Here is a 288,358-nt window from a genome sequence, read left to right as displayed (position 1 = left end):
TGGCAGCTGGGAAGTCCAAGGTCAAGACTTCCGGCAGATTCAGTGTGTGGAGAGGACCGGTTTCCTGGTTCATAGACAGCCATCTTCTCTCTGTGTCCTCACATGGCAGTTGGATGAGGGAGCACTGTGGACTGGGGGGGGGGTCTCTTTAATAATGGCACGAATCCCACCATAAGGCCTCTGCCTTCTTGACCTAATCACCTCCCAAAGGCCCAATGTCCAAATACGATCACGTTGGGAGCTGGGCTTTATGAATTGGAGAGGCACAAGCGCTCAGGCTATAGCAGTACCATTTTTATGCATGTCCTAACCTACCAGTATCTGCTTTTTATTTATATATTTATTGACTCAACAGGTATTTATTGGACACGTTGGGGATATTCTAGGCAACCAGAATGCAGCAGAGAACACAACTAACAAAGTTACTTTGCTCTCATGGAGCTTATAACTCAGTGTTAGGGAAACAGCAATAAATAAACAAGCCAATAGATATTATGTCAGGTTGTAAGTGAGGCAAACCAGTAAGTGGAAAAGACTGAGTTGGGCGATGAGGCCACAAACTGAATGGAAAGGGAGTGGTGGTAAGAATCACCTGGTGGGTTACCTTACTATTTGCAATTACTCAAGCCTTACATAGGAAAAGCCGGCTAAGACAGATTGTTGTTGTTTTGAGGGGAGTCAGGGAAGATCGCACAGGGAAGGTGACATTTGAGCAGAGACCTTGAGAGAAGTTGAGCAGAGACCCTGAAAGTGACATTTGAACAGAGGTTATTCGGGAGAAATGCCCAGGACTGAATGTGCAGAGAAAGCAAAGTCCCTGAGATGGGAGTGTGACTGGTGTGTCTGAGGAAAGTCAAGGAGCCAGGGTGGCTAGAACAAAACCCGTGAATACTTCAGAGAGTTTTCCCGGGCGAGGATGGCTCACACCGAGTCTTTAGGGCCACTGCAAATGTTCGCTGTTAGCCTATGTGAGATGGAAGCCACTGGAAGGCTTTTAGCACAGGAGATATAACTTAACTTTTATGTTAAAGGGGTCACTCTAGCTGCTGCCTTAAAAATATATTTGGGGGGGCGGGGAGCAAGTGATCTATTTTGAAGACAGAACCAATAGGATTTGCTGATGGATCAGATACGGCTATAAGGGAAAGTGTCAAGGTGTACTCCAAGCTTTTCAACTTTGAGCTACTAGAAAGACGGGCTTACCATTAAGATAGGAAAATGACAATACATTTTTTGAGGGAGTATAGAAATCAGGGGAATAGTCTAGGCTTCAGACGGAATTTGGAAGTTCTTAGAAGATAGATGGTACTCAAAGCCGTGACCCTGAGTGATGCTATCTTGGCAGCGATGAACCACAACAGAGATCAGATCTTTGGACTAAATCCTTGGGCCTCCAGCCGGCAGATCTTACAGAGAAGGCAACAGCAAAGGGGACAGGAGAGAACAGCCAGTGATGCACAGGAATATCCAGAACAGAGGAGCACCCAGGCCAGTCAAGAACACTTTTCAAGTTGAAGGGACTTGAACTTAATCAACCCTGTCAAGTGCTGCTGAGAGAGTATGATATGGACTGAGAACTGGCCATTGGATGTGGCAATCTGGAGAGCATATATATGACCAATATAAACAAGTGAGACAAACCAAGAGATCATTGCGGAAGGGCTCTGGGTCAAGGTAGGCAATGAACCTGTACCCTTTCATCTTTCCTGTATCATGGTTCTTAGGGACTCCAGAGGGTCAGTTAGCCCCATTAAACTGTTCTGACTAGTCTAGCTTGGCTTCCTATGTGACAGATCATCTCATTACCACCCTAGAAATACTGATGATAGAATCACAATCAAGTAATAGTTGTTTTTTTTTTTTTTAAAAATTAGTAATGATTGGTGGTGAGTTTCCCATTGGAACTTCTCAAGACCCAATGCACCCGTGAATACTTCTGTGAGTTGACATCTCTTGGACAAAGGACTATATCTTCCAGCCTTCCCTGAACTTACAAAGCAGGATGCATTCAGGCTCTCATGCCTCTACCCAGGAGAGGATGTATCTCAACAGCGGAATATTATAACTTGTATATGGTTGATACCCCGTCAGCAAGTGTTACATTAGATGAAGTAGTCACACTAGAATTAAATGGCCCAGATTCCATAAATAAGCCCAATAACCCCAATAACTGCAAATCAACTCCAGTTGCTTCATTTTTTTCTGTCTTTTGACGATAACAAGATTTGACAAGTTTTCTTTCCAATTCCATCTTAAAAAACACATCGAAAGTCTTACAGACCACCGGCTCTCCAATCACACGTGTACATGATGCGCTAAGCCTGTTTTCTTGCCTCTAACCCATCCTGCAGAGTTCAACTTGAATCTCAAGATTCACCACCCAGTCTTCCTTTGCCCTCTCCTTAAATAATTCTTCCAGAAGCTCTTAAATGTCCTTGGCTAAATCAGGTCCAAATCACATGCACTCGGGATATGACTCACTCAGCAAGGCCACACTTGGAATTCACTCAGTCCTTCAGTGTTAAGAGCAGGCTGGAGAGGTTTGATCCGGATGGTGATAGAGGAGAATTTCCAGAGCCTGAAGGAAGTGCCAATCATCGGCATGCTTCCTTCCTCCCAATACAAGAAAAGCTGGCTTTGGGAAGAAGATGGGTGGACCCGCTTTATTTGTATCTGGAGCCTTATTTTCTAAATGCAAAGGCCTCTAGAAATTTTCCAGAAGCAATATGACTAAGAATACAGACTTTTCTCAAAAATAGCCATTTTGAGTAAGTACAATGTTGCCTCTCTAAAACGCCACATGCTTTTTCAATGAATTGGGCTGCTCCTCCACCCCTCTGAAGAGGCACAGAAGCGTTCTCCTTATCCATTGCATCCACACTGCTCTAGAAGGCTCCTTTTTCATGAAGGGCAGCTCCTTTAAAAGGCCTATGTCTATATGTATATAGGTGAAGCCTTTGAAATATTTAAGAACCGTTGTAGATCTCAGCTGCTCATTAGTACAACTTCACAATCTACATCCATATATATAAAAGACTAATTTGCAAAGTGTCCCCTTGGGAGTTCGATCGCTCACTATGATATACACTGACCACCAGGGGACAGCGCGGAACAAAGGGAGGCCCCAGCGACAGGCCCTGATAGCTGGCCAGGCCTAAGGACTCTACCCATGCACTAATTTCGTGCACCGGGCCTCTAGTATTCTATAAAGAAGTTTCTCAAAGCATAGGCTGCATTCATTCATTCATCAAGTATTCATTGAGCACCTGTAATCTAAGGAACCATTCAAGGTGCTAGAGGATACAGTAGTGAGCAAACCAGATAAAAATTATTTTTCTCATTTTTTACATTCCAGTGGGACAAGACTGAAAACAAACTAAATAAATAAATGGAACATATAATTAGTTAGATGATGGTAAGTGCTATGGAGAAAAACAACCAGAGGAGGTGGAGAGGGAGTGCTCTGGGTGAAGAGGTGGAAAGAGGGTTATAACTTGAAAATGGGTGGTCAGGGAAGAGTTTATTGAAAGGTGTCATTTGAGCAAAGATTGGAAGGTGTGAGGGTGTGAGCTTTGCAGAAATCTGGAAGAACAGTTCATGGGGAAGAAGGAACAGCAATAGGACAGGTCCTGAGGCTGGAATGTGCCTGGAATGTTTAAAGTACAACGAAATGGCCCGTATGGCCAGGGAGAGTGGGGAGTGCGAAGCCAGGGAAAGGAAGGGGAAAGGGGGCCCCAAACCATGAAAGTCTCTGCAGAGACTGGAGCATTCTCTCTAGGGAGAGGACACCCATTGGAGGATTTTTCAGCAGTTTAGGGATATATTTTAACTTACGTTTTAATAGGATCACTTGGCTGCTGTGTGAAAAAAGAGTTGATTTGGGAATATGAAGACAACCAGGGATGCCAGTTAAGGGACTATTGCAATAATCAACGTAAATACTGGTGATAGCAGGTCATTCATCGAAATTATCTGGAGCTTCTGTGCAAACCACTGTGGGAAACTGATATAGGGTTTAAGCCTGGGACTGACCTGCTGGCAAAGTCACAAACAAGTCCAGCTTAGAGGGCACAGTCCTCTTAGCATAATTAGGCTTGACCTTATAACACTCCCTAGATCTTATCTGGGAAGCTAATGGGCTGAGGAAGTGCAGGAAGTGTAACCATGGTGTAAACAAGTGAAACTCACAAGAACAAAAACAAGTGAAACTCACAAGAAAAGTGTAACTTTTAGTAACCACTACCTTGTTTACCTCTCACTATAAAAAGCTTGGCCAGGCCTGAGCACAGTGGAAGTTCTTCCTCTTGAGTTGGACTTGCCGCCTGGTCCCCCAATATTCCCAAATTATCTCCTGTCTTTTCTTTTTCATTTGTTGTGCGGTTCCTCTTCCAGACCCGAACCCTGAAACACGCAGGACGTGGAGGGAAACACGACAAACCACCAATTCCAGATTCCATCTGAGATCCTTCTAGAACAAGAGTGTGGGGATCCCAGGACTCTGAGGTTTTCACAGGTACCCCAGGTAGTGCTTAGGTATGTTAGGGTTTAAAAGTCATTCTTGTGCTATTATCAATGTATTGGAGGCCTGAAGCATGCAATCTGTGCAAGACTGGGCCATCCTTCCCGCAGCTGCCAGCACCCGCTTCCCTCTGGCACCCGAGACCCGGGCTTTCCTCCGGCCGGCGGCAGGCACCCAGGACCTGGGCTTTGCTCTGGCCCTGGCTTCTTCAGGAAGAATGTCCAGAATGACATCTGGTCTAATTAGCATATCACCCTTTTATTATTATAGATGAACTCTCAACTCCAAATTCACCCTTCACTGCCTGCTCTGCAAAACTAGATCTGAGTCCTTTTCATACTTGTCCTTTGCCAGAGGACAGTGTTGAGCTCTGGCAGCAGAGAGCACTGGAGAGACACTGTAGTGGGAAAGGGGCTTTCTTTTGCTGGATCTGAAGTTCTGGTGCAGCCGGGGCCGGCAGCACAAGCAGCTTCTCCACTGCTTCACTTGCACTGTGTGGGCTTCTCCAGAGCCAGCTCCTGCATGCAGACACCTTCTCCAGCACACGGCTCCTGCATGCAGACACCTTCTCCAGCACACGGCTCCTGCATGTAGACACCTTCTCCAGCACACGGCTCCTGCATGCAGACACCTTCTCCAGCACACGGCTCCTGCATGCAGACACCTTCTCCAGCACACGGCTCCTGCATGCAGACACCTTCTCCAGCACACAGCTCCTGCATGCAGACGCCTTCTCCAGCACACAGCTCCTGCATGCAGACACCTTCTCCAGCACACGGCTCCTGCATGCAGACGCCTTCTCTAGCACACAGCTCCTGCAGTGTGGACACCTTCTCCAGCACACAGCTCCTGCATGCAGACACCTTCTCCAGCACACAGCTCCTGCATGCAGACACCTCCAGCACACAGCTCCTGCATGCGGACACCTCTAGCACACAGCTCCTGCAGTCCACAATGCTTGGTGGCCTCTCCAGCATCCAACGCCTTCAGTGCCAGGCACCCAGCAGCACCCCGCATCCAGCAGCTCCCCCCAGCACCTCAGGTAATTTCACAGTAAGGTCCTTCAGAGAGAAATCACCTCATGAACAACTGTCCCTTTATCCCCTGGACCTTTATCTCAGCCCTGGATGTAGTAGCTGCTCCTTATATCTTCTATTCACCTTTCCAGTTATCTTATTTCTAGCCAACCCCTCAATACTCCAGTCCCCTGTTATAGCTAGTAATTTTTACTTTAACTTTTTTATGTTCAAATTTTTGTGTGGATTCCCTCTTCTGATTAGACCTGACTGAAACATACATCAACACACACCTGGAAGTACCAATATCCTTCCCACAGAGTAGATAGTTTCTTGTCTTTTTTCCTACCTAATTACAACTGGAGAAACTGTGGCCCCTTGGATTAGGCAGTGTGACCTAAAGATTATAACTATAAGCTTTTGAGTCAAGGAAACTTTCAATTAAAACTAGTTCTATATCTCAGGCTAGTTACTTAAACTTTCCTGAGCCTCAGTTTTATCATCTGTGAAATCCACACTTACCTATGGAAGTAGAACTGACTTCCATGGGGCTAGTGTGAGGGTTAAGTGAAATGACACATGTGGTCAAGAATTCCACCGGCACGTGCCAATGTGATGGTGGCTGCGCCTGCTAAAAAGTACAAAACTCCATTTTTCCCTGCTTGTGCAGTCAACGTGCTGGCAAGTCTGCCTGTAACCAAGCCGAGTGACCAGTCTGGGTCCCGATGGTCAGAGCTTGTGCCATTTCCATGGGTGGCTGAAATGTCTGTGCTCCCCTCCTCGGCTTTAGTCCCTCCCCTCACCACCAACTCCAGACTGAGGAGTCATAAAGAAGCTCCGATTCTTGAGACGCGTGACCTCTAGACACAACTTATCAGAAAAGTCCAGAAAGTACTGTCTGAGACAACAAACAATGTGAACCATGTGTGTAACTTTAAATGTCCTACTGCCACATGTTAGTTTTGTTTTTTCCAGAAACTTGTCCACATTTTTTGTTGTTATTAATCCTCATCCAAGGATATTTTTCCATTGATTTTTACAGGGAGTGGGAGGGAGGGAGAGAGACAGAGAAACATCAGTGTGAGAGAGACACATCAACTGGTTGCCTTGCACAGGCGCTCTGGCCTGGGCCGGGGCCAGAGGCCAGGACTGAGCCTGTAACTGAGGTGAGTGCCCACAACCAGAATCGAACTTAAGACCCTTCAGTCCTCTGGCCAATGTTCTATCCACTTAGCCAAACAGGCCAGGGCTACTGCCACATTTTACAAAGTAAAAATAAAGAAGTGAAAATAATTTTAATAATGTAGATTATTTAATCACTTACATATAGTGTATATAATATCACCTTAAAATGTAATCAATATTTAAAATACTATTGAGATATCTCACATTTTTTTCTAGTCTTTGAGATCCAGTATGTATTGCATGGTGACAACATCTCTCAGTCCTGGCCAGCCACATGAAGTGTTCCATAGCCACATATGGTAAGTGACCACTGTATTAAACAGAGTAGCTCTACATCATCTAGTCCTGCCGCCCCCCCCCCCCCCTCATTTTAAGAAAAGGACATAGAGGCTCAAATAAGTTTTATGAATTGTCTTTTCTAAGTCACACAGCTAGACAGTGACAAAATCAGGACCAGAATCCAAGGCACCTGACACCGGAGTGTAAAACCCAACCCTGTCCTTCGTTAGCTGTGTGACTCAGGGAAAACGTCCTAACCTCTCTGAGCTTCAACTTCCTTTTCTTTTTTTCTTTTTTTTTTAATATATATTTTATTGATTTTTTACAGAGAAGAAGGGAGGGGGATAGAAAGTCAGAAACATCGATGAGAGAGATCGATCAGCTGCCTCCTGCACGCCCCACAGTGGGGACGTGCCTGCAACCAAGGTACATGCCCCTGACCGGAATCGAACCCGGGACCCCTGAATCCGCAGGCCGACACTCCATCCACTGAGCCAAACCGGTTCGGCGAACTTCCTTTTCTATAAAATGGAATGATAATACATCCCCAAGAGTTGTGCTAAGGATTAAATAAGGGAATGGATGTAAAGCACTGAGGCCATAGGAATCGCTGGCTAAATGGAGTAATGTTATCATAATCAACGTCACCAACCACACAGCCTTTCATCCACCCTCAGCCTCAGCTGGCGGGCGGCAGAGAGGGGCGGCCTCCCATTGTGCGCCACTGGCTTTGGATGTGGCCTTAGTCTAACCGACATGAACAGTGTTTTGATGCTATACCTGCCCATCAAAGCTTTAGCGCAACTCTTCCTCTATTTCCAAGGTAGAAAACAAAAAGGGGAGTTTCCTTTCAAGATTCTCTTCGTGAAGAAACAATGATTAATTTTTAAAATTTCAGAGAACAAAGTTATAGGAAAAGAATCATTAAGTGCCTCACCCACCCCATCCCCGGTGACTTGAAGGTCCCCTGATTCACCTAGCTGCCCTATTGACCTTGCTTACCCAGCCAGAAGCCACGGTGCTTGCTCAAAGGGAGATAATGTCATTTGTTGACATTTCCCAGGTGACAACAAAGTCAAGTTCTCTTTTCGGGGATCTGAGTCTTTGCATATAATTAGCAGATCAAATTACCCTCAGGGAACTGAGGCTTGGCATTCCTCATTGTCAAGAGGAACCGAAGCCTTTGAGAAAGGGAGGAGGCGGAACCACCTACATTTCTCTGGGCCTTTTTTCATGTAAGGATCACAAATGGCAAATGGAGCAGTGAATGAGGGAGGAGTAGAGCGTTCCAGGTTCTATTCCTCGCTCATCTTAGAAATGACTTCCATGAATATACTCTGGAAGTTAGAGCATAAACTGAGATCAGCAATTAGAATATTTTCACTTTCAATTACCAAGTGTCTGTTAGGTATCCTACCATCTGTATAATGCTTGGCTAAAAATTATTTGTCAATTTCAAGAAATTTACAATCTACTTTGGAAGAAAATGTGGAAGACGTGGGTTAACATAATGTAGATGGCAATATGATATGTTATACATTATATTAATTATTGACATGTAATTACTCATAGAATATAAAATTGTTAATTAAAAGAATTAAAGATATGCTATGCTAGTGCTTAGGAATGAAGAGATGTGAAATAACATCAGGCTGGATGACAACTAAGGCCTTAGAGCGGAGGTGGAATTTGAATGTGAATCGGTTGAATTTAAATGTGATGGAGGAAAATTACAGAGGACAGTGTGGAGTGGTGGCTGGAGGTGAGACTCGGAGGAAGAAGTCATGGCATGTCGAGGTGACTGCAGAGGTGGGTGAGGCTGATGAGAAGTGGGAAGTAGGTTGGAGAGGTGGGTTGTGCCCTGTTTTGTCAATGGGAGGTTTTAGCATCCACTCCATGCCAAGCCCTCCACTGGGCCTTAGCGACAGCGTTGCGGGTGAAGCCCCCGGGAAGCCCCCGCTGCAGCCTAAATGCCAGGCTTCTGGGAGGTGGTCACATATTTTAATTTTATGGTGGTCAGCCTTCACACGGAGAGGCTCACTGCAAAGGACACCGTCCCCTTCCCCTTGCACTTCTAACCACACGGAGACTTCCCCGCAATGGAGTGCGCGATGCACGTTTCTGACCTTGAAATCCAGACTCAATATCAGGAACAAGAAGAATAACAGTGAAAAGTGGGAGAAGATACCCTGAGGTTGGCTAAGAAAAGAACGCATGGGAATCACTGCCACTAGGGTTCTTGGGAATCTGAGAACTTTTCATAGAGGTGACCTTGTGGCATTTGCGCCCTGAGCTGGGCTCCCTGAAGACTATAGGATGATAGGTCTGTGAAAGCCGCGCGCTCATGAGGAGGCCTCCTCCACAAAACTGGAGGCAGCTTTCACTATATGGATGTTTAATTCACCAAAGGCACATTGTCTCGGGTGTCATTATATTGGCAGCTGCTTAACCTGGCTTTGCAAAATAAATATCCAGGAGCTGGTTGTAATTACCTCCTGCTCTTTGGATACTTATTTATGCCCCCTATTTTACATAATGCTTGCCTTTTCAGATTTCTCTTTCCCTTCCTTCTGAGTTTCTCTTAAAAGTCTAGCAGGATTCTTACAAACAAACAAAAACTTGAAAGCAAATTTGTCCATTTAGTTACTTCAGCCTTAAAAACCTTCCCAGTGAATCTTCTCTAATTTCCCAACAAATTTCTTGGCTGTCTGTAAATGGTTCTGATAAAGAAAAATCAAATTAAAGTTTAAGTCCAAGAATTCCACCCCATGCGTGTGCCCGAGTGGTGTTTTTGTCCTCAGACGCGGATCCTGCTTGAGCGATGAGCACTTTTCCTGACAATAGACCACTTCCTGAAGTCCCACCTGACACTTACACCAAGAGCCACCCTCAGCCCAAGGCCCTCCTTCCCTTCCTCATGGGTCCTCCTTCCCTTTCTTTGCTGGGGAACTGAAACCAGATGAGTTGCTGACATCTGGTGGTTGCTAAGCAGAGTGTAAACTCAGCTTTAGAAGGCTTTCCACCCCAAGTTACACTAAACTCCCCAGCCTTCAATTCCTGGAGGCCTCCTCTTGAATGGCGAACGTTTTTTGTATCCAAAGGGAAAGCGAGAATGCAAACTAAGAAGCAAGGGAAACCCTTTCCCGTGGCACTGAGGAGTGTGGGCAACCAGAGTAAGACATCAGCTCCCCTGGAGGCATCCAAGACTCCGTGGATTGGACACGGGTTGGTCCCAACACACTACCTGATGAGGCAGGGAAGGTGAGTGGCACAGGGGACTCCCTTTTGGTTAAGGGTACGTTGTGCTGTTGTTGCAGCTGGAATGAATTCCCCGCAATTCAGTTGCTCTTTGCCACTCAATCACTTTAGAAAGCTCTCCCTTAGTTTGGGGCCATAGAGTAAACAGGGTTTCCGAAGCATTGGGAATTCCTCTACTCTTCTGCCTCGAGGCACACAGAGTGACACCAGTTCCCCTGGGAGTGTAGTGGACCCCGATCTCTGCTCACAAAAGTTTTCTGAACTCCATCTCCGGAGAGAAACGTGGGGTTTTTGCTCTGGGTGGGACAAAGGTATCCACCAATGAGACTCTCTGAGCCAGGAGGTACGTCCGGTAACTCTGGGGAGAAAGGTTTCATCACCAAGTCGCAGGCAGAAAGGGCAGTCACTGATCTGAAGTAATATTTGACGTCTTCATAGTTCTTATCACTAAAAATAAATGTATTTTGTTTTCTTTTGGTTCTTTTTTTTAATTTGTCATGTCCACTCTTGCTTTGCTTTCTCTCCTCAACACCCTCGATCCCAAACTGTAAAGTAAACTTGAGAACAGGGACTCTGCCTGTCTTGCTCGCCATGTATATCCCCAGCACCTGGAACACTGTTTGGTACATAGTCATGTTCTCAGATATTTGTTCAATGAGAAAAACGACAACACAGTCCTACAGTTCCTCCTGCAACCAACAGAAGCCCCTGCTCTACCTTCCTTTGCTACAGGAACCCCACAGGAGGGTCATGTGCAGGACACCATGGCAGCCCAACAGTGTATCTCTAGCTGTCTCATTGGGGACAGCCTGGAACAGAGGGCAGAAACCTCCAGGCAGCCTCGCCACCTCCGGGTTCCTGGAGGGTGACTGGCATTAGGGATGAAGGCTGCCTTCACCACAGGGCAAATGCTCCTGGGAACCGCAGGCAGAACTCTTTGTGGCAAGGTTGAGTCTATCGCAATGTATGTTCTTGGTGCTCCATTGCTCTCTGGGTGTGCATGAGTCTGTAGGGATGCGGGGGGAAGTGTGTTGGAAAACTTTCCCTCTGTCTCCAACTAAATGGTTTCCTGAGGAAATGAGAAATGGAGGTGGGGTGGGTAGGAAGGAATGAAAAAATTCCAGTAAGGAAAAAAAAAAAAACACGACTTTTTTTTTCTTTGGAAAAGGGAGAGTTATTGGCAGACCTGAAATTCCGGGATCTCTGTGTATTACAAGCACAAAAGTCTTTTTAAAATTAAAAGCAAAACAAAACCAAAAAAATGGGTTTGACACACTAGAATAAGCACTTAAAGGCAACACTTTTAATTTAAGGGGTTTGGGGAAGCTGGGACCAGAGTGGTTAGAGCCCAGGGTTCATGTCCCTCCCCATTCAGGCCAGCAGAGCAGGTACTTTCTGACATCCATTAACATAGTTTATAGTTAAATTGCTGGACCCCATGTGGACTGAAAGGGCCTCTTTATCTTGAAACAAACAGATGAGGAAGGAGGCGCTCTCCTCCCCTCCCCGGCCTAGACCTGTATTTGTGAGACCACACCATGGGTTTTTCCACTCCAGTTATCAATCTTCCCTTGTTTGTGGTTCAAGAGAAAACAGAAGCACTGGGGGAAAGAGGCCTGATCGGAAAGGTAACTCCGCTTTATTTCAGCAGACCTCAAAATAAGGAACTTGGTCTGACTTTTCTTGAAGATTGGATGGAAATTTGGGAGGATCAGGATTCATGTGGGGGCTCTCTGAACTCCCCCCACTCAAAACACCACCGCCACCTTCACTGAGCTTTCTGTCACCCACAGGCTGGTCCAACCTGGAGGGTCATGGGCAGTAACAGTCAAAAGCAAAAGGGAAAGCCTTTATTAAGTGTCTCTGCTCACAGCACCATAGGAAACAATATAGAAAATAATCACACCTACAAGTCTGCCAACTAGAATCTACAGTCTAAGAATTACCTAATAGCCTTTTCAGGGAATATCAAATACACTAATAACAAAGTTATTAGTATTTGTTTTATTTTGTTTCTAACACAGCACCATGTGGTGGTGAAGATCACAGGTTTCTGTATCAGGTAAAACCAGTAAGCATCCCAGTTTTCACCCATTGGTGTGTGATCTTGAGCAAACTGTGAAACTTTCCCTGTGCCTCGCTTTTCTCATCTATGAAATGGGAATGAAAATAGCTATCACATAGAGTTGTCGTAAGGATAAAATGAAGTCATATCCGTAACAAGTTTAACACAGTGCTGGCCGCATAGCAAATTCTCACCAAATGGCTGCTACTGGTATTGGGTCAAGAGAAACAAGAGCATCTGGTGAGGACTGGCTATGGGCAAGATCCTCTTTAAATATGTTACTCATTTCCTCTCTTAAGAATCCTATGTGGTAACCACTGTTCTTACTCTCATGGTATATGTGTGAGAAAACTGGGGCAGCCTTGCCCATGATCACATAGTAAATGGTGGACCCATGCTGTCTGGCTTCAAAGATTTTCTTAGAAAGGAAGGTCTACTGGTTGGCTTAAATAGTTGAGATGTAATTTTTGCCTAAAAAAACCCGGGTGGACGATTTCATCACTGTCCCCTTCTTCTGCTGACACCGGTCAGTGAGTGTCCAACATCAACTGGACTCTGTCTCCTTGGACAGGCCCCAAGCTCGATCTGGATGGATGACCTCCGCGAATAGTCACCCTTGCCCTGGCTCCCAACAGACAACAAAAAGGGGGACAGTTACATAAAGTCACACTGACTTACATTCTTGACTCTAAGTTGCTTCTAGGTTCCCAGAGCCAATACCGAGGTTCGCCAGGAAACAGAGACTGATGTCCGATTCTCTTTACCCCTCTCGCGCCTTGCCATTAGCCTAGCTTGACTGGGAATCAGTGGCTGTTGACTGGTTTGGTTTTGCTACCCGTGTTCCCTTAAAGGAAGACCAGCTCGTTAAACACCAACCCAAAACAAAACACACAGGGTAGACAAAAGCTTATAATATCAGGTATTTATTGGGGGTGGAGGGTGGGAGTTTGCACAAGGCTGGTTAGAATTACAAATGAGGTGTGTGTGCGTGTGTGTGTGTGTGTGTGTGTGTGTGTGTGTGTGTGTCTTTAAGAAATTGCTTAATTTTCAAATACTTACACACCACTTATGATCAAGTAACATAATCTTATCATTATGCTAGTCTGTACTTATAATATTTGCCTAAATAAAGTTTGGCTCCTCAAATAGTTAAATATTGTCTCCTACAAACTTGTTTTGCTAATTGTCCTAGGAGACATTATTTCAAAATAAAAAACAAAAGTCTGATTTTTACACCTAAATTATCCACATTAGCAGACATCGTATTACTAAGATGTTCATTCATTTAAAAGTTGTTTGCTTTGTATACTTGAAAAATCTATTGACTTAATCTTCTCTGGAGTCCTTAGCAGCAAAAGTGGTGACTGAGATCAATTCCGCACAATGCCCTCAAACCAATACTACATAGTTCCCTGACAGGAAGAAGTCAGAAGCTCAAGTTCAAATACAGAACTATCACTGAATTATTTGGGGACACCCAAAACAGCACTTAACTTATTCAGGCCTCGGTTTCCTCCCTCCACCATAGGTTCCTCGGAGATGATGATGATGATGACGACGACGACCACGATGACGACGACGGCAATGGTGGTGATGATGATGTTGGTGGTGATGGTGGTGGTGATAATGGTTTGTGGTGGTGTTGAGGGTGAGATAATGTTGATGGCATTTATGGTGATGGTGATAATAATGCTGCTGTTTATTTAGTCTTCTATGCCAAGGCACTATTCTAAGCCTTTGACTTAAGTTCACTTACAATATCCTCATAGAAACCCTAGACCGAGGGTCTCTTCCCAAATCCCTGCCTACTGTGAACTCTTGAGCAAAGGACATCTGGCAGTAGCCTTTTCAAACAGCAGCCTCAACAATATTTTCTGTCATACAGGCCCTTCATCCAATGTCTTTTTGACACGTTTCCCTTCAATAAGACATGTTTCCTCCACCTTGATCTGGGTGGGTTGAAAACTATGGCAGGAGTGACACTACATGATTTCCAAGACTAGGTCATAAAATGCATGACGACTCCTGCCTGGTTCTTTTTGAGATGCTTACTCTGAACCCAGACATGAGGCTGTGCGGAAGCTCAGGTTACAGGGAGAGACCCTCTGCAAAGGCTGCAGCTGACAACTTCAGCAGATTCTCTGCCAACAACCAACATCAATTACCAGACGTGTGAGTCAGGGTGTCTTCAGTGATTCTAACCCCCAGTCACTGAGTCACCACCAGCCTTCAGGTCTTACCAATGGAGTTTCCATCTCTCAAGGCTCTGTCCCTGCTGTGGACCCATTATGAATTCCTGATCCTCAGAAGTGGGAGCATAATAAGACAGCTGTGGTTTTAGGTCTCTAAGTTTGGGGTGGTTTTTTATGCAGCCTGTAAGGTTCTCCACTCTCCCTTAGAGCCTAGACAGAAGCCAGACCTGAGACCTCCTTGTCCCTATTGCTAACAGTTGTGTGGCTTGTGGCAAGACTTCAGATAGAGGCCCACATACCATATGTCTGAACTTTTAAAAACTATAATAAGCCAACCTAACAAACTATTAAATGTAATTTGCTCTGTCATACTACATAGATAAAAATAACTCTATATATCAACCTGAAAGGTTCTCATTTACAATTCCCATATTCCTGAGAGTTCTGTATTGAAACATGGGCTTCTGGGAGCACTGGTCATCAGCCTGTGGTCTGCCTGCTTGCCCATCTCTATCTCCCTCTCCACCCCGTACTGCAACACTGCAACCCCAGCTAGAATGTCCAAGCTCCATCATACCCCTAACCTCCTCCTCCACAGCATATATCCAGCCCTTGGCCATCCCTCAGTCCTACAGGCCTACACACAAGTGACATGATCCGACCACAGGGCAGGGGGCATGAGCAGAAGGGCAGACACCTACCAGTCTACCAAGGTAGAAGCCACACATGTTCAGGGATGGTGGGGATGGGGCTTAGGGCCATTTCAGCAGGATATTCCCAAGGAGGGTGTGGTCTTAGGATGAGACCCTCTTCTTAGCCCATGGGGAAGGGCACTCCCACAGGAAACCAGAGCAGGGCCCTCTAGGGCACAGGTCTGAGAACAGGAGCCTGGGACAGTAATGCTCCTGGCCTTCCCTTGACCCCATCTCAGAACTGAAGAGGTTGTAAAAGGCATATCCAACCTGATATCTTTCCACAGCAGCAATGAGAAGAGGAAAGAACATTCACGGGCTTCTGGAAACACGTCACTACTCCATGCCCAGGACTTTACTACTCCATGCCCATGCCAGGCTCCCAAAAGGGATTGTCAGAACATTGCTATAGACCAGAGGTGGGCCATATAAACTCCACAAAATCATTTGGTCTGGCCCTGCCAAGGCATTAGGGGTGAGTTAATTCAATGTTTGACCAAATATAGCAGGCTACTTTTTAAGCTGATAATTTTGTATGGTCCACAAATGATGTTATAAATATTCAAATGGCCCTTGGCAGAAAAAAGGTTCCCCACCTCTGCGACTGCCTCATAACGTGTTTCTCTCTCTCTCTCTCTCTCTCTCTCTCTCTCTCTCTCTCTCTCTCTCTCTCTCTCTCTCTCTCTCTCTCTCTCTCTCTCTCCTCTCTCCTCTCTCCTCTCTCTCTCACTTCCTACTGTGTTCTCCAATCCAACTTTGCCATCTGTAAAGCCAGAAAGTACATTTTGATTCCCATTCGCTTCCTTGTATAGAATTATCAGTTTGTTAAAACTGAAGGGGGAAGCCCTGAAGACTGATTAGCACACCCCCAACCTCCAACACCAAGCAGCCCTCAAGAGCTCACACCCTTAGAACCTCTACCCTGTCCCCTTCTGAATTATGCATTTCAGAGCCCTGAGGAGACAAGCAAACTGGCTGATCCTTCCAGAAATTATTGCATCAGATGGAGAATGGAAACGAAGCAAATCAATATTTGGATTTTTTAAAACTGTGTACTTTTAAAAAACTGTGTCATATATATTTTAAAATGTAATAGTGTTACAAGGATGAAAAACTGGGAATTGGTAAAATGGAGAAAAAGACTTATAAAGGAGAAAGTGGAAATGTATTACACGGATGGGGCAGGAGTAAGAATAGAGACAGCACATTCTCTGAATACCGTCAGCAGCATACCTATTCACTACTCCTAAAATCAGGAGGCAGCAGGGCTTCGTGACCGTGGTCTGTTCTATTGGTGAGTTCCAGAGAAGCCCAATCAAGCCTCACTAAGTATGGAATTTGGCTCACTGTCACCCTTTCTGCCACCATCCCCATCACCAACAGAGTCTTCCTCCCAAAGCAAATCCCAACTGACTAGCTAACTTGTATAACTAGGCACAATAAGTTACCGTAAGCAGGCATCGATGAACAAGTGCGTTACCCTGCACGAGCGATTTAGTTGGAAATTCAGCTGCAGACTTGTTGTCTGTCAGGCTGCAGAAGTATTTAGGGTTGAACTAGACTATTAAGTTACAATAACAGTAAGGTCAAATTCATGTGATGACATTAAAAGAAGAACTTGTTTCCCAAATTAGCGAAATGATGTCCCCAATATATACACCTAGTATAAACACACATTTCTCATGAACTTGCATGTCCATCAGAGAAGCTGGGCTGTGTGTGAGGTTTGGAACCCAAGCAGCAGGCAATGGAGAACTTAAGTTTGCACAGGGGTTGCCATCATTCCCCACTGTTTTCAATGACTTGTATTCTGAAAACACCTATTTAGACAAATGTGACCTGGCAGTGGTGTTTGCTTAAAGATTACTTTGGTTTTCTGGGAAATCTGTGTAATTGATTCAGATTTTGAATGAGGGAGGAAGCTGTAAACTTAAAACCAATTAAATGCTGAGCTACTGAGAAGCCCTGGCTCCCTAAGCTAGAGAAAGACAGCCCAGTGGGCGGAGTGGACTACAGTCAACTTCACTGCCCTCAAGTTGGGGAGTTTAATGGAAAGAATTCCAGAATGGGAACCAGAAGAGAAGACTCCTTATGGGGGCTCTGCCACTGACCAGAGATATGACCTTGGGCAAGTCACCTGGCCTCTCTGAGCTGCACTCTCCTCCTGCATAAAATCGTGATAATGAAACTGCCTTCCCTACATCAACAAATGGTAGAAAAAATGGTGAAATGGGTGACAAAGTTCCTTTTTGCATATCAAATGTACAGTACTGGGCTCCCTGCATATTTTACTTGACTTGTAATTGAATTTTCCACATGTGTTGTGTCTGATATTCTTCACCAGATTGTAAATCCATCCGTACAGGAAACAGGTGTATCATAGTTCTGGCTTTGCCCATACTGGTGGGGATATCTATTAATACTAGCACTGGTGTTATATAATGCATATGAATAAATACTAGTGAATGACCAGAGAAATCAGATATTTATTTTTTCATCCCTGAAACTTAAGCACTGTTAGGGCACGAAGAATGTGTGCTATTTAATAGAAGGCAAAGCAATGTATGTCATTGAAAGAAACATCGAGGAGTTCTGGACAATTACTGGTGACTTCCTGTTTCCCTTACTGGAGATTCCTGATTCTCTGTTGTGGTTGTTTTTTTAATCTTCTCTTCCTCGGTTTTCCCTTCGCTCTCCTCCCCTCATCCACTCCATTTTCCACCTGCCCCTTTTTCCTTTGGACCCACGAATGGCCTCTGGGTTAGAAAGTTACTGGCTGGGCCTCCAAAACCTTGTTGCTCAGACCGGCAGCCATGGCACCACCTGCCAGCTATTGCCAATGCAGAATCTCCTTAACCACTGTCCACACCACTGCAGAGCCTAAGTGTCAGTGGGCACATTCAAATGTGGGAATCATGGCTCTAAAATGCAGACACCGGCATACACACATAGAACAGATCGAATCACTTGCTAAATCACAGAGCAAACTTAATTGCTGTGAGCTGATCACCAATTTATCCTATTACTCACACCATTTGATTCTTTCTTTCTTAGTCTAACTCACTCTTTTTTTCCCCCGCCCTTGACAATCCCCTGGTCTCCCCTACCCCCCAGTGTCTTATGTCCATTGGTTATGCTTATATGCATGCATACAAGCCCTTCGGTTGATCTCTCACTCTTGTGTTGATTGGTTTGTTTGGTTCCTCTCTAAGCACCACCTCCTCTCAAAGATTCAGAATGTCAAATGATGTAAAAATAGTGTCAACTAGTCTTCTTAGCAAGTTGGGTAAAACGTTTAGTGAGAAAGGAGGCACGAAGCACATTCTTAAAAGGATTTTGGATGATATGAGTGCAACCCAGAGGTCAGCTGCTGTCACCCCGTCCCATGACGTTTAGCTCAAGCTGACTCTGCGACGTCCTGCAGGAAGTTGAATGCCCTCCTCAAGATGGATGCACATTCCTGAGGCATCCTTCTCAGGGCCACTTGGGCCTCTAAGCTCGTGGCCTTACTCCCTGGTTTTTGCCTATCGCTTCTCCTCTGGACGCCTCATCAATGTGGACGGAAAAAGGCTTCTCTGGCTTTGATGTCTCCTCTCCCCACCAGTGTGCACAAAGGCACTGATGTTCAGAAGTTGCAACTGAAGGGGAGGAGACGTGGATGGTCTACACCCTGAGAGATGTAAAAATGGCCAGTGGACATTATTTTTGTTCTTAAAGTCCTTCATCAGGGCTCCGCACTGCAGGGTCCCATTCCCACCTTGCTGCCTCTCCCCCTCTTTCTTCTCTACCTCCCTCCCTTCATCTCTGGTCTTCACACCCCAAATTCCTGTTCTATTGCTTATATGTGACACTTGGGCAATTTTGTTTGTTTTGCAGGTATCTTCTTTTTTTATTTTATTTATTTTTTATTTTTTTATTGCTTAAAGTCTTACAAAGGGTATTACATATGTGTCCCTTTTTTCCCCCCGCCCTTGACAATCCCCTGGCCTCCCCTATCCCCCAGTGTCTTATGTCCATTGGTTATGCTTATATGCATGCATACAAGTCCTTCGGTTGATCTCTTACCCCCCTCCCTCCTGCCCCTCAACCCTCCCCGGCCTTCCCGCTGCAGTTTGACAATCTGTTTGAGGAAACTCTGCCTCTGTATCTATTATTGTTCAAAAGTTTATAATGGTCTCTATTATCCATGAATGAGTGAGATCATGTGGTATTTTTCCTTCATTGACTGGCTTATTTCACTTAGCATAATGCTCTCCAGTTCCATCCATGCCGTTGCAAATGGTAAGAGTTCCTTCTTTTTGACAGCAGCATAGTATTCCATCATGTAGATGTACCACAGTTTTCTAATCCATTCATCTACTGATGGGCACTTAGGCTGTTTCCAGATCTTAGCTATGGTGAATTGTGCTGCTATGAACATATGGGTGCATATATCCTTTCTGATTGGTGTTTCTGGTTTCTTGGGATATATTCCTAGACTAGTGGTTCTCAACCTTCTGGCCCTTTAAATACAGTTCCTCATGTTGGGACCCAACCATAAAATTATTTTCGTTGCTACTTCATAACTGTAATGTTGCTACTGTTATGAATCATAATGTAAATATCTGATATGCAGGATGGTCTTAGGCGACCCCTGTGAAAGGGTCGTTCGACCGCCAAAGGGGTCGTGACCCACAGGTTGAGAACCGCTGTACCATACCCTCATGTTTTCAAATTGTTCCCCTAAACAAAGTTTCTTCCCTACAGAGCCCCTCAGTGACAGCTGTTAAAGTTGGAATGCTGTCGCCCACTGTAAGAGGACACACCAAGGCCAGGAGGATATTGTGGTGAGGCCAGACTCTGCTTAAGAAGTATGGGTGCTCCTGAGTTAGTGAAATGAAGACGTGCTCCAAGCTGGAGAGGTTAGAATCAGAGGGCAAGGAGACTGGGGGGAGGGGGGAAGGGAGAGTACAAAGAGAACTCACTTCTTACTGACTTTTTAGTCCCTGACTTAGCACCACATTGAACCAATTCTCCTGTACTTTCTAGGAACACACCGACTTAACCAAAATGAAATATAATTATGTGCCTTTTCTTCACCCCAGGTTCTATATCTCACCCACCCCAGCCCACAGCCCTTGAATCCACATACCAGTGTAGAGCTGTGGGGCTCTGCACAAATTCCTCATCCATTTGAACCTCAGGATCTAATGTTATTGAACAGGGTGTTAAATGCAACTCTCACAGTTCACTCTGCATTTTGGCTGAGACCCCAACGCTGAGGACAATAGGTGTTAAGCAGCAAGACACTCTAAAGAAAGAAATCCAATCCCCCATGCAGCGCCTACTAATGAGGGCAAAACTGGGGATGCGTCCTGCCGTTCACCCCCTCTTGCCTCTATGTAACAGGAGGCCCAGAAAATTAAATCGATTTTAATAAGATTAGAGAGGATGGATTTTTCCCTTCCTGCTCACCCACACAGAGAGGGAAAGGGGGTTTCCCATCCTCAAAACCAGTGAGGAGACCCCCGTGGGTTTGAGCACACAGGAAAGGGATAGAGCTCTTGGGAGCAAATGGCCTGTGTTGCCTGACTCTGGCCTGAAAATCCGTAAGGCAAGAGTCTAGTTAAAACTTCTCTTGGCAAACAAGTGCAGAGGGCTGTTGCGGGGAGCAGCCTACACTTCCGGCTTTTGGTGGAGCAAAGACACTGAGTTTTCCTATAAATCAAGTCTGAGTCATCTCAAAGGACCCTGGCCAACAGGACTCACATGATTGTCCTGTCTAGCAGAGTAAGATGACTTGAATAGAAAAAAAAACTTGGGTGTGCCTTTTGATGCAGAAGGTCACATGCAGTCGGCTAAAAGGTGTCTCAGAGTGCCAAGAAAGGAGAGGTCCCTGTTGAGGGAGCCATGTCACTAAGATGCCTAAGGAGGAAGAGGGCCAGGGTTTGGGCCCTGCATGGAGCCAACCCCATATTACACCGCCCATGCCTGCTACTGCTGGGCATGCAGGAAGACTGCATTTCTCTACTTCACTTCAGTTAAGCTGGTTCCAATGTCTCTAGGTTCTGGGCAATGGAAAGCAGGAGACAGTGCTGTGGGCACTCCCAGGCCTAGGCACAAAGTCCCCTGCATGGCTCTCCACTATTTGTTTTCTGCTCCCAGGGTGATCCTGGAGGCCGCAAGTTGAAGGTGGTAGAGCCACAAGATGAAAGGAGCCTGGATCCCTGAGTCACTGCTTGGAAGAGAGCTACCCTCACCTAATGGACATGTGACAAAATGGCATTATGCTAAAGAACTAAAATTTCAGGGATTTTTGTTGTGTTGTGTTTTTATTATTCCAGCATGGCTTAGTCTGCCCTCATAATGCAGCGGACTTGTGTGCCTGAGGCAGTTCTGATCAGGCAGAGGTAGGGAGGGGAGAAGCTTTCGTAAGAGCAGATACCAAAGTTTTTACATTACACTGAGAAATGGTGTTTAACAAGCATTATTTTATTTTCTTTTTTAAAATTCTGAAGTAATTATAGATTCACAGGGAGTTGTAAAGATAGCACGGAGAGCTCTCAGGTTCTCTTCATCCAGCTTCCCCCAATGCCACACCTCCCAAAACTACAATACAGCACCCAAGCCAGGAAACTGGCATTGGTGCATTGTGTTTACATAGTTCTGTATCATTTCATAACACATGTAAGTTCATGTAAATACCAGTGACCAGGGAAAGCAAGGCACAGAACTGTTCCATCACCCCAAAGATACCCTGGGGCCACCGCTTTATGGCCACACCCACCTCCCTCACCACAACCACTAATTAGTTCTCCATTTCTATATTTTTTATAGAAATAGAAACACATCTTGTGACTTTTTGAGACTGGCTTTAAAAAAACAACAAAAAAACAGCCTAATGCTCTTGAGAGCCATCCAAGTTGTTGCATGTCTATTCGTCTTTATTTAGAGTAGTATTCCACGAAATAAGGATGTACCACTTATTGTTCAACCCATCACTTACTATAGGACATTTTGGTCATTTCCACTTTTGAACAAAAATCAATAGAAGTTGCCATGAGCAATCATGCACAGGTTTGATGATGATGGGTTTTATTTATCTGAAGGAAATGCTCAGGAGTGTGAGCGCTAAGGCATACAGTAAGTCTAGGTTTTGCTTTGTTTGTTCGTTTTTTAAGAAACTGCTGAACTATTTTCCAGAGTGACTGCAAGCATTTCAAATTCCCATCAGCAGTGTATGAGAAACCCAGATTCTCCATGTCCTCACCAGTGTTTTGTTCTCTGACTATTGTTTTTTTAATATATTTTTATTGATTTCAGAGAGGAAGGGAGAAGGAGAGAGAGACTGAAACATCAGTGATGAGAGAAAAACATTGATCGGCTGCTTCCTGCACACCCCCTACTGGGGATCGAGCCTGCAACCCGGGCATGTGCCCTTGACCAGAATCGAACTCGGGACCCTTCAGTCCACAGGCCGACACTCTATCCACTGAGCCAAACATATAGGGCCCAACTATATTTTAATTTAATTGTTCTAATAGGTGTGCAGCGAGATCTCATCATAATCTAAATTTTCACTTCTCTGATGGCTGGTGATGGTGAACACCTATTCATGTTCTCATGTATCTTCTTTGATAAAATGTTACTTCATGCTGTTTGTCCATTTTATAATTGAATTGTTTGCTTTTTTTCACTGTTGAGTTTTGAGAGTTATTTAGATATTCTAAATCTGCATCCATTTTCAGATATATAGTTTGCAAATATTTTCTCCCAGTCTGTAGTTTGGCTTTTATTCAATTTATCAATTTTTTTCTTTTATTATTATTATTATTAATTTAATTTTACTTTTCCCATCACCATTTATCCCCTCTATGTCTAGTTGCCTATGTTTTCATCTAAAAGTTTTATACTTTTCATTTTACATTTAAATATATGCTCCCTTATAGAATTGTACAGGTGAAAGTTATATAATCTTATTAACCAATGCCACCCTGATTATTTAATAGAATAAAATGTTTAAAAAAGAAATAAATATATGATCCACTTTTGTGCAAAATGTGAAGTTTAGGTCGGCTTGCTTTTAGCCTGTGGATGTCCAATCACTCCAACACCATTGACTGAAAAGGCCCTCCTTCCAGTGAATTGCTTATGCACCTCTTGTCAAAATTTAATTGTTGTATCTCTTTGGGGCTATTTCTGGGTTGATTACATCGTTCCATTGATGTAGGTGCCTATCCTTCTTCTGCCAGTATTGCAGAGTCTTAATGGATATTATTTTTAATGTTTAAAAGTGGCTAGTCCAGACTGTGGGTCTGCCTAACTTCTCAGCCAGTACACAGGAAACTGATCTAACAGGATTTGGAGAGAGTGGTAGAAAAAGTCAGTGATACTGGAGTGACTGGACATCCGTAGGCTAAAAGCAAACGGACCTAAACTTCACACTTCCCCAAGAAAGCACAAGGCACAAAGCACAAAACACAAAGCACTAAGTAAATGTTCCCCCTGCTAAAGTCTCACCAAGTCGTTTGTTCAATAGGCAATTACAATTATTCACTTCTTAAAGGGTTTGATTTTTGTGTGTGTGGGTTTCACACATCACATATGAGAAGCGTTTAACAATGTACCTGGCACATTGTGAGTCCTCAATTTTATTGTTTGTCATTAATATTCAACGTATCATCATCTTCATCACCCATGCTCCTCGCTGCACCCTTCCGAGTGGGTACACAGGGAGGCCAGCATTTCTATCCCTCAAGTACACCTCCCCCCTACACTTAGAAGTTAGGTATTGCCTTAAGGAATAAAACCCTGGCTTAGCATCTGTTAGCCTTCCTCACCCACCTTAAAGGAAACGGAAATGTATCTAGACAGGTAATAGACCCCACGGTAGCTTAGGGGAGCAGGCATTTCCTCCTGATCTTCACAGCTACCCATCTGCCTTGTGCTTTCTCAAGTAAGGAGAGCAAGCTGGGCACCTAGATACTATGCCCAGGGCCTGGGCTCCTGGACCTGTGATGATATGTTTAGGGGATCCAGGACAGCCAAGGCAGAGGGCTGGAGGGGAAAGAAGGAAGAGGAGTCACTCACATCCTTCAAGCCTTCCTCTGCCCTCCAGCACCGATCTGAAGCTTAGCCAAACCCACAGTGGCCTGGCTCAGCTCTCCCAGCTGGGGACCGGCTTGGGAGACCACACCAATCAATGGGTTAATAAGGATTTCCGGGTCTGGGGTAGTGAGGGTGGCAGCAGCTGGGATGAGGAAAGAGAGAATCATTATTTTTAATTTCAGTAAGTCAATGCATTAATAAAGGAGTTGAATGAAATGTGAACATGGTAGTGGTTGGGGGCCGGTAGGGGTGGAAGGGGGGGGCGGGTGAGAGAAAAGTCCATCACTTTCTAAACGTTCGCCTGCAAAGGGCAGCCAGATCTTTGAAATCAGAGTGGAGAATTCTTCAAGTCTGGTAATAGCAAACACCCTTCACCATGCCCTGCAGTGGCTGCTGACTGCAGACAGCTTTTTTCCCCCTCAACAATAGAAGAGATGGAAAAGAAAAGGCAAGCTTGCGGCCTCAGGGTTTTTTGTTGTTTTTTTTAAGGGCTCTTTCTGCTCCAACCTACATCTAAGAGGGAGGGAAACTATCTTTTGTTATCACTCAATCTCCCTTAAATTTAAGAACAGCTGGGGATATTTTTCATGATTCATTAAATTCACATCATTCCAAAGAAATCTTCCTGCCGATTTATCTTTGCCTCAGCGGTTGGGGAGCCAGGAGTGCGCTGGTCCCTGAATGCCGTCAACCTGGGTTCACTGTTTTGGGCTGAGTCTGTGATCTTTCATGCTGGAATATCTTTTTTTGAGGGTGAAAGAGAAGTGGGAAAGGAATAGGGGTATTGAAATGAATCTTTCCAGTCAATTTTTCCCTTTCTGGAGCTAAAGACAAAGTCATATGGCTGTCACAGCTAAAGACTAAACCCCAGCGAATGTCCTCAGCAGGGAAGAATAATTGGTAAATTCTCTAATTAGAGTCCTGTTTACTTTTCTCTTTTCATACAGGCTAATCCTTGTGTTTAAAGAAGATATTCTGCCTTGATTAAAACCACCGGTTTTAGTCGGAGCCACAGTAGAACCCAGGGTAAATGCAATGTGTTTGAGTTCCCATAAGTGTTCATTCATTTAGCCATTCATTCATTGAAGACAACTATATATTGAGCGGTAAATACAAATATGATGTGATCTGTACCCCCAGGGGCTGGGGCAAGCGTAACAGACAGATTTCATTCTCTGTGCCAACTGTCACCCACTGGAGGTGGCTTTCTAGAGCACTGTGAGGCCACTGGCTGGCTTAAGGGAAAGAAGAACTTTCCCGGGATTACTGCTACCCATCAAGGAGGCAGGAAGGTGGTAGCTGGTACATACTAAGGATAGAGACTATGCCCCTCACCCCCATTATTTGTTGAACCGCCAGGGAGTACAGACAGAGCACTGTGTGAAGGGCTTTCAAATCTTCTCCTGCCATCCTCCCAGGAGCATACAAATGATCAGAGAGGTGGTTGGTGAAGCCCTGGAGAGCCCATGGCTCCAGGAGTCCTGGCCTTTCCTTCTCATGGTCTTTAGTCAAGTGACACAAGGGCCCAGGCTCAGTCAACATGTTCGCATGTGCATACCTGTGATTAAAAAGTCTTTGTTATTATGTCACTGTACTGCACGGGCAGCACAACCCGGAGATGACAGGCTCATGTTTGGGAACCAGCTGTCTGGGTTACACCCTGGCTCTGCCATTTCGTAGCTAAGGAAAATTGGGTAAACTACCTAACCTCCTTGGGCCACAGTTTTCTCATCTGTACAGTGGGGAGAAGAGCACCTACGTACTGGATTGTTAGGAAGGTCAAGAGAATTCCCACAGTGCCTGGCTCCTAGTAAGAATCCTTTGTGTGATCATCAGGGCTGTTGTGGTTGTGGTGGGTTTTGCTGAGGATCTAGCCTGTCAGACACTGTAGCTCAGCAGTGACACTCTCCTTCCACTCCCCCCTCTTTTGGTTTCTCCTCTCTAATAGAATTATGTTTGAGAAGAGAAGAGAAGAAACAAAAATTTGCATGTCTCTATTTTAGAGTTCATGAGAGCCCCATCTCCTGAGGGATTCGCTGAGGACTCTTCTATAAAAATCAGGTGTAACCACATCTGCCTCTTGTGGAAGGAAGAACAGTAAGCTTGTATTTCAACAAGCTTTCAAGGAACTCGATAACGGTGACAATAACTGATAAATAAGAAGCCATGGACACAGTCACTATCCCTGAATAAGCATAAAGTGAAAAGCTTAAGGAATTCCGGTGAATTATAATTTCACTAATGTTAACGGTGGGGAGCCATTCTGTCCCCTGCACGTTGTTTTGTGCCCTTTCTGCCTGGGGGCCAACAAGTGCTATATCTGTGACTGTCTGTCCATGTACAGACCCCTGTAGTGGACACCGTAGGAATGTTCAAAAAATGTATCAGACTTAGCTTCTGCCCCCAAGGAGCCCGACTGGGCAGGCTCCTCCTATACCCATCAAAAGGAGGAAACCATTGCCAAGCCAGGCATTACCACAGGGCCTCTGATTGCTAAGTGACAGGGAGTGAGGAGGGGTCTGGGTCAGGGCTCATGAGGACAGACAGTTGGATTTGAGAGAAATATTAGATGGCAAGTCACTTGAACTGAGGTCTTAATGGGAATGAAGGAAAAGAAACTAACAGGTAACCTACAGGAAGCTAAGTCCTCAATGAATCTGTCTCACTTCCTCCTCAACAAACCTCCTGGTTGATAGTAACTCAGCACTTTATCATGAGAAAATGTAAACTAAGAGTCGTGAGGTGGAAGATCCCTGAGACTTGCAGACCTTGATCAAGCTATTTCTTGGAAGCACAGAAGTTGAGAACATCAGACATCTAAGGCCTCAGAGAAGAAAAGATGATGGCTTCTGGGGAAAAGCGAAGAGGAGGAGATGGGACAGGTGGGAGGAGACTCCCCACAGAGGTTTGGAAAGAAGGTGTCAAGTTGAAAACTCCCTGTGTAAGAAACAGAACCCAAGGAGGGACGAGATGACTACTTACCCATCTTTCGTAGCATAGACATCCTGCCTTCCCTGATCCCGGCAAGCTGAGTTAGGTGCCCTTGTACGGTGTCCCCATGGCACCTCACACTCCCCACGCCTTAGCACTCCCCCACATGATTGTTGTGACCTACCTCCCCGCTTGTGTGTTATGCTCTGTGAAAGCTCAGTGTGATGCCCCCAGCACTTAGCCCAGTGCCTGGCTATATAGTCAGCACTCGGTGAATATTTTTAAATGAGCGATTGTCCCAATATCACTGTGGAATAGAGACAGAACTAAATATGCCCTCCTTAGAGCCTTGATGGGTGTTTCCCAAGCCCTCATCCCCGGTGACTTACTACCACAGAGACTCTAGGCCTCCCATGGGCCTCACAACTCTGCAACCCCCTTCTCTCTGAGCCCTGGCAGAGGCCAAACTGGAGAGCAAAGGGCACTTTATCTTTGGAGGCCACACCCAGGAACCTTGTCTAAAAATTATTATAAAGAATTGCAAAGTGATAAAAGTAGAGTGTGAAGCCAAGCACGGGGTCCGTCTAAGCCAGCCGTGGGCAAACTACGGCCCGCTGGCCGGATCCAGCCCATTTGAAATGAATAAAACTAAAAAAAAAAAAAAAAAAAAAAGACCGTACCCTTTTATGTAATGATGTTTACTTTGAATTTCTATTAGTTCACACAAACACGCCATCCATGCTTCTGTTCCGGCCCTCCGGTCCAGTTTAAGAACCCATTGTGGCCCTCGAGTCAGAAAGTTTGCCCACCCCTGGTAAGCACAGTGACCTGTGCTGCTGCTGGGTCACACTCCACACGCATTTCTCCGTGACCCTGTCTGCAGACGGTCTGACACGCTTTCCCACTAGGGATCTAGGAACTGTCTCCTCAGGAATCAAATGACTTATAAAGATGACCAACTGGAGTAACCAGATTAAGACTAAGAAATGAATCAGGAATGGTGGAATTTCTGGCCCCTGTGGCGGAGATCATTTTGGATGAGGCTTAAAGGGATGGGCAGGAACCTTAAATTTCATTATTTTGCTAATACCTCATTACATATTGGGCTTCTGTTTTGGTGTGTATTTAATATCCACACATATCTTGAATTGAGAAGAATTTTTTCTAACCTCATTATATCCAAAAGTCAAATGAACACTAAAAATTGGGGAATTCATATAGACACTTTGAGGCTTCATAGTATAAAGAGAATAGAAATCTTCTATCAGAACACCTTATAGGTAAGCCAGTGTAACAGTGGATCCCAGAACTGTAAATGGTAGACGGCTGTAACAGATACTTTACAACAGAATGCCACATGGTTTCAGAATGTACTGTGTACTTCAGGGGTTCTCAGCCCTGTCTGTTCATTAGCATCATTTTGTCAGGATTCTAACCCACTGAGGCTGGGGCTCCAGATCAACTGAAGCAACATTTCCAGAAGTATGGCTGAGGCAGCAGACCTGGGCACCCCTGCCCTAAGTGAGCAGGTCCAGTAACAGGCACGGGGCAGGGCGTTCCTGAAATGCACATTAACGTGGTGTGACTCCAACTTCAATCAGAAGCCTGTTCATTTAAATCCAGGCCTGAGAAGGAGAGCCAGCTCACTTCAACTGTCATCCTATATAATAAAGAGCTAATATGCTAATTAGACTGAAGAGCAGAACTACCGTCCAGAAGACATTCCGGACGAAGTTGGGGCTGCGAGGGCTGAGCCCCTTGCACGAATTTTGTGCATTGGGCCTCTAGTTATTATATATTTGAAAGCAGTAAAATCCCTTCACAAAAAGAAAAACAGAAGACTCTAACTTAAGCCTAAAATCATCAATAAAATATCACATCAATTTCATCCCATGGTACAAATCCCAATTTCTATGGAAAACTGCCTGACCCTACAATGCAGCAGGAGCTTGTTCTAATCGCAGGGGATGGATTCTGCACAGGTCCCCTTCTCGGGCCGGCTATGTCTGTAAGTCGCACTGTCTTTACTGTAGCTGGATAATTAATTCCTTTCCAGAAATATTCTCATCTTCTCCTAAAAGAGGGGGGAAGAAAGGCTTTTTTGATGTCGAGTGACAGGATTATGAAGTGACCCTCTGGGTCAGAAAGAGACTTTTCTTTGTCTCATCAAGGAAATCAATTTCTAAGTCCAAGTCTCTTAAAATAATATATTCTTGTGGCACGCACGCAGCTTTTTTGATCTGCTATGAAAAGAATAAGAGGTAAAGAGGATCAGGGGTGGCGACGGAATATTATAATCTGCCACACTCACACGTCAGCCTTCCACTAAAGTAACTCCAGATAAATTGAGGATTTACATATTGAAGATTAAGTGGGAGGAAGAACAGCAGATGCCTAAATAGAGGGAGGCAAAGATGTAACTGAAGCAAGTTAACGCTTAGAAGTTGAAGTTACTTGGTGTTTTTATTGATCCACTTGGAAGCGTCATGTGCATTAGTGACTAACCAAGATAATCTCACATCAATGGAACTGACGTCCCACCCGTAGGGGATTTTCCCCCCGTCCTCAGTGAAATCCCAAGTACACCCACAAGCGACAGTTCAATGCACACGGAGACGCGTGAATGCTGCGGATGGAACACAGGAGGAAGCAGCTGGGGGTGTTTCCCTCAGAACTGTTTTTAACAGCCTGCACACAAATAATGCCTCTCTGATACAGAGATAAAAATAAAACATAAAGATTGAAAAAAGCAGTGGTCACCGCAACAAGATGACATGAGACGCTGTTTTGGGGCCCCGGTTCTATTACCCTTGGATCATTCTAGATATTCTCCCACTTTGGGGGCTTCTGAGAAATCCTGAAAATCACATTCAACCTCAGGCTCCCAACTCTACTAGGTGCACAATTACTGACAGACTGTTTCCCTGCCACTGTTCCCAGGAGCCTGTGTGGCTCCTGTTAGGCCTCTATTAGAACCCCCTAAAGCAGTGATGGCGAACCTGTGACACACGTGTCAGAGGTGACATGCGAACTCATTTTTGGGTTGATTTTTCTTTGTTACATGGCATTGAAATATATAAAATAAATATCAAAAATATAAGTCTTTGTTTTACTATGGTTGCAAAGATCAAAAAATTCCTCTAGGTGACACGGCACCAGAGTTAAGTTAGGGTTTTTCAAAATGCTGACACGCCGAGCTCAAAAGGTTCGCCATCACTGCCCTGAAGGGAGCCACCCATGTACCTTCCTGACGGCTCACAACATACCTAACCAAGCACTGACTTTCCTTGCTGAGGAGTTGGAGTCTGTGATGCAGAGTTCTTCACCCTGTAGGTGCTCTTTACATAACAACTCTGATTACAGAACATGCATCTTTCACATATGAAGAGAATGCTGAGCCACCATTGGGTGAGTGGAGTTTGGGCTCTTTTTCTACTGGGAAGAATGAATCCAGCTGATGTTTCCTTAGGTTGCACCATCCTCCTCATCTCTACATCTAGCCTGCTAGCATTTCCTAGCCACTTGCGAAGCCCAGCTTCAATGGCAGGAATTACAAAGGAGAGGAAAGTGAATAGGGTGCAGGAGCAAGGGAAAGGTCATATGGGGGCAAATGATGGGGCTCCTAAGGTATTGGCGATGTTTTCTTTCTTGACCTGGGTGCTGGTTACTTGCTGTTCTCTTTGTAATAATGTAGGAAGCAGTACACTTAGGTTGTATGTGCTTTTTGTTGTGACCGTTGTTGTTAATCCTCGCCTGAGGATATTTTTGCATTTATTTTTAGAGAGAGTAGAAGGGAGGGGAGAGAATTGTCACTGAGAGAGAGAGAGAGAGAGAGACATTGTTTGGTTGCCTCCCACATGAGCCCCAACCAGGGTCGGGGATTGAGCCTGCCACGGAGGTATATATGTGCCTTTTGATGGGAATCAAACCCGGGACCCTTTAGTCTATGGGCTGACACTATCCACTGAGTCAAACCAGCTAGGGCTGGTTGTGTGTACTTTTATAACCATGTGTTACTTTTCGCAATTCAAAAGGTGAAGGAAAGAAAAAAAGAAAAGAGAGACAAATATGATTGTCCCAATCAAGAAGTTTTCAATCTAGTAGAAAAGATACTACAGGATACAAAAAATACTAAATGTTATCTGGCTTATAATGCAAGAGGAGGTGTGATGAATGCCAAAATTTACATAGAGATAATAATTATAGCTAATGTAGATATATAATTACAGAAAAATCTAACCATTTATCCCTATTATGTAATTATATAAATATAAATTACTCTAGGACTATGTATAAATTGCTATGGGAATTGGAAGACCCATCAGGATAGATCAAGGTTATCAAATGAGGCAGCCTAGATGGGGTAATGGTTGGGATAGGCCTTGAAAGATGGGCCCAATGTCACAGTAGAGCTGGAGCTCCTTGGAGGTGGGCATCAATCAGGAAGGAGGATCAGAAGCAAAACAGAGTCCAGGGAAGACCCCCTCATCAAAGGAGAGCAGTAATTTAACTCAAGCACAGAGAAGAGTGTGTAGAGCTAGAAAAGTACTTTACTGAGTGGATAAAGGAGAACCATAGAGAACATTAAGTATTTGAATGGTATATAGAAGAATTAAGGGGTGATAATCTACTGGGTGAACTGTAGGATGGGAGCATGTGACAAGAAGGCTTTAAGGTTTCATAGATTATCCTTGCCCTTCAGAACCCAAGGTGGGGCAGGGAGAGGGGGCTGTGAAGGCCCCTGGGTATTCAGGGCTCCAAGTCCCTATTGGCCTGATCCCTTCCCTCCTGCAACATCCCCTTTGGCCCTTTCAAAATCAATTCCTTACTCATGTGGTCATTTCCCTCCACTGGTGGATTTTCTTATATTCATTCCTTGCATCCTATAAAAAGCTTTTCATCTGGGAAACATATATTCTTCCCTTAAAAAATAAAGTACATTTACAGAGGGAAGTTACAAAATAGTCATCAGATTTGAATAATGCAAGACCAAAATCTCATTGTTTTTCTTTCGGCTCCTGGTTTAGCTTTCCCTTCCCTCTCCTCTGTCCACTCAGTTTCTGTGGGAGGGAGGTGTGCATGGGCACCCATGGGCCTACTTTGTCTCTTTCTGAGTTCTTTGTGCTTCTTTATACAAGTTTTATTTGACTCTGCTAGAGTGTCCAGTAGTTTGAAACTATGGGCCACCTTACTCCTCAGAGCTGTAACTGGGCCAGCTATTAGCATGGTAAGAAACAGCTATAACACCACTCACATGGATGCGTTGGTTTTCTTTTTCTTAGGCCTCATCAGGATGGATCAGAAACATGAGCGATACCTGAAGGTCTACTTAGTGGGCTTACTCATTTTCTTATGTATGAACTGAACATTCAAAAGTGTGTCCAAGGAGATGCAAGAATCACATCCACTATTTGTTTACCCACATTAAACGGTTTCGGCGGACGCAGAATTGGTGCACTTTCTACACTGCACATCTGTCTTTAGCACTTGCCTTGCGGTGGCACAACTGTCCACCATCTCACACTGAGGTCTGTTGTTTCAGATGGCTGATGCACAGGCATTTTTTACTTATTCTTTTCAGCTTCTGATATCCTGCACTTATCAAATAAGGACAGTTTGAGGAAGGTCAAGGTTCAAAAGGACTCGATGCCAATAGGAAATAAACCTTCTGCCTCCATTGACACAGGTTTGCTCACGCCCCACAGCTGGGCCAGGTTTATGGCCGACAGGGAAGCTTATTGTCGTTGGCTGGCTGGGTGACCAACCGTCGATTGCACATATACCTGTCACCATTCCCCACTGTGCTTCCCCCGTGACTCACTGATTTTAGCGTCAGGTCTGGGATGTGCGCACGATGAACTCAAGTTCCTCTCCAGACCAAGTTCAAAGCACCTCCTGCCCTTCCATGGCTCAGGAGATATTTTCTTTCTGAATATTTGCCAGCTGACCCAGAACTGGACAAAATGAGGAGGAATTTTCCACCAGGACTTAGTAGGCTTTGGGGAGCTTCTTTCAGAAGAACTTAGTGTGTTCGGTTGGAAAAAGCTCTCCTGTGAGTCAGAAGCTTGGATTGTAGCTCTAGACAGCGGTTCTCAACCTGTGAGTCACGACCCCTTTGGAGGTCAAACGACCCTTTCACAGGGGTCGCCTAAGTCCATCAGAAAACACATATATAATTACATATTGTTTTTGTGATTAATCACTATGCCTTATGTTCAATTTGTAACAATGAAAATAGATCCTGCATATCAGATATTTACATTATGATTCATAACAGTAGCAAAATTACAGTTATGAAGTAGCAACGAAAATAATTTTATGGTTGGGGGTCACCACAACATGAGGAACTGTATTAAAGGGTCGCGGCATTAGGAAGGTTGAGAACCACTGCTCTAGATTGATCAGAACCTACCAGGAGGAGCGAACACACTAACTCTGACGTTAGATCAGCTCTTGATTCATGGTTCTGGTCCAGGTTGCAATGAAATTGCCATAAAAAGGTGAAAAGATGGGAAGAATGTAGTAAAGTTTTCACAAAGCTAAAATATTTCATCAAAGTGCCAAACTTTACTTAAATGTTCTACTTTTCTGATGTTAAAAAAATCCATCATTCAAGGCTGAGTTCAACTATTAGCATCTCTCAGAAGCCTGTGCTGATCTCTCAATCTATCTCAATGGCTCTTTGAATTTCCATAGCACTTGATATTTATCTTACCCCATGATGTTAAAAAGCCCTTCTTTTTTTCCTTTTTTTTTTTTGTAAAATAATAGTGATGGGTTTTTCAGCCCATCCATGGGTTCAGGGAAAGGTGAGTGGGCTGGAAAATTTTTTTTTAACTTTTTATTTTTTCAGTCCACCCATCTCTTCTTAGCCCATCTAGGAAATCCAGAAGTCTGGAAACCACTGGGTCTGGTGGATCCAAAGGAACATTCCAGGCCAACAGCTTTTAAAGCCTCAATGTGTATTTGTGCCTGTGATCTCATGTTATCCACAGAAAACTGCAGTGAACTAGCTAGTGCAGAAATAGTCCATATACATTCATTATTTTTATATGTTTTTATTGATTTCAGATAGAGGAAGAGAGAGGGAAATATAGAAACATTGATCAGCTGCCTCCTTGCACACCCCCTACTGGGACTGGGAATTGAACCTGCAACCCTGGCATATGCTCTTATTGGGAATTGAACTTGTGACCTCCTGGTGCATGGGACTATGCTCAACTGACTAAGCTATACGAGTTGGGCATGTGCATTCATTATTCTTCTCACCAACACAAATGCCTACTTTGAGCTATGTGTTAATTCTTGCCCTCAGGGCCTTATTGTCTACAGTTCAGGGAGGGTGATGTTTATGCAAACGTATAATTAAAATATATGTGTGTTCAAATATATGTGTGTATGTGTGTGTGTGTGTGTACATACATATATGACATATGGTCATTAGAGAACCATGCAAGGCCCTTCTCTGGTTGCATTTGTTTATTTAGGTATATTTCCCCTTTTGTTCATATATCCCACTCCCATTCTCCTGCTCTCCATAGGCAACCTTCTCAAAGTCTATCCTTTCGTTTGAATGTGTGCTTGCAAAATGTATATTGCTGGTCTGTGTGAATATGTTTTTAATTTTGCAAATGATATTGTTACATATCATATATTTTCTACTTTTTCCCCCACTTCCCAGATTCATCCAAGTTGCTGGCATACATCTAACATTGATAGAATTAATTTTATCTCTCTTTTTATTATTGTTCTTAAGTTTTGTGTTTTAACATTTTTAAGACCTCTCTCACCACTCATCACTCTTCATTCTCCTATAAATTTATAATTTAGTCTTTCTCACAGAAATTTAATCCATCCAGTTTTACTCTCCTTTATATAGTGATCCAGCTTTCCTAATGTATCCACATACAATCCACACTCTCCCTCTCAAGTTGTATTGCCTCCTTTATTCTGTAACTAGAGGCCCTATGCACGACATTTGTGCACTGGGGGGGGGGGGGGGGAGGAGGCAGGATGTCCCTCAGCCCAGCTTGCACCCTCTCGCAGTCTGGGACCCCTCGGGGGATGTCCGCTTGCTGGCTTAGGCCCGCTTCCCCACTTAGGGAGCGGGCCTAAGCCAGCAGGCAGACATCTCCCAAGGGGTCCTTAGCACTGCCACGGAGGTGGGAGAGGCTCCCGCCACCATCCCTGCACTTTCCAGCTGTGAGCCTGGCTTCTGGCTGAGGGCACTCCACCTGTGGGAGCACACTGACCACCAGGGGGCAGCTCCTGCATTGAGCGCCTGCCCCCTGGTGGTCAGTGTGCGTCATGGCGACTGGTCGTTCCACCGTTCGGTTGATTTGCATATTAGGGTTTTATTATGTAGGTAAGTGTGTCTCCAAGGTAGGTATTTTTAGAGGGACTTTCCCAAGGTCACTCAGCCTGAAGGCAGCTTAACTACGATTAGATGCTCTCAAGCCCATTTGATCACATTGCTCTCCTAAGATGAATAAACCTCACTCAGAAGTCACAGGATATTAGAGCTGAAAGGGATCTAGAGATTCTAGGCTAACTCTTTGATCATCTATCAGATGACTGAGGCCTGAGAAGCTGATTGCCTCCCTGCACCCCACTGCCAGCACCCATGTGGGAAGGATGCCCCCCTCCACATCCAAAGAATGAACTCAGTGGGCTGCGTCCTTTCCACCTGGAGTCTGTAGGGTGCAAAGTGGCCCACAAACCCATCGCAATCTTTCGTCCTTTGAAATCAGCATTTCATCCTCCAAACCCTACCTTCCTCTCTCCCCTAAACCCCTACTGATCTTCCTCTGCCCTGGAAATCTTTAGGAAGAATAAAATGAGTGATGGTTTTCTTTCACTAGCAACAGGACAAGGAGGAGTCATGTTAGTCCCTAGGTAAGTCTGGACCAGGAAATTGCCTGGTTCTTTTTCTCTGTCTTTACCCAAACGCAAAGCCTACCTTTGTACCAGGATATGGGCTGGCACATCCAGATTGAGGTAGGGGGAGGTACACAAGGGCATTCCTGAAGGGCGGAGGGGATAGTTCAGTGGTGCTCACCCCAGTGTGGCCCTGAAAGGGGCAGGAGGAGAGGAAACCCCCACCCAACCAACCAGCAGGAACTTGTTCACTTCCGCCTGCCCGAGCGGGGTCCTTCTCTCCTACAGCTCTATGTATTGCTTCTGAAAATGAGACGTGGTGATGTTAAGGAGTCCACAGCTGTGTGCAGCCAACTGGACAGAGAAAGGTTCAGCAGAGGCCCCAGCCCTGGACCTTCGCACGGCCCCAAGTGGAAGCAGAGCCACAACAACACGGAAAGCTCATGCAAATCCCTAATCACCAGCCCCCAGTGCAACCTCCCGCACTTTCAACCTCCATAAAACCAAGTGCCCCACAGATCACAAAGGAAGCCCAGCATTTTGGGTGAAATAGGCTTTTCTTTGGTCTACCTGCTTTCATTTCTGGCAACCTGTGATTTGAGCTGAGTAAGCAATGCCTTGCTGGCTGGGGTGGGCACTTTAATAGACTTCGGTAGGCTGCAAGGTACCAGATGTGCCCACATCAGGTAACATCCAGCAGCTACACTGCAAACCCTTATGCTGCAGTCGTTTCTTAGGATTCTGCTACGGAAGTGGAAACTAAAGAGAACTTCTGTCATCCTGACCCTGCTGGCCTTCACAGCGGGAGCGTGCTGGGATCACTTCGGCACTGAAAAGGTTAATGGTCTCCTGCTGCGAAGCAGAAGCTGAGAAAAGGGTCCTGGGCAGGGGAGGAATTATGGTAAACGGGGTTTTCTTTATAGTCCTGCTCATTCTCAACACGTTGAAAGGGCATAGTTTGCAGTCACTTTCTCTGGAATTACCAAATCTGCTCAGAAGCCTTCATTAGGATATTAAACAAGACTTAATAAGTGAAAGTGATTTGCATCGCTGATTAATCATGGGCATTAATCAAGGCAGCTTCTGTCTCTCTCGCTGCAATATGGTTCATGTTCCATTGTAAAGCCCCTTTAATTCTGGAGGGCTTTTTAAAAGGGAAATATTACATTTAGAAAGCCATTTTTTAAATGATTTACTGAGCAAGGATCACTCTAAATAATGGTCTCCTCCCTTCTCAGCTTTAACTATCAGAGTAATTCACACTGGGAGGTTTGTGTGTGTTCCCACTTACCCGGCATGGGCCACACTTATCCTGATAAGTGCTGCAGGTTTTCCAAAGAACTTGAAGGAGGACCGGAAACCCCGTGACCTCACCGTGCACTTCAACCTGAAGACACAGGCTGTGGCCATCCCCTGTGTCACTCCAGGGGCAGACGTTCCACCTTCGCATCTGTGCTTCACAAGGGCCTTAGATTATAAGCAATAAAACAAGACGGCCTGGGTGGTGAAATACACGGGAACCATTCTGGAGTGCCGCCGCTCTCTCTACAGGGCAGCTGTCGCTGGTTAAACCCAGTGGCTTCCGAGCAATGGCACCTCCATCAGAGGAAGCTTAGTTGACGAGCATTAGAAAGAAGAGAAACAATGCCCTAACCGGTTTGGCTCAGTGGATGGAGCGTCGGCCTGCGGACTGAGGGGTCTCAGGTTCGATTCCGGTCAAGGGCATGTACCTTGGTTGCGGGCACATCCCCAGTGGGGAGTGTGCAGGAGGCAGCTGATCGATGTTTCTAACTTTCTATCCCTCTCCTTCTCCCTTCCTCTCTGTCAAAAATCAATAAAATATATTTTTAAAAAAAAAAAAGAAGAAGAGAAACAAGAGTTAATATCTGGCCATGGAACACCCAGGATTGTTTTCTATTTTTTTCCTTTCCCTTTTTAATTCCTGGTTTTCAGCTTCACAAATAGATTATTTTTCAAGGCTTTCTGAACAAAAGATCAAGGCAATCTTGTTACTTTTCATGGTTTGAAACGGTGTGGGAGACATAGGTTTTCTGTATCGAAAGTAATAGAAGTCAAGGGCAGGGCGAAGGGAAAGGTCCGAAAGATGGAAGTCTGGGTCCAGACTTGTGCCTACAATTCAGGTCTCTGCCTGTGGCAGCGATGTGTGTGTGTCTACATGTGTGTTACGCACACACACAGAATTTATATAGATGCATACACACACACCCAACGTTGTGCCACTGAGAGGTTTCAAATCTCTTGGCATATTTGATTGCTGCTTCTGCCCTACTTAATGTCATCATTGCGTGTTCAGCTCCTCCCTTCCTTTCAGGCAACCTCATTTGTTATGTCTCTGCTAAAATTAACTCCACGTTAATTTCTGAAGGCCTTGGAGTTTATTGCTGGGGAAAAAAAAGATTATTTGCTGGCAGTGACTAGGGACAGGAGGGCTCAGCACACTATTTAAACAGAGCTCAGGAGACAGCGTCTGTGAGGCAGAGGAGACTGAGCCATCTTAATAGGCTGCAGTGTGAATTATATGCCCTACTTCACCTCCCTGCTTCACTAATCCGGACGGCTCATGTGGAGCCATTTATCCAGAAGGGAGATGTCACTCCCAACTCAGGCCTCGCTCACTCTGGTTTTGGTTGTGTGTGTTTTTAACCTTTTATTTTGTTATCTTTCTTCTTGTTTGTATTCCTACACCTCATATCTCCAAGCTAGTCTGTCTATTTCTCTCACTCACCAGGGGGAAATCTACTCATCTGATGAGATACCTCCACGTTTTTGCCCATAATAATACAGGGTGTTCCCTCGCCCCAAAATGTATACACATTACAAAGGCAGTGTTTATAAAAATACATTTCATTTTCAAGATGTAATAGAATCTAGAGCTGTCAGCTGTTTAAGTGTGTACACTTTTTTGGGGGACACTCTCTGTGACGTGTACCTCTCCCTGGACACTAATAGTGTCAGACGTGGTGCTAGGAGATTTAAAGCACTGTCCCTAACCCTTCAAAGAAGATGTTATCAGCCTACATTACAGATGAGGCAATGAGCTCAGAGTCGCTCTCTGGTACAAATTCACGCAGCTATAAGATGAGGAGGCCAGGACTTGAGTCGAGGCCCTCACACACCTTTGCAGCACCATCCCATCCCCTGCTGCCTCTCAGGGCATGGGAAGGGCTGATGTCATTTCCTTGGGATGCTGTCGTGAGAATGTGAATACTGGATATGTGGGTGCCACTTCACCGAGCAGTTTTGTTATCGCTGTCACCGTCTGAAGTTTCTATCTCTTCTTCTGATTAAAGAGAAAAGCCACACATCCACGGCCACAATTTTGGTCAGGCCCAGGAAATATGCAGCAACTTCTATTCACATAGTTTCAGAACCAATAACCAAAGTCAGACACCTTAAGAAGCAGAGTTTTCAAGTTTTTCCCCCTAAATATTTTATAATGCCAGCAAAAAAAAAAAAAAAGGAAAGAAAGAAATATAGAAAGCTGTGCAGGCTATACAAGGTAAGGTCATTCTTTACTTGTTCATCCTCTAAAATGTTAGCTACAACCACCTTCCCATATTTCCAGACATGATGATTTAGTTTGAAGATTAACTAGTTGTCATCCATTTTCTCCCTCATTCCCCTCTACTATCCACATATCGGCTGCTAAAGTTCCAAGCATTTCTACTAGAGAAAAAAAAAAAAGATAATTATTTAGAAATGACATGTAAATTAGATAGCTGTACTACTTCTTAATAATTTTTGAAGGTATGTGGAGAGGAGAAAAAAGGGTTAAAGGTATCTGTCTACAATAATTAGTGAGGCTTAAATTATAGTGCTTATACAGCAACAGGACACATGCATTGACTTTCTGCTTCCCTGAGAATTCCACTAATGGGGAAAAAAAACCTGAGGTGTTTTCTTTTTTGAGAACTATACCCACAAGGACAAATAAAATGGGGGGGGGGAGAGACAAAATAATATTTTGGAATCTGTAAAGCAGATGTCTAAGTAATAACTGACCGCAGATTCAAGAAAGCTGCATTCTTGCCCCAAAGTAAAGAAAGCCACAGACATACCCTGATTTAAAACAAGACTTTGAGGAGCCGGGTACCGCTGGAAGCAGAATTGAAGGTAAGGGCAAAACAGGAGGATCGGTGGCAAGTCTACTTAAGAAGCACCTATCTCCTCTGCACTCTGCTCAGCTTGGCAACTGCCCCTTTCCCACACCAACCAGCAAAAGACTGAAGGCTTATTCTCTACAGAAGATCCCTGGACTTGGGACAACAAGCACATCTGAGGAGGGAGGAATACTGCAGTGACAACAGAAGGAACAGGGGAAGGTTCGTGTGATCAATGCTGAGGCCCTCCTGCCCTGCCTCCTCACCCCTTCTTCTTCCCCACATGGCTCCCAGAATTCTGGCAGCAGGAAGTTGGGAGACTTCTGTCCAAGGCATCTTATCAGCCAAAGGGAAAGGACCTAGAGATACTAACATCTGGGTTTCCCCCAAAGAAAAGCCCCAACCAGCTCACCCTACAGGGAAGCCCTCCATGTACACAGTTTCCAAGTGGAGTTTGACAGTCCCGTGCTAGAATGTGAACGGACAGATAGGTGTCACCAGACACTTGGGAAAATAATCTAAAATAGAGTTAGAGGGCTAAACACCCGGGAGAAAAGCAACTGAACAGACCTCAGTTTCCTACTATGCGAAATGACAGCATTTGAGAAAATGATGTGCATATCCCTTCCAAGTCTAAAATTCTGCTATTCAGTAGGTTTGTGATTCAAGTCAACATTCTTTATCATTGGTAAATATCGGAATAGCCAGGAGGACTATAGGCCCTTCAGGTCACAACCTGGGGAGGAGAGAGATGCAGAGAAAGCTAGGTAGGCCCGGCTCCTCCTTACTTGGCTGCTCTTTGAATAAAGATCCTCTTACTCTGATTTGGACGATGAAGCAAAATAAAAGGCTATGACCCCAGGGGTAGGAGGATACCCATGATGGGGTGTAATCACCTCGACTGGAAAACATGACAGTGATAACTGGGTGCCAGCTGTTCTCCAAATTTAGGGGAGGGAGAAATAAGAAAGGAGCCACACAGATATACTAAGACGGAAAGGTGCAAAGCAACAGCCGACAAGGAAACATTAAAGGGAAGGGGAATGTATGGACTTGAAGAAGGCTTGGGGCCACTGAATAATTATTTCTTAGGAGAAGGAGTGCAATTCTAAATGGAGAGATGATCAGCATATCTAGACCTGTGATTTTCAAACTTTTTGAACTGAGACACAGGATAGCTTCTCCCAATGAAATCTGATTGAGTACCCCCAATACATAAAACAACAAAAGCGTTTTTTAGTGGTTGAAGTAGTGATGAGGGTCCCCAACCTACCAACCATCTCAAGCACCTTTTCTGAAACCCTAGAGTTGGAAGGGTGCAATTTTAAAACAAGTCATTTAAATCAGTGTTTTTCAAATATTTTTTGCCATGAAACACAAAATCATACCGCCTCCCTGTACACACCACACACACACACACACACACACACACACACACACACACCTGAAACAAAGTTCTTAAGACAATTGTACATTTTGTAGCCTGTTCCATTCTATTCTATTTCTCTCCTTTTAATACCAATCATGATTTACTTAATTGATTTTACCACCCATTAATAGTATGTTGCAACTCACATTCGAAAAACACCAATCTAGATAGAAAATAAAAGTATATAAATTGGTCAAAAAATTATGTTAAATTTCTTCACTGTAAATGTGATTCTTTAGAACAAGCAAGCGTAGGCGATTATCAATTTGTCACATTTGAAATCTTAAGAACAGAAACAACTCCTTGTTAGCAATAACTTGGAATGGGCAGGTTGAATGTTTGGTGCCTTCCACCTCTGGAATTCTCTCTGTGGCAATCGAGGTATGGAAGGGGGCGGGGAGGGGTGTGTGTGTGTGTGTGGGGGGGGGGTTAGGTGTTATAGGTGTGGATGGATAGAGATGTGACTGGACTGTGATTCCTACCTTTTAAACAGTGTTGATGAGAGAAATATTACGTAGATGGCTCATTTGATTTGCTGTGCAATTATACAATGCAAGAAAACAAAACTGGGAAGGACATTGAAACTATAAACAAGTCAGTTTAACCAAGAATTTTTTCTTTAATGCTCCTTTCAACAGTCCTTCTTTATTCATCAAAAAGCCATTTGGAAAAAATTTAAAAGCCAATAAAAAATCAGGCATTTGGGATCTGGGAAAGAAAGGCAGAATAAATCTTGCAAGCCATTCACAAATGTCTTCTTTCACGATTCATAAGAGAAAAAAAGAAGAAGAATCAAGTGGCTATTGAAAAGGAGCCATGGATTCTTATTGAATTTTAGTTGGTATACAAACAAATTAAAATATTGAAAGTATTGCAATTCTTTTTAAAGTTTAATTTAAAACTGAACCTCATTTCCCATATTTAAGGGAGAAACAATGTGTGCAAAAAAAACTGTAATAATACTAACAGCTCATTTTTTATGTTTGTGATCAAGGCCGCACTCTACTGAGTCCCATGTATTATTTGCAATTTTATGTATTCATATGAGGGTCTTAATTGTTTGAGTGTTTAAGCTGCTTTTTGTAATTTTAACTTGGTCCATTTCATTGTATTACTTCTCATCACATAGCTCTTTGATTTCTTTATAAGGTTTCCAGCTAATATAACCCTTAGAATACTTGGTGCTCAATAAATGGTAATTCCGTTTCTTCTTCCTTTCCAAAGTGATATTTCAGGAAAGGAAGGTAGATGGGGTCTTGGGATAATGGCTTTACTTGGTAGCCTATTCTACTACTGAGGAGGAGAAGGTGAACTTTTGGTGGACCTATGGCACCTGTGAAAATCGAGCAGGCATAGATGATGGGAAGCTGACATGATAATGAACTCATTTGTATCCTCCTTTGCAGCCTTCCACTGCCTTACTCTCGACCGCTTAGCCAAATCCTTTGATAGAATCTGACACAGCCTCCACAATCTGGAGGTTTCTGGTTTGTGGGTGTTTTTTAAAGATGACCCCAAGATCCATTACAATTCACCATTTCTGCCATATCTGTCCTTGGAGAGAAATTAAACCAAGATGGGAAGCAGGTCCAGAGAACTGAACTTTGGGACAAACGTTAACACAAAAATGGAAAAACTTCCTTAATTCAAACTTACTAGGTATGAAGGTCCATCTGAATGAGAGTAAATCTTATGTAGAAAAAATTATTTTTACCAAAACCATCTCAAATCATTTTGAAAGGAAATGAGGTATAAATCTTTTAAAAATATTAATGGTTGCAGGAAATGAAATATTAAATCATTTTCAAGTAGGGAATCTGCTTTAATAAATAGCTAAGGCTATTTATTATTTGAATGCAGACAATTGCTAAGTACCAAGTCCTTAGCTCAGTTCTTCATAAACAATCTAAAGCCACAGGGGCGATGTTTTTGTAGTGGTTCTTAGCCAGAACTGTTCGCCCAAAGTTCCCGGGGTATTTTCACAATACACATGCCAAGGCTCACTCCAGACATCCTCCATGACAACGTCTGTGGAGGGACAGGAAAAGGATGAGCTTGTATGTCACCAAAAAATAAAAATCTCCCACCCAGCCGGCATGGCTCAGTGATTGAGCGTCAACCTATGAACCAAGAGGTCACGGTTCGATTCCTGGTCAGGGCACATGCCCTGGTTGCGGGCTCGATCCCCAGTGTGGTTCATGCAGGAGGCAGCTGATCAATGATTCTCTCTCACCATTGACATTTCTATCTCTCTTTCCTTCTCCCTTCCTCTCTGAAATCAATAAAAATATATTTTTAAAAATCCCCCACGTTAGTTCTTAGGCACATCATTAACCAAAACCATGAACTTCTTGAACATTCACTGTCTCATAAACACTTGGCTCACAAATGGGAATCATCTCACGGGCAGAATTCCCAATATCTGGTTCCACACTCAGCGCTCTCTCCTTAGCACCACATGCCCTAAACGATAACATCGAGGAAGCCCCAATGTTCCCGCTAGTTTATAAGGTTTAACGAGAAGGTAGAAGTGGCTGCTGATCCCAGATAAAAACGTGCTAATCCCTGGATGCTGAGAACATTGAGCGCACACAGCATTGCCCGGGATGTGCAGCGTGGAGAGCACACTGTTCCCACAGGAAGAAAAGGCAGCAGCAACACTAACCAGCTTGCGCGTCTCTCTTCCCAGACATGTGGTAGGAACTGTCACCTCCCCAGAGCTGTATTTTATACCTGAACAAGCCTTTGTCCAAACACGCGGTGTTTCCTTGCTAGGACACATCTGGCTGCTCCTTGAACTGGAGCTCTGAGATTAGCTGGCCGGGTTCCAGCCGAGAGGCTCTTGATCTTTCTCACGGTGACAAGCAGCACCGGGAAGCCCCACTGATGGGCACAGGAAGGATGTGGATGTTATTGTGGGTGGCGTTGCTGCTGTTATCTGAGAGAATTATCTTCCTTGAGTGCCACTGAGTCCGTCACACTGTCAAGACCCCTTCAGCAATCTCCATCGCCTGCCACATTGCGCCTCAGCCTCTCGGCTGTCTTCAAGAGCCCTCCACCCACCTGCCATTCCATTGTTGCCCGCCTCTTCTATCATCTCTTTAACTGAGACATCCTCTCCAGAAGCAGAGGCCAAGCTCTTAACCTGTCCCCTGGTCACAGGGACCTCACTCAGGGACAGCACCAGCCTGGCATTCTGCAGTCACCCTTCCTCACATCAAATACCCAGGAGCCGGGTGCCGGAGTAGGCAATGCACCAATTTGGGAGGCAGACGGCCAGTTTGCATCCTGCCTCTGGACAAGGCATTTAACCTCCCAGACGCTCCATTTCCTTCGCTGCCGATAGGCATGATAACACCTGTCCCGCCTGCCCACCTTCCCTCCTGGGCCAGCGGTGAGGATTAAAAGGTGGTGCTTGTCAGAGGACTCCAAGGTACCAGCAGTGGGTGCTGACGGCAGGAGAATGGATTCTGATGAGCTTATGGCTGAGATTGTAATCCACAGGCTGGAGGTCCCATCTCTGCTTTTTCATCTTCACTAAGTACAAGGGAGATGATGACTTAGTACCCATTATCAAGCTGGTTGGTTATCCACTATGCACATTGAGATTCCACCTAATGACAGCAGATGGCCAGAGGATGAGGCCACATTACCTCCCAGAAGAATGCCCCTAAGGGTGTTTCTTCATTATTAACCTCCCCCAACTCCTTGGTGTAAGCCCCTTTCTCATCTTTTCTCAGAAAAGGGCACAGTCCAGTGGTGAGCAAACTCATTAGTCAACAGAGCCAAATATCAACAGTATGATTGAAATTTCTTTTGAGAGCCAAATTTTTTAAACTTAAATTATATATAGGTAGGTACATTGTTATTAACTTAATTAGGGTACTCGTAAGGCTTAGGAAGAGCCACACTCAAAGGGCCAAAGAGCCGCATGTGGCTCTCGAGCCGCAGTTTGCCGACCACTGGCATAGACACCTACTTCCCACTGCAAGGGACAAATTCTTGGAACTGAAGACGCCAAGTGTCTATATTCACATCACCTCCCATCCTGTGGTGGTGTGGAAGGGTTACATGGTAGGGAAGGATGTTGAGAACTTAAAGCAACCCCGGAGGCATGGCAAAGAGAGGCCTTTGCACCAGCAATCGGGACCCCTGGCACCCACTCCGACTCCATCACTACGTGGACCTTCCTCAACAAATCTCCTTCGTTGCAGTTCCTCCCTCGTAACTTCTACAGTGGGATGAGGTTGACTTGGTCGTTGAGCCAGAAGATTCTGTGATCTAGATCAATGCTTATGAGTAATCGCTGTGTTGCCTATTGTCTTTATGAAACTGTTCACATCTGTGACAGCTGTTTTATTATTGCATATCTTTATGGTAATAGAAAAAAAAATCGGTAGAAGGAAGCCTTGAAGAATACATCCACACAAAAAAACACCTTCCGGCCTGGAGACTGACTGAATCAGGTTCCTAATTATGAATGACTGGCTCAGTCTCAGAGCATCATGCTTTCTTCATATATACACAATAACATAATGTTATCTTGGTTTCCCCTCCCCCACACATACCTATCTATCATCTATCTATTTATCCATCCATCCCTATCTCTGCTGCCCTCTGCTCTCCACTCCCCAATCTCTCTACCAGAGAAGAGAGAAATCATAGGGGCTTAGCTATTTTGGAGCTTGAAGGATCCTCATCTATGATTCTTTCACACCACCACCAATAAAAAGAGTAATATTGAGCCTAGACTTAATTTTTGTTGAATAATAAAAAAAGAATATTCAGTGCTCTTCAAAGTAATTTTTCTTTCAAAAATGCATTTTCAACCGGTCACTCTCACCACCTCCTCGTGCACTTCTCAATTTTCTGTGGGACAGATTTATCCACTCCAGATGCTGAGCTGGAGCCGCTATAATTCCACCTGCCACATCTGGCTCTTTGGCACGCCAGGCCAGAAGCTTCAAAGTGGCCTCTCTGCACTGTAGGTGGTTCGACTGCTGGCTGCTGCTTTATCTCCTTGGATGTAATTTTCTTTTGATTCACCTATAATTCTGAGGAATTGATGCATTTGTATCCATTTTGAATAAGGTTCTATACAAATGTTTCATTTGATCTCTGAGCAGACCCTTTTATTTCCTCTTATGTGGCCTCGCCTTTAATTCAGGCATAAGCCTCGGAGCCACTTGGAACCACGGGGCCCGATTTCTGCACAAGCAGTTGTGTTTGTTCCAAGTGCCCTGCTTCTGGTTCTTGGAGGGGGAGAAGAAAGGCGGGGCGGCAGGGGAGCCGTTCAGGCTCCTGCATTTGAAGAGGGGACAGAGACCGACAGCGGGCTCACTGATTTCTGCTTATGCCTCTCACATTCAGGTGCCACCTTAATATTTACGCCCCCATTTTCTCAAACAACTGGGTTCGTTTAGGTGGCACTGATTATGAAGTCTGAAGTATTATGACAGAGCACCCCTGTTCAAAGTGTGCTCCACACAACATTCATCATCTGCTCTGAATCATCCTCCCCGAGTCACAGTGCACATGCACAGACTAAACGTTCTGAGAAGTCCCGCGGCATACAGAAACCTACACAGTTCATTCTCTTAAGCAGAGTTTCCCAAATTTGTTTGAATATAACCACCCCCCTCCCCTTTTTATTTCATGGAACACCCAGTAGCCTCCCATCAGAGCCCAGTCTGTAGTTGCTGCTGCAAAGGAATGTTCTGGATTTCCCTTGATGAGCACCCCAGCACCGCATAGCCTGCGGCTCCTGCACTCATGTTGGGGAGCCAAGCATTCAATGCCGGTGCCATCGTCCAAAACAACTGTGGCTGAAATAGTGACCGATTTTCCTTGAGTTTATCAAGGTCCAGCACAAAAACATAAACAAACCAAAAACACCAGAAACCTGGCTCCAATATGTAGTTATGGTTACGTGGGGCCTCGACTTTCCTAGACATAAAATGAGCAAATTCAGCTGTTCACAGGGGACCCCAAAGGTCCAGGACATGCAGCACTTTTCCAATCTGCCACGACCCGCTGATAACCATGCAGCATGTCTCCTATCTAGTGCGTGAGCCCAAAGGACCACCAGCATCCACGGGTCTGTGAGGTTTGGTTCTCTCCCTTCCATAATCAGAAATTCTACAGAAATTAGAAAACTTTTCAGATGAAGATGAATTTATATTTAGACTCACTACTGTACCAATATTATATAATATAGAGTTGTCAGGACAGTAACTATAAATTACCTGTCTATTTCTAAAATCATTGAGGTTTGAGGGAGACTTAAATGTTTCAGTTATCCATTACTACATTTATGAGAAAAATGATAGGCTATATTTTATGAAGTTGGGGTTAAGGGCTACATATCTCTATCCCTCACAATTTTTGAGCTATGTATCAGACTGATATTTATCTGACTTGTCATTGGTTCTCTCCTATCAATTTTCTATTTCCTCTACACACTAATTCAAATTAGTAGACCTTAAGAAAACTTGAAGTACCAGGAATATTTTTAAAGGGGTTACTGCATTGAACTACATGACTGATGATACTTGTTTCAACATATGGGTTATATCAGTCTCCAATCAAACCTTTTAATCATTTTTACAAAGTGATAATAACTAAAGTTTTTAAGATCGATTGTCTATTTACACCATGAACCCCAGCAGGAAAGGTTGGGCACTATAAATTCACAACCCCTAACTCTTACATAAGGAGCTGGAAGGCAAGAAATGTAGCATCAAAGTAACAATGTAGATGCTGTATGAGCCATTATTACAAGTGAATACGTTCACAGACCATAGCTAATAATGATAATACCTCCTATGTACTTTACGGTGTACAAACTATAAGTCAGACTGCCTCGGTTCAAATCACCTCTCCACCATTTACTAGCAGTGGGGCACTGGGTAAGTTGCTTAACCTCTCTGTGCCTCAGGTCTCTCATCTATAAAATGGGGACAATAATAGCACTCTCCCATAGAGTTATTGCAATGATTAAAGAGTTAATAAACAGCACACAATAGGAATTAAATATTTGCTTCTGCTGCTATTGCTGCTGCTATCATCATCATATCAGCTGATTTTCAAAAGAACCCTAGCAGACAAGTGGATAATATATTATCATAAACCTATGTCTTTGGGAAATGAGATTCAGTGATTTGTTGAAGGTGACACAGTTCATAAGAGGCAAAACAATGTCTTAGAAATGGTTCTTCTGACCAAGAGCACCCCTATCACTTGGGGGTCCAGGACAGGTGTACAAGTGACAGCCACATACCATCAGTCTTGAAAGTTATAAATCAAGCTAACAAACGTTTAAATGCAATATGTTCTAACCTTCTATCTTGACAAACATCTCTTCACAATGACAAAATGGAAAAACATATGTAAAGCTAAAATGCATGTATACACACCTTCGCACAGGGTAAATATCAGACAGCAAATTAATATTGAGCATGTCATGGGCCAGAAATATTTGGGCTAGTAATAAAGATACATACAGCCCCGATTGGTTTGGCTCAGTGGATAGAGCGTCAGTCTGGGGACTGAAGGGTCCCGGGTTTGATTCCGGTCAAGGGCATGTACCTTGGTTGTGGGCACATCCCCAGTGGTGGGTGTGCAGGAGGCAGCTAATCGGTGTTTCTCTCTCATCGATGTTTCTGACTCCCTGTCCCTCTCCCTTCATCTCTGTAAACAATCAATAAAATATATATATTTTTAAAAAGATACATACATTGCAAGCATATTCACCCCTAAAGTTTCTTTTTCTTGCATTCATTTCAGCAAAATCACTAATTGTGTTTTATAATTAAGATGTTCACATAATCTACATTCCATTTTTAGTAATACCAAATAGACAAACTTTCTTGAACCACATCATTTTCAAATTTTTTTAATTAATTTTAATTTGGAAAATGTTTTTAGTAGTAAATGAAATTATCAGTAAAAACATGTTAAAGTATGTTAGGTGCGGAAATACATCATAATTTTATATATCATTATAATAAAGTCATATGTGGAAATCATCTTCATTGCAGAAAATATTATGAAAGTTTAGCATTTGCTTTTTATTTGAGAATTTTCTATTATTTTGCCTAACTCTCCCAGTGAATCTGACATCTTGTCTAAATGAAATCCAATTCTTTTAACAGCATTTATTTAGTATTCCCTTTGTGAGTATAAGGGTGGACCTAAGGTCAAATTTTATATTTTCTATCAAGAAGTTTCATCTTTAGACAGATCTAAAAAATATAATACATAATTTTTGAAGTGTTCTAAGAATGTCATTGTCATCAGTTGTTCAGAGAAGCTGAAGCAGTAGAATGTACAGAGTATCAGAGAGGAGGGAACAATTCTGAAAAGCAGTACAGGAATCTGCATAGGAGATCCCTTGAGTCTGTTCCTGAATTATATACTGATTATAAATAGGATGAAAATGCTCAAGGCCAGACGAGGAAAAAAGATATTATCTGCTGAATAATTTTCAGATTTCACAGTGTTGGAAGAAGTTCAAGTTCTGTCCAGATAAAATGAAGGACCTGGTTGATGACTTCATTCATTTAGTACAGAGTCCAGAAATTTCTCACCTAAATAGTAGAGCTAAAATAGCATTAGAGTAAAATCTTTTAAAAGTTTAAAATTAAGCTCCCCCAAAAATCAATATGGTCTTTACTTAGCTTAAGTAATTGGTTGAACAGAATACTATCCTATTTAAAGAAAAAGAAAAACCCTCAACAATGTAAGATTCACAATGGTTAGCACTCAATCATAACATACAAGACACACCAAGAACCAGAAAAAAAAGTGATGACAGACATAAAATAAGTCAATAGAAATAGATGCAGAAATGGCAGAGATAAAAAAAAATTAGCAAAAAAAGACATTAAAACAGCTTTTCCAAAAATGCCCAAGAACTTATAACTAAGAAATAAATGAAAGGTTTAAAAAAAAAAACACTAAATAAAACTTCTCTCACTGAAATAGATTTTTGAAATGGAAAATTCACTGGATGAAGTTATCAACAGATTAGATACTGCAGAATAAAGCCAGTAAGCTTGATGACAGAGCAATATAAACTATCCAAATTGAAACACGTAAAAAGACTCCCCCAAAAAGAGTTCCAGTAACTGTGACACTGTAACAAGTGGTGTACCTGAAGTGCCAAGGAAGGGCAGAAAAATATTTGAAGAAATAATGATTAGAAATGTTCAAACTTGATGAAAGCACTAAATCCAATGGTCTAAGAATCTCAACAAACCTCGAACATGATAAACAAAAAGAAAATCATATCAAGACTTTATATAATTAAGTGGCTAAAAACCAGTGAAAGAGAGAAAAATCTTCAAAAGGACCATGTGCAAAAAAAACATAAACAGAAAAGCAGAGATAAAAATGACTGCATGCTTCATAACAAAAACAGTAAAAGCTAGAAGATAATGCAATGACATGTTTAGAGTACAGAAAGAAAAAACTGTCAATCTATAATTCTATATCCAGTGAAAATAACCACCAGAAACTAAGGTAAAATAAAGACTTTACAAAAAGAAGTAATTCTGAATGAAATCACTACCTCAAATAGATATCTGTACTACCATGTTTGTTTCAGTATTATTCACTACAGCCAAAATATGGAAACAGGTAAGTGTCTATCAACAGATGAATGTATAAAGAAAAATGTGGTGTATATTTACAATGAAATATTATTTGGCCTTTAAAAAGAACAAAATCCTGCCATTTGCAACAACATGAATGAACCTCAAGGGAATTATGCTAAGAGAAATAAAATAAACCAAACAGACAGAGAAAGACAAATACTACATGACATTACTTATATGTGAAATCTAAAAAAAAAGTTGAACTCATAGAACCAGAGTAGGGGAAATGGGGAGAGGTTGGTAAAGGGGTATAAACTTTCAGTTATAAAATAAGTTCAGAGGATCTAATGTAGAGTATGGTGACTAGAGTTGATAATACTGTGTTGTATAATTGAAATTTTCTATGAGAGTGATCCTAAGCATTTTCACCCCCCCCCAAAAAAAATGGTAACTGTGAGTTGATGGATGTGTTAATTAATTAACTTAATGATGAAAACCCTTTCACTGAATAAATGCGGGGGAGGGGTCACTGAAATGAACTGAGAGACCCCAGAAGGGTCGACAGCTTGGGGGATCCAGAGAAGTTCTCCAAACGGATGTGAAGGTGTGAATTTTAAGTGGGGATCTGATGAACGAGTAGGTATTAAGTAGAGTGACCTTTGACTCAAACTGAAAAAGCAGGGGGGTTAAAGTAAGGGATCGTCCAAGGATTTTAACTAAAAAGCCATGTTTGGGGAGGGGAAAGAAAAAGAAAAGAAATCTCAGAAAGAAAATGGCCCTTTGGTTGGTGTTCAGGGGAAATGGCCTATAAATAGTACAATATAGCTGGGAATCAGATTGGCAGATAAAAGGGGGGCTAGAAATACAAGCAGAGGAGAAGATCATAAAAGTATTTTGTGCCAAATTAAGGAATTGAGGGTTTTTTTCTTAAAGACAGTAGGAAACTATTGAGAGAATTGAACTTGGAGGTAAGTGATCAGATGTATGTTTTGAAACAGTCTTGTGTTCCTAACACCTGCTGGATCTGTGGTCAGGTCAATTCCTTCAGACCCCAATGAGTGAACTCTATGTGGAGAATGGGCTTGACAGGAGCAACACTAGAGGCCAGAGGACCAGCAGGGCGGTGGCTGCAGTCCCCCAGGTGAAAGCTGACCTGGCCTTAGGGGTGCCAGGCAGGGGAGAGAAGTGCTTGGATAGCTGCATGTGCCCGCACCCCCTCGGCTTAGCCCAAAGGCTCTGACAGTGCAATCCCCACCCTGCAAGGATTTTACCACCTTCACAGAAGACATCATCCTAATTCTCCACTCCCCAGATTCCCAAGGATTCTCTCTCCCATTTGAGGAAATCACAAAACCAAAGCAGCCTCCTATTTAAGAGAACAGGAGCCTTGGGGGAAGGGGGGGTCAAGGTTGGGGTGCAGGAAAGTGGCGAGAGGGAAATCCCTCACCAGGTGGTACTGTTGGAGCCAGCATCCCCTTATCCAACTGCCCACATGCCCTAAGCACAAAGGGAGGGAAGGTGAACCGGTTTCTTTTTGGTGTTCCCTCTTCTTCCCTCCTCTTAGACTCATCCAGGGTCTCTTTTTCCGATCTTTCCCATCTCACCACTAGCCCCGGTCAGCCTAGGAACACACCCTTGTCTTTCAAACAAAGGCCTGAAAAAGAAATGGCAAGAACCACTCAACTGAATTCTCTGGCGAGTGGATACAGTCTCATTTTCCTCGTGGAGGAGGGCTCGTTAAGTAAGACCCGACATGCAGCCAAGGCCCCGTGTTTACCAAAAACCAAAGAAGAAAAACTCGACAAAAGCCAGCTGCGGAAAGAGGCGCGTCCATCCCGTGTCAAACCACGATCCTGGAAATGAATGTTTAATTCATAAAGTAAATTAGGAGAGATTACTTGTACAAGTAGCTGCAATGTCCTTAAAATTATTCTTTAACTGAGGAAAAGTTTTTTGACCTTTGGAGAAAATGCTTGCTTCTAGCTATGACTAAAAAGAGATTTCCTTCTTTCTCTGTTGTGTTAAGAATCTTTTTTTCTTATAAAGAAGGCACCACAGTGATTTATAACTGTCATAAAAGCCTGGAATCCTTTTGAGGTTAAGCTACTCAGCTATTCAACTTTTACTACAGAAACTTTGAAATTCAAAAAGAAAAAATAATGTAAGTTTTTGAAGGACATGTGTTGCTGTAGGTGATCCTGTTAATTAAAAGTGATTGCCTGCTAGGAAATCATACTTTAAAAAGTTTCATGAATTTATTAGAACCCTGAAGGTATCTTTGTATGCACGGAGCTTTACATGCCATTTATGCAATTTTGTTTCAGATCTGCTGAAAGTCTCGCTGACACTCCCAGAGCAGGGAACAGCACGGCTAGTGTGCGTGTGTGTTTTGGGCTAATTGAATTATGTGAAAATACATACTAATGAAGCGTTAGCGGAGGTGTTTGCTGTGTAGACTCTGCCTCCAATTTCTTCTAAATTAGGAGCATCTTTTTGGAACAGGTTAATGTTTTAGGAGAGGCTGCCATCTTAAAGAAAAATAGCACACTGCCTAATATTGTGATTCGTTTCTTTTGCATGCTTAAAAAGCTCTCTGCACACCTGATGTGCACATCGGAAGGGAGACATCTGAAAGGCATTTTTAATTTTTTAAAAAATGCGCGACTCTGGAAGGACCAATAATGTGTAATTATCCAATAAAATTAATGAGCAAATGATTAATCTCTTAGAACATTTTGGGTTTTTCTCCTTTAATACCCTTTGAAGGATGACTATGTTTGCTTTGGTTTGGTTTTAATGAGGACGATTATTTAATGGCCTTATTCCGATGACTTCTCTGCATGTCTGTTTAAAAATAGTGCCTCATCATCACATTTGTTGCTGTATTCTGCGATACATGATGCCAGTAGCTGAGAAATCCGCTATGGAAACGTTGTGGTTGTTTTGCCCAGAAAGCTGCAGAACGTGCCTCTGTTTGCAGTAAAGGTGGGCAGGCACTGAAGTCCCTCTCCCAGCGGCCTGCGGGCCACAGCAATCTGCTAATTGCCTAAAGCAGTGGTTCTCAACCTTCCTAATGCCGAGACCCTTTAATACAGTTTCTCATGTTGTGGTGACCCCCAATTTCATTGTTACAGATTGAACATAATTAAAGCATAGTGATTAATCACAAAAACCATATGTAATTATATATGTGTTTTCCGATGGTCTTAGGCGACACCTGTGAAAGGGTCGTTCGACCCCCAAAGGGGTCGCGACCCACAGGTTGAGAACCGATGGCCTAAAGGGAGTGTGGAGCCCTGTACTCCTCAGAGGGCTTCAGGCCACAGGCACGGGGAAGCCGCTTGTGTGCTCTCTGCAGCGTGGTTGTCCTGCACTGTGTGGCCTGTGGTAGGAGATGGGCCCAGTCTGAGCTGGAGGAGAGGCGGGGGCACTGGGCACACCTTAAAGAAAACTGCCTTGGATGCCTGCTATGTCTCAGGGCCCAAAAGGACGCTTTTGGAGGGAGAAAACCGTGAGAAAACTTGGGCTTGCCTTGCTGTGCTCTGACGTGCCTGTTGACAGCACACAGATGAACCTTAGAAATAAATGTGACCTGAGACTACACGGGAGACCGTCCACATGGCTAAAACACCGGAGGCTTGGGAAACAGCTTGAGGGCCAAGAGCCAGAGAAAGTAGTCAGTGGGGGAAAATCACATATACATGGTTTAAAATTGCATATGTACATAAAATATATAACTACATAGGTTAGTCAATATGTATGTGTAATTTGTGTGATCACAGACCTATCCTTTGCTATAAAAAACAAAAACTAGCATCTTGACAGAAATGGTGTGACAGCACCACTGTTGCAATTCTTTGTGGTCACACATCTGTGCCGTGCCATCTGTACTTCGGTAGAACCTTACGGCAATTCTCCTGCCTTCCCACTTGTGGTGTCTCCATAAATCCCCATTATTTTTTAGGACAGTCCCATTGCCATGTATTTTGTAAGGTTGTAAATCAGAGATCAAGCGAGCTCAGTTCCAAGTCCCTGTTCTGCTACTTACTAGTCTTGTTCGTGTCACCAACCCTCAGTCTGCTGTTGGTTTCCAAACAGGTAAAGCGAGCACAAAAACACACACACACACCACACCTGTCCTGCCTATCTCATCAGGTGGCTGAGATGATCAAAGCCTTGTGGGAAAGGCTTTGAAAATGTAAAGTCAGCTGACAGTGTCATCATAGAGCCCAGTGCTGATCGATCTGGTCTTGCACCTCTTCTTTGGAACTTGACATAGGCGTTCACACCATGTTGTCAAGCTCAGTCACTGCCTGCCCATCTCCTGAAAGACAAACTGTCAGTCAGGGAAGCAGGCAGACCCGGGAAAGCAGACTCTGGGATGGAGACTGGCTTGCAGGTGTGTGTTAGCAGTGGCCTCAGGATCAACACCTGGGGAAGGAACGGGAAGGAAGGCGGCGGAAACTGGCAGAGGGACGAGGTGATGCCTTCTCAGTGCAGTCCTCAACCAGTCCTACTGGAGCTCTGAAGCTGGGTGACCCTTCGGAGGTGCTCCTAGTTGGCATGAGGGGGTCATAGCTTTCTCCTCCGTTTTTGAACAGTCATGGGATTCAGGCTACTGGGGAGGGAGTTTTCTTTAGCAGAGGCCATTGGCTGGGGTCTTCCAGCTGGCGAATAAGTCCTCTACTCCTGCACGGAGACCTGGGTGGCACCCATCACAATGTCCTCCACCCTGACCTTTTGCTCTTGGTTGTTTACTTCTGGAATATGCTCAGCACATTGTCCTGGAAGAGCATGCTGATTTCCATGTTGAACTTCAGAAGTTACCTAGGAGTTAGAACATCCAGGCTCTGGGGATGATTTGCACTGTCTGAACTAGCTGAGCATCTCTAAGATTGGGTGGTGGGCCACTCTCTCTCTTCTGTCTCCCTGTAGTGTTATATGGGGAACCTTCAAGATCTGCCTCTTAAACCATCCTCTCCTAACTCCCCCCCCAAACCTAGACTTCATCCTCTGTACCACCATTGCTGGGACTCGGAGCTCACACTCCGGGTCTGTGGTCACTTCTGTCCACCTACTCACCCACTCCAGGCTCCTGGACGCCAGCCCCAATCAGATATATACATATTTACCTATACATATTCATGTACTTGCATGGGAAAATGCCGGAAAGATAAACAGTAAAAGTTAACATTAATTATTTCTTAGTATTAGAATAATGGGTATTTTCTAAGTTTTCTGTACTGAACACGGGTTATTCATGATACTAGGACAAAACATTGCTTGTAAAAATAAGTCTAATAAAAAATCTATTATATCTATCTATACATGTCTTTTTTAATACTATCAGATTGGTTGTATAACGTGTAAATGTACCTAACCCTATTGCATATTGTTCTTTTTGTTGTTACTTTTTAGAAAGAGTCTGGGGTGAAGTGCTCTTCTACAAATAAAGTCTATAAGCTTTTATATAAAAAAAGAATTATATTAAAACGTTAAGTAATTGTTTTCTTTTTTTGGATTGCAATTAGTAGTTATTTGTATCGGTATTATTTTATCTATATCCTAAATTTTATAATTAATATTCCTCTTAAAATAAAAGGATTAATTTTATGATTTCAAACATATGAAATAAAAAGTGACTGTTTTATCCGTTTTTCCTTTTTGCCATGTTTTGTATTTATTTTCACGTTGTTTCATGTGCATATTTTGTTTCCTCAAGGGGACTGCAGATTCCTAGTGGGTCTTCTAGTTGTCTGGTTGCCTTCGGAGTATCTTATATATGTTAAAATTTGCATGCTCACCCAAATAAAGGGTGAGAAGCCTGCTCTGACCAAATCTTGACTCTTACCACTGCATTTCTCCTGCAAATATAAATATCTGCTCATAAGACGACATGAAACATTTTAAATTGGTCAAAACCAAGAGAGACCCCTGAGTCACTCTTATTGTCCTTGTGCTCACTAGGAACGCTCTGGAAAGTTCATCTGTGTCCATTTTGACCAGGGTCCCTTCCCATCCCCTGCCTCCAGGCACAGGCTATACACCGAACTGGCATCCTTGCAGTGAGAAGAACAAAGCAATTTTTCGTTATTGGCAAGTTGGCCAATTTCATCATCAGTCGATCATTTGCTTTTTCCAGTGTGGTCCTGAGGTGTTCCTCTAGGGAGCCAAGCGGGAGAGCAGGATTTGCTCAGTCAGGCATGGCAGCAACAGGCTGTGGAAGAACTACTCAAGGTAGTTCATCAATAAAGGAAGGCCACTTGCCTTTGCCACAGCATGCATTGCAAACCAAAGGAAAAGCAGGCCTAGGGTTCCCATAAATTTGGGCTTGTCAGGGAGAGTTTTTAATGCCCTTACTATGCTGTGAATGCTTCTCCCAGCAGCATAATTGTCATACTAGAGGAAAGGGGACCAGAAGAGTGCTGAGTGTCTCGGCCTCACTGCAGACTCAGTCCTGAGTCTGCCCCTCAGGAGAAAAGGCTCTTCTGAACAGTCATGTTTCCCCACCAGCGGCTCAGTCATCATCCCAGTAAAGGCCCTGCCGGGAGAGACAACACATGGCCTGCATCAGAGAAGCCGGTGGCTGGTCTCCTTGCATAGGTGGCCAGATCACTGCCTTACTTTGCATCTTGTATTCTAATAAACCACAATAGCACAGTGAGCACAATGTGTTTCTTAGTCACTCCTATATAGGGCTTAAGGCAGAGGGGGAAAGAATGTATGCATGCTCCTTTCAACTCCTTCCCCTGAAAATCACAAAACTAGAACAACAGAAATCATAGTATCTTCCCATGTCTTGCTTTTAATTCCTAATATCATCACCTCGAATTGACTGTCAGCATCTTGCGGGTAGGAACCACATCTTCTCCCCTAATGCAGTGCTGTGTGCTCCGTGCTTATGAAATCCATGGACACTAGCATGTGAATTGCATGTTTTAATCTTCACAGCACTCTTCCATCAGGGCACATCTCACTATGTCCTGCTGAGCCTAGAGCAGGAAGTTGATGCCCCAGGGGTTGACCTTTCCTGTGTCATAGGAGAAGTGTGACAGAACTGGAACCAGAACTCAGGTTCTACTTCTGCTCAGATTTTTATATTGCGCCCTGAGATTATGCATTTCCCACGTTGAAGATACAAAAATAGTGAGAAGGAGGTGCTGAAAGGCTGACTGAGAAGTTATTTCAAGACCTGGGGCAGAGGTTGGTTCTGAAAGTGTCCAAATCATCATGTCAAGTCAAAATAGAGATGTGTTCATACGTTTGACATGAACTATCCATCGATGAGGGCAAGTTCAGACTTTCTGAATGCCAAAGGAACTCAGACATCATGATCAACTCTTTGAGGACAATGAAACGAACATGTCAAAACAGAATGATCTCATTTAAAGATTACATCTGACTGGGGTAGTTCTTGCATGAATGTCCCAAGTTAGTTAATTTCATAGAAATTTAACAGACTGCCTCCTTACTAATCCTGCTAGCAACATCTGAAGTACAGAACACACACTCTTACTGTAAAGTCATTGTAAAGAACTTAATTAGCCCTAGTTGGTTTGGCTCAGTGGATAGAGCATCGGCCTGCGGATTGAAAGGTCCCAGGTTCGATTCCAGCCAAGGGCACATGCTGGGGTTGCGGGCTTGATCCCCAATGAATTATTCTCTCTCATGGTTGATGTTTCTATCTCGCTCCCTCTCCCTTCTTCTCTGAAATCAATAAAAATATATTTTTTAAAATAATTTAATTAAAGTGATATTCTTTAATTTCCTGAAAGAATGAAATTCCACAAGGGAAGTGACAGTCTCTTCTTGATCAAATTCTAGTCATGCTCAATCTTGGCCTAAAAGACTTGAACAAACACTAACATCATTTCTAAAAGCTGGAGGCCACATCCCTAAGATGACCCCAGCTCCTATTAAAGTACCTGCCTGAGAAAACTCAAGCCCACCAAAAGAATTTACTGTTTGTTCCAGCCAACACCTGTAGATAGGGCCCCTGTCTCCTAGTCTGTGTGTGTGTGTGTGTGTGTGTGTGTGTGTCGGGGGGTGGGTAGTGGGGGGGTAGGAGTCTAACTTCAATAAACACCAGTTAGAGAAAACACAGATGGGTTTCACGTGGACCAACCTCCCACTTTTTGGCATATTTTTCTTCCATGACTCTACTGAACCCCCATTCACTCCTCTATGTACCCCCTCATTCTCTTTTTCAAACACCCATCTCCTCTGTGCTTATTGAAGCTGACTTCTGGTCTTGCTGGACTCTTTTCTGTACGGCAATAGTTGTTGCCAATTAAAATCTGTCCTTCCCAATTTAACTGGCCTCCAGCTTCGTTGATCTCTGACAGAAATGCTGCCTCTGCATTTCCAGTGTCCCTGTGATGTTTGTTCATAGCACCTGCTTGATGGGTACTTGTTAAAGGAATGAATGAACTCACAGAGTTCACTCAGCCCACAACACCCATTCACCTCATCCACAATCGGGAGGCTTCACTTCTTTCCCAGGTTGGCACCTGGGTACATGACCTTGGAATTCCACATCTCACCTTTCCCCAAGTGCCACTGCATGAGCATGCGCTGACTTCTGCCCGTGACCTGACTCTTGGACACGTGTGGACTGGCCCAACAGTTCTTTCCTTCCCCAGAACACATGCTTTCCTAAGATGCCCATGTCTCCCAGTGTGGCCTCTGTGTGAGTTTGCAGGGAGAAGGGATGTTCCCGGCATTATCTCTTGCTCAAGGTTGTGGGTTCCAACTTTGAATCTGAGCTTGAGCTTCCCTCGGGTTCAAGTTGCAATGAGCACTGGCAAAAATGTGACCTCCAAGTTCAAGAATAAAGACTCCGGGTGTTTCTTAGCTATCAAGTTGCCCTTACAAAAGATTCTGTTGAGTCAAGTGTAAAAGAATCAGAGTCTAAAGGATTTAATTTCTCTTGAAATATCTTGGTGAAGGGGGCACTTATTTAGCAATAGGTATCTACAGTCTTACTCATCTCAAAATGTTTGAAAAGGGGATGAAGATATTTTCCCAACACCACAATCTTGCTAGGTCCTCTCCTCCTTTTTCTCCCTGAACTGAGCCTGAAAAGCTACACTAAATATAGGAGTAGGCAAAAATAGGTTTACAATTTTCGTAAAAAGACATGCAGGTTATAATTATTATGATAGCTTTATTAACGCAAAAGAATGTCACAATGCAACTGTAAGCCTACTTTTGCCTACTCCTGTATTCCAAGGCTCATAAAAAGTTGCACTAAATATTCCTAGAAACCAACATTATCCCAGATAAAATTTATTCAGGCCATAGCAGTGAACAAGCACTTAAGTTCAAATCTCATTACTTTAAAAAAAAAAAAAAAGCAACAACAAGAAAAAATTAAAATTACCCAGTCATGTTAGCATTCCTAAAACATGTATCTGGTTAGAACTTGACATGAGTATAGTTTATTTTTAATGCTGTCTGCTGCAAAAGGTTTTGCCTATAGCTATAAATATTTCTTACTACCATCTCAGAAAGTTCCAGAGGCCCCTGGGGTTTTCTGACCAAATATGGGACTCCCCTGCAGTCAGACCTATCATTTACCTTCACACTTTCACTGCCTGGCACGTTGCTGGGAAATGTGAGGCCCATGAGCTCTCCAGGTGCCACTATTCCAACAATTAAGAAATACCAAATTATTACATGTTTCCTCTCTACTTGAGATTGAACTAGGAAATATAGTAGAGAGAGAAACTCTCTACCCACAAGAAGTTTATACACTCTGGGATTGGGGACAAGACTTACACAGATGAGAGAATTTGTAAGCAAGATAACAATAATAATAATAATAATGTCAATAGTTAATATTCATCATGTATTCACTAGTGAGAGGGATTCTTCTAAGAGCTTTACATGTATGATGTCATTTTATTCTGAAAACTGTCTTACAGGACAGATGCTAGTATCATCCCCAGTCACACACGAGGATACTTAAGGAGGATAGTTTTAAGACCTTGCCCAACACACGCAGCTGGAGAGTGAAAAATCCTCTATCTACCCAGAGCCTGAATGCCAAACCTTGCCCCACCACTGCCTCTAAACAAGTGTGGGCCCACGTAAAGATTAAAGCACGTGTGTGCACACAGAAATATCTACGTAATCATTACAAACATGGCACAGTTTGCTGATTCTGCCCAAATAGAACCATTATTTCAACATCTTTATAGCATTTTAATCTGTATTGGATTCAAAAATATGTATCAGGCACTGGTTACAGGCACCTGAGGAAGAGATAAAGCATGGTCTCTGTCCACGAGGCGGCTAAGAAAGGCTGAGCATGCTCTTGCAGTGGAAGGAAGGTGATGGTCACACGCTGCTGGGGGCATACAAAAGTTGTCCTAAAAGACAGATTAATTGGGCTGGGCTAGAAGTTCGCAGGGATGGGAATTTGGGAGAGTGAAATGGCATTACCTGTGTATGTCTATCTGTAATCTGAGATAAACCCCTCCATATCCCCATTTAGTTGTTACTTTTTTTCTTCATCTTATTTTTCTATATGTCATCTCACTCACCAACATGGAAAAGGCAGTGGGTCAGGGTGAAAGAGGAAAAAAGACTTTCATCCAAAACCGATGCTGGACCAGCTGAGAGAGCAGCAAGAGCGTCAGATATGGGCAAATTCAGGGCAGCAGCTCCCACAAAATCGGCATCAGGCTCATAATTATTTCACAAGAGTGCACAGCTCCTCTGTGCAATTCCTCTCTCCTGCCTCTCAGCCGGCTCTCCCTCTGCACACATTGCAAGTTAGGATGTTCCCTTTATCCGAGTGGTTCCTGAAATCTCATTCCTTCCAAATAATCCTTTCATAACGTGAGAACGTTGGCAAATTCCCTTTTGTCGCTCCTCTCTGACCATGAAGCTTTTGAAACAATCTCCTTTCAAGTCACCCATTTTTTTTTACAACCACCTCCCCGCCCTCCACCATTTAAATGCATTTTAACATAATATCAGAACAACAGAGAGGGCTTCTAAAGAGATAAAAGCAAAAAACCAAATCCACCACCACCAACAAAACAACAGCAACAATAATAGATTTTACTGAAAGCCAAATCTAAACACGCCAGGCGAACATGTTTGAGACTTGAAAAGCCAGCGTTTGTATTGCCCTCAACCCCAATTCCTTCCAATGAACCACTGTATCTATATCTTAGCTCTTAGGTCCTTCCTCTCTCTCCTCCACCCTTGTTTTCAAAAACACACATTCCTCCTGCACACCCACCACTCACCTTCATCGCTGTTCCAGCTCGCCACGATTCCTCCACCTTCCTAACTGCGCCACCTTGATGTTAAATTTTGCTTCCAACACTATGTGTCTCTACTCTGCTTTTGGGGACCCTGTACTTTGGTTAAAGGCCCCGTCCTTCTTTGATGGGGCCCAGATCAGCTTGGAGAATAAAAGAGGAAGACTAATAGAAACATCATAAAAACAGGAGAGGTTATTGAAAATGTTCTTTCACTAAGTAAATACACCCCCAAAACATACACAGGGAAGATAAATTAGTGTGTGGCTCTGGAAGAGGAAATGAAACAAATATGGAGATTGTGGGACATCAAAGAAAAACTCACTGTCCTGGGGCAGATGCAAGGGCTGTGCATAAATGACTTAAACAGAAGAAAAAAGAGGAGGGGGGGGGGGACTCATTAGGTATTCCTCTCAAATCAGAATCTTAAACCTCTGGACCCCTGACCCATGCCAAGGACATTTGCATTTCAACACTGGGGGAGTCAGCGTACCTGGCTTATGTTAACACATGAAGACCACATCGGCGTCAACGTGTATTGAGCTATGCCAGGTGCTCTGCTAGATCTGGACAGCCAGGTAGAAAGTAATCAGAGAACAGCCAGTGGAGGCAGAAGCAGGTTGGGTATATTCCCGTTTTCTCATGTCTCCAAACAGAAATCACATAATGGAGGGTGATCTCTGGGCAAGTGCATTATCCAGCAAGTTTCAAAGAAGGGATTTTGTCAGCCCTCCTCTTAAGAAGGAAAAATGGAGACAGTACACATGGTCATTAACATTAATGGTCATAGTTAAGGAAATACTTGACAACGTTTATCTGAATGATGCTGATACCTGTCATGAAGAGAGGCTGAAGTAAGCCATGGATGGAAATAAGATAAGGCGATCTTTCTCTGAAGTCCAGGAGGAAAGCCGACGTTATGTAAACCCCACTCAGAGTAGTAACAGGGTAGTAGCAAGCAAATAAAATAAGCACTTTATTTACCCTTAGGAGTTTAGTTTTCGGTCTTTAGTGGGTGACATTATACTCTACTAGTGCAAAAAATGCTGCAGTTAATTATACACACTGATTACTATAAATAAATAAGCGGTTGGTAAAAAACTGATTACTTAGTAAAGAATTATATTTTTGTAGAACAAATACAAATGAATATTATAAGCTGTGTTGAGCTCTGGTTTCCTAAATGATGCCGAAGAGCTGAGAGCTAAGCAGGAATAACCATTGAACGGAAGATGACAAGCAACTGAAAGGGAAGGTAACCATGGCCAACAAGCTATTCCGTTTCTTTAGGGCTAACCTTTTGCTCCTCCACTAATGTGCTAACTGAACTCTCCACTGATTTATTCAATTAATACAGTCTTTTCATGTCACTGGGAGGCAAGAATCTTTCGTGAAATAGCCTGGGTTTGAAGCAGTCTGGATTCGATTGAGAGATCTCCCATTTTCTTACCCAGGGATCTTGAGAAAGTTATATAACCTCACCATTCCCCAGATGCAAAATAGATGGCACTGAGACCTTAAAAGTGTGTTTGTAGGTTCCAGCAGGGACACATGGAGTGGAGGGGGGGCGGGGGAGGGGACACCTGCTTAGCCATCCAGACAAGCCGAATCAACCCGGGAGATCAGTGGAATGACAGATGTCATTTAAGTGTCCAAACTGGCAGCTCGTAGACAAATGAGTGCTTGAGTTCAAATGCACAGCATCGTGATTACAGCCAGCAACACTGTATTATCAACTTCAGAGTTGCCGAGAGACTAGATCTTAACTGTTCTGACCGCACAAAAATTTTACAATTTATGTTGTGGTAGAGGTGTTGGGTAAGGCTATGATGGAAAACAGGTTGCATGTCCTAAATTTATAAAATTTTACATGTCAATTACATCTCAATAAAATATAAAATATTAGTTAATTTTTCTTTCAATATCTTTTTGTGCTAAATGCTATGTTGTAAATATGTATCTAATTTCAGTGTGAGACAAAATTAGGTAAATGCTTTATTTGCACCCAGCAGCAAACAAATTTGTCCATGAAATAGCCATGCAGTGGCCACAGACACTCAGAATCAGTTCAATTACTAAACCATTTGTAGTGTCCTTTCTTATATTTTGATTCCCAGAAATTAGCCAACGTGATCATTGTGACCACCATGTATACAACAGTAAACTACAAACTAAATGAAGTAAATAAAATGAAAAGAAAACATTAAACCAGCTTCTGAGGGGAAAGGCCTGTTTATGTGGGAAATCAAGAGTGAGCAGGGGAGAGGTCAATGGGGGAAAAAGGAGACATCTGTAATACTTTAAACAATAAAGAATTTAAATTTAAAAAAAAAGAGTGAGCAGGGGGTGTATGAGTAAGACCTGAAGGATTCATTCTTTTTAATGAGCTACTTATAAAATGACTTTATTGAATCATCTAACTTTTAAACCGAGGTATCTTTGAGACATTCCACCTGACTGTTGTCATGGAAACACAATCATAAACTCCAAGTCCTAATTGCCAATAGTGACTTCTTTCATCCCCAGCTGGTCCCAAACTGTACCCTGTCCTTTAGGATGAAGATCTCACCTCTCTAACTCACGCTGGCCCTCCCTCTGGCCTGGGAAGTGTCAGTTCTAATGAGAAGGACTGAGATTCTTCCATGAGCACAGGAGAATGGAGGGCCGCCTGTTAAATGCCATTCACAGCTCTAAATAGCCATTCAGATGAGTGGCCGTGGTTCCTAAACAACGGGTCCCACACTGATGTGTGTGCAGACCTCTTTCAAGGTCACTGATCCGTGCAACTCGAGTGGTAATGGGATCCGACCCTTACTGTCAAAATCTGCACCTGTTAGGCTCGGAACAATGGGTCATTCTGAAGTCAGGCACTGCAACTTGCTCTTTTCCAGACCAATGAAAAGAATATCCCATTTCTCTTGGAACTTGGTGACTACCACGCAAAATACTTTGACGCTATATGCAAAATAGCATACAAGCCGTGAAAGTGATGCTATTAGATATTAACACCCCGGGCCTGCTGGCCTCACATTCTGAGAATCATGCACATGAATCACGTCTTCCTTCCACTTCAGTGGGCTGTAAATTAAACTCACATAAATGACTTGGAAGAGAGCATAAATGTATATATGCATACACAGCAGGGGGAGGGGAAAGGCACTAATTCAATACGTGTGAAGAACATACTGACTCATAATTTGAAGCGCTGGGTCCCAGTCTCACAGCAGCTGTGTGACTTTGGGTAAGTCAAGTCATTATGCTTTCCATGGAATGGAGAGTTTCGACCTCAGAGCACTGTCCGAGCTCAGGAAATGGACTTCCCTCTGCTTTGCTTTCAGTTTCATCATCTATCAGGGCTTTGGATTAAATCATTTCTAAGGTGCCTTCTTGTTCTAAAATTCTATTATTCTATTTAATTTTTTGCTTTAAATTATTCTGTGATTCAATATAGTCTTAATAGATAAAGCTACACACTTCTTACTGTTCAGCAGAATGGTGCCAATAGAGTGCACCATCGATTAAAATGTGTACCGAGTAGTCATCTGAATATGTATTTCCTAATTTTTCTAAAGTAGTATTATTTGTATCATTTTAAATTGGCTTAAGAAGCCATCAGCTTCAACCACCTGGCCCTGAGGTATATATATATATATATATATAAACAGAATAATCTTACAATAGTAATTTTGAGAAATGAAGATTACACACCTTCCCTTCATGGTTGGTATTAGTTTGTAGTCACATTCCAGCACAGACTGGCTGGTTCTTCACAACTCCTTTTCCTTTTTTCTCTTGGTCACACAGCTAGACTACATTTCCCAGCCTCCCTTGCAGTTGGGCACAGCCATGTGACTTAGTTTTGGTGAATAGAATGTGGGTGAGAGTAATGTGTGCCACTTCCAGTTCTGGCCCATTAAATCCTCCCACGTGTAATTCTCCACCATCTGCCTGTTTAATGGAGAGGATTCCAGTGTTTTCAGGGAGGTGAGGCCACAAGATCAAAGATTGCTGTGTTCCCAGGTCAGAGCTTTGAGGAGAGCTACCCAAGAAAGCTGCCTGACAAGAGAAACATCCATATAGGATTGTTGTTGGGAGTTATTACCAGAATTAAATAACTCTGATTAATGTTATCATGTGGACAATTAGTTTGATGCAATGGTAGCCTCCAAATATATCCCCAGGCAAACCACCTCTGAGGGCAGAGAACAGAGGCCCACAGAGCAAGCTAAAATGCTCCAGTCATGTTGTTTGTTGAAATGACCTAAAACCCACAGGGAGAAGCAAGGAGAAAGAGAGGGGATAAATGAAGGATTGGGACCATACTAACTAATCCTGGGGCACATGAAGTTCAGATGCCCTGCCTCTTTTCTCTGCTTCAGCACCTTCCTGTTCTGATGTGGTTATGAGGACCAGAGCTGGGGTTCACATGACACAGAGCCTCGGGATCTCATGAACCCCCTCCTGATGCCCTACGGGAGCCCTTTGCTCCCTGCTCCTTGGGAACCACTTGATTCAACAAAGTCAACCACAGGAAACATCAAGGCCCAAGCCTTGCCATCCAAAAACTGGGAGATGAAAGCAGCAAAGGAAATACGAAGGTCCCCACGTCATTTCAAACAGGCCTGTCATTTCTCCCAGTCTTGGAGAAAGGGCTCAGAGGACACGTGTGCCACATGCAGCCCTTTTGCCAATAGCTAATGTCTCATAGATTAACAAGGAGGTGGCCCCTTCCTGTCCTGAAATAGGAGGTATTATTTTCTGCCCATTATGAGCCTTGTGAAACCCTTCAGAAACTCTTCCATCCTCTGTAGCCACTTTCCTCAAGACAAATCGAACTACAATCAATGATGTTTGGTATATTGAGAAGACAATGGCAATCACCAAAACACACCTCTTCTAAAGTATTCTAAGTTCACCTCGTTGTTATTAAGATGAAGGTGGGCAGCTTTTAAGAAATTGCCACCCTTCTGTAAGAGTTTGCTCAGGTATTTAAACTTATACCACTGGGGTGGCCTTCTTTAAGAAAAACTATATATATTTTTTTAAGATCTCATTTTTGCAAACTTAACAAAAATATGCAACCATGTGACACGCTGGTATAGTCCCAGGCTGCCTTAAAGCAGCCTATAGAAGTGAGAAGCCTAAAGCTTAAGCTTAATTCATTCCTGGTAAATCCACCTCTGACGGAGGCATGCTTGAGCTGCAGATTTGTTCTAGAAGTATTTGGGGCCCTGCCTATTTCTACAAAGAAAGCTGAAGAGAATGTGCCTGGAAAAGATAGAGTCTGGAAATATAAAAACTGCATTTCCACACTTCCGAGCAATTAAACGCACAGCTGAAAATGGATGTTTCAATAACATTCTGCTCACAGCTCTTCATTATTCCTCAGAAATATCCAAATAACCAGATGAGGCAAATAACCAGTTTGGGGGTTAGGGTGGAAGGTTGACAACTGATCCCCCACTATCAGCAAACAGACTTTGTGTTCTGCTTTATGACACTGGGGTATCTCTCTCTCTCTCTCTCTCTCTCTCTCTCTCTCTCTCTCTCTCTCTCTCACACACACACACACACACACACACACACACACACACATCCATAAGGCTCATGAATTAGCCTGAGAACAAAATGTCCGGCCTGCAAAAAATATGCACATTTCTCAGTATAACTTCTGTCCACGCCTGCTTTCCCTCACCCCGGGTCCACTCACAAGCAGCAGGTACACGCGAAGGAGGCCAGGCACACGTGGATCAGGTCATCTTTCTGGTGTTTTGTCGTGGCTCTTACTTTATGGGAATCCCCCAGAGTTGGCACAATCAGGAGGAGCTGGACAAAGAGCCGACTTAGTTCCCTCCTCTCAGGGCTCTCCCGTTTCCTTCTGTCCCTGGATGGGGACGCTGGGGAAAGCCGAGAGATAAGCCGTAGATAGACAAACCTGGGTGCCTTTGACTTTTGGCTGATACCAGTTCTTTTTTTTTAAAATATATTTTATTGATTTTTTACAGAGAGGAAGGGAGAGGGTTAGAGAGTTAGAAACATCGATGAGAGAGAAACATCGATCGGCTGTCTCCTAAACACCCCTTACTGGGGATGTGCCTGCAACCAAGGTACATGCCCTTGACTGGAATTGAACCTAGGACCATTCAGTCCGCAGGCTGATGCTCTATCCCAGCCGTGGGCAAATTTACGGCCCGCGGGCCGGATCCGGCCCGTTTGAAATGAATAAAACTAAAAAAAAAAAAGACCGTACCCTTTTATGTAATGATGTTTACTTTGAATTTATATTAGTTCACACAAACACTCCATCCATGCTGTTGTTCCGGCCCTCCGGTCCAGTTTAAGAACCCATTGTGGCCCTCGAGTCAAAAAGTTTGCCCACCCCTGGTCTATCCACTGAGCCAAACCAGTTAGGGCTGATACCAGTTCTTCACATCAAAAAGCAAACGGGATAAAAGAATGGACCACTTTTTCCAAAATCAGGTGTAAGTGCTACATTCAGCCAAGAGATCACTTTGTCTTCCCATTGGCCAACTTCTACACACGTGGAAACATCTGGAGAGCTGACTTCACTCAGTTTTGAACCAGATGTTGGACATCATGTAGACATGGCCTCTACCATCATCCTTCATTTTCACCTCCAACTATTTACCTGATCCTTCCAAGAGACTTGCTGCAAGAGTCCTTGCTAACTGGGTGGAGCATGGCAGGGGGTGTGGGGTGAGACACACCAAGGTGCTGTGCTGGACACGAGCCTGGCACTGGGGCTGCCCTGCGTGACTGTCTCTTTTCTTCCAATATCCACAGAGTTTCACTCTCCTGACAGAGCATTCGTCCTCCACGGGGACATCTGCGGTCAGGACAGCTCAGCCTCCTCAAAGGCTGCGGGTTCCTTCCACTGAGTGCAGCCATGAGTGCAATCCAGGTCACGCGGGTGGCAACATGTTCAGCTCCTCGCTGGCTGCTCACCCCTGACGCAGGGAAACCAGTCCCTGCGTTAGAGCCAGAGGAACACTATCACCTCCTTATTCATTTTTCAACAGCCTCTTCCCTTGCAAATCTCTGCTAATAACCACAGCTTATCTTTATTTGCCAGGTAGCTCCTTTCTCTTCGGAGAGACCAGGAGGCCTCACCAAGGGAACCGGCGAGAAAAGCACTTTCTACACAATGACGAGGAGACAGCACTTTTCTGTCTAAAAATACACAGACGTGCTTCTCCTTCGTGGATGCTGACTTGTTATAGATAGAAAGCCAACAGCTTTGAAAAAAAATTCTAAAGAGAACTCTGTGTGGCCTGTAATGATGGGAGTTCCATTTAACTGTTCCAGGTTCTGGTCCATCTTCCACCAAATGAGCAGAACCCCATATTACAAAAGAAACTTTAAGGCCAGCTGGTCTACCCCCCATCTCGGATCAGAGTTGCATCTCACCTTTCAAAATTCTTAGATGAAATAAGCATTCCTGTTTGTTTGGTTGTTTTCTTTTCTCATAAACCAGGAGTGAAAGCCCTTATGCAGATGCTAGGATTTCCTTTTTCTGGAGCCCACTTCTTGACTTTCATGCCACTTTAATCCTAAAAGTGCCCTTTCCCTAATGAGGTGGCTCCTAAGCAGTATATTAGCTGCTCAGTCTATTTTATTTGACAGAACTTTAGAATCCACTGGAATACAGGAATCACAACTATGCATCAATATATGTTAAAGGACAAAGCAGGTCAGGACCCCTATTCACTAAATCTGGCCATCTGCATAATTTAAAGATTGAACAAGGTAAGTTTCAGTCCTGTAACAACCACCAGGCCTAGTAAAGACCCTATTCTCTGGGCCCACTTCATGGTGAGCTCTCCGGAAGCACACTCCCAAAGTGGGTGTAGTTACAGGAAAGTAACCCCCCCCCCCCGCTTCCATGGGCAACACATTGCAAATTTCCCAAACAAAATTCTTTCCCTTTTTAGAAAAATGGGTTCTATTCTGCCTGTATACCTATCAATGGCTTCAAAAATCAGAAATGGTTCCAAATTCTATTGAACTGTGAAGTGCACAGGGACTGGTGGTGTGATGATGGTGGTGATGATGATGATGATGATGACAATAACAAGGACAGCAGCAATAACTTATTTAGCACTGGCAAGGGACTTTGCTACATCCTTTATGAGTATCAATTAACTTATTCTTCACAACAACCTATGAGGCAGGTACTATTAAAAACCTTATTCTATAAGTGAAAAAAACTCAGTAACAAACTCAGAGTGTTTGCTGGTAACTGCCCAAAGTCACACCTCTAGTAAGTGGCCAAGGTGGGTTTGAAAAACAAGTCTTTCTGATTCCAGAACCTGTGACCAGAACCATCATGATAATATAGCCTAGTGCATGACAAATGCTTAATACATGTATGCTGAACACACTGAGATGTAACAGAATTTGATGGGGTGCTTCTCTCCCTACTTCAAACTCCTATGTGACTTGGAAAGCACTGCTTGTTACAGTACATAATTGTGATTATTATGATGATAGTCTTGGTACTCCAAACTAGACTACAAGCACCTTGAGGGCAAGACAAGGTTTTCTTCATAGTGTTAATAGATACTGTACTGTACTTCATAATATATATATTATAATCAGAGTGATTATAAAGATGGAATATATATATAAAGATGGAATATATATATATTCCATCGTTATAATCACTCTGAAAGGATTATATCATTATCCCCATTTTTTAGATGAGGAAACAAATGCAGATGTGAATGAAGGCCACAAAGCTAGCAGTAGGATATTCAAACACTCTCTATCTGCCTCCAAAAGCCAATGCAGTCCCCACTCTGACCCATGGCCAGCTTTGTCACCTGTGTGTCCTTAAAGTGGCATAGAATACAACATTTGTAGCCAACATGAGTCATGTATTCACCTTTAGATATATGCAAAATATGAAATCACTTTTATTTTTTAATTTTGCTTGGCCGAGAGCACTTACATCATCCAGGTCGTGCAATGCATCCTGATCCAGGAAATGTGGGAATTATTATTTTGGTTCCTCTTCCTCCAGAGCTCTGTCTCCTCGCTGGCCTCATGAAAACCAGGGAACTCTTATAGAAGTGGCAAAGAGAGGAGCAGGGATGTCACACTCCTTGTCCTTTCTGCTTCTCTTTCTCATGTGCTTGGTTACAGGAAGCCAGCAGTGGGGGTCAGGGGGATTGGAGGTCAGAGTCTGTTTATGTGAGAGGGCTAGACATAGGAGGCATCCCTCCACATTTCCTGTCCCATCTACTCCACACCCTAGGACTAGCACTGCATCGCTGCTAACATTTACATCTGTTGGTTGAGCCAACAGTGTCCCAGGTAGCATCTATGGCTGTGATGTCCTTGGGGAGCCAGGCCAATTTCTCTGGCAACCCCAGCTTCCAGAGGCAATCTAGTGTCTCCCCAGGTCCGAACACTGTCATGTGCTACCTCCACTTCAGAGTTAGGATGTTCCCACAAAATCCACTACATCTCCTGGCTGACTTGTTCCACTTTACAAGCCCGAGGGAGGGTGTCTGGCAAAAGGGAAGGATGTTTTTGGACTTGGACTGTAAAGATGTACCATTTTATTCTCCTTGGGGTATTGACCAAACAGTGGCTGGCATTGTGGGAAAGGTTACCTTTCCTTGATACTTGGCACATTTTATGAAAGAATGCAAGAAAGGCCTGAAAGACAGCATGGGTTCCTTGGTCAACCAGCCAATGTCTAGAAATCACCTAAAGATCTGCCTAAAAAAATGTTTTAGGTGAGTTATCAAGGGAACTCCATGAAGTGCATTTAATAACAAACCCAGTTTAAATCAAACACCCCAAACTGCCTGTGACCCATGTATGTGCAATTGGCTTTCCACTTGTCAGCCAGAGGAAAGGGACCATATCTTCCCATGTTCCCAGCACTGTGTGTAGCCCTAGTGGGTGCTCAATAAGCATTTGTTGAATGACTATTGAAAGTCACCAGAGAGACCGATTTGGCCTGCAGGAGGAAAGTATAGAAGAGTAATGGAGAATAACAGAACAGAAATGCCACGTGGTCCCTGGCTTTCCATGGAGCTGCGGTCTTTGCACCTAATACAAAGTAATATGGCTGTTCTGATGGGACTCTTTGGCCCTTTGACAATTACAAGCGAATTTTGGAAATAAATATTGTAACATCTACATCTGAGCACCAATTATCTGAGCACAAGTGAGAATGGAGATTCATGATAGGGAAGCAGAAGTAAGGAGCTGTAAGAATGCAGTTCCGTGGAAAGTGGATGAGGCATGAAATCAGAAAACTAGCTTCAGACATGGGTCTTTCTTCCTAGTCCCACCCAAAGTAGTCTTCAGTGTGTAGCTTCATCACATATGTGCTGAGGGTGAGCCTCTCTCCTCTCTGCTGTTCCCTTTATTCTCCTTCATGTACATTCTTGGCATGGCAAAGTCCCCAGCTCTACCGTTCCAAGCCGTTTGGGGCAAGTCTCAATTCTTCATCTATAGAATGGGTACAATTCATATCATTCATACCTGTTCTACCTGACGCAGGATTCAAATAAGATTATTCATTCTTCCTTTCAACAAATACATATTGAATAGTTGCTAAATAACATTGTATTGTGAGAAAGGCTGTAAGAAACACCAGGATGAGTAAGACTAGTTCTTCCCCTCAGTACCCAGGCAATGCACATGGCCCGACAGGTGTATGCTCCAAGGTGAAAATCATTAGTCCAAGAGAGGCCTATACACGGTGCTATGGGACCTCGGAGAGAAGATGGATTATGCCAGAAGGAGGGATTAAAGAAGTCTCCAGAATAGAAGTTGCTGCTTTTCAGGGGAGCTTCAAGAGTTAAAATGGAAGCAGTCTGGAAACAAAATGACTATACAAACATTGGGTGTGAGTTATAAATAATAATTAGTTTGTGAAATGAACTGTGTTCCACATTAATGCCTGCCTAAACTCTCAGGCAGACTTCAAGCAAGTAATAGATCACCTTGGGAGGTGCCAGATTCTGTACGCTTTACATTCGAGAATTCATATCATTTGAGCCAAACCCTATGAGGCGCGGTCTAGTACTATCCTCGTTACCAATGAGGAAACTGAGACTCCAATAAATTGAGTTTCTTGCCCGGAGTCACACAGACAATCGTAGAGCCAAGATTTAAACTCAGATAGTCAGCATTCAAATCCTGCTACTCAGACGAAGGAACAAGAATACTACAGTGATCCCTCCGACAATTCAGTCCCCTCAGAACTGTGATTTTGAGAGAAGTAAATTTTGGATCCTGGTGAATTACGGCACCACCTCTCTGAAAAATTATATTTCAGATTGAGAAGGTGCAGGAATCCTTCCTCGTGGTTATAATCTCAAGTAAATCTGGAGTAATTCACATTGTGGCCGGTAGATGGCAGAAAGTGACAAGAAAAAGACTGGAAATCCCAGCAGGGCTCTCAACTGGCTCCCAGTTTGTGGGACAAAATGCATTTTGCATACACTACAGTTTGTTTAAAGTAACAAGTCCTTACTCAAAGCGAGCTAGCTCCAGGTAGAAACTGTCATTGTCTGACCTTCTCCAGTCACCGTGTCCTAGTACCGCGAGGAGGAACAGCCCCAGTGGCGCCCACAAGGCGTTTCCTCTATAAAACTGTCGTCAGGCTCTGGCCAGTGCTGACCAAGCCACCCCCAGCCCCACCCCTCTTTCTACTGCAGGAAATCTTGGGGCTGTGCAAGTGATAACGTCTGGAAAGTACCTGGCAAAGTTGGAAGACCTCTACCCCTGCTGAATTGAGACAAAAGTTAGCAGTGCATTCTTTCCATAAAGGTGTGTTAGTACCTACTGTGTGCTGGGTCCAACTAAATGTCTGCTATTTACCTCCTCCTGCTTCCCCAGCTGCTTGCTGTTGCGAAAGGAGCTAGGGAAGAAGTTAGTTCTGTGGACTCATTTTCTGAAAAGCTCTGTCATGAAAATAGGAGAAATCAAAGATGTACTGCAGACTTTAGAAAGCATTACCAACACCCTCCCCCCCACATACACACACACCACGAATCTGATTGCCATCTTAGGTAAAAAAGATATTTCTAAGTATTAAAACTCAGAACCTATAAAGGACAATGTATGATCACATTTTAATCTTCTGAACTGCAAAAAGCACGCACTTCAAAAATCAAAAGAACTGCAAACCACATGACAAAGACGAATATTCTTAAATGCAAATATGCTAAGAACTCTTACAAACCAATAAAATTTATATATCAATAACTCTTCTAAAGCCAATAAACTGGGCAAGTGACATGAACAGGCGGTTCCCAGGGCAGCCTGGTTATTCAGGTAGCAAGCTTATCTTCAGTATAGTACTCAATTTTTTTTTTAGGGGGGGTCTATAATTAAACATATAAAGTGATACAAATACAATGATTATCTTTAAGTTTGGAAAACTAACCAGTATCACAAGTATTTTCTTGAGCAAGAGTACTCTTGAGCTCAAGAGTAGTCCCTATACAGTAAGTACTGTTCCAGGGGTAATGTGGATGAAATAACACACCTCACAAGTCCCCAGTTTTAGTGCACCACTCATGTGGCAGAGATGGCGACTACAAGGCTCTAAGGATAAAAGTCCACACTTTTGTTGCAAAGTAACCCATTGCCTAAGGAAGGGGTCTCTACAAGCAAAATAGAAGCTCATGTCACTACACTCGCATACAAGAGTCAAGGTTCCATGGGCCCTCTCAGGACAGTATTTACGCATACTGAAGAGGAATATGCATCCCTTGCAGCAGCCAAGGGAGGGGGCACAAATGGGGGAAGGCAGACTGGGATCCAAGTTCAACATAACCTCCCTCCAGAAACAACTTCCCAGGTCCACACTGGGAGTACTCACCCTGGAAGAGCTCTGTCCGCAGGGAAGTCGTACACATTCATGGTTGTCCACTTACCTGGGTTTGTTGTGTTGGCCCTCCCTCCATTCATTTCTCAAGATTTTCTTTAGATCACTGCCTTTCACCTTTTTGACTCCTCTCATGGGGTGCAAGCCATCTGCAGATTTTGGGAACAAAACAAATGGACTTGAAAAAAATCTATATACCTCCTTTGAATGACACAATTCTAGAGCTTTGTTCCATGTCTCCTCCACACCACTTTGTGCTCAAGAAAGGCAACTGATGGAGGACACAGCAACAAGGCTAGCCCTGTTACTAACATTTGTGGAAGGGAACCGAGTGACTCTAAGAAGGCCACCGAGACCCATGATACTGGGATGGCTTCTGTGGAAGCAAGAGACAGACTGGAAAAAGTTGGCACTGGGTTGTCCATTTTTTATGACTCTTCAGCACTAAATCCCATCAGCTGCTGCTCTGCATGGGTTATCCTTTCTATCTTTGGTTTAAACCAAAGTTGGTTTTGTTCTCAATCTTCACCTTCTTTTTTAGGTTCTGAATCTAAGTAATTAACCTAAGTCCCATATCACTTCATATAAGGAGTTGGCCCCAAAAGACACTGGGTAAAAAGTTTGTGCTTGCTTAAACCTCAACAATAAGAAAATAAACAACCTGATCAAAAGATATACATCGAGTTGGTGTTTAACTTCAACAAAGAAGATATACAGGTGGCAGATTCGCATAAAAAAAATGCCCTACATCGTATATCATCAGGAAATGCAAATGAAACAACAAAGAGATACCACTACACATGGATTAGAATGGCCCAAACCCAGAACACTGACGGCACCAAAAGCTGTCATCCTCCCTGGCAAGGACGTGGAGCAACAGGAACTCTCATTCATTGCTGGTGGGTGCAACCACGTTGGAGGGCAGCTTGAGAGTTTCTTGCAAAATTGAGCATATTCTACTCTATGACCCAGCAATCGCACTCCTTGGCATTTAGTTAGGCCCACACAAAAACCTGCATATGGGTGATTATAGAAATTTTATTCCTAAGTGTCAAAACCTGGAAGCAACTAGTAAGTCCGTGGCACATTCAGACAAGGGAATATTGCTCAGCACTAAAAAGAACAAGAAAGAAAATAAGAAAGATAGAAAGGAAGGAAGAAATTAATTAATTAATTAAAATAAAGAAATGAGCTATCAAGCCAGGAAAAGACATAGGGAAACCTTAAATGTATATTATTAAGAAAAAGAACTTTTAAAAGCTACATACTACATGACATTCTGGAAAAAGCAAAACCATAGGGACAGTAAAGAGATCAGTGGTTCTCAGGAGTTGCAGGGGGAGGGAGAGATGGCAGGCAGAGCACAGGACATTTAAGGCAGTGAAACTACTCTATATGATCCTATAATGATGGGTAAATGTCATTATTCTTTGTCCAAACCCACAGAATGCACAACACCAAGAGTGATCCCTAATGTAAACTATGGACTTTGGGTGATAATGATGTGTCAGTGTAGGCTCATCAGTTGTAACAAATGTACCGCTCTGATAATGCTGATAATGGGGGAAGCTATGCATGTCCAGGGCAGGATGTATATGGGAACTCTCTGTACCTTCCATTTAATTTTGCTGTAAACCTAAAACTACTCTAAAGAAATAAATTTTTTAAAGTTTATAATTGGTGAAGGTCATCCAAGGAGAAGAAAATGGGAGACAAGTCCCTGGCCGTCTCCTTAGACATTAAAGAATACTTTTCAAAACACAGCCTGCTGTCCATTTGCAGAAAAGTATGCCCAACTCTCAAAATCCTTCAGACACACTTCTGTTCAGTTCCTTCCAGATGTCTTACTAATTCTAAAATTAAGTGCAGAGTTTTGGGGGTGAGGATTATATTTCTGTTCATTTTTTAAAGAAGGTATTTGAACCTTCCTCTTCTTCTCTATAACCATAAACCTTCCCAATTTAAATCTTGAGTTAAAAGATTAACTACCCTCAAAAAAGCACCCAAAGAATATCCATTTAAATTTAGCAATTCCTGCACTTTCCTTTGGATTTTTCCGAAAGGTTTGCGCATCTTTTCCGGCCCTACCCTTAGCTCCAGTCTCTCCCTGCCGTCAATATATGCCTTAGCAGGCAGTTCTTTCTAAGGGCAGGTCAGGCAGGAAAAGATTCCATCAGCTCAGCAGGAAACAATAGACTCATGTCCCACCTCCTTCCTTGACCACCACTCTCCCCCACCCCAGCATGGAAAATACAGCATAGTTTTGGAAAGAAATAAGGATGCGTTGCCTGAGAAATACTTCAAGGGAAAGCGATGAACGGTTTGGGAGCACTCCTGTTAACGGACAGTCATTCTGAAATCTGGCCTGACTGAACCCTCAGAAGGAATGAAGGGTCACCAGCAGAGAAATATGAGAAGTATGGTCATAAATGCAAATCCTAACACTTACATGTTGCAAGAGGCTTACCTGAGTTGCATTTAGTTTACTAACAATTGTTGAGTGCCATTTTAGCAAACACCCAGTGCTATTGCTAAGGGGCTGGTAACTGTAAGACTCCATGCAATATGAATGCACATTATAATTCATATTGCATGGAAGCACTGATCTAGGAGAGAAGTAACGAAGGCCTAAACTAGGCTTCAAAAGTCTGACTTCATCTTCAAAATTTTGCATTTATGAATTATCCACATTTGGGAGCTCATGGAGTTAGAGGATTGAAAGGGGGAGAAGAAGAGAGAAGAGAACAGTGCCAACAGAGTAAAACACACCCTTGGGTCTGAATGATACGTTTCAAATGATTTCTTGGGTGCCTCAGTTCACTTGTTCACTTGCTTTTGCTCTTTCCCAGATTATCAGAAAATACTGACCCTCTCTTCTCTCAAAGAAAAAATTATTCACGACACTTATTAAAACAATAGGGCAGACTGCATCACGAAACAACTAGGACAGATATTAGGATTTTGCAGGTTTTGCATTAGTGTTTTGTAATAGGAGAGAGCTTTTAAAGCTCTCCATGCCCGCCCTAGCTGGTTTGGCAATCCAATAGAGCATTGACCTGCGGACTGAAGGGTCCCGGGTTTGATTCTGGTCAAGGGCACATGCTGGGGTTGCGGGCTCAATCCCCAGTAGGAGGCGTGCAGGAGGCAGCCAATCAATAATTCATCATTGATGTTTCTCTCTCTCCCTCCTCTCCCTTCCTCTCTGAAATCAATAAAAATATATTAAAACTCTCCATTGCCCATGTCACACGCAGACCACTTAAATGAGAATCTTGTAGGGACCCAGGCATCAGCATTCTTTTAGACTTCTCCAGGTGATTCAAGGGGAACATGAATGCAACACTCAGAATGCAATGTGGAATGCAATAGGAGCAGAGGGGGTGGGGGCTTATGGTCTGTGGATAGAAAATTACTAAGAGGAAACATTAGGAATAAGGGGGATTCTGGCTAAATCAACTTAACAAGATTCTTGGTTTAGGCAGACCAGGGTGATCATACATCAACTGGGGAGGGAAGGGAATGAGGAAATGGGTCTGATATCGAAGGTGATCAATAGCAAGGAGAGGGGAGTTCTGCTAAATCAACTTGATGGAATTCTTGTTAAAAACAGACATGCAGAACACAATACAATAAAACCTCTATCTCATAAAAAAACAAAACAAAAACAAAAAACAGACATGCAAGCCCAAAAGAGGAGGAGGCCTGGTTGGGAAGGCAATTCAGAGGAGTTTGACTCAAGTTTGGTGAAGGAGAGACTGTTACTTCCAAAGTTTAAATGTCTTGAGAAGAAGCAAGAGAAATTACCATCAGTTAAGGATCAACTATAAGTGGACCTAACTTCACACAAACAAACATTCACCCCTCTCTTTAGGCCGAACAACCATCTGGGAGGCAAGTGAAGAGAGAGCAGGCACTGGGGCGCCACTTTGCAGGCCCATCGCCTCCTCAATTTCCCCGTCTCCCACGTTGATCTGGGTTCAAGGAACTCTGTAGACAATGCAGTGCCACTTGGTCTCAGACACAGGCCCCTTCGCAGGCCCTGCACCTGCTCCCGCCTCCCTGGCAGCTCACCCTCATCCCCCCTCCTAGTCATGCCTGGTTCTGGGGGAGCCCCCCACCTTCCCCCTCCCTCCGACACTGTGAGTTTTCCAGCTCTTTAATTCTGCCTGATTCTCCTCTGTTCTTACAACCAAGGTCTTTGACTACTGCTTTCATTGTGCTGTCAGGTTTCACTTTGATGCCTAAATTAATACTAATGGGAAGGCCTCTTGGCTGTTTGCTAACTTTTCTTTCTGCTCAGTTTCTCCAGGTTGAATATTCCTCCATACGGGCTGTGTGCTCCTCTGGCTGCCCTTTCTTGAGTCCATTTTAAAGAAGCAGAGCATTTTACACATGGTTTGCTACTCTAGAACTGGGTAAGTTGGGTGGGAGGCAGAAAGGAAATTTCACCCAACATCTGCCTGATTAGCTTTCTGGATGTGAAGCTGAGGGTCATTATTGGCTTTGATTACATTTAGCTTTAAATGCGAGCTCTACAAATATTCTCTCTCCCTTTCTCTCTCTACTCCTTAGGGACCCAACCTTTCCCCCAGATAATCAATAACCTCCGAGGCTGCAGAGGAGAGGCAGCCTGGCCCTTGCTAATGGACGGGACCTCTGCCGACTGAAGATAACATCTTGACCTAAGTTATGTTTCAGTTCCTCAGCCCTAAGGTGGAACGATCCCTGGCTACTTTCCCATGATCTGGGACAGACCTCAGAGCTGTCCCCAAGGCCTGGAGAAATGACTCACTACCCTGACCTCCAACCAATCGGCTCCCAGCACGACACTGAATTCCTGATCTACAGCATTGCATGATGTTGCCCTACATGATCTGTAACCTACACTCGGAGTTCCAGCTTTTGAGCATTAACTTCCCATTTCCTGGGTGGCACCATTCCTAATAAAATAGCCAAACTTCCTCCACTGAAATTCTCGTGGTTTGTGTGTGGCCTTACTAGCACCCGGTGGATGAACTCTTTCTGTTTGATAACACTCCACCCAAACTGCAGATGGTGGGCTCAGTGCCTTTGTCCCGTGGGCTGAATGAGTCTGCCTTTCCAACTTGCTGGTGTTGCTTATTTAATAATTCTTCTGTGGGCCAATCCTTGTTGTTTGAGGGGCTCATGAGAGGCTCTGCTGAACCCAAATACTTTCTTTCAGAGCCTGATAATAACTGAAGTTTCATCTCTTTAAAGAGAAGTAGTTCTTTGAAGGTTTTTGTTTTGTTTTGTTTTTTTCAGATTTGAACCAAAAGAATGATCACAAACTGCTCCTGGAGGGTTCACATATGAAAACAATGATGAGTGCCCTTTTGGATGGGGACTCTTGACAGAGAGAGCAAGATAAAGGAGGAGCTGCCACGTCCGGAGGTGGGGGTGGATGGAACGTGGATGCAGAACCAAGGACCATTTCACAACTTTGCCTGGAAGCAGCTGAGCTGGGAAAAACTTAGGCACTCCCCCCCCCCCGCCCCCAGATCATTTCTCATAGTTTCTTTTCCTCCCTAAGCAGCCCATATTCAACAAGTATTTGTCAAGAGCCTAAAGTTCTGGCCAGAGTACAAAGAGAAAGAAATGAAACAGAAAGGCAAAAGTTAGTCAGTCATCAAAACTCAATACCTCTCTAGCCACCACAGAACACAGCCATACAGATCTTGCCTTTAAGCTTAAAGCTTAGAGCCAAAGACATGGGGGAGAGGGGGGCAAATATATATATACACGTATACTCACATAGAGTAATACAAACTGTGTATGATATACATATGTGTTTCTCCCCAAATGTGTCTCTCTATACCTTAGACTATAAAATTACACACACACACACACACACACACACACACATACTGTTCACTACATAGAAACAAGTCAAATTAATAACCTGTCCATCATTACTGATCTGAACCCCATGTGCTAGTCCAGGTTGGTTCCCTCTTAGATTTCTTGACCATCCAGGATCTTTTTCCTCATAATTTTCTTTCCTTTTGTGTTCTTGTTTATTTGGGGTTTTTTGTTTGTGTTGGGTGTGTTTGGCTTTGTTTTCTTTTTTCCCCCACTTGGTCTTATTCATTTGAATCTTAGCAGTGTTCATTCTCTCCTTCAAATTCTGTACTGAGTATTTTAGTTTACAAATCTCAGTTTTTAGTTGGAAAGCGTTTTTGTTTTGTTTGTTTGTTTACCCTTGAATCCCCTTAGGTCAGTGGTTCTCAACCTTCTGGCCCTTTAAATACAGTTCCTCATGTTGTGACCCAACCATAAAATTATTTTCGTTGCTACTTCATAACTGTCATGTTGCTACTGTTATGGATCGTAATGTAAATATCAGATATGCAGGATGGTCTTAGGCGACCCCTGTGAAAGGGTTGTTCGACCGCCAAAGGGGTCGCAACCCACAGGTTGAGAACCGCTGCCTTAGGTAGTCTTATTTTCTTCACTAAAGTCAGCAAATATCTCCCAGGCTTCTCTACTTGTTTGTTTGATCTTCACCTACTTGGCTGAGAGTGTCCTTATCCACGTTATCTCTTTCTCTGCTCTTTGGAGCCTCTCCCGGATGTTGGAATTCCCATGGAGCCTAAGGCCTTCATTGCTCTGAGCTGCCTGCCAGCCCCACAGTTGCTTGGGTCAGGACTGACAACCAGGTTTAGTAGTAGAGTTGGGAATGGTGGGGAAGTGGGATGAAATTGGGTTGCTAGTGGCCCCAAATCCTCTAGAAATCTCTGGGAACTGAGTATTGAAACCACAACTCTTTTGTATTCAAGCATCTCAAACTTTGGGTCAATGATCTGGATTTGAGTGTGGACTTTTCCTCACCATCTGAGTGATCCTGCACATGTATGTTCCTTAGAACACAGGCGTCCCTTCCTTGTCTGTGAAATGAGATTCAGCCACGCTGCCCCACTTGCCTCCCAGGGTGTGTGATAAGGAACAAGTGAAACAACAACCACTAACTACAGACACGGAGATGTCTTTGTGATTGCTATTATTCCCAGTCCTGGCTCCTTTTCTTTAACTAAAGTAACAGAATTGGAAGAAGTGAGCACTTGAGAAAAAATTACGAAATACCTCCAGCTTCTAGAACCCTACAAACAAAACAATCAGAGTATGCTTTTCAGAAAACTACTAACCTATCTGTTCAGCACAAACTGTAGACCAGGCGAAAGCAGGAGAAACACACCAAAGCCTGCTCCCTCCCTACATACAAAACGGGAGGTGTGGCTCAGTTGATTGGGAGTTTCTGGTTCAAGCCCTGTGTTGCAGGCTGGATTCCTGGTAGGGGTGCCAGGGGGTGGGGATAGGGGCAGCGGATTGATGTTTCTCTCTCTCCCTCTCCCTTTCTCTCTCAGTAAAAATCAATAAAAAATCTTTTTTTTTTTAAATGGGAGGGGCTGCGGGAGAGAGGAGAGGATAGTAATTAAAGGGATCAGAGAGACTACTGCTCACCAGTTACCATTTCCTTGACCTTGGGCAAGCTGTGTTATCTCTCTGAACCTACTTTCTCATTTCTAAAATGTACTGGCTTTGTCGTGGGAGTTTAGTGAAGAGATAGTGGAATAATAACATGTCCTACACAAGATTTGGGACACATACTAAGTACCCAATAAAGGAACCAAGCATATAGTCCCTTTTCAGACTATTGACACTACATGTATTTGATTTTCACAGGCAGACTGGCCTTTTCTCAGTTTTGTCATTTATACTGTCCCACCCATGACTTGCAGTTGAAAGGGGGAAATAATCCCTCTCTTGAGTTTTAAGTGGCAGCCCTTCTTCAATGGGCTTGAATAATGTGTCTTCCTCTGTCAAGAATAAAAATAAAGTAAAATTAACATTCCTAACAGCTGAACAGGTGGCCCAGAGAGACCGGCAACTGTCACGCACCATCGCGGGGACACTGACGAGCAGGGACAGAGTGCCCGGGGCAGCACGGTGTCTAATTATGGAATCTTTAATTCACTGGCCCCTTTTGGCAGGGAAGGCCCCCAGCACAGATTGGTGTGGACAAATAAAGCTTCTGCATCTTAGCACTTGGCTCGACAGCCAAGAAGGCTTAGGAACACCTGCTCGGCGCTAAGCACCAAGCATTAGAGGAATCAAACGAAATTAGAGAGGTGGTCCCTGCCCTTGAAGAGCTTATGGTCGGCACCATCAACTTGTTTCTACGTTCTGGCCTTAATATATATGTATCTTGGATTGTGCATACCCTCATTTTAAAAATTTTATGTTAGTCACCCTCTCCATTTCGATGTTTAGGTGACTGTGAGGCCTGGAGAGTTTGTGTGACTTGCTCATGCAAACAATCCTATTTTCTAAGGGAACAGAATAACTAAAGGATCATTTCCAAGTACAGATCTACTGAAGTTCTTAAAGATCATACTGAGTGCCTGTGAGTGCTTCGGGCATGCTGATGGGACGTGTGACCCAGTTTTCAATCACGTCTTCTTCTTCCTTTTCGCCAACACACCGAGTTAGAAGAAAACTGGCTGAAGTGAAGAAAGGGAAGCCTGCAGGTGGTGGGGAATATATGGACTGCTGGGTCTCGGTCAGCAGCAGCTGGGCAGCCTCGTCCTTCCCCTCATCCTTCCCCTGGTGGGGGAACCGCAGGGAGCTGCTCCCCACTGAGACCCTACAGAGGGCCATCCCTGACAGAGCCAGGGAAGGGAGGGCAAGCCCCTTGGAGTTGGGCCTATTTGAGGAACTTTTGGGGCTGAAGAATTAGAAAAAGATAATTTTATTGCAGAAACTCATCCAAAGCCTCCCACAGGTTTTATTTCATTTCATCCAAATGTCCAGACCAACACTAACTTCTGGTCCTCAGAACTCCCCCCACCACCTCTCATGGGGCTGTAATGCAGTACTCGAAGCAATGAATGATTCCAGCAAGTGGTCAGACGGGGGTTCCTCACTTACTGGTTCTGTTCCTTTAGACAGGTTCCCCAGCCACCCCCACCAAAGTTTCCTGGTCTGCGAAGTCAGGATCACCATTCCTCCTCGGGGGACGGGCACTGCCACGCAGGAGTAAAGGAGGAGACAGTCAGGAATGGCATCCGCCTCTGGTCCTGGGTTTCCAGGTGACCTCCCCTGTTGTGACCTCCTTGGAAAGAGGTTCAGTTCTGGGCTCCTTAATGGAAGTGTGCAGAGACGTGCAGAGCAACAGCACTAACCTACACGTTCACATAGCACAACAGGGAAGCCATGAAATCATTCCGTTTCCAGCCACATGGAGAATGTTTAAAATCACTTATGTGAGCAAAAGGGGAAGAAACAGTATCCCAAGGTCTTGCAATTTTTGTGTAAAGAAGGAAGAAGTATAACTGGGTTATCTTTTTTTTTTCCAATTAATTTAAACGACAAACAAAAAGTCCATTTTGACAGTCAGAAGTGAAAAATAATTTTTTTTTCTCTCTCTATTTCCTGTTGTATTTCCCGTTAGGATGTAAAATCTTGGAAATAACATTTTGGTTTTCCCAAGTGTTCACCTCATTCAAAGCAAATTAGTCAGAGAATCACAACCTGCATAAATCTATCAGCGTCGGGGCCCGGGATCTCAGAACACGGCTGGGCTGAATCCTGAGATAAGTCTTCATGCCAGAAACCCTATTATTTAGAAGAACAGTAAAAATAACAATCGGAGATGACATCAGGATGGTGAGCGCATTGCACTCTTCTTCCTTGTGCATCAGAAGAAGCTAACATCTGCTCATTGCTGGCGAACAGGACGACACCGGAGCCTGGGAAACGTCTGGTTGGCTCCAACATACAGACTCTTCTGCCCTCTGGGGAAAATTCTCTTTTCACTCCATGACTTCAGAAAGACCATTGGCATGGGCACGCAAACACCTTCTGGAGATGGCATGGAAATATCATTCAGTGAGTTGAGAACAGATAAGGATGTGTTTTTACACTTGTGGAGAAGTAGATTCTGCTTGGAGCGTGGTGAACCCTTCTGTCAACAGGTCCTTTCTCAATTCTTAGCCTCTGACTTATTTAAGGACATGACAGAGAGTATTTATTGGTCGGGTTGGGGAAGTGTGCAGTTAGGTAGAAGAAATTGGCAAGAGTGCAAGACAGATAAAACTGAAGAGATGAGGCAAGGCGAGAGGAAACATCTGGAGCCCCTGGCAGGGGTCCTTTTAGGCTCCTCGCCTGAAGTAGCTCCCTATTGACCCTCTTCATTGTTGGCCAGAGTCTTGTTTTTCCTGCTATTGCAGATTTCTCTAAAAACAAGTAGGATAACAGCAAACACTGGCATTTTGCTTTTAAGACTCACAAGATGTCCTCTCAAATCTCACCGGGAAGATTCTGCTTCAATAATTCACAGCTAGTTGGGGGTTCTACATAAACGGCTCTGACACATACCAGGGAAACTAGTCAGGATTTTCCTGGGTCGTTCATACCTGGTTACAGATCTCAGAAAAAGCCCTGCAGCCGTGTGCCTCAGGTCTGACAATGCTGCCTGTTATATTCAGGAGCCGGTACATATATCTGCAAGGTTCAGAGAAAAGAGTAGTTTAAAGAACTTATTTATTTTATGGTGGTAAGAACACTTTTCCCTCTAACAAATGTCTAAGTGTGTAATACCTATTGTTAAGCATAGATACAGTGCTTTACAGCAGATTTCTGGAACTTAATTACCTTGCTTACCTGAAATTTTATTCCCCAACGATTAGCAACTCTCCAATTCCCTCTCACTCCAGCCCCTGGCCACCACCCTTCCTCTCTTTGATTCCATGCATGTGACTCTTTTAGACACCTCCTATAAGCGGAATCCTGTAGTATTTATCCATCTGTGACTGGTGTATTTCACCTAGCAAAATGTCCTCATCCAAGGTTCATCCGTGTGACTTGGAATATGGATGTTTCGATCAATAGAGTCAAGTCACATTCACTCCCTACCGAAGCTCTCTGAGCACAGTAGACCTCCCATGCTCACCTGGCAGGTGGCCCTAAGTCTTGCCGAGTCAGGCTCCAATGCTAACTCTCAGTTTCCATGGAGAGATTCCACAGAAGTGAGAAGTTTAGTTGACACACCATAGACCAGTGATTCTCAACCTTGGCTGCACATTAGAATCACCTGGGAATCTTTCTTAAAATCCTGATTTCTGGGCCCCATCCTCCGGAAATTCTGTTTCTTTGTTATGGGACGGGGCCACAACTTTAGTAACAAAGAAACAGAATTTCCGGAGGATGAGGCCCAGAAATCCGGATTTTAAAAAGATTCCCAGGTGATTCTAATGTGCAGCCAAGGTTGAGAACCACTGCCATAGACATTGCTGTAGAGAAAAAGCTTCAGGTGCCTTTTGACTTGTCTCTTTTTTTTTTTTTTCACTTCCTCAAAAAGGAAAAAGCTAGATACTTTTGTAACCCTTGTCTCTTCCCTCCAATTCACTTTCTGTGGACATTTCAGTCCTAATATGTCAATCCCTAACATATAGAAACATAGGTCTTTGGTGACCAAATCAATGAAATGGACGCCTTATTAACAGCAAGAATAAGAAGGTACTCCTAGGGATTTCAATTGCAAATATTATCACATTATGCTTAATTGCACATAGACCCAAGATTAATTTTAGACCTACATATCTCTTCCATATATTTCAAGACATTTTCTTACAAAATATACCCTACCCCACAAACAGACGCTATTCATAAGTCATTGAACCAAATCAGGTCTCCGCAAATTCCCAACTCTCTGTCTCATTGGAATGTCAGCATTTAAAAGGGGCCAGAAATAAGTTACATTAGCTTACGCCTGAAAATCTGTTTTGGAGATCAGAGATAGTAACTTCAGTCATAGTTGTTGTAACAGCTTTTGCGCCCAATTCTTCCTTTGCACAAATACCATCTTTATATAGAGTAGGTCATTCTGTGCAAATATATTTTATTGCTGAAAATTGAGTCATGTCAATAAAATGTCAGTCTTCCTCTTTAATCAATAAAAATGCCTGAGAAATTCCAAAAGTATTAAATAACTATTAAGTTATCTTCTTTCTCTGCTCAGTCACAGACACTTTAGAAAACTGGCATTTTTATGTAAACCATATTACTTTATTCAGAAATGGGTGGAAATCATGGAGATGGAAGAACCAGCTGGATAGGACCCGAGTAGGACTGATGATGTAATACCCGCTGGGCACAGATAAGCTAGGACTTCCCAGTTAGATACAAACCCCATTTACTAACAGCTCCCAGTACTGACTGCTTACCCTGAAGTATGCAACGGTACCAATACACATTATTTCATTGAATACTAACCTTAAACCTACAAGATAGACACTGTTGTACACATTTTGAGATGAAAAAACTGAATCCTAGTGAGGCTAAGCAGCTTGGCCATTAGTAAGTGACAGAGCCAGAATTTGTACCATAATAGCAGTGGTTCTCATCACAGCAGTGGGCATCTCCAAGGCCAAAACTATCTTCATGACACGAAGACAGTTTTACTATCATTCTCTCATTAGAATACAGTTTAGTTTTCCAGAAGCTTCATGCTGCGTGCTGATGGCAGCACTGAGGCTAATAGTATGTGGGTTTGTGTATTCTTGTCCTTAAAAAATTTAACGATTTTAATTTGAAACATTTGTTCATAGAAATAAGCCACATAAACAAAGCTCTCTGGGGTCCTCAGCAGTTTTTCAGAGTATGTACAGCAGTTCTGCGGCCAGAGTTTGAGAAACAAAGCATCATATTTTACCACCTTCCACAGAACACTTCAGATTTCAAGTAGCCCAGTAGGGAAAAAAAAAATAGGTTACTGCACTGGCTGGCCACTCAGTGGTTAGAGCGTCGGCCCACAGACTGAAGGGTGGTGGATTCCCAGTCAAGGGCACATACCTCAGTTGCATGGTCGATCCCTGGCCCATTCGGGGCGTGTGGGAGGCAAGCAATTGATGTTTCTTTCTCTCTCTCTCTCTCCCCCTCCTCCATCCCTTCCACTCTCTAAAAAAAAATCAATAGAAAAAATATTCTCGGGTGAGAATTTTAAAAAAAGGAGATTGTGGAGAAGATATGAATTATGGACCCAGCACTTAGACATCTCTGCTGAGAACCATGGGATTTGTCCTGAGTGGATCCTGTCTCCCTATGAGCCCTTCCCTTCTGCAAGGGTTTCCCTACAAAGTTTATAATGATCCTTGTAACGGTGTCATTTTATGATTAAATATTTTCAGATGTGAGCATTATTCCCCCCCCCCCACCCCCGAAAAAGCAATAGAATGGTGCCAATGTGTTCATGGCACTGTTCTATGATACCATATTTAAATAAAATTGAGTAAATTTTGCAAACAAGAATTGCAAGTATTGTTCTTTACATTTTTCCAGATAAAACACAGATGTTAATATGTGCCTGATGTTCTATTCATTTTCTTGAGAAGTTCTAATTTATCACAGGAACATAATCTAATCCTAGACTCATTTCCCAAAGGGATTAGTCAATATTTATTTTAATGCCTTTTAAATCTTTGGGTTCATAAAATCTTACATCTTTCAATTTGAACCAAATCTTGATTTCCTAGAAATCCAGGTTAATGTTAACAATCCCTGAGTCCTTAAAGAGTAGCTGATAATTTGTGGAAATTTGAAGCAGATTGATTTTTAGTGATCATGGCTTTCCCACATGGATAGCCACATATTTTTAGCTTTGTTGATGCACATGTTTTAATGAGAAAAACAAAAACAAACTTTTCAGTTATTCAGTCATCAAATATTTATTGAGTACTTTCTGTTTTATGATACTATAATGTTAATAGGCTAATTTATTCAATTCAGCTAATCCCTTGAATCTAAATGGAGGAAATTATTCCTTTGTTTTTTCCTCCAGACCATCATCATTTACAGAGATTGCATTTATATTCATTCATTCATCCTCCAGTGTATTTCCACTCCAGTTTCTATCAAGCTGTCCAAAATGGCATTAGCCACAAATAAACACTTACCATCATCACCATCAACATTGTCACCAATGGAGCATAGTGAACTGGGAACTCCCTGAATGGACAGACTATGCTAAGGTGACATTTAGGTCTGTCTCATTCATTTGTGTTCCTCTACTCAGGGAGGAAGAAGGGTGAGAAGACCATGGAAAAGAAGACAAACATATAGCCAGGCCTTTTCTAAATTGCTTTTAGAAATAGCCTCTAAAGGTCCTCCTTTGAGAACTGGTAAAAGCCTGGAAGAGGAGGGGAAAGTAAAAAGAAACATATAAAGATGTAGAAAAGAAAGAATTTGCAAATCAGAATGCAGATCATTTGAACAGAGAATCCTAAGAGAGGACCATGGCTGAGGGGGGAGAGGAGAAGGAAAAGGTATTGAAGGAAACTTGGGAAGGACGCTGCCCTGAGTGCTGATCAGCAGCTTCCTGGGAGTGGACGAATGGCTGGCATCAGTAACAGAGATAGCCTTCCAGTGTCTGAACGCCTGTGTCAATCTGCTCATTCAAACTGAGAAGTCTTTGGTATAATTATAGCACCCACCCCCAGAAATCTTATTTTATACTTCTACAACTCTCTTATATAGACTTTTAAATAATTTTAAATAGAAGCTGAGTCTAAAATCAATTCTTCCAGGTGATTTTGATGCAGTGGTCTAAACTTGGAAAAATATTGCAGGCATAGCCCCGACATGTTTTTAATGTCATGCTATGTTTTAATGTTTGCCACATTCCATAAAAGTTAACCCCCCAAAATCCAAGTATTTACCATAGACCCTAAAATCTCACATAAATTTCAAGGAAAGAGTGTGTGTGTGTGTGTGTGTGTGTGTGTGTGTGTGTAGAGGTTGGTGCAGAAGGTGAATTATTCAGCGAGTCCCTTCAACTTTATGTCTCATGTGACTTCGTATTTGGACTGATCTCTATCTGCCTCTGGGATTATGGGAGGAAAAGTACACTTCCCAAAGTGATAGGTCTGCGTGAGGAAAATAAGAGCATCAATGACCAGGGATCACCTGACAGCAATTCAAAGTGATGTCAAAGGGGAAGAATTATGACTATTTTTATTTTCTGAAGGTAAGCAAGCTAATAATTTATGTTCAAAAGGATGAGTTTTTCTGGGGGGGAGGCGGATGAGTATACATCTGTAAGACAACTTGTTGTATTCCTCCAGTTCATTCAGACCCAGGTCGCGGAAATTTGGAAATTTTCTGCCATTCTAAGTTTCACCCATTTTGTGAGTATAGACGTAGATATTTTCATATGGTTGTAACTGAGTATGTGCTAATTACAACTAGAATGCTGTTTCATGGATCTGAGTTTCTTCTCCCGAAATGTTCTCCCTGGGCTCCAGGAGGCCTTTCATTCCGGCATGCATTCCTGGCTGCTTCTCCCAGCTCTGAGGGGCTCAAGACTACCACCCAAGCCTGTGGCTTTCAGAGGCTTCTCAATGGAAACTGTATCTCCAGAGAATGAAGAGAAGAACTTATTTCACTTGTGTTAGAACTGCCTGACGGAGAACTGTTCTTGGGTGCATTCAGCCAAAATGATCCACGGTCTTTTCCTCCGTCTTTGAAGCTAAGTGAGTTTTAAGAGTGAGAGCACCCTCTCTCCTCCACTCACCTCCTGCCCCCAAATACACACACACACACACACACACACACACACACCATTGTTTTCTAAGACAAGGTCCAGCTAGTTGCCTCTGGGAGTATCCCCTCAAATCTTTGTCTTTCCCTCAGAAACATTCTCACCTGACTGTGCCACAGGGAAATTAAAAATTAAGTTTCCTGTCTTCTTGGCTGTGACTCTTTTATAGTCTTTATTTTTTATTTAATGTGGTCTTAAACCCAAAGTGGTCCACACTATATTCATTCAAAAAGAAAGGAAACACTAGCATTTCCATTTTGGATTGTATAGGTTCTTTGAAATTCTTCAGTAATTGTTACTTCCATCCCATGTGGCTGTAGCAGGTCCTGTCCTGAATCTCACCCTACAGCTGTCACAACTGCCCCGAAGGCCCAGCAGTATCCCGGGGTGGAAACAACCTAAGTGATTCCAAATCTGCTTGTTTGAGGACAGAAGTCACCATCTAATTACCAGCCATGGCAAGAAAGAAGCTGTGTAAGCATAGCTCATCCAGGTAAGACAGACAACTACAGCTTTCTAATTGCAATTAGCTCACTAACACTGCAGAAATCCCAGAATGACCAGAAGAGTCAAACATGCTACCTCTTACTGTTTTCTGCTCTCGGTGTCTTCACTCCCTCCATTCTCTCCCCTCTTACTTGTCAGCGTGGGTCTCAGAAGCCAAACATAATGGTGGTGGTGGGGATTATTGTCGAAAATCACACAAGATAAGGAGATGTAGTCATTGACAACACATTGCATAAATGCAAGGGTTCACAACAATCATCATAGCTTCTCTGAAAAGTGTATAAAATGGTATTGTGAAATAAGCATGTTTGTGTGTGCGTGTGTGTGTGTGTTTGCCTTACATGACCATTTCAAGATGCACTGTCTTCTCTTCTCTTCAAGATGAAGTCTTGAAAACCCACTGTCCTTACTTAGCGATTTAATTAATGATAAATACTTAAAATCCTAAAGGAGCCTTTTATTTCAGAGACTCTTAAAGATGGACTGGTGTTCAGAGCTCATCTAGTTCTCAACTTGCTTTTGCTGAACCCACAATGAGATATTCCAATTATGTGGACTGGGCTGGAGCCTGGGAATGTGTTCATTTAAAAAAAAACCCAGACTTGTTCTGATATCCAGCTAATGTGGACAAATTTAGTCCAAACATCGTATTTTTTTACACAAGAAACATAGAAACTAAATGAATTATTAATGAGACATTTAACTCTCTGGGGACTAAATAATTTCATTATTCTACAGACATTTATCATGGGCTTTGCTCTATATTAGGCAACGACTGACGACAAACAAGACGTGACCTTTGTCCTCAATCACCTTACCTAGTCAAAACAAATAATCATCCTCTGATGATCAAATGAGTTAACAGATAGTAAAACCATCGGCCAGCTAAGGATGTGATAGAGATATGTGTAAGTAGGACTGTCTCCTCTACACTTGGACCCTGGAATCCTATGTAAAATAAATACCCTTGCATTGTTTTTTCTTTTCAGGAAATTGTGGCAACTATTTTAACATGTGATGGAGCAATCTCAGGATTCTCACCAATTTGGGAAGATTGAGGCATAACCCCTGTCTACTGGCTGAACTAACCATCCATGGGTTGTCCTAACTCAGTTGACCTTTGTCAAGACACTTGCTCAGTAAGGTACAGGAGGGCAAACGAAGAGACTGTGGGCTTCTACTCCTTCAGACTGTCCTGCTGCCCAGCTGCAGAGGAATACAGTAACAATAACCTTCGTGTGTTAAGATTCTAAACCTGCATTTCCTTGCCAACAACAAGTCCATGTTTTGGCTGAGTGCTGTCGTTTCCACTGCCCCATTTCTACCAACCCTGATCCAGCCTCTACAGTGGACACTGTGCTGCTCTGGGCGATGGACTGGACAGCACCAAGTTCCTTTTCCACTCCTATGGTGGTGCAGGTGCATTTACTCCACGACAGAGTGCTCTAGATCAGGACGGACACTTATTTTCCCCTAACTACACACAAACACTGCCAGCCAACTCAGGGGCTTAAAGAGCAGCTCCACAGTTATGAGTGACTTTTCATTGCCAGAATAAACACTCACTCACTAGTTATATAAAGACATCCTTTACTGGCTCAGGAAAAATTCACTTGATTGTTAAGAACAATAGGAATACCATACTTGGGATATATCACTAATATTTTGATAATAGCATGGCATCCTAAAGGATGATGATCATCCTCTTCTACAAATTATCCTCCCGTCCTATTTTCTGGGAAAATTATTGAGACTGATGGACCATATGTCTCACTTAAAACTGCCTCTGATGGGCATGTTTATATGAAAGAACATAGATACAAATACAGACATGAGGTCCCCCCAAAGGTGAAATACTTAATGGGTTCCAAGCTTCCGTTATTCTACAGTTGACCTTGCTCATTCTCTTATTGTCTGTATCCAGGATGAATTAAATAGAAATGGAATTACCCCAGACGAGGATGTGGTGGAAACTTTAGTCTCATGACAAGGAATCCTTTCACAGCATTTTAATCATGCATTTCCTCTTGGAGTCTGATTGTGGAGAGACACAATCTTCCTTGGCGACAATGCCTCCATTCCATCAGCCTCTTGGAGCCAAAGTCTTGTATCAGATTCACTCTCAACCACCATGGACCAAGCATCTGTGGCCATCTTTCATGCTCTTTTCCTGTTTATTGCCTTAAAACTGGGAAATGGCTCACTGAACAAAGGCAGTTCCCCAAGGCCAAGCAGTGTGCAACACGCTAATAAATATTCAAACCAATGTCTTTCAAATGTCATTGTGAATCATCTTCCCCTCCTTCCTTCCCATGGTTCAGTCATCTTGCTGGCTCTGAGTTTTCGCCTTTTGTCTCGGGCCTCAGCTGCCTTCAGTTTACTGCCTATGACTGCAATTGTCTTTGTCTCCTTTATCCGCTTCACTGTGTCTCATTTTCCTAAAGTATCTGGCACCCACTTTTCCACAACATTGTTCCTTTGTTCCAGGAAAAAAAATAATCTGGGGAAGCAGCACAAACACAGCTCCAAAGGCCACAGGGTGACATCCTCTCCCACCTGATCTTTATTCATATCTGGGTTTTAATTGCATTTTTTCCCCATTTCTCAAGCACCATCCACCTCCCTTCCGCCCTGACAGGAAGGAGCATTTTATTTCTCATTCAAAACGCTTTCCTACTGATCTCTATTCTTCAGAAGCTCCAGAGGCCCCTTGTTACCTGTTGGTTTTCCTCGCATTGGTTGATCTGTTGGCCTTGCTGTAGTTTATTACATTTTCAACCCTCCCCTCCCCCCGCCCCTCTTTCCAAACTTAGGCCAGAACTTATAACCTGCTGTCTTTTCTCATCTTCACTATCATTATCTTCAGACCAAGTCTTCCCAAAATGGATTTTTTTTCTTTTTTTACCAACCCCGTGCTCTTTAAAGAAACAAAGAGGAGAATTATGTGATGGCTTCCACCGTTGGAGTCGGAGCGTCTGTGGCTTTGTTTGAGCGAGAGCTTCAAATCCAAAGCTAAACCTTGACTTAACACACAAACTCAATTGACGAGAGGAGTACCGTGTTCAAACCCACCAATTGGCCGAGGACACAATCAGAGGGTTATTGGCAGGTATCTTCTTATCTCCCTGGTGCACTGACAAAACTCAATTCATTAAAATAATAAAAAAAAGATCTTGGTCCCTCATGTGAGCGGCATGTGATTTTCCATGAACGGTCGGCTCAGAAGGCATCGTGCCTATTATACATTCCATTTATAAATCAAACACCCCTCGTCCTGCGGCTGCACGCTGACATGTCAGCGAGGTTTGGGTCAGCCGCACACTCTTCCACGTGAACAGCAGATTAAGGCAAAGAGACAGGGAAGCGGCTCTTTTTTCCCCCCCTTTTCCACCAGTAATAGGCAGCTTGAACGTTCAAATTGGGCTGAGACTCCAAAACCAAAGTCCCATGAACCATAGAAGCAAAGAGACTTGAGATAAAAGCCAGGATCTGTCTGTTCCCTTGGAGCCTTCACCTTTCTTTCGCTCCCCTTCATCATGTTCATTGCAAAGTAAAGTATGTGCATGTGTGTGTGAATTAAAGAATATGTCTAGGAAAAGATGGGATAAAATCTTACCCAAGAAAAGACTTTGGTTTCTAAAGCCTGGGGAGGTGGTGTGAGGCCTGGGAATCTGGGGCTCACTGCAGGCCGGGAAGTGAAAACGGAAAGAAGAGTTTCAGGTTGTCAAGCAGAGAACCACAGAGGGCCTTGCTGAGTACTCCACCATGAAGGGAGCATGTTCCAAGTCAGACCAGCCATGTGTTAAAGTCACTATGCAGTTCCTCACTGCATGTGGAACTAGTTTCACCATGTGGCCTCCCATCTATGTCAAAAACATGTGATTCATCAAGACCTGCTGGGGAGGAGATTTTGTTAAGATAATTTCCTACCGAATAGGTATGTCAAAACTTCCCAATCTCTGCTCCCTTGTCCCCACTCCCATCGCTCATACCTCTATTATCTTTAATCCATTATAAGAGAAAACAAAACTGGAGGGGAGGCAAAGGAGAAGAAATCTGCTTGTAACTTGCATTTCCTTTGGACCTTTTTTTTTTTTTTTACCTATTGTACTAGACAAGAACCAGGAAAGAAATGAGTTGAGGGGATCTAGAAAGATAGATTTTTTTTCTTTTTGACCTACAAAAAAATTGTGAAGTTCTGAAACTGCATATTATCTTTGGGAAATGGCCACATATTATGGGTATTGATTCTACTAATGAGGGAAAGTCACAGGGGGGAATGAGATATTGAAAAGTGGTAGTAACATAATTTATAACCTATTTTTTTTTGCTCCCCATACTTTGAGGAATATGGAATAAATAATTCAGTAACCCCCCCCCCAAAAAAAGGAAAAGAATAAAGACTGATTAAAGTAGACTACACTAGTTATTTTCATTGAATTAAATATTGTAGAAACAAGTAGACCACGCACAGCATATCAGTAAGATTTCCATCCCAAAGACCATAAAATAAAGGCCTAAAATTCAGGTAGATTTTAAGATAAATGGGTTGTATCAAAAATGTTTCATTAAAGTGTTTAATTGTCCTAATAACAGTTTTTTTAAACAATCTTTGATTGATATTAGAACCAGCATTTAGTGTAGTTTTCAAAAAATACATAGATTATAGACAAATTGAGCCAGTTTTCCAAGGATGGGGTCCAGATAAATGAAAACCACTGAGGTAGTGACTTGTCCCATGTACAATTTAAGGGCTTTTAAATAATAGTAATGTGCGATGCTTGAACACAAGAGTTGACATTCTGTGTGACTTTTCCCCCTTCTGCATGGCATTTGCCAGAGAAAGGAACTGAGAAAGGAAAAGCTAGTTGTCCTCTAACTGTAGGTCAGCTCCCCATGAGTAGCACAAAGATCGTACTGCTTGCACTTAACAAAACAAGCACAGTGTAGCATGCTTTGTCATTTAAGGCCTTTCAATCTAAAATAAGTCTTCTTATGAAAGGCAATGTTCATTAAATACAGCAACAGAACTGAGGATATTTTTCTTAGATGGTGTATAGTTTTTATCCACGGAACATTCTTTCATTATAGTCTGATATTGTTTTCAGGATAGTTTCTAAAGTTTTAATTAACTGTGATTAGATGGCTTGTTTTCAAGGTAGTTATTCATCTGACTTTGCTAAGTCAGTTTCTTTCTTAACTGGTGACATCATAAAACAAGCAGTGATCCTCGTAACAGGACAAAATCCAATGGATTAACACTTAAAGTCGTTAATTTGCTTAGAAGCAATTTTTAGAAATAGACTAGATGGCCCATTCACTCACACGTGTGCATCAACTAGTTAAGAAGCATTTATCCCTAAAATGTCATCTATGTACATTACCAGTATAGAATGCAACATCAATGTTTTTTACTCTAAAAAGTTGTGTGCCCTTTATCCAGCTATTTTCCTTGCCCAGTAACTTAAGTCTATCTCTTTCTTTTAAGTTTTTATTTGCCAACCTATTGCACACACTGATAAAGCTTTATAAAAAAAAATAGAATTAGATTATGTTGTGATTTAATCTGGTAATAAAGCATTTAGATAAATTCATATGCCCAGAATCATACAATACTGTAAGTGCAGGATGCCTTAGAAAGCTCCTGTTCTAAACCTTTCCATAACAAATGGGAAAACTAAGATGCAAGAGGTGAGACACTAGAAAGCCCAGCTTGGGTAAGAATCCAGTCTCCTGACTTGTACTCCAGTGCTCTTCACATTAAATCATGCTACTTTCATGGGCTAATGAAGAAGGTCTGATTGCTAGTAAGATATGGGAGATTCTGCCTCTTGACTAAGAAATCTGATCCACCAACTTACAGCCAACCTCCGATATGAGCAGGGGAAGAGGAGCCCACAAAGAGGCAATGAAGCACAAGGGACGGAAGTTGATCTGAAAACTATATGAAGGAAGGCACTTTGGGGATGGCTAAAAGCACAGCCACTCAAGATTGCTGCCAAAACTGGTTTGGCTCAGTGGATAGAGCGTCGGCCTGCGGACTGAAAGGTCCCAGGTTCGATTCCGGTTAAGGGCATGTACCTGGGTTGCGGGCACATCCCCAGTAGGAGATGTACAGGAGGCGGCTGATCGATGTTTCTCTCCCATTGAAGTTTCTAACTCTCTATCTCTCTCCCTTCCTCTCTGTAAAAAAAAAATCAATAAATATATATATAAATCAATATCAATATATATATAAATCAATAAATATATATATAAAAGATTGCTAACATGCAGAGGGTGGAAAGAATCCTAGCTATAAATGCCAACATTTATAAGATATTTAGATGAAGGAAGTTTTTCATGTCTACATATTTTGGGTAAGATTACATCTGAGCCAAAAAAGAAAAATCAGTTTCAGTAACAACACAGATCTGTTTCTTAGTTCAGTATAACTAACTATTCCATAAGAACTGCAGGCCCATAGTGTATTTCCTATCACATCTGGTGTGTTATATTCCTCCTGTTAGAAAATTACTGCTGAGATTTTAAAATGTCAACTAAGCTTATAAACTCTTAAATGGTTTACTAAAAATAGATAATTATGTGAGCAATTTTTGTGTTGCAACTGACTTATTTCAAACTTTATATTTATCAAAGTTATATATGCATAGCCTAAAATTTCAAATAGCTTAAGCCTTATTTTAAAAATAAGAGCCCTCTAACCCCAGAACTGTTATTCAAAGACAACCTCTCTCAATTCTTTTAGTTATTTAATATATGTCAATATTATCTTTCAATAACATGTTTACTCATATATCATGAATTTCCAAGATTAGGCATTAACATTTGTCCTCTCACCATAAAAATTAAGGGTTTAGCTTTTCTTCAACACTGCTGCACCCAACACCATCATATATATTGTCATATGAATATTCTATATATATATATATATATATATATATATACACACACATACATACACACACACACACACACATTCTTCCCTTTGCCATTCCTCTAATACAGGTATATATTAACTTTTGATTGGCTCATAGTCATTGTTTATAGTATTATTAGAGGTCCGGTGCACAAATTCATGCATGGGTGGGGTCCCTCAGCCTGGCCAGTGATGGGGGCTCTTCGAGGCCATCTTGCCTAGTCTGATCAAACCAATGGGGGACTGCCGGCAAGTGCAGGAGGTTGGCTGGCCAGAAGAGGGACCACAGGAGGTTGGCTGTGGGAGCACACTGACCACTAGGGGGAAGCTCCTGCGTTGAGCATCTGCCCCCTGGTGGTCAGTAAGCATCATAGTGACCGGTCAACTGGTCGTTCAGTTGTCCAATCGTAACGGTCGCTTGGGCATAGATATAGATATAGATATAGATATAGATATAGATATAGATATAGATATATAAAGATAGAGATATAGAGATATATATGGGTTACTATGCTTATCCTAATCATAGATGATTGCCCTAACCACTCTGCCTGCATGCCTGATTGCCCCTAACTGCTTGCCTGCCTTCCTGATCACCCCTAACCACCTCTGCCTTGGCCCCCACTGCCACGGCTTCTTCCGGAAGGTCTTTCAGCTGTCTGGACTAATTAGCATATTACGCTTTTATTATTATAGATGGGAATTTCTAGACTGACTCTAAATTTTAAAAGTCCCTTTAATTGATTTTAAATGAATTTAATCTATTTTCTATCTTGTCAAGTTGTTCAACTTTATTGACATTTTCACTATTTTATCTTTCTTCATGTTTTCATTTTAAATCATATTTTAATGTCAAAGGTTCTTTTAAAACCTCTGAATATTCTTTTTTTATAGTATTATGTTCTTGTTTCCTACATATAATGACTTCTCTTTTCTTTTTGAGGCTAGTTTTTTCCCCTCACTGTTTTCTTTTCTGAACACAGTTCCTATTTCTTCCAAATTTCTGTTTCTGGTGTTTGGTCTGTCTTTCTTATTAGGGGTTTCCCTTGAATGTATGGTAACCTGCTCATACTTTAATATGGAGAACTAAAAAGCTGCTTGGAAGTTGTGAGTGATGGACTTCATTATAAGGTAGGACCTCGCTCAGCCCTTTCATTACTGGATCCTTGAGTGTCAGTACTTTCAGGTCTATAGTCTTGGGCTAGTCAGATTTCTCAGAGAAGAGACAGCCAATCTCCTGTCTGGCTTCTGGCATTCTGGGAGCCTAGTAAGGGATTAAAGTTGAGGTTCTCCCCTTTTATTGTGATCATCCTGTTTTTAGGTTTCCCCTGCCCTCAACTGTGCCTGTGTCTTCCAGTCCAGAGATCTTCTGGTTCACCTCTCCTAAAAGGAAATCTCTTTTTAAGTTATGGTGTGGAGGAATGGAAAAGGGACACAACTGCTCACCTACACAGCATGAGAATGCGGATGTGGGCTTAACTGCGTCTTTAACTGCCTAGCAAACAATTCTGTTCTCAGCCCCATCTACACCTTCACTTTCAAAGACACCTTGCACTGCCAATTCCTGAGCCTTTAGAGGTTTAGAGGTTTAAAGTGGATTGCTTCTGTGCTTTTTCCACTGGGAGCTTTCTGTTTTCATGGCTTGGCCCTTGTCCATTGCCTTTCTAACTCTTGTTTTTATCTCACCTCATGTTAGTCATGTTAGTCCCTGAGGATCTATGCTTTTCAAAACACCTTTACTTTCATTTTAGTATGATTTTAGGGGGAAGCCATGGTAATCACAAATGTCTGATTCATCAATTAGTTGAAACACTGCCCCATTAAAGTAGGATGTGACTATAATGTCATTCTTAGAATTATACATACAACAGAACTTGGAAGTGTTAAAAATAAGCTTCTATCATAAAAATGTGTTCCAACAACATCAGTGATAGAGAAGCGCTCATATAAAAACGATGTTTATGCAGGTTGTTCTATATCTGCTCTGGTCAAAAAGACAGTCTCTATAGATGCAACAAAGCATTAGCTTTTATACTGGATAGTAATTTTTGAAAAGTAAATGCCTTTTCACTTATCTATGTCTCCTGAGTTTCAGTTTAAAAAAGTTTTATAACCAGATATAGGTGATTTTCTGTCACTACCAAATGAAGAAAGGCCGTCAGGGAGAAATATAGTCAAGGTTAGGGAGTTGAGCCTCAACGATACATTGAAGTGAAGTGTCAGCTGAGTTGGATCACCTGTGATACCATCTCCCCGACAACCATGCCACTCCACACCTGCTATGTAGCAGCCATATACCTCAAAGGGCATTGACCTCAATGACATCTCCAAGGATGTAGCAAGTCAAGGGTGTCCCATGCCCTCTGTCACAGCATCAAGTGACTGAGGCCATCAGACTACCAGCACATGGCATTCCACTGGCCACAAGGATTGGCACTATGCTCAGATCACTTGCCAGATAATTGAGGAAGGCATTCTTTTTCCTTGGGCATTTTCAAGAGAGCAAATAGCTCAGTCATTTTTGGCAGCCTCTCTGGGCCTGCAAAGAAAGCCAGCTTTGGGTTGAAGACAGCACCTTGGATGGCAGAGCAGAGAGACAGGAAAGACAACACTAGATGCTTGATAAACAAACCCAGAGGCCTGACTACCTCTGTATTTTTCATTATATGAATCAATGCACTCCTTTATTTTTAAAGTTGGATTAAGTTGGGTTTTTCTTTACTGACGGATCTCATCACAGGCCTATATTATCTAGATTGCCCACCACAATTATATATTTCATTGTGAAAAAGTGTTAAAATGGATCTGACACTAACATTCAAATCTTACTGATAAAATGCATTTATGACATGGGCTTATTTGCTGTTTAGTGAACTCCTTATCTTCGCCAATTGTTTTTCTTAGGTAAAACAACAAATATGTTTATGTATCTTTGCCTAGAGGCACCATTTTCTCCTCTCTCTCTCTCTCTCCTTGATTTGTAGTTCTGTGGGTATAACTTTCAAAAGCCATTTACTATATCACCAAAATGAGAACGGCCACATAAGCATGAGGAAAAGAGGAAAGAATGATCATATTCCAACAAAACATCTTACTTAACTTCAGAAAATACAGATGAGGATTACTCCACCTAGAGAATTAGTAAAAAGCATTTTTGAACTTTACTCTCCTAAAGATTAACAAATTATTGATTAAATAACAGTAGGATAAAGAAGCTAAAATTGTAGCTGTTTTAGTGTCCAAATAATGCAGACTTTGGTAGAAAACTCAAACTAAAGGAAAATTAATATACTTTACAAATTTATTTTATAATCTTCGGTAATTTAGATAATTATCAACGTTTCTTTTGTGTAGCGTAATAATTTTCAAAACAAAATAAGAATCATAACAAGTACAATAAACATAAAGCAATAATGCTAAGGGCACAGTTCTTAATGTTCTTTTCTTCTCTGTCCACACTCACTGTCTTGGTGATCCTACCCAGGTTCGCAGCTTTAAATACCATCTGTACACCAATTATCACCAGTTTTAAACCTCCAGACCTGACCTCTCTTCAATCTCAACTTCTATATCAAAACTACCTTTATGACATCTCCATCTGGATGTCTAATTGACAGTTCAAACTCTGCATGTCCAAAACTCAACTCTTGGTCTTCCCCCTCAAAATGTGCTTCACCTAATGTTCCCTATCTCAGTGAAAGACAACTTCATTTTTCTAGTTGCTCAGGATGAAACATTGAGTCATCCTTGACATATCTCTGTTTCTCAAACACAACTAATAGATCAGTAAATCCTTCTTGTTGCCTGTACTATCGAAACATATCCAGGATCTGATCATGTCTTTCCACCATCAATTCAATTGACCAGTGCTGAGTCACTGTCATCTCTTGCTTGCATAATTGCAATAGCCTAACTGGGGTCTCTGCTCCCAGCTTTGACTGCCTACTAGTAAAAGATTGATCCTTTTAAATATGAAGTCAGATCCACGGGCTTCCTATTTTCACTCAACATAAAAACCAACACCTTCATAATTACCTCTATGAACTGGTCCTCTAGGTGCTCTCTGACTTCATATCCTCTCTACTCTTTCCCCCTTGATCACTCAGCTCTAGCCACACTGGGCATGCCTTTACCTTAGGGACTTTTTCACTGTTCTCTCCCACTTCCCTTCTAGATGTCATGAGATCATATCTGAATAAAACCTATGGAAATCCTATTTAAAATCACAAACTCTCTTCTCCACAACAACCTGTCCCAACTTCCTGCCATGATGCTCTATTTTTCTAAGTTTGCCTTGGCAATGATCGCTTTCTAACATTATCTGCACTTTAGTTGGTTTTCACGTTTATTGTCTCCTTTCCCACCAGAAGATAAGCACCATGCATTCAGGGATCTTGGTTTGTTCAGCTGTGCATCTCAAACACCTTGATCTGTGCCTGGAACATTTATCTCCTGAACAGATAAATAAAAAGGTAGACCACTCTCTATGCCTTATTTGTTGATGACAAAAATGGAGTAACCCTAACAATGAAATTAGATCTGTTTTAGTTTTATAAAGGGCTTTACAATTTGCTTTATTTTCCATTGGATGGGAATGTAAATATTTTTTCAAAATATAACTGATGCATGTTATATCTATTACTAATGGGAAAACATTAATAAACATGCTTTAACATCTCATACACCCACACGTAACACGTCTATAGATTTCCAATTGTGCCTATGGATTCCAGCCCCTGCACACTTCTCTCATTTGTCCTTACTTGGGGCAGTCTAGGCAAATAGATTGGCTATATACGTGGCTGGCTCTAACTTGGAAATGAAGTTTATTTCTCCTCTAATTTTTACTCTAATAATTCCAACCTGCAAAATCTCTATGTAGGTTTTATATAACCTATACCTTGTATTGCCAATTTTTAACATTTTGCTAAACTTCCTTCCTTTCTCATGTATATGTTTTGTTTTTTTTCCTGAACTTTTTGATACTATATTGCTGATATCATGACATTTCACCCATAAATACTTCATCAAGTATCACTTAAGAACAATGACATATTCTTAGATCACAATAAAAGGATCATATTCAAGAAATTTAACATGAATGTTATTATCCAATAGAGTCCATATTCAAATTTCCCACTAATGTTGTTTATAGTTTTGTTTTCTATACTCAAGATATAACTGTGGACCACACATTGTATTTCATTGCCGTATCTCTACAATAGTTCCTTCTTTCTCTCTCCTCCTCCTCCTCCTTCTGCTTTTCCTCTTCCTCCTTTTTTGTCTGTCATGTCATTGAAAGTGTCCAGGCCAATAATCTCCTCTAGATCCAGGTTAAAGTTATTTAGCAAAACCTCTACCTTAAAGTTAGACTTTTGATACGTGCTCTAATAGCTATAAAAGAGGCAGTAGGCAAAGTGGTCACAAGTCCAGTCCACACAGCCAGACATACCTGAGTTCGAATCCAGCTCTGTCACTCATGTACTGTGAGAAATATTTAATCATTTTTCTGCCTCAGCTTCCCTATTTGTAAGATGGAGATGACCATACTACCCATTTCACGGGACTGTTATATAGATTAAATAGGTTAGTATATGGGAAGCACGTAGGCTAGTACCTGGCATGTGGCAGATGCTTTGTGTTAGCTCTATTTATAGTCTTAAAATAACCTTGACTAATTTCTACCTACTGTCTTGAGATTGGGGGGCAGGAAACACAGGACAGAAGCTTTATACCTTCCCTGAGTACAGAATAACTATCAAAGGCCTGGCTTGGAATTTTAATTAAGTCCTATTGCTGCTTTTGGAAATTCTGAGTGTTTTTACCTCATCAGCTTTTGACAAGTGGTATTTATTGGAGATCCAAAAGGAAGAAGAGTAAGGAGGGCATCTCCCTACTCTTCACAAGGGAAGAGCTGTCTTTGCCTGACAGCCTCTAGAGGGCAGCAGAGGCACTAGCGGCTCTGGGCTCCTTTGGGAGAGTGAATGATCCCTGCCTTAACATAAACAAGGTTTAACATCTCATACACGACCATAAACTGGGCAGGAGGTTGACTTTGCTCAGAATAAATAGGTGTGTGATTGTTTACTTGGGGACATGAAGCAAGTAACCACAAGTAATATCAACATACTGGTATATTATTTTGGGGTAAGAAAAAATAATATGGAACTGTTTTGAAAAACTAAATATATCACAGTAATCACACACCCTCTCCACACCACGGTAACATGAAGCTCGCCAGATCTGGTTCCAGCAGTTTAATTCTTGGCGAGCAGCTGGGTGCTGCGATGACTTTGTGATATAACTGATAAAACTGTTGCCCTGGCAGCCCCCCTGGGAGGGAACGCCATCTCCTCCCAACAGAAGGGAGCAGCTCTGCGGCTGCCACCTCTGCTTGCAGCTGCCCAGCAGGTACATGGAGTTTTCTACGTGGTATCAACTTGAAGGCCTTTTGGTAAACGTTTCGAACTCTCAGAAGTCAAGTGTTCTCCTATAGCTTAGCTATTACACGGTACTGAAACAGAGGCCTCAAAAAAAGTTGCAAAGCATTCAGAAATAGATTAAACTACAAATGCGTCATTTCTGGTAGTGCTACAAGCACCTTCTCTACATTCTGGCTGGGAGGCACTGAGTAATGGGTAGGAGCATGGAATCTGAAAGCAGATAACCCGGACTTGAATCCCAGCTCCACAACTACCCAGCTGTGTGATGGTGAACAAGCTACTAGTCTGTCATCTCTCTCTTCTGTAAGATGGAGATAATATAAGTACCCACCGCATAGGGCTCTCTGGAGAATTTAAGGAGTTCGCATATGTTAAATATTTAGAACAGTCCCTTACATTTAATAAGCATCACAGAAGTGTTACCTTTTATTATCTGGAATCACAGAATCTTCTGCAAATACTCCAGCCTTTCCCTCCATCTCCCGGCCTCGACGGTCCCGATGGCACAGCAGAGACTAGGATTCAATGCACCTACAGAGCATCACCCTCAACAGGTATCTAAAAACAAAAAGAGCATTTTCCCCTTTATCCACAACTGACAGAAGACGGCTGTGCAGCTCTCCTATCCTCACGCCTTCCCCTGTAAGTGCTCTCACTCTGTCCAGGCCCTTTCTCTACCTTTGCGTCACCTGTGGACCAGCAACGCTCTAGTGGATTCCTTGACGCAGGTGGGGTGACCAGTTGTTTCCCTCCTGTCACCTGCTCCAGCACAGCTATTCCTAACACAGATCACGTCACTGGTCACCCACCACTACGCACAGACATTGCCTCTTTTTACTCAGTGGGAAGGGATAGCCAAGAAGTGTTTGCACTCCCAGTTTTAAAACAGAAAAATAAAGAGAATTCGTTTAGGAAAAAAAATAAAGTGAACCCCTTTAAAGTTTACAGAAAGAATTTTTAAGTTGTTTCAGAAAACAGACAATGCTACACCAAATCCAAACCAAGAAAATCATGTTAGTGACCTGGTGAGGAAAATAAACTCTGTTTGAAAAACAGGAGATTAAGAGGACAACGAGTATGTAGAAAACCAGGTCAGCATTTTAAACTGACATTATCATCATGTGAAAACGGGATCTGTGTGAATACGTCTTGTTACGAAAGACTCGTGGAACTCTTTTTTACATAGTTCTATGAGAACTGGGCAATTTCTGTTGGTTAGATGGTTTGGGAGCGGTACATTCTACAAAGCACACCAATTGTCCAATGTTTTAGTCCGTTCTGTGAGCTTACGTTGGGGACTTGGGTTGCTGAAGCTTAGTTTAACAAAGAATGAATGGATCGGTCCTCAGACTACTCTTGGCATTTTTAGAAACCAAATCAAGTTGAAATGGTTTGCGTTACACTTATGAGCCCTGAAATCTTGGGCAAGACTCGGTGGCCTCAACTGTCACGTGGCGATAATTGTACCTACAAGCAGCAGAAAATGAGGTGTTTCTGTCCCACCTTCTTCAGTAAGACCTGCTACTCCTCTTTCATAGAGTCCCCCCCCCCCACCCACACACACCCCAATATACTTTGCTACCCCTGTTGGTTGTTAATCAATGACTATACTCCTGGATGGAAGTCAAGCTCCCTTTCCTAGCCCACAGCCCTGTGGGGCAGATTTGGCCTGAGATGCTCCCTTGCTTGGCTCAACTCCCTATCCCTGGCCTGCTTCCCCCACTCCATACTGGTCTCTCCTAGAGCCACCTCAGGGACAAAACCTTTGTATATGAACCTCATTTCAGTATCTGCTTCTGGGGGACCTATGAATTCACATTTTACTCCCACAGAGTTTTGAAAAGATGGACAAAGATAATGTATCTAAAGCTCCTAGGCACAGTGGTCGGCAAACTCATTAGTCAACAGAGCCAAATATCAACAGTACAACGATTGAAATTTCTTTTGAGAGCCAAATTTTTTAAACTTAAACTATATAGGTAGGTACACTGTTATTAACTTAATTAGGGTACTCCTAAGGCTTAGGAAGAGCCACACTCAAGGGGCCCAAGAGCCGCATGTGGCTCGCGAGCCGCGGTTTGCCGACCACGGCCCTAGCACAATGTCTGGCATGGAGGAAGCGTCACAGGAGTGTTTGCTATTGTTCTTATCTGAGGTTGGACCTGCAGAGCCAGGGAGAACCAAGAGAAATATAATACAGGGACTTCACACAAACATTAAGCCACAAACACACAAACTCTTGAGACATGTTGAGGGAACTGAATAATCCACATAATTGCTTCCATTCGCATCACTGGTGGCACCCTTGGCCTTAATTACAAGGGAATAAATGCTTCCGGCTGAGTTGTAATGCAAAGAGGCTGCTACCGTGTGCTCCCGTAAGACCCACCACAGGCATTCAATTGAGTTAATAAGTATGGATACCGGGAGACTTAAATGTTCCCTCTCTCATCTGCTTTAAAAAATATATATATATACATATATGGAAACTCTTTGGTTCGTCCTTTAACCGGGTTTCATGGAGTAATTCCAAGGTTGCTTGCTTAAAGGTGAGCAGCGGGAGTCTTAAGAACTTAATTTTAAGAAATTCTAACAGCAAAAAGTGCACTTTGTTCTTTGAGTTTCTTAAACCTGTATTCCCTATCCTTTCATAATAATTTGTCTTTTATGGATAAAATATACACAAATCTCTGAGGGGGAAAAAAGGCACCTGAAATGACCTGGATGACCAGGTTCTCCTGTTTTTAAATGGTATACACAGAGCATATTATTAAGATTTCTATACAGTAGCATTTCTATCACAGCTCAGAAAGAGAATTTACCGTTTCTTTATTATTCAGTTCAAATATAAGGGCAAAGAAACTTACAGGATTTCTTTTTTTTTTTTTTTCAGGTTTTCATTTATCAGCTCCTGGAAAAAAAAAAAAAAGAAAGTGATATAGGCAAAATCCCTACATGATAAAACCCAAACCAAAGTAACAGTGGCTGGTGGGAACCTCTCAGTGAATTATTATGCTCCTAGGTCCTGAAAAAAAATTATTCTTCTCTGGTTCTCTCATCTGACCCCACTACAGACGAGCTTTTGTCCACTTCACAGCACTTGTGCCATTAATGATCTCCTCCAGGACAAATGGGATGTTCGTTCTCCTACCCTTGTTCACTTTAATCTATGCGTTGCCTTTGTTCGACTCAACCTCTCTCTTCCTCCTCCTCCATAAGCCTTTCTTCTCCTAATTTTGTCTGATCCTTTAGTATTTCTTTTTCAATTGTATTATGTATTTTAAAAATAAAAATGAAAAACACAATTAGAGTTGGGGGGGGGAAGCACTCAAATACGAACACTATTATTTTACTGGATTTCTCCCCTCCCACCCAATTTTTTTTTTCTTGCTGGTTTTTACATATTACAAATGGGACTCAGGATCCTTCTATTTATATGAAATGTCTTGTTTTAATTATTCCACATGTTGCTCTATAATCTTCATAACCTCCATCCTTAATTCCTTTTAATAATCTCATCTTTCTTTTTTATTCTCTCCTCCTGGGTCTATTCTATTTCCCCGGGAAAATTCACTCCTTTCCCCTAACAAATCCACTGAAGAGCTGGAAACTATATCTCATATTCTCCTCTTATGTTCAAGTGCCCTTTTGTTCTAATGATATGAATACTATTTTTTAAAAAACCAACAAAGCAAAATAAAATCCCGTGTCCCACCAAAATATTTATACCAAAATACTACTTACTCTGGAAGTTAATCTGACAATTTAGATCAAAGATGTATTCTTCTGAAATGTCTAAAACATATCTTTCTCGAAATAATTCCCAAGCTTTTTTTTCAGAGTTCCTGTAAAAGTAATAGGTAGATACAGGCACTTAATTAGTAGTTTTCAACAAGACTGATACTAGATTAGCATTTTCTAAATTCTGCTCCAAGTAAGACAAGTGAAATACAAAGATGCTCATTTGAAATACAAGTGATATTCTATTTCAAAAAGGGAAAGATTTCCATGACCAAAAACTGAAATAGAATACAAGTTGGGAAACCTTAAATTTAAAAAATTTAAGAGATTTCTTTCATCTTTACTGTAAGAATTTCCAGAGTCTTGAACACATTAATCCCAGCACCTCGCAGAGTTGGTAGATGCTCAGTAAATACATGCTTAATACATGAATACGCCTTATGAAGCTCCAGGAAATAGTACTACATGTAACATTCCCCCCAAAGAGAAGAATTTCTTTATTAAAGTTACTTAAACAACTATTTAAAAGATGTTTATTAGAACACTGTATAGACCAATTAAAAACTTCAAATGGTCCTGAACTGGGGGTTGGTTAAATGAATTATATTCTGGTGCAATAGAAGACCATGGAGCCATGAAAAATAATGGTACAGGTCAATGTTTAATGATACTAAAAGATGCCAATGACATGTGGGAAAAAGTAGATGACAAAACAGCATGAAATTTTCTATACTATCTAAACAGATGTGTAGATATGGCACATAAAGTATATACTGGGTGGGGCAAAGGTAGATTTACAGTTGTGAGTATGTGAACCACAGTTTATTCTTGTATTATTATTTACTAATTACAATATTATTTTCCACATGAGCAACCATAAACCTACTTTTGCCCCACCCTATATATTTGAAAAATGAAGAAGTTTAGGGTAATTATCTTTGAATGGTGGAGTTATATGTGATGTGATTTTCACTTTGTACTTTTATTGTTTACATTAATGACTTATTCAACAATGTAAATAAAGATTTAATTTGACAAAGAAGCTCATTTCAATATTATAAGAGAAAAAACAGACATCAATAGTATATAACAATAAAGAACTAAAACAGATTATAGTATATCATAAAATATCACAATATGAAGTCATCAAAATGATGTAGAAACACATTTATTTTAATGGAAAGAGATTTACAACATACTTTTAAGTTGAAAAAGCAGGTTATAAAACAGCATGTATAATATAATTTTGTTGTAAAATAGTTATATGTTCATAATGGTATAGAAGGATCTATAACAAAAACTTTACACTGTCAATCACTGGGTTGACATGTGTTTTATACAGTTCATCAAGTTCTTACATTGCTTATAGAACAATAAAATCAGCAGACTTATCAATTTTTTTCCATAGTTTGTTTCCTTAGCAATCTGGGTAACATAAATAAATCACTTATGATCAAAGAAAAAATAGGATTCAATAACAGTACATGAGTAAATGCTTGCTTAAAATGGTAATGCTAATAACACTAGCAAAGATGCCTAATCTCTCTTCCAAAAATAATGAAATTGTGGTAAAAACAGAAATGAATTTTTTAAATGCCTTTAAAGAAATAATAGCTTTAATTGCATGAGGCCTTCTACTTCTTGGTCCCTAAGTGGTGTGAACAAGCACCTCTGTTTACGACCAAGAACTAAAGAAATCAAGGTGTCTTGATTTTGAACATTTAGCATGAGGCTATTTAAAGACTCAACAATCTGCATTAAGAAATAATTCCAATTAGTCTCTGTAATGCCATTGTAATGCCATTCTTAGCATTCATGTGTCTAAATTTCAGAAAATAATTTAATTTATGTAAAAGACAGTGGGATCCACAGAGGAGTCACAATTTTTATTATGCCTAGAACATTAAAAAGAGTACCACCTACAGCCTCCATCATTTAAAAAGAAATAGTATTCTAACCTTGAAAACGTCCTAATTTCAGATTTTTTTAAAAAATTCCCTTTAAGATTAGTCAGCTTAGCTTTCTATATATAAGTAGTATATTGTTCGTGTTTGTCTCGTTTTGCTGCCAACTGGTGAAACTGTAGCAGGCACCAGAGTCGCTGAGATCTAGTAAAGAGCTCCGTGTAAGAAAGCACCCCGAGACAAACAGCCACTATGTGTATTTAGTCAACTATTCAGAAAATTGTGAGAAAACAGTCCAAAGGATTTCAAAGTGAACTAGGTCTAGCATTATTTAGGGTGGGCAAAGGCAAGTTTTTTGGTTGAAGTCGGTTTAAATAATAAAACAGTAAAACTAAAATGACCTTAATGATATTTTTCCCCCCGTTTCCCAAACCTCAGTCATTAATGTATTATCCTTACACGTTTTGTCATGTTTGCATAACACCCCTGCTACTATTTATCAAACATCTTCCTGTTAGGTCTCTCTCCTAGGCAATACTGTCTATGAATCAGAGCTTTGATGGGCTACTCACGTAATCATTACCCATATAATCATCCAGCCATCCAAAAAGACCTTGCATATTTGTCATCTAGTCTAACATTCATTTCATGGAGCCCAGTATAACAAGTAATGTGTTCAATTACCTAATGTGTTCAGGATCTTACTTGAAGAGGATGACAAAGCAATTGATGGATTTGAAAAACAATCGTAATGCCAATGTTCATGGCCTGACTGTCTGCTTAATTAACTTTAAGTATATAACTTCAAAGATGCTGAAGTCACCTGTCCTTTCTATTGCAATTTCACTTACAAATATTTTTTTTTTAATATGTTTTTACTGATTTTAGAGAGCCGAAGGGAAAGGGAGAGAAACGTCGATCAGTGCCTCGACTGCAAACCAGCAACCTTTTGGTGCACGGAAGGACACTCAACCAACTGAGCCACACTGACCAGGGCCTTTTTTTTCAATTCTCATATGACTCAACATTCTCTGTCTTGTGTTATCCATTCATCAATATTTATTGCATACCTACCTTGCTTCAGGCATTGCCGGGAGCAAAACAGCCTAGCCACCTTGTCTTCATGAGGAATCTTACATTCCAGTACATTTTTTTAAAAAAATATGCTTTTATTGATTTGGGGGGAGCTCGGAAGCTCTTGCATTGAGCGTCTGCCCCGTGGTGGTCAGTGCACATTATAGCTACCAGATGAATGGTAGCTTAGGCTTTTATATAGAGAGATTTCTTTATTTTAAAATATATTTTAATTGATCTTAGAGAGAGAGAAAAACATCTATGTGAGAAACACTGATTGGCTGCCTCCTGCACACCCTCTACTGGGGATTGAGCCTGCAACCTGGACATGTGCCCTGACCCAGAATGGAGCCAGCGACCTTTTGTTGTGTGGGATGAGGCTCAAACAACTGAGCCATACTGGTCAGGGCCATCTCTTCTTTTTATGGAACTCTTCTGCTTTCACATAAAATCAGAGAGGATTTTAGAGGGAGCATAAAACACCAAAAATCTGGCTCCAGGCAAGTTGCCCAAAGCCATCAGCCTTTGGTAACAAAATCAAATTCTGTGTCCATCCCCTCCTTCCAGCTGTTAGATAAGCTGGCCTCCCCCAAATAAGAAACTTAGCCTGTTCTCAACAAAATAGAAATATGCACAAGTTCTAAACTTTGTTACATTTTAGTACCTCCTTTTCTGTGTATGTTTTAAATGGGGAAAAAGGTAGTAAGACTTTACAGAGATTTAAAAAAACAACAACTTATAAGTCTAGATGAGAACCAAGAATGTCAGTAATAGGACCTTGTGTTTTTGATGCCTTTTAATTCCATTTTTAGTATCTAGTTAGAACTATTATATTTCCTGAATGCTGAGGACAAACCCAGTTTAAGCTCTGCTTCTTAATCTCTGTCTCCCTTTCTGCCCCCCCGCCCCTCAATACAAGAGGATATGGCTGGTAGTTTAAGAAATGATAAAAATGACTCTCAAATAGCTAATGTATGTACTTTTCTCGGGCTTCAGTATTCCTCCCACTGATATAAATAGTTTCTCCTTCCATGGTAACTCTGACTCTATAGGCAAATGCTGCAGTGCGGACGAGAGGCTGGGTTAGGTCTGTAAATTATGCGTTAGGGATGCTCTTGCTGCTCTTCAGCTTGACGCAGAGGTTTCTTTATGTCCAAGTGAACACCTCTGCTCGCTACTGAGACAGCAGAGCAGCACAGGACACTCGTCAGCATTGCAAGCCAACACCTATGATTCCATGATCAGGAAAATAACAATAATATACCTCCCCCAAAAGACCAACAAGAAAGTCTAGGACAGGGGTGGGCAAACTTTTTGACTCGAGGGCCACAATGGGTTCTTAAACTGGACCGGAGGGCCGGAACAAAAGCATGGATGGAGTGTTTGTGTGAACTAATATAAATTCAAAGTAAACATCATTACATAAAAGGGTACGGCCTTTTTTTTTTTTTTTAGTTTTATTCATTTCAAACAGGCCGGATCCGGCCCGCGGGCCGTAGTTTGCCCACGGCTGGTCTAGGAGCTAGGTCAAACATTGCCAGTATAACATACCCTTAATATTAAAGTATCACCACACATCAAGACTTTATCCGTTCTTTCAGAACTCCAGTCACTCAGAAAATGTTTCAAAATCTAACACAGAAATATCATTTCTTCGTGAGTCAATGCCACTGAATGGGCGGTAAGGGCAAGGGGTATAAAATGAAACACAGAGCCCAATGAGTGACACTTGGCTATCTCAAAATATTACTGCTATTGCAGTCATCCTGAAGTGAGGCCATAAGGGCGGAGGGGCCAAGGAATGGAAAAAAGGGGGGTTAAATTGGAAACATAGAGGTGGAAGAAATAACAAGATCTTGTTTGAGGAATACTCACAGGATAAAAGGTGGGAGGAAATGAATTGGAGGGATTGGAAGGAGGTGATGTCAGCTGTCACCATATTTTCTCATGGCTCATAGTTCCCCTTCTTCTTCCTCTTCATGCACTTTGATCCCCAAGTCCTGTTAATGAAAAGTTCTCAAATCCATATCCCTACTCTCCATCCCCCCTGTCACTGCCCTTGTTCATGCCAGCCACATCCCTCCCCTGGACTACCTAGTGCATTAGACTCCATATTCCTCTCTCCCTGCACTCACCCTCCTGTAATTTATCCTACATTCAGCCATGAAAAGTGACCTTTCTAAAGCAACAACTGGATCACATCTGCCAACTTCCTTCTCTGGCTCCATTGTGCCCTAACCCTATGCACACAGCCTTCCAGGACCCTTTATGATGGTACCACTCCTGCTGCTCCGGCCTCACCTGAGATCCCCTACCTAGGGCTACCGCTCAGGCCAAATAGGAAGGCGGGAAGGTGCAGTGGTCCAGGGCATGGACGCATAGCTACACAGCGGGTTTCGAGTCCACCCCACACCGTTCACCTGAACAAGTTACCCAACTATGGTGATTTAGTGTCTTCATCTATCAAATGCTATTAGGAGGATAAAGTGAGAATATAATTTAAAATGCATCTGATGGTGCTGATTAAGTCAAAGAAAAGTGATTCTCTGGATTGTCAAGTTCTCTCCTATCCCAGTGAGTTTACATCTTCAGGTTCCTAAACCCATTTTGGGGGGGCAGACTCTTTCTCAGGGTCAATCTTTAATCTTCCTTCTGGAAGGAGCTAAAATATCAGGTCTTCTGTGAAGCCTTTCTACCACACTTTGTTCGTTCCCCTAGTAAAACTTTTATGGTTATCATTTGTATTAGTTTCCTGTGGCTGCTGGGACAGATTATCACAGACTGGGTGGCTTAGAACAACAGAACTGTATTCACTCATGGAGCTGGAAGCTGGAAGTCTGAAATCAGTATCCCTGGGCTGGACTCAAGTTGGCAGGGCCACACTGATTCCAGAGGCTCTTCAGGGAAAATCTGTTCCTTGTCTCTGGTGGTCCTTGCATTGCTGAGTTTGTAGCAACACTGCTCTAACATTCCCTCTGTGATAACATCGCGGCCCCCTTGTCTGACTGTCCGATCTCTTACACAGGCTCTTGTGCTTGCATTGAGGGCCCAACCTGATCATCCAGGACAGTCATGCCACCTCAAGGTCTTCAACTGAACACATCTAAGGTAACCATAGAAGGTAGCATTTATGGGTTCCAGGGATTAGGAACCAATATCTTTAGATGCCATTATTCAGCCACTGCATAGCTCTTTGCATGTATATTGGTCTTCTCACCTTTGTCTGACAACGGTCTATCCCAGTGTAGACACATAATGCATAATCAATAACTGAAATGCCAGTATAGGGTACCAGTCCACTGCCCATGTTCATCCGTATTCCATCTTAGCTAAGGCTTGATTTCCCTAGGCCAGAGCTATTTCCTTCACGTGCCAAGTTGTGACTGGAAGGAGATTTCCCTGACGACTTAGATCAATTTCTAGGTTAGAGACATGAAGCGAAGGGGGCCTTTATCTTTGTGTCGCTTCCTGTGAGCCACAGTGAGGCGAAGCAATGGAAAACTCCATTCCTTCCAAACCCTGGGCAGAGAACGTGGAAGAGACAGAGGGGCCCCGGCAGCTGGAAGGTGACTTTCACGGAATGTGAGAATTCCGAGTGAGAGTGACAAGCATGAGTTGCATTAAGAGTGCTGTCATCGCGATTTGCCCAGGCTGGGTTGTTGCCATTCCTTGACCGTTCATTTTAAACAGTTTTCTTCGCAATTTAAGGGCCTAAATTCGTGGCTGTTGCTTGACCATTTTCCCATCTCAAGTCACTCTGCGTTCAGCACAGGCCTGTTTCTGAAAGGAGACTGCTCCTTTCCCCTTGTCCTTAAATCAGTCCCCTTCACCACAAGAACCAGACTGCCTCAGCCACCACTTGCCTGGGAAGACAACTCAGTAGCTATTGCATACAATAGAAACGTAAACAATAGATTACTTTGCACAATTAACCCTTGCAATGGTAAATTGCTTACTGTTTATAACTGTGTGTTTACTTCCACGTCATCTTTTCTTCTTTGTACTGGTTAAAGCTCCCAGAAATCAGAGTTAAAAACTTACACAGCCTCAAAATTTATTCAAGGTTTGCCGATGTAGACATGTACTCAGAAACTTCTAGGGTTTGAGAAATTTCTTTCATTAACATATAATACCCATCTATCATAAAACACAATTGCCAAAATCAACTCAGTGTGTCTAGCTAGCATAAAATTTATCTAACATAGTAGTCTGGCACCTGTCAGAGGCTTTTCTGACTCCTGTTGCCTGTCCAACTAGAGCTACTTACCCCCTAAAAATACCTGGAACAACTCTCTCCATGTAGCTCTGCTCCAGTCATGTCTTTCATACCAATGGAACTTTTCACATGCTGTTCCCTCTGTTTGAATGCTTGTCCCTCCACCTCTTCTCTTGATTAAATTCTATTCATCCTTTGGATTTAGTCCAGGCATCCCTGTCTCCAAAAAGCTTCCCTAGACTAGGTTAGATCCCCCTAAGAGCTTGAGACCACTGACTGTTGATGTGATTATATGATCAAAGTCTGCTTCCTCCACCAGAACGTACAGAGCTCTGCGAGGGCAGGGAATGAGCCAGCTTTTGTTACCATTCTATCACCAGCCCATCTCTCTGTTGCTGGAACACAGTAAGCATGTAATGAATATTTAAATGTTTAATGCACATGTGGTGGGCTCCCATGCTAGCTCTGCCTGCCACTGGGCTATTTAGGCAACTCATTTCATTTCACAGGCCCTGACTTTCCTCATTAGTAAGAAAATGCCTCTTCTGGTCCCAACATTCTAGGATATTTATGGTTCCTGCCTTCAGCCTTTAAGACTGATCAGGCTACAGCTAGAAAGAAAGTCGACACTAGCTGTTATCTGCTTGCCATATATCTCCCCACGCGGAAAAGAAACCTTATGCCGAACAAGAAATTGGAATTACCCTTGAACACCTTTGCTTCTTTCCCTGATGCCACTGCCTCCTTCTGGCTTTCTCGGCCTCTCACTGCAAAATGCAAATGCTCCCTTCACTGGTGGTCCTGTGTTCAGTCCTGTCCCCTTCCAATCTACCTGCAAGACTGCCAATAGAGCTGAGTCTATAACACTGATTATAGCACCCCTCAGCTTGGACACTTCCAGGGACTCCCACACCATGTGGGGGACAAAACTTCCCCTGTTTCTGCCTCGCCTTGAGCACTTATGCTCCACTCAGAACCACTCAGGGGGCCCAACTCCACACTGTTCTTTGAGGTCCCTGTCTTTGCACATGGTTCTCTCTGCCTGGAAAACTGTTCTCACCTCCTGTACTTGCAAAGTCCCATCCATCCTTTAGGCTCAGCTCAAACATCTCTTGAACGTGGCACCTTCCTCACTCCTCCGCTGAGTGAGTCCCTCACTGCCTGAATTCCCACAGAACACTTTGTCCAAGCCGCCAGAACAACACGAAGTGAGCTGTGTTTGTTTGCACAGGGATAGCCGCGGTAAGAGTGTGGGCCTCAATTTCAGACGGACCTGAGGTTGAAACCAAATTCTGCAACTTTCTTGTGTGGTCTTGGAAATGATTCTGAATCTTAGTTGTCTAGTTTTGGAAATGGGAGCTATAACCCCTAACTCACTGTTGAAACCACAGATTAAATGAAATATTGTGACTAGTGCACTTAGTACAATGCCTGGCCCATAATTCTTGGTAACTAATAGTAATTATTATTGGATTGTGAATGTGTTGAATGCAAAGAGCTACACTTTGTCCATCTTTCTATCTGGCACATAGTGGGTGCTCTCAGTGAACGGTTCTTAAAAGGCACGAGTGAGATGGTATTTCTGATGTATTTTTCTTTACAGGAAGGCTGGAGGCTTATTCATTTTAGGAATTTAAGTCAAATAGAGTCAAAAAGTCCACTGATCTCATGGCATATTCCAAATCACATTTTGCTACACTAGTCTTGACCTTACTCGGGTAACAGTTTGAGAACAAACCTGAGTGTTAAGTATTAGTGTTTTCTGCTAAACTCTCCACGCTGTTAGTCTTTACTGTATGCACGCCAGTTTCGGCCTTTACATAATCCTATGTGCACACAGATGACATCCTTCTCATCTTAAAACACCGAACAGCACGCACGTGTACAGGACTAATGCTAATAAGCACTGCTCTATGTGCTTAGGGTGTTGTAACTCCTCTAGGCGACTCATAACCTAGCGGACTTTTCTCAGATGACTGTTAAAACCACTGCCAACTCTAGCTGAGGGCTCTGGCCACAGCCTGGCATTGCCCCCAACAAGAGCCTTAAAGTCCTCTGCTTGTTCAAGGACTGCAGTCTCCTCCGTGGGCCTGCGCACCCCCCACCCCCCACCCCCCGCATTTCTCGCAGTGGCTCTCAACCTTCTGGACCTTTAAATACAGTTCCTCATGTTGTGACCCAACCATAAAATTATTTTCGTTGCTACTTCATAACTGTAATGTTGCTACTGTGAGGAATCGTAATGTAAATATCAGATATGCAGGATGGTCTTAGGCGACCCCTGTGAAAGGGTCCTTCGACCGCCAAAGGGGTCGCGGCCCACAGGTTGAGAACCGCTGTTAGGCCTGGCAGCTAAACCCCCCTAGGGGGGCAGAGGGGAAACCACGTTCACACCCTACACTCGGAGCGACTCTAGACGAATGAAAGCCTCACACGGTTAGAAACCTTTCACCCTCAGCACATCCAACTTTCCCACTGTGGTTTCTCCCCCGTGCTCCCCGGGGGCTTCTGTAGGACATCAGAGCGCAAGGTGGGGAAACATCGGTGCCCCCTTCCAATTACCAAGGGCGGGCGCTCCCGGGGGCCAGGCTGACTGTGCAGGGGAGGCCTCGGGCACCGGTCCCCGCAGGCAGGCGGCCATCCGCCCACGGGGCAGGGAGCAGCGTCCCGCGCTCCGTGGAGACACGGCGGAGGCGCAGACGTCTCCCGCCCTCCTTCCCGGAGCCGCCGTGCTTTGTGGCGGCTACACCGGAAGCGGCCCGACAGGGAGCGGGCGGCCGCCGAGGGTCCCGCGCTCTGGGCGGGGCCGCGGGGCCGGTCCCCCTCCCTCCCGGGGCGCGCGCGAGGGCCGGGCGGGGCCGTCGTCCCTTCCGGGGAGCGGTGGCCGCCGCCGCCGCCGCGTCCGCCGGGCGGCTCCCCACCCCGCCCCCCGCGGCTCGGGGTGACGCTTCTCCAATAACAGCTCGCGGGGAGCAGCTCGGGCTCGGCCGGCGCCGCGCAGCCCTCCCGCCGCCACCATGCGGGCTGAGGGGGACGGCCTGGAGCGCTTCTGCAGCCCGGGCAAGGGCCGGGGGCTGCGCGCCCTGCAGCCCTTCCAGGTGGGGGACCTGCTCTTCTCCTGCCCGGCCTACGCCTGCGTGCTCACGGTCAACGAGCGGGGCAACCACTGCGAGCACTGCTTCGCCAGGTAGGCGGGCGGGCGGGCGGGCGGACGCCGGCGGGAGCGGGGGCGCGGGCGCCGGGCGGAGGCGCGGACCGCGGCGGGAGGAAGTGCGCGTGGCGCGCGGGGTCCTAGCGCCGGCCCCTCAGGTGGGGGGGCGGCGAAGGGGGGGCTCTAGGGGAGGTCCAGCGGCGGGCCGGTCGTTTTAACCCCACCGGGCCAGCCACGTGATGCAGGAAACAGGAGCCAAGTTCCCGCCGCACGTTTTCAGAGTTGCCCACGTGGGAGATGCCAACCTGGGCGAGAGCAGGGGACTGCCCCCACCCGCGGGCGTGGCGCGCAGCCAGCCTGGTTCCACGCGAGGCCATGCGCTGCCCACCCTGGGCAGTGCCAGCGGGGCCCCAGGTGCAGGCAGCCGTAGTCTGTCACCTTTAACTTGTGCGTCCTGCGGTGTGTGCTGTTCCCCCCGCAGCCCAGCCCTGCCTGCCGCAGACTTGCGATTTCCTCCAAGGAGCTTCATGATACTTAATATTCATGTACAGTACCTGGCCCCTGTTCTTCCTTCGCGCGCTCTGCACTTGGTGTTGGGAGAGAAGCCACAGGGGCACTGACCACACACACCTGGGATTCCAGATGGGACGCATGGAGACCTGGCTCAGAACTGGGAAGACAGGGCCACTGGGAGGGGGGGCAGCGGGGGGGGGGGGGATTACGCAAAATGTGTGGTTGAAAATGGCATTTAATTGTAGCATATCGTATGCATATATGTCTATGCTTGTATGTATGCACATGTATCCACATACACCCACACATAATGATAGCCTCAAGCCTTATGATAGTTTCAGACCCGAAAGGCACTGTAGAAGTCACCAATACAGCACCCTCTCTCCCCATTTTACAAGCAGGAAAGCTAATGCCCAGAGAGGAAGTGTGACTGTGTATGAATAGTCACGCCCGTAGTTCAGGGAATGAAATCCCGTCTCTTCAGTTTTGCCCCGTTTCCCACCGAGCAGGGTGCTCAGTACCATCAGCAAGGCTGGGAAGCATGGCGTTGGAGTGCAGTCTGTACCCGGCCTCCCACTGCTCTCTGAGAAACCGGCCCTGCTGTACTTTCTTCCACCCTCAGTTTCCTCATCTTTGAAGCGGAGATTCTTGGGCTGGGTGGAGCCACCTGAGTTCCTGCAGGGACCTTTAGAGTACAGGTCTCAAGTCCGGCGTAGACCGAAGTACTCCATCTCCGAGGCCGGTGCACGTGATTCCACATTACGGCATAGGAAAAGAAGGGACAGAAGCTAAATACTGTAGTAATCTTGGCCGGACTCCCCAACAGAGCCGTCTTCCGCTTGGGGGAACCTGGAAAGGAGCTAGCTACAGAATCATGCGGTGGGCAGCGTAAGGGCTGTATGTGATGTGGCTCTTTGAATTGGTGAGCCAAGAGCTAAAGGGTCATGGCACCACTTTGCAACGTTTGAGTGAAGTGAGCATTGGGTTTTCCCAAAGTTAAAAAGGCTGCTGTGACTGGTCCCCTTGATCTTCTGAGCCTGACTGTGGCTCAGAGCCTGAAGCCGTGTGGGTGGCAGGAGAGGCAGGAGCAAAGCAGGATCACCTACCCCAGAAGGGGTCTCCCTCCCCGCGTCAGGGATGCTGGTGGTCCATCCTGTGAGAGAAGACAAGTAGTAGGTACTCAGCTGGTAGTTACCAGTCCTCCCCTCAAACGAATTAAGGATCATATATCTCTGGGTTGAGAAGGGAGAAGCAGGGCTGAGAAGGGAGAAGCAGGGCTTTTCTTTAGCTGTGAGTGTCCTAACTGTATCTGCTCCACACACCCCCAACCTTAGAACACTGGTGCACAGTCAGGGTCAACTTTGCATATGTGACGTTTCCCCACCCCTCCCCCCATTTACTGAAGGACACTTGTCAGGCTCACTGATTGCTGCCTTAGGCCCCAAACCAGAGCTGTCACATGCATTAGGGTGGTTCTGCCGCACCTCCCCCACCTTTCGCTGTTGGTTTAGGAAGGTGAACTGTCAACACCCAGGGTTCACTTCCTCTCATCTGAAGTCAGTTAAAATAACACACAAGAAATCACAGTACTATGACACTAGAAATACCTTCTTACTCCATTCTGTGAGCTCTGTTCAATCTGATTAGTTCAGAGTTAGTTAGATCATTCTCACAGATTTAGCACCCTTTCCTCCGTCAACTGTGTGTGTATGACCCGGGACAAATCAGTCTGTCCAGTTGTCCTAGACCTAGAGGAACGCCTTGGTGTCTCGTCTCCACAGTGCCTCCTGGGAGTAGGAACAGAATTCTCAAATATTGAAGCAAACAGGGCAAAACGCAGTCCTTGCCCCCCCCCCCACCTCGCGCCCCCCTTCCCCCCCATTCCCCACCTTAGGAAACGATTCCTTATCCTTTCTTGTGCTGGAAGTTTAATATAAACAATAGTGCTTAGATAAATGGGCCACTAGAGATTTTCCCTGTCATATTCATTGTATGAGGGTTTAACTTACTTTGAAGTAAAATAAGTGATTTCTTCAGGAATAATTATGTTCCATAAGTTGAAAAAAAAATCCCAGAAACCACGTTTTTTAGGTCACCACGGAATGGGATTGTTGCTGTCAGGACAGTTCAGACAAAGGAGCATGTCTCAGAGTTTTACATTTGTGTCACATTTTCTCAGTTTGGGTAGGTGACACTTGGGAAGATGTGTATCTTGCCTCAGCTGCTGGAAGGCAGCTTCTAAAAATATAAATGTCTTCTAATTGGGAGCTGTCCTTACCAGACCTCTTAGATACATTTTATGAACACACCCACTCACGTACAAACATAATTTTTGGCATTGGCCAACTTTTTGTGGCAGGTTTTTTTTTTTTTTATTATATTTCAAACTTGGTATTTGACACATTTTAACACTTGACATTGTCTCCGAAAGGGAAAAAATGGAAAAATTCTCTGTGATCTAGTGAGTGTTCATCTGAATATTCACTTTCTATGCGGGTCCTCAGGTGGGCAGACGTCCCCTTGTTGATCTTTTATTCTCTTGGCTCATGGGTCATTTAAGGGCAAGAATGTTGTCTTTTTATTCGTTTGTTCAGATTATGGGGGGCAAGTAGGAAGGCCCACTGAACTTCCTTGGAATAGAGCTGTTGGAACCCAGTTTCAAGGAATTTATGTTATGCCTGGCTCACTCAGTGGTGCTTTTAAGACTTAAAATGTTTACATGAGCAAAACATTCAGATGGAGAGGCCTTATTTCAGCAGTTACAAAGGCATATGGTCCCCCGATGTGTTCAGTAGCAATGTCCATCCCACTTTCCCCTTGTTTTACCAAACTGTCAGAATGATCTTAGCTGCTCTGCCCACAGACGAGGGGTTGTCTGCAGGGCTGCTGTGATTTTACTTATTCCCAGAACATTTTCTGAGAATTGGAGTCTCCAAGGGGAGAAATGGCTTCGCGTGGTCTCAGATGACCTTGTTTTCTGAGTGAAAAATTGGACAATGGCTCTAATAGAGGATTCCACCTTCTTTTCACATGTCCACCCTCCCACCCGCCATGGGTAGTAAGATTAAAAAATACAGACAACAGATTTCCTCTAAGAAGTTACAGTAAAGAATACAAAATTCAGCCATCTGTACGTCAGATGAGATATTGTGCTGTCACTTTCAACATTTCGATATTTCAGGGTTTTCTTTTATTTCGAGACTGCCAAGGAGGGACTTTGGTTTGAATTCTGGCTTCATCCCTTCCTGATGGTTTGTCTTTAGGTGAATAACGTAACCTCTCTGAACTCCCAGATTCCTTTGTCTGTAAAATGTGCACATTAATTCCCACTCACCACACTAAACCCGAGGTAGTGGAAATCAGGTGCTCAGCGCAGCCCTAACACATAGTAAGTGGTCAAAACTGGCCTGGTGTCTGGCTTGTCCTTGTTTGATGGGCTCTGCTGGCTAAATGTTAACTAGTGTGACCAAACACTGTAATTTCAGGGAGGTGTGTGTGTGTGTGTGTGTGTGTGTGTGTTTATTTTTTATGGTGTTGGGGTTGGAGTGGGGGATACTGAGAAGGAAATACTGGAAATGGCTGGCCAATGGAGTCATCATTCAGATGGCCCATGACCCAGGGCTAAAAGAAGCAGCTCTCAACCTCAGGCCCCCCCCAGAATAGTTCAGTATTTTTCAAAACCTAATGGAAATGATATAATAAACCTACACAGGTAAAGCTTTTATTTTTCTTTTCTTTTTTTTTTCTTTATTGCTTAAGGTATTACATATGTGTCCTTTTCCCCCCATTGCTCCCCCCCACCCCCCGCTCATGCCCTCGCCCCCCTGGTGTCTGTGTCCATTGGTTAGGCTTATATGCTTGCTTGCATCCAAGTCCTTTGGTTGCTCTCTCCCCTTTACCCTCCCCCTCCCCTACCTTCCCTCTGAGGTTTGACGGTCTGATCGATGCTTCTCTGTCTCTGGGTCTGTTTTTGTTCATCAGTTTATGTTGTTCATTATATTCCATAAATGAGTGAGATCATCTGATATTTATCTTTCTCTGACTGGCTTATTTTGCTTAGCATAATGCTCTCCAGTTCCATCCATGCTGTTGCAAATGGTAAGAATTCCTTCTTTCTTACACAGCGTAGTATTCCATTATGTAGATGTACCACAGTTTTTTAATCCACTCATATGCTGATGGGCACTTAGGCTGTTTCCAAATCTTAGTTATTATAAGTTGCACTGTTATGAACATAGGGATGCATATATCCTTTCTGATTGGTGTTTCTAGTTTCTTGGGATATATTCCTAGAAGTGGGATCACTGGGTCAAACGTGAGTTCCATTTAAAGCTTTTTTTTAAAAATTGATTTTTTAGAGAGAGTAGAAGAGAGAGGAAGGGAGGGAGAGGGGGAGGGAGGGAACGACAGAGAGAGAAAGAGAAATCAATTGGAGATTGAACCCACAAACTGGGCATATGCCCTGACCGAGAATTGAACCAGCAGTCTTTGGGAGCACAGGACTCTCAACCCACTAAGCCACACTGGCCAGGGGTAAAGCTTTTTTTTTTTTTTTTTTTTTTTTTTTTTAAAGAACCTTTTCTAGCTCCAAAGTGCTTAGACACTTTAACACTCTTTCACTGTGACATTAAACACATATTTGAAAAGGGGAATGGAGGAAAACAGAATTTTCCACACAGCAAGGATACCAGGGCTCCTCTCTGCTCTCTCCTCTAGACTTCAAAGGTGCCAGGCGCTGTAACATGCCTAGTTTTCATATGCAGGGAACATCATTTCTGTTATAGCTTATAGAAGCTCAGTGACCAAGCTGCCCGTTTGGAAACAATTTGAGATGAAAGAGGCAGAACAGCAGCAGGACGTCCTGAAGTGAAATTCAGACCCCGGTGAGTTAAAACCACCTTCTAGCACCTTTCCTTCCCGAAAGCAATTGCAGAAAATCCTCTCAATCAAAAAAAAAAATTCTGAAGATCCATATAAAGTGGCATTACTTTAAGTCACATTGCTCTTTGCAGCTCATAAAACATCTCCAGGCACGTTCGTATTTTGATCCTCTCAAAGATGCAGGAGGAAACTGAGTGTTAGGCCGGTTAAGTTGTTTCCTTGAGTCCCACGTCCTTTTTATTGCCATATGGGTATTGGATGTCTCCTAAGGGCCAGGCTCTGTGCTCTTCACGGATGGAGCCTGGTCTTCCTATTTGAGTCTGTGCTTCCTCTCTCTGCCCCCGCTGGCCTGAATCCACTGTGTCGTTCACGCCTGGACTCCAGGACTTAATTCATCTCTGGTTTCTCCTTGAATGAATGCGTATATATTTTTTATAGATTTTAGAGAGGAAGGAGGAGGGAGAGATAGAAACGTCAATGATGAGAGAGAATCATTGATTGGCTGCCTCCTGCACGCCCCCTACTGGGGATTGAGCATGAAACCCCCGGCATACGCCCTGACCAGGAATAGAACCATGAACTCTTCGTTCATAGATCGAAGCTCAACCACTGAGCCATGCTGGCCAGGCTGAATGAACTGAACGCAGTTTTTACCACCTCTTTTGCTTCCCCTTTCCCCAAAAGGTAATTCAACAAACGAATGCATTATTTTTTAAATTTTAACAAATAAATTGATTCAGCTGACTTGTGCCTGTATCGCCTCCTATTATGGGTTCTGAGATGTTTTTATTACAGTGCTTTGGAATTTGCACAAGAACTACATATATTCTTTTGTAGGTATCAATTATTACATAATAAGCTGTAAAAAGAACACTAGGATTTGGTCCTTTTGTGGGTTTGTAATATTTTTTAATATTATGCTAGAACTAAGATGAATTTGCCATCTTAGTCTTCAGACCTTCGTACAAGGTTGGTTTCCATGCCTCTAGTAGGGCAGCATCAGAGTATAACCCCTTTCCTTTTTCTTAAACATATCCGTTCTCCAGAACCTTGCTCTGTGCAAAGTTAAGTCAGCCAGGTTTGGAAACAGCATTTATGATGCAGCTATTCTAGGAGGCCCCTGCCTGGTGTTTCTGTGGGATAAGCCGATTGCACAGTATCTGTCAGAAGGTTCTTTTAAAAAATGCTGAGAAATGTCTTAAATTTCTTTGGAAAGATTCAGGGCTCAGTGTTATAGTTTGGCAGCAACTGGTCTTCAGAAGGACTCAGAATTGGGGAGAACCTGGGACAGCACAGTTGCCTGTCTTAGAACTTGAGATAGAGGATTACAAAGGACGTTTCTATTTATTTTTGTGTTTTAGGCTTACCTCATTTGCCTTTAGGTTAATATCCCCTTTATTTTTCTTGTCGATATAAAGAAACACAAAATAATCACAATTTTAAGCCACTTCATTTCTGCTTTCCAAGGAGGCAATTGGTCATTATAAATATCCTTTATATTCCTGGAGTTATTAATGACTTGTTACCACCACCCCGCCCCCCCATACACACACCTTTTTTGTGGACCTCAGGTGTAGAGTGGGTAAGGTATTCATATTTCGAAGTTCAAGGCATGCTTTCATCTGGTCTGTGCAAGGCCAATTTGATTTAAGAGAATTTCCCCTGTTACTGATTCCTTAATGCCATTTCTGCTTCTCTCACGGACAGCCCAGCCCCTCTCTAGGCTTGCCTGCATGTCTCTGAGTGTGTGTGAATGTCCTGATCCTCACCAGGGAGCTAGGCAGACCTAGAACAGGGCACCCTGATTGTACTTGATCAGATTCAGATGTTGAGCCCTCCTCCGGGCAGCCTGGTGGCTCCGAGACTTTCTGTAGTCGTGCATAGAAGCGACCACCTGCCTCTGGCCCCTTCCCCCTGGACAGCGGCCGGCTCTGGGACCCAGAGCTCTCTGTCCCCTCTCAAGGGACTTGCATGATCAGTCTCTGTACATCACCATCACCTTTCCCACCCACATTCCCAATCCTCTCATCTTTGGATTTCTAGCAAATCTGCGGTAGTTTAGGGGTGCAGTCCTCCAGCAGGGAATTGTCTGAAGTAACTGCCTTTTCAGGGGTTGAACCCACGACCTTGGCCTCATTAGTACGGGCGCTCTACCCAGTCACAAAGCCGCACACCTCACTTTGTGTAACTTCTGCTGACTCTGTTCCTACCACCCTCAGCGGCCTCCTTTTCAATTGCAAAGGCGTTCACACCAACACAATAGAACAGAAGGAAATCAGATCTCTTCAAGACCTCTCTGAAGGACAGAAATCTGCAATTTAGCAGGAAAATAATGCCAAAAAGTCTTGAGGGCGCAGGAAACAACTTATCTTTCTAGTTCATGCGTTTTGCTGAGAATCCAGCTGTGTCTCTCAGATTCTTCTTCAATCAGAAATTTAAAAATAGTGTGGAGCTCCTTGTGCCAATTTATTAGCATAAAATCTGGTGGCTCTTGTACAGGAAGGGGAAGGCTTCGATGATTAAATGGAAATATTGTATGCATATTAATAAAATGGATTAGCTTAGCTTTTACAGGAAGGAGTGCATCGGAAAATTCCTAAGTGCTTATCTTTGGTAAATGTGTAATGCCTAGAAACCAAAATGAATGCTTGCCACAATAGCTGAGACAGCGGTGTGTATCCACGCGTGCACTGTGATGTACAGTGTCCACAGGACTCGTACTGTCCCCTGAGGAGAGAAGAAATAAGGCCAGCTCATGGAAGAAGGGAATTTCACACCAGGGCTTGGTGACATAGGCCTATCCGGGGGGAGGGAGGTGGCGAGGAAGTCTGGCTGACCCATGAGATACAGTTTTTCATCTGAGCCAAATAAAAAAATGTCAAGGATTTGATGTCCTGGCTCTTCAGAGGAGTTAGGTTGCAATCTGTGACAAAAATGGAAAGACCTTGGACTTTTTCACTTCGGTCTGTGAGTAACAGGAAGGACTCTTCAGGGCTGTGGGTCCCGCCCGGGCTATATTCTGTTGATTCTCCTCACCGGGGTGATGCTGGTATAAGAAACACGTGCCTTATGCCACCTGCAAAATCTCTTCTCCAGTTGGTCACAAATATGTAGCAGAGTTGTCACTGCAGAACCAGCTCAGAATGGCCCTATCCTGTTTGAGCTTTTCAGAGACAACAGAGCAAAACCGTTAAGTCATGTGGTGGAAGCATGGGTAGAGGAGGGAACTTTGACCTCCAGCTGTTCCCAGCCGGAACCAAAGTCCACCCCCACCCCCCAGACCCCACAGAACCAAAGGACCGGGACATAACCGGAACTTGAACACCGGAACCCTTTCAGAAGCCAAGGGTCCCTTGTCCAGGCAGATCTGGTGCCGACGCCCCTTTACCATAAATGGCCAAGTTCCAAGGTCCTCCAACTAAAACTTGTCCTGCCAGCCTGTTCCCCCAGCCCCTTAAAAACCCTAAACCTAGTCCAGCGAGCAAGGTGGATCTGAGGCACCATTATGTCTCTCATCTCAGTGGGTGCCTTCTCCATCAGGAAACCTTTTCTTACCCCAAACCCTGACATTTTGAATTTGCGCCACTCGAAGCATCGGACACAGGAACTTTGGTTCCATACCAGAGACGATGCTGTTCACAGTGATGGCCTCAGATGTTCCCAACACCTCCCCAGTAAGACATTGAATTACGAGCAAACGGTAAACTCCCTGAGAGTAGGGATTCTGTTGTGTGAATGTATGCAACCAGTAATTTTCTTTATGGAGCACTTGCTGGGTTCTAAATCCCTGGGAGACAGCTGTGAAGAAAAGGGACAAAAATCTGAAACACTACAGAGCGAATGTCCAGTGCCGTGAACTGTGTGTGGTTTCAGCAGGTGCTGTGTTGAAGGCACTAAGATTTGGGGTTGTGTCTTTTCCTTTATTTCATTAAAAATGGTAATCCATGCATGTCATAAAGAAAATTCTGCCAACCAAAATGGTTCACCGCACACTCTAGTTCATGACTTATGCAAACTAAGGGAGAACTTTGATCAGATAATATCAGGTCTGATGAAATTGTAACAGCCCTACGTTGTGTTCAAGGACCAACAGCTTTGGCTGGCCAGTTTGGGGAAGTTAATGAAATGTAGTCTACTCATACACCTGAGAAAATACTTCTAAGTGTCACTCTTAAAAACCTTTAGGGAGCCCTAGCTGGTTTGGTTCAGGAGATAAAGCGTCAGCCTGCAGACTGAAGGGTCCCGAGTTCGATTTCCGTCAAGGGCACATGCCTGGGTTGCGGGCTCGATCCCCAGTAGGGGGCATGCAGGAGGCAGCTGATCAATAATTCTCTCTCATCATGGATGTTTCTATCTCTCTCTCCCTCTCCCTTCCTCCCTGAAATAAATATATGTGTATTTTAAAAAACACACACACCTTTAGGGTTTGTTTGTTTTTTTTTTTTTCATCTGATAAACTCTCAGACTCACAAGATAGTAGGAATTTAGAAACGATCTACTTATTTCACTCAATATTTCATTGACTTGGGCACATATTTGGGCCTTCTAAGACACCCTGCTACTAAATATTGTCTAGAGACAAGGAGGGGAGAAAGAAGCCCACCTCCACCTCCTCTTCCTCTGGGTCTCCAGAGAATGGCCCTGCGGGCACTGCCTGATGGGAGCTTCAGGACTGGGTATCAGGAGTGAAGTGAGTCCAACTTCCTCTGCAGTGTCAGTGTCACTCACAGTCCCAACTTGCATGCACACGCACACGTGCACACACGTGCGCACACACACCCATGTCTTTGGTAAATGTGTAATGCCTGTTCTCTCCTCTGTCCTTCTTTGCCTGGATGTCTCTCAGGTTCTGGGAAATCTGTCCTGGCTTCTGCAGCCAGGATCAGCTCCCTTCACCTTTGCTCCATTGCACCTTCCACACTTCCTTCCCCACACCTCAAGGAGTACAGGAACCGGTCTTACCTCATCTTTGTAGCCCCGGCACTTAGCCTGAGGCCTAGCACGCTCTTACCTCGGTAAATACTGATTAAGTGAATAGTCTCATTTTTGTAACTTCTCCCACTAGTGGCTCTTCGGGCAGGGTTCACCACCAGCCTCAGTATACAACTCTGTTCATTTTGGAAATGAATCCTTGCCAATACTTGCAGAACCCTTCACTGGTTCCCATCTTCTTTAGGACAAAATCTTGACTGCACAGGTCCTCCCCATGAAGTGCCCGCCCCATCCTATCCAGCGTTACCTCTCCCTGCTCTTTTACTTAGACCCTAAACACAATCTGGGTAGTCTTTCTTCATTCCTTTTCCTATATCCGTGTTCTTCTTCATTCCTCCTTTGCCCATGTGTAACCTAGAAGGCCCTGTCCAGGTAAGGCCTTAGACCCTAAGTCTGTTCATTCTCAACGGAGATCCAACTCAACGTACATGTCTATTTTGAAGCTCCCTTTTAAATATTCCAGCCCACACATCTCTTAATTGTATTCATATATATTTATATATATTACCATTTTTCATTATTCTATTTATATTGATTGACTACCTTACTGTCCCAGCACTGTGCTCTAACCGTGGGGATTCTAAGATGATCAGGACAGTATTCTCTGTAGGTGCCCTCACTTCTGTGTCTTTAACGAGCTTGGTCCCAGGAGTAGCTTCCTGCTCTCAGTTCAGTGTCGTGTGAATCATCTTGCCTGATGTTTATATTAATCACTGTCATGAAGGTAGGACTTATTTCCTCAAAAAGCTCCATTTTTATAAAAATAACCATTCCTCCAGAGCCTGAAACACTACCTTACACATAGAAAATAATACTTTCTGAAGAAATTATTTGGCTAAGGTAGTTAACGTACTTCTTCCCTGCCTCGTGGACAAGGTTTTATAGTATTAAAAGGGTCCCTTTATTTAGAAATCAGTAAGGATTGAAAGAAAAATGTCTGCTTTTTCGCAACGGGTTTGCAGCCAGAACACGGGGGTCGTGAAAGACTCATTTCAACACCGTCATTATCGGAGACCTAGATTCCGGCAATTCTGCCACTAATGGCATCAGATCTATAGATGTTGGGGGATCGACAAAAGAACCATGGAAAAATTTGACAAGGAGGAGGCTGCTGAGATGGGGAAGGGCTGCCTGGGTCTTAGGCAAACTGAAGGTTGAACGTGAGCGTGGTATCACATTGATGGCTCCCTGTGGAAAATCGAGACCAGGAGGTATTGTATGACTATCATTGATGCCCCAGGTCACAGAGACTTCATCAAAACCATGATTACAGGCTCCTCCCAGGCTGCCTGTGCCATCCTGATTGTTGCTGCAGGTGCTGGTGAACTTGAAGCAGGCATCTCCAAGAATCGGGCACACCCGTGAGCAGGCCCTTCTGGCTTACACACTGAGTGTGAAACAGCTGTTGTTGGTCTCAACCAAGTGGGTTTCACTGAGCCGCCCATAGGCAGAAAGGATATGAGGAAATTGTTCAAGAAGTCAGCATCCACATGAAGAAAATTGGCTACACCCCAGACACAGTAGCATTTGTCCTAATTTCTGATTGGAATGGCGACAACATGCTGGAGCCAAGTGCTAACATGCCTTGGTTCAAGGCATGGAAAGTCACCCGTAAAGACGGCAATGCCAGTGGGACCCACTGCTTGAAGCTCTGGATTGCATCCTGCCACCAACTCTGCATCTGCCCCTCCAGGATAGCTACCAAATGGGTGGCGTGGGTACGGTCCCTGTGGGCCGAGTAGAGATTGGTGTGCTCAGTGGTGGTCGCTTTGCTGCAGCCAGCGTTACAACTGAAGCGAAGTCCGGTGATGTGCACCATGAAGCTCTGAGTGGAGCTCTTCCTAGGGACAGTGTGGGCTTCCGTGTCAAGAACGTGTCTGTCAAAGATGTTGGTCATGGCGATGTGGCTCGTGAAAGCTAAAATGACCCACCAGCGGAAGCAGCTGACTTCACAGCTCAGGTGATTATCCTGAGCCATCCAGGCCAGATCCGTGCCGGATACACACCGGTGTGAATTGTCACACAGCTCGCCTCACTTAAAAATGTGCTGAGCTGAAGGAGAGGAGTGATCGTCATTCAGGAGAAAAGCTGGAAGATGGCCCTAAGTTTTTGAAATCTGGTGATATTGCCATCATCATCGATACGGCTCCTGGCCAGCCCGTGTGTGGTGAGAACTTCTCTGACTACCCTCCTCTGGGCCGTTCTGCTGTTCGTGACATGAGACACACAGTTGCTGTGGGTGTCATCCAAGCAGTAGACAGGCAGGCAGCTGGAGCTGGCAAAGCTACGAAGTTTGCCCAGAAAGCTCAGAAGGCTAAATGAATGAACATTATCCCCACTACCTGCCACCCCCTCTTAATCAGTGGTGGAAGAATGGTCTCAAAACTGTTTGTCTCAACTGGCCATTTAAGTTTAATAGTAAGAGACTGGTTAATGAATACAATGCATCATAAAACCTTCAGAAGGAAAGAAGAGTGTTTTGTGGATAATATGGTGGGGTGGTTTTTGTGGGGTTTTTTTGTGTGTGTGGCAGTTTTTTAAGTTATTTGTTTTTAAAATCAGTACTTTTTTAAAAAGTTTATTGATTTTAGAGAGAGAGGAAGGGAGAGGGATGAAGAGATAGAAACATCAATGAGAAACACCAGTCAGCTGCCTCCTGCACTCCCCCTATTGGGGATGGAGCCCGAACCCTGGCATGTGCCTTGACCAGGAATCGAACCATTTGTGACCTCATGGTTCATAGGTCAACACTTAACCACTGAGCCATGCTGGCTGGGCTAAAATCAGCACATTTTAATGGAAACAACTTGACCAAGAATCTGTCACATACTTTTGAAACCCATTAAAACCAAGTTTCATGAGGAGGAAAAAAAAGAAAGAAAAATGTCTGATACAACTATTTAAACAATATCTGGTAAGTTTGAGTTCTCAGGGTAAAATCCACGATTAGGGTAGTTCACCTACACAAATTGACAATTCAATTAATGATTGTTTATCTATAGAAAAGTAAAGCCAAGAGGATGAGAGGGTGACACCTCTTAAAATTCTTCTGCAAGCAATTGAAAAGGTACATTTTCTTGTAAGATTCAGGACAGATCACCTATTTGTTGGGCAAGGAGTTAATACACAGATTTGGCTGCAGGAGGCCTGACTGTATTCTGGGAACTCACACTTAGCATTAGGTCATAAAGGTATTTTCACATGTTTTATTTTTCCTACTCTGTGGCCTGAATGTTGAAGTGAGGAATACAGTGAGGAGCATTTTGAGTTTTTAAATAGTTAAATTTATGTGACTTTGGTTTTGTCCTTTCCCTTCGTATGTAAACACCTGGGTGTTATGGAAGTAAGGGCAAAGGTGGTCATAGGGGAATCTAATATTATCGGTGTTCCAAAATATTAATGATAACCTCTGCCACCATTAGAAGAAATGGTGGCAGTTACTTATTGTCGGTTCCTTTATGAGAGAAGTGAGATAAAACGAAAGGCATTCATTGTTTCTCTCCTTTTGACTTCAGTAGGCGACAGAAGTAGAAATAAACTAGCAAAAAAGTGTCATTCTGATCTCCCACAAAGGTTAATGAAGAAAGTGTTCGCAGAGGTAGATATTAAGTATTAAAGTGCACATCCGGTCTTGGGGCAGGCTTGAGCTGTTGGGGTTTTACAGGGTCTACAGGATGGGGCTGGACGACGTGCTGTCCAGTGGCTGGAAAGAATCATTGAGTGTTCACTGTAGGCTCTGCATTTTTCTCCTCTATTCATGAGCTATTCTTTCTAAGGCAAAGGTAAATTCCATGTCAGCCAAAGCCCGCATTAAAACAAATCCTAAATCAGTGTCATTTTTTTTTTTTTTCATTTCTGAGCTTGGCTAGAGTCACATTTATAACACTTTTTAGCTTGATTGAGGAATAATTGACAAATACTGCTCCTATTTAGAGGGTATGACAATATCCACTGTGGAATGAGGATAAGATCAAGAGCATTAACACATCACCGCACAGAGTTAACTTTCTTGTCTGTGCGGCGAGAATGCATAAGCTCTACCCTCAGCACCTTTCAAGTAACAATACTTTATTATCAACCATAGTCACCACTCTGTACATTAAATCCTCAGAATTTATCACTGAAAATGTGTGCCCTTTGACCTACATCCCCCCCATCCCCTGCAGTGTCATCATTTTGTAGCAAGGCCAACCATTCATTGCCCTGACCACCAAAGCCAGCTTTCTCCTTGTAAATCCACTTCCTATTCCTATAGTTGGGGAAACCTATTAGTTGCTCCCTCGCTGCCCTAAATATTGCCTGCCTCCCCCAGGGGCCCCAGGCTCCAACTTTTAACAAGGCTCAGAACAAAGCCCCATGCGAAGGGGAGGTTCAGCAGGGCTCTGGGAAGAAGCTCCCCCCTGCCCGTGTGGGCCCCGGTTCCCGGCTCCATTGTGGATTAAAGTGACAGGGAGCATCTTTTACTGTCACACAAAAACCCAGAGCCTTCGTATTATCCTTGGTCCCCCGACTAGGGTTATAATAGGGTTTCGCCACAATTCCTCCAATTTTTGTTTCTCTCAAATAAAAATTTGCTGGTGCAACCACTCTCGCTGGGTGGGAGGCTAACTTTGTTTCTGATTTGTCTTATTTCAACCCACGGTGAAGTTATATTGCGCCGCTGGGCTTTTTTCCTTTTCTCTTTTCCGTCCGGCCGGGGCCGTCTCTGTTCCACAGAGCACACTTGTCACTTCTTCTGTCACCGTTAGTTAAAAGTAATTGTTATTGCAAACCCCGCTCCATGCCAGGATCGTTTTCTTTCATGGTGAAACCCACCAAGCATTCATTTTAGTCGCGGATACTGGGGAGCTTACAGGATCAAACCCTTTTTATTCTAGACCCACCGCACCCGGGGCAACGCGTTAACTAGCAGGAGTTGTTAATTACATCTCTAATTACATCTTCGTGGCTTCCGAATCTTAAAAGCAAGAAAATTAATCACTGCGTGTGTCTCCTCCAGTAAAAAATGACAGGAGCGTATCTTCTAAGTTCTGTTCCCGCCGCTTATAATCAAATACTTGCATTTTCCTCTAGCCTTCCTTTCCTCCCTTTGTGAATGGAGCCATTCCTTAAGTTCAAAGAGCCCGTCCCATCACAGCAGGGTGAATGTTTGCCCATAAAACAAAGGCTTTACCAACATAAATCCTGTAAATATGAGTCTGGGTGAGATCATCCTGAAGATATTTCAGTCGTTGATATCACTTAGGAGAGAAAAAAAAAAAAAAAGAGTGAAGGCTAATTAAAAGTAGAGTCCTAGGACATGCACTTTCTCACTTAATTTTCATAATAAACCTATGAGGAGAAACTATATCTCTACAGTGCAGGAAACAGATTCAGAAAGGATCAGTAATTTTCCCAAAAGCACATAGCCCCTCTCAAGCATCAGAAAGAAAAAAGGATTTGTGATAGAGAGGTGGGAAAAGTAACTCACCATAATCATCCTCAGTTGCTAGTGAGTATCAGGGGGCAGTGGACAGAAAGCTGAGGCTATCTTCTTAAAAACTCACTCCAGCCTGACTGGCGTGGCTCCGTGGTTGAGCATCGACCTGTAAACCGGAAGATCACAGTTCGATTCCTGGTCAGGGCACATGCCCTGATTGTGGGCTCAATCCCCAGTGTAGGGCGTGCAGGAGGCAGCCAATCACTGATTCTCTCTCATCATTGATGTTTTTCTGTGTGTGTGTGTGTGTGTGTGTGTGTGTGTGTGTGTCCCCACCCTTCCTCTCTGAAATCAATAAAAATGAAAATAAACTCTCTCCTGGCTTCTGGAATATTTTCTTGCCATAGTTAGAAAATGTGGCATCTGCACACTCTATTCTTACCTAAACATTCATTACCAAGGGAGCTAAACTACCTGATACAGGACTACACCCAATATGTGTCAGACCTAGACATCTGGAAGCACATTAGAATCTCTGGGAGAGGGGGCGGGGGACTTTCTAAAGATCCCAACTCAGACCAATGAAATGAGAATTTCTGGGCCCTATCCCAGGCCCAGCAAGGCAAAGTGAGACACTCCGGGAGGTGATTAGAGACTCACCCTTCACTTTCTTTGAGTTCCATTCCTTTTGGGTTATTTTATATTTCAGTTCATTCCTCCAAGTGCCCTTTAGGAACCTTTCTTTGAGGGGAATTTTGTTTTCTTTGTTTTGCAGCCTTTCCCCCAAACCTCCTGGACAGTTCCGATCAGGTTGCGTGGCAAATGAAAGATTTACGGCTGCGTCTTCTGTAGGCGCAGTTTATTCTCAAGGCCTCGTGTATTCCTCCAGTGAAAACGAATATCCCATATGAAGTTTCTCTCTGGCTCAACTTCTCCGTCAGCAATAGGCAAACACAGGCTCTCTTCCTCTCTTTCCCTTTCTCTCCCCAGCACATGCACACACAATGTGGGTACCAGCTCAGCAAATTTTAGTCTGAGTTTCAACCACTGGACTTATGAAAAGTTGACATCTCCCCCTAGTTAATGGAAAGAACCGAAGCACACATTGGGATAATTTCAACAGAGCTCCCTCTGTCAGCCCACCCCTCTTCATCTAGAATCGCTCAGACCAGAGTAGACCAAAGCAGATTCTTTTGCTTTTCGCTATCAGTAACTGGTTCCCTTTTCTCCTCCTGTACCGGGAAGGCAGGCTGGCTCAGGAGGACCTGTGTTGAGAACTTGCACATAGAACCTGGTGCTGGACTCCATGAGCATTCATACAGTGAAGCCGGCCTGACAGCTACAGTGTTCTACCACCCGGTTCACAGAGCACATGATGCAGAGCGGACTGGACCAGTGACCCTCCGAGGAGCACTTAAATGTGCCACACCGAAGGACCGGGAGGGACCTTCTTTACACAGACTAAATACAACACCAGTCCTTATTTTATTCCACCCCATGTCAAGTGAAATCAATTCCCACGTCCTACTTGGTTGAGGGATCCTCTTTGTGGAAGTGTTCCCTCCCCAAGTCTCATTTTGAAAAAATGATACTGAATCCTTCCCTTCGCATCTTTGAAGTAACATTAATGGGATGCCATGGGAGCTGGGACAGAATGCAAACCTCAGAGGGAAGAATGCCTTTACTTACGCTTCGTTACCACTGTTAGCTTATCCCAGCACATAGATTGCTTTTGCTTCATGTAGAATATGCTCCTGGATACTTGTCCCAATGCTCAAGGAAGGGTATTCATGCACGACAAAGACAAAATGTGCACGTTGATGTGTGAATTCTGCTACCTACTTGGGAGTGACCACGTTGGGTTGGATATTTCACCTCTGGGATCCTCGTTATCTTCATTTGAAAAATGAGAATCTTCTTCATAGAGCTGATGGAATTACTAAGGTAGATCAGCCATTTTCAAACTTTTGGTCCTACAACCCCTCAATTGAGAACACCATGGGTTATATTTACCACGGTTTACCACATTTGAAATTAAAACTGAGAAAATTATATCTATTCATCTAGATAACCAATACTGTTAACTTTTTTTTTTAATGAGAACTATTTCCCAACACAAAAGAATTAGTGGGAATAATGGTATTGTTTTACAGTTTTGCAAATCTCTTCAGTGTCTGGATTTCCAGAAGACAGCTGGATTCCCAAATATGCTTCTGAATTCGGTCTGGGGTACTGTGTCGTCCAGGCTGAGGTGCGTGGAGAAAATCCGGCCTCAATTAGATATGTAGTTGGAAAGGGAGGGGTATTAATAGCCTTACCAGTTAATTGTGGATATTCTTGGATTCAACACTAAAACTCGGTATGTGGTATTGCCTTAAAGGTTAGTGGTAATGGGCAGCCGGAAGCACGTGTGTGAACCTTATGTGCTCCATTACATTCAAATCCCTTGGTCTGTTCGTACTTTGAATGACTCTTTTAGCCAAGCATAATTTTTAAAAACAACATACACTCATCTTTTAGAAAATATCGGTTCACTAAATTAGACCTTCTAAAAGCTGACTCATTTCATAAAACCATAGCACAACGATTAGTTGTTCATCTCATGAAGTGAGAGAATGTCAAGCTCAGGGTGGCAGATACATGTTTTCCAAAATTCTAGTTTTTGCTTGAAAGCCCAATTTTTATCATTGGCAACAAATATTGCCTCTTGTTTTCATCAAAAGGGGTAGGCTCACTTCATTCATGTGAGTAACATCTGCCAGATACTCAAGTTTGAGCAGCCACCGCTTGTCTAAAGCTGTTCTTTCAAGTAAAAAGGGCATTCGAAGGAAACATGGCCAGTTGGGTTTACAACTCCAGCGATCCCCAGCTTTTCCTCGAAGCAGCCATCCTACGTGCAGCAGAAATATGCATCCTTCTCCTTTCATCGCAGTAGTCGACGAGTCGAGACGTAATAGAATTAATATTGTTGCTCCTTCATCAGGGACACCCTTAAGCGGAACTGGCTTTCCCCCCTTTACTCTGAGCGTGTGGAAATGGAGGATCAAATGACCTTGGGACAGTTCGGTGCCACTGATTTGATTTAATACTAAGACCCCGGGAAGTTTTAGCCTCCAGGCACCTTGACAGCTTACACCTTCTGCAAGGTAAATGTCAAGACAAGTGGTAGTATTCTGAAGATGGTGTTGGCCTCACCCGCTCCCAGCAGTCTACAGACCGCAACGTGCGAACCACTGGGGTCCAATGGAAACGATGTAATATATTGCCAGCCCCGAGAAGTTAGCTTTCTCTTCGTTGTTCGTGGCTTTTGGACTTGGTGACTGGCTGGGCTTAGAAGCCTGGCCTTTGGGAGATTTATAATTTGATAAAATCCCACTGGAATTCCTCCCTAGCTCACCGGAGCCCAGTAGGCTTTTCTCTCCCTTGGTGGTTCCCTTGAAGCTGAAAACCAGCCTTGTTTCGTGTTAACTTCACTGCTGGCCGCTGTGCGGGAAAACCCCTGTAATCCTTGCTTTTTTTTTTTGTATGGTGTGGAGCTAATAAAAATATTTTTATGATAATTTCCTAATCTTTTATATCAGGGGGTCTTCCTGCTGATCTGAGAGGCTCTTCGGTGGCCTGTGTATGGGCATTGGGCTCAGAGCCCTTGAAATGTTACAGAATTTCCCGTTGTTTCCTGGGGGTGAGGGAGTAGGGAGAAGGTGGGTTGCTGGGAAGAATGAATAGCTTCAGTCAGACTCTTGCTAAAGAGAGTCGGTGACCTCACCCTTGCAAAAGCAAACATGAACAAATGACAGTTTCAGACATTTCTGTGGGCTGGCATCTCCCCACCCATGATGCATTTGCAAACACTTCTTTTTGGAAAGAATTTTGCAAGTCCCCCCCCCTGGCTTTGCCCATCTTTGCTGTCCGTCCCCCTGGTATTTCTTCAAGGCCCACATCCCCGGGCCCTTGCTTCCGTGTCACTTGGTGTCCTCTTTCCCTAGTTAAAAAAATGCAAGCCAGCAGGGACCGCCCGTCTCATTTATTTCATCTTCCAAAATGCAAAGTTAGAGTGTGGAGCCCTTGAGACGCAACCTCGAGGGCATTTCAGGCCAGAGGATACACTCAGCTAAATCCATGGGTTCCCTGGTGAGCTGGTGAGATGTGCAAACTCGGAACATTTATTTATGCCTCCGCGGCGGCAAGATGTGCTTTTCTCCCACCCGTGCTGCCGGCGGCTCTTGGGAAGCCAAGTGCTGTCATGAAAACAGCAGGACAGCCTGCTTTCTTCCAACAGTAGTGTGCGGCGCCCGTCCTGCATCCCGTGGGAGTTGGGTGGTGACTACCACTGGCTGCCGGGAGGCTTCTGCAGCGCGATTATGCACATTCTGGAACCCTGGCTCCTCGGGCGGGCGCAGATGGGGTGGCGATGAGGTGCTGCCCTGGTGGCAGAGAATGCCCCTCGTGGTGCTGGCGTGTCTACAGGCCAGAAAGCCGGCTGCAGTGGTGAGTGTGGGAATCAGACAGTGCGCTTTACAGATAGTGGTCTAATGAAAACCATGTGGGGGTTCCCCAGCTGCAGACCATCCTTTTTTTTTTTTAATATATTTTATTGATTTTTTACAGAGAGGAAGGGAGAGAGATAGAGAGTTAGAAACGTCGATGAGAGAGAAACATCGATCAGCTGCCTCCTGCACATCTCCTACTGGGGATGTGCCCGCAACCCAGGTACATGCCCTTGACCAGAATCGAACCTGGTACCCTTCAGTCCGCAAGCCGACGCTCTATCCACTGAGCCAAACCGGTTTTGGCCAGACCATCTTTTAAGAGTTCTGTCCGTGTGGGGTTTAATTCAGTAGCTTCACAGCTTTTTAAAAAAAGTTTTGGCTCATCTAATGCTCAACAACTGCTTCACATGCAGCAGTTGGAAAGCTCCGGTATCCCTGTCCTTCCTGGGAAGCAGATACTACCCCAGTGCACAGGGAGCATTGACCGGATTAGGAAGAGGCAGGAGAATCGCTCAGGAGCACACTGATGAGGTGGTATAGGGACCAATCACAGCCAGTCCTGTTCTACTCAAGGATATGTCCCCACTTGCTGGGTTGCATTATTTTCAAACTTTGCTTTCTGGACATTTGAATTACTGACATGGGCAATCTCATCTCCTGCATCACTGGCATCTCATCCTATATAATAAAAGGCCAATATGCAAATTGACCAAATGGTGGAATGACCGGTCGTTATGACGCACACTGACCACCAGAGGGCAGACGCTCAATGCAGGAGCGCTGCTCAGCCAGAAGCCAGGCTCATGGCTGGCAAGTATAGGGACAGTGGCGGGAGCCTCTCCTGCCTCCCCAGCAGCGCTAAGGATGTCCAACTGCTAGCTTAGGCCCGCTCCCTGCTGTCAGTCGGACATCCCCCTGAGGGCTCCTGCACTGCAAGAGGGCACAGGCCGGGCTGAGGGACCCTCCTGAGTGCACGAATTTTGTGCACCGGGCTTAAGGGTAAACAATAAAGCTTTCACTCACACTACAGTTTCCTGTGTACCCCAGTCCTCTGTCTTTAGGATGTCAGACCTCCACAATGGTTTATGTCTGTCCCTCTGCAGCAGGTGAGGAAATCAAGACCTAAAAGCCTTTGAGTTGCCCAAACTACTGAGTAATAGTGCAGGTGATGTGAGCAGCTGTGATGTCCCAAGCCAGGTGCACGAGTCCAAGAGCGTGGCTTGCCCCTCTTTGGAAAGTGTCCTTCACGCTGTCGGGGACGGTAAATGCCGGAGCGTGTGCTATTGGACCCGCTCGCTCCTCCTCAAGGACTGAATCTGGTCAAAATCTCCTCTGGGAAAATGCCACTGATCCGTGGGAGAGGAAGGTACGGGGAATCTTGGCTCTGCTTCCCGACCAGATGGCTTGGATTATTGCATGATAAAATGTGCGGCTTCACGTGTCTGTGCCTCTCGCCACTACCGTGCCCTTTCTGTTTTTAAGGAAAGAAGGATTGTCCAAATGTGGAAGATGCAAGCAGGCATTTTACTGCAATGTGGAGTGTCAGGTAGGTGCTGGGCCAACTGGCAGGGAGGGCCTTGTTTCCGTAAAAATCGGGACCCCCAACATCCTTCTCTGGCTTGTCACAGCTCCCCCAGACCCCCTCCTGCAGCCGGAGCTGGAAAGCCTCATTGTGGTGTAGGATGTGGCTGGATACCCCTGTGTGCTGGCCCAGGACCCAGACAGTAACATTTGGGTGCCATTTATAGGACCAGGAAAAGGGAGCAGGAGGAGACTTGGGAAAGACACAAGGAGAGCCATGTGGGGCACAGGCAGGTGTGTTCCAAGGTTGACAGTTTGCCCCCAAGACCACCAGCAGCAGATGGAACATGCAGAGATGACAGATGCTAAAGTGCTGTCTTTAAAATGTTTGCATCCCTTGGGCTGTAACAGGCCACACCCAACCTGATTCCAGCTAGACACAGGTGAGCCCCTGGCATGGCCTTTGTACAGCTGGAGGGTGGCTGCTCTGAACTTGTACTGGGACTGGGGCTGGGCGGGTTCAGGAGGCTGGCTGTGTGCAGACCACGGGCATCTGGTTTGATGGAGAAGTCTCAAGGGACCTGTACCTCAGGAATGGGAAGCTTGAGGAGCTTGGAGAAAGCCTTGCAGGGTGGGGGTTAGCGGGGGAGAGACAGAGTGAGAAAAACATCGATGTGAGAGAGACACATCCATTGGTTGCTTTCCACACACCCCGATCAGGGCTGGGGATCAAACCTGCAACCAAGGTACATGCCCTTGACTGGAATCAAACCCAAGACCCTTCAGTTCACAGGTCTTGGGGGCTCAATCCACGGAGCCAAACTGGCTAGGGCTCCCAAGTCTATTTTTTAGATGGAAACCTATAAAACACACCCTGGGACATGCTGATGCTCTTAAACAGCAGCTCCAACTGATGGAGTGACTTGTTGTCATTCACATCCCGCCCCCCAGCCCCCATCTACTTCTGATTGCCCACGATTTCATTTGTTTCCTTCTCCTCTCCCTGTGCAGCTGGCCTCTGAATGTCCCCAAAGAGCATTATTTAGCCATGGGAGAGGTTGCTAAGCCCTTATGTCATCTGACCGAGGCGCTCCAGCCACAGTGTGCCCTTGCCAGAATGAGGCCCAGGCTGTGCCACCCTTGAATGAGGCGAGGGCGTGTCACCCTTGGCAGCCGAGGCCACATGCACAGTCCACCTCTCTGCGTCTCCAGGGCAGGCTTCCGGAGGCTGCCCGCCTGTGCGACAGTGAGACTGTACATGGGCCTGAGGTTGAGTTTTCGGGGAATGGCCCTTCTCTTGAAGAGGAGAGGCCATATTTTCCCCCACCAATTGTGGATAGAATATTCCGTGGTTAGATGGCTGTGGCGTTGGAGACGTCGGTGAGCCCTGGGGCTTCTATGATGTGACCCAGGCCTGATAAGTTAGCTGTTTCTATATTTAACTTAAACACGTCTGGAAAAAATAACTTATTATATTCTGGGTCTCTAGAGAAGCAGGTAGTAAATCCCATACAGTTCAGGGAATACAACCCGGACTAGCAGGAGGCCGGGATCCCAGCTCTGCAACTTACTAGCTCTGTGAACTTGGCAATTCCAGGGACAGCCCTCCATCGCAGTTTCTTCAAGTGTAAACATGGACAGTAGTGCCCATTGTCGTGAATTGTCCGGGCCGAGTGACAGATATGAAATCTATCTAAACCGACACTGTGTACAGGGGTGAGGGCTTATGAAAAAATAATGTTACAATAATTCAGGCGGGACTGAAGCTCAGGCTTATGCTAAGAATAACGCATACAGCATGCTTTAGATTTAAGGGGCTTGTTTGTTTGTTTTTTAACCTAAGAGAATGGATGGATTCTGAGACCTTGAGACCACTAATGGTGTGCACCGTGTGAGGGGTGCTTATTACAGAACAAGTCTTCACTTCTCGGATTCGCTGTGAACTCAGCATTAATAGAGAACATCGGGAAGTGTGAGGTGCTGAGTCAACTCTGGGTGTCTTAAGCATAAGCTCCCCCCGCCCCAACCCCCCCCCCCCCCACCCGTCAGCCTCACTAGGTGGCATTATTTTAATGAATCATTATGGTCCATGTTGGGGTTTTAAGGTGGCTCTGCGAGGTCCCCCTGCCTTCAGGACCGAGTCTCCCAGATTTTCAGATTCAGAACCCCATTTGTGAGCACAGAGTGAGGGGTGCCCTCTCTTCTGAGGTTCACATTAACCAAACACACCAACACGAGTGCCTGTTTATTACTGCACCACAGGCAGCTGACAGTCAATGCATTCTCTTCCTGGAGTCACATTGTACAGCTGGTTAAGTCCTGAAGAGTTTGCCCGGGAGCAAGGAACCCCAGGATGGAGGCTGCAGTCCTGTGATTTTAAGTCGTGTTCAAAGACCTTAGGCCTAGGCAGCTCGCTGAGTTCAGCCTCGCGATATGTGCTATACGTGGAGTGTTCCCTGCTGCTTGCCCAGTTCCTGGGCCGTGCACCCTCAGCCTGGGGAGCACGTCTATAGGTCAGTTTTCCTGTGCGTCTGTTAAGAATCTAGGGGCCAGAGGGCCCTTCTCGATGACCACTGATAACACCGCTCCTGGAGCCCCTGGTTTCCAGAGGTGACAGGCTGGATCCGACCTGAACGTTTCCGTTTTGTTTCATCTGCCTCCTCTGGTTGAAGGCGGAGGCTGATGGCCATGGTTTAGTTCTGAAGAGCTAAGTAGGTGCAGGGCAGAGCGTTACAATGAGACAGAGTGGTCCTAGGGATTTAATAACAGTAAGTGCAAGGGCGTCCTGTGCCCTTAGGGAGGAATCTGAGGCATTTGCTCCCGGTGAAAACGTCCTCAGGATTCCGCCTGCGGGAATGTTTGGATGGGATCCACGTGGAGGCTCTGGTGCAGGAATCAAGGTGGCACAAAACAGGAGCAGGATGAGGAAGGTAATTGAGTGATTCGCCGCCTGAGGAAGCCTCGCCCTCCCTGGGCCTCCCTGGGCCTCCCTCACAGGTGGACCCCACCCACCTGCAGGCCTCAGGGGGCCACCACCATACAACAGAGGGGTGAGATTGGAATGAAGGCCATCAGGTTCAGCCGGAGTAGCTAAAACAACGCCCATACTGGTTGAGTGACCAGCCTAATGCCACGCAGTGCATACCAAGGGCCAGAGGAGGCCTGTCACCGCTTTCCGACGCTGTGTGCGGGAATGCTGAGGGCCCCCTAGGGGAGGAGGCACCAGGGGAACGTGTTACAGAAGCAGAAGTGGACTTTCATGGACGGGTGCATTCTCCCCAGACCCTTCTCTGTAACCTCAGCGTGTTAGGATTTTGCTGTATTTTCTACAGTTTGGCTACACCCTGTCCCATTGACTTTCTCCTCCTCCTTCACTTGACTCCGTGTGATCCTGCCAGAGGAAAGATTTTAATTGACGATGCGTGAAAGGGCAACGGGGGAAATACAAAAGAAACAACAGCTGCTTTTAGGTTAGGCCTGTGTTGTAACCTGTGTGTTTTCATGAACGATATTTATTTTTATAAATATGCCTAGAAAGCTCAGTGTATTCTTCTCTCACTCAGGCTCCATTAAACGGCACCCCATTAAATGACATGTTTAAGAGAATCGCTTTAGAAAGTCCATGGTTTTAGAGGAATCATTGAGGAGAACTTTCTAGGGTGTTCTTTCTTAACATTAACAAGCAGAACAAAAACTGTTTGTGTGGTGTACACGGAGGTGATGGAGTTATGAGTGCTTTTGAAAGTAGGAAGGGGCATGCCCTGGCCTGGATAAAATTTTTTTAAAAGCACATGTGAGGAGCATGTGGCTAAGGATGTGAGAAAGTCCTTGATTTTTACCAACTGGAAAAAACCCTGAAGTGTAGAAAATGCCTCCGACATGCTCCCAGGACCTGTCGTGGTTCTGGGTGATTAGTGAATGGGCCGGAGTCACGGCTTCTATCTTGGTTACATTTCCTTTGGTCTCGCAGACATAGGAAGCATCGTAAACTGAGCCACTTACTTTTAAGTAATGTTTAGAAACCTTTTCTACATGTTTTACACGGGAAGAATCTGTGTATGTGTCGCCGAGTGCACCCCTACAATCACTCTTTTACGGGGGATACAGAACAGAGCTTGTGTCCCGGGGTGGGGGATCAGCAGCGTCGGTCACCTCCCCGTGAGATGGTCCTGCCTCCGTTTGCTCCCCCTTCCTCTCGAAGGTAATGGAAAGTGTGTGACATTTTCTCACTCGTCCACATTGTAGGAAAGCCCATGTATGTGTGTACAAGCGGCCCGTGTCTGTTTTGAAGGCGCCATGAGAACTAGAGAGACACCAAATGCAAGCGTTAGAGGGGGGGATCTTGGCAATAGAAACCGGGTCTCCTGAGCCAGGAAGACAGCGTATCCTTTGCTCTGCAGAAAACCGGCTGACTTAGCAGTCACTCTTCCAGGCTTGGAAAGGCTGGTGCACCGTGAGTTTAGCAGCTCTTTCTGCCTCTTGAAGCACTTTTGTCCATGCACAAAAAGGTAAGTCGTGCAGAGCAGGTGGTATGTTGGCTCAAAATGCAAGAGAAGTTTAAAAGGTACGGAAAGAGTCCATGTCTTACTTTTATGTGGGTTGACTTGTTTGAGTTGATTGCACAGGTAACCTGTGCTGACTGTAGAAAACTCAGAAAGTCCAGTCTGAATGATCAGGAAGAGTATCTGTAATCTTACCTTTCCAGAGAAAATCACTAGTGATGCTTTGGTATACGTCTTTTGGAATCCTTCCTGTGCATTTGTTTTTACTGTATATTATTTTTTTTCTGGAAAGTGGGATCCGAGTTTACATAAAAATGTTTATAAAGATTACAATCAGGGCAGGAGTAATAGCTTGAATTTAGAAGGAAAAAATAGGATAAACAGTTCTAGAGAAACTGACAAAAAATGTTTTAAAAAACACAAAGGGTTGCAGAACCACTCTGTGTACAAAGAAGCTGCTAATACAACAATAAATAGATAAATAAATAAATAAATAAATAAATAAATAAATAAAAGGCTAGCCTGATTTTCCCCCAGTTTTGTTCAGTCTGATTGTTTATAATATCGTATGTGCAAAATTAGGGCAGCTTGCCTCTGTCAGGTTCTCTAAGATAATGTCATCATCACCTTTCTACAGAAAGTGAAAACATTATGATCCTGATTAATTTCCCTTGATGAAACTTATGTGATTCTGCACTTTCTGGAAGCGATCCATCTCTCTGACTTAACTGCTGTGTGGGACAGTATCACGTTACGGGCGCTCTTGTTCTGATAAAGGCATAAACTACGTAAAGTCAAAGACTTCCTCTCCCATCCCTGCTTCTAGGGTCAGTTGCAGAGCTCATTGAATGAATGAGTGAATGAATGAATGAATGAATGAATGAACGAACGAACCCATAAATGAACAGTTACCCTGCTGTGAGGGCACTGTGTGCCAGGCACTGTCCTAAGTGCTTCCTGTGGATGAGCTGATTGGACCCTCACACCTCCTTTCTGGTGACATGAATGCCTGATTATCCTGGGAAGGCCCTACATTTCTTGGGAGGCCTCAAGCTTTGTCCCTGATTAGCACTGTTGGAAGGTGTAAAATCGTAGACTCAGACTTCTGGACCTGCTAAGTAACTTAAGGATCATGTTATTTACGGCCAAGGCTACGGACGCAAAGGGATTAAGAAGCCAGTCCGGCGTCATATCGCTGCTTCGCTGTAGAGCGGGCATAAGAATGCAGGTTTCAGTCCGGCCATGTGGCTCACTGGTTGAGCATCAACCTATGAACCAGGAGGTCACAGTTTGCTTCTTGGTCAAGGGCACATGCCCGGGTTGCGGGCTTGATCCCAGTAGGGGGGACGCAGGAGGCAGACGATCTTTGATTCTCTCTCATCATTGCTGTTTCTATCTCACTCTCCCTTCCTCTCTGAAATCAATAAAATTACATTAAAAAGAAAAAAGAATTTAGGTTTCCCGACCCCCCAACCAGTGTCCGTCCGACCTGACAGCACTCTGCCCTCCTCCTCCCAGAGCGTGCCTTGTGGGTAGGCTCCCTTCCCTTTGAGGGCAAGTACATCAGTAAATGTCAACATCGCGTGCTATTTACATTCACATTCATTTTGTACCAAGCATATGAATAAATAATGAACAAATCGTATGGAGAAACGTCAGTATTAAACTTCTTTCTCCCAGGAGCTTGTTGTGGTTAATCATCAGAGACACCACTGACAGTTCAGAAAACCAGTCTCCCATAGGCCCTGCAGAGGCCTCTGGTTAGAGTTCCTGGGGTCATAGTGGACCTCGTCCCCACTTGTCAATCGCTGTCCCTGGCAGATGTTCCCATCAGCATCCCCAGGCCTGGAGCCCTCTTGGCCTCTCTCTGGTTTGCTTTGCATCTGGGAAGGGCGCTGGCTTGCCTGCAGGGAGCTGGACCCGCCTGCCCCTACCTCATGCACCACGCTCTTATTTTAGGCTTTAGCTAAAAGCAGATCCTCCTCTCCCTCGTGTAGACCTTGCCATTTCTTCCTCTCCCCGCTCTCAGTTATATTAGGCACGGCGTCATTTAACTCTGCAGAACATCCTGGCACAGCACTGGAGCCAGGGTCTGTGCCACACACAGCGTTCCATCACTAGGTGACACCGTGTCCTTCCTCCTTGGAACGGGGTGGAGGGGAGGAGGAGACGGGGGAGGGAGTCATCTTCATTCATTCGGCAACTTTATTGAGAGCCTCGTAAAAGTCAGGCACTGTTCTAAGCTCTGGGGTGATAGGTGGGAACAAAACAGACGAAGTTCCTTTGTTGTAATGGGTGGGGAAACACTGAGCCAGAAACCTAATGAATGTGTAATACATCAGGTGGTGAGAGGTACTAAGGAGAAACATAAAGATGCAGAAAGTGCTGTTTTGGGCAGGGTATCTATCCATGGCAGGTGCCCAGAAAAGGCGATTGGAGCAGAGACATGGAGGAACGAGGGAGGGGTGTTATGGGTATTTAGGAGAAAGTTCCAGCCAGGAAATACAGCAGGTGCCAAGGGTCCTGAGGCAGGAGCGTGCCTGGTTTGTTCAGGGACAAGAAGGAGAGTTCGCGGCCCTCGTGGTCAGGAGGCCGGGGGAGTGACTCCTCCCTTCCTGTGTGTCCTCACAGGTCACCCGAGGCTCTGCCTTTCGCTCTGGGAGGAGAAGCCAGCAGGAGGCTCTGAGCTGAGAGGTGGCATGATTGGATTTTGTTTAACGGGCTGATGACTCTGGCTGCCCTGTGGGTCACAGGCATGGGGGTCGGCAGAGCCAGGCATCCCGGTCGAAGGGGTCAGAGGCGTCGAAGGCAAAGGCAGTCATCACCGTGAGGCGTCAGTGCTGCAGCGGGCTGGAAGGGGGTAGTAAGGGTTCCCGGCGTACTCTGAAGGCACAGGTGAGAGCCTACGTACTCGGACGGACTTGCCCGAGGGTAGTGTGCATGTGAGGGAGACGAGGAGGGCTCCAGGCTTCTGGCCTGAGCATCTGAAAGAACGGACTGCCGTGTCCTGAGGAGGAAAGGCTGAGGGAAGAACAGACAGCACCCGGTGCCACTGAGGAGAGTGTCTGGTGACTCCATCAGCATCCAGGTGCTCTGACATTTCCCAGATATAAAATGATCCCCTTCACCCCACCAAGCCAAGCCTTCACCCCATTTCTCTCTCTCTCTCTCTCTCTCTCTCTCTCTCTCTCTCTCTCTCTCTCTCTCTCTCTCCCCCAGCAGCCAGTAGGTGCTCCACGCTGTCACACCTGTTTTTTCTTTAAAGTCGGCCATGACCTCCATGGTGTCTGGTCAGTTCTCAGCCATCCCTCACTAGCCGTGTCACCAGCTATCACATCCACTTCCTCCCCATTCCTTACCCTCTTCTGTGGTCCCACAGCACCTCGTGTCCTGTCCTCCTTCCTCTTCCTGGACTCCATGGCATCACCCCCTTTCCTGTACTGAGCGCGTGTCCTTCACCCTCAACCTGGGGCATAGAACTTTAAGACGTGGGAGAGACAGTACAGTCTTCCCATTTCCTTCGCTGAATCTGCAGGAAGCCTTATGTCTAAATATTCCCAGCAGGTGCATTGCCACCTCCCTGAGGGCCCCCGGTGAAGCCCTCACATGCATTTTGTTGTCACCTGTCAGAGGGGTCAGGACAGGTTGTTGTGTGTGCCAGCCGGTTATGTGCCCCGGCGTGAGACCAGCGCTGCAAGGCGGCAGGGCCAGGTCAGGGGCTCAGACCCAGAGCGCTCACCCCTGCGCCGTGACCACGGCCACCGAAGAGCACAGTCCGTGATCAGAGAGGGAAAGGCGCCTGTGGGGCCTGGAACATCGAGAGGCTGCAGAAAGACGCGAGACGCTCGTGAAGAGGCACAAAGCCATGTTCTCATCCTGACAGCCCTGGCCAGGCCCGAGTCCAGGTTATGGGACCGTATGCGCCTTAAAGGATGTTTTCATCTCTGGCTGTTGTGAGCATCGTGGTGTTTTCCGAAAGGAAACATGTTTCCCTTGACCTTAGCCAGGAGGACTTGTTGCATCCTCCCCTCTGGAACTTCATTCCAGTACGTGTGCGTTTAATCCTATTTTTTCACCTTCCCAGAAAGAAGATTGGCCCATGCACAAGCTGGAATGTTCTCCCATGGTTGTTTTTGGGGAAAACTGGAACCCCTCCGAGACCGTAAGGCTCACTGCGAGGATTCTGGCCAAACAGGTGAGGACATGGGATAATGCTTAAGTGCGTTTCATTTAATTGTTTTCTTTTAAGGTCAGAGAGATGAGGAACTGACCTGTGTGATCATCCCTTGTGACTCATCCTTGGACCCGTTTCCTGTCGCCTCCACAAGGGCAGGGCTGGGAACACAACTCCAGGTGGAGGCTGGCTTGTCACTTGCCCTAGGACAGTGGTCGACAAACTTATTAGTCAACAGAGCCAAATATCAACAGTACGATTGAAATTTCTTTTGAGAGCCAAATTTTTTAAACTTAAACTGTATAGGTAGGTACATTGTTATTAACTTAATTAGGGTACTCCTAAGGCTTAGGAAGAGCCACACTCAAGGGGCCAAAGAGCCGCATGTGGCTCGCGAGCCGCAGTTTGCCAACCACGACCCTAGGGCCTAGGCAACTAGGATGTTGCTTACCCGGGGCCAGGAACATGGCCACCGCTGTGGAATTCTAAGTTTTTTTATGAGATAGGATTACGTGGAAAAATACGGCTTTTCAAGGCATGAACACCCGATTGAACAGAATGAGCACATCCTAGGGAACCAGCCCTTTCTGACTCAGAGGGCACCCCATGCCCCCCTCCTGTACCGTGTTCTGTTCTTCTCGTCTCCTTCCCTGCCCACGTCTAGGCAGGTGAGGGGTGGGATGGGACAGCCCAGAAGGCACATGCAGATGAGAAGAGGAAGCGGAGTGGAAAAGGAGAAACCGAGGCAGGGGGCAGAGGGCGAAAGGAAGAAGAAGGGAGGAAAGACACGCTCAAGTGTGAACAGGGCAGCAGTTTCCTCCCACGATGACGCCAGGACGCGCGGCTCTCCCCTTGTCTGCTCAGTCCTCACTGATCACCTGTCAGTGAGCTGCCTGGTCTCCAAGGGGCCAAGGTAAAAAGGGGAGGACACGGTGAAATAGGCCACACGGGGCTCGCAAGGCATTTATGTCCATGGAGATACTTGCTAATAACCGGGTGGTGGCAGAGCCTCTACTGTCTTTCTTTTAAGCTGAGACTTCACCCCCCTCTTCTTTATGGCCACCACCTCCCCCCCTTTTAAAACTTTGCATTTTTTATCTGAGCCAAATGGGATCATGATGATTAGCACCACGCTGTCCCCAGACTAAGTTGGGATCCTGGGCCGCGTAAACAGAAGTGGATCATTTCCGCACTCTGAGCTCACTGCTCCGTTATGTTCAGCCGGGGTCAGGTGCTCGCTGAAATGCCAGGGCACCAGCTCAGGGTAACCAGAGGCAGGCAGGGTGTCTGCCGAGGGAGCCAGAGAAATCAGGATTGCTTTTCCTGGAGGAGGTTGACTTTTGGATCCTTACTATACTGTTATCCTTAACTATATGCAGGGTACTTGGTCAGAAGGAAAGGGTAGGGGACAGCCGTGTGCCTGGGTGAGGTGTCAGGGTAAATAAGCCATCCCATTAGCTCTGCAGGCATCCTGGCAGGGTTGGGTGACCAAGCTGCCCCCCGGCCCCCGCCACCATTGATTTATTTATAGAGTTGTGGTTAAGAACCCAGAAGGAGCTGGTGTACTTTCCTGAATGAAAAGCTTTCCCAGGCAAAATGTACTACCCATCTTAGAGAAGTGCGTCCTGTGAATGGAAGATTCCTGCTCCCAACAAGAACTACTGAAATGTGGTGGTGCTAGGAGGGTCGCCCAAATGCTGCGATGCATGTAGTCCCGTTTCATTCAACTCTCATTGTAATTACTACAGCCACTAATAGTCTCTTCAAGGAAAAGTTACCTGGCCACCTTTTCATCTCTGCAGGATTGGATGATTAAAAAAACAGACCATTTGTATTCGAGTGGCTTGCAAAGGATTAGGGGAGCCGGGCTACCCAGCTACCAGGGGGAAGCTCAACATGTTAACTAGGGAGGTGAGCGCGCCCTGCGAGACCACCTGTATCCCCACATTGAATAGCCGATGACAAAGACACGCCTCGGGCCAGCTCCGGAGCCCTGCCTTTGAACTCTTGTCAACACCGAGTTTATTCATGTTCTCAAAGCCTTAGCAGGTTTACTATTGTCAGCTCCTCTGGGGACGCCTAGAACAAAGGCCGCCACGCGTTTAAAGCGAATCCAGGCTCACAGACGCGACCCAAAGTGTTCTTTTTGAAACACGGAATTTGAGATCATTTTAGCTTATGCTTAAAGAAAGTGTAAAATGGATGGGGGGTTTGATTTTGTTCCTTTTCAGAAGGAGAAATAATCAATAGGACAGCTCATCTGTAGGCTCAGGGCCTTTTAAAGCCAGGGCCCTAAAAAGTTGTTTTCCAGCCACTGTTCTTTCCCGTAACAAGCATTTTTTTGAGCCTACTGTGTGCATAGCATTAGCGGGATGTTAGGCACACGGCAGATGCTTAAAAAAAAAAACACCAAAAAGTTTCAAAGGAGTCTTGGATTTGAACATTGGGCAAGCACTCTCAGAGCCCCAATGGTGGATTTTGGGTCGCTTTCTCGCCTTCATTGAGAATTGTTGCTTTTCCTTCATGGGGGTGTAAAAGTGAAAGCACATTTTGCCCTGGTTATTAAAATCCGTTTCTGTGTGATTTCTTCCCCGATTACTAGAAAAGCCACCCGGAGAGAACGCCGTCAGAGAAATTGTTAACGGTGAAGGAGTTTGAATCGCGTAAGTGTCTCTGTGACCGGCGGCGTGGTTACTTTTTTTCTCCACATTTGACGTGGATGGGGCAGGACCGAAGACAGGAGGTGACAGCTTGTCTCGGTGCAGGTGGTGATCTTATCATGAATAGTTTTTACCTTAGGTGCTGTTTTGAAAAAAATGACTAAAACTTGTTTTTCTGAGTCGACAGGATTACTGGGAAGTAATTAATGGGAAGTAGGAACTTGCAGGATGAGTTATTGCATTCCCAGCCATCTCTCCGGGCTCTCCCGGCCTGCTGAATATTTTTGGATCCTTGCTGAGTTGCAGTCCTGTAAACAGCCTATGTCTTTACAGAAACTCTTTAAATGGGGGGTTCTCTGGCTTCTCGATAATGACACCGATTCCAGGGCTGACTGGGGGCCCGCAAATGGGTCAAGGCTGGTTATCGGTTATGGCCACACATCCCTGACTTCATGGCCAGTGGTCAGTTGAAATGTCACATCCTGAGTGACATCAGGTGTCAGAGGAAGAGAAGAAATAGCATCTTTTCTTCCCCTCGGGTTCATCTGTTAGACCGAGTGATGAGGGAGGATATTTTCTGGGGTTCCCCATACGTTTCCTGTCTCCTTCATGCCATTTACAGTAAGAAAAGGGTGTAGCTAGAAACCCAGTTTTCTGCCTGCTGAGTCACGGTGTGTTTGCCCACAGATCTGGATAAATTAGACAACGAGAAGAAGGATCTGATTCAGAGTGACATTTCTGCTCTCCATCACTTTTATTCCAAGCACCTTGAGTTCCCCGACCAGGAGAGCCTGGTAACGCTCTTTGCACAGGTAAGGGGCACAGCGTCAGAGGACACTGCAAGTAGCTTCCCCGGCCCGAGCCCTGTCCCCAGCACACGCCCGGGGAGCGTGAGCAGAAATAGAGTGATGGCCTCTGTGAGCACAAGGCTCCTGACCTGTCGGACCCTGTTTGGCATGGCCTTGCTAGGTGACCTTGAGCAGATCAGGGTCCTCCCGGTGCTGGCCTCGAGTTGGCGGGTGGAGCACAGGAAATTCACCCTCCCTCTGCCTCGTGTCCCAGGAAGAGTTTATGAAAACAGGCCTTGCCAGTGCCCGGGGCCATGGCACACAGAGAGCTCTTTGAAAAGAAAAGCCCGCTTGAGGATCCCACGTTAAATTTTACCTTTCTTCCCTTACACCTTCCATCCTGACAGCAGCGTTGTTTTATTCCCACCAACACGGTGCTGATAAAGCCGAGGCACGTACAGATGTCCCCAGAGAGGCCCTCTCCATGGCCTGGACGAAGAGTCCCCCCAGAGGGGAGCCCCGGGGGTCTAGGTGCGGGGAGCCTCGCCTGAAATCTTTAGAGAAGCCCATGTTTACCCAAAAGATATCATACAAAATTAGAGAAGGTTCTAGACAAGAGCAACGTTACAGGACTGGGAAGGCTAAGGCTCGGGCTCGGATAGAACAGAGAAGAAAGTGCCGCCGGTGCCCTCGGCTTCCTGTTACTGCGAGGGTGGCCCTTCCTGCCACACCTGCTGGATCGGGCCTCCCTCCCTAACAGGCCTGCGTTTCCCCCTGACGCTGAACGTGTGAAATACCGCCCCGTGGTGCCAGGAGCTGCATTCCCCTGCTGGAACTTCAGGCTCTGGATATAGAAAGGAGCTTGGGTACAAACTCACATGTTGTTCTCAGCACAGGTTCAGCATCCCCTGTGTCTCCTTTGGCCCAGTAATGACATTTCCAGGAATGCTTCCTAAGGAAGCAGTCGGAGACTGTGGGCAGAGATGGGCATGCAATTTTTTAGTGTGGCGTTCTCTTTAAAACCAAGAAAAAAAGAAAATATTCTAAATGGTCACCAGTCAGAGTTTGGTAAATAAATTATGGCATCAGCTGTAAGTTATATTTCAAAGAGTGTCTAAAGACATGGAAAAGCATCGATGGTACAGTTAGCGTAAAAGCAGGATGAATGTGTGTAATATGAAGTACACACACGTGTGAAAAATGATGAAATGGAAGCTCACAGTCGGTCATCTGCTGAGTTGTGGAAAATTTTTGCTTTTTTGTCGCTGGATGATTTCTTGGATTTTCTACACATGAGCATGTGTAACTTAAGAAAAGACTAAAAAGAAGAAAAAGATGGAAAAAGGACCCACAGTTCTCCCACTTTAAAAATTACACGTATGAAGAAAGAAGCGAGCTTCACCACTGCCCACCTTCCCCCCAGGAGCAGACTGCTGGCAGTTGGATGCGCTCCTTCAGAAATAGGTGCATTTCTGTTGTGGGACTGTCCGTTACAAAACAGACAGAGCGATGCTTTATGAAGAAAAAGGGGGTTCAGGTTATGATATTAAAGTACTGACAGTGCAAACCTCCCTGTTTTTCATATTATTCTGATTTACAGTGGACTTTGTTAAGGGTCCCAAAACAGTGGATTTGGGTAACCAAGGAAAGTTCAGGTATTGACTTCTCTTACATTTTTTAAAGAACTAGATAAGTGACTTTTTTTTTCTGCGTTAGTTGAGGGATGGTTATGTGAGAAAGCAGGAGAGGTGAAATAAAAATATGCGGTATCTTCTCTTCACTTCTAGCTGTGAAAAAAAGATAGCTTTTCCTCCAAGACAGAGAAAGGCATGCTGGCAGGACTTCTCAGTGGTGGCATAGTGGATATGGGACCATGTTTTCATTACCAAAAATCAAGATCTCCTAAGCAGTATATTTGTGGTGAAAATGAGGGTCTGAATTGTGAACTGACTCAGGAAATCCAGGAGATAGATACAAATACATGTACACACACACATACATACACACACAAACACATATACACACACACACATATATTCACTCACACATGTATAACCATAGATAATGAATTCCTTTGTAGATTTATATTCATCAAATCATAATATCCATTCTGAGATACACAAACACACCCATATATATATATATATATATATATATATATATATATATATTTTTTTTTTTTTCATATGTACATTTGAAAATGGACACTCAATATCCCCAAAGAAAACTCTAAAACAAAAATAACAAGTGCTGTTCCAGCCTCACACCACGCTCTGGTCCTGCCTCTCGGCCCCCTGTCTGCTGTCCCATCCTCCGAGCCCGTTCCTCTCTGGCTCACAGGAGGGTGGTGGGTTAACGTGGCCCAGCCGCAGCTGGCGGCCGAAGGTGCCTGCACTCCCTCCACAGCACGGAGGTGCGTTTTAATCGCTGGGAGCATATGCATGGTCGGGAAATGTATTTTTGGTGTGCGGCCTACATCTAGTCTAAATGCTAATTATGAGACTAGCTTTAGCGAGGCACTTACGCCTGATTTGACTTGTGGGGGGGAGGGGGGTGCGGGGAAGGACTATGGCCCATGCATCTTTCTTACCACCCAAGTTCACTTTTCTCCTCTGGGAATATTTCAGAGGCAGGGAAAGCTGACAGGAAAATTGCTGTGTAGTTTGGCTTAAACACCATCACCGCCTCCGAGAAAGGAACAGTGATGACACTGTGCTTGTAGGAGCCTTTGCTTATGAAGAAACACACTCACGCTTGCACAGTAAGAGGAGGCGGGCAGAGGGGAAAAGCCTCCGGTCGTCACAGAACATTTGAGCCTGAGGCATTTGGAGTCAGAGACTGGTCCCCTGGGGCTCCATGCAGAGGGGGAGACGAGGAAGCGAAGGAGCAAGTGTCCCATATCTCAAACCAGCCTGTCCCTAGATCAGTTTGGAAATTGCTGCTAAATTCTCTCATTCATTCTGCAAACATCTTCTGTCGTCTTGTGGGTCCCAGACAAGGCGGAGGCGTGGTGGTATCCAGCCTGAGACTCTATATACATCACTCAGTACTCACTAAAGTGCAGGACACACCGTTCATGCTCCAGTAAACTTTGTTGAATGAATGGAGGTCCTAATTAAATTCTTACCTATCGTTGATTGATAGTCATTGCTTAATGGTAGTTGGTTAATGTCCTGATGACAGAATAGGCCTGGATACTTGAAGTTGGCCCAGAAAAGTGGTATGCTGAGTCTTCTACATAGAAATGCCCAACATCTCAGGATTCCAAAGGCTGTGTATTAGTCTGCTAATTCTCAATCCTCTCTTTTTATGTTGAAAATTGTAAATAGGTTGAATTGTCAAAACGGTAAGTCAAACCCATCACAGCCTTAACTTCTCTGTGTAGCAAGATTCCCAGGCCTTTGACATTGGCCCTTTAATTGTAAGTAAAACTGCCACATTAACATGCATAGGACAGAACGATTGTCAGAGAAACTTGGTGCAGTCTAAAGAAACACCTGTGTTTCTGACATGTTTGCTGTCAGAATGTCTAGTTTGAATTCTGACTCCTTACTTTCCCACTTGCTCCTTATGTGGCCTTGATCAAGTGACTTAAATCCTTGACCTCTCTGAGCCTCAGTTTCCACATCTGTAAAATGGGTTGTGCCAGAGTAGCAGTACAGACTGCAAGAGGTAAATATGCAGCACCTAGCACAGTGCCTGGCCCAGAGGAAGTGCTCCTTGAATGCTCGTTTTCAAAAGCCCGTTCATCGTCCTGAAATGCAGCAATGCTGTGTCTCTGCTGTGGAAGAGGGTGGTCCCCTGACACCTTCCTATCAGCTCGGGAGGACAAGACTCCACCTTCGCTGCTGGCGTTGGACAAGTCACCGCTCCTCTCTGACCTCAGTTTCACCATCTGAAAAGTAGAGCGACCGAGTCCCCTTCCAGCTCTGAAACTAGATACAAATGAAGGCACCCACCGAACTGTCTCCCAATAGACTGGGTGTCTCTTGAGGGCACAGATTGTTGCCGTCTTCATCCCGTGTGCAGTGCCTGGCACATGAGTTCTCAATGAATGTTCGTGAGAAGAATGAATTTATGGAGCAACAGAACACTGGGGTTGTGTATTCCTCTTTTTTATCCTAGCTCTAAGTTCGACTTCCAGAGTGGTGAGCTGCCCTTGGTGTTTTTCAATGTAACATCACATTTCAAGAATGAGAGAGTGGCCACTGGTTGACTCGGGCCGGCCATGCAAGGAAGGTCTCAGCCCCTTAGCGCCAGGCCGCTCTGCCTCTCAAGGGGCAGACAGCAGTAGACCAGCTGTATGAGGGCTTTCCTGTTTACCGCCTCACCATAGGCAGTGGGCACCAAAGTAAGTGACTTTTTTCATGGGAGGAAGTCAAGGACACAGGACTCAGAGATGGGCGCAGGATCACACGACAGATCTGTGGCCCACTGGGTTCAGGCTCTCAGAGTACGAACGCCCAGGCAAATATGCAAACGTTAGTCCTCGGACCTCCGTGGTCTGTGCCATTGGGCTACTGCGTGTAGGTGGGTGGGCAGGCCAGACCAAGGGTACTTCCCCTGACCGCTCTGCTTTTGCAAATTTTGTTGGAACAAAGGATACCTTGGCCAAAAGAAAGGTTTTAAAATCACTAAACCAGAACATCTTCGTCGTGAATTAAAGGTCGGAAATTAAAGCGATGATTTCTATCCAGACAGAAGGTCAGAAATTAAAAGGTCAGACATGAAAGCGATGATTTCTATCCAGACAGAAGGTTTAGCGCATTATTTTGTTTTCTTTCTCCCCCTTTCTCGCCGCAGGTTAACTGCAACGGCTTCACAATTGAGGATGAGGAACTGTCTCATTTGGGATCAGCAATATTTCCCGAGTAGGCTGAGTTTGACTTCTTTTCTTTTTACTTATTTAACACTAATTTGATTTAAAAAAATAAATAAATAAATAAATAGAGCCTACCTAACTGCATGTGACAGACATGGAACTCCAAGTGAATTAAGACACCTTTTTAATTCTTCCAGATTTCAGCATGTTTCCCCTACGTTCAGGGAGCCGAAGGTAGTTGTTAAGAGAACTGCTACGTGTTAAGTCCTGCCCGGTCTGTTATTAGAGAGCTGTCATTAAAGAATGTTTTACAGTGTGACCTGCTGAGAAATGTGCTTTTTTGCATATTGGCGGTTATGGAAATCTCTGGGTTTCTTGCACTCGAAGTGAAACATTAATTGCCAACCAACAACTGGCCACAGGCTGATGTGGAGACTATATGAGCTGCTTCTCCATCTGTCCTGTTTGAAAAATACCTGTACAGGAACAGCGCAGCTGGGAGAGAGTGAACTAAAGCAGTGAGCGAGGGGCGAATGTCAGAGAACTATCGGAGTTTCGCTTCCTTCAGGAATGCTTCATTCAGGAGAGGCTAGCCAGCTGACACATGGAGATCCCGGCAGCCCTGACGTTCATGGATTGCCAAGAATGGCTTTGCCGTGGTCTCTTTGATGGAATGAGTATTTTCACCAAAATGCTTCAGTCCCATGAAATCAAGCCCTGGCTTCCCAGAGGGCGCCAGGAGCCTCCCTGCATCCCTGTCTGAATTAATACACGTTATCCTGTCTGAAATGACCTTGCTTAGTACTCACTACAGGGGCTTCTGGCTTTAGGTCAAAGCCATTGCAGGAAACCTTGACCCGCACGCCTTTGCATGGATGACGTGTGAGCTCCTGGGGTGTCTGTCTGGTGTCACCCAGCTCTGAGCCTGCGGGTCTGAGGGATACAGGTTCCCAGGCAGCCATGATGGGCGTTCCTGAACCACGGAAACAAAGCGTGTAGCCCCCTGATCATACTGTTCCTGGGGCCACAATGCTGTCCTCTGTGGTTTGAATTCCGATAGTGAGGAAAGAAGTGTTTGGGGAAGAAGGTCTTTTGGACATTTGCCCTTGGGAAAAGGAGGAAGGCCACCCTCCTCAGGGGGCTGGTGTTGACCCCTTCAGACCTGAAATGAACTCGATGTCTCCGCTCAGCCTCTAAGATCAGGCGGAAAGCAGGCGCGGAGGGTATTGTCTGAGGCTTCACTCTTTTCAGTGATTGCCAAGAAATAACGATGCCCAGAGCAGGAGTTGTTCTAGGTTCTTGGTCTTAGCATTCCCCTACCTTCTTCCTTCAGAGGACAGCGAGGTGTGTGTTTTCAAATGGAGAACTTAATACTTCTGCAGAATGGCTCTAGAGCTCTGCTTTTCCATTGCTGACGGCTTCCCGTGCATGTGTTTATGGGATTTCCCAGGGCCCGATCCCTGTGCACCACTTGCCAGTAAGCCCTATGGGCTGCGGTGCAGGGGGAGAGGTGCTGCCCGCTGTCCCAGACTCAGGGCCACCACCGACTTCACTCAGACCTCTCAGCACCTGGCGCCGGAGGAGGCTGCCTCCCTCCCCCCCTACACGGCAAGCCCGGGGTGGCCCATCCTCTTTGCTTTTTTTTGTGTATTCTTGGGGCAAACGGGAGAGGGCTTTTGGTGGCTGAGGGTTCAGGCAAGTGGCCCCCAGAGCCATGGGACATATGGATGCGAATGCCCACATGAGCCCCGGTTTGCAGACAGTTTTAATTGGGGGGAAAAAATCCCTTTGGACTGAAATCAATTGGGCATTGTGATTTCAAAGGCAGCATTTTCAGAGATCAAGCATTTTCCCCTGTAGTTTAGAAATTTCTGTTCTCAGAACTTTGACCTTGATATAATCAGAAAGCTCAAAGCCCCTCGCATAGGCGCGTCTCTGTCCTCGCGTCCCTGAAAAGCAGGCCGTGAGCAGCAGGTGCCGCGTGTCCCAATTTCCCCGATGAGGACACGGAGGGGCAGGGACTCACACGGGCTTCTCCGGGTCTCTCGGAGGATCACAAGCCCTCACTTAGGAGGATGGCACCTCCCCGATGTGATTTCTCAACACCGGCAGAAAACACGTTAGAGAGAATCCACTAATATAAAAAGCGGCTTGGAAATGACCGCCCGCTTGTCTCGAACAGTGTACAGTGAGTTGCAGTTCACTGTAGGTGTTGGGTCGCGAGCCAGGAATTCTTGTTGCCATTTTTTATCATTGTGTGTATTTTTGTTTCGGGCTTAGATGACACTATTTTGTTTTTGTTTTTGTGTGTGTGTGTGTGTGTTTTAAAAAATATATTTTTATTGATTTCATAGAGAAAGGGAGAGGGAGAGAGAGAGATAGAAACAGCCATATTCAGAGAGAATCATTGATCGGCTGCCTTCCTGCATGCCCCCCACGGGGGACCACGCCCACAACCCAGGCATGTATGTGCTCTGACCGGAAATTGAACCCTGATCTCCTGATTCAATAGGTAATGCTCAACCATTGGGCCACACCGGCTGGTTTTAGATGTCACTATTTCGAACGGCACATTTTACTTTTCAATACTGTGGAAGTTTAAGATGATCAGTGAATGCAGGAAAATCTCTTAGACTATGATGGCCAGCTCTTAGGTTTGTTTGTTAACGTCCTGCAAAGACCAAGTTACTGCGGCTTAGCAAGGAAGTAGCTAAGGTTTACCTAGACCCGTGGTCGGCAAACTGCGGCTCGCGAGCCACATGCGGCTCTTTCGCCCCTTGAGTGTGGCTCTTCCTAAGCCTTAGGAGTACTCTAATTAAGTTAATAACAATGTACCTACCTATATAGTTTAAGTTTAAAAAATTTGGCTCTCAAGTTTCAATCGTTGTCCTGTTGATATTTGGCTGTGTTGACTAATGAGTTTGCCGACCACTGACCTGGACTGTCAGCCTATTGAGCACATCGGTTTTCTCTTCTGATTGACAGCGTTGCATTGATGAATCACAGTTGTTGCCCCAATGTCATTGTGACCTACAAGGGGACCCTGGCGGAAGTCAGAGCCGTGCAGGAAATCGGCCCGGGAGACGAGGTGAGTGCGTGGGTGGGTGGGTGGCTGGGGCGGCGTGCAGACCGCTGTTTCCAGAGGCAGGGCAGCGAACTCTCTGGGTGAGACGGGCTGGGAGGGGTGGGGCCTCAGGCCTCCCAGGGTCAGCGTTCAGATCCGTGACCTGTGGCTCGGAGTCCCATGCGTTTGGCTCCCACTTGGCGCTTGCCATTTCCATCCAAGAGAAAACAGGAAAGGAAAGCTGTGAGTGACGTTCCCCACAGAGGCGTGTAGAAGACTTATAGAGAAAGGAGACGGCAAAGGGAGCAGAATGAAGTTCCGGATCGCCTGTGGAGTCCGTATTCCCACCACCAAACAGTGGAGTTGGAGCTTTTCTTAAAATTAGTGAATTTTGGCCTATTTTTCTCCCCCCCACAAAAGGCCAAAAGCGTTGTTATCTAAAAGAAAACAGCCAGCAGTAGCTAAAGAATTACAGCTCCAGCCCCGGCCACGTGGCTCACTTGGGTGGAAAATGGTCCCGTAAACCAAAAAAGGTTTCGGGTTCAATCCCAGGTTGGTTGGGGCACGTACAGGAGGCAAGTGATTGATGTTTCTCTCTCACACCGATGTCTGTCTCTCTCTCCCTCTTTCTCCCTTTTCCTCTCTCTAAAGTCAATAAGCATATCCTCAGGTGAGGATAAAATAAATTTTAAAAAGTGACAACTCCAAATGACATATCCGCCCTTCAAGTCCTCTCAAGTCCGCACGTGAACTTGGGAGAGTTCGCTGTGTAGGGATGTAGTTCGGCCGGCCGGCCGGCCAGCTGTGCACACTGATAGGGCAAGTGGAGGCAGCCCGTGGCCAGGAGGCACCTGCAGCTCCCTCCTCCTCACATGGGGGCGAGGCGAGGACCAGGTGCTCGGCCACGGCTCGGCGGCGCCCTGTCCCTTCCCGCCGGCCTAGCCTATCGCTGGATGCGGGCTATCTGTCCAGATGTAAGTGATACCAAAAGGAAATAAACGAGTGAGTTTTTAGGGATGATGATGACACACTGTGGGTTAGACCTCAGTTTAATAATCTTCCATACTATTTTGAGGAGCCCGTGTGGACTTTAGGTGTGAAACATAACATTCAGTGTGCTGAACGATGAAGGCCTTGGTTTCTCGGCTGTTGTCAGCCAACCCCGAGCTGAACTGAGATGTTCTTTGCTCAGTTCATCACGACGAGGGTATCGAGCGTGGGGTCGCAGTATCTTGGTTTCTGGATATCTCGTGGAGACCATCCGGGTCCCTTTTTGGGTAAAACATGCCATTGCAGTCGGTGAGAATGGACATCACCGGGCCTAGGGCTCCTGTGGGCTGAGGGGAGACAGGCGCGGTGGCACTGAGCGGCCTCTGTCGCCATCTTCTGGCTCTTCTGCTTGTTGCACGACGTGGCCCTGGGTCATTTTAAAGAAATGAGGCAGGAAGCTCCTGCCACGGAGGCCAGCGGGACGCGCTCCTGTTGGTTTGCCCTCCTGGACTCTCACAGATCTGCAATGCACTAACCTCATTTGGGGGAAGGCACTGATTTGGAGGTGACCTGCCCTTCACAGAGGAAGGAGCCCATTCCCCAGGGCATCGATGAGCCTCGAGGTCCCCATGACTGCCCTCTGGGGTGGACAGAGCTTGGCAGCCCCTGCAAGTGCCCCCTGCCTGCCCGCCAGTGCCCGAGGCTCCTGGCACGTGGACGGCTTTGTGCCATCCATCTGTGCAGTCAGACATTTGCCTGATGGTGTGGGATGAGCAGCGAGTCCCGTCCCAGGGAGTAGATTATGGACAGTTAAATGCCGTCTCCTCCATATGCTCCCAGGCTCAGTAACAGACCCGTTAGGAAAAGCAAGGACCGCAGACCCCGAGGAGCCCCCGGGTGAGACTTTCCCAGGTTCTCTGGCCCCGCTGGGTGAGGCCGCAGCATGCCAGGCTCCGAGAGGCTGCGCACTGTCCCAGCCTGCCGGGCCCAGCTTCTTGCTCCATCGCCAGCAGATGGAAGGAGAAAGGGAAACAGATCAATAATGCAGCTAAGCCGTCAGCTTGTGAAATAAGAGAGGCCGGGCAGAGAGAGCCCGGGGCCAGTCCCAGGGGTGAGGGGAGCCTTTGCCCAGTGGGGCTCTGCCTCTCCCTCCCCCTGGGACCAAGGCCAGCTTGCTCTCTGGTGGGGGAGGCTGGGCGGTTGCTTTCAGGGCTCCCTGTTCCCTGTGTTAGGGGCTCCTTGGTTCTGGGGAAGGCGGGAAGGGACGCCCTCTCTCTCCCCCGCAAGCAGGTGGATGACATGGGGGGTTGGGCGTGTAAGTGTGTCCATCCTGAACGGTGGCCGTCCCCTGCGTCTGCCCCCGCAAGGACACCGCCACGGACGCTGGCAGAGCCACAGGAAGGCTGAGGAGCGAGGGGACCTGTGGCAGGCTGCAACGGGCACTCTTTGGACCCCCTTAGGTTTTCACCAGCTACATTGACCTCCTGTATCCCACAGAAGACAGGAATGACCGGTTACGAGATTCTTACTTCTTCACCTGCGAGTGCCAGGAGTGCACCACCAAAGACAAGGTGAGCTCCCTGCTGGCGCGCGGGGCAAAGGTGCGGACTGGACTCTGTCGCAGGTCCTCTCTGCCAAACCAGTGCCCCCCCATGTGACTCGGGGGTCTCCGCCCACGGGGTTTCTGACCCTTTAAATGCACCTCCCTGAGACAGTCCAGGGGATCCAGTTCCACCAGGTCTCTGTCCAAGCCTGATGACAACGTTTCCATTCCTCTGCACCAAGGAGAGAAGCACGTGCCCAGGCGTTTTCCTTGAAAAGAAATGACTGCTCAAAAGAGGGAGGGGAGGGGAGGGGCGGGAAAAGCACGTGAGCTCGGCTTCCGGGCTCCCAACCTGTTCAGAGTACGTGGGATTTTCTCTGCATCGCCCCGATTATTTCGTCCAGGCCGCCCCTCATTCTAGTCTCTTGATTCGTAGATATCGAAACACACGTGTTCTAGTGTCCTGCCCAGATGAGGATTGTCTAGAAAATAATTTGGGTGGGTTTTTTGGGTTTTTTTGGTAAAAAGGTAAAAGTGTGTTGAATTTCTCTTAGATCCATCGCCTGACTCCCTTCATCCTTTTGTAACTTTCGAGTGGGCAGGCCAGCACCTCTGCCTGGGAGAATGCACTATTCCAGAGGTTTCCCCATCAGGGTGGTTTCCGGGGGGGAGGTGACGCCTTGCATTTGTGGACATTTCCCTCAGGATAAGGCCAAGGTGAAAATCCGGAAGCTCAACGACCCCCCCAAGGCAGAGGCCATCCGGGACATGGTCCGATACGCGCGCAACGTCATCGAGGAGTTCCGGAGGGCCAAGCACTACAAGTATATCCTTGACAGCTGTGGGGCGTTCACCTGCACGAGGTGCTGGAGAGGTGGGAGGAGGGAGCAGGGGAGGGGCCGCAGGTGCTGGATGTTGGAGGAAGACTGACCCCCGGTAAACGGGTGAAGGCTCACCGACCACCCATGACTTGGCGTCAACCACATCAGTGTCTAATGTCGATCTTATTTCTTACTTCTCTTTGCATGGCTAGTTTGGCCAGGAGCTCCATGTGGTGGACGTGCTATTGTCTAAAACTACGGAGAACGGTTCTTTGAAGGTGCTCATTTTGGGGGCACTTCTTTGGGCACAGTGCCAGGGCTTGGCTTATATTGCCTCACCTGGTCATCGTCCTGTATTAGATACAGATAATTTGCCCAAAGGACACAGCTCCCCGGCAGACCCAGGATTCTGCCCCACGTCTGCTGGCCACCACAACCCATATTTCTAAAACATTGCCTTGGGAGTTGAAAAGGCATGAGATACTTTATACTACGGGAAGCACTCAAACCAAGTGAAAGGAAGTTGGAGAAAGGCACGTTTACTTCTCAGCGTGGGAAAGAACTTTCCCAGGGTGGGGACTTCTTCCTTAAAAATGCTTCAGCTCAGCCTTGAGGGTTTACATGTAAGGAGGAGACTCCAGATTGCTGATTCTAATCAACATTGTTTACAGCTGATCTGAGGGTCTGGTGCCTGTGGCTGAAGTTCTGTTGTATTTTAGCAGCTGAGGTCTTCAGATTTTCCCATTTGTTTCTTTAAGAAAAAATGTGATTCCTTTCCCTTTTGGTTGGCTTTCTGTAATTGACCTTTTCAGAGGGAATGGACTAAATGATTCCTTGGACCCAGTCTGCCTTGGGAGCTCTCCCAGCCTGCGTGGGCCCGCCAGTCATTTCCTTGACTCCACTGCACCCCCTAGCGAGCTGCTGGAGATCTGCGAGCTCAGCCAGGAGAAGATGAGCTCGGTGTTTGAGGACAGTAACGTGTATATGCTGCACATGATGTACCAGGCCATGGGCGTCTGCTTGTACATCCAGGACTGGGAAGGAGCGCTGCGATACGGACAGAAAATCATTAAGCCCTACAGGTGATTGCCGTGGCCATGCCGACCACCTTCGCACGGAACGGCGCCCGGTGGTTTGGAGGGCGTACCTAGGCAGTTTTGCCTTCTCCCTGTCCCGTGTTGGAGCATGCCCAGACCAGCTTTCTCTTCTCTGCACCCACATCCGGAGGTACAGGGGCAGGGTGCTGCTCCCGTGGGTCCTGCCTGTCCCCTCCACCATCTGGGAGAGACACGCAGGATGGCAGGTAGAGGTTTTGCAGGGGTTGCTGGGGCTAGATTGGTCCCAGGATCTCCCCAGGTGCTATTCATTGTACCTATTTCAGGCCAGTATTTAAAAGCCACCTGTTTTGTTTCTTTCCATCATTATTCACACTCTCCCCTCATGTTTTCCTAAACTGCAGCCCAGGTTGCTATTGAGGAAACTTTGGGGCCATTGGATTGGCTGTGGTTATTCAATATCCCCCCTGGGTTTGAAGAAATCAAGCTGGGTTTTACCTGATGGTAATAATGACTATCAGCGACGGGGCAGTTTCCTGTTGAGGGGTTATTAACCCTTAGGTTGGGTCACAGATGGAGGCCATGGCATTGTCCTCTGGCTCTGACCAGCCCAGCGGTTCTCAACCTGTGGGTCGCGACCCCTTTGGCGGTCGATGACTCACAGGGGTCACCTAAGACCATCCTGCATATCCGATATTTACATTACGATTCACAACAGTAGCAACATTACAGTTACGAAGTAGCAACGAAAATAATTTTATGGTTGGGTCCCAACATGAGGAACTGTATTTAAAGGGCCAGAAGGTTGAGAACCACTGGACTAGCCACTTCGGGGCTGGGGCAGCCTGGATCAGATCCCTGGGGTGCTTGTTAAACACAGTTCCAGTTTGCATTGCCAGGATCGCCTCAAGACCAAGTGGGTCAGAATCTGGTCACTGGACCGGAAATCCCTGTGTTCCAGAAGCACCCCAGGTGTTTCTCGCGAGTGTGAGAAGCCCTCAGTTCATGTTCTGAGCTGAGGTTACTGTTAAATTTGTGTCTGGTCTGAATGTTCACTGCCCAGCTGGCCCTCTACGTCCCCCACACTGCCCTGATTCGCCAGCAGGGGGAGCCCAAGGGGAAGCAGCTCCTAAAATCTGCTCGTAGAAACAGAATTTGCTACTTTGGGGATAATCGCAAAGCCTATCCTTCTTCTCCCTGCGGATGAGGAAGTCCTGTGGTCTCATGCACACTTTCCTCTGTGAGATCTGGCGGGAGGAGAAGGGGAAGGAGAAGGAGAAGGAATGAGATCATCTCAGCCTTGCCATTTCTCTCCCAGCAGTAACTGGCTTTGCTGGATCCTTCCTGTGTGCAGTGAACCCCAGTCCTGGTCTTCTGGAGGCAGTTGGGGTGCAGGGACAGCATTGCCCCAGAGCCTGGCCCCTGCTCAGGAATACAGCCAGAATGCGTGTCTTTTGGGCGAATCTTGAGAGTAGAGCAGTACCAACCAGGCTGTAAAGAAACACCTCCTACATACACCCCAACACACATCCTCTCGCCTGCTGGTCTCTGTTCCAGGGAGAGGGCTTTCTTCTAGGCGAGCCCCATCTGTCATTCAGCCATTGGTTAAAACCAGACGGCAAGTGCCCACGATGTATGTATAAAGCTCTACTGGACAGCAGAGAAAGAGTATCTAGAGGAAATGGGAGGTGTTCTCCTGACTTCAGAGCTTAGAGCAGTGGTTCTCAACCTTCTGGCCCTTGAAATACAGTTCCTCATGTTGTGACCCAACCATAAAATTATTTTCGTTGCTACTTCATAACTGTAATGTTGCTACTGTTGTGAATTGTAATGTAAATATCTGATATGCAGGATGGTCTTAGGCGACCCCTGTGAAAGGGTCGTTCGACCGCCAAAGGGGTCGCGACCCACAGGTTGAGAACCGCTGGCTTAGAGTTTTGGTATCATAGAGGGTGATTCAAAGCTGGGGTCTCGAGGCATATCAGTGTGTGTATGTCTTTAAGTATACTATCTCTTTAATAGGAGGGGAGAGGCCTCATGCCCTCATAGGGAATTTACCCAAAAAGATGGTTTCCCAATGGCCTGCTTTGGGTGCACCTAAAACAAAAATCTGATGAGGATTGAATGTCTTGTTTGTAACTATTTTTTGTATAGAATTTCTCCCGCAGTTTTTTTAAAATATATTTTATTGATTTTTTTACAGAGAGGAAGGGAGAGGGATAGAGAGTTAGAAACATCAATCAGCTGCCTCCTGCACACTCCCTACTGGGGATGTGCCTGCAACCAAGGTACATGCCCCTGACTGGAATCGAACCTAGGACCCTTGAGTCTACAGGCTGACGCTCTATCCACTGAGCCAAACTAGTTAGGGCTCCCGCAGTTTCTTATGTAGCTTTTCAGAAACACACAGACTGCATTAAATGAAGTGCCTCCAGGTGATCCCCGGGGCTGACCATTCACAGTCTCCGCCCACACCTGCCGGGTGGGAGGGGCGTGGCTTCCGTGGGGTGTGGCACCACCAGCTCAGCAGCCACGCACACTGTGCCCGGCCTGTGGGCTGCCCAGCGTCCTCTGACATGGTGGCCTGTTGTCTCTTCTCCCCTTCCAGCAAGCATTACCCGCTGTACTCCCTCAACGTGGCCTCCATGTGGCTGAAGCTGGGGAGGCTGTACATGGGCCTGGAGAACAGAGCTGCCGGAGAGAAAGCCCTGCGGAAGGTACGTCTGAGACCCGAGGCTCGGCTTCTCGGTCCCCGCCCGGCCTCCTCAGCATCCTTTCTTCATCCCTTGCGAAGCTCTTGACCCCCAGCTGACCATGGCAGTGGGCGGTGTGGGTTCGGCAGATGGGGGTAGAATAATTGAGCCTTTGTTAGTTGGCGTCCAGGCCCTCCTGTGAGGAGGGGTGCACACGTGGGGAGGGGTCGGCTGGGATGGGAAGCTCAGCCCACACCTGGGAGACCACACTGCCTGTTCTGTGCCGTGGGCAGAGGCCATGAGGTAGGTCAGTTCCATCCCAGGACCCTGACATTGTGGCTTTTCTTTTAATTCTCATGAAAATGAGATATTTCTGATGAAGAAATTGAGATGCGAACAGGTTAAGTAATTAGCCTCAGGTATGTGCTGGGGCCTTGATTAAACGGGCCTTTCTGAGTCGAAGGCTTCAGCTCCCCCAACTCATGTTGTGACTAGCAGGCAGGGAAACCAGGACCCTGGGCAGCACCCGCCGGCCACCCAGTGTCTGACAGCGGCCCTGTGCTGCCCGTGGGAGAGGCCGAGCCCGAGCCCACCTCACAGCAGTGCAAGTGTACCATAGACTGTCCTGGTCGTTTATGTAGAAGTTAACAGTTGATAACATGTAACCTTTGGGACAGCCTGTTTACTCCTGTCAGAGAATGCTTGTAAAAGTTGGGGCCACCAACTAGCTCAGATGCCCAGTCCTCCAGATTCCCCAAACCTTCCCAGACTATTGGGGAACATGGGAGTGAGGTCCGAATCCCACATGCGAGGGTCAGGGCCCCGCCAGGCTAGGAGTGTGAGTTAAGTATAACATTTTCCTTTTTTAAACCGGTGAATCTGTCTGTTTATTGCCTTAGTTACTTGGGGGAGGCGGAAATTAACCTGTTAGGTCAGAACTGCAATGGGCTGGTAGGTAATTAAGTACAAGGTCAAAGAAGGGTAGGGTAGATTTGAGCAAGGAATGAACGTGAGTCATGAAAGGAATGCGGAGGGTGAGGGGAGGCATCTAACAGGTGATTCCTAAAAAAAACCCCGACGGGTGATCCCAAAAGACCTGCACTCTTCCTTGGCCTGCCTCCTGTTGGTTTGAGATCTAGGAACATAGTGGTACAGTAGAAAGAATGCTGTCATAAGTCACAGGCCATCAAAAATCTCGCTTGGGAGAATGGGAGTAATTTGAGTTTTTCTATGAGTAATATGGTTGAGTACAAAGGAGCAAAATAAATTCTTATTCAATATATACTTTCTATATGACAGGCACTAATATAAACACTTGAGGTGCATTAACTCTGAGAGGCACAGAGTGGTTAAGTAAATTGCCCCAGGCCACACAGCTAGGAAGCAATGGAGCCACTGGAGACTCTATTTCACTTAATATCCCTTCGCTCTAAAAGCACCTTATTTAATAGGCTCTCTCTAACTTCCAAAAATGAAACCAGCGATTTTTAGGGTTTTTTTGTTGTTGTTTTTTTAAGAATATGTATTAAGAGGAAAGCATGCACTCTTTGAAAGGGAAAAATGGTTTCGTCATGTCTTACAGATTAGTAATGTAACCTTAAAATCAAACAGGTTTGATGTAAAGTTCACTGTGACTTTTCTGTTCCAGCATAGCTGTTTACTTGGTTGACCGTAGCCAAATCCATCCCTAAAGCATTTTTTACTCAAATCTTAGAATATTGGGGTAAAAAATGTCATGCAATCAATTTCTCTCTATGGTTTCTTCAGCTATTGCAGTGGTAGAAACTGGGTGACCCTTTGGTTACTAGCTAATCTTGTCCTTTTTCAAAACCCTCACCTGAGGATATGTTTGTTTGGTTTTTAATTTTTTTAAAATATGTTTTTATTGATTTCAGAGAGGAAGGAAGAGGGAGAGAGAGATAGAAACATCAATGATGAGAGAGAATCACTGATTGGCTGCCTCCTGCATGCCCCCCCACTGGGGATGGAGCCTGCAACCCAGGCATGTGCCCTTGACCGGAATCGAATCCAGGACCCTTCAGTCTGCAGGCTGATGCTCTATCCACTGAGCCAAACCAGCTAGGGCCTGAGAATATGATTTTATTGATTTCAGAGAGGAAGGGAGAGAGAGAGATATCGATCGGTTGTCTCCCCTGTGTGCCCCAACCTAGGATCTAACCTGAAACCTAGGTATGTGCCCTGACCAGGAATAGAACCCACAACCTTTTGGTGTATGGGATGTCGCTCCAACCTACTGAGCCACCCTGCCAGGGCCTTTTTTCCCCCCTTTTGGAGCAGATGCTGGAGCGGGGTACAGGATCTGAAAGCCAGTTTGCCTCTTGCCTTTAAAGCAGAGAAGTCCAGCTGAAGTCAAGTCAGCCCAGGTGCAGGTGCGAGGGGATGGGCGTCGGGCTCTTACCCCCTCTTTGTCTCTCTCTCCTAGGCCATGGCGATCATGGAAGTGGCTCACGGCAAAGATCATCCGTACATTTCTGAGATCAAACAGGAAATTGAAAGCCACTGAAACGATGCCAGTGTGGCAGTTTTTATTTAAGTGCTCATGCAGAAACCTTCAAGGATTTGAATATTTCAAATCATATACATCACGCCTGCATTTCTGTAAAGTCATTGCCATGAAAACACTGGGTGCACTTAACCTTACACATGGCTCACTTGGAATTGGTCTTAATTTTAACCTTAAGATCACAGTCATTTTTTAATGCTTTTCCCCCTAAGAGATGATGGCATGATTTCACGTATGATACTTTGGACAGGTTGAGTTTTGAAAAATGTGATTATTTTTTGCCCTTCATGCCTGTTATTTTAATGTGAACAAACCTGAATGATGAGAGAGAATAAAAAAGGGAATCGTACTTGAAGTTTGTGCTTCCTTTTGTCAGTGGGGAGGACTTCAGAGAGGTGGGGGAGCCCCATCGTGGAGTGGACAGGTCACCGCTGTTCTGTGTCAGTCAGTGAGCCAGGCCTCCCCTAGGAGGTGGGTCAGGTGGCCACTTTAGCCTGAAGTTGCTTTCAGGGTTCAGCGCCTTTGGAGGAAGAAAGAGGGAAGATGCAGAAAGGGAAAAAAGGTGCCTGTGGAAAAGATGAAGAGACTAAGTACAATTTGGCAGTAACAAATGTCATGGGGATGTAAAGTTCCTCTCTGTACTGCTATGTCATCTTTCCTTCCTCTTGTCCACACACCCACATGCATCTCACACAGTTCACGGCACCCAGTGAGGCGAGCAAGTAGGACGCATTCTCTTGTCCAGTCAAGTGCAATAAGACATTTAGTGAACACCTACTATATGCAAAACAGTCTGCATAACTCTCCAGGTCCAGCATAAAGAATATAGTCAATAATATTGCAATAGCTATGTATGGTGCCAGGTAGATGGCCGACCACCATCCTGTGCACCTGAAACTAATATAACATTGAATGTCAATTGTAATTGAAAAAAATCTTTTAAAGCGAAGCAAAATAAATAGTTAAATTAAAAGGGGGAAGGATAAAGGTACCCGTGAGGGGGAACAATTAAGTGAGCTGGGTGTCCCTCCCTGGCAGGAGCCTGCATCTGTGTCGATTCTTGCGTCTGTGTCGATTCTTGCGTCTGTGCCTGGTCTCCCTTCAATGCATACAGGTGTTTCACATGTGCTTCTCTTTCCTGGCTCTTTCCTCATCTGCCTGAAAGCAGACTTTCCATCTCTCCTTCTGTTCATTGGTCTGTGCAGTCCTCTCCTTGTCTGGAAACACTCCAGGGAAAGCTTAAGAAGGAAAAGAATTTTTCCTTACCAACTCGGTGTTGTTGAGCAAACACGGGTCTCTCCCCGAGCGCACGGCCAGCAGGAATCCAGCTTCCCCACGGCCCAGAAGGTAGCAACCTGGGGATTGTTTGTTAGCAACCGCTGCCGAGAAGCGCAGACCCAGAACCAGGCCATTGCCAGGCGCAGGGATGTTTCCCGTAATCCAAAGAGGAACTTCCCCATTAGGTAATACTGAAGCCTGATGGAGCTGACGCCAGCTTTTTTATATGCATGATCATGCAAATGGCTTGAGCAGCCATAAACCTGCTGTGTTATCTTTCCTTCCTTATCTCCACACACCCACACGCATCTCTCACACACAGTTCACGGCACACAGTGGGCCCAGCAGGTGGGATGCATTCTTTTGTCCAGTCAAGTGCAATAAGGTGTTTATTGAACACCTACTATATATGAAACAGTCCTCCTAGCTCTGGAGTGTGGAGATCTGAGGAAGGCATGGTCCTGCTTCTGGGTAGCGTAGGGTTTTAATAAAGCTAATTTACTCTGTAGCTAAGCCTAAAGTAAGCGTAGACCACCATCTTGGCGTTTTATAAAAGTCATCATTGTTCAATAAATTTAAAATAAAACAAAGGGATCTGAAACAAGTGCGCAGTTCCTTCTCCCGCACCAGTCCCACTCCCCAGAGGAAACCACTGTGAGCAGTTTGCGTATGTGATCCCAATTTTTCCATCTCCATATAAGTAGATTTCGAGAAACCAAGGCAGGATGGCACTGACGTATTTTGTCATCTCTGACTCAACAACAAGGACCTCTTTCCATTTTAGCTTCTGCAGATTTGCCCCATGCTTGTAAGAGGCAGAAGAATGTGCATGTTGTAATTTACTCAGCAGTTCTCCTCGCTATGGACCTGTGGTTTTTCCAGTTTGCTGTTACTATAAACAATGCCACACTCAACACTCTTAGACTAATAACTTTGCTGACATGTGTGGTAGGTAGCATTTTGGGAATTCCTAGCAGTGGGATTTCAGAATCAAATAGCGGAAACATTTATGTGGAATAAATACAGCCACATTTTTATTTCAGGGGTAGGGGAGGAATCTGACCATTTTACTTATTTTTTAATGTACTTTTTATTGTATAGTATTACAGATACCTCTCATCCCTCTCCCCCTTTACATCCCTCCTTCCAGCCCTACCCAGCCCCTTCCCAGGTCTTCATTACCCTATTGTCCATGTCCATTGGCTATGCATATAAGCATATAAATTCTTGTCCCCCCAACCCCACATCAAGATATGTCAGTCTGTTCCATGCCTCCATGCTTCAGGTATTATTTTGTTGGTCAGTTCATTTTGTTCATTAGATTCCACAAATAAGTGAGATCATGTGATATTTATTTGTCTTTCTTCAATTGGCTTATTTCAGTGAGCATAATATTTTCCAGGTCCGTCCATGTTGTCCCAAAGGGTAAGAGGCCCCTCTTTTTTCACAGGTGCATAGTATTCCTTAGTGTAAATGTCCTACAGCTTTTTTATCCACTCATCTACTGATGGGCACTTGGGCTGTTTCCAAATCTTAGCTATTGTAAATAACGCCGTTATGAACATAGGAGTGTGTATATTCTTTCTGAATGGTGTTTTGGGGTTTTTAGGATATATTTCCAGAACTGGGATCACTGAGTCGAACGGAAGTTCCATTTTTTATTTTTTTGAGGAAATGCCATACTGTTTTCCATAGTGGCTGCACCAATCTGCATTACCATCAGCAGTGTACCAGTGTTTCCTTTTCTCCATATCCTTGCCAGTACTTGTTGTTTGTTGATTCGTTGGTGATAGCCATTCTGACAGGTGTGAGGTGGTTTTAATTTGCATTTCTCTGATGATTAGTGACTGAGAATTTTTTAATATGTCTCTAGGCCAGTGGTTCTCAACCTTGGCTGCACATTAGAATCACCTGGGAATCTTTTTAAAATCCTGATTTCTGGGCCTCCTCCTCCAGAAATTCTGTTTCTTTGTTACTGATGTTGTGGCCGCAGCTCATAACAAAGAAACAGGATTTCTGAAAGAGGAGGCCCAGAAATCAGGATTTTAAGAAGATTCCCAGGTGATTCTAATGTGCAGCCAAGGTTCAGAACCACTGCTCTAGGCCATTTGTATGTCCTCGTTGGAGAAATGTTTATTCAGGTCTTCAACCCATTTTTTAAATTGGATCGTCTGTTGTTGAGTTGTACGAGTACTTTATGTACTTTGGATATTAACCCCTTATCGGATGTATCATACGTTCTCCCATGCAGTGGGCTTTCTTGTTGTTTTGTTGATGGTTTATTTTGCTGTGCAGAAGCTTTTTATTTTGATGTAGCTCCATTTGTTTATTTTCTCCTTAGTTTCCTTTGCCCTAGGACAGTGGTCGGCAAACTGCGGCTCGTGAGCCACATGCGGCTCTTTGTCTCCTTGAGTGTGGCTCTTCCACAAAATACCCACTTCTGCGCATGGGCCACGAACTTTCAGTCGCACTGTACGTGCACACCTGCACATGGTATTTTGTGGAAGAGCCACACTCAAGGGGCCAAAGAGCCGCATGTGGCTCGCGAGCCACAGTTTGCCAACTACTGTCCTAGGAGATGTACCCGTAAACATATTGCTATAGAGATGTCTGAGATTTTACTGCCTATGTTCTCCTCTAAGACTTTTATGGTTTCATGCCTTACATGTAAGTCTTTTATCCATCTTGAGTTTATTTTTTTTTGTATGGTGTACTAGTAAGTTGGTGGTTTAGTTTCATCTTTTTGCATGTGTCTGTCCAGTTTTCCCAGTACCATTTGTTGAAGAGACTGTCTTTATTGTATGTTCTTGCCTCTTTTGTCAAATATTAATTGACCATAATGGTGTGGGTCAATTTTGGGGGTCTCTGTTCCTTCCATTGGTCTTGTGCCTGTTCTTGTGCCAGTACCAGGCTGTTTTTGGTTATAATGGCTTTGTATTATGGTTTGATATCTGGTATTGTGATCTCTCCTACTTCGTTCTTCTTTCTCAAGATTGCTGCAGCTATTCGGGGTCTTTTGTGGTTCCATATAAACTTTTGGAGTATCTGTTGCCACATTTTTTCCTAAAAAACTATCCGGTGCCAGTAGGATATAATATTTGTAGTATTTGTTTCCCTCTACCCTCCTAACAGTACTATTAAAAACTTTTTTTTTTGTCAATCTACTGTATGAAATACTTTGTTTTACCTGCATTTATTAATGAGATTGGGTACTTTTTCACCCACCTAGGAATTGTTTCTTCTCTGAGTTGTTATTTATGGCAGTTGCCGATTTTGCTATTCATGTCTTTTAATGTAATTTATAAGAGCTCAATGTGTATTGGGATATTAGCTCTTTGTCCTGTACTGACAATGGTTCCTCTGGTTGTCCATTAACTTTATTTTTTAAAAGTGTTTTTATTGATTTGAAAGAGAGAGGAAGGGAGAGAGAGACATCAATGTGAAAGAGAAACATCATTTGGCTGCCTCCTGCACACCCCCTACTGGGGATCGAGCCCACAACCCACCCAGAATTGACCGGTGGCCTTTTAGGTGCATGGGATGATGCTCAGCCACTGAGCAACACCAGCCAGGGCCATTCACTTTATTTCTCATAACACTTCTGAACCTTAAATGAAGAAAAGAAAGAAAACCATTTTTAAAATGTAAGTCTTCGCTCTATCTGCAATTGTGTTAATAGAAAGAGATCTGATGGTACTATTTAAAATTTTTAATGTTCACAATTGCTAGCTACGTTTACCAGCATCATTTATTGAATGGTTTATTTTCCCCTGCTGATGTGAAATGTTCCCATCCCATAAGACTTTGGTTTATTTCTGTACTATTTCATCCCATTGATTTGCCAGTAAAATACTCTTGATTTTTGTTGCACGCTAAAACTTTCAGTATCTACTGGAGTTAATCTGTTGTGTTCTCTTGGATTTTTCTGACCATTATCCCATGTTTAACCCTCCAAAGTACTTGAGAGTCCTCTCTTGGCCTTTCCCCACCCCCCATCTCCAAAAATGCTATTGTGATATTTACTAGAATTGCTTTGGAGTCAGCGATACAGAGAAATGACCTCTTCTATCCAAGCATGTAGTGTTTACCAATTTGTCTATGTTTTGCCTCAAAGGGTTTAGTTATGTTTATGTAGGTCCTACAGATCCCCCTTAACACCTAGATTCCATGTTTCCATCGCTACTATGAATGAGCTTTTCTTCCATTATGTTTCATGACTGGTAAGTCTGACAAGTTCTCCCGTTTATTTTTATTAAAGAAAATAAAATATAAAAACCAGAAAATAGGCATGTTTGAGCCCGTTTTTGTCATTTTACTGCAAATTTGTATTTAATATTTATCTTTTGTTCTACATTTTTTTAAAAAAGTTTCTTCTCCCGCTCTGTTTGGAGATAAACAGAGGTCTACTAGTGTTTTCTAAATTATATAAAACCACTTTTTCTGTTTATCAACCAAAGAAAATAAACTGAGTCTATTTGCTCAGTCCATGAGAGAGAAAACAGATCAGTGTGTGTACCTATTCTTTTGCCATCTAGGCTGTTTTGGTTATAATGGCTTTGTATTATGGTTTGCCACCTACTGGACTTCTCTCCATTTTCATTGGCATTTTGCCTATTATCATCTTTTAAAAATAGTATGTGGCTTCTCTCTCAAGAACTAGAATCGTATTGTTGTCACAGTCAACATACACAGAGATCTGTCCGTTTAATGAGACATTTGCCATCTCCTTCCACCCTCGCTGACCGTATTCTCATTTGCATCATGTGAAGCACGCTGGGACCTGTGTAGTGAACAGTAGCTGGTCTGGTGCCAGGGCTGCACATGGGTCACGCCCAGCCGTGGTGCTGTGCCCTGTTATGTATCAGAGCCCCATAGTGTCAGCCCTCATCACCAGGGCTTCATCGTGTGCGTCTATGGCAGCTGATGGGCTGGAAATAATAAGGGTGGGGCCGCCGCCTTAAAGCTCGCGATGAGTTGTGCTCTTAATAACGCTGAGAGACAAAAACTGAAAGTTGGGTCTTGTCTGGCAGCCTGGCGTCTGCCTTTTGCAGGTGCACGGCTGGGATCCGAGGAAAGGACAGTTGGGGGAAGGGACTTGGCGCCCACTTGGGAGAAGGGGGTCCGTTTCTGTGCCGTCTTCACTCCATCTGCCTAGCGATCATCCCGGTCAGATATTTTTTGTAAACGTGACAACTCTGGAAATGTCGGACTAATTATTTCGTGTGATCATGTTACACAGGAATAAAACGTGGGCAGAAATAAGTGGGTGTTAGAAAACTGAACGGTAGATGTTCCCAGGCCCTTGTGCTCGTGAAAATAACCCTCGACGAGATGGCTGCTTTCAACTAAAGCGAACACACATAGTACAGACGAGAGAAAATGCAACCGTTTTTCTCTGGAAAAAGAAACAAGTTTATTGCATATGTAAATCAATAGATATCTTTTATAAAAAAAAAAAAGGTTAGAATAAAGATCTCACATTTGTAAAGGCACATATGAAACATTTCACAGCCATGACATGGGCAGTGAGAACATACACAATAGCAACTAGGACCGGTATAATGTAAATAAGACGTTATAAAAACAGATAGGAAACAGTGCAAAAAATACTGTCAAAAGTCAGTTTTATACACCGCATAACTGTGTACAAAACTGCCAAGCATAAGCTTATTTACTGATATAAAAAAAGCGTAGGATAGCATGCATAGTTTTATTTAAGGCTTTCAATATTATTAAATTGAGAGGGAGTCTGTAACAAAGTCAAGCTGACATGAATATTGATAAACCACTTCCCCATTTAGGGAATGTCCTATGAACGTCTCACTCCCTCTCTCCCCTTACAAGATGGTGATAGACTGGACTTCCATTTGTAAGGTGGCAACTCAGGATCCCAAGTCCCAACCCGGAATGCGTTTCTCACAGCAACAACCTATCAGGCGGCTAAATTTCCAGGTAAGCCCTGGAAATAATGATAGCCAACCAGCTCTGGCTGACCCAACCCGAGATTTCAGCTGCGCTGCAAGCCAGGCTTCTGTGGGCCGACCCACGAACCTTCAGAACCAACTCGTTTCTAAGCTGTCTATACATCCTTTGGACTTGAAACCTATTCACTGTCAAGTGGTTTGGATGATACCACAATGCACAACATTTTATAAAACACAGACCAAGGAAAGCATCAAAATACTGAAGTCGCAGAACAACAGTTCAGTGAAACAAACTAGATAAGCCTGTTATTTGAAGCAACACAAGTTACATAAGGTTATAGAGTCAATAGTCATCTGCATATGTAACTCTTTTTCCACTTAAGACTCCTCAAAGGAGTGAGCTATTAGAGGAACAAAGGAAATCCCAGGGAACCATCTCTACTGAAGAGGAACCTCACTCCTGAAAGGATGGAGTCAATGGATTCTGAAGATCCCAAGCAGTGGCAAGGAAGTTCAGTGAAAGGGAAATTACGTTCAAGTTGGGAAAAATAAATGGCTCTGAGTGACAGCTTTCAGCTCTTGGCCGGAGGTGACTAATTAGCTACCCTGCAGTTGAGGGAGGAGGGAGGCCCCTGAGAAGTGCCCAGAACACCGGGCACCCAGGCCCTGAGAGCCACCTCCCTAAACTCAAAGCAGGATTCCTGAGATTTCAGCAAAACAGCACCACCCCAGCGCACACACAGACCCCAATCCGATCTTGGCAGCTTTCTCCTTGAAACTGTGTCAGGTGAGGAGGCCTGTGCATTGCCCTGGAGGTTGGGGAAGAAGAACGGGGTAAGCTAGAGAGTGGATGAGCAGCGTGCCCTGCCCCTCCCCTGAGGAGCCAGGTGCCATCCCTGATTCTGGCTAGGATGGAGGGCGCATGGGTGCAGGAGGAAGCTAGAAACAAACTCATCGGACCACACACACCATGTGCCAAGTGCAGCCGCTGGGAATCCATGTAGGTTACCTTGAAAGGAACAGCGGGCGCTGCGGCAATCATCACTGTACACAGGGCCGGCAACCGAATCCATCCTGGCTTTCATCTCTCGAGCTGAGTGGGGGCACTCTTTCCCAGAGGGAAAGAGTGGGTGGGTCGGGCAGCGTCCTGGCTGCTGACAGCTTCCTAGCTGTTTCCATTCTGGTTATTTCCATCTGTCGGATCTTATACTCCTTGAAACTACGTAACTTTTAAAAATTAAAATCCAATTTCCTAATTACATCGTTTGGAGAGGTTTAAGAGTGGTTCTCTATGACAGATGGAACCATTTGGCAGGGGTCACCCTGACAGGGAAGGGGAAGAAATGGTGCGCTGGTGGAGAGCAAGGCGAAGTCAGCACAGGCCTGGGTGAGTGAGGTGCTCTTGGAATGAAGAGGGTGACGTCACAAGATAGTCCCACCCAGGCCCCCCAACAAGACAAGGAACAACTGCAGCCACTGTCCTGACACCTCCCAGTTCGGGGGCCCTGATCATAAACACGACTTGCATAAAGGGCAGGAAAGAGGAATGAAGATGCCCGGGAGCTGCGATTGCCAACGCTGGGAGCCGCACGGAGGAGCAGAGCCCCCTGCTCACAGGACTGCCAGGAAGGCATCAGCTACCAGCAAGCGAGGGGAGGCGGGATTCCTGAGCAGCAAACGCGGGCACCACCAGAACCCACACCATCAAGCGCTACGCCAACCGTGAAGACGCGGTTTAAAACCACACACAAGGGTGAAACAGACGCCAGCGTGGCCGCCCGTCTTTCCCAGGGAGGCCACCGCATGGTTTCTGGCTGCACAGAAAGGGAGGTAGGGAGCAGGACAGACATTCTCGGGTCCAGAAAATTATTTGCGAATGTTCTGGCAACAACTTCAGGGCTGATCTAAAAGCCTCCCCCCTCCTCTTCCCCTTCCTAGCTCCGCTCTGGGCAAGCTTATGGCACTTTCTGGAAAGAATGGTCCTTGAGGGCCCAAAGTGTGGCGGAAGCAGCAGTGACTTCTGCGCAGCTGCTTGTCAAATTCGGGCTGCACTTCAGCTCCAGCCCTGCGGCCTTACAATGCAGTGCCCTTGAATTTGCTGTTAGAATGGGAGGGCAGGCGGAAGCGGTGAACAGGAGGAACTGATGTACAGCCTCCCCTTTACGGCACCAAACCACACAATCCCAGGCCCATGGGCATTTTTACAGAGAACCTTTTAGTTTGGCCTTGAGAGCAGCATGCAGATGCATTAAGCTGGAAAAGATAAGAAAGGTGGTCTTATCTGGATGAAAATGCTCACCCACTCGAGTTTATGGGTTGGCTGAATTGGAATGGGTACAGCTCACATTTCTCCCAGGCACGTTGCTACCACTTGCAACCAATGGTCACTAAGGCCTTTAGCCCCCCAGAGTCTTAGAAACAGGCAAAGACAAGAACCATTCTGCTTTCTCGCTCAGAGCTCAAGGGAAGTGTCAAACACAACTGAGCGCCCTAGCGATTTCCACCCCACAGGGCCAACTAGTTTGTCAGTCACAGAGCTGTGGGCCACTGGGACACGTGGTCAGTGTCCACGGAAAACCCCCACTTCTCCCCTTGGAGGTGGGGCTAGGTGGGTTGTTGCTTTGCTCACAGAATGGAATCGCTACCGAAGAGCATGAGAAGTGTCTGATAAAAACCACAGGCAACGATACAAAACAGCAGCGGCAGAATCTTTGGTAAAACAAGAGAAAGCTGAATTCCCATAAAGGGCCAGCCTACGAGCCCGACAGTGACCATTTGGTGCCTCTGGGAATGTCCTACACCAGGAGCCCACTATCCCTGCCTGACACAGAGGTGGAATGAGGGGTAGATGAACATGGGTCTGATCCAATCCCATCTCTTGAATCTAAGCTCCCTGCACCTGCCTCCCACCCCAAGTGGTTGACGTATCTGCCCCAAAAGAATCAATAACTATACCCATTTCCCCTGCCAAACACGCATCGGAAGTCGGAGAGAGATTAGTAAACATTCTGTGTTCTGACAGGCCACCTTCGGGGGTCGTACATTCCGTTCCCTAACCACCGGGCTGAGGACAGCTAATACTGATTGCACATCCAGAAAAGACAGCAGCGGAAAACCCCAGGGTGATGGGCCTGATGGCCAAGCCCGCCCGTCAGAATCAACATGTGCTAACATCTCTGCAGTGACTCCCAGGCCTCACGAGATGGCCCACTCACCGAGTGAGGCGAGAATCACCAGAGCAAGATGGCACGCCCACCCAGGGCCACGCTGCCCACTGCTCAGGCCTCCGTGAGCTACAGCACTTGCTTGAAAAAAAATGGGAATAAACACTCTATAGACTAGGTTGATCCATGTTATTATAAGTAAAATATGGTCCAACCATTGGAAATTTCATCTGGGTCAACCTATGGTAAGCTGGGAAAGATCAGAAAAGGAAGCAACTGGATAAAAACACTGACCTGCAGTACCCACTGGAGATTATAACTGAACCCCAGAAGCTGAGAGCAAACAGGATGAAGGTGAGGTGAGCACTGGGCGAGCCCGTGGTCAAATCTCAGAGAGCAGCCCTCAAGGAAGGAGCCGAGATGGACAAGTGACTCCCTAGGCAAACAATGACATGCATTACAGTTAAAAATGTAGTTCCTCTTCTCAACCCAGGACCACAAAAAGTATAAAAGTGAGATGACCTGTACTGGGGCTCCTCGGAAGTCTAAGTATTCCATGTGGAGAAGTTTTCCCCTTCCTGATCTTACTGCTCCCCTCCACTGGAGGGGAGGAGCCCATTCCTCTTTATTGTCCTATGAGGAAATCAATGTGTGATACTTCCTGTCCGGGGAAAGAGGTGTCTATCAATGGAAATGCTACTGAAAGGTGGTGTCTCCTTGGAGAAACCCATGAAGCTCACAGGCTCAGCTCAGCTCCAGGATGAAGACATCAAGCTCCACCCCCACAATCCAGCGACCGTACTGAACAAGGACAAACACGGGGCCGATGCATCCAAATGAGTGTGGATTAGAGAAACAAAACATTTCACCTGGAGAACTTCAAAACCAGAGGCCTGCGTGTGTTTGAGGGCTTTGCTGTTGAGAAATTTTTTAATTTTCTCTTTTCAAACCCAAACCGCAGCAACAGACTCCGACAGCCCCAGCTTCAGACTTGGTACATCATCAGGAACTCATTCCAAAAGCTCTAACTAGATAACTAATTTAATACACTTTGCTTCAAGGTTTATTCCTTGGCAGGCTTCCCAGATACAAAGCATCTCTGGGCAATGATTATGCAGATGCCACTGGAAGAACTTTAAGTGGCGGCCGCTAATTGAACAGGAGAGGGGCTGGCATTTGCTGGAGATGTGAAAAGGAATGCATAATGTGCTGAAGGACCCAAAGCCCTTGTTTTTCAAAAGGAAAGATGGGGCATAACTTTCAATGTTTGCCTTTGGGTTTCAACATAAACTTTGGCTAGGAAATTGGATATTAAACCCATTTATTTCCTGCATTCACGAATACTCCTGGAGCACAAGGTGGCAACAGCGGACGGGTTGAAGAGGGGACCGTGAGTGATGAGCGCAAAGAGACAGATCTACGGGCTGCCCACACGAGACCTGTCAATGGCACCCACGCTGGGGCCCACGAGATGAAAGAGACATACTGGCAGTCCATCAAACAATAAAGCAGGCAATTGTTTGACGTCCCTCACAGCAGAATATCCCAAGGATGGACTGTATCTAAGGAAAGGAAACCAATACCTCTCTGCCTGTGGATGATCCAAGTCCTGAGCGCCCGAGGGAGGGCTGTGAGCTCTGTTCCGCTGAAAATACATGGCGTGCTAATAGCTTTCTTTTCCAGAATATAGACCCAAATCCCAGAACCTACAGAGCTCGGCTGAAATGATTAGACTCCTTGACCGATTCTTTAGACCTTGGGGTAGAAGACAGAAGGCCCTCCATCACCAGAGACTCTGAGTCTAACGAAGAGAAAAATCATACCATCTGGCCAGATGTGGAACTGAATTGATTCCTAAGCCAAAGCAGTTCCTGGGGACCTGTGTCCACACCCGTCCGTTGGTGTGCGGTGACCGAAGTTACAGAGGCACACTCTTCTTTCTGGTTGATCTGATGCCTTCTTTCCTTGTATTTCAGCCCAAGAACAGATAAAAAAGAAAATGAAAGCAGCAGTGGAAGAAGGCCTGCTAGAACACCATGGTGATCAATTCCGAGAACAAAACAATTTAAAAGTTACATTCAGGAAAAACTAGAGAAGAAAATCCCCCCAAATTCAGCAAGATGGAAAGTGTGTGGAATATCTGTGTACTAACCTAAGAAATTCCGAAGCACAGGGACCAGTGAAGGCCAGGAAGAGACAAAGTGAGGACCGAGCTTCACTGAAGGCAGCGTGACACCACAAATGACCAGAGTGAGTTATATGGAGAAAGGAGGGACCACCACGGGGCTCTGTGCGACATGAACTCCACCACGTTCGTCATGGGGGCCAGGACCGAGTGGGCTGAGTTTTACTCTCACAGACCAAAGTCTAGAGACGGCACCAGCACAGCGGGGTCACACTTGGTGTGGCTCCTGGCCAGGGCTCCTGCTGAGTGTCAAAGAGCCCCCATCAGCTTTCTCACCTGTCTCCTGTATAACCTTTCCAATGACTTGGTGGCTCATGGACGGACAGAATACCCCCCAGCACCTTGACCTTCAGGCCCCCGTCCAGCACACCCATCCTAAACAAACACAGGATCAAGGGCCTTCCTGTCTCCTTTCTCCTCTCACTCCGGTCCATTAGCTTCTCTCAATCAGGCAAGAAACCGAGCTGCACAGATGGCCTGGCCCAGGGCCTCCAAGGCCACCAGCCTGGCACCCACCGAGCAAATGAGGAGAAGCTGCAAATACTGAGGGTGCGGGCCCCCGGCAAGGAAACACAAGCTCCAGAGCCCAGATTAATGGGTGGTCGAGAAAGAGGCAAACAAAGCTCCCCATTCAGCCTGGGCAAGGATTACTCCACTGTAAATGCAGCCTTTCCTTTGGCTGCTCCGGCTGTCACTCAAGGTTGGAGGAGGGACTGGGGGAAGACTACTGAGGGTGAGGACAGAAGGAAGCAGGGAGGAATCATCCTGTCCATCAAGGCTCCCGAGCCCAAAATATAAGAGAAGAGCGTTTTTTCCCTCAGAAAAAAAGATCTTGGCCCTAATCTTTACATTTTAGGATAAATTCATTTTCTTGCCATCTTTGATTTGGACATGAGCAATTAAGCTGATGAATTTCAGGGTTGGTTACCCATCTGGCTGCAACTTCACCAGAGATGTGTTCCCTTCTGCCTCTGTCCCCCAAATGGTCCACCAGGCGACCTTTCCCTACCAACGTGTTACAATGCAGATCGGTCAAAATGTGGTTCAAATGAAAAGCACTACATTACTGTGAAAACTGCAATTACAATGATTCACACAAGTTATTCCAAAGGGGGAAAAAATAAATTATCTCATATAAAATAATACATGATGTTGATGAAGAATCTTGGCTCCCGTGACGAGGGAGCCCGTGTCCTGCCGGCTCCAGCCACCCATGCTCTGCTGGGGGAGCAGGCTTTGTGTGGAGGTGCCTCCCCATCTGCAAGATGGAGCTGGGTCCCTCTTCCAGGGGCTGGGTCCAGGAGTTAAATGAGTCTGGAGTTTTGGAGGAACTGAATGAGGACCTGGTAGACAAACTTGTACTGAGCGATGGTCTGGATCATGAACATCCTCTGCTCCCGGAGGAGCCGCAGCATCATGGGCACTTCCACCTTCTGCAAGAAAAGAGAAAAGCACAAGGTCCTCAGATGGGGAGCTTCCCATGAGTGTTTCCTCATTCCTTCATCCGAGAAGCATTCCCTCACTGCCTGTGTGCAGGTACAGGAGACAGCAAAGGGCTCAGCCCCCTGTAGATTTTCCCAAAGACTCGATACCAGCAGTTGGAGAACCTGGTTGGCATGTACCACTGATGTGCTATTGTATTTTATTTTTAATACTAGAGGCCCGATGCATGAAATTCATGCAAGAGTAGGCCTTCCTTCCCCTGACTGTCGGCACCGGCTTCCCTCTGGCACCTGGGACCCTGGCTTCCCTCGCAGCCCCGGGTTCGTCTGGAAGGTCGTCTGGAAGGACGTCTGGTCTAATAAGCATATTATGCTTTTATTATTATAGATACTTTTATTTCAAAGAGAGGACGGAAGAGGGAGAGAGAGATAGAAACATCAATGATGAGAGAGAATCATTGATTGGCTGCCTCCTGCACACCCCATATTAAAGAATGAGCCTACAACCCGGGCATGTGTCCTGACTGGGAATAGAACTGTGAACTCCTGGTTCATGGGTCAACACTCAACCACTGAGCCACACTGGCCAGGGATGTGCTATTTAAAATACAGACCAGTGTGTCAGAGAAAATATGGAGGCTAGAGTTAAACCCGACTGGTATTCTCAACTCTATCATGGCCCATTGGTAGGATTTATGCCATCTCTTGCTCTTAGTTTCTTCACCTGTAAATAAGGATAATGGTGCTTTCCTCCAATGGCACAGTGGCGCTGCCCAGGTTAGTGATATGTCCTGGGCACTGACATGGGGTATAAGCAGTACCCACCTCCAGGATCACCTGAAGACATGCATGTAAAGCATTGAGCACAATGTCTGCACACAGTTCTTAAGACCACGCATGATCATCTTATAATGTTATGAAATGAACAATCCCCTGCTGAAGCCGCGCTCTACCATCCCTTCATCACCTGTTTCTCTCTGTTACACAAGGGTGCTAACAAGACCCTTCCCACAGAGTTAACTGTAAAGGCTTCTCAAGTTGGAAAACTGCTAGAATAGTGCTGGCACATGGAAAACACTAAATACAGGTGAGCTGTTGTTGTTATGTTTTCATTATTGTCATCATCACCACTACCCCCTCCACCACCTCCACTTCCATCTCTGCCACCACCATCACCTTCATACTACCTACACCACCACCCCCTCCACCACCTCCACTTCCATCCCCACCAGCACCACCCCCTCCATCCCCTCCACTTCCATCCCCACCAGCACCACCCCCTCCACCTCCACTTCCATCCCCACCAGCACCACCCCCTCCACCACCTCCACTTCCATCCCCATCAGCACCACCCCCTCCACCCCCTCCACCACCTCCACCAGCACCACCCCCTCCATCCCCTCCACTTCCATCCGCACCAGCACCACCCCCTCCACTTCCATCCCCACCAGCATCACCCCCTCCACCACCTCCACTTCCATCCCCACCCCCTCCATCCCCTCCACTTCCATCCCCACCAGCACCACCACCACCATCTTAATAGCCTGTAAAACTCAGCCCCAAGGACAGATGATCTGATACGGTGCAGTTTGGAAATAAGACCAAGAAAGGTCCCTTGGTCCTCAAGGGAAGAGTGCTAGTTGCCTTGAAGATTCACTCGCACAGGCTCTGATGTCCACTGGCCCTAACGCAAGGAATCAGGAGGCAGCTGATGCTTGCTCAATCTTGCTTGGAAGGCATTTTCTCCTCCTCTACTCTATGAAGGAAGGATAACCAACTCAGAAAAGCAGGAAGAACAAGCCATCTTGCTGTTTGGCTGGGGATAACCTGGTATTTGTAATTAACTCATCTGGGACAGACAGCTAAATCCAGGGGCCAAGAGAGGGTATTATAAACCATAAAACATATGGGCATTAAAACGTGACAGGTAACATTCTGTGACCAAAAGCAACGGGCCACAAAGAGGCTTTTCGGAACAGCCTGGGTGAGTCCCCTCCCATCCCTCCCTCCCTCACAGGTGCTGACCTCACACATCTTTGTTTCAGGGAAAAGAAAAGGCATTTCATTGACAAAATTAAAACTGCATGGATTAGAGAATAAAACATACAGGGGGTTAATCCAGAAGCCATGGAAAGGAGGCAGGAAAGTTTAGACGGGAAAATAATAGGACATACAATTTCATATTTGTCAAAAAAACAAAAAATGAACGATCTAAACATGTTCCACCCTTCTCCCAAAATAAGGGCTTGGAGCTTACTCCTCAGGCCCGAAACAGAACAAAGTGGGGAACTTTTTTCGCCCTCACCAGCTACCAATAGCACGGATGGGAAACGGGCAGATAAGGCCAGCTATATTTGTGCTGGGGAAGGGAAGTGAAAATGAGTCATCCAGCTATCTTTGAATATCAATGGGAACAGAAGTCCCTTTTGGACTGACCACGTTCCAGCAAAGAATGTTCTGGCGTGCGACTGGGCATTGAGGAAATCCGCTATGTTTGGCCACACCAGAGAGAATTTAATCGCCCGAGCCCTCATCAAGTCCACGCGAGGCCCCAATGGCCGGGTCCCTCCCTCGGTGCCATACTGGCTGACATGTGCTGTGTACTGTTCTACTGGGCCAGGAACATCTGGTGATCAATGAGCCTTCGTGTCATCACCTCGCTGAGGCTTGGCCTTTGATGGGTCTCCGAAGAGCTCAAAACGGAACAATCCTTCATGTCGGACAAGATGGACAGAATAGCTTCTCAAGTTGAAAAGGAGGACGGGGGAGCAGAGGTGTGCACAGGGGATGGAGAAGAGAAGGGGAAGAAAGTGATATGGGGGGGAGAAAAAGACTTGGGGGGAGGGAGGAGATGATGAGGCCCTTCCTCTGCCCCTGGAGCCCACGGTTGCTCAAGCCATAGTCCCCTGGTTCCATTCCATCTTATCCCATCTCCCAGTACTGAGTGGATTTGGGACTTGGTGGCAAGCTATCCACTCTTCTAGAGACTTCCACTATTGACAGAAGCAAACAATCCAGAACTTCATGTGAGACAAAAGGATAAAACCTCACAGAAGATGATGAAACCTCTGTGACGCAGTCTCAACTGATTCCATGAGGGGCATTTTGCTCATCAACAGAACGTTTGGTGTTTTCCAACACCAGGCCACATTATTCCGAACTCTCCTCCTCCTCCTCCTCCTCCTCCTCCTCCTCCTCCTCCTCCTCCTCCTCCTCCTCCTTCTCCTCAGCAGCACAAAACATGCATGCTACAGACGGGAAGCTTCCAAAATGAACTTTTATAGGCAGGGAGTTTACAATCCTCTGAACATGTTTACACTAACCATTTACCGTTTTCCTGCAAGTTACACTATAACAAATTTCATGGCGTAGTAGTTAGTCTGAATTTCAAGCCACGGATGGTAATGAGTAAATACGTATATTATTATATAAATTCCTTCGCAGAACGAGTGTTGTAACTTTCCCGAAAAACTACCGAACCCCTTGGAAAGTGTCCTGGGATTCTCCAAGCTGTGTAATTTGGAAAAACGAACAAGAACCTAATGACACCTGAAGCTGGAGAAGGAAATAACAGGGGGGGGGGGGAGGGGAGGGGTAGAAGATCTCGTTCTCACCGTGGCGCCACTGCTTCGGAGCCATGTGGCTCCGCACAAGCCGCTGAACAGTGTCTGGGCCTCAGTTTCCCCATCTGTAAAGCAGGAGGACTGGCCTGTGCCCAGCCCCATCTACCTGGCTGCTATGAGGACCCCACTAAGACAAAAAACTGACAGCCATTCTAAGCCCCATATAAACAAACAGGAGACCGTCTTTAGCCTCCACGGCTGTTGTTTCATCTTGAGGAAATCAAAGCCCCTCAGAGTAACGCCCTGGTTAGAGCAGGAAGGAGATGCCATGCACTGCGTGGGCGCCACATCGGCCACAGCCCCTTCTTCAGGGAGAAGAGCTGGGCGTGACCTCGGCAAAGGCACTCAGATGCCCACTTCGCTCTGTCACTCCAGCCACTGCCGGTCTAGACCGGAGCCAACAACAGCCCCCTTTAGAGAAAACCCCTCTGAAGGATGCCAAAGCTCTGTACGCTACACGCACTTTCACACAGGCTGGAGGCCAACACACATCCCAGACACGCCAGACGCATCGAAACTACATGTGGCCAAACCACGCACCGCGGGAAAGTACCCACCATGAAGCCAGACTGTCTACACAACACTGCCGATTTCTGGAAGTCCATGCCGACGAAGATCAGACTTTCTAACCGGTCGGTCCCTACCGCACAGGCCGACCTCTCTCTATGACATGGGTGTCAGCACAGGGCAGTGACAGACGAAAGGTAACCAGGCCTGGGAATGTCAGAGCCCGAGCAGGGATCAGGGCTGTGGAAAGCTCTCGTCAGGACAGAGGGAATCGGGCCCCAGGAAAGAAGGGTGCAGGCGAGGCCCCGCCAGGGTGCAGCTCTGTCCCCAGGTGGAGGGTTCAGGAGGCCCCGGGAGACCCACCTCATTGTGCTCCAGGCAGTAGATCATCAGCTCGGAGAGGATGACCACGCCGGTGCGGCCCACGCCCGCGGTGCAGTGGACCACGATGGGCGGGTGCCGGCTCTGGGTGCCCTCCAGCATGCTGTTGGTGTGCCGGCGCACCGACTGGATCTCCTCCAAGTAGGCTGCAAGACAAAGGGCACGTCCGTCACTCGAGCTCCGCGTGGCTTTGTCTCCAGGAGCGGGGCCGGGGGGGGGGGGGTGGCGGGGGGGGCAAAACGGATGGGGAATCTTTTTTTTTTTTTAAAGTGACAATGATTTACAGTTCTTACAAGACACTAATTATTTGGCTGGTACCCACGGTACAGTCCCGGAGCCAGAGAGGACCAGCTGGGAGTCAATTAGTCCATGGGAGAATTTGTTCTTTGAATTAAATAGTTCTTTTTTAAAAATTAAATTCGGTTTTCCCCTCTGCAAATCCCCAAGTCCCCCAAGCAGATGAGTCTCGACATTACTTACAGCAATTCCTCCTATTAACAGACGGGGATCAGAGCACCAGCGAGGTCCCCTTGAAACGCCCGCCTGGCAGCGCCAGTGTCTGGTGGGAAGAGCCTCCATCTGCCCTCTCCCTTCCCCTCCCTGAATGAGCGAATGTCAACCGAGGCTCGACTTTGTTTTTAGGTTTTAAAATAGACATCGGGGGCCTGCTTTACAGCTTGGATTCCAACTGGTTGAGTAGCTCAAGGTAAGCCACCCCCAGCCCCATTTCTGGAGGGCACATGTTTGGGGGGAGTCGTGCCACCTTCCCCATCCCTCCCAGCATCTGCCTAGCTCAGCAGGGCTGGGGGAGGGGGGTCTGTTCACTACTCCATTGGGGCACAAGTGAAAAATTACATTGTCCTTCAGGACCGTAAAAAAATAAGGGTATAAATGTACTTCTCCAACAGTCCAGGAAGTGGAGAAAGCCGATTAATAATTGAGATTTTTGTAGTGGCTGGCTCAGGGAGAAGCACATTGGAAGGCCTGGGCACTCAGAAAAAAACTCACCCTGATGGAGCTACATACACGAGACTCAGGGAGATGCTCAAATTGGTGAAGAGGAAAAAGGGCATGCAACCTGGTCTAGTTCATCTAGAAGCATCTGTTTTACATACAGTCAATAAGAACTCCTGTTTTCCTTATTCGCTTATCTCATTACAAAGTCATTGTAGGACCTGACTTGACATACTTCTCTGGAGTCCCTTAGCAATGAAAATGAATACACTCACACTGTTTAAAAATATTTTCCATATTTTTTCAGTAATTTAGATCGGCCTTCCCTCAGTTGGTTCTGATTTTAAAGATTTGGCTATCATTTTAACCACCTTATAGACTCAATCTGATATTATCAGAGCTGTTATAGTCAATCATCAAACTGGTCTATTTTTTTTTAAGTGATCTACTTTTATTGTTCCCATGTTGTGTCTTGGAGAAAATTCTAATTAGTCAATTAGGGAAGGATTACTAGAAAGAAACAAAAAGAATACTATTGTGAGGAAAGCGAGTTCTGCAGAGGTCTGTGCCCTCCCTTATTAGTATCTGAGCTACAAACCTCAGCAACTCACAAACCCTCTCCATCATGCTCTAGATTCTTTGATTCCAATCACCTTTCTCTTCTCCACTTTCAGTGTCCAACTCCAGCACCATCATCACGTTAGTGGGAAACTAAACACCTTTATCAACATATAAGTATACATAGAAATCTTTCTGTTGGAATTTGTGAAATGGCACATTTAGGCTTTTAAAAACCTGTCTTCTCTCTCTTTCCCCCCCTGCCTCCCATTCTAAATGAATATCAAAATAAACTTCAGGTGGGACGATGCCGAATCAACTGAGCCACACCAACCAGGGCTTACGTAGCATGCTTTCAAGGTTCAAACATGTATCCGAATAATTATGCATTCACGAGTGAAGTTCTAAATCAAGGTGGAATCAATTAGTTTACCACAGTTTTAGCAGCTTACTTGCATAAAAGGTAAAGAGAATATGGTAAGTGACATATATTTGTCTTCTCTGTTCCGCCTAAGAAGGGACAGATACGTCCTTGTTATAATACTTTTGCCACTTACTAGAGAGCGTCCTCTCTTTCCATTTCACCTCCAACAGATCAGACCACTGACACAGTTGGTAAAACCCGGCCGGGAAGAGAACACTTACACAGAAATCCTTGGACATCCTCCGGGCAGCCGTGATCTGGCCAGTCAGTATACTGCAAATGCCACACCGTCCTTTCCTGTCCGGACAAAAGGTGCTTGACCTTCAAGCCGGTGGTTGCATAGCAACCAGAATCTGTTCGGAACTTCGTGGTGACCTTGAACTTGCCATAGGTGGCTGAGCTGTGCTTGGAACCCAGCTTGGGCCAGTATCGGTGGCTCTTGGTGCGTCCGCCCTCCTGAATCACACACAAAAGTAAAGTTGGAAATTAGTCAAGGGAAGCAAGCGCTTATCCTCTTAATCTTAAAATCTGAGGATAGGGGGAAACGTGAATAGCTTCTAAGTCACTAACTCAGTAGCACTGTGCAGTGTCTATCACAGATTAGATCCTACAAATCTTAGCTAAGACCCATAAGAAGATGTACAATGGCAGCTACATCAACGGAAAATTTAAAAGATTCAAAACTGAGCTGCAGTTGAATGTCAGAGAGAGAAGAGCCAGAGCAGAGTCTAGAGGTGAGAACGCGCTTGGGTGTTAAAGAAACAGGAGGAAGGTGGTAGCGAGGAGGTCGGAAAGGCCTCCTGGTCCATGGGAGGCAGTTTGGGTTACACTCCAAGGACAGTGGGAAGCTGTCCAAAGGGGATGGAGTGACCTCAGGCAGGGGAGTGACTGCGTCTTAGTGGTCAATCCAGGTCACACTCTGCATTTCTGATGTTCAGCCCAGGGCTCTCTCTATTACTCTATTAGACGAGAGAGAGAGAGAGAGAGAGAGAGAGAGAGAGAGAGAGAGAGAGAGAGAGAGAGAGCGAAAGAGAAATGAGATGTGAGAAACACCAATTGGTTGCCTCCTGCATGTGCCCCAAACAGAGATCGAACCCTCAACCTAGGTATGTGCCCTGACTGGGAATCGAACCCGCAACCTGGTGGACGGGACGACGCTCCAACTGAGCCACCCAGCCAGGGCCACCACTATCTTCCGATGGGCCGTTCTGGAAAGCAGCTGCTCAGAACAGTCCATGAATAAAATGTGACTCTTTTCAATGATCTCTGTTCTCCACCTTTAAAAATTGTTAGCAAAGGGGTAACCCCATAAGTATTGGTCAAAACCACATGAAGCTAGTCCCTTAAGTGGTTAAGATAAAACACTGAGCAAGTGACAAGATAAGAAACCTAAAACGTCTTCCCCCTCAAAGACAGCACCCCCCGGTGAACTGCTTGGTGGTGTGTGCCCATTTTCATAGTGTAGACGTTTCTATTACAACAGAACAACTGTGTGACTTGGCAAAGGAAGAACACACATTTTTTTTCTCTCCCTAAAGAATAAAGACCTCTACAGGCCCCACAGCTCCGGGCTCCTTCTGCGATAAGCATGAGGGATGTCAGCTGGCCATGGCCGTGGTTGGAACATGTGCCGATTCACCCACAGCAGCCCAGGTTCTCAAGTCCCAGGGCAAAATCTATGGATGGTGTTGTCTGGCACACAAAAAGGAGCTGGTTCTTTCTGGTTTAATTTTTGTTCATGGCAATGCAGGGAAAAGAGTGAAAATTTGATGAAAATGGGAGCCAACAGATTATCTTTGGGAAATGAAACCCATCTACGTGGAATTGAGAAGAGGAGACACGTGCAATGCCAAAGGAAGAGGATTTGCAGAGAAATGGTGCCGCAGGAAGCAGCACGGAGCAGCCAAGTCCCCGACACGAAGCCCATTTTCTGGCCACCCCTCCCCCTGGAACAGGGGGCTGCCGGCCACTCCCTTACCTCCTCCGCGGTGACCATGGCGATCACGTTGGCTCCCTGCTCCCACACCATCTGCCAGAAGTCATGGCACGTGTGCGGCAGGGGCCCCTGCGTGGCGATGTAGTGCCATTCGGCCCCACCAACCACCACCTGCAAACCAAAGAAAGCATCAGTGAGGCAGCCCCCAATCCAGGACCAAGTTACCTGCTGACCACAGGGGGCACATGACTCTGTGCCAACATCAGAACCCCTGTGGCCACAGGGGGCGATGGAGACATCTCACATGAAAATGCTACTAATCTTTTTTTCTTACTGCAACCCCCAGGGATTATGCACAAACCAGTGCATTTTTTAAAAGCACACATACACATAAACATATCCACACACACATACACACACACGTTAGGTGAATAAGCCCGTGTGTGTGTGTGTAGCCTAACAGAATTTATTACAGAAACGAGAGTGATGCTTGTGTGCAATGCACTTGGATCATTTCCATTCTTTTCTCTATTCTAGTCTATTTACAAACAACAACAAAAAAACACCACCACCACCCAAACAGGTCCTGACTCTAAATGGACTCTACACCCACTGCTATACTGTGACCCCCAGTTTGAGAAACAGTGCTCCGCGGCGTCCTTTCAAACAATGACGACGTCCACCGTGGACTAAGACCCCCCAGGAGGAATGTCTTTCTGCTGCTGCTGACCTGATGCGAAGAGTGTCATGAACCTCGGCTGTACCCGCCACTCCCTGTGCCACACACGGTGGAGGCGTCATGAAGGCACTTAAGTCAACCACACATGATGTTCTACCATTCACAGCGTCCAGCCAAACTTCGGAGCTGTGAGATGGTTTTAGAAAATCAAATCGTGACCCCGGACAGCTCAGGGTGGCCTTGGGAGGAGAATTCTGCAGCTGGTAGTTTCAGCGGCAGACACCGTAAGTAAGCTGTGAGCTGAGTGCTGAAGGCAGTGCCATCCGGGGGAGATGGCGGCCTTTGCGAGGACTCTTTCATGTCCCCTTCCATCCCTGTGCCTTGGCATTGCAAAGCCAGGCCCCTCACACTCCACCAGTGCAGATCTCTACATAGTTCTAGGAGCAATGAAGTGATCATTGTTTGAAACTTCCCCCCCCTCATTTGTTTTATGAAACTATATGCTAACTTGATTCAAACAAAAAACAGTGTCAGTGAATTGTCTCATTACACAAGGCATGTTTAGGTCAACACTGGCAAGCCAGATCCATTTTCCAAGTTCCGGGGGGAGATAGCATCCACATAGCTGCCGGCTGGCGAGGCGCTGGGTTGTCTGTGGAGCTGTGATTTTAAACATTAGCCTCCCTGGCATCCAACATATAGGAACCGTAAATACTCGCAGAGGCGGCTGCTGCTGCCTGGGGCCTTCAGCAAATTCCAAGTATTGACAGGAGGGTATTAAAAACGGCATTAAAAACACAACCAGCAAGGCTACGGAGGTAGATTTCACAGATGTGATTCCACCTCTGGAGCAAATCAATCTGCTCTGTGTTAACGGCGGCTCGGAACCCGGGGAGCAAACGCTGGCAAGGTACACCGCTCCATTCCGACTGCACCGGCAAGTCCTTGCAAGCTCTGCGGGTCTATGAAACGCACCCATGTCTGACCCAGATCGGCCAGATGAAACGTGGGCCCCGGAGAACATTGGGGAAGGGAATGCCTCTGCTCAGGGCACCCCGTGGGCACGGCTGAGGCACACGGACAGCTTTTTCCAGGCGGCAGATGGAAAACGGGAGGGGAGACCGGGCCACAGAAGAAGACAGCATAACATCGCCACAGAAGCGTTCCACAGGCTTGCTATCACGAAGCAGCTGTGGGAGCCGCATCCTTGTTTGACCACATTATTTTGGCCTCCGTTTGTCAAGCCTGACGAAGCCCATGACACACACCATCGTCAGTTTACTTAAGACTCGTTTCCTGGGGCTCATGTTTTGTTTTTTTTATTGTTTTCCTTCTCGTTCTCAAAAATGAGAGTAAAATATGCAACCTGATCCAGGATGATGCTCTGTCATATTTCCTTTGACAGTACTTCCTGACACATTAAAAAAAATACACGTGGTTATCTATGCCCTGTGTGCAAAAACACGACACCCCACACCCTGGTTCACTTTTCATATTTTGATTCAAAACTGTTAGAACCGATACAGGAGCCAGACATCTGGCTGTGTTTTGGAGGCTCAAAGGAACCTACCAAGGATCTGGCTACAGTTGAAAAGCCCAATGAGGAAGGGAAATAACCCTGGACGAAGCCAGAAACAGGTTTCTAAGGTTACAGATCATACCGGACTCATAATGTGAGCCTTATCCTGTTTAAAAACGTCCTGTAACAATTGCTTTAACAGCGGTATGGGCATAAATTCTTCTATTTCAGACGGCAGAGCAAATGGTGACGATCTACACACGTATGTTCTGTTATCAGGGACACTGAGGAAGGTAAGCGAATTAGGAAACATCTAACTCGAGCATCCTTATCTCTGAATTCTAACCGGGGCCAAACTAAGCTGACGAATTTTCAAGTCTATGAAATACTGAGATAAAAAGGTTTAAGTTTCTGAAATATTAACAGAAATTGAATGACCCTAACGCACTGGATAAGGAGGCAAATCTTGCAAGTCACTGGCAAGCACACCTCCATGGTTTATGATTACACTCCCCCACTCTTCTAAACAGCATGCAACTTGGGGACAAAGTCAGGTGTCAAACGCATCACCTGTCGTATTGCCAGGGAGAATGGCGTGTTTTGTGACTCCTGAGCATCACAAAAGCTTCAGCGACAGTAAGGTAATGCCTGTGACTTCCTAAGTCTCCATTGTCCGCTCATTACAAATGGAAAAGGACAGTCCTCGGGTTCTCCTGGGAGTCTGGGGGAGAGTTACAACCCACAGAGAGGAGAAAAAGTTAAATCCTCTGTAAAGAGCGAGCTTCAGAAATAGCTGACCCGAGCTTCTGCCAAGGCTGCCAGCTTCCTTCTGTCTGCAGTGCTGGGCATGCCCTTCCCGTTGAGTCAGAAAAGCCCAGAAGTTCAAACACATTCCCTCGGGGTCTGGGGACAAGCCAAGATGCACAGTGGCAGCCATCCTACATTTTTCTCTCCCTGCATTTTTACCTTCAACCCCCGGCATCTTCCACAAACCTTCCCAGCACGCTCCCCGGCTCACCTTGATATGGGAGGCGTTAATGTAACCTGTGTTGTTTTCTTTGGTCGGTATCAGCTCCACGCGATTCTCCTCGTAGGGGACAACCTCGCGGATCCGGCTGCGCTCGGCATTTTCTGGCAGAGCCGCTGTGCTGAAAATGCCATTGGCCTTTTTCTTTGGGATTTGCTCGTATTCTGTGAACACCATGCCCTCTTCCAGCTTCTTCTTCAGGGTCCTGAACTGCAACAGAAATGAACCTTCAGCTCACTGACCGATCGCACCCCAAAATCCCAACAAAACCACCAGGTTTCTTTAAATATTGACAGTGAGGCTGCTAGTTAAGCAGTGTCAAGATGCCCAACGAATGCTTGATGATTTGGTCTCGTTAGTAACCACAGTGCTAGTTTCTCTTATCCAACCAGCAATTTCCTTCTCATTCACAGCTTCAACAGGACCAATCAGCAAAGCCAGGCAAGAGGTGAAGTTCAAAATTGGTATCTGTGTCACTAACACCTCTGTTTAAAGTCTTAATGTGAGGAGATTATTACTCTTAATTACCCAAACCCCCTTTTCTCCACGTATACAGCCCATTTTACTGAGATGAATATTAAGATGATGTTGGTCCATAGCCTTTCAGTTCTGGGGATTATACCCCCCTCTCACTTTATTTTTCCCACGGCCAAACTACTAATTACAATAAAAAGTACTGATTGGATTAAATGATTCCTCTGAAATCCCTCCTGGCTTTAAAAACATTCTAATACTTCATATATACCAACAGGAATCTAAAACCCTGATGTTATGAGCACTCGAAGCCTGTTTCTTTAAGCTCTGATTGCAATTTCAGGCGCTAAAGGAACACTTTCCCCACCTCGGAAACACTAACATGCACCTTATTCTGACCATGGGTGGAGGGGATGGCGTTACAGAGAATTCTATAAATGCTTGGGTAAACGACTCACTTCCTAATAAAAGCTGACCATTCATAAACATCACAGACCCTGAGAGGGACAGCAATCGTTTTTGCAACTTTCTCGAATTTGCAAAAAGGGAAAGAGGCCCGAAGAAAATGAGTGGCTTGACCCAGGCCCTGTGGCCCATTAGGGGCTTTAGGAGCCGGTCTCTCGGTCAGCCATCACCACGCCACCTTGACAAAGGAACAGTAGGTACTTGGTAGGGACCCATTTAATACAACACAGTCAGACTACGTCTTGCTAATCTCAACCTGAAGAATTGATTCATCCCATAAACCTCGGTGCTGGCATGTTCGGGCAAAGAGAGAGCTCAGGAATCCGAAGAGCACAGGGAATGAATCACATGCTTGACACGCCCAGGGCTTACCCTCTCGTCCATGAGAATCCGGGTGCCATCAACTCGGCCGTCTTCCCGCCCCGAGACCCGTGCCACCGAGAGGCCATTCAACGCTGCCAACATCAGAGGCCGCTTCTGCGCCTCCAGGCCTGCCATCTTCTGCTTCTCTAGATTCTTGTGGCAAGAAAAGGCATGTTCTCATTGTTTACAATACCGGGAGAATTCTGGAATGTGTTTTAATCTCCCCAAATCTGTAACTCCCCAGCCAAGGAATGCAGACAACCACCATTAGTAGGGCGAATTCAAACACAGCCTACCCATTAATTCCCACCGTGCCTGAGGAAGCCCGGCCCTCCGGGACTCCTGCGCTTTTAGTTTAAAGCAGATGAATAAACGAACACACAACAAATAAGAGCAAAGACTGCGCACAGCCCGGCCGGTGTGGCTCAGTGGTTGAGTGTCGACCTATGAACCAGGAGGTCACGGTTCGATTGCTGGTCAGGGCACATGCCTGGGTTGTGGGCTTGATCCTCAGTGTGGGGCCTGTAGGAGGCAGTCAATCAATGATTTTCTCATCACTGATGTTTCTCTCTCTCTCGCTCTCCCTTCCTCTCTGAAATCAATAAAAACATATTTTTAAAAAATAAAGCATACAAATAGATGCGTATTACAGTTTGAGGTTTTGATGCAAACAGAAGTGGAACCAATGTGCAGACTCTTCTGGCCACCACAGGTGAGGGGATCATCTTACCCCTGGTTTCTTTTCAAACCTTTTAGGTATTTTTTTCTTAGTCTATCATTTATAAATTTATTCCCCAGAGAGCAGTGTCTTGATAGAACCATGGGTGCAGGGGATGGAATCACACTCATCCCCTCAGTGCCCCCTGCAGTAGGAATGGAGCCCTGGTTTGTGAAGTTACGACACTTGCACCAGGGACAGGCCGACCCCTCAGACCTACAAACGGAGCTTCTCAGAGGAGGATTAACTGAGACAGTGTGAGAAGAGGACCCATGAATTCAGCAGTAGGGGCCAGGAAGAGGAACGATAGAGACAGCAGGCCTGAGTAACCATTCAACACACCAGCAGCTCCTGAGTTATGGAGAGTTGGCTGCAGGGCAAATTCTCACCATGCCTGTCCCCTCGGTTCCCATCGGGTGTAACTTTCTCATTGCTCTTACCCTGGAGAAGCCCAGGCAGCCTCCTCTTATCATCTATTCCTGAGAAGCCCAGCCAAAGCTGCCCATCGGTGCGGAGGGCAGAGAAGCATCCGAGATGTGGGGAGGAGGTTGGGGTTGTTTCTTCGTCAAAAGCCAGGTGCAGAACCACCTGGCACTGTTGCCATCGTGCCTGGCACACTGGTTTGCTAAAGAACCTCCTAAACCTGCTCTGAGGCCGGGACACCAGCCCGGGAGGAGTCCTTGAGCTCCTGAGTAGACAGGATTTGGGGAAAAGTTCGACGGGGACAATGAAGTAGGGATGGGGTCACGATGATCCCCCTAGACGGGATGGGACAGCACGTGGGACACACATCGGAAACCCCTGCTCCTTGGTGTCACGCCTGAAGCTCCCGGTAGGGAACCAGCGCCATGGGGTTGGCTGCAGGCCTTTATTTAACACGGGTAACAAGGGAAGTGGAGGGATCTGACCAAAATAAGGCAACGGGACCGTGGAGGCATCAGTAAGTATCAAGTGAGCAAAGTGCAGACTGACAGGCTGAGCTGTGTTAAAGGGGCCTGGGGCCAAGAAGTGCCGAAAACGCTTTTCTGCCAATAAATCACTTTTCCCAGCTGGGAAAGCTCTCCCCTGAGGCAGCCACACTCCATTTCCTCTCCCAGCCCATGGGTTGTACTGCCAGAGGCCCAAGCACATCCTTCACAACCTCCCTCTGGGTTTGCCCACCGTGGGAACAGTGACACCTGGACCATGCCACGATGGCCATCTGTGAGGCTGAAGATGCTCGAAGGTTTGAACGAAGTCATGAAGTTGTTGCGGATTAGATTCTGAACCCAGGAACTTGGCTTCCTTAAACATTGGCCCCTGACGGTTCTTTGCAGGTTAATTCCCACTGTGTGTGTGTGTGTGTGTGCACATGTGCATTCACATACATGTATCTGAATTCTTAATAGACTAAGGTTAATGGGGAATTGCAGCTCAACAGTAAACTTCCAAGTTTACTGTAACTTTCTTGGCTCTGTGTTAACCGTCCATTGAAAAACAATCTGAAACTCAAGCTGACACGCTGCACGCAGGCCGGTCAATATTGGCGAGCCATCCTGACATATAGATTCATAGATACAAAAAACTCTCAGGAGATGTTGTTCTTTTAATATCTAACTGGGGGGGGAAGCTTTCCCCTGGGAAAAAATAACACACAAACAAAACACCAACAGGTGCAGGAAGGTGAGCTCCTGGCAGCTCACACAGTAAGTCAGATCCTGAATAAACAGCAAAATACTGGCCACGACCTCAACCTCAACCTCAACACCACCGGCCTGGAACATTCTAACTCCATGACTGCACTTTGTACCAAGCGTACCCATCGGCATCCGTGCAGGAGAATGGAAGATGTATTTGAAGGGGCAAGCACGAAGTTTTGTGAAAAATGCCACCTGTTTAAATGCCAAGTGACCCTTGACATCCCTAACCTGCCCCTGAACACGCCCTCCCACCTTCTTCAGTGTCTGCGACAGGTGCTCCCGCTGTGAACTTTCTCAGGGACAAGGAGCAGAGGAGGCTGCGGGGGAGACCAGCGTGTGAACTGTCCCCCCAAATGGCCCGGGAGGGGAGGACACTTACCCGGATCATCATCTCTCTTTCTATAATGCTGTCCTCCAGGGAAAACATTTCGGACACCGGCCTCTCCTTCACGGGCTCCTTCTTGACCCGCTCCTTCACGCTCGTCAGGTCGGGCTCCGAGATGGACGGCCCGAGGGAGGACCCGTTGACGGCCAGCTGGTCGGCTCGGGAGACGCTGATGGCCTTGGCCGGCCCGTGTCTCAGCACCCGGGCTCTGGCGATGGCCGGGGGGACGCTGACCTGGTCTTGCCTCAGCGCCCCGTTGCTGACACTCTTCCTGGGGCCGGGGTACTCGGGCGGGGGCTTCTTGGGGATCCGCGCTAAGGCCGCCTGCAGCTGGGCGCTGTACTCCATGTTCTGGCGCAGCCCGGGGATCCGGGGCGCAGGTGCCGCGGGCTCCTCCTCCTCCTCGCTCTCACTGCTGTGGATCAACATCGTGGCGTCCGAGAAGGTCTTCTTGTGGTGATACTGGGGCAGCTGGGGGACCTCGTGGCCCCCGGGCACCTCCTTGGGGGGCCCCTGCTCCCGGAGCGTGTTGCGGCGAGCCATGGGGATGTTGAGGGACTTGAGCGTCATGGCCTCCATGCCCCGCACCATGCTGCTCATCACCTCCAGGCTGTGGCGCTTGTTCACCGTGCCGTGGTGCTTGGTGGCCGTGAGCGGCTCGCTCACCTCCTGCAGGGACTGGTGCACCACGGGGGCGCTGTCCTCCTGGAAGGTCTTCACCGACAGCTGCACTTTGCGGGTCACCAGGTCGGGGCTGCTGCCGCTGACGTACTTGTGGCGGTGGCTGGCCAGGTCCGGGGTGCTGGTGGCGGGGCGGGGCCGCGGGTAGGGGGGCGGCGGCCTGAAGAGATGGTTTTTGAGCATATGGGCCGTGTTGTAGCTCTGTGTGCCCTGCAGCTGCATGTTGGCCAGCTCCGGGGTGCTCACCGTGTGGGAGATGGCGCTGGCCCCCGGCTTGCTGGGCACCGAGTTATTCTTTGGGTTTATCTGGTCGGACGGACCCACAAGTTTGCTGCCGTAGCCCCCCTGTGGCCCATAAGGGACAGTGTAGGGGTGCCTCTCCCGCATCTCGGGCTGGCTGTACACCAGGTCCTCCGGCTGGTTGTAGGCATGCGTGTTGAGGATGTTGAGGTTCCGCAGGGACTGGCTCTGGCTGTCCGTGTGCACGACCCCCCTCTTCATCTGGCGCATGACCGTGTCGTAATCGGGGGTCGGCCGGTACGACGGCACGATGATGGCGCTGTGCCGGTGGCTAGGGATGTAGTCGGCCCGCATGATGTCACTCCCGGGGATGCTGAGGTTGGAAGAGACGGGCGACGCCTGGATGAAGCTCTGGGAGCAGTTCAGGGAGTTGATGCTGTGGACGCTGCACACGCTGCCATTGGTGATGGTGCCGTTTAAGTAATTTAAGTCCAGGCTGTTGTGGGAGTTGCAGTAGAAGGCATCTTCGTTCCCATGGAAAATGCTGTCTGCAAAGGTCAAACAAAGGCCCGTGAACCACCACGCCATCCTGCTTTGGTCAAGTCTATCCTCACCTAAGTCACAGCTTAGGTTATGTGACATCTGACCTAAAGAAGTCCTAGCAAGTGCACACCCATCAGCTCCACCCACATTCCATCAAACCTGGACATTGCTTGGATGAGATGCCAATATACAGAAGGGACACTCTAAAGCATCCTGAGAAGGAAAAGCGAATCTAAACAAAGAAAGCAATGAACGTTTGAATAGATGGTCCCTTGGTAAGTTCTCGATTTTGCCATGAGCGTTGAAATCAGGCAGGAAGTGTGGCCTCCGTTTGGGTTGACCTGTTCTCTTGTTCAGGGGTCCGCTTCAGGAAGGCTATCTGAGCCAAGAAGCCAAGAACTTGAACCAGTTCGTATACCATAAGTGTATAGACATAAGCAGCGGATCTTTTTCCATTAAATTCAAAATACCGTGGCAGTTAACCAGTTAACAGGGCAATAGATCTGAAGTTACTGTGTACGTGGAACTGATCTACAATGAGAAAGGTCCCTTTACTAACCAGAGGGACTGCTATGCCAACATAAAGACACAAGACAGATAATGTAGCCCAGAGGTCAGCAGGCAAGGCCAACACCTGACCAACAATCAATTGAGGGTAAAATTGGAACCAAGAGTTCTCCCAGTTACTGCCGAACACTCTCCCCTAGATCTCATCACCGAGCCCAGGCCACATAAAACTTAATCATCGCTTAAGGAGGTACCTAACGAGCTAGAACATAGAAAGTAAGAATCATTTCAGGCATCCAATGTTCCTTACACACACACACACACACACACCCTAGGGAGGCAACTTCTGGCCACTTTTCTGTGAGCAAACTACATGCATGATTCACCCCACAGATGTAAGCATGAGCCAAGTAGAGAAACAAAGGCAGAAAAGGTGGCTGTAAATGCTCAGCCGCTGAGGAGAAGGGGTGTGGTCACAGACCAGGTGGGATGAAACAGTCAAGATAAACCAGGCGACCAGAGAGACAGAGGCTGCATTTCTCTGCCTCTACTGGTAGGTGGGGTCTGGTGCCTGTCCAGGGAAGCAGGGATACTGTGCTAGTCTGCTTATACACAGTAATGTTTTATTACATTAGAATGTCTCTTAATTATCTTAGTTCATGCGCACACAAAGTGCAGAGACATTAAAAATAGCCAGCATAGGATAATGTAGAAAGGCATTTTCCATTTCACACTGTCAATATTCAACATCTAATGCCATCCCTTCCTTGAGATGCAGGTGGTGTCACGATCCAGAGCACCGGCTTGAGGGTCAAGACACTGATTTTCGTATCCAAGCCCCTCCAATACCCTCCTGCATCCCAATCCTATATTTGTAAATTGGAAATAATAGTAATCCCTATCTCATCTCCTAGGTTTATTTTGAGGATTATTGAAGGTACTGAGAACAGTGCCGAAGGAGAGGACTTCCTCTATAAATGTTAATTATTATTATTACAATAATTATTGGAATGGTTTTTCCCCCCACATATTTTGCATGAGTTAAAAGAGAGGAATATAACAGATTTCCTTTATAAGTGCTGGGAGAGAGGGGCTGGCAGGACAGACGGGAAGCAACAGCTCATGTCAAAGACTGAGATTATTTGTATATTTCTTTCAATTGTTCTGGATGCCTGTATTCTCTGTCCACATGAAAACCTGACCGACGGTGACGGGCTTTGTGATACTGGCAGTGAGGGTCAGGGGTACCCCCGTGGGCTTTGCTGCCACTCCCTCTTCTCTACGGAGAAGAGAACCCTGCTCGCTGCCTTCTCCAGCTAATTCTGGGGCAATTCCTCTCTCAGGGGTAAACGCTATTCTATGCTTTTCACAAATCGAAGCTGCTGCTTGCTGCCATTCAGACAATGACAATATTAAAATGGAAAGCATCACTATCCTCTTTTTAAAAAGTCTTCTTTGCTGCTTCCCTGTCCTCAACCGTTCACCCGAAGAAGGGAAAATGGCAAGCCAGCGTTACCTTGCGAAGTGTGTGTTTCCGAGTAGTGTTCTCCACACTGGACGTGCATGGGAGGCAAGATGTACGGCTGCTGCCGGGGCTGAAACAGAGAACAGCACAGGTGGGTGGGCCTCTCACAAAGGGCCCTCCGCTGCCACGGAGAGCCAGCCGAGCACGCAACAGTCCCCGGCGTCTGCAGGGGAGCAGGCTGGGGCTGCTCTGCCGTCTACCCCTGGCCCACCCCTCTTCTCCTCCCTACCCCCTCCTCATCCCTAAGTCAGGACTGAAGAAACAAGATGGCTGGTTCAAGGTGAGAAAGACAAAGAGGCTATAATCAACATGAACGTATCTATTTATAATCTATTTTCTAATACACGTGCAAAGCTCTCAATGCCTCTTTTTAATAGGACAAAAGTTTATATGTGAGTAAAATACATTAACAATGGCTAGGACATGCTGGGTTATCCAGAGAAGTTTTAGTGTGACCAAAGAAACCCACTCTCTCCAAGAAACAAATTGCTTTTTTTCTCTAAGTACATGAGACCAATACTGATCTACAAATGACAGTCATTGTTGTTGCTTTTTAATCTTATTTCTCAATTACAGTTTACATTCAATATCATTTTGTATTAGTTTCAGGTGTACGCACAGTGGTTGGACCGTCCTATCAGGGGGAACACTGTGAAAAGCAGATGATGCCTTTCTTTAAGGAATAACACAGAACACATGTATTATTATGGTCCACGTAAGAAGTAATGAGAATAGGAGTGCACCCTGTTTCATTCTGTTCAAAATTGGCTCCCTCCTAGAGCCGTGAACTCCTACACATCATCACAGCTGCACCTATGACCCAGTTCACAGCGCCACAGCAACCTCAAAGAGGGACAGGGTAGTACTGGGCTGGGCCCAATTGCAAACTGATGTAAAAATCAGAACTGTGATCCACAACAATGAGCATGTAGTTCTTGGGACCACATATTGGCCTTCCCATTGCAGAACCAAATGTAGAGAATCCAACCATCTACCATCTACCCCTCCAGTGAAGAATCTTTTCCTAAGACTCTTAAAAATGGCCATTCAGACTCAGTCTGAATAACTTCCATCTGCAGAGGATGGTAAAATTTTAAAAAACCAAAAAAAAAAAAATGCTAGATGAATTTAATATTTGGTGAGCCAGCAAAGGAAATAAAATCATATTTTGCTCATGTGATTCAGAGCAAGTCATTTAATCTCAGTAGGTCTTAGCTTCCTCTCAATCAAATCAAGCCCTTCCCTCGCCCTACCACAAACATGATCCATTTTATTTTTATTCTAGAGGCCCAACGCACGGAATTCGTGCAAGGGGCTCAGCACTTGCACCCCCTCGCAGCCCCGGCTTCCTCTGGAAGGTCTTCTGGACAGTCATCCAAATGAATGGTCGTTTGGCTGTTCAGTCTAATTAGCATATTAGCTCTTTCACATCAATGTTTCTCTCTCTCCCTCTGTCTCTCTGTCTCTGTCTCTTCTTTCCCCCTCTCTCTTTAAAAAAAATTAGTAAAAAAACTGAAAAGTATTTTCTGATCAGTTTATTAAGCTCTATCTATGGCAGTGAATACAGAAGAAATTATGGAGCTGATATCTAAAGACATGCCTACATGTAACAAGCAAAATCGGTGATAAAACAGCAGATGAGAACAAGTGGATTGAAACAGCAGGTTACATGCTGAAGGAACATGGTCTCATCCCCCAGAATAAGACTTACTCACGGGCTGAACCTTGAGCCACGCTTAGAGAAGTGACGGACATGATGGGCACAATGGGGCAAAACGGATATGCGTCACACCTACTTGGAAGACTTACTCCCTTCTGCATTCTCACCTGATCTCACCTGGTCATAATGCACCAATCACCTCTCCTTTCAAATTAGCAACAAAAGGACACTCCATCCCCAGCACACAGGCTACTTTTGATTGCTGAATATTTTATACGTACCAGAGAGGATCGGCTCCAGGTGGGCTGGCGTCTGATGGGGGGTGGAGAATTTGATTGTCTACATAAAAAGGTGAAAAGTAAGAATGGTTATTATTTCCTAGATACAAGACAGACAAGAGAGGGAGAAAAGGGGAAAGGAAACAGGATGGTAAGATTCGCAGCAAAACATAAATATTATTTCTGGGTGGTTAACAGTAAGAACAATTACGATTCCCTTTTTTATTCTTTTCCGTATTTTCAAAATGTTTGGAACATAATGTACTTTTACAAAAAGTTTTACAAAGCACTGTTAGAAGAGCAAGGCTTATTTCTACGGAATAATTATGAGGGAAATACGAAGAGCGGACATTTTGCCATTATTACATGGATTTTTAAAAATTGTATTTTTTGTCCCTTTGTAGATGTGTAAACTCTTTCATAATGAAAAAGAACAAAAATATTTTTAAATGCTGTCAGTAAAATGAAAAAATAAAAATCCAAAATAAATATTTTTGAGGTATCAAGGTATTTTTCATTAAGATCAGACGGATTGCAAATATTCATCTAATCAGATCTTTTCCAGACTGAGACTCAACATGATTTTTTAAAAATGTAGAGTAAAAATGAGTGGGGACTAAGAATATCATCAAACTCTTCAGAACTGGAATATAAAAGGTGCCTTTGAGAAACAAGTCCCAAATTCCAGAATTACAATTTCCATTGTCCTCAGTGAAAAATGCAATTCTTTAAAAGCAAAAAAACAACAACAACAAAAAAAAAAACAGGACACGTAGAGTTGGCCATCAAGCTAAAATTCTTCAATTTAAAGCACTCTCCTTAGTCTGATATTGATGGAAACAATATAGTAATATTGGACTTTATTGAACTGGCCAAATACATTATTATTAGAACCTTCTCTCTCTCTCTCTCCTCTGCATTTTTCATACCCAAGTCAAGAAATATGGGAGCCACTCTCCAGGCTGTATCGGAGGTGACAAGCAGTGAGAGAGGAAACAATATCAATGGCGGTCTTTTAGAAGTCAGAGAGTGGAGAAGGATGCTGTTAAGATGATACTAGTTTCATAAAACTACAGAGGGATGTCCCGGGTTGAGACTCTGCAGCTGTACTCGGAATGTACTGTGTATGTGGGGGTGTGTGTGTACTTTTAAGAGAGGCCCAGTTTTTATCAGATATGAAGTGAGGAACCTCCCATAACTGGTTAGGAAGAAGAAAGGAATGGTTATTAACCAAAGTAGAAGGGGAAAATACAATTTCTTTAGCTTTTAGTCTAATGTGTGATGTTTGTTGATATCCTAAGAGAAGATCACAGAAGAAATACAAATAATCAGTAAATTTTATAGTAAATCTGCTTGCTGAGAAATGGTCAAACCAGAATTTTATTACAGGACAATTCACTTCTCATCATATTTTGTAATTCACCCCACAGAAGCTGACTATAGGACTCCTGTTAATGTCAAGGACAACCCCCGCAAATGAATGGCCACAGCAAAGAAGACATGCAAAAAAAAAGAGCTAGCGGGGATCCCTGCCCCAGAGAAGAGCGAGTGTGCAAATGTGGGCTGGGAGGTAGCTCTGGCTGCGTCCTTTGCAGCTCTTTGGTCAATGCTCCTCTGATTTACATTTGCAAACTTGGCTGGCAGATCTGATACTATCACTACACTTCCAGACCCTGACAGTGGTCAATGGCAGCAACTGCTGTGAGAGAGCGTGCATGGTGCAGGGAAAAGAGTCTGCAGGCCCCAGTGATGCAGCCGCCGTGTCAGGACCACACTCGCACGCCCTGGGATGTGTCCACTGGGGCAGTGGAAAGACAGTCCCTCTCCTGCATTTACATCCCTGACGTTCTTTGAAACGAAATTAAACACGTTGGGCGCCCCAACCGCGGACGTACTCTGCCGAGGAGCAACCTTTTGAAGGCAATCAAGGGAAAGGCAACACGAGCGTGAGCCCCAGCACGCGGTCTCCAAGGTCAGGTCACATTTAAGTTCCCTCATCAGACTCCCTTTATCATCTTTATTTCCAAATTAAATGTAAAACACACACGCGGATGGGTGACATCCATTAGTGTCCTCCAAGTCCTCCTCTAATTACCCTGGCCCCTCATTTACAGGGAGATGCCATGACCCACAGGCTCACGCGGGGTTGCCCAACTGTGTCAGCGAAGCGGGGCCGAGGATGACAGGCGCGTCTTCTCTTTCAAGCGGGCTCGTCACTGTGTCACACGCTTCTGAACCTCCTCCGTGTCTGACACGAAGGGGCGCCCTGGCAAATTGGGAAGAGCTCAGCTCCTCCAAACTCATCGCAGAGCTTGGAAAGGCACTAATGGCAACAGTGGGCCGAGCCATCCAGGCAGTCCAACACTCACAGTCAATTTGTGAATTATTTGCTCTCTGGGCACAGGCACTAACTACACCACACAGTCCTCATCATTAGAGCGCTCTCGGGCCCGCCTGGCGTGAACGTGTTCCTTTAGCTTCTACAAGGAATGAGGGGAAGGGAGGGAATGGGAAAAGCCATCTACAACATCCCCAAAGCACATGCATTTAATCGGGCCAAACCATCCATCCAGAGGGCAGACGGAACGTTTACTTACTCAGTGCAGATTTTGTTTTGTTTGTAAAACTTGTGCCGTGTAGCAAACAACCGAGAGATATACTTGGCATTTTCGATATCATCCTTGGAAAAGAGAGAGGAAAAACACACAAACATTCCTTTGATTACATACGCATTTGACAAGGCCTCCCTAAACAGGGACTCGTCCCTTCCTCCCTTCCTGTCAATCACAAAGTAACACCCTGAGCCATACACCAACGTGCTGAAGATTCAGTGGCTGCCACAGGCATGAAGCCCATCAAAGGACAACAAGACAGGACTGTCTGCTAAAGAATCCTTTATGCCCAAGGCCTTGGGGCACGGTGATGAACTGGCATGTCTTCACATAATTCCAAACTAAGTGCTTTAAAAATGAATGAATGGCCCTCTCTGGTTTGGCTCAGTGGCTAGAGCGTCGGCCTATGGACTGAAGGGCCCCAGGTTCCATTCCGGTCAAGGGCATATGCCCGGGTTGTGGGCTCAGTCTCCAAAAGGGGGCGTGCAGGAGGCAGCCAATCGATGATTCTTTCTCAACATTGATGTTTCCATCTCTCACTCCCTCTCCCTTCCTCTCTGAAATCAATAAAAATATATTTTAAAAAATAAATAAAAATAAAAATGACTGGAGGCAGAGTGTGGAATGAGCACCAAGCATCATTAAATGAGAGGTGGGGAGCTGCACAGCATTGGCTCTGGAGGAGGCCCTCAACGGAAGGGCCATCGCTCAGCTGACTTCAGACAAGATTGGGCGAGGCTGGGAAAGAAAACCCAGGTCAGCCAGCAAAAGAAAATGCCAGGCAACAGAATCAGAGGTTGCCTGATGAGGGCTGTAACTAGAGTGCTGAGGAACCTGGCCTGCCAGACAGACAATGCGATCCATCACACAGGAGGAACCCCAATCCGAGAGTCAAACCTCCTCTTCGAAAGCAGGCGTTTTGAATGTGAAATCACTGCCATTATCCTGGAGTGAGGAATGACAGCACTGGGCCCAGGGCTGGGAGTTTCGGTTCCATAGAATATGTATTCGCTCCAGGTACGGAGAGCAAGGAAGGACACTGAGAGTTGAGAAGTGAAGGGGCGAGCTGCCGGCCGGCCGGACCCTGCCTGCGTGCGCCTTGCTTACCGTGTGGAAGAGCACAGTCTCTTCCTTGTTGATGAGCTCCACCAGAATGGTCGACTTGTTATGAGTGATATTCCCCATGTCGTTCCACCTGCGCCAAACAAAGGCAACCGTGTTGGCCCCCAAGACAGTCCATGCATTGATGAATCCTCACAGGCGGGTCCCTGGCTGATTTTATAAATGATGACGTAGCTATATTTTCAAAAGCAAAATGTGCCTTCTCTCAAGGCTGAGAGTATAGAAAGTGCAACCCGAATCTATTGAAATAGCTAAAAACTCCTATGCAAACAATAGCTAGATACTGTTGTCTAGTAGGGGGGACATTTGCAAGGGACTTCTGCTGCCTTGTTAGTCCCAGTTCCAAACCGACAAAGGATCTCCCGTGATCCTGGCTTTAAATGATGAACACATTATTGGAAAGTCCAATGTTCCCTGAATCTAGGCGAAGAATCGACGTGGATTCTGTGCTGTCATGTACATTACTGACACATCACCTAGGAAACATGCCTGGAGGCGAGTATGTAATGTGCCTACATTTTTGTGAACTACACACACACACTCCTTCTCTTTCCTCATGAAGACCTTATCTAAAGGGTGATACACAGAAATAACCACCAGACAAGGGGAGGTAAGCTACTGCTTCCCATTCTACTTGAAGCCCATTTCTAACCGGCTCTCACTACTGCCTACCCTTCACCCTGTGCCCCAACCTATAACTCCTGCCCACTGACTTTTCCTCGTCACACTTCCCCCTCTGCCTGGATGATCCATGTAACTCAGCTCAGGAGTCGCCTTCTCTAGGCAGCCCTTCCTCATCCCCAACCACCCACATGCTAGGAAAGAGCCTGGTGTCGCCCTCTCCCGGTTACCACGTTGCATCATGACTGCTTACTTCTGTGAATAGCTCCCTGATGAAACCAAACTAGGCCATAAGCTCCATGCCCCGGGTAGATTCTGCTTTCCGCATCTCTGTATTCCAAGCACGGAGCCGCATACCTGGCACCCAGCAGGCGCTCAATGTTTGCTGAAAGCATTGAACGTAATATTGCCTCCCATCTGTACAGAGTACAGTTCCTTGATCAACTCTCTACAGTAGACAAGGCAGCTATTATTGCTTCTAGTTTGGTGATGAGGCAATTTAGACGCATGTGAGTACATGACTTAGCCACACTCACTCTGCTCACCAGGGATGGGTGACTTCTATACCTGGGGCTTCCAGATGTTCCTCCAATCACCTTTCCCTGACACCAGTACCAACTGTGTTTATGTACATCTGCTGGGGCCATACGGGCTCCAGGTGCTCAGCGTGGCTGTCTGCCAACCTACAATCCCATCAGATCACATCTATCTGGACACAAAGCTATATGCTTCTCAGTGACGGTTTCTAGAGAAGAGAGTATTTGGTTTCCTCTGGCTCCATTCCTTCAAGTCCACTGCCAAAACTCCGAATCCACTCCTCCCTCCACCACAGGACTTCACCTATGGCCTGATTCGCGTGGCATTATCGCAGAAATAAATCCCCACCTTGTGAGGAGTGTCATGATAAATACTAAAGGAAGCGGTCTGGAAGCAGTTCCCAAGGAGACTGAACACATCCTGTGTGTGGCTTGTGATCAGCCAACTTTCAAATTGCTATTTTTCTTCTATTTAACCTCACTAGCTATAAGGCAAGACTTGTCTACGTCTCCAGGCTCAAGGGAAAAAAATAAAAATAAAGCATTGATTTAGCTATGCAGAACTCAGCACCACTATCTTTAAGTGAGCACTCAGCGAGTATTGGAAAGTTTCCAGTTCAATAGAGTCTTTATTCTCTCGTGCTACGGAGAACTGTGTGGGAACAAATACCTGGATAGCTTCAGATATGTGTCAAATGTTATAGGTACAACTCTGCACATATTTCTGTATTTTACTCAATTAATTTATAATTTCTTGTCTGTGTATGGGGTTGACTAAGTATATCCAAAAATCAAATATACTCAGTAGCCCCACAGATCTCTCTCCGTACTCATGCTTCAATGATGTCTCTAATCAAAGAGCAAGAGAAAATAAAGGACAACAGTAATGGCAGAGTGGAGACCTAGGGGGACAAAAAAGCCTGTTAGGGAGCCTTTGGTAGGAAAAGTGTCTCAAAATGACCTGCGGCAACCGCTGACCCAGAGAGCAGGTGGCTGGCCCAGGCTAACCTCCAGGGCTTCCACAGAATATTTATTCTCTATGTGTTTCCCTCCAAGACCTTCTTGGATCCTCCCTCTACCCTAGTGCACAGCTATGCCCGCCAGAGGCACACACACGAAAGCTGTTCTTCCAAAAAATGACAGGCCACATGTCCTCCCTTGTAAATAAAAGCGAGCATGCGATTGTTTCAGATTGTTGACTCACATGGGATCTATGGATACAAAGCAAGCTCACTGGCATGTCATTGAGGGGACACTCGGACATACCCCTATATTAGTTCTGCGCATGTTACATGGGAAAGAGAGTTAAAGGGTCAAAACAGTAAAAAGTCCCAACGTCCTTTAATTTGTAACAAATCGGGTGCTTTTTCAAAACACACCTTCATAACTAACCCTCTTTTGTGAATCTAGAAACTAGTTAGCGCTCTTCTAGCACCTGTGGTTAGGACAAGGGGACGCAGTCAGTCTGAACGGAATGACTGGTCATGGAGATTCCAGCAAAGGGAACCAGCAAGAGATAACTGGAGAGCCTGTCTCCAAACAGACTCTTAAAATTTAGTTCCCATTCTCCTGGGTCAGTGGGGCTCAATAATGCACTTCCTGGGTCAGGTGGGAAGAAGGCCTCCCCCGCCCCATCCCCCCCACTCCCAAACAGGCCTCCAGGAAAAGTGAGATAAGATTCCCCATCACCACTTAAATCCCACAGAGGGCGGATCTCAACTGAGTTGGGAAGAGCTCAGCACTGATCAACAGTGGGATCCAATCATTTGAATAACTTTTCTATGTAGTGGGTTTTTGTCTAGTTCCTCAATGAAATAAAAGACGAGGGGGGGAGAGGGGGAGAAAGCAAATAAGACTACCTGTGTATTACTGCTTGTCTTCCAATTCTGTTTCTCACGAAAATCCCCATAAAGAAAATGCCCAGGTGCACACTGTTTCCATGATTGTCCTGTAGGAGATCAAGGAAAGATAGAGGTGATGAAACAGATGCCAGCAGTCCAGCAGCACTCAGCCCTGGGCCTCAGCCACCCGTGGGGACCACGCCCCGTTTCTCGCCCATAAATCAAATGAGTCGCAGCAGCATCATGGCAATCAGGCAACTAGATCCTGAAGGGATGCGCCCCACTGCACATCCTAACGTACAAGGTATACATTTTTCTCAATCCGTCACCACACCTTTCCTGTTTAAAATAATTTTAGGGTTTTCCTCAGATTTGTTGGCAGTTCAGATGTTCTCTTTTGCGAACATCTATGAATATCGATGTTTACCCTGGTTTCTGTTTTCTAAACTAAAATTGTACATGCACATAGCTTGATTATATATGCACGTTACATACATGCGATTATATATGCACATAATTGGAAGAACTGAATATTCTTTAGAGCTTGTTTAAAAGAAGCCAACAGCAGGCCCGGATGGACCCACAGTTTCCTCTCCCTTGGAGACACCAACTTACATCAACTAACGCCCTAGTGTGTATTTTATATGAACCCACTAAGCTTGGCTTTTTCCTTCAGAACCTCACATTTATCAGTTCTGGGAAGTTTTCTCGAATTACTACTTCATGGTCCCCGTTTACTCCCTGTAGAACTCCTCTTATTCAGATGTTGGACATCCTGCGCTGGCCCTCTAAGTTTATCTTCTGCCTCCCACGTCCCATTGCTTTGTTTTTTGGTGAGATTTTCGGAATTTTATCTTCTAACCTATTACAGTTTCCATTTCCGATATCACATTTTTAATTTCTGACAGATGTTTTATTTTCTTTTTAAAAGCAATCTATCCCTATAAAGAGGTAGTACGTGTGTGTGTGTGTGTGTGTGTGTGAGAGAGAGAGAGAGAGAGAGAGAGAGAGAGAGAGAGAGAGAGAGAGAGAGATTGACAGGATGGTATTTTGGTCAGGGGGTTCTTTGTCCTACAGAATCTCTGTCTTCTAGGCTTTGCTCTCACCATTTTGGCCACTGGGGTTCCTATTAGGGCATCATGTAGGGTGATGCTTCACCATCTATTCACAGTCCAGCGTGGGATGCTAAACGCTGGTTGAGAGCTTTGTGAACATGGAAGAGGCACGTGGACTGTGGCTTCACTGCATATAATCTGCTTGGCCCCGTGTCCCTTCCCAGTGATCTCTTCTCAACCCACCTCCCAAAGCTAACACTGAATAGGAGTCTTCGAACCGGGATGGAGAAAGGTGAGACCCTGCTGGCGGCCAAAGCAGAAAGAGTCGGGAGAGAAAGAACTGGGAGGGAAAAGGGGGCCTTGTCAGTGTGAGAAATGAGGAGGGAAGCTATACGACAGGAAAACACGTGGGAGAAGAAGGCAGGTGACGTGGAGACGGGAGGAGAAAGGAAAACCCTGGGGAAAGCTGCCCCGGGCACTCTGCCAGCAGATGGGCCAGGGCCTGGCGGGGACAGGGACCCAGAAGAGCAGATGACAGGATGGGAAAAGCTCAGAATGGACGCCTGAGGCACTGCACTGGGCAGAACCGCAGGGCTCGACCTTGAACTTCGCCAAGGACCAAGGCTCCAGACTCTGACTCACTCCAGAGCACCCTCCCCATGCCCACGTGCTCTGACTGTACAGGAGCTACTGAGGCAGCCGCCACACCTGTGTCTGTGGAGAGGCGGGCAGAGCAGACCTGCTGGGAGCCGGACTCATTCTCCTCCAGCCTCGAGCATCTTTAAGGAGCCACTCATGGAAAAGTCCTCGCTAAACGGAAATGTCCTCCCCTTGGACGCCATCACAGGGTTTTATACTTTCCTTGGTCAATGGGACCTGCACGAACCCGCAGGGACTGCCTCCCCACAGTCTGTCCCTGTGTTCTGTCCTGTCTGCTTGCCCAGTCTCAGCGCTGACCACGTCCCTGCCCCCACTGGTACCGCTGACCCGCCCCTCCTCCGCGGGCTGCCAGGAATCCTGTGGTGTGTAGGTGGTCCCCTTAGTCATGCACAGAAATGTGGGGGGAAAGGAAAGAGGAAAAAGAAGCCCAGCTTGTTGACGCCCACGGACAGTGAGTCAGCAATGCCTGTCTGCCCGCTCAGGGTAAGGTATGGTGTCCCCTTGGGCTTCGCTCACTAAGGAACGTACTAGAAAGTGCATCAGAGCCAAGCACAGTGGATTCCACACACTATCTCCACTGCCCCTCCCTCCCACAATTCAGCAGCACTGAAAACAAAACAGGCAAGTGACCACGACAAAACCCCCGACTCCCAGGGACTGGAAGTCCGTTTTCTGGAAGTGGAGAACAGCTTACTCTATTTCCGTGACCCAGAGCATCCTGACTATAGATGGGCTGCTGAAATGTAAGTGGGATGCAGATGGCGTCTAAGGCATTATGGCAAGGAAAATGGTTTCCAGCCCCACGAAGGGCGGCCATGAGAGAAGCAAAAGAAAATTAAACACATCTGAAAAGGAGCCATTTAGCCCTTTCCACAAGCTGCGGCCACCCCGCTCCACTCTACTTGATGCACACGGGCCGTTCTCATTACGGCAAATTGCGAACGCGCAGCAGAGGGGGGACGGAACACTTATAAAACAGCCAGCGGAGCCAGCCTGGAGCGAAATGTTTATGCCGAAATGGCAGGCGGCTCCCAAACTGCTGACACGTGCCAGTTGCTTTAGGTTTCTGATACAAAAACGCCATCTTTTGCAAAGCTGGTCAGGAGAGAGGAAAACGAGTTTGGCTTATGGGCTCAGCTGTCTAAACGCCCTGTGCACCATGACCTCCCCCTGCGCCCCCCTCCCCCCCCCCCCGCAACCACACCCACTTCAGGAGGTAGATTTTTTTTTGAAAAGGAGGTGACATGCTGTCACAGTTTCCTGTGCACAGTTTCCAGAGAACACCAGGGGGACTGGACACCCACAATGGAGGCTCTCTCGGACAGGAGAGAGAAAGCATGGGTGCATGAAGGATGCCCGAAACCATGGGTATCAGCTTAAAGAAGAGGAGAGGGAATACGGATGGGGAAGAGACCTGGGGGGGAGGGTCTTTATTAAGGCACAATGCGATCTTAGCTCCTTGTCCCCGGGTAAGACTGGATATGGGCCTTGCCCCCTTCGCTGTGCAGGATGGGCTGGTGTTTGGTACTCACTCATAGCATATAAATGAGATATTCTTCTCCTGAAACCCATACAATCAAAACCTCTCAGTTACAAAAAAAAAAAAAAAAAAAAAAAATCCGCTTTAGTAACGTAAACGGGACTTGCCAACTAATGCCACGTGGCAAAGAGAAAGCCAGGCCGTGCTGCCTGCTACTATCAACACCGGTTTCCCAAATGCCTGTGCCCTTCTCAGAAGGCTGACGCACGGCCAGGCCAGCGGACGCTACCTTCACGGGGAAGATTTCCTGTCCGAATCCATCCAGGCGCTCCACTTCGTTGATGTACAGAAGCTCAGCCTCAGCGGGCAGGATTCCACTGCGGTCAAGAGGCACAGAAGGAGGAAACGGTTAAGGGAGATCCTGCCCTCCCCGTGGCACATTCCAGAGCTGGGGTTTAGCTGCAGTTCTGGGAAGAGCAATCACCACCCACCCAACCGTGAGGGCAGGTGCATTACGTGATGCATTAACATAGTCCCCAGGAGCCTGTATTCACCAGGGACTAGTAAGAGGAAGGTGAAGTATTCAGTGAAGAGCCGCAGCCCCTGTAAAGCCTAAATCACTATTCCAGACATCCCTAAGAATAATGCTGCTTGCTTCAAAAAAAGCTTTTCTCCCACCTGGGGGGAAAAAATTACAGCTATTAAAAAGGAAAAAGGAAAAAAACAATAAAAAGTTTATGAGGCCCTGGCTGGTTTGGCTCAGTGGATAGAGCATCAGCCTGCAGAATGAAGGGTCCCAGGTTGGATTCCAGCCAAGGGCGCATGCCTGGGTTGCGGGCTTTATCCCCAGTGGGGGATATGCAGAAGGCAGCTAATCAATGATTCTCTCCCATTGTTGATATTTCTATCTCTCTTTCCCTCTCCCTTCCTCTCTGAAATCAATAAAGGTATTTTTTTTAAAAAAAGTTTGTGAGGATGGCATTTTGGGAGCCAAGCGGCCAAGAGGGGAGACCCTAGAACCCCTGCCTGGGTCCTCTGAGGTCGGAGAGAAGGACACGGTTTCCATCGTTCCCAAAGCGCCCCAAGCGCTCAGGACCTCCTCACTTTAAAGGCGCCCTCCTCTCCCCTGTGATGTTGACTTTCCCACCCAAAGGAGCTCTCTTCCGTCTTCACTCCCAGTACAGGCCAGCACCAGGCTTCCCAGGCCGGGCAACAGGTTTGCTTTTTGTTTGTTTTTAGGAAGGCTCCAGAGAGGAACTCTCCAGGCCACCAACTCCACATCTATGCAGGCTAACTGGCATGGAAGCAAACGGGGGGGGACGGGGGGGAGGGGGGCGGGGAGCCCGGGGGGCTCAGTGGCTGAGCATCGACCTGTGAACCAGGAGTTCACTGGTTCTATTCCCTGTTAGAGCACATGCCTGGCCTCAGTAGGAGCGTGCAGGAGGCAGCGGATCAATGATTCCCTCTCATCGTCGATGTTTCTATCTCTCTCTCCCTCTCCCTTACTTTCTGAAATCAAATATATTTTTTGAAAAAAAGGAGAAAGAGATAAGAAAACAAAGGGGAGGGAGGGGGGAAGAGAGGGAGGGGGGAAGAGAGGGAGGGGGGAAGAGAGGGAGGGGGGAAGAGAGGGAGGGGGGAAGAGAGGGAGGGGGGAGGAAGAGAGAGGGGGGAGGAAGAGAGGGAGGGAGGAAGAGAGAGGGAGGGGGGAAGAAGAGAGGGAGGGGGGAAGAAGAGAGGGAGGGGGGAAGAGAGAAGGAGGGGGGAGGAAGAGAGGGAGGGAGGAAGAGAGAGGGAGGGGGGAAGAAGAGAGGGAGGGAGGAAGAGAGAGGGAGGGGGGAAGAAGAGAGGGAGGGGGGAAGAGAGAGGGAGGGGGGAAGAGAGAGGGAGGGGGGAAGAAGAGAGGGAGGGGGGAAGAGAGAGGGAGGGGGGAAGAAGAGAGGGAGGGGGGAAGAGAGAGGGAGGGGGGAAGAAGAGAGGGAGGGGGGAAGAGAGAGGGAGGGGGGAAGAAGAGAGGGAGGGGGGAAGAGAGAGGGAGGGGGGAAGAGAGGGGGGGGAGGAAGAGAGAGGGGGGGAGGAAGAGAGAGGGAGGGGGGAAGAGAGGGAGGGGGGACAAGTAGCCCAGTCTACACACACCTCTGGGAGCAGAGCTGACTCGGGCTGGAAGACATAAAACTTGTGGACTCAGGCCAGGGGTGGGGTAGGGGCCAAAAGCCTCCTGGCGTGGACAGGCCAGCGGCTGGCACTGGGCCCGGCCGGCAGCCTCCTGCCTTACCTGTGGGCTTTGTGCTCTTGGGCCACCTTCTGTGTCAGCTCCTCCAGAACAGCCTCTTCCAGGGCCAGATCCTATGAAAACAGACGGCAGCAAAGGTCATTTAGCATCCGGCTTCCAGCGTCTCCAGACGTCCTCAATCGCCTCCCTTCCCCCGTCTCCCCTCTACTGCTTCCCACTCAAAGTTGTAGTTTTCAGGGCTGGGGGTTCCTGATTACTTTTCTAACGTTCTCTCTATTATAACTCAGACTATTTTAAGGCACATTTAGGGTTGCCACGTAAACGCTGTAGAATCCAGGAATCGCTCTTTTTCATTAATGTTCTTCTTCCCTACCAGACTCACTTTGATTAAAAACTAGAAGCCTGGTGCATGACATTCATGCATTGGAGGCAGGGGGGCGGGGGCGGGGGAGTCCCTCAGCCTGGCCTGCACCCTCTCGCACTCCGGGACTTCGGAGCGCAGCAGCGAGGCAGGAGCCTCTCCCACCTCCGTGGCAGCACTAGGAGCAGCGGGCCCTATGGGAGCGCACTGACCACCAGGGGGCAGCTCTTGTGTTGAGCATCTGTGCCCTGGTGGTCAGTGCATGTCACAGCGACCAGTCATTTCGGTCTATTTGCATATTAGGGTTTTATTATATAGGATGCTTTCTAAGTATTTGCATGTTTCTAACCAAGGCAGGTGAGTGTCCAGGCCATCATCCCATCAAAAGCTGAGCTGGGAAGGGACTGTGCCTGGCCTTTCTGTCCACCACCAGCAGCAGCAAACCAAGTCAGAGCCACCTGCTCATCCCGAGGTTCCCTGATGGACCCTTGGGAGCCAAAGAAGCCAGGACAGCGAACATGCCTCAAGGGAACTCCGGAAGATAACAGCTGAGCAGCCAACCAGCTGGTATCCCAGCGAGGGTCCCGACCTACTGAAACCCAGGCCCCTAGGACGGGTGGTGAGCCAGCTCCCATGGGATTAGAGCCGATTACTCACATCTCTTCCCAGCTCCCCTCCAACGCTGGAGGGAGCATTTACAGGGCTTGTTAAACATTCACCAGCGACGCCTTGTCTGCGATGGAGAGATGAAGTCTGGAGGAGTAAATCCCAGACAGGGAGCCCAGGGCAATCGGTTCCTGAGACACCGACAGGCAGTGAGTGATTCTAGAGCTTGTGGGGTCTGGGGAGGCTCAAGTGGTGGGGCCTGGGGAGGCTCAAGCTATGGGGCCAGCTGCCTCCACCCTTCCCAGCACCGAGGAGGGCACAGATGCACACTACTCCCCTCTGGGCTCCAGGGGGGGCGTCAGAAGGGGCCCTGGGCTGTGTGATCTGGTGAGGCCCTCTGGGGCTCCTGCAAATACTGGGGGTGGGGGTTTGTGGGCGATGTTTAGGCAGAAAACCTCCCTGATTCTAATATACCACTTACATAAAGATCGCCTCCAACTTAATAACTCTGCATCGATGAAACGCTAACCCCAAAAAGGTACCCCTCAAAACTATCTCAAATGATGAAAGTGCCACAACCCAGCATTTTCAGAGCTGAGGCATGGCAGCATGACCATCTCCTGGAAATTCTTTAGCTCTGCAGATGCTCGTGAGAAACCCCAGAGAAGGGAAGTTCTTATTTTTCATGTGTTAACTGGTCAATTTACTGTTTCCTGTTTAGCCATCCACTGAATTGGCTCCAGACTAGGGTAAGCAACAAAGCTCCACATTTCCAGTTTTACGCTGTGGAAACACAAAGACACCACATGGCTTAGCTTTAGCTGTGTGTGTGCATCTGGGCATTGAGCGGCAGGAGCAGCCCCATCCTAATTTTGGAAAGCTAGTAAGAGGCATGAGGCAAGAGAATAAAATAAAGATTAAGTGAAGATCAAAAAGGGCTCCATTGAACCTCCGCTTCCTTCTTTGAAAGAAGGACACGTCCACAGGTACCCTCCGCTATTGTGCTCACTCAACGGCCTCCGCCGGGGCCCCGGCCTCCCTGAGGGGTGGGCCCGCAGCAATGACAAATGGCCGCGTGCATGCCCGTACACAGCCGCACACCTGTGGAGCGCCCTTGTGTACTTAACTTTGTTCTTTTCTCCACTGCAGAAATGCCATTTGACAAATTCGGTGACTCTCTCAGATCAAACACAGCCATTCATCCCATCTGCCCTCCCCCACCAAAAGGAATGCATTCTTCGCTTTGAAAGCTCTGGTGGAACCAAGCGGGAAGTTTACAACCTGCCGTGGCTCCCCGTGGCCTGCTCAATTAGGTCAACACCTGGGCCTGGCATTCAGGCCACTTCCCTGGGACCCAGCCTGCCCTCCCAGGCCTCCTCTCCCAAGGGCTCAGGGCGCAGGCAAACCCCCCTTTTACATCTCTGCTCGCACGGGGGCCGACCCTTCCTGGGAGAACCAGCCTGGCCCATCACATCGCATCACATCCTGGGACAGGTCCCCCCGGCCTTCAGGAGCCCTCTCGGCCATCACTCCCGTGGCAGGGCCTCCACATTCCCCGGCTGGATGGCTGCGTTTCCCCCTCTGGGCCACCTCTCCCACTCTGTGTCCCTCATGGAGCCCTCGCCTCGTCTGCCTACGACTGCCTTACAGTGATTTAAACCCATCGCGTGCCCTGACTATGGCTGATAACTGCAGCCTAACTTCTCCTAAAACCTCTGTCACCAGACACCCGACTTTCTCCCCGATGCTACAACCGGTGAGAAGCCAAGTTCTCCCCGTTTTACTTCTAAAATCTCTCCCTTGCTTTACTTTCTTGGTTTTATCTTCACTGCTCACACCTAATCCCTATCTCTTGCCAGGAACACAACAGGTTCTCATCTGACCTGCTCCCACAAACGGTCTCGCTGGTCTACACCAGCAGCTCTCCAATTCGGGGTCTGCAGTCCCTGGATGGAGCCCACACGGTCTCATTCCTCAGATGCTTCGGTCTCACCTGCCACCTTCAGGTCCCCTCCTGCACCCCTGAGTGACAGTCCGACTGGCCAGCTGACTCTGGTCCACCTGCCTCTGCTCCTTGTCTCTGTCTAGGCCATTCCTTGCTCCCCTCCTCTCTGCAATCCTGCCCGTCCCTTAAGATGCAGCTCATGCAGCCCTCTCTCCCCAGATAAAACCCTGATGTACTTCAATACACTTGACTTTGCCTTTGGATTTTGTAAACTCCTGATTGACTCAACCGCTCTGTCTGCCTGAGAACAGGCACTGTTTCTTGTATATCTTCATCCCCAGGGGTTAGTTACCCAGGTCAGTGCTTTGGGCCAAACAGTGAATCCGAACAGTAAGTGCTGACTGATTATGATTTCCACTCAGAGCCACAACGTGGGGCTGGGCAGAGACCCTCGCTAGCAGGGCTCTTCTGCGGTCTTAATCCTGCCTCCTTAAAACTCTTCTCATTTACCCCAAAGCTTCCAAAAAACAGACCATCAAAAATTCCCCAGCGATGAAAACCTAGCCTCCCCTAATGTGACCCAGGAACAGACATTTTATTTCACAACTCATTGAATGAGCTGGTATGAGCACAGGCCAAAGGCCAGACGACAGTGGACAAGACAGAGAGGGTTCCAGGTTGAGGACCATGGAGCTGACATTCTAGCTGGAGACAGAGACAGGGGGAAAGAGAGAGGGAGGGAGGGGAGGAGGAGGAGGAGGAAGAAGAGGAGAGGGAAGGGGGAGGAGGAGGGGGATGGAAGGAGAGGGGGAGAGATGGAAGGAGAGGGGGAGGGAGAGGGAGAGGGAGAGGGAAAGGGATGGAAAGAGAGAGGGGGGGAGGGGAAGGAGAGGGGGGAGAAGGAGGGGGGAAGGGGAAGGGAGGGGGAGGAGGAAGGGGAGGCGAGGGATGGAAGAAGAGGGAGAGGGAGAAGCCATTCAGATACTGAGATCTCTGAAGTACACACACCAAAGGTGATCTAGCAGGATGTGGCTTGTGGCTGAAGTGCATCACGCAGGTGGTCAGGCACAAAAAAGTCCTGTCTAAGGAGGAGGTGCTTCAATCAAGACCCGAATGACAAGTCACAGGAATATCGGGCAGAGCATTCCAGGCAGAGGGACCCACGTACACCGATCTGGTTTGGGAGTAAGTTCCATGTGTCCAGGAAGGCAGAGGCCATGGCATCGGCAGTAGCAGTGGTGGCACTGGCAGGTAGTGGTGATGGCTGTGTGTGTAGGGGGGGGGGAGGGGCGGGGGCAGGAAGAGGGGGCAGAGAAGTGCCTTGAGGAGGTGGGAAGAGGCATCTTTCCTTTTTCATCGTTTTATAAACCTTGTTCGTACTCCATACATTCATGGACTCTCCTCCCCAGGAAATGAGTGTGTGTCAAATAGCATGAGATTCCCAAAGGAAAGAATTAAACATCTAAAGAAGGTAGAAAATTAATTGCGAAAAAGGACATTACACTTACCATAGGAAATAGCACATATTCTCTGAGGAAATCTTGAGAATCAAACTGGTTATAGTCTCCAAAATCAGCTGAAAAGAAGAGAAGGGGGAAGAGGGATAATTTCACTTTTTATATGAAATGAAAGATGGAAGAAAACAGGATGCACGTATCACCACATTTATTCTTCCCGCATCATCCTATTTCTGCACCATTATGGAAAAAAAACGGTGCCGAGATGTGCTTGATACTGTTGCTACGTTTACCCAGCAATACTGCGAATGCCAGCATGTGCGCACTGCTTGGCGATTTTCTAGAAAGAATGGGAAAATTTGAAAGTGGTTCTTAAGCTATTTTAAAACGTACACCCAAACCTATATTTATCTTCTAGTTAAATACGCATCAACACAGCCCGTCAGAATATGTGCCAAGGGGACTTTCTAACGCAGGGTTCGTTTGGGCAACTGAAGAGCCAAGCCCATCTCTAGCTCCTCATACACATTTGCAGCTGGAAATTCCCACCGTAAATCACCCTTGGCAAGCACCCTTGCAAATCCTGACACCTCCTACTAAGCATCTTCACAGGCTGCAAGATGCCAAAAATTCTGTTCTGTTCTGTTTTCATCTCACGGTGCTATGTCTGAGCCCAGGCAAAAGGCACACAGCGCGCCTGTATCACAGACCTACAAACCTCTCGCTTCTAGTCCCACCTACTCTCCAAGAAAAACCAAAACAGAATGAAAGCAGCATGAAATTTTCCTTCATGTAAAAGATTTAGCATCAGGTACTAATGGATGCAGGTAACTTCAAGGTAACAAGAGACAGAGAACGCCAGGATCCACACAGAAGGTCAGGGGAGAAGCACTGCCCAGAAGGGGTGGGTGGGAGGGAAGAGCTCACAGAACTTGTAAGCATATCTACATAACCCATGGACACAGACAGTAGTGTGGCGAAGGCCTGGGGCGGCGGGCAGCGGTGGCTAGAAGGGGTCAATGAGGGGAAAAGAGGGGGCTATGTAATACTTTCAACAATAAAGATCTTTTAATAAAAATTAGAATCCTATGATTCTAAATTTAAAAAAAGAATAAATCTATAAGTCCCTTACTTCTAATTCCACTTACTCTCCAAAAAAAGAAAAAAAGAATTAAAGCAGCATGAAATGTAATTTCACATAAAAGATTTAGCATCAGGTAGAAGTAAGGTCACTGTAAGGTAACAAGAGACAGAGAAGGCCGGCGGAGAGGCACTGCCCAGGAGGGGCAGGTGGGTGGGAAGAGATCAACCACAGAACTTGCGAGCGTATGTGCATAACCCATGGACACAGACAACAGTGTGGTGAAGGCCTGGGGTGGGGGCAGGCTAGAAGGGGCCAATGGGGGGAAAGGAGGACATAGAGGAGAAGCACTGCCCTGACACGTAACTGATTACAACCACGGGAGGCCTCCAGGAAGAGCAAAGACCACGTGCTCTGCCTGTGTTCACGTTTGGCCATCAGTGATCGTATTTCATGCTGACATATCTCTACCGATGTGTCTTTCTAACTGCCCAGTCAGGCTCTCAGGAAAGTGATTTACAAACATTACACCCAGAGCAGCTTTCATCAGAAGGAAGAGGAGCCAAGGAGAAGGTTCACCAACTTCCTTCAGCCTAAAAGCTATCACCAGGGCCTTCACGAACCCAGGATGCCCGCAATGAGCCCAGTGACTGAAGAGTGAGAGGAGGGGCCCTAGCTGGTTTGGCTCAGTGGACAGAGCATCAGCCCATGGATTGAAGGATCCTGGGTTCGGTTCCAGTCAAGGGCACATACCTTGGTTGGAGGCTTGACCCCCGGCCTTGGTTGGGGCATGTGTGGGAGGTAGCCAATCAATGTGTCTCTCTCACATCAATGTTTCTCTCTCTCTGTCTCTCCCCCTCCCTTCCACTCTCTCTAAAAAAATCAATGGAGGAAAAAACTGGTTTGGCTCAGTGGATAGAGCGTCGGCCTGCAGACTGAAAGGTCCCAGGTTCAATTCCGGTCAAGGGCATGTACCTGGGTTGCAGGCACATCCCCAGTAGGAGATGTGCAGGAGGCAGCTGATCGATGTTTCTAACTATCTCTCTCCCTTCCTCTCTGTAAAAAATCAATAAAATATATTTTTTTAAAATAAATAAATAAAATAAATAAATAAATAAATAAATGGAAACATATCCTCAGGTGAGGATTAACAACAACATTAAAGAGTAAGAGAGGTGAAAAGAAAGGGGAGAAAATTAACAGAAAGGAAAGCTTTTTAAAAGGAGAAAGAGCAAATGTGAAGATGAGGCACATACTGGACCTTCTCTCTCTCCTCCCTGTGAAAGGTGTCTTTTTCCATTATTTCGTGATTTCCTGTTATAGCCACTGATTTTTCTGTTACACTGTTCTGGGCACTGTTCCTTCCTTTTCTGGTCTTTAAGTGGAGAGATGGGATACAGCATGCCCTCTGTCCTTCCATCCACAGGCTAACAACTGTACAGCCAACAGACACCACTAACCTGCTACCACCCCGAAGGAAAGAGGTCAAGGGAAGGCTGCCTCTGTAGACATTTCAGAGCCCAAAAGATTCAACTGCAGTTCAGAGTCTGGGATGGGAAGTCCCGTTCACAGCTTCTAAAATAACAGCCCACACAGCCAGGATGGGCAGGCTTACATTTGGACGTTAAATGATTTTAAAGTAAATGACTGAAAGGAAAACACATTTCTCTCCAAAAATTGTATCTTTATCTTGTGGTGGTGGTTTTTTCAATCCTTACCCTGAGGATATTTTTCCATTGATTTTTAGAGAGAGTGGAAGAGAGAGAGAGAGACAGAAATATCGATTGATGTGGGAGAAACACATCGATTGGTGGCCTCCTACACACACCCCAACCAGGGCCCAGGCTGGGAGAAGTCTGCAACCGAGGTACATGCCCTTGACCAGAATCGAACCGGGACCTTTCAGTACGCAGGCCGATGCTCTATCCAATGAGCCAAACTGGCTAGGGCTGTATCTTGTATTTAATATGACTCAAGATAATTAAGCTATTACTCAATAATGAGCAGAAATACATGTAAGAAAATTATGTAACATCTGTTATATAAACATACGTAAAAAATATATGTAACAACTTAGAGATGATGAAAAAATAGCTCTCTGATAAATTTAAGTGGGACAGGTCGAAAGATAAATTTAGTCCCATACACGTTTGCAGTTTCATATTACAGCTGTGCATTTTCAATTTCTCTCTTTAACTGCAAAGGAATACATTAGACTATGCCGTTTAAAGCTCTCACACTTGAAACGGATGTGGAAGTCACACAGCCATCGCATTGAGCCACAAAATATGACCACATTGGGCACTGGAATGATTCTGAGAAAATGTTCCACAAACCCTGAAATGCAGCTTTAATTAAAGGCAGGATGAAAGCTGCTATTCTTTCATAAAAACACTGAGATTATACAAGCAGTAGCCGTTTGCCTACAGCCCTGAGAGAGCCACCATCCTGCCACAAAAATCACTTTCTCTGCATCTTTAACTTACGCTATCACGAAATGAAAAGGGAGCATTCCTAAGGGATCGTAAAGTAAATTTCACTTTTCCCTCCCAGAGGCCGGCGACATCATAACCAAACAGATCGTGGGATTTCACACGCCGGTCAGCACCATCTCTTACCTTGCACAGCTAAGCCGGCCAGCCGAATCACCTGTTCCAGCGTGCACCGCAATCGCCCCTCGAGCACGTCTTTTTTGACTTGCAGGTAATACTGATACCTGGTTCGTGGGAACAGAGAAACAAATAACCTTAAAAAACACATACTTGGAATATATTCCCGTAACATCGGTGTCTCTAGATATCAAACCCTGTGTTCCCAGCAAGATACGCAGGTGATGCTAACAGAGGTCAGTGCTCTGAAAGATGGGAAGTGACCCCTGCCTGTGTATCTTTGTTTGATGCGGCAGGTGCCACACCCCGTTCATTCTGAGGTTGAGAGCCTTCTCATCAAACCTGCCCATTGTGGGCCAGCAGCACGAACCACTGATAAGGGCCAGTTCCTCACAACAGAGACCGCAAGTGAAATCTGTGCTTCCACACCTGGCCGCCCGCAGCCACACAGCTGCCAGAACACATTCCACAGTGTGCTTCCTGAAAAGGTTCTGGAAACACACGATTTGTTTGAAGTCAAAAGTTTGGGTAGGGTGGATCACAAAGAGGCCAAATATTTGGAATTCTGCGAGTGGACGGGGTAAAACTCTTGGGAGCCAGGCTCGCCCGACATGTCTGTGACTCATAAAAATCGAATCGAATGCAACACTGAGCCTCCCAACCCCAAGTCCATCCTCAAAGCAGCCAACTGTAGACGGACAGAATGTGTCCATACACAACCTCAGACCTCAGGCCAGACCACTGTTCTCAGCAGCGAATACCGGCATTGTTTCCTCGCCAGTAAAACTGCACTCTCAGAATTACCCAAACACTTAGAAATCTCCTCACCCCAAACCTTTTTTTTTTTTCCAGGACCCCACTTCCTTCGACCATACCCTTAAGACACAGTCACATCCACAACAGTCAGTCTCCTCCAGCATTACTTCCTGGCAAACCTTTCAACCTTTCTGTTCCTGGTAACCATAACTCTTCTTCTTACCGTTGGCACGTTGGTTAACGCAAGTCTGCAGTGACCCAAACCCTAATGCCTTTGGAGAGGGGCAGTCAGAATTGAGAGCTAATTATCGCTGGCCCAGCTTGACGTGGATACCCTTACATCGTGACCAAATGCCTGTTGGAGGGAATAACCAGGCTGCCCGCCCACTGCAGTGTCATCTCTACTGCTTCTTTCCTCTTGAAAGTCAGGAACAAGACAACCATGCCTGTCTCTGGTGGGAAAAAACTATACTCAAATCATAAGAACCACCTTTAAAAATCCTTTTTAGTTAAACTCAACACATAGCCCTGGCCGGTGTGGCTCAGTTGGTTGGGTGTTGTCCTGTGCACTGAGGGGTTGCCAGTTCCATTCCTGGTCAGGGCACGTGCCTGGGTTGCAGCTTGATCCCCAGTGGAGGGCTGGGGAAGGGGGGGATGTGCAGGAGGTGTCTGATCCATATCATGCTCTCATATTGATATTTCTCCCTCTCTCTTTCTCTCTAAAAATCAGTTTTAAAAGTATTTTTTAAAAATACGTAATAGAAACACAATCTTATTTTCCTATTTCCATCCTATCTCTCAGCTAAAATATTCATATCCTTTTACAGGATCCACTCTCAGAAGGACTCTTTTACGGCCAGTCCACATCTAAATCCGCTCACGTATATCCCTAAGCACTTCCTGTGTGTATACACGGGCTAGAAGCCAGGGCACATCCTGGAGAGGTCTGAGACAGGGATGTGCATCATCTCCTGGCCAAGCCCCTCACCTTTCTCCTTCTAGAGCCCTATTATGGGCTCGATTTTTAAGAACCAACAAGTAAAACATTTTAAAAGGTGCTATCCTGGCATTATCTGCCATCGCTAGAGCCTTTTTACGCTTCACCTCGGAGATGAAAATGATCGGCTGATACCGCTGATACCGCTGGGAACAGACCACCAACTAATGAACCCATCGGATCCAGCAAAACAATACATCTAGTGTTCTCACCCTGCTGATCCCAAATTCCTTCTTCAACGATCGCTTCTATAATGCACAAGCAAGTTCCGTGACAGAACCATCCCATCCCAGGCAACAGTGAATGCCGCCTACTCATTAGCAAGGAACGCCAGGATCGCTCCTGGTCCTGTAGGTTGGATGGAGGTTGTGGGATACAAAGCCGAGGAGCTCAAGAGTGCAGCACCCTTTCCTGGAAGTTGCCTAGACTACAGACTACGAGAGGAGCCGGGCAGCATTCATGATACGGTGCGATTACCCCACGACCTTGGGAATATCACTACAGGAGATTGCAGAAGTGAGAATGGAATTTGGACCCCCTTGGAAACCATCTGCCACATTTTTGCTCAAAAAGGTACTTTGATCAAATATAGTAATTCAGACTAAAGTAGAGAATATGAGCTGAAATTCTATTTCTAGCGTGCTTGGCTTTTGCTTACTTTTGATCAGCAGCTCCATTCTAACAGCAGTAAAATATAAGAGCGGATCCTATTTTGGAAACATGCAATTTCATGGAAGTAAACTCCACCCTGTCACAGCTCTGGGTGGAGGGGGAAAAAAAAAAAACCTGGTCCTCGTGCCAGGAAAGTCAGTATTTGCCAACTTTCCAAAGGGACCCTCTTTAAAACTCAAGTTCGCAAGGAAAACTTGTTCCTATTGAAAGACCTGGAAGTCATCTGACTGCTGAGGTCCAAGCGGGGGTTTGAGGCTAGGACTCTGCCTTCCCTCTAAGAATTGGGGGACACCGTGATGCCTGCTGAATAAAGGCAACATTTCTACTTTCAAAGTTTCTTGTTTTGTTCTGACTCTAAAGAGGAGATTAATTTCTGGAGGGAACGCAGGTTTCTGTGGGTGAGACAGAAAAGCCTTCGACAGCTGGTGCTGACATTACAACTGGAACTGGACGGTTTCTATGAACCAGTCTCCAAAGACCCATCTACCCGGACCATTTCTATCCAATCAAGAAATTAAGTGTCTTTTCTGTGTTCCTTCCTCCCCCTACGATTTTGAAAAGGCAATTTTTAAACTTCAGGTGAAGTCAATAGAGCATTCCGTCCACGTGACAGTGGTATCAAAAGGCTTCCAAGTTCCACTCCCTCGCATCGCCCTCAACGTTTGCAGATGTACTGCTGGGATCTGCAGTCTCTCTTTCTAATTCGCACGTGAGGAATTTAGCTAAGTACTTACACAACCACGGTTTACTTGCAGGTCTGTTAATACTTCTCGGGCTGAGAAATTGCATGTGGTGTCCTGAAAGGTTTGGACTGTGTGAGCACCGAACCCCCAATAATACGGGAAACAGCCCTCCCCCGAGCGAAATATTCCTTCCAAGTCCCGTTCAGTGGAAGTGCCTCACACAGCGAATAGGCAGGAAAATATGAAAGCCTTCAGATCTGATACTGGTCATGCTTCCAGCCAAGGACCCAACATCCTGTGCACCAATCACAGGGCAGTGGAGACAGGAGGGTGGGCGGTGGTGAGTACTGTTCCAAATATTTGCTACAGCTCTCTATGGGCCTTCCCTCTGAGAGGGTCACACCTGCCTACCTCCTTCACTCTGACTAGCTTTGGGGTCCAGGAAATGGGGGTGGGAGTGACACACGCCACTCCCGTGCCCAGCCATCTGGTGGAGCGCACTGGGTTTCCATCTCCATTTCCCCCGCCTGGAGACCTGCAGTGTCCAGACAGGGACCTCCGCTCCGTTAGCTTGAGTCCCGTGGAAAGAAGGCAGTGGGCACAGCACACACAGAGGTGGGCAAGGAACAAGCCTTTGTCTTTGAAAACAACAGAGGTCTGGGCATCATATATTGTTGCAGCATGAGCTGGCCTCCCTTGTTTAATAAAGGGAGGATTTCAAAAAGCCCAACCCTTTTAGAGATAGGAACTGTGTTGAGAAAGAATGACTTGCCCAAGGTAACACAGCCTCCAGAGCGGGGCCAGACAGACCAGAGCATGGAGCTCTTTCTCTGCAGGGCAACTGCCCAGGCGATGAGAGTGGCATCTGAATCCCAGTCATCGCAGGCAAGTCATCGGGGTCACTGAAGGCCAAAAGTAAACATGGAAATATAAACACCACCACCGCCCGGCCGGGGTGGGCTCAGTGGTTGAGCATCCACCCAGGAACCAAGAGGTCGCCGGTTCAATTTCCCAGTGTTTCTATCTCTCTATCCCTCTGTCTTCCTTTCTCTCTAAAAATCAATTTTTAAAAAATATATTAAAAATAAATAAAAGCATCACTTCCTGGTGATTTTTATGATCCAATGCTTCTAAGGAAGGACTTGAATACCCAAACTGCCCTCCCTCCCCCATCAGGTCATCTGAGCCACAGCCTTTGAGGCAAACACTGGCACGAGAAATTGTTCTATAAAAACCCAGTACAGGACATGTTCCATAAGCTGGCCCATGGATTATTCAGATCTGTTTCTTCTCAAGGCAACAGCCTCTGGATTACTTCACTCTCCCCTCTCAGAGGCAGAGGAAGGGAAAAAAGACTGAGCTTTGTATTCTAACTACGTGTTAGCAACTTTATAAGACACACAGAGGACAAAATAAAATATAGAGAGCAGGGTCTCTGATTGGAGGCTCCTATCTAGAAAGAGAGGCTGCTCGGCCAGCGTGGTTCAGTGGTTGAGCGTCCACCTGTGAACCAGGAGGTGGTTCGCTTCCTGGTCAGAGCACGTGCCCGGGTTGCGGGCTTGATCCCCAGTGTGGGGTGTGCAGAAGGCAGCCGATCAATGATTCTCTCTCATCATTGATGTTTCTATCTCTCTCTCCCTCTCCCTTCCTCTCTGAAATCAATATAAATATATTTTAAAAATAAAAGATTAAAAAAAAGGATAAGACTATTTTTATTGACTGATTTTAGAGAGAGAGAAAGGGGGAGAGAGGGAGAGAGAATAAGAGAGAGAGAGAAAAGAGACAGAAACATAAATTTGTTGTTCCACTCATTCATACTTTCCGTGGCTAGTTCTTATATGTACCCTGACTGGGGATCGAACCCGAAACCTTGGCATATCAGCATGATGCTCTAATCTACTGAGCTACCCAGCCAGGGCACTTAAAGGGTCAGACTAAATGCCTGCCCCTCACTAGAAAACTTCCTACAGTCAGCAGTATCAGAAGGCTATTGCTAGATTCCCCAAGGACAGTGCAGTATGTACCCAAACACTCGCATTGCTTTCTGGTTGATATTATATTGGGTGTGTGTGGGGGGGGGGGGGAAGAGGGGATGGGGGGGGTGAAGAATGTACACGCTTCTCTAATATAAAAGACAGAAAAAGAGGGGACTGAGGACACGCTGTCCTAGGATTTGGGGGCACAGGACAGCAACGGAGCATAATTTCAACTTGTAGATGGACAGAGGTACCAACAGGAGAGAAACAGCACATTCCAGCCATTCCAAAGGGTGTTCAGGGCTGTAAATCCAGATAATGGACAGGGCGGCCCACCCTGTTCTCTGGCTGCCAGGAGCAGATAAACAGTACGCAGGCAGGCATGCAACCAGATAAACCCGGCCGCCTTCTTCCCTCCGTCCTCTCTCCTCAAAGCCCCTGAGCAGATTCCCAGTTTGTGATTATTCAGGTATAATAAGGTGGTTGGTAGCTGGCCGTTGCACTATCTACAAGCTTTTATATTTAATGAACGTTCATGTTGACAGGCAATACAAACCGCCTGGTCACGCAAACGACAAGCCAACCCCCCTGCAACTCTGCAAACATTGAACTAACCCAACAGGGGAGAGAAGAAAGCGAAAAGGCTAGAACTGTAACTCGACAAAGATCACCTTAAAAGGGAAGGTTTTGGGTTTTTTTTTTCCCTTCTGGACTTTCTCACACCACCAGCCAATACACGTGCCTGTGGGAAAACGCAAACACGTGCATGCACGCGAACACATCGAGACACGAGTTTTCAACATGCACCGATCAATACCCTATTTTGCCAGAGACACCCAGCTTCTCCCTGAGACTCCTTACGTTTCAGTGAGTCAAAGGATTGCAATTCTTTCCTTAAAAGGATGGTGTTTGTTTAAATGCACATAAACACACGCGGGCCTTGACGACTGCTGGAGAGGGACCTGCGATAGCAAGGTGCTGCGAAAGAGAGAAGCGTGCCCCAGCCTGATCCGGGCTTGCTGCTCCTGAACTCTCGCATTAATTATAACAAATTACAGGGAACCCAAGTGTAGTTTAGAAGTACGATAAACTCCCTAATAACAGCCTATCGTTTAATCAGGGGCTCTCTTAAAAAAGAGAGAGAGAGAGAAATTCATTCCCTACAATATATCAGAAAGGGCTAGGGGATAGATACCCTGAACTCCCCTGCTTCCGCCCCGTCCTGTGGAGTTGGGTGCAGGGTCCCAGCAATCCTGCCGAGAGAATTTGAAAGAACCAACAGGTTTCACCGCTGTGGGCTGTGATCCCCTGAACTAGGAAAACCTGGCATCGGAAGCAGAAATACCTTCGCCTCAAAAGAAAACACTGTCCTAAAGATGATGATGTTAGAATAGAATCTAAGTCTGTTTTGCTCTGTCTTCAAAATCTCCAGTGACTTGGAAAAACAGTCTGGCAGCTCCTCAAAAAGTTAAAAATATGGAGTTACCACATGACCGGGCAATGCCACGCCTAGGTATACACCCACAAGAATTGAGAACACGTGTTCACACAGAAACTTGTACACGAATAGTAACATTGTCCATAATAGAAAAAAGGAGAATCTAGCCAAATGTCCACCAACTTATGAACAAAAGTTGATCTGGACAATAAAATATTATCTAGCCATAAAAAGGAATGAGATATTGATACATGCTACAAGGTGAACTCCCCCTCCCCCCAGCCTGTGGCAACCACCAAGCTACATTCTGCCTGCACAGATTTGCCACAGGCTGGGAGGGGGGGGGGGGAATGATTGCTAACGTTCTGAAAACAGACATGGGTGCTAGTTGCACAAACAACTCTATGAATATACTAAAAACCACCAAACTGTGTACTTCACAATGGTGAATGTTCCATGGATATTACCTCAACAAAACAAACTTCTAATAACCCTCATCAGGAAAAAGTTCAGAGTCCAGATCCAGCACCCCACGGTCTTTACGACTCACTCAAAACTACTTTCTAAATTCTTGCCTCCCCCTACACCACATGCTTGAGTTGTAATAAATATCTGTGCTTCCCAATAGCTACCATGTTCATCCCTGCCTCCTCTGTGTTTCCTCTGCCTCATGCTTGCCCAAACTCCTCCATGTGCAGGGCCACTACTCATCCTTCAAAGCCCAGATGAAATTTATCTCCTTTTGTAACGCTTCCCAAACCCTCTCCACCAGTCAGTCAAAGGACCCCTCTCCCAGGCCCCCCACATGCCAGCAGCATGGTACATGAATATTACCTCAACAAAACACCTAATAACCCCAATTAAGAAAAAGTTCCGTGTCCTGATTCAGCACTCCACCATCACCTCCTCCCAGGCTGGGAACTGGGTCTTAGCATTTAATGTCACCAAATAAACACTCAATAAGCATTTCCAAATAGATGAAATGCTGACAGAAACAGAGGAAGGGAGAGAGATCATCACCTCACAGTAAGATTATTAGATGTTATTTGTACAGTATGAAAGAGTTTCAGAAATGTAACCCATTGCACAACAAGCAAGAAGCTCTTTGTGTTTAGACAAAGGGTTAAAACAAAAAACTCCTTCAAGGACCTAGAACAGCGGTTCTCAACCTGTGGGTGGCGACCCCTTTGGCGGTTGAACGACCCTTTCACAGGAGTCGCCTAAGACCATCCTGCATATCAGATATTTACATTACGATTCATAACAGTAGCAACATTACAGTTATGAAGTAGCAAGAAAACAATTTTATGGCCGAGACCGGTTTGGCTCAGTGGATAGAGCGTCGGCCTGCGGACTGAAAGGTCCCAGGTTCGATTCCGGTCAAGGGCATGTACCTGGGTTGCGGGCACATCCCCAGTGGGGAGTGTGCAGGAGGCAGCTGGTTGATGTTTCTCTCTCATCGATGTTTCTAACTCTCTATCTCTCTCCTTTCCTCTCTGTAAAAAAAAAATCAATAAAATATATAAAAAAACAAAACAAAAAAAAAACAATTTTATGGTTGGGTCACAACATGAGGAACTGTATTTAAAGGGCCAGAAGGTTGAGAACCAACCAATGACCTAGAACAGTGGTCAGCAAACTGCCGCTCACCAGCCACATGCGGCTCTTTGGCCCCTTGAATGTGGCTCTTCCACAAAATACCCACTTCTGCGCATGGGCCACGAAGTTTCAATAGCACTGTACATGCGCGCCCACACGTGGTATTTTGTGGAAGAGCCACACTCAAGGGGCCAAAGAGGCGCATGTGGCTCGCGAGCTGCAGTTTGCCGACCACTGACCTAGAATAACCAGAACAACAACGTTGGAGAAATGATGCTACCCGACTTCAAGACTTACTGTAAAGTTGCAGTCATCAAGACAGTGTGGTGCCGGTGAAAGAATGGACAATGGAACAGAATAGAGAGCCCAGACAGATCCCCATAAATACAGTCAGCTGATCTTTGACAAAGGAACAAAGGTGACTCAATGGAGCAGACAGTCTCTTTATCAAAAGGCGCTAGAACAAATGTGAATCCATATGCAAAATAAATGAATCTGGACCAGACCTTATACCTTTCACCAAAATTAACTCAAAATGGATGACAGACCTAAATGCAAAGTGCAAAACCCTAAACCTACTAGATCAGCAGTCACTAACCTTTCAGTCCTCATGGACCACCAGTGGTCCGTGGACCACCAGTTGGCGACCACTGTACTAGATAACAGGAGAAAATCTACATAAGCCTGGGAATGGAAATGACTTCTTAGATACAACAGTAAAGACACAATCCATGAAAGAAAGAACTGATAGACTGGACTTCATTAAAATTAAAAACTTCCCCTCTGCCAAAGGCAGTATCAAGGGAATTGGAAGACAGCCACAGATGAGGAAAAACTATTTGCAAGAGACACATCTGATAAAGAACTGACCTGAACACACAAAAATCTCTTAAAATGCAATAATAAGAAAACAAAGAACTCAATTTAAAAAGTGGGCCAAAGACCTTAACAGACACTTCATCAGAAGGCAACCAACCAGTGTGTCTTTCTCATATCAATGTTTCTCTCTCCTCCTCCGTACCTCCCACTCTCTCTAAAAATCAAGGGAAAAAATATCCTCAGGTGAGGATAAACAAAAAAACAACAAACAAACAAAAAGAACCCTGCACACAAATGTTTATAGCAGGTTCATTCATAATTGCCCAAAGTTGGAAGCAACCAAATGTCCTTCAAGCCAGTTTCCTACCATCAGAGCAGGACAGCACAAAGAGGAGGCCTTCTTCAGCTCTTACACATGGAATGTGCTAGTCTACCCAACCCTTACACACCTGCTGGACTCAAGAAACAACTTACGATTCTATATTGGCCAGAAAGCAAGTGATGAGCCAGGCCAAGGGGATATCTTCCAGCAGTGAGGACCTGCAGTCTAAGGTAAGTGTTGGAAGGGAATGATCTGTCATTGACTGTGATATTTTTCTGTGCACAGTGGTGGGCTGAGAATCTTTTGTTTTCAGTACATCCTGTCTTTGGACTCTGACACCTCTGTACCCCACGTGAACAACCATCTATCTACATATTTCCCATTTCTATCAGCCCATGCATATCCTGAGGGCAGGGACCACCCCTTTTTGTTCAATAATTCACAGACCTAGTAGAAGACCTTAGCTTTGGTAACTACGCAAAAAGCATTATGATCGTTTACTGACTCAGAGAAACCCAGTGGGTAAAAAGAATGCTTTTTTGGAAGTTAGCCATCCAAGTAGCTGGCATAGAACAATACTGGACTCAGCAGAAAAAAAAAAAGAAAAATCCCCAAATCACATAAACTCCAGGTACTGCACAATAAAATGTCTTTCTCCAGCCACCAAACCGGAATAATTCATTCCATCCTCTGTGTTTCCACTGCATTTTTTTAACTCTAACACGGCATTGATTAGGTATTACTATGTAGATCTATTTTTGCTTCTTTGGCTACTTTAAAAGCTTCTTTTGTTCTGTATTCCCCCCTCAACCTCTAGCACACAGGAGGTGTTCACTGGACGTTTCCATTAGACTATTGTTACGTTTCCATTACATGTTGGCAGCCATCTATGATGTGGGCCTTATTTATGTCCAGCCAGTTAATGGCAGACTGGCTGGAAGCAACTTTAATTTGTTCCTAGGGCACTCTGAAAGAAATAATGAACACACACACACGTGTCCAGCCAAAGCTTGGCACACTTGAATTCTCCACAATTGAAATTTTAATCAATTTCTCTAGATGTTAAAAAACCAAAAGATTCAATAATCCTTAATAATGACAGTGCTTTCCATTTTGGGAGTTGTTTTCCAAGTGTTTTCATGGGTCATAATTCACACCGTTTTATATTTGCAACAACCCTTTAAGACAGTCGCTATGATTTCCCACCTACCCACGAGGAAGCGGAGGCTCAGAGAGGCGAGGTGACTTGCCAAGTCTTCTGATTTTAGTCAAAGGCTCTTTCATGACAACATGTGCCTGTGGAGCAAACTGGCACTGCTGGCAGTTTCTATAAGTCGGGAGCATACATCTCAAAGGAAACATTGGAAGGAAGAAAAGAACTACAGAAGGTTGTAAACACATTCCAACATGAATCCGCTAACCACTTTCTGAATTTTTACTGCTGGAAATGAATACTTTCCTTCTGCAAAATCTTCAAAAGCAGTTGGAGACACAACTGCCAAAGATAAAATCCCAAACCAGCAAACATCTCACGGCCCAAGAATCCAGCGTCTTCCTAGGCTGAGATTTCTGCCAAAATTGTGCTTGACAGTCTCAGGCCTGGAAAATGTCTCTACAATTCCTCCTTTCAAAGCCCTTCAGGGGCTGTGGGATGAAAGGACTCGAGCCTCCTCTTGTTGAGTACAATTTGAAGTAATTTTAGATGTCCTTCCTTCTTTTATAAAGTTGTACTTTTCTAAATGCCCCAGTCTCTGCGAGGCAGTCCTCTACAACCCACAACCCACAATAAACTTTAAGGTAGAAAGCGCAACTTCCTAGAGAGGAAAATGAAGACCCAAAGTGACAAGTGAGTACACACAGGTAGAAATAAGCCCACTGTGTGGGTATGGGGACAAGGAAGACAGAGCTGTCAAGCAGAGAACTGTAATTCCCACATCAGAGAAAATCCCTCATTACCTCCATTTTCTGGAAAAGGCTGCTATACACACATTTTTCCTTTTATTTTATGTTTAAGAATTTAAAAGGATTTCATTAGAATAGGAACACATCACATGCCTTCTTAGGAACCAAGAACTCGGAGGCATAAAACCAAGAGAGGACACCAGTTCCGGACAGTCAGCGATTGTGCCGGGCATAAGGCCATACTCAGAGGCCATGATTCCTCCAGAAAAATCCCCCCTTCAACAAAAAGCTCAGTAGGCTTCTCCTTAAAATGATGACTGCAGAAAATATATGGCCTCCCATATCCTAATACGTTCATGAAATCAGCACAAAATCTATTGGTTAGAAATCATTACAAAACCTGTCAAATTCTATTACTGTGATGATTTCTTAACTTCTTACAAACTAAACCAACTTAGACCCAATGTGCTGGTAAAATATTAGAAATATATTAGTAAATACATTCAATGATTCACCCATCTGTTCAACAGAACTTAATGAGCACCTGCTACCCGCCAGTTGTTCTCAGCACCCGGGATATAGCAATGAACTAAAAATCCCAGGCCCTGTTCTCGTCCAAGGAATTTACCTTCCAGTGGGGATGCCAAGCAATGATTAAGCCAATAAGTAAGTTTACTGAGATAAAATTAGAAAGTTGTATGGAGAGTAGTGAAGTGGGAGGTGGTCAAGCAGGGTCTCTGATAAAGTGAACTCTGAGGGGAGATCTGAAGGAAGTGAGGAGCTGGCCATGTGGGTATTTGGGCAAAGAATGTACTACTTCAGCAGATACAAGGGCCTGAAGGAAAGCATGTGGTGGGGTGGTTGTCAAGGAAGCCAGTGTAGCCTGAAGTTCAGATATTTGTAGGGGACCATTTACTCTTCCCTAATAGACTGGAAAACCCATTCAGGACAGGAGTGACATCTTATCCTCTCTGCATTTTACAACGTGCCTTATACTTAGGAAATACTGTGTTGAATGAAGGCCCAGAAGTGAGTCTTCAAGGCAGAGGGGAGAAAGGAAGAGGGAGATGCTTCAAGAACTGCAAGGAACAGAGGGAGGGCCAAGAAACCCACGTGCCAAGCAACAAAGAATACGACCAGTCAGACAAGTAGGAAGGGTTTGTGGAAGGAAGTAGAAGGCCCTAAGGAGGACAGAGCCTTGCAATGCTGCAAATGCCTCTGCATGTTGGTCTTTGCCTTCTAGGCAATGGGAAGCCATTAAACATTTTTGATAAAAGGACAATGATGAAGCAACAACCCTTAAGAAAGACGCTGAGAGTTGGTACGTACACCCTAATAAACAGATGGATAGGAGAGATACAAGTCATGAGGCCAGATAATAATAGTGCCAGGCACTGTAAAGCATGCCTTTCCATTTACTAACCAGTTTAACCCTCAGAAGATCTTTCTGATCATGAAGAAACTGAGTCTTAGGGAGGATAAATCACTCATCCAAGGGCACGCAGAGAGCAAGTGGTGGAGCTAGAATTCAAACCCAAGTCTGTCTGACCCAAAGCCTACGCTCTCCACCAAGCCACTGTGTTTCAGGCCGGGGGTAAGAGAGCAGAAAGCAGGGGCGGAGTCAGCGGGAATGGATTTGAATGGCAAGTGGTGCTGCCGAGTGTTCAATGTGTGTGGATGCTGCAGCCACACGGTGTAAGTTTCTATCACAGCTCTGTCACTCATAGCGTGATCTTGGGCAAGTTACTCAACGACTCTGTGTGTCTGTTTCCTGTTCTGTAACATCAGGGAAATAATGAGTTTTTCTAAGAGTTGTTGTAAGGACTAAATAGCCTAACGCACAGAAAGAGCTTAGAATTAAGCCCTGCCATAAAATACTCAATACATGTTAGTAATCATCAATATTATTAATGTTAAGAAAGATCAATAATCCCAACTGAGTAAGTGCTTGCTTTTGTGTTTACGGATGTCTCCCCAGGGCCTCAAACGTGAATAATGAATTCAATATACGGAGCAACGAAACCAAGATCAAGTACCTAAGGTGTTTCAGGCTTAAAATCTGCTTTTTATTTTTCTGGGAGTAATAAAACTTTTGGAGCACTGTTGGGTAAAACATACTCAGCAGAACTGAGTACACTCGTCAAAGCCATGTGCAAGAATGTCCACAGGATATATACTAGAATGTCCTTAATAATGTACTAGAAATGGAAACAGCAGCACAGTTCATAACAGTTCCAAAATGGAAGCAATCCAATGACCTTCAACAATAGAATGGGGAAACTAGTAAATTCCTGTGGTGGAATATTATGCAGCAGTGAAGGGGGAGGGGTGAAGTGGTGGCTGGAGTGTGTTAAGTGGAGGATGTGAGTATGGGACACACGCCAGACGCAGACACGTGGTGGTCTGCAAAGACGCAGCTCAAGCTCTGATCAAACTGGTCTCTTTTAGGAGACATTGGAGTTAATGAATTGTGATGCCCTTTACCATTACAAAGTTCTGTGTTTCTTTCTTAAATAAAAACCCAAGAGGAGAATCTTCCCAATGCTCAAATGAGCCTATAGTTAGCTAATCTTTACGAGATTAGCAAACATGACTCTAGAGCAGTGATGGCGAACCTATGACATGTGTCAGAGGTGACACGTGAACTCATCTTTTTGGTTGATTTTTCTCTGTTAAATGGCATTTAAATATATAAAATAAATATCAAAAATATAAGTCTTTGCTTTACTATGGTTGCAAATATCAAAAAATTTCTATATGTGACACGGCACCAGAGTTAAGTTAAGGTTTTTCAAAATGCTGACATGCTGAGCTCAAAAAGTTCGCCATCACTGCTCTAGACAATCAAATACACATATATATTTAATTCTCCACCACCAAAAGCTAGATTGATTCTCTCACTTATTTTAATGCTCTCTAACCCAATTACTTACACATTGGGTCAAGGGTAAAATGTTTCGTGTGTGTGTGTGTGTGTGTGTGTGTGTGTGTTCCTAGGTAAAATGCAAGTATCACAGGATGACTCCCTCATTCAATTCTCTCATTTTCCTACAGATCATCAAAGCTCTAAATGGATTTCTAATTGTACTGTAGTTATAATTATACAATGTTACCAACTAGAAAATAATCATGTTAAATCAGAAAGGAAAAATGCCTACTTTAGGGTACAACAGTTAAATAATTTCAGATGCCCTTTTAAAAATCAACCAGGTGTAAAGAATACAGCCTTCCTATATCTGGTATTTTCCAACTTCCTCTGGATAAACTACTTCCAAGCCAAATTTTTAAAAATAAGAGTGGAATATTTTTTGTGAAAAATTATCAGAGTATTAGCTCTCAGGATAATGCTTTCATACTCATAACAAGAGGGAGCACATTAAATTATGGGCATGTGTGTGCGCATGCATCTCAAACACAAAAGTCTCTCGATCTATAGTAAGAAGGTAGTCAGTCATAGCAGTTTGTTTGGAAAGTTAAGATACCTGCTATCCAGAAATGAACCTTTCTATCTTTCAATTTTTCGCAAATATATTGTGCTTCTGGTTAGTAGTTGGAATCAAGGATTCTATTAAACAGTATAAAAATAATGTTTTTATTTAAGAAAACTGATCATAAAAAGAAATCTTAATGTTTTCACAATTTTAGAATTTTACTTGGCTAAAATTTTATTTTTCTCAATTTACCTTTGTTTCATCTTACCTTTACCTAAACGCAGTAGAAATTGACAAATCAGAGAATGGAAAGAGAATTACTGAAATCCAGTAATTCTCAGTTTTGAAAAATTCTCATGTTATAAAATTAAATCTAAAATTTTAAAGCCTGGGGGACTAACGAGGTCTTGTTTAAGATTTTAGGGTCCTAAAACAGCTGTTACGACTTTTTTTAAAAAGATGCACATGATGCTAAATTCTTATACAATAAACATATACCCTTATGTTTATATATGCATGTAAACATACATTATATTATGCATAACCTGTTATGCATTATTAAAGTTTCACTGAAAGGCTTAAATGTTATATTCTGAAATAGAGGAAACACAACCTGACCAATATCTTTGCAGAAACTTGGGTTAGTCCATTTAGTTTATCCCATCACCACTACTCCCATTGGATATCTATTTTACTTACTTTGCAATTCTATAATTCCTTCCCAGTTCCTCGAAATCCACCCTGAGAGTCTCTAACATCTATTTCCTAACATCAAACACCAGCTGCAGCTGAAGGAACATCAGGATACAGTTGCATTCCACCGAACCAAAGGTAAGCGTACAAATCACGTAGGACTGATTAAAGCCAGATTTGATTCTGGAAGTCAGTACCAGAAACTGCATTTTGAAAGAGTGCCACGGGCAATTCTGATACAGGCAGAATAAAGACCACACCTAAAGAATCAAAGGGCCCCCAGCATCTCAGTCGTTTTTTCTTTCACAATCCTCGCTTACCAAGAGTCCATCATCTCCTTAGATAATCTTTCCCTGGAATCTGTTTGCCTTCCTCAGAAGGCATCCTCTTCAAGTTACAAGTTCTGCAAGATTAGCATCAGGTCAGCCTGGCCGCTCCTGCTGCAGCTCACCTGGCCTCCAGACCCGGAACAGCTGCTCTGACCATCTGGGAAGCTGGTGGCCAGGCCTGCCTTATCCAGTTTCCTCGCTCTCACCTGATAACCTCAGCAGTAAGCAGACCGGCCTGGGTCCTCGGGTCTGGATCTGCCCCCTTGTATGGGACTGGGATGAGGGCAGGGCACCTCCTTAGGGAATACAAGGTTATGATTACCATAATTTTGGCAACTAAATTTTTTTGGCTTTAGTTAGTTTTGCAATTCCATCTTTGGGACGTGCCTGAGAGAGTAAGGGACAAATCTGAAGTCATCTTCAACATCATCAAGTCCTTTGTCTTTTGAGGGTGATTTTGATTTCTGAGGAAGGCAAACACCAAATCTGTACTCAACAGAGTTCCTCCTGAAATAGGGTTTACAGTGATTTGGGCTCTGCTAATCACCAATGATGCACTAAGCCCCTTGGTGGCACTGTAATGTCTCCACTTAGCTAGACCAAACTATTTCCCAGAATGCTCTTCCAGGGGACGTTTTCAGTTAGTGACAACCAGGAGTGATTCTTCTACCAGGTGACTCCCACCTACCTGCACAGCTTCCTAAGGAATGCAGCAATTTCCCCAATACCTTCTGATAGGTCTTTTGTATTTAAAAAACAAACACTATTTGATCACCTACTATGATAGGTGCTTTCCGAATTAATCCTCATTAGTAGCCATGCTGGTATTTTCTCCTGATTGACTATCACACAAATGATGAGTTTGGGGAGTCTACAGAGCCTGACCAAGAAACAAATACTAAGACACAGGTCTTCTCACTTCAGGGCTGTGCTCCTACCATAGCAGAGTCTTGGTTTTGAACTACATTTTATTCCTAGCTATTATTTTCCTTGACAATTAGGCTGAATACCAGTTCTTTGCTGACTCCATCGATCATTTACAATAGACAACACAGTCCGGCCAATACTACATAACTCCAATTCAAATGTTTCCATCAGTACCCATCTTTTCACAGTTGGTCATTGATTTCAAGGATCCAAACCACTGATCTTTCCGAGTTTCCCTCAGACACCTATGGGCTTCTCTCTTTAGTTAGCATCGTAAACATCTTCTACATTCTTCCAAACATATGTCCTGGCCAAAAAACATGTTTCCAACATTGTATCATCTCCATGATTTTCTATTAAAGCATGAAGTGTCTGACTTGCCTTTTAGCTAAACTTGACATGAAATTTGCTGAACTGGACTCTGAAAAGCGTTGACACACGTTTATCCTGGTGAAACCTCTACTCACTCTCCCCCAGCTGCGGGCACAAGAGTGACAGGCTGACCTTGAGAGAGAGAGTGCGGCTAGAACCTGTTGCAACACGTCTCCTCTATGACTCCTCCTCCTCTACTCTCACGAACAACACCATTATTCCATAGTCACACCTGGTAACTTGACACTTGCTGACACCTTCCTACTGTGTATTTCCAATGTCTCCATTTCCCACCCTTCTAAAGGGCTTAGTGTCATCTGAAAGCTTGGCAGTTCACTCTGTGCCCAGGGCTGCAGATCACTGATAAAAACGTTAAAGAAAACCCATCTTCGTTCCAATCTCCACATAATGCTCGCTATTTAAAGACTGTTCAAAGAAGCGCCTGTTTCCCCCTACCCTTTGTTCCTTCTGTCTAAACTACTTCCTTCCCTTTGACAAAACTCATCTCTTCCAATTCCACAGCCTGTCTCTTTGGTGTTGCAGGGGAAGGGTGGGGAGGGTGGGCACAGGCTTTTGGGAAGTTTCAATAAATCGTATCTATGGGTTTTCCCATGTCACAGGCTTGGTTCATGTAAAACCAACCATTCTAGTCCCATCCAATGTCCCTTTATCTCCCTGGTTCTCCGTCTCTTCATCTATAAAATAAAGCAACTAGCCCTAGGTGGTTCAGCTCAATGGATAGAGTGTCGGCCTGCGAAATGAAAGGTCCCAGGTTGGTTCCGGTCAGGGGCACATGCCTGGGCTGTGGGCTCAGTCCCCAGTGGGGGACTTGTAGGAGGCAGCCGATCCATGATTCTCTCTCATCATGGATGTTTCTATCTCTTGCTCCCTCTTCCTTCCTCTCTGAAATCAATAAAAATATTTTTTTAAAAAGCAACTGGCCTTTGTAATCTGTGGTGTTCCACGTCCATATAGTAAAACTGAAAATAAACCTTAATCTGTCTTGATAGACAGCAAACTGTACTTTCTCAAATAGGCTGTGTTGTTGAAGATGGTGATTTTTTGTTTGTTTGTTTTTTGGGTTGTTGTTTTGTGTGTGTTTTCCCCCACAGGACATATGGTACCTCTCTGGTGGATGGAACTTTTCATAGGTAATCAGAGGTGATGCAGATATTAACATAAAATCAAGAGGAAATCTGAAAACCTGGAGCCACATCTCTGCCACATAAAGTACAGGGATGAGTCATTGGGCACTCTGCAGTGATTTCACATAGAAGCAAAGTTTTCAAATGGACTAAGGGAAATGACACATCCAGTTGTACCATCTACAGTCTTTGTGGGCGGCTGTGTGAAGCCAGCTGGACTCTGAGGGCATCAATCTCATGGAGCCAGTGAGGGATGGGTTGATCCAGGGCTGAGAAACACTTCGAATTATGTGTGCAGGTGTCCGAGGTCACCACCTAAATGGCCGCAGGGCCATGCAGTCTCAGGGAGGAGTAAATACTGCTGACTGCATCACTGTAGGGCGTTGGGGACGTGGGGCAAACTAGTCAGTATATGCCTTTCTATGAAGCATCCAAATTCAAGTCTTTGAAAATGGTCCGGGGGAAACAAAGCCACCTACAGACCAGAATCAGCCCACATGGGCCCGGTTTATAATCTGGCTTTACAGGTACTCTAGTCCTCTGAAAGCCTCTGCACTTCAACAGAATGTAAACTTGCTAGAGGGGCACAGGGGGATGTTTTCCCTGGCAACGTAACATAAAAGATTCCATTTATTTAACAGACGAAACCTCTACTTGTGAGTAACTTTTTTTAAAAAACAATCCTTTTTTTAAACTATTTTTACTGACTTCAGAGAGAAAAGGAAAGGGAGAGAGATACAAACATCAATGGTGAGAAAGAATCATTGATTGATTGGCTGCCTCCTGCACACCCGCTTCTAGGGATCAAGCCCAAAACCTGGGCATGTGCCCTGACCTAGAATTGAACCACGACTTCCTGTTTCATGGGCCTATAGTCAACCACTAAGCCACACCAGTTGGGCAAAAACAATCCTTTTTTAAGAGAATAAAAACAGTGCCCACCCTGTTTCCCTAGGGTCCCAGCGAGGACTGAACATCACTGAGGACGCGTAGGGCAGCAGCTACACAGAAATGCCGGTCGCTACCATCATTCCTATTACTACACTGCGCCCGGTGACGGAATGTAGTTCTTCCACAGAACCACCAAGAATCATAATACCCTCAGGCTGGGGAGCGTTAGGTCTCGTATTGGTCAGACAACAGCCACACCAGAACGCACAGAAAAAGGATCCAGTGCATTCCAGCTCCTGCTGCCAGTCCAGCACCGTGGACCAATTTAATGTGGGAATACGCAGCACATCTGTCCATCTCCTCCTCCGTCCCCACCCACTTCACTCCAATTCAAGGCCCCAGCACTGAGATTCCAGGAATAACGGGGGAGCAAAGAATTCTACATCTACTCCCTGTGCCTCCCCTCCCCGCAAGGTGTGGTGGGTTTTTTTTAATCCATTATTGAAATTAACACGCCATTCCCAATCCCACCCATTATAATGATACCCCTCCAAATTCTAAGAATCCCTTATAAGGAAGTGGGTGTCTTTTAAAAAATCAGAAAGCACAGCTGGCGTGCTTCGACATGACAAAACAGCTCCTGTTTGTTTTCCCCTCTCCCCATCCCTCGGCTGAAGGTAAACACGGCTGTGTGGGATCACCATGTTCTACTCAGCTTTTGCATACATAGAATAATCTACATTTTTAATCCATGCTCTACTACAAATCTTTATCATTCCATGGGTCGAATGTTGAATCATTTGGAATTAATGAACGAGTGAATGAACAAATGAATGTATCTTTGTAAATCAAGGAATACATGTGGATAAAATTAATACCCTGGCTTAAGGAATTGTTATTTTCAGAATGGCTCAACAGCAATACATGATTTTTGTCTGCTTTTGAGCAGCTCAGAATAGATCATCAAATACTAGTAAACACACACTAACCATCTGGTTAGAAATGAGATCATTTTAACACTTTAAAGGCAAAGGTGTTTTCGGAAGTACTACTTAACCTAATTTTTTTAAAAAAAAACGTTGCTTTACTTATTAAAACAGAAGTATATTTTGCTTTATAAAGGGTGAAAATCAAATGTCAGATGCATGGAAAACCCAAACATTCCGTGAAAGCGCCCTTTGAAACATAAATGATGCCCCTGATGCATGATTCCCTTGTGAAATTCTGATTTTGCCCTTCATTGACAGGACACCTGAAGAATAATGTCAACTGGTAGTAAGTACTACAGGATGCTGATTTATTTCACTCTTTGTTTTCTCTCCCCTAAAGGGAATGAATACCAAAGCAACACCCAGGTTAGGTTTAAAGGTTAACTTCCTTTTATTGGTCTGGACCTCACTGCTCTAGTGCAGTGGGTTGCCTATACAACTCCCTACTTCCCTGCATATTTTGCAAACTGTAGCTTTTTCCTGGGGGGTGGGGGTAGGGGCAGGAGGGAGAAAAGCAGCAGCTCCATGCATCTGGAAGACCTGCACCATGAAGCAGGCCTGGCACTCAGGCGTGCTCTTGGCTTAATTAAGACAGGTATACACTCTGGGCGGTCCTCTTCTTCACAGTAAGACGTGGGGAAATCCTAGTGGAGGACTGAGAAAGCGAGTCAATCGGCTTCCCTACAGGAAGTTACACTGATCTTGTGACAGCTCCCCAGACTCCGTAGGATGTTCCAGTGAGTCAGGTCCAGGAGCGGAAATGGTTACTAGGGCCACGTATCTACTTCCACATTTGCATAGGTAGGGAAAATTTCCCTTTTGTTCCCCTGCAGGCTTTTCGTGTTTACTTTGTCTCTTTGATCGCACCCATCAGATCCACCCAGCTGAAAGCAACTCACAAGGCAACAACAACACAAGCAGAGATGCTTGGAGAGTCCAGTGAAAAATGAAAATGTAGGGTCTGTTGTGCAAAAATTATTAAGAATTTCAAGAGGGCCACAGCAGACCATTCAGCCGGACGCAGGGCACTCCATGCAACCAACTGCCCGGGTCTCGGCCCACCCAGCTGGCCCAGGTCCTGGAAGACGCTTGCCGGGCTCCCTGGGTTCCAATAACCTTTAAGGACAAACTCAAATGAGTCTCCAATACATCAAACACTCAGACACAAAATCAAAGCTGCCTGGAGAGCCAGCCCTTGGGGGGAGCAGGGAGAGCGCTGAGGTCTGCTCATTCTTCCCCTCCTGCTGACTAGCAAAACGCCCACCTTGCTTAATACAGGTTGAAATCAAAAGCCACGTGGATGGCGGCTACCATTTCCACCGACTAACCTCCTTGTGGGCAAGCCATTCTTCTTGCCTCCAAGATTGCTCTGCGGCTCACAGGCAGCCATTTTCCTCTGTCATCTCATCATACATTGCACGAACCACGCAGAATCATGTTGGAGATTAAGTCCTCGTATCAACAGCGTCTTAAAATATCTCCGCTATCCGGCAGGAACAACCGCGTCCTCAGTCACCAGCGGAGAGAGAACAAGCTCCCATTCACCAGATGGAGCTGCTGGGGAGGAGGATCTGCGATTCCCAGCAGATTCTATCCTCCCTGGGAACTCCGGCCGCCTGGGATGGGGCTGGGAAGGGAGTCCCTAGTTCCCAGCCCACGGGGACACTTTAAATAGCCATGAAGATGGCATTTCAAAATAATAACAGAACTCAAAGAACAGGAGGAACAGAATAAATGGTGTTGTAAAAGGAAATGGGGACATTACCATAATTAGAGCTTCTAAAAGGGACAGTAAACACTGGTTGGACGCTGACTTATTTCCAACGGCATTCAAGGCAGACGGCGAGAGCTGAAGTGGGGACAGCACCAGTATTCGCAAGAAAGGAAAGGTGAAGAAAGCCGTTGTGTGGGCTTTGGACTACATCCTAAAACCTATTATTAAAAATATGTATATATTCAAAACACCCTTTGGCCTTTATGAGGATGCTAGGCTTCACCTCTTCTGGCTTGACCATCAGTATGCCATTGGGCCCTGGCTGGGTGGTTCAGTTGGTTGGAGCATCGATCCACGCACCAAAACTTTACAGGTTGGATCCCAGGTCAGGGCGCATACAGGAGGCAACAGATGGATGTTTCTCTCTCCCCCCCACCCCCCTTCCTCTCTCTCTAGAAATCAATAAAGCATATCCTTGAGTGAGGATTAAAATATATATATATATTTGACCCAAAAATGTAATTGGAAGAATAGGGGCCCCCATCATAGTCTTAAAATGTAAGAACCTAACTCCTTTGCCATTCACCATCACAAAAAGATGCACACACCCTCTTAATGGTGCAGTTTTCAATGTGGAAAGACACCTTTCCAGTGAGTTCTTCCCAAACAGGAACGACATTTAACAGTGAAGAATGTCCCCATACAGAGATTAAGCATTTTTTTTAAATCTTCCCGGGAATGAGTGGGAGGCAGCCTGACCTAGCAGACTAGCACAGACTTGGGAGATGCACAGAAAACACGGGGGCAGCACCCACTAGATCAGTGGTTCTCAACCTTCTGGCCCTTTAAATACAGTTCCTCATGTTGTGACCCAGCCATAAAATTATTTTCATTGCTACTTCATAACTGTCATGTTGCTACTATTATGAATCGTAATGTAAATATCTGATATGCAGGATGGTCTTAGGCGACCCCTGTGAAAGGGTCGTTCGACCGCCAAAGGGGTCGCGACCCACAGGTTGAGAACCGCTGCACTAGATGGAGGGAGCCTGGGACAGGTCCTGCAGACCAGGGCTTTTGGCCAGATGCACGAGAGGGCGCTGGGACTGTCCTTGGCGAGTGGAGTGGCTGTGCAGGGTACAGCCACGGTTCTGCTGCTTTGCTTCTATACAGAGCTCCCCACAAGGAGGGCAGGCAGCCCCCCCTGAACTCCAGGCTGCAAGCCCGTCCTGGAAAAAGGAAAGGTTATCTGCCCTCACTGGGACCATGAAAAGCTCCTTTGCACTAGGCAAACATACCATTCCACAGTGAGCAATGCAAAGACAAACATGTTCTGGTACAAGAAAAATGTCCCAGGATTAGATGTTTTTTTTCAAACCACGCACACATGGGGTCAGCAGCTTAAAATTCTGAAGCCTAGATTCCCTCTTCAAAAATTACTTTTTCGTTGAGAAGTTTTCCCTTTCATATTGGAGAAAAAAAAAAAAAACCTCAAGAGGGACTTCCTCAACTGGAGAAAGACTTGGAGAAAGCCCAGAGCTAAACTCAAAGCAGTGATCTTGGCCAGGAGTTCCCTGGCTTCCCTTTGCTATTATTAAGTATCCTTCTGTTTGACTAAGAATTTCTCCACCTCTCACAAGCCATCTTTTTTCCTTCTGTGTCCAGAAAAAGCTGAAAACCATGTGTTTATAATGAGCCTGTTGCTATGCAAATGATTAAAACACATTACAAAAATCTTTCCTTTGAGTCAGGGGAAGATGAACTGCGAGTGAGAGTCCCTGTGCTCAACAGAAAAGCTGGCAAAAAGAATATGAGACGCTAAGCGAAATGGGGGAAAAAATAAAAAATAAATAAACCTATGATGGCCCCATCCCTTGAGTCATTTTAACCAAAGGTTTAGGGAAAACGAACGTTTTTACAGCCCCAAGGTAATGTGTCTTACAGTTCGGAGTGGGGTTAACAAACTTTCTTCTTAATCTCCTGGATTCCTATGGCTTCATGACTCACCCTCCATCTGTCTACGAGGGTGTCCTTTCCACCAGTTTCTTCACACTTCTGTGAGAATATCAAGAGATTTCTTTTTCCTTGGATGTGTACTCCTATGTGTATTCTCCTTTTAATATCTTTTGTCTTCTCCTTCAATTATCACCTAAAACTAGGGCCTGAGTGGTTCATTTCTCGCCCAACTCAATCATAGTATCTTGGCCAATTTCCCTCACTTATGAAGAGATTTGCTCTTCAAAGGTTATATCCAGGAGATGAGACACAGTATGTCAAAATTAATGTCAAAAAACAGAGCTTCTTAATTTTTTAATTTAAAAAAATATCTGCACTTGATCATTTCAATTAAGTCCACTGCTTTCTTAAACAGTTTGCAGCCAACAACATGTGCAAATTTTTGTTGTGTTGTTTTGTATAGTCCATTTTTTGTTGTTGTTTTTAATCCTCACCTGAGGATATTTTTCCCATTGATTTTTAGAGAGTGGAAGGGAAGGAGGAAGGAGGGAGGGAGGGAGGGATGGGGAGAGAGGAAGAGAGAGAGAGAGAGAGAGAGAGAGAGAGAGAGAGAGAGAGAGAGAGAGAGAGGAGAGATACATCAATTGGTTGTGTGTCTGCATATATCCCAACCAGGACCAGGGATCGAGCCTGCAACCCAGGTATGTGCCTTCGACCAGGAATCAAACCCATGAGCCTTAGGTGCTCGGGCCGACATTCCAACCACTGAACCACACAGGTCAGGGCTGTATAGTCTACTAACCTGCAAGCTTTCAAGGGTGGGATTATCTGGGGATAAGAAATGAAATACATGCCTTTTAATTATAACTTCCTTTCACCCCTATGTGTCTTAATATGCATGGGTCAACTCACATCAAACTAACAAACAGTTTACTTCTACTAATAAACTCTCTTCAGAGAGGAGAAGTGCTGGTCCTGACGAATTCCATAGAACCTGCTTCCCTCTCAAAGAGAGGGAGCCAGGCCACTGCAAACATGTGTTGGGTGAAAACAAGTTTGGTTGGCTCCAGACAAAGGCTTATTTTTTAAGCACAGATGGTTGAAGGGTTGCCTCCTCCAACGGGTTTGCCCACAGTGAAAGACAGATTTCTACTTCTAATCTATGCAAATATCTTTCTCTGTGGGCATCACAAAGACGAACTGTTTGGTGGCAGACACGGCCACTCCCAGGTGCTCGCAGATGCCAAAGCCCATCTCCCACCTGAGCCGCCTGGAAACTGGGGTAAGAGCGGACGGCTGCAGAGTTAGTCACCACCCTCCTCCTCCCGTGAGGATTCCTCGGGAACCCCGCCCCACCACTGCTCCTCCAGGCTGCTCTGCCTCAGGAGCTTCAACATTCAGATGGGACCCCAGATGCTTCTAAAACCTCCTGAAACTGCTCAGATTTCCGCTGCCCCCCCCACCCCCACCCCACAAAGGCTCCTAATGACTCTGAGTAACATTCTTCACCTTGAATTCAGCTCATCTATTGGCCTCTAACACCAAACCCAGAAACCCTGAGCATTTAAAGATGCGATTCTGTCCAAACCATATCTTCTTTATACTCTAGTGAGTCTCTGTGCCTTCCACCCACGGTAGGTCTCACTGAATCACACCTGAGTCACTGTCGGTGGCCCTCAACCTTCCCACGTGTATGTTAGTCCCTTCTGCGTTCCTTTCTCCCTCTATAAATTTTTCCTTTCTGTACTTACAATCTTTCTTTCTTATTTCTCCATCTCCCCAGGTTAAGTCTTTGATTTGCTCTGACACCCCTTGAAGCATTCCAGTTCTAAGGCACCTGGGGGCAACACAAATTCCTGAAATACTCATTCATTCTCTCTCTCTCTCTCTCTCTCTCTCTCTCTCTCTCTCTCTCTCTCTCTCTCTCACACACACACACACACACACACACACACACACACACACGCACACAACCTCCTCATGCTAGCCCAGCTCCTAACTTTAAGCATCCTCCACCATCAAAGGTTATATCAGAAATCTACATAGTTTAGTTCTAATGTTTGAGCCTAAAAGTGTCCTCAAAGTGTTGCATTATTTCCTCTGTTAGTTTTTCTGAGCAAATGACAGTAATAGAGTTGGCTCCAGAATCTTGTGTTGGAAAACACTGTCCCTCCTTAGCGAATTTCATCTTAAACAGACCAAGCTAACTGAGCAAAAAGGAATTCTAAAGGAAAAGGAAAAACGTGCCCCCTCATCCCCAGCCTCAATAACCAGCACCACCAACAACTCTTACTCTTTACCTCAAATTTGAGATCTAAACACTTTTTGCTGTGTTTTCAGCTTAGGAATGCACACATATTGACAGCCAAATAATGCAGCGTTAATTTTACTTACCTGGAAAATCTAAAACTATAAAGAACTTTAGAGGTTAATTGATGTATCGATTCCCAAGTATGAACGAACACCAGAACCACCTGAGGAATATTATTTTAAACAATACATCCTCCTGATCCCCAGCCTTAGACACTCCAATGCAGACTTCTGGTACAGCCCTAGAATCCATATGTATAATAAACACTCTGGGTAATTAGGATATAGCAGGTCCTGGTCTGTTTAAGCAACTGGTCTATTCCAACATCCTACCTCATATGACAGTCTCCTCCAGGGACACCACATCACTATCTGCTCTGTGCCAGCAATTCCAGACACCAGGGACCTTGCCCTTCTATATGTCTGCTTGCTCCACGTTTTTATGGACTTAGCTATTAGAAACCATGTTCTTATGTTGAGCCAAGTAACCAAACTCTTTCAATTCCTTGAACTTCACTCACTCTCAGCCCTAATTTTGTGTCCCAGAGTGGACACAGAATTCCTTCCCTAGAAGTCTTCATATATCCCAGGGCAGCCACCACAACCTCACAAGTCTTCATTTTTCCAAACAAACTGATTTCTTTACCTTCATAAAGCACAATGCCCGAGTCCCTCGCCATTTCAACTGCTCTTCTGCAACAACAGACCTTATAGAATAAGTCTGTCTAAAGTAGCAGCACTTCTTTTTTTTCTCACGGATGCCTTTTTTCCATAGGCATTAATTTATCGCCCGTGTTTCAGTCTTGTTACTCATTGCCTTGCAGTTAATGATCCGAGAGCCACGACCGGCAAGTACTTATTAACCCAATGCTATGTTCCTAACTGTGTAAGTACTCAGCAAGGATTCATAAGCCAGCAGGTACCGTCCACATTTGAGGTGTAAATCATCTTGTACAGAAAGGGTTTAGCCCTAGCCGGTTTGGCTCAGTGGATAGAGTGTTGGCCTGTGGACTGAAGGGTCCCAGGTTCGATTCTGATCAAGGGCACATGCCCAGGTTGTGGGCTCAATCCCCAGTAGGGAGCGTGCATGAGGCAGCTGATCAATGATGCTCTCTTATCATTGATGTTTCTATCTTTCTCTCTGAAATGAATAAAAACATATTTTTAATAAAAACAGAAAGGGCTTAGAAAAGTGAAATACCTTGAAAATAATGGATGGCAGTATACAACCAAGTGCTTCAAACGAATGGCACCTAAAGAGCGAACACAGGTTTCCTGGGTCAGACTGTGAGCTATCTCATGCCCTCTGTTTACAGAAACACCACCTACTTAACAACAGTTTTTATTAAAAAAAAAAAGATAGAAGCCATTACCTCAAAATGTATATATAAAAATGTCAAGTACATCCTATTTCAGAAAGTTCAAATCTAAGAAGCCACACATGCACTCATCGAGTCGAATACCGCTTGTTCCTCTGTCTCGGCATGTCACTGGCACTGCTGCCACGCACTCAGAATGCCAGGATCCGGGGAAAAGGCAAAAATCAGAGAGTTCAAGCAATGCCTTTTATTGCTGCAAATAACCATTTGACGAGCTAACCCCCCAACAAGGACATTTTAATGGAAAACTCTTACCAATAAGTGAACTATACCACCACCGACAAAAATGCATTTGCATCATTCATAGAATCGCAGACTATCCGAACTTGAGGAACTTATCCAAATCCCTCTCTTGAAAGATGAGGGGAAATATCACTACAAAGACGGCAGGTGATTCTCTCCAAGGTTAACACATTGTTTGCAGGTAGTTTTTATCGCGCTAACAGGTGGCGCGGGCCATTTTTGCTAATTTTTTGCGCAAATGGCAACGTTCAGTAAAATTACGATAACTTTAGTTTACGTATTTATACGTTACCCGCATTCTACCGCTAGTCTATAAAAAACGTATTAATACGTGTCCCGTGCTCTACTACACTGGTAGAACGTATAAATACGTAAAATGTGTAAACACGTTTCCCGCATACAATGTGTTAAGCAGCCACTGAGCAGGAGGAAGGGACCAATCCCCGGGTGGGTCTCCCCTCATTCACCCTCAGACAATCCAAACTCTTGCCCCCTCAACATTTTCCTCAACTCGACTCCCATCTCCCGTGACCTTCCCAATCCTCAAATCCAAAGTCTGAAGGTACATTTTGTTTGGGGACATTTTGAGGGAAGGAGTTGACTACCCAGTAAACAGGAGGTTCATTTTTTTTTATTCGATTCTAGCATATTTTCCCCACAGCCTCCAAGGAATACTGCCGTGCTGCTAGACGCAAGCTTCTACCTGATTCAGGATCACTGCTGTCTTACGAGCATTGTAGGGAACAGTTGAGTCGGAGTTAGCGACATGAATTCAAACAAATGTTCTCAAGCTGAAAAGCAACTGGAAAAGAATCCCCATCTACTGCCCACTAAACACACGCACTCGTATACACACACACACGCATGCACACACACACACACACACACACGCACGCACGCACCCTAGATCAACCACCAGCTCATGTCCTTCATCAGAAGCCTCGCCGCTCAGCCACGCCCTGACACGGAATCCGGGGAAAATGCACCTACCTCGTGGCCTCCTGCTGAAGCCATGACACATTTGGCACGTAGAACATGACTCCGAAGAAAAGCAGAGGCTCATTAGCGAATTTGTCCAGATGTTTCTTCAGCGGTTTCTCCAGCTCCACCCATCGTGCCTGCTGGCTCTTGCTGAGAAACCAGAGGCCAAAGTAGTGCGTCTAGATAAAAGGGCAAAACAACATCAGTTCCTGCTCGCAAGGGCCTTCCCAAGACCACACAGGAAACGAGGCTCCCAGCCGCCCGGCCCCCTCAGTTCCCCGGCCCATACACAAGCATTTAGCTGTCACTTTCTTGACGTTGGGACGACTTAAAAAGAAACCACATGTACACATGTATTGTGATCGACACTGAGTCCCCAGAGGCAGTATCCACACCCATGGCTGCTGTTTGTCTATGCGGGTGCCGATGCACCCATGTCAGGGAGAGGGGGTGGTGCAGGGTGGGGACCTCGCCGACGCTTTCCTTAGATCTCAAGGCTGACTTTTCCCGTGGCTCCTGGTGCCTCGTGCTCTCACACGGAACAGGCCAGCCAAGGCAAGCACAGTCCTTGCACCTGCTGCAAAGGAACCGATTACTCAACTCCTAGGACAGTGGTTCTCAACCTTCCTAATGCCGCGACCCTTTAATACAGTGCCTCATGTTGTGACCCAACCATAAAATTATTTTCGTGGCTACTTCATAACTGTAATGTTGCTACTGTTATGAATCGTCATGTAAATATCTGATATGCAGGATGTATTTTCATTGTTACGAATTGAACATAATGAAAGCATAGTGATTCATCACAAAAACACTATGTAATTACATATGTGTTTTCCGATGGTCTTAGGCAACCCCTGTGAAAGGGGTCGCAACACACAGGTTGGCGACCCACAGGTTGAGAACCGCTGTCCTAGGACAAAGCCTTCTGCCCACGGCCAGCGTCCACAGTGTGGAATATTTCCATTCAGTCCCAGATTTTAACTGAAAATGGATTCTCTCCTTTGGAGCTTTAATGGAGTCCTTTAAACCACACTGCCTCGACCACTTCATTTTACATGAATCCCTCCTCCACATCAAGCTTTCAGAGTGGTGGGGTCTCCTCTTCGCAGCTGCCATGGAGCCCCCGGTGGCTGTTCTTGGCCGATTATGGTGGGATTTGATAGATGAAAGTGAGATTTCTCACCCTTGGACAGGAAGCCTCACCCAGTTTAGTTTTGAACGATGGGCTCAATGATGAAAACGGGTGCTTTCAGGCATCCGATCATGTCTTCATATGAATTGATGCTCAGATTTCAGGATTAGCACAACAATCGCCAAAAAAACAGATCACTCACTGCTTTGGAAGCATTCTTTTCTATTTCAATTACAGCCTCGAATGCTGTACAGCACACCTGGAAACCTACCTTCAAAAGAATGTTTTCGGGACGATGTTTAATTTCCAAAGGCATTCCTGTGCAGATGTTCCCCGCCAGCTGGCCGCCCCTCCTCCATACTGTGGCTCACCCCTGCCACAGTGCTACCCAGATCTACAGGAAAGTTCTGACTCTGACTTCACGAGAAAACCAGACCTGGCCTCGCCTCCACACAGCTAGAGGCCCAAAACCTCTGCAGGGTGTTTTTAAGTGATACTTTCAGGTGGGAGCGGCGATTTGGTCCAATTTCCTCCACACTGTCCCACAGGGCAAGTTCACACCAGAAGTCTATGCATTTCTTGAGCAACGAAATACCAACAAACGGAGCCAAGATTCTATTTCTATCGACTCAGACAAACTGGCTTGAGTGAATTCCGACCCTATTGTTCCTCTTCCAGCTTCGGGGAGTCCGGGAGCTGTTCCAATGTGACTGATGACGTAGAGCAGTGGTTCTCAACCTGTGGGTCGCGACCCCTTTGGCGGTCGAACGACCTTCTTTCACAGGGGTCGCCTAAGACCATCCTGCATATCAGATATTTACATGACGATTCATAACAGTAGCAACATGACAGTTATGAAGTAGCAACAAAAATAATTTTATGGCTGGGTCACAACATGAGGAACTGTATTTAAAGGGCCAGATGGTTGAGAACCACTGACATAGAGGCGGGGAAATGTGGCTGAGCTGAAGAGAACAGGCTCTGAAGTCACTCATCTCCCAGCTGTTGCCCTCACTGCCTCGGGGGCGGTGGCCAAGCTCCGGGGCCTCCTCACGTCTCAGAGCTTCCTCATCTGTAAAATGGGGATGCTGCTGCCGCCTATCACCCAGAGGCTCCTAGGGGTAAAAATGCGGTGATGCCAGCCAACCGTGCCTGTGGGGGGCACCTGTTAAGTAACCACTTCATAAACGGTGTCTTCTGCGGCTGCTGATGCTACTGCCACCATCATCGTCACTGAGAAAAAAAGCAGGCAAGCCTCAAGAATCTTGTTCATCAGCGCTATTGGCTACCCCATGAACCACTGGATCAGCAAACGGCAGTTGTCTGAACTACATGAGAAAAGGCAAGCCAAAGTCAAAGCTGGGAAGCCTGTCTGTCCATCACACAAAAATCTGAAAGGTGTAAGAGCCCTGGCCAGTGTGGCTCAGGTGGCTGGGGGTCATCCCGTGCCCCAAGAGATTGCCAGTTCCGTTCCCCGTCAGGGCACATGCCCGGGTTTCAGGCTTGATCCCCGATCGGGGGCATGCAGGAGGCAGCCTACCGATGTCTTACTCTCACATCAATGTTTCTCTCTCTCTCCCTTTCTCTTCCTCTCTCTCTAAAAATGAATAAACACAAATGAAATAAAATGTGTAAGAAAAAATAATAGTCACAGAGCAGTGGCTCCCACAGGGTTTTCTTGAGAGTCTCATTACGGATGTTGGTGGGACCCTGGCACATCACTCGGATGCTGTCCTGGGAGATCCATGATGGAGGCTCAGGTGGATCTTAATGTGAGGGAACCTGGGTACTTCACAAACTGGGAAAGGGGCCAAGGCAGTTCTGCATTATACTGAATTCTGTTACGGAGCGCAGGGCCACAGAAGGGTATTCTGGACGGCCAGCGGCGAGTCTGCATAGCATCAATGAGGTAATACATGTAAACAGTAATGTGCTATGGAGTAAGTATTTTAGTTGGAAAAGAGCCCTTTTATAAGCATGGGTGGAGAAAGGGAGGGCAAACTTTACAGTTACTTAACAGGCTGCCCATGATTTAGTGTCTTCAGCTAAAAGTAGTCTTGACTTTTGGGGGTATAATTGATGGACCTTACTTCATTCAGAGGATAACACTCGCTCAGATTAGTAACATTCAAATTATAAAAGGCCCTCAGTCACTGCATTCACAGGCTATGATGGATTTTTCAAAAGGAAATTTTTTAAAAAATGTGTTTCCTGCTCCTATGCTTGAATAAAGGCCAGTATTTTAAATTTCCTTTTCTCATTCCCATCCACCCAATCGCTAAACCAGACCTGATCTCCTCCCAAAGAAAAACCTGAGACAGAATATTCCACAGAGTATATATACACACCCAAGAATATTCTATCGAGTACACACACACACCCACACGCATGCACAGATAAATGCACACACAGGTGCGTACATTGAAAGGGGGGATGATGAGGTACAAGAGAAACCATGGTAAGGTAACAGGGCTGAGCCACCATGGATAGCACAGAACTCTAAATAACAAGGCAAACCACTTCTAATGCAAAAAAACACACCCTAATTCATGGCATAAGATTTGTGTTGTTGTTGCCAACACATCCTTTTCCATAGGACACAGCATATTTCAGGGTGCCTCGTTATGCATTTACCCCCCCCAAAAAAATTACAGAAAACTACTCAAAATATGGGGTTTCCAATGCAGGGTAGAATTGGATGAGACAAGGTAACCTATCGGACCCAGTTGCTACCTACTGACAGCCAGACAACCTAATTTTACAAGTGCTGAGTTCACTTGTCAAGTAAAAAGCAAAGTCCATTCATGAGCTCCCCATCCGCACACTGTTCAGTGAAGCTATGCTCAAAGTAACCTTCTCCATGCCCACGCCACCGCCCTCCTTCCTACGCCAGCTGTATCTGGGCTCTGGGGTATTCAGTAGAGGAGAAAACCCGTCTCAAAGTTCCTACCCAGCCCTATCTGGCTTGGCTCAGTGGATAGAGCATCGTCCTGCGGACTCAAGGGTCCCAGGTTCAATTCCGGTCAAGGGCATGTACCTTGGTTGTGGGCACATCCCCAGTAGGGGGGGAGGGGGTGTGCAGGAGGCAGCTGATCAATGTTTCTCTCACATCTATGTTTCTAACTCTCTATCCCTCTCCCTTCCTCTCTGTAAAATATCAATAAAATATATTTTAAAAACAAAAACAACAACAAACAAACAAACAAAAAAGCTCCTACCCAGCTCTCAAGTTTGCAATGCGGCACTGGTGTGTTCTGCCACGTGTATACAGTGCCACGCAGGAAATGGAATCAGAACCTAACCGCTCGCTTCGATTAACGTGGGCACCGACCAACTTCCTGTGTGTTAGCCAAGGGACCATCATCCCCTCAGGCCCAGCTGGGACCACAGCAGGCCTGTTCACAGCTGACTTGCCAACTTACACTCCAGCTGCATTCCGGAAGCTGAGCCTCACTGCTAAACATCGCCACACGGTTGAGGAGAACGTGGTGGATGAATCCGAATAGAAACCAGCTCCTCCGTAATCAAAGGTCTCCCACTGTGTTTCCCAAGTTAATTCAGGGACTACTTGATCGGTCTATCTCTGAGGCACCCAACCTAAGCCAGGTCCACCTCCTCCTCACCATACCTCCTGGTGAGCTATCAATCCCTTTTTATTCCTCTCGTTTTCTAGGAAAAACAGCTCAAGGGTGCTAATTCTGCAATGAGTTCATTGCAAATGATGAGAAAAGAAGACAGGAGAACCAGCTCCCAGGAGAGCAACCGTACCTCTGAATCAGTTACTAAAAATGCACCACTAAGAAAAGACACAGGGGAGCCACATTACGTTGTCGTTTTCATGAGTAGTTTCCTGGTTAGCTTGGCTTGGAGCTTTGCATTTGAACAGAGGAAGCAAACGCATATGCAGGCACTCAAAAATATGTTAGTTTCTTCAGTGATAGAGTGGTGTGTGACTATTTTAGTGTCAAAGTAAGGTCTCTTTCTCTTTTGGTATCATGAAAAGACTGTAGGGAGTCATGGTCTTCCAAAACAGTCTGGAGCATTGTTAGTTGTTTTTTTAAAATATGTTTTTATTGACTTTTAGAAAGAGAGGAAGGGAAAGGGAGAGAGAGAAACATCGATGTGAAAGAAAAACATCAATCGTTTGCCTCTGATGTATATACTCCCGCTGAGGACCCGGACATGTGCCCTGACAGGGAATCGAACCGGTGATCTTTCGGTGCATGGCATGACATTCAACCAACTGAGCCACACCAGCCAGGGCCACTCTGGAGCATTTTTTTATTCATTTGTTCATTTATTTGTAGAGATGGTGTTATCCCTCTCCCCCTCCCCAGCAACACTGGCTATTAACAGGAAAATATTTCTTGGGGGTTGTTAGGTTTTTTTTCTAATTTTTCAACCAATGGCAGAGCTTTAATGCTATTTGTAAGGGTTACAGACACAGCCTTGGCAATTACTAGGGATTAAGTCCATGATCTTATCTCAAGCATTCTGAAGAGTTAATCATCCAGAAGCAAAAGTTTAAAATTTCTTGCACGAAGTTGTAACAGGTTGCCTGCAGTACTTCAGTTGTAAAGTTAGAGAGTTGCTCTGCCTCCACATAAAACATACAGGAATTAGGTAAAGCACTAAAACTTCCACCGAGGCTAGGGAAATACTTCTAAAGACGTACAGGCGGGCTCTGCAACGGCGCTTCATGCGATCACATTCCAATGGCTTTGGAAAATAAGCCACTGGTCATCAGGTGGATAATTGTACTAAACAACTTGTGTGCAATCAACCTCTTCTCTAGGTACGTCTGAGGTTTCTAGAGCTGACACATCTATAATTTACTCCTGCACCACCTTCATTTTCCTGGCCGATCTCTTCATCACAGTACAGGAAAAGAAACTGCAGAGTAACACAGACCCAAGAAGCAAATCTCATAGCCACGAAAAAATCACTCCGAATAGGCAAAACGATGAAGACTTACAAGTTAAGACTGGGGGAATGATTTCACCTACAGTCTCTATGTCTAGAAAATAGACACTGGTGTCAATTTGCCTCACAGAGCTGACATTAAGCTAAAAAGATTATTATCCTTACGAAGACAAAAAGCAATACAAACTGGAAGACTGGAAATCTTCCGAGCTGACTACTTTTCAATTGATTCTTTATTGGTGTTGATTATTTTAGTCCACTGCACATACAAACATACATGGCTGTGGTGAAGCAGGCTCTCAAGTGCAGCAAATGCCACTATTCTCTGACAGGGTCAGGAAATTAGGCGTTCCATTAAATCAAACAAATACTCCCACAATCACGCTTAAGTCACCAATTCTGAAAACATTAGCATACAAGCAAACCACAGAAATATCCTTAAAGTAAGTTAGCTTTTCTTTGATGATAGGAAATGCATGTTTAAGATTCCATATCTTTATAAACTCCAGCCATGATGAAAATAGCAAAATGCAAGGCATCTTTCCTGCAGCCAATAGCCTTGGATAAATCAGCTTTTAGGAAAGACAAAAATAAAAATTTACAAATGAAAAGGGGGATACACTGGAGGATATTCACCCACCCTAGGAAATGATTATGGATTTTTTTCTTGCGGTTCTTTTAAAAACCAGTGTTCTTAGTCTAGCCATGAGGCCAGGAGTTACTGAATTCACATTCCCAAGAAGGCTGGACTTCCTCATAGAACAACAGTTCTCTAAGTTGAATAGAGTTACTCAGGCACGTTGGTCCAAGTATTTACCCCTCCTCCATTTATTGTTTCCTAATTAAAACTAGAGTCAAGATTATCCCTAAAGGAAATAATGCTAGCATATTTTTACATTTTATTAGACTTCTTTGTATTATTTACTACTATTAGCATGGCTCCTTGCCATGTTTAGTAAAAATAGGAGCCACATTTTTTTAAAATATATTTTATTGATTTTTTTACAGAGAGGAAGGGGGAGGGATAGAGAGCTAGGAACAACAATGAGAGAGAAACATCGATCAGCTGCCTCCTGCACACACCCTACTGGGGATGTGCCCACAACCAAGGTACATGCCCTTGACCAGAATCTAACCTGGGACCCTTCGGTCCACAGGCTGACGCTCTACCCACTGAGCCAAACCGGTTAGGGCTGGGAGCCGCATATTTAATTTTAAATGTTCTAGTAGCTAGATGGAAAAGTACAAAGACATAAAATTAGCTGTAATAACTTTTATTTTAAATGATAAATTTGAGATATGATGCTTTCAACGTGTAACTAACATAACAATGATTAACGGAACATCTTAACTTTTTTTCCATACTAGGCCTTCAAAATCAGATACATATTTTACACTTACTGCACATCTAAGTTCAAACTAGCACACTGTAAGCGTTCAACAGCCGCACAGTCTTAAATGAGTAGTAACTGTTCAAGTCATTGAAAGAGTTTGGCTTCATGTAAGGTCAGTATGTAATAACAAAAGCCACCGATAAGTGGACCAAGCAGCCCAGCCGGTGTGGCTCAGTGGTTGAGAGTCAACTTATGAACCAAGAGGTCAAGGTTCGAATCCCGGTCAGGACACATGCTTGGGTTGCAGGCTCAATTACCAGTGTGGGGTGTGCAGGAGGCAGCTGATCAATGACTCTCTCATCATTGATGTTTCTATCTTTCTCTCCCGCTCCCTTCCTCTCTGAAATCAATACAAATATTTTTTAAGTGGAACAAGCAGACTTATAAAAGGGGGAGAGCCAGTTCCCTGAGAACATAGGAGCAGAGCCCAGAGAGCATGTGCGGTGTCCTGTCGAGGGGACCACCCTATCGAAACAGGGATGGTTCCTTAACCATCCTGTGCCAAGCACTGTCCATACTATGGCAAAAACGAACTCATTTAATGCCCCGACAACTCATGGAGGCTGTTACTATTACATCTCCATTTACAGATAAGAAAATCGAGGCACCAGCAGTTAAGCAACTGCCCAAGATTACACAGCTAAGAAGTGGCAGAGCCGGGGTTCAAACTCGGGTAGTTTGATCCAAGCTCAGCTTCCTAGCCATTCAACTCTGCTGCTTCTCCATGTATTTATTTTTAAAATATGAGAATCAGTCATCAGGCCACATTGCTTTAACTATTTCTCTCTTAACCTAGGCCAGAGATTTTTCAAACTGGGTTGGGGGCAAAAAAGGACACAGGAAATGGAACTCCCGCCAGCCATCCCTTCTGCAAACAGAACAGATGCATTTTATACGTTAAAAGTGCCACTATTTCATTTGGGGGAAAAAAATGGGTGAAATCCATGAATCCAAATATGTTGTAACTATATTATCAGAATTCTAATCTTCTGAGCTTCTGTATCTCTTAAATCCCTTCCTTTAATGAAGTTCCTGGCCAGAAGCTCCTACCTATTTTTTTTTGTTCTGAACTTAAAACAATTAAAAATAATCCTGGCAAGGGGAATTCATTTTATTTCCTCTTGCCGGGATTATTGTTGCGTCTACCTAATGGCCATCTCTGATGCTCCTGTCCCTCCAATCCCCATTCCTCTTTTGCTCTTTGGTTCTTCTCCTAAACTAGTGGTCGGCAAACTCGTTAGTCAATAGAGCCAAATATCAACAGTACAACGATTGAAATTTCTTTTGAGAGCCAAATTTTTTAAACTTAAACTATATAGGTAGGTACATTGTTATTAACTTAATTAGGGTATTCCTAAGGCTTAGGAAGAGCCACACTCAAGGGGCCAAAGAGCCACATGTGGCTCGCGAGCCGCAGTTTGCTGACCACAGTCCTCAACCCAAGGTGATCAATGTCAGGCTCCGCCTTGAAATCCTTCCACGGCTTTCCATCTCAGGGCTGCGTTTTATTCCCCAAGGAATTCAAAGAGGATTTAATAGAAAACTAAAATAACTGTGAAACACTGAGTTCAGCATTTTTTTCCTAACCTATAGAGCTTCCAAGGGTGTTTCCCAAATCGTGGACCACGGCCCCTCTTCTGCCACTACACATCCCTGGGAATTAGAATGGTGGAGCCAGCCTGCCTGGGTGTGAGCCAGCCCAGCGAAAGCGGGCAGGGCAGCCTGAACTGTGGTCCCACATCCATAAAACAGGGGTAGCAGGAGAGCCACCTTCCAGGCTTGTTATGAGAATTAAATAGCTGACCTATGGAAGGTGCTCAGCACAACAGGTAGCACATTACCAGTAAAGGGTGGCAGTTGTTTTCATTATTTTGGTGACACGTTTTGGAAATGATCTCCTACAGGATCTGGCTAAAATTCCCTATCCAGATACATTCAAAGCTTCAAAAGCGGACTCCTCCCAGCCCTTCCACACTCCTGTCCTCCCCGCCTTGACCCCTCCACACACACACACACACACACACACACACAAATGGATCGGTGCAAACTGAACTCTGCCCTTCCCTGAAAATTCCATGGGCTTTCCTGTTTCTGTACCTCGGTACGGACTGTTCCCATTGCTTTGCTGCTTGTTTGTCCTCTTCTCTAAACTCTGGGGTTTCTGGGAGCAGGGACCCTATTATATTCAGCTTCCCTGGGCGGGACTGTATGTGCTGACCTAGGAACTAGGCCTGGGCCATCTGGATGCCATTTGACATGGCAGCACATCACTGCATTCAGAACCAGACTTGACCCTCAAAAAGCTTCCCCTGTGGACACATGTCATTACACATCTGTCAAAATGCACAGGATGTACACCACCAAGAGGGAACCCTAATGGGCCCAGTTGGTTAGAGCATCATCCCAATACACCAAGGTTGCAGGTTCGATCCCTGGTTAGGGCACATACAAGAAGCAACCAATGAATGCATCAATAAGTAGAACAACAAAAAAAATCAATGTTTCTCTCTCTCTCTCTTTCTCTCTCTCTCTCTCTTTCTCTTTTTCTCTCTGTTCTAATGTAAACTGTGGACTTGGAGGGACAAGGATGTATTAATGTGGATTCATCAATTGTAACAAATGCTCCCTGTGATTCAGAATGTTGATGGCGGAGGAGAAGAGGAGAGCAGGTGGGGGCAGGTGGTACATGGAACTCTGCTTCCCACTCAATTTTGTTGTAAACCTAAAACTGCATTAAAAAAATTATCTACTAAAATTAAGGGACGAAACACAAATTGTAATTAATGCAGATCTAAAATTAAATCAAAATTAATTTTCCTTTCCTAATATAAAGCTATTACCAAGTTTAGGATACACCTAAACCACAGGGCACGTCTACTGGCAAAAGGCAATACCCGCCCGAATCGGGTTTCCAAGCCTCATCAAGACCAAACGTGTTGTTATATTTTAGATGGATGTCCACTTTCTCCTCTGAAGCGCCAAAGGCTCTATTTGGAAACTGACCCCAATACAAAGTCAAGTGAGTGGAGCAGACCCCGGTCACCCCTCCGACTTGAGCCTCGGAGTGGAGAGCGCATTCCTCCTCCAGGTGTGGATGCACAAAAGAGGAACAAAGTACCGGACTGCTCTAGCTCACCCTTCAGTTCAGAAGTAGCTACCAGATTGTTTCTCAAAAGGCCATAGCTCAGACGCCATCTGTCACAGAACAAAAGCACACAATTAGGAAAGAAAGTGATGTGCTCTAATGCGGATGCACCCGCTGGGGGCACGTCAAAATAAAGCCAGCGCTAAGCGCGCACCACCCCTGAGCATTAGAGGATCAGTCACCCTGCCACACACACCTGACAGCAGAATGTGACTTCCCTGCTCTGGCCTTTGTGACAACACGGTTGTGCGATAATCTGGGCTTGACCTTTGCCCTCTCACTACCAGGAACAATAGTTTGCGGAGAGTAATGACTAACCCTCCGCATCTCCAGGCACGCCTCACCTTGCGCCTTCCGCTGTAGCTCTACCTGGTGATTGGCAGAGGTGGCTTTTCAGTTCCCAAGAATGTGCTGCTTTTTCACATCCCTGGATCTGCAAAAATCCTGTTCCCCACGCCCAGGGTGACCTCGCCTTCTCTTCCACCTGCTGATCTCCTCTGTCTCCTTCAAGTCCCTGCTCCTCCTTTCCCTGAGGCTTCCTCTCTCTGCCAGGGCTGCGGTGTTCAGTGGGGCAGGAGGGCATGGCTGTCCCTGCACTGCATCTCAGCATGGATCACATTCGTTCGCAGCTGTTCGTGTAAATGTTGGATGCCCTACTAGTCTGCACATCTTTTTTTAAAATATTTTTTTATGGATTTCAGACAAGAAGGGAGAGGAAAAGAGATAGAAACATCAATGATGAGAATCATTGATTGGCTGCCTCCTCCTATTGGGGATGGAGCCTGAAACCCCGGGCATGTGTCCTGTCCGGAAATCGAACCGTGACCGCCTGGTTCATAGGTCAACACTCAATCACTGAGCCACACCAGCTGGGCAGTCTGTGCACATCTTAACAACAATGTCTGATGCACTGCAGTTGCTCAAGATTTTCTTCATTGAAAAAGACTCTCAAATTGGAACAATCACGTTATTATATTATTAGAGACAGCACTGCACATTTCCCATACTGTACCTCTTAATATTGACAACGGCCCTAAGTAAAATGAGGGTCATTATTCCCATTTTCCAGAAATGAAATTACTTTTCCAAGGTTACCTAACTAAAATGTGGCAGAACTGTAAGTTGAACTCAAGTCCAAGACTCCAAAGGCTGCGCCTGTAACTACTTAACCACATGCTCTATGCCTCCCAATGCGCGTGAAGAATACTTAATTACTCTAATGTGACTTACTGGGAATACCATACTCAAAAGGAAAATCACTGCATATATTTTTAAATGATCTGTAACTAAATGTTTGCCAAGAATTTAGACCAGCTTCCTGCCCAACTGATCTGCAGCATTAAGGTTCTTCCTTTATATTCATGCACAGCCCTATGTTTAAATATATATTTCCAGCCCTAGCCGGTTTGCCTTAGTGGATAGAGCATTGGCCTGTGGACTGAAGAGTCCCAGGTTCCATTCCAGTCAAGGGCACATGCCTAGGCTGTGGACTCAATTCCCTGTAAGGGGTCATGCTGGAGGCAGCCGATCAGTGATTCTCCCTCATCATTGATGTTTTTATCTCTCTCTACCTCTCCCTTCCTCTCTAAAATAAATAAAACTATTTAAAAATAAATAAATAAATCTACCCAAATGAGTTACTAATAAGCAAAAAAAAGAGCCGGCCATAGACAAACAAGGTCAGAGTATGTTTATTCTAGTGTGTCAGAGTTTGACAAGTCGGCTGGGCAAGATGGGCTCCTACACAGGAGAATCAACTCCGAAGACCTGACCTCTGAAATCAGAGAATAAACATGAAGGCCAGCAGGAGGCAGAAGTGCTCAGGCAGAACAGCCCCTCCAGGGATAAGAGTGGGCCTGTGGAAGACGCCAAGGGGAGAAGACGACCTTTCGTGCGTGACCCCACATCCTATATGCACATGGAGAGAAGGTGGCGCGTGAGGGGCGGGGATCAAACACCATCCATCCACCACTTCCAACAGGCACCTCCCCTCTTCTCCATCACCCTGAGGTCTTGGGCAAGGATGTCACAGGGCCTAGGAGTAGGGGTTGCATCTCAGGAGCTATAGCCATTTCAGCTCCGGCAACCACTCAACCATTCCCTTACCCACTAGCCGGTATGACGCATGGTTCTCAAGACAAATGCTGTGTGCGGTGCTCACCACGTCTCCTCTCCGGAGTGTCTGTAAGACTGGAAACCGCAGGGCCGGCTTGTTCGGAAGGACACGCTGCCCTGAGTAAGAGGCTCTCCTAGAGAGCAATGCCATGACTGACTGTACAGTCAACCTGGGTTTGCTTACAGCCCAAAGAAGGCGCACAGACGGTACAAAGGAAACGAGGCTCAGGAAGAATCTTAGAGGGAACAAAACCCCATGTTCCACACTCCTACAAAAAACCTCTCTGCTCGCACTCACTCTAAATGCTTGTTCTCTTTTTCTTCCCTTTGAAGAAGGAAACAGAGACACAAACGGGCAAAAAAGGAAGGCAGCTGCATCCCTCCCTACGTGGGCGTTCTCGCCTTGACAGGCAGCCGGGATGCCACCCCAGCAACCACTCCACCCTTGTACAGGCAGAAAATGACTTTGGCGAGGAGAGCCTCTCATTTCCAACTCCCCCTAACCCTTGCCATCAGTGGAAACCAAAGGGAGGCCGTCACCCCCTGGAAGCTCTAGGCGCGTTCTCGCTTCTCTCCACTGAAGGCTGTAAGATCGAGCCCCTGCTAATATAACAGGGTTCTTCTAACCACCAGGCTGAGGCGGAAAAGCAAGGCAGGTGCCAAGACAGGTGGGTGGTCCCCTGGGTGAGTTCTCGCTGGCGCACCCGCCACACTCACACCCTTACCTCCCGCAGCTCCAGCCTCTGGGCCACAGCCTCCAGGCACTCCTGCCCCGTGCTCTCCACCGACAGCGTGCACTCGATGACATTGCTGTCCAGCAGGCGGATGCGGGTGACGAAGCAGTTCTTGCTCAAGACGTTGTAGCGCCGTGTCCGGCGGAGCTTCAGGCCGAAAGGCATGGCTCTGGCCCTCGGGTGTCGCCCTCCTCTCCTGGCGCCCACGCCCCTGAGATGGCCTTAGCAGTTTCGGGACCGGGCGATGGCACTACCAGCCTTGCTCCTCCAGACACGGGAAAAGGTGTCCATGCCCGGGGTGGCACGCTGCAGGGTCGCTGCGAACAGAAAAGGAGCGAGGTCATTCGTGGAGGGGAAGCTGATGATACGGCACGTTTGTCACAGGCACAGACACCCTCTTCCCCCGGATCAACATCCAGATTCCAGAACCTGCAAGACACCTGGGAGAGCCCATGCACTTTATCTTATCTTGCAAGGGTGACATGATAAACTCGGTTAGAGCCGAAGAAATGGAGATTCAGAGAGATGAAAAGGACTCATCCAAGCACTGGCCAGTGGCTCAGTCGGTTGGAGCGTCATCCCGTACACCAAAGCGGTTTCAGGTTCCATCCCCAGTCAGGGCGCATACCTAGATTGTGGGTTCGATCACGGTTGGAGCGCGTACTGGAGGCAACCAAGTTGTTTCCCTCTCTCTCTCCTTCCCTCTCTCTCTAAAATCAATAAATATATCCTCAGGTGCAAATTAACTAATTAATTAATTAAATAAAGGAACTCATACATGGCAAAGAATTCACACCAACATCTGCAACCTCAACTCACATGCTTTTTTCACTGTACATCCTGTCTGCCCAAGAGAGCAATCGGAGTGGAATCAACACTGTTTCTTTAACTACTAAATATATATTATCTCATTTCAACCCCATGGACAACCCTGTGGTGTAGATTTTATGATCTCTGTTTTGCAGAGAGAAAAAGCAAGGTTTTTGTGGATTTAAAAAATTCACTGATCCTAAAATTAAAATCTCAGCACTGCCTCTCTACTTTCAGTAACATGATTTGCCTTTATTTTTATTTTAATATTTTATCACTTATTTTCTTGTTTATTTACTGAGAAAGGATAATAGAATATGGAGGAAATACACAATGAATATAGGCGGCAACTTCCTACTTTTAAAAAAACATTTTTAAATTTATGAATTCTTTCATGTGCTTGTCCTTTTTTTTACCAAATATTTAGACAGTCAGATATGGAGAACCACCCTATCACCATTTTGTTCTTTTACAAAATGCTTGATGCAAAAGCCCTGTGACCAAATCGCCGATAATTTAACTTACTAAAAATGAGATTTCCTGACACCCTGGTGGTCCACCAAATGCCAGTGATGACATCATTGCCATGGAGAACCCAACCATAAAACAACAACAACCAAGTGGCTTTTCCGTCCCACCCTGAGCCAGCAATGCTCTCACGGGGAGGCTCATACCTTCCAAAGAAGCCAGAGATGGCCAGGCAGCCCCTCTGTTCAACCTTCTGCTCTCCATATCAAGCTCACAGGACCATCTCCTGTTCCCATGATCCCTCTGTTAACCTGATTCCCTGCGCTGGGCAGTTCAGCCAGCCTTCAAACCCTTCATCCATAGAATTACCTCTGAGCCCCCCTGACACTTAAATGGACAAGTATGAATAACTACTTGCCGGAATTCTTGAACTAATACATAAAATGGGCCTGGCGGTGTGGCTGTGTTTGAGCATCAACCCATGAACCAGGAGGTCACATGCCCGGGTTGTGGGCTTGATCCCCAGTAGAGGGCGTGCAGGAGGCAGCCAAGCGATGATTCTCTCTCATCATTGATGTTTTTATCTCCCCCTCTCCCTACCTCTCTGAAATCAGTAAAAACATAGAAAAAATAACTAAGTAAATAAATGAAATGGCTTCAACATTTAGCAACCACTCCGTGTCAGTACCCCAGGCCTCACGAAGGTTGTCAGAGCATAAAACTACAACACAGCAAAACACACTCCCCACACTCCCTCGGCCTGTCTTTGATGCCTCCCCTCGGCACATTCCTTAGCATGACAGGGATATGTTTTACGATGGCTTAAAATATACATGCCAGTAGAGGCTGCGACTTGGTAAAATAGATTAACATTTCTAAATCACTTTATGTTGGCAGAGTATCATGTTTACTTCCAAGGTAGGCCAACCTGATGATCTCCTGATATTTACAGAAAGGAGGATGGAGGGACCCGCCCAGAAAAGACAAAAAGAGAGCCAGAATTCAAATACAGAGCCCTGAAGAGTTTACTACTCACACATTCCCAGAACTTGTTGAAACACAGGACACAGAACACCAAGCTTCAATTCCTATATTAGCTGGGGAGCCTCACACAGAGGAAAATATTTGCACTGTGGGCACAAGCCACATAGCTAATCCTGGGCCAGGCACTTTACAATTTGGGTGTGTCTCGTCTTAAACACCGATGAAGGAATGTGGCTGGCTTGGTGCACATGTATCCCAGCCACTATTAAAAACAACCCTTGCTACCTATTCTGTGGGATTCCGTCCATAACGCGCAGTGAGTGGGGCAAAAAGTAAGCTGCACAACAACAGTTTTTATAATACATAAATAAAACAAAAAGACACAGAAATGGGAAAGAAGATAAGTTCACCAAAGCGATGAACTGTTATCTCGGGACTACACAGTGGCGACATTAAATAGAACTCTCGCTTTATAGTTTATAGACTTCTAAACTGTTCTAACATTTTATAGCTGCCTTATCTTATTGTTGGAAATAAAGAGTAAAATGCATTAGGTACTGAAAATGGTATCTCAGGAACAGCATCAGACAACCTGCCATGATATCTCCTACACAATACCTGACTATTTTAAGTTTTGCACAGCATTTTAAATCTTCAATTTGCAAGAAACTTCCCTGGTAAGGTAGCAACAAAAAGGTTATCAGAAAACTGGTCCGGTCCTTCTAAAGGTCAATGTCATGAAACAAAAACTGAGCAGGTGGGATTAGAAGGCGGCTGCTCTAGGGTAAAAGAGGTTTAGGGGGTGCGGGGCACAGAGTGCAGTATACAGATCTTGTACCATAGAAACCCACACCTGAAACCTGTGTGTGTGATCATATTAACCAATGTCACCCCATAACATTTCATTTAAAAAGGAAAAAAAAAAGACAGAGATATTTAGGAGTGAGAAAAATAAAATGCAAGGTATGACCCTTCATCAAACCGAGGTGTGAAAAAAAATAAAAAGATGTGGACAATTAGGGAAATTTGAAATAGAGAACAGGAATTGGATAGAATGTATTGTTGTTAAATTTCTTCCATTTTTTGTAGTGGAATTAGGCTTATGCCGGTGAATGGCTTTAGGAGAAGCCAATGGATATACTGAGGGGTGGAATGTCACGATGCCTGTGACTAACAAACGGCGAAAAACAACACACGCACATAGGTACACACACACGTTCAGCGCTGAAACAAGTATGACAAAGCATTAACAGCTGTTGAATCTAGGTGGTAGGTGTCCAGGTATACATGGCACTATTCTTTTCGCTTTTCTGTGTATCTAACAATTTTCACAATCAAAAGGTTAAAAAAAAAAAAAGGCAACCCTCCACACAGGTACTAAACAGATTCCAGCCACACCTACTCCTTACGGCTCCGTTTCAGTGGCACTGCCTCTCCCCGTGGACTTCTCTGATCCTGCCCTCAGATCACCTTGGCTGAACTCCCACAGTCATTTTCATGCTTATTTAACAGAGCAAACTGATTTATGTCAGAAGTATCCACACATCTTGACTCTGAACTCCTTCAAAGCTAGAAGCAGGTTTCCTCCATCTTTAAGACCCACACCATTGACCTCAATTAAAAGCTCGCAGCATTTACAGCCAGAACTGTGTGCTCACAGAGCTGGGCTTCTGGAAAGAACTCCCAGGCTGTCATTTACGACATTCCTTACCTTCAGGAAGGGCTACACCTGAAGTATCCCAGGTAAACAATCTGTGTGACACTAATCTCTAACGAGAGGGAGGTCAGAGATGACCGCCCAGTCCCTTTCAGTCTTAGCATTTTCAGAGTCTATGAATTACCTCGCATATTTAAGCTCCTGAAGATGCCACAGCATCTGTCACTCATCCACCTCTGAACTCTCTGGAGGAGAATATAGTTCTACCTTAAACACAAGCCAGCTCCCTGCTGTGTGTAAGCCCAATTCTTCTGCTTTGTCCTTGAAAGACAGAGAGACAAGGGCTCTGATATCCCACCATATAACAGAATCGACATGAAGTCTACTAGCTAGTCCTTGTTACACAGCCTGGCTCCTGGCACCTTTCTCACTTTCCCCATGTGGTTTGCTGGGGACTCAACACATGAACATTATCAAGCCTAGAACCAGCCCGGCCCAAGTGGCTCAGTTGGTTGAGCATTGTCCTCCTGTACACCAAAGTGTTGCTGGTTCAATTCCTGGTCAGGACGCATACCTAGATTGTGGGTTGGATCCCATGTATGGGTGTATACAGAAAGTCTCTTTTCTTTCTTTTTCTCTTTTTCTTTCTCTCTCTCTCTCTCTCTTTCTCTCTCTCTCTCTCTCTCTCTCTCTCTCTCTATCTCTCTCTATCTCTCTCTCTCTCTCCTCTAAGAATGTCCTCGGTTGAAAATTAAAAATAAAGAAATACAATAAAACCTAGAACTAAATGCCATACTCTCATAGAAAGGTCACATGTTCATGACACTTCAGATTTTCCTGATGAAACTGGCTATTCAAAAGAGATCAAGTTAGGCAGTTGTCTTTCTGTTTACCACAAGGTGTTTCTTAAAACAGAAAGCTCTTTTAAAAATAAACACTCATCTAAAATACAGAATTTTCTTGATCCGCTCGTAAAGAACATATCTAATACATGATATGAGCTGCAATTGTTGCTAATACCCAATCATGAAGGTTAAACAAGTCTCTTTTGTGACTATTGATGGTAAAACTAACAGTAAAGACTAATTTATTCGAATTTTAAAATATAATCTATCAATCCCCTTTTTCTTAGGTACACCTTAGAAAGAAAAGTAAGAGTTAGATGCTAGCCCTTTAGTGATGAGAGTTACTGGGAATAAGAAGCAAAGAAAAAAACAAAACAAAACAAAAAAAAACAAGTGCCACACACACTGAGAACTCTCTAACTCAGGGTCTTTGTCTCCGTAAAGCAAAGGAAAGTGAATGTCAACGGCTGCACTGGAGAAACTCACTGCACGGAGGAGGGTGAGGTGAGTGCTTCTGAGAACCCAAGTTCACTCTTAAGGAAAAGAACACGGGCAAACCTTTGGGCAAGAACTGGCATTAACCAGAGAGGCCTGGGGTGAATGGTAGTCATTGATCCTCTCTCAGCCTCAGTTTCCTCATCTACAAAGACAATATTCACCCCACCTGTTTGTGAGAAAATGTCCTCGGGGGCACTCAGTCGAGTGGCACAGTCCCTCCTTCTCCCCCGCACTGCAAGCTGGCCACTCAAAGGAGAGCAAAGCAGGTGTGAAAAGAAGGCTTTGAGACCCTACCAGCTACTGTGGAGAAAGGCTTTAAAAAAGAAAAGAAAAGGGCAAAGCAAAGAGCACAGAGTTTAAGATGGAGCTATGTGCTACGACAATTCCCTGCGGAAAGGGACCAGGCATAAAGACGAACCATGCGCTCAGCCAGTGTGGCTCAGTTGGCTGGGCTTCGCCCCACGTACCAAAAGGTTGCTGTTTGATTCCCGCTTAGGATACATGCCGGGCTTGTGGGCAGGATCCCTAGTCGGGTGCATGCAGAAGGCAGCAAATGGATGTTTTGCTCTCACGTAGATGCTTCTCTTTCTCCCTCTCTTTTTCTCTCTCTCTAAAAATCAATAGAAAAGTCTCAAATAAAAAATAAATGAACTTGGCATTCTCCCAGCCCTGCCACCTTGTCATCACCAGCCCTGACACCTGGAGCAGAAAGGAGTTGCTCACTTAATGAAAGTCCTACGCAGCCCATCCCGAGTGGGTAAGTAGACCAGCCTTCTTCTTGACTCTCAACTACATGTGTACAGTGTCTGGGGTTAGCAACGGGTCTTTTGGGGGAGTGGGAACTTGCTTCCAAATTGCCTTATAACCTGTGTGGCTGTGTCTCTACAGCTGACGGCACCCCAGTCTCCCTTTCCTGGAGAAACTCCCGCATGTGTTTTAGTTCCCCACCTGGAATCCTGAAGGGCACATTCAGCTTTGTGTCTCCTATAAACCTAAAGTGGAGCTAAATAAATTTCTGTCATTACAATGAGAGAAAGAACGAATCCTGAAAAGGGTTGAGTTTTTGTTGCCAAGATAGGGCAGGGCCCCCTGGTGAGCTCAGGGACACTTGAGGAACTTGGAGCTTAGAGAGGTCTGACTTTTGGAGGCCTCAGAGAGGCTTTAACTGTGGAGAAGAGGAATGAGAGTTCATTCAGCTCACGGGTGCTCTTCAGGGGGACAGAAAGATGGAGCTGAGGTGTCTACAAGAACATTCCCACCACCCAAGTGTCCCTTTTCTAGACCTGGGTGTGCCTGATCCTGGGGATGGTCTCAGAGGCCAGAGGGAGGCCACGTCCCAGGGAAGTTCTTTGCAAAAAAACGACACTGGACCTAGCGACGTGATCAATGGTGTTATAATCCGCTGATTGCCGAAAGCAATTTGTCGGGGCATTTGCTCTGTAAGCACCACGCTGGTGAAGGCCTTTTACAGTACGCGCTACAGTGGGACAGACCTTCAGAAAAGCCCAGTCACTTCTAAACCCCACTGCTAACCAATCGGCTTCCGAAAAGCTCTCAGGTGGAAGCTTCACCTGGAATTCCCAGCCGTGGATTTCCAGCACCTTCTACAGCAGTGGTTCTCAACCTTGGCTGCACATTAGAATCACCTGGGAATCTTTTTAAAATCCTGATTTCTGGGCCTCATCCTCCGGAAATTCTGTCTCTTTGTTACTAATGTTGTGGCCCCACCCCATAACAAAGAAACAGAATTTCCGGAGGAGGAGGCCCAGAAATCAGGATTTTAAAAAGATTCCCAGGTGATTCTAATGTGCAGCCAAGGTCGAAAACCACTGTTCTACAGTCCTCTCATTTCTTTCCCTAAAGATATCACCCAAAAAAACCCCGCTAAGTTAAAAACACAAAGCAAAGACAGCTTCCTCATAATACAGAAAAAGTCACTCAGCTGACCTACTAAATCTCTGAATATGATGGGTGAGAAGTGGAGGGATCTTTTATATTGTCAACCAAATGCAGTCTACTCCTCGTTACTGAATTACTTGTGATGCCTTTAGGGACATAAAAGAGACATGAAAATCCAAATCTCAAACGTGGTCATCACACACTCTTTTTATTTCCCGTGCTAGGTTATGGATACCTGCCCTTTCCCCCCTCAAGTTCGAAAATCGCCAATAGAAGCTAAGTGCTGTTGAGCTGTGTTCTATATTTACCAACAGACTCTGGGATTTTTCCAGCATTCCGTATTTTTACAACTCCAAGCACACCTCACAGAACTATGTAACCCTCGCCTGGGTGTGAGAAAGGAAAAACTGATGCAACTAGTCCATCCTGTGTATGAACCTGGGCACAGCTCAGCTGGGTTTTAAAAAATACTGTGTCATTTTCCGAAGGAGAATTTTAAAGACGGGACGGGTGGGGTGGGAGGGGATGGGAAAGAAAGGCGTAAGGAAAATGTCTTCTCTGATTTCCTCCTTCAAGAAGAGCAGAAGTCAGTTTTGTGTGGTGAAAGGTAGACTGTTCATTTCTTCTATACATTTTATTGTTATGGAATACCCAAATTAAATCCACACATCACATTACTTTTGGCCAAGTAAACGTGTTGTGCAAGGTTTAAAATGCAAGGCCCTACCTTTTAGCTGCTGCGTAACTACAACAACAAAAGCAGAATGGTCACATTGTTTAATCCCTTCATTTCTCGCCTCCTAACTCACTTTCCAAATGCACTGGTGAGATGGAGAGAAATTTGTCCAGAAACACATTTTCCAACTTTCCTTGGAGACCTGACCTTTCCAACATGACGTCTGGAGACCTCTTTAAGCTCAATTTGAAGTGAGAGGACAGATTCCTGCCAAACCGTGTCCACCAGGGTGATGGCTCATCTGCGTGAACGGTGGCTACACAACCCCCTCACCCATGCAGAGGATGGCTGGAAACCGGGAAACAGCACCAAACATCTGCTGAGTAGTCAACAATCACAAAGCTCTCCATTCCAACTGCACACTGTGCTCAGAAACAAGAACGCCCGGACAGCTGGTGAACTCTGAGTTCCTGTGCAGCTCTGGGCCTTGCTTCGTAGCCCGTAGCAGATTTCAAGGAGACAAGGAAGACCACGTTTTCAGGATACAAAAGGCAAGGAGGCAGGTGACAGGTAAACTATAAAAATAAGCACTCCACAGCAGGGCAGACCGTGTCCCAAAAACTCCCTATAGTAAATGGAAACGAGTAATACCCAGCATATTCCGGTTAAAAGGGCAAAAACATATATATGTTTTTAAACAGCTCCCATCCATGGTGGTTAAAAATAACAAGTTGGTTCTTGCGAGGTAAAGCTCCCGTTACCTGGAATCACTTTTACCCACAAGCAGTGGTTCCCCTCGCTTTTATTCCTGCTCTAACACTCAGACGCAAACCAAGCCCACAGTGCATCAAAGGCTGAGATTTTCAACTGAGGGGGCCTGGGGGCCGCAGAAGCAAACTCTGAGAGGGCAAGCAGTTTGAAGGCTCCCCCAGGTGATTGTTTTTAAAAAAATCATTTCCCCCACCCCCAGCTTTGAGGCTGACCGCCTTGTCTAAATAGGCAACATCTTCCCACCAGAAGGATCTTCAAATATGAAAGTCTCCATTTTTGACATTACTGAATCTTCTAAGGCCATCAAAGCCCACACTGAATATTTATGGATAAAATAATAGGTTGTCTGGGATTTTTCTCCACAATAATGGGGTGGGGGACTGTGAGGGGGACAATACTGGCCATGTTTACAGCTGTTGACAGTGGGAGACAAGAGTTACACCATTCTCTACAGCGTTGTGCATGCCTGAAATTTCCCATAGTAAAACGTTGGGTTTTTCTCAAAAGTTTTTCTTAAAGGGTAATTTGTCAAGTAACCTGGTAACATAGATAACAGTGCCAACGTTGCTGATACGTTACAGAAAAATGGGATCCGAACTTTCCCTCCAACTGAACCCCTTTGCCCTTCCAAACTAAAACGTGTGTTTAACTAGACCAGTGGTCGGCAAACTCATTAGTCAACAGAGCCAAATATCAACAATACAACGATTGGAATTTCTCTTGAGAGCCAAATTTTTTAAACTTAAACTACATAGGTAGGTACATCGTTATTAACTTAATTAGGGTACTCCTAAGGCTTAGGAAAAGCCACACTCAAGGGGCCAAAGAGCTGCATGTGGCTCGCGAGCCGCAGTTTGCTGACCACGGAACTAGACCAAACTGACAGTGTAAGTTTTTCGTTTTTAAAAGATGGCGGGAAAAATTCCTTCTGGAGATACAATGACAAGTTGGATAAAATGCAAAGACCGATCAATCCGACACAAGATATGGGAGTCTCCCCTGGCCCGTTGGCGTCAGGTGGGGTGTATCAGAATACCTGAGTCTGGCTGACTTCTCAAATGAGCCTTCTCTGCCTTTCATGCCAGGAATGCTTTGTCCCAAAGGACTCCATCCTTTGAGACCTCAGAAGCTGCAATTCTCCGATTCCAACTCTCCTTGCTATCCGTGTCTACACCCACTGTGATGCGGGTCCGGGAATGCCAGAGCTGCTCTCAGCCAGGAACCAGACACAACATCCCCTAGTGTCAGACACCAAGAAGGCGGTCATGAGCACCTCCATTTTTAGAGCAGATTCAAAGACGAGCCACTGCTGAGCAGTATTCCCATAGCCCTACTGCCCTGAGATAAGTCCTCATGTTCCCATTTTACAGACGAGGGCAGCCAGGCTGCAGAGGTTAAGAACTTGGCCCTCATCAGACAGACAATGACATTATCTGACCCCATTTCTAACTCAAAGAACCGTGCTCACAATATCCAGAACGGGGGCTGAAACTACAACCTCGCGATGTAAGAATAACCCGACAACAGCAAGCTCCCACATTCTATTAGGACGACTGCGAGCCAGCCGCCACGGGCGGTGGACTTCATGCAGATATGGCAGACATGGACCCTGAGGCTGGTGACCAATTTTCAGCCCTGGGATGTCCTATCCAGAGGGCCTGGCACAGAACCAGAGTCCTGCCCCTGCCTCAGCACCCCCTCTCCTGCCCTCCCCGCTCCCCCCTCATGCCTCCTACCTGGACGCTTGCTTTCCTTCCACAGCACCAGTCTGTGCTGCAGAGAGAGAATCCCGGCACGTCGCACGCAACCTCTTCAGAAACCAATTCCAGAAACACGATCACAAGAGCAGCCCAAGAGGCCTTCCAGCTTGGTCATATGACTCACTCATCAAAACAGAAGAAACGCTGCAGCGAACACACCTTTAACTTGCTTCGCCCTCCCCTGCGATGTGCGCCCCGAGGGACCACAGGGACCGAGAGAGCGGGGCTCCCCTCTCCCCGTGAGAGCCTGCTGCAAGTGGCCTCCCTAGCAGTTTCCACACCTCCCTCCCCCGTTTCCTTCCTGCCCAGGCCTGAGTTCCCTCAACGCCCCTCACAGGTCCAGGGCTCTGGGAGGAGAGGACTCATCTGTGTCACTTCCTCTCCAAACATAAGCAACAGCCAGCATCTCTGCCAAGTCTCGGCACTGGGCCTGCCGGTCCGGAGCTCGGTTCCCGGGGACAGCGCCTGGTTCCCTGGCTCCTCGAGCTCCACCAGCCAGCCTCACCCAGATGGGGAGTCATGTCCACACAGGAGCCGCTTTCAAGCGGTAGAACCAGGCTCCGAGGCCACCTCACTTTCTGCAGGTACAACATGGGGGTGATAACAGTATCCATCACTAACCAGAGTGGTCGGGAAGATTCCGGGAGTTAGGAATATCCAAGTGCTGGCACCATTCGCGCGTGTGTTCTCACTGCCCTTATAATTATTGGTGCCATTTCACCCAATGCTGCAGGAAATCCAAGGGAGCCGAGCGCCTGCTAGTAGCACAAGGATAAAAACTGCTTTCCACAAACCAAGAGTCGGAGGGTTTTTGAAGTTAAGGAAGCAAAACATGAGTGCAAAACAAGCAAGTACAGGTCCCACCGCCTGGGAACCCAGACAGGGTGCCCGGTGGGTTTCAGGTATGTGACCACTCCAGTGAGTCAGGGGACAGCCAAGCGGGTTCGAAAGTGTTCCGGGGCAATCGCTTCTCCGGAGCCAAGACGCTGAATCAGAGGGGAGAAGGAATGAAAACAGGTACGAACTAGTGTCAGCTGTAAAGAGTTGCATAATCCCGACTGAAGTAACCAAATGTTAATTACTGATGGGAGAAAACAAAGCCTCTAAACCAGTGGTTCTCAACCTTCCTAATGCCGCGGCCCTTTAATACAGTTCCTCATGTGGTGGTGACCCCCAACCATAAAGTTATTTTCGTTGCTACTTCCTAACTGTAATGTTGCTACTGTTATGAATCGTCATGTAAATATCTGATATGCAGGATGGTCTTAGGCGACCCCTGTGAAAGGGTTGTTCGACCGCCAAAGGGGTCGCGACCCACAGGTTGAGAACCGCTGCCTAAACCCAGTGGTTCTCAACCTTGGCTGCACATTACAATCACCTGGGAATCTTTTTAAAATCCTGATTTCTGGGCCTCATCCTCCTCTGGAAATTCTGTTTCTTTGTCACTCATGTTGTGGCCCCACCCCATAACAAAGAAACAGAATTTCCGGAGGAGGAGGCCCAGAAATCAGGATTTTAAAAAGATTCCCAGGTGATTCTAATGTGCAGCCAAGGTTGAGAACCACTGCTCTAAACACAGTCAGTCATGCGACATGCAGACACCTCCATGTCGATAGACTACAAACACCCATGTACACATGCAAAGCCACGGCAGCTGTGTCCTTTCTTCTCTCCATCCCCTGCCTAGCAGACACACACACACGCACACGCATGCACACTACCTAAGTGGAAACATGGGAAATCTTAGGTTGTACTAAGCAGCTCTCTGAGTGACATTACGAAGAAATGGCATTACCTGTCCAACCAAGTGCAGTACATTCACTGTTTTAAAACCCTTGTGTTAGCCTAGGACCGTTCCTGTCACCCTGGCTGACCTCAAGCTGAAGATGTGCTCAGCTGCCCTGCCTGGGGCAGAGCAAGCCTGGGCCACTGGAGACAAGATGCTGCGTGTGGGATGGCTCTCCAGGCCTGGGGGGTGCCCGCGGCCCTGTAGGGTATGAGCACAGCCGCAGGAACAGGAGGGCAAAGGTCAAGTGCTTCAGTTCCCAAGTTGGACTGAGCTCTTAAAAGCTGAAAAACTTAAACATGCAAAATTGCTGACAAATTCATCGCTAATGAACACGGCAAACTTTAAACCACTTAATCTCTGCCTTTCCTCAATACTCTATGTAAGAAAATTTGGAATGAGTCTTCCTTCAGGAGTAGCATTGTCTCAGCTGTCGCTTATCATTTCAGCTATAAAATCATTTGAGTGATTTACATGCCTGACATCATGTAATCCTCACGATCCCAATTTACACAGTAAACATAATGAAGGAGCCTTCCTCCGCTCTCTTGATTTATACCTGTTTCAGAATGTTAAGGACTTCAAACTTCCCTTGGGCGGGGGGTGGGGGGGGAATCACTACTGAAATCTTTGTACAAGAACAAAAAAGAAAGAAAGAAAGAAAGAAAGAAAGAAAGAAAGAAAGAAAGAAAGAAAGAAAGAAAGAAAGAAATCCCTGAGAAAAGAATGCACATCATCTGTTCTTCCACTAGATTGTAAGAGGGCAGGAACCAACGTTTAAAACAGCTTGTGTAACCCCAAATCCCTCCGCACTATAATTAACACGTACTCTGACTCAGCAATGCCACTTGTGGGAAACTTTCATAGGAAATAAAAGCAACGAATCTTCATGGTTATGTATAAGGGTCAAAAAACACCCTGAATATCCATAACAGAGTTATGTTCAAAGAAATCCTGGCATAGAAAATCATTTAGGGTCTTATGTAATTATTGGTAATTAGTTAGAACAGAATCTATTGGTTCAGAGTGACACCCAGGGTGAGTTGCAGAGTAATATGTAAGGCAAAAAAATAAAGCCAAACCAGTCATCCTATATGTGTCTGTGCTTACACAAGCTTGGAGAAAAGGCATGGAACACTTCTGACCTCAGAGGGAGGAAGGCAGAAGCAGACACATCTACTTTGCCCCTAGGTAATCTTTGGAGTATTAATATTGTATTAGACCCGCCCCCCCCCAAAAAAAATACTTTAAACCAGTTAATCTCTGCCTTTCCTCAATATTCTATATAAGAAAATTTGAAATAAGTCTTCCTTCAGGAGTAGCATTAAATCAGCTATCACTTATCATTTCAGCTATAAAATCATCTGAGTGATTTACATACATGACATCATTTAATCCTCACAACCCCAATTTACAGGTAAGAAAACTGAGACTGTATGGATCTGGCCAAAGTCCCAAAGCTAGAAGGTGGCAGAGGCTGCACCCAAAGTGCAGTCCTTCACCATGGGATTTTAATGTGAGCTGCACATTCACATATAGGCCCCTTCATAAATAACAGTACTTACAATACTGGCTCATTAAGCACGTGGCTTTCAGCACCATATACAATCATACTTTGACTAAAAGCAAAAGCAAAAAAAAACACAAAAAACCACTTGCAATCAAACGTTCATTTTCAAATTAGAACTGATTAAAACCGCTTACATCCTGGAACTTGCTTGAGTTTTCATTCTTTTGAATTATTAGGGTGAGAAGGATCATTCTTTTTCTACCTCATCTAAAAATTTTAATAATCTTTAATACTTTCTGATTATAAATTCATTATAAATGGAAATTATAGAAAACTAAAAGGAAAAGCTAAAAATCATGCATAATGTCGCCACCCAAGGGTAATCAATTTAAAGCTTTTGCATATTTTATCCCATCCTTTTAATTAAGTATATTTTAAATTTGTTTACATTATTGAGATTCTACTACTTTGTTTCATATCTTTCAGTCTTTCTGATTACTACTTATCCTCCCAAGATGGGGCACACACACCCCGCAGGGGGGCTGTTTGATTTTTAATGGGGGGGGCAATTCAATAATGAGTTATTAACAGTGAATTTTTGTATTTCTTATGGGGCCTCATATAGAGTTCTAGGGGCCTCATCTACAGTATATAAATATATATTGTGACATATTTATGCATTTCAGTTCTCTAGTATATGTTCTTAAACTTTATTTGCTATTTTTTCATATTGTTTCATATTATTACTATTTTTATAACAATTTCTTAGTGATTTCTTCCTTGGTTCTTCAAATGTCCTTTTGTTCTTTTATTTTCCTCTTTTCATGGATGCCATGTTCTTTGGAAGCTTGTTTAGACCATGTTAATGGCCTCTTAGGCTTCCTCCATGTGATTAGGAGTTTGCTTTTTGAATAATAATTATATGTCACGAGGGTGGGGGGGGGGGCATCAGGATTTCAGAGATGCCTAGGTGAGGCATGGCCAAAAAAAGGTTGGGAACCACTGCTCTATGGTATAGGCCAGTGGTCGGCAAACTCAGTAGTCAACAGAGCCAAATATAAATCTCTACATGCTAATTTTACCTATTCTTAAAGTCTTTCACCTTGAAAAGGGCCACTGGGACTCATCCTCTCTACATTACAAACTCATAAATTTAACGCTCTTATTAAGGCTCACAACATAACCATCCCTACCTTTCTGGCCTTCTCTCTTTAGGTCCTAATTCAACGCCCGTTAATTTTCTCTGTGGTTCCCAGGAACTCTCACCTCGCCTTGTGTTCCTTCAGCTGCAGAACTAAAATGAGACAAGTTATCTTTACAACCTACCTCATTAAGACGGGCTTATTATTCACCAGAAAACACAGAGCTCATGAGCTGGACCTTCCCATAAAATCTCCACTGGAAGGAAAACTCTCACTAGAGGAAGACACCAGGAGAAAACCTGAGCCCACTCTCGTTTGTATCAGACAATAACAAAGACTAGGACAAAGGGCAAATACATACAAAATGGGTCTGGAATATCTAGGCTTACTTCCTCACCCTGTCTGGTGACTTTAGCCCAGCCAATAATTAGAAATTTGGAGCTAGAGGCTGGGAGACTGCTGGATGTGAGCCACAAAATAATGAAGTTTTCACCTTTTCCCAGCTGAAAAATCATTTCCAACTGAGGAGGGGAATAAAACACAAATGCTAAAAGCCCCACGCGTGACGAAACCAGGGGATTTCAGGAACCCCGCATCAAAATACAGAAGGAAAAGCTGGGCGTGCGAGCTAAGTGAGAGGTAAGCTTCTGGAAGTTCATCCTGAGAGGCAGCGGTACCAGGTGTTCTGCTCTGTTTGGTGAGGTGAGGAGGTGGTTTGGTTTTGCAAAGTGTGGAGGCTGCGAGTAGGGAAGGACCTAAAAGCAGGGCAATGGTTTAAAAGTCTTTATTAGAAGTGTTACCTGTGCCAGTCCTTACCTAAGCGGAAGCTGGGGGGCTCCAGAGGGGAGAAAGAAAGGGAAGGGGGTGAAATTATCGAATGAGATTGGATCTCGTGGAAAGTTGGGCAGGAGTTTCATAAAGCAGTAGGAAGTGTGTGGGAGCACTTAGTCAGATGTTTATTAAGAAAACCAAGCAAATGAAAAGGTGAACACTGACCAGGGTGTTAGCGCAGCTCATTACACTGGCAGGATGGTGGCAAGGAAGACAGGGTATAAATGAGCTTTAGTCCTTATCTCTCACCACCACCACCACCGTCACCATTTAGCTAACATTCTTGAGCACTTGTGTTTTATGATTTTTATTCTGAGCTCTTATAAATGGGCTTCATGCCCCTCCCAGGAGTCAGGAGGCTTCCACAACACACAGGACACCACGAAGCCAACAGAATAAGAAATACCAGATAAATGTGGCAGGTGATGATGTGTTCATTACACAGAAGGGGGAAATCATTTCACTATATTCATATCAAATCACCACGGTGGACACTTTAAATATCTAACAATAGTTATACCTCAATAAAGCTGAAATTTAAAAGATTCCTTAAAAGAATAATCAATCCCAGAAATAAACAATATGCTTTTGCATCTTTTATATTTTCATGGGGAAGCACAGAAGTGAGCGCAAGCTGCACTGTGGCCTCTCCTCCCGAGAGTCCATAGGACGTGTGGCCTCTCGTGACATTGCTAAGGCCGAGAGTCACCTCTACACGAGTGGGTGGAAGAGAGGGAATGAAGGAAGGTGATTCTGCTCCTTCAAGTATAATTAGCAATGCTGACCATGTGTCATGTTCCCCACGAGTGAACTTAAAGGAAGGAGATGCCTGCAAGACCTGGAATTCCTCTCGTCCGACTCATGAAACTAAACAGGTCTTGGAGGTCACTACTGTGGGTGAAGCAGCAACTGTCTGAAAATCAGGGCCAGCATGGGTGGCAAGATGCAGCCTCTCTTCTTAGCCTCAGCCCAAAAAGGGACGATACTAAGCACCAAAACTTATGTAGTACCTTCTGAGAAACAATGAAATACAGTTGACCCTTGAACTACACCAAGTTTGAACTTCAGGGGTCAACTTATATGCAGACTTTTTTCAATAAAGACGTACAGAACTGTACTGTTTTCTCTTCCTTATGGTTTTCTTAATAACATTTTCTTTTCTCTACCTTACTTTACTGTAAGAATACAGTATATATTACATACAAATGTGTGTTATGCAACTGAGTCAAAAGTTTTATGCGCATTTTGACTGCGCAGGATTTGAGGGAGGGGGGAGGTCTAACCCCTACATTGTCCAAGGATCAGCTATTCCATTAAGGTGAGGAATAAGAATTAAACAGTCAAAAAATCTGCAGTAACTCAATGGAGTCCAAATAATAATGTGGCATTAATCCACTCCAAGAGAAATGTACTAGGACAAGACTGAAGTTATCAAATTAAGACAGGGCAAGAAAAACACTGTTTGAATATAGTTATGATATGCTATTTTAATATATTTTTCACACCCACAGATAAACAACACTTCATGTTTCTTTTCTAAGCATAAAAATAAAACTCCCCTGGCATTCTTGGGTCTGAGTTTGTAATGTACTCAGTAATTTTCCATTTCACTTGTGTTCACGGATTTAGAAATGTGCTTCAGCTCTTAACAAAAATATTTATGCTCTGAAGTATTTATTGCTTCTGCCTAACGAGATCCCAGTGTACAGATGAGAAAGGTATCCAGGAGGAAATGGGGAATAGTGTGCAAAGTGTTCTAGAGCGGAAGGTCACACTGCGGAACATACTTTAACTGTAACAGGATAGGGGTGGAAACAGAGGGAGGCCTACCCTAGCCCTGCCCAGGGAGCTCTGCCCAGGTCCTCAAGGCAAGGAATTCTAGCTCCAAAGCACACTGACCACACACATGACCAACACCAACACACTGGAGTCCCCCGGGGAAACCCTACCCAGCTCCCCAAACTTCAAATCATTGGTTTTCTGGTTCTTTTTGAAAGAAACACCTTCATTTTCAAATGCAGCATTCCAGTAAAAGCAAACCTGAGTTGTACATCCTCCAGGACACCCTAGTCCAGTGGTCAGCAAACTCATTAGTCAACAGAGCCAAATATCAACAGTACAACGATTGTAATTTCTTTTGAGAGCCAAATTTTTTAAACTTAAACTATATAGGTAGGTACATTGTTATTAACTTAATTAGGGTACTCCTAAGGCTTAGGAAGAGCCACACTCAAGGGGCCGAAGAGCTGCATGTGGCTCGCGAGCCACAGTTTGCCAACCACTTCCCTAGTCCCAAGTCTTGAGATGCCTAAAGTGACCAGGGAACACAATTTGAAAAGCCAAACTAAATGAAAGCTGAAGGGAAATTTGAAAATCACCAAAAAATATTCATCTGTAACATATATACTTCCATCATTCAGTTTTAATTTGATCTATTGTTATATGAAGCTGCTTTGGTAAGTCATAAAAATACTATACAAAGGTATACCAATCTTCATGATCAAACTACAGGGCAAAAGGAAGAATAGAAGTCAATCATTCTATCAATCTAGCTCAGTCTAAATGTAAGAAAACAAAATTACAAAAGTGCCAGAAGAAAATATATTATTAATGTGAAGGTATGTAAGTCTCTCCTAAATATTATCAGATTTTATTACATAATTTTAAATGCTTCCATGGCTAAAGACAATGTAAAGTGGATTATAAGACAATGACCTGAGAAAAAAATACTTGCAATATACTTGCAATAGACAAAAAATTCAGGATCATAAAAATCCAATAAGAAACTTAAAAAAAAAAAAAAAAAAGACCAGACACTTTATAGCTAAAAGACATCGGATTAAAAAGCATATGGAGATACTGAACCTCGTCCTAACCAGTTTGGCTCGGTGGATAGAGCATTGGCCTGCAGACTGAAGGGTCCCAGGTTCGATTCCGGCCAAGGGCATGTACCTTGGTTGCAGGATCGATCCCCAGTAGGGGGTGTGCAGGAGGCAGCTGATGGATGTTTCTCTCTCATCAATGTTTTTAACTCTCTATCCCCCTTCCTTCCTCTCTGTAAAAAATCAATTAAATATATTTTAAAAATTTAAAAAAGATACCCAACCTCACTATCAGTAAAATGTAAATTATACATGCATAAGAGGCAACTTTTTTCTCTCTTGAATTGAAAATAAATAAATAAAAAAAGACTGATCATTCCAGTGCTGATGAAAATATCACAGTGTTACTTGCTGGAATATACACCAATAGGACATTTTTAAGGGGAAATTTGACATTACCCTCAGTAAAAACTTAGGCATGCATGACCTTTCAACACAGTTGTAGTAATGCCACGTCTAGGAACCTATCCAAAATTCGACATGTATCTATGTAAAAAGAGGTTCACCTCAGCATTAATTATAATAGGGAAAAATGCATACAACGGAGATGATGTGTTGTATGGGTCATGGTACATACGTTTAAAAGAAGTAGACTCTGTGCACACACACGAGGAGCTGACTGCAGCTCTGAGTGGCAAAAGCAGGTGCAGCATTATGCTTAGTGTGATTTCGTTTCTAATTTATGTTCTAAAACTTTCTTTACATTTCACATTATGTATTATGTGCATAGAAAAAGCTCTGGGAGGACGTACTCAAACTGTCAACTGTTGGCAGGGTGACAAGGAGAATATAAAACTGCATCGGCATGTTGTTTCCAATTTAATTAAACACACGCACAGAAAAGGACAAAAGAATTGATGGGGTGATGATCTCTGGAAGGTAAAATTCTGGGTGATGTTCATTTTGTTGCTATATAAAATTTTCTATATGTTTTACATTTTCTACAATGGTCATTATTACTTTCCTACTCTGAAAAATATTAAGATTTATGCTTAAACTGTTATAATAAAGCACTTGAGAGGGCTTTTAAAAACTTGAGAAAATAGCATTTATTGAATGTTATTGTTTCTGTCCCAAGAACTAGAGAAAAAATCAAAGGGCAAAGAGACGAGTTAAAACTGCTCCTAACATCTGGTCTCCCGACATGGCTCATAAACATGATATAGATTCCTTTTAATGAAAGCATGGAACTGAGTACAGGGTGTAAATGCTGTCCCAGGCCAACAAGAGCTAGACTAATTATAGGTTCCATGGAAGAAGGCAACACTCAGCTGAATCTTAAAGAATTTTGAGAAGCATAGACAGAAAGTGAGGACATGAATCCAAAAGCTCCTCAAATTATCTCCTTGTTCATCTTTTTACAATCTGATAGATAACTCAATGTTGTAAACACCTAGCTTAAACATCTAGCCACTTAAACATCTAGCTTCCAAAGAAAGACGGTAATGTGACTACACAATAATGAAATATAGATCAAAGTGTATTTAAATATGCATACATTATGTATTTAAATATATATATTTTCAAATTACCTGAATATTTTCAAATTCTCTAATTCCCACCCCCAAGAGAAAAACTTAAAAGTCAACAGTCTACCAGGTCCCCCAATACACTGCTAGTGGTATAACTTCCATGGCAAGCATTTGGCAATATCTATTAAAATTACAAGAGCAGAAGCCTTTAACCTAGCAATTCTACTTCTAGAAATTTATTTTAACACTCTTACATGTGTGAAAAAAAATTATTGGTAATTACAAAACCCAGAAACAACCTAAAAGCTCATCACAGAAGACGGTCAATAATGGCACATCCGCATAAGAAAAAAATGAATAAGGCGGCCTTTCATACACTGAAATAAATGGCTTCCGGGATAAGAGACAATACTGGCATAGAATAGGAGTGGTGTATGTACCAGATGTGTGGAAAAGCGAGGGCATGGATGTATATGTTTGTATGCACACAAAATAGCTCTGGAAGACTATCTTAAAAACTACTTACAATTCTTAGAGAAGAGGGGACCTGAGACTAGAGGTCAAGGGTGGAATGTAGACTTTCTATTGCATAATTTTTTAAATCCTCACCGAGGACATGCTTAGAGTGTGTATGTGTGT

At 45.3% G+C, this 288,358-nt stretch overlaps 2 protein-coding genes across 2 annotated transcripts; one reads left to right on the top strand and one right to left on the bottom strand.

Annotated features, from left to right (window-relative positions):
* Nucleotides 1-118,834: 118,834 nt before the first annotated feature.
* On the top strand, nt 118,835-170,769 carry SMYD2 (SET and MYND domain containing 2; the record flags this gene model as incomplete). The annotated part of the gene is made up of 12 exons (XM_081112673.1): nt 118,835-119,004; nt 140,746-140,809; nt 149,371-149,481; nt 152,063-152,123; nt 152,808-152,932; nt 157,712-157,779; nt 160,716-160,818; nt 163,245-163,355; nt 164,033-164,153; nt 165,056-165,230; nt 167,812-167,920; nt 170,340-170,769. 12 exons carry the CDS (start codon nt 118,835-118,837, stop codon nt 170,418-170,420), a joined length of 1,299 nt encoding a protein of 432 aa, XP_080968799.1. The 3' UTR covers nt 170,421-170,769.
* Nucleotides 170,770-173,950: 3,181 nt separating this feature from the next.
* Nucleotides 173,951-267,893, bottom strand: PTPN14 (protein tyrosine phosphatase non-receptor type 14; the record flags this gene model as incomplete). The annotated part of the gene is made up of 19 exons (XM_081112672.1): nt 173,951-184,404; nt 188,907-189,070; nt 191,082-191,316; nt 192,839-192,967; nt 196,013-196,231; nt 197,333-197,476; nt 200,100-201,574; nt 203,593-203,671; nt 205,543-205,600; nt 208,137-208,219; nt 209,259-209,346; nt 212,290-212,378; nt 215,756-215,843; nt 217,742-217,812; nt 218,718-218,813; nt 222,120-222,187; nt 225,768-225,865; nt 254,292-254,461; nt 267,720-267,893. The coding sequence occupies 19 exons, from the start codon at nt 267,891-267,893 to the stop codon at nt 184,276-184,278; spliced, it is 3,657 nt and encodes a 1,218-aa protein (XP_080968798.1). The 3' UTR covers nt 173,951-184,275.
* Nucleotides 267,894-288,358: the final 20,465 nt, after the last annotated feature.

This window comes from Myotis nattereri (assembly GCF_964212035.1).
Source record: "Myotis nattereri genome assembly, chromosome: 18".
Lineage (NCBI taxonomy): Eukaryota > Metazoa > Chordata > Mammalia > Chiroptera > Vespertilionidae > Myotis > Myotis nattereri.
Note: the sequence above shows the minus strand (reverse complement) of the source record. Positions and strands in the feature narration are given on the sequence as shown.